This window comes from Strix uralensis, chromosome 21, assembly GCF_047716275.1.
Source record: "Strix uralensis isolate ZFMK-TIS-50842 chromosome 21, bStrUra1, whole genome shotgun sequence".
Lineage (NCBI taxonomy): Eukaryota > Metazoa > Chordata > Aves > Strigiformes > Strigidae > Strix > Strix uralensis.
The window spans coordinates 5,963,677-6,187,071 of record NC_133992.1 but is presented as its reverse complement, the minus strand read 5'-3'; the positions used below and the strand labels follow the sequence as shown (position 1 = coordinate 6,187,071).

The 223,395-nt window shown below is 47.4% G+C and overlaps 5 protein-coding genes across 12 annotated transcripts; 1 reads left to right on the top strand and 4 right to left on the bottom strand.

Moving 5' to 3' along the window:
• Nucleotides 1-5,515: 5,515 nt before the first annotated feature.
• NAIF1 (nuclear apoptosis inducing factor 1) lies at nt 5,516-9,645 on the bottom strand. Its single transcript, XM_074891433.1, has 2 exons — nt 8,609-9,645; nt 5,516-7,921 (listed from the first exon to the last, which is right to left on the bottom strand). Exons 1-2 carry the CDS (start codon nt 9,117-9,119, stop codon nt 7,458-7,460), a joined length of 975 nt encoding a protein of 324 aa, XP_074747534.1. The 5' UTR covers nt 9,120-9,645; the 3' UTR covers nt 5,516-7,457.
• A 345-nt stretch (nt 9,646-9,990) lies between these two features.
• SLC25A25 (solute carrier family 25 member 25) lies at nt 9,991-37,306 on the top strand. Of its 6 annotated transcripts, none has more exons than XM_074891044.1 (11): nt 10,069-10,392; nt 30,081-30,207; nt 30,296-30,383; nt 30,824-30,859; nt 31,163-31,274; nt 32,014-32,172; nt 32,890-33,042; nt 33,164-33,271; nt 33,515-33,682; nt 34,175-34,325; nt 34,757-37,306. In XM_074891044.1, the coding sequence occupies exons 1-11, from the start codon at nt 10,108-10,110 to the stop codon at nt 34,939-34,941; spliced, it is 1,572 nt and encodes a 523-aa protein (XP_074747145.1). In that variant the 5' UTR covers nt 10,069-10,107; the 3' UTR covers nt 34,942-37,306. The 6 variants fall into 6 exon arrangements, with proteins under 6 accessions (XP_074747147.1, XP_074747145.1, XP_074747148.1 ...); XM_074891047.1 differs by lacking the exon at nt 10,069-10,392 and adding an exon at nt 20,924-21,665; XM_074891049.1 differs by lacking the exon at nt 10,069-10,392 and adding an exon at nt 27,322-27,565.
• Nucleotides 37,307-39,124: 1,818 nt separating this feature from the next.
• Nucleotides 39,125-44,602, bottom strand: LOC141953020 (alpha-1-acid glycoprotein-like). Of its 3 annotated transcripts, XM_074891224.1 has the most exons (6): nt 44,294-44,602; nt 43,605-43,747; nt 42,835-42,908; nt 41,901-42,011; nt 41,027-41,130; nt 39,125-39,273 (listed from the first exon to the last, which is right to left on the bottom strand). In XM_074891224.1, the coding sequence occupies exons 1-6, from the start codon at nt 44,396-44,398 to the stop codon at nt 39,157-39,159; spliced, it is 654 nt and encodes a 217-aa protein (XP_074747325.1). In that variant the 5' UTR covers nt 44,399-44,602; the 3' UTR covers nt 39,125-39,156. The 3 variants fall into 3 exon arrangements, with proteins under 3 accessions (XP_074747325.1, XP_074747323.1, XP_074747324.1); XM_074891222.1 differs by lacking the exons at nt 43,605-43,747; nt 44,294-44,602 and adding an exon at nt 43,124-43,552; XM_074891223.1 differs by lacking the exons at nt 43,605-43,747; nt 44,294-44,602 and adding an exon at nt 43,124-43,552 and having other exon boundaries at nt 39,125-39,270.
• A 910-nt stretch (nt 44,603-45,512) lies between these two features.
• Nucleotides 45,513-48,019, bottom strand: LOC141953125 (alpha-1-acid glycoprotein 1-like). Its single transcript, XM_074891439.1, has 6 exons — nt 47,862-48,019; nt 47,050-47,192; nt 46,750-46,820; nt 46,319-46,420; nt 45,970-46,070; nt 45,513-45,756 (listed from the first exon to the last, which is right to left on the bottom strand). The coding sequence occupies exons 1-6, from the start codon at nt 47,970-47,972 to the stop codon at nt 45,694-45,696; spliced, it is 591 nt and encodes a 196-aa protein (XP_074747540.1). The 5' UTR covers nt 47,973-48,019; the 3' UTR covers nt 45,513-45,693.
• A 2,848-nt stretch (nt 48,020-50,867) lies between these two features.
• Nucleotides 50,868-203,200, bottom strand: COL27A1 (collagen type XXVII alpha 1 chain). The gene is made up of 61 exons (XM_074891182.1): nt 203,193-203,200; nt 202,824-203,017; nt 196,546-197,987; nt 187,027-187,080; nt 178,993-179,046; nt 173,993-174,046; nt 171,909-171,962; nt 166,572-166,616; nt 165,618-165,671; nt 163,198-163,242; nt 160,762-160,815; nt 159,478-159,522; nt 146,189-146,242; nt 141,730-141,774; nt 138,074-138,127; nt 137,611-137,655; nt 129,750-129,803; nt 128,974-129,027; nt 128,765-128,818; nt 126,843-126,896; nt 126,480-126,533; nt 124,478-124,522; nt 123,097-123,150; nt 121,597-121,641; nt 114,293-114,346; nt 111,368-111,421; nt 110,491-110,544; nt 107,219-107,272; nt 98,504-98,557; nt 97,497-97,541; nt 97,282-97,326; nt 97,016-97,069; nt 96,164-96,217; nt 93,671-93,724; nt 91,967-92,020; nt 91,147-91,200; nt 89,616-89,723; nt 75,246-75,299; nt 75,017-75,124; nt 73,503-73,556; nt 73,139-73,192; nt 68,160-68,216; nt 67,948-68,001; nt 66,909-66,962; nt 65,430-65,483; nt 63,823-63,876; nt 63,640-63,747; nt 63,145-63,252; nt 61,517-61,624; nt 59,191-59,244; nt 58,530-58,592; nt 57,996-58,049; nt 57,240-57,275; nt 56,135-56,152; nt 55,719-55,754; nt 55,360-55,386; nt 55,053-55,118; nt 54,469-54,637; nt 54,190-54,299; nt 53,189-53,407; nt 50,868-52,612 (listed from the first exon to the last, which is right to left on the bottom strand). The coding sequence occupies exons 1-61, from the start codon at nt 203,198-203,200 to the stop codon at nt 52,466-52,468; spliced, it is 5,319 nt and encodes a 1,772-aa protein (XP_074747283.1). The 3' UTR covers nt 50,868-52,465.
• Between the last annotated feature and the right edge of the window lie 20,195 nt (nt 203,201-223,395).

The following is a 223,395-nucleotide window of genomic DNA, read 5'->3' as shown; positions in this document are numbered from 1 at the left end:
GAGCCTGCAGTTGAGGTGTCCCAGCCTGGGCTGAGGCGATGGGAGAGGCAGCTCTGACAGACGTGGTCTTTATTGGTCCTCTTCAGCGCTGCCCCTCGACCAGCCCCCCCCTTGCCTTGTCCTTCTCCCTGTGCCTTCCCTGCCCCAGCACCTCCGGGTGACATCTCTTCCAACGGGTATGTCCCACGCGCTACAGGCGCGCTGCTCTTCGGGCAGCACTGCCTCACAAACGCAGTGGTATGGCCACCCCTGCGCCTCCGGGTACCACACAGCGGGTCAGGCTGACCGGCAGCGTCCAGGCTGGCTGTCCTAGAGCGGGAGGGAGGCCCTGGCAGGGCCAGGAGCTGGAGTCTCACGCTTCGTGTGTGAGATGTGGCAACCAGTTAAACACATCTGTTCGTCAAAATGGCTCCCTGTTATTATGTGCTGCTGCTGTGTCCCGTGCTATAGCTGGGATCCCTGGTTAGGCAGGATTCCATCGTTTAAGGACAAGGAGAACAAAATGTCACTCCTTGTCCTGAAGGAGTCTGCAATCATCAACATGATTTGCCTAGTTTTTAAAGTTAGGGATGTGCCTAAGAGTCTCTGTGGCAGAGAAGCTGAGGCTCATATGGTAGGGACTTTTCCCAAGGCTGATTTGCATGTCTGGCAAAGCTTGGATGAAAGCCTGGGAGTCCTCGCTCTCTTTGCCAGGCTTTGATGCCCAGACTCCTTGCCTTTAATCTTTGCCATCTATGCAGACAACATCAGAGCTATCAAATAATTCTACCACAATGTGAGTCTTTAAAAAAACAATGTGCTAGGAAAAGTATACAGTAACATACTTGGATAAAAGTTAAAAACTGGATTAAGCCAAATGCGTTGTTGATTCTTGCTTACCAGGTTAAGCAGATACACGGACTTTTGGCTGGGAAAACATTTCACATTGGTACAGTGCGACTATCGCAGGAGATATCAGTCTTCCCATAAAGCAGGGTTTGTCAAGGCTGCTTTTAAAGGTAGGGCTTGAATTGTTCCATCAATGGGTATCTGGTGATTTCAAGGCCTCGAGACATTGCTAGGGATGGGCTGGGGTTTTTTGCTTTCTGTTTCTCAGTTTATTGGGAAAGAGCTCAGCCTGCTAAATATTTAATATTTGCCAAGCTGGGATGCCTGAATGCTAGAAGCATCTGAAGAATCCATCCCAGTCCCTCACACTTTTCATTCCCTGAGCACCACTGACAGACGTGCGGATCTTTCGCTTCCGTCACTAGGTAAAGGACAAATGATCTCTCTGTTTGTGGTGTGGGAGGAGGCCGTGTGTTATCTGGTATGATTCACGCCGATAAATAACCTCCTCCTCGGACTTCTCTTGTTTATAGCAACAGCCCCAAATGCTAAAGTTTATGGAGATTTTAATCCTTGCTGTTCTCACGCATATTTACTCTGCAGTTTTATCAGAAACATCTTTTGAAAACCTCAGTGTTTTTATAATTAATTGAATAATGTGACTGATGTTAAAAATAAATGGATTTGGAAAACTGCCCACTGAGCTGCTGAACAGTATGTAATATAGCAACCATAGCTGGATTCTCAGGGGTATGTATATTTTCCTAACAAATGCAGTCTCATGACTTAGAGATTAAATCTTTATTAGTTCTAAATTCACCCTGTTGATTTTTCTGTGTTTATGCTGCATAATTGTTTCTGGATGAATTGAAATTTTTTAAAGGGACAGTGCTCCTCCGGACATGTGCCTCTGCTGATCTCAGAGTGGGTGAGTTTGTCTGAGCCCCACGGAGGCACCACAGAGGGGATGTGGGTGTCGGGTATCTCTATCCATCCACCATCCCACTGGCTTTATATTATTTTCCGATCCAGATCCAATCCATTCACTAAGGGGCCGTGTCTGTGAACAGGCTGCTCGGATATATATTGATTCTGCTTGCCCCAGACCCAAATGCTGTTGATTTCTCCTCTATGACCTTGGCCCCGCTGTGCCCACCTCACCCCTGCTCCATGAACCCCAGCCACGTCCCTGCCCCATGCTCTCCCTGACCTAAGCCTTTCCTGACGCAGATTCCCAGTGCAGCCAACACTTCCTTAACTTTTGCTGGCTCAGGGCATCGTCTTATCAGTCTGGGATAATTTATCAGTTTGGGCTCTGCAGTTAAGTCTGGGCCTCACCTCTGCTATCTCTGGAGGTGTGTCTGGCTGGCCAGGGCGGGGGTCTCTGCGCTCTGCTTGCCTCGGGCTGCGAGTGAGCGGAACAGAGATGGCTTGTCCTGCCTCCTCCCTCCCTGCTTCAAGGACTGGCATAAAGCAGCAGGGGAAACGCAAGGCAACATAAATTCAGAAGGGACAAAACTCAGTGAGGTGACGGGAGATAGATTCTGTAATGCGTTTGGTGAGCCATCGAATCCTATCTCTTATCCCGGGGGAATCCCAGCTACACGAGCAAATCATCAAGCCCTGTAAACTACATCATCAGCATCTTCCTCTGGAAAACATCATCACGCTGATCCATTTGTCCTAGCAGCCAAATGATTAAAGTTTGAAAACTAAATTATACACGTTGCTGCAACAGCATAAACACAATAATGGCTCTCCTCTGTTACACCTGTAACCTCTGTTATAATAGCTTTAATGAGCTTTCAGCCTCATCATCCAAAAAGAAAAGATTATCACATGGCACTTTATTGCTACTAAGGTGTTCTTCGTGCTGCTGGTGGCCAAGCACCTGCAATGCACCCGCTCTGAGGAGCTGCGGGCCGGACACCCGCGGTGGGTGGGTGCCTTCCCCCGAGCTGGGGGGCTGACCCAGGCTGGGGAGCTCCCAAAATGGGGCAGGGGGTTCAGGCCCCCGGCGTGGGACACTGCAGCGGCGTGAGCCCCGACTGTAGCAGGCAGGCTGCTGGAAACCCTGTGAGAGGAACGGGCACCTACCCCCATGACATAGCATTATCCTGTGGTGTGGAGTTACTCCAAGCTTGCGTCTTCTCAGCTTAATTTAATAACAGGCTGTGAGCTCTACTTTGATCTGCTTGTGTTTTTCATTAGTTCCATATTTAACTGAACTCATCATCATAAATGCCAGGAACTGTTTCACTTTCTGTGCCAGGCTGGGTTTCCTGTTGGACATGCAAAGGACACACCTGCACGGTGGGTTTCTGGCCTGCCAGGACGGGGGATCCTGTTATTGACAGAGACAAAGGGAGCACAGGAATCTGGAGCTGGTGGATTCCTTTCCCCAAACATGTGGCCAGACCTGAAACTCCAGCTGCCTGGCTTTTTTGTTTACTGGTCTGCTCCAGTGTGTCCTGGGAATGTGTGGCAGGACTCTCCGCTTCTTTCCAGGAGGCCTCACCATACAACCACCGGAGCTGGTTTGCCCCTTTCAAAATCTGCAGACTGGAACCCATTTTGCCTCGAGGCTTGTTGTGTTTATTAAGCGTTATCCTGTGTCTATCCCAGGTGTCGCCTTCAGCGTTCTACCAGGTTGAGAGACTTGCTGGCCGTGGGCTCTCCCACTGGTTCTGTGCTTCTGGCTGCAGCCCCACAAATGCCGCTGTTACCCCAAATGCAGCAACTGTACGTCTGTGGTTCTCACTTGACACAGCAATCTCTAATTCGGGATCCCAGGCCGTAGAGGTATCAGGAACTGTCGCTGCTGGGGCTGGGACTCAAGGGCTGGTGAGCCCAGTTGGCAGGGGATGTGGGCTTTATTCCTGCTCGCAAAATGCAGCCTGGAAGCTGTGCTGATCATTTGTGTGAAGCTTTCTGTCAGATGCTTGCAAGAAAGACAAAGAATTTTAAATGCTTCAATTTTCATACTTAATAGACCACACTTGTGCTGCCAGTACCTGCTGGCAATAACTTCTCAGATGGCAACTGGAAAAAAAAAACCCCAGAAGAGTTCTTTGCCAAAACAGGCTTGACAAACTTTAAAAACATGCTGGAAGAGGTAAAGGTAATTTGGGTGAGTATGCAGGTGATATAATTCTGTCCCTCGGCAGGGATCTGCTCCCAGAACTGCAATGTAGCTATGGCAGGGCACTGTACTTGTGGGATGCTGACATATTTATGTGTGGTCTTCTAAAAAATCTTAAACCCCATCTCTTCGCTTATAATTCAAGAATTCATGTGTTTTTTTATCTTGTCCCTGCCCGTTCAGTTCTGCAGTGAACTCATCCCAAAGACAGACGTGAGCTCCCGATATCTCGGTGTCCACTGCCCGTGTTTGAGGGAAGCAGGGGGACCCGGTTTGTGCCCCCAGGCACCCTGTTTTTTCTAGGGGTACCGGTGTTCCTCCTTGCTGGGCTCTGCCCATTGAATTTCTTCCTCTCCGGGCTCTCAGTCCTGAAAAGATTCATCAGTGAGAGAAGCAAGCAGGATCACAAAAGGTCTGGACGACAAGCGTCATTTCTGGGACCATCCTGCCAGGGCCCTGCGGTGCTGCAGCTCAGGATCCCCGGCCTTGCCCCGTTGCGCAGTGCCATCTCCTGGAAAGCCGTGCCTGAGCCGCACACATCACAAGCAGACTTTTGCTCCTGCAGCAGCCAGGGATGCTGCAGGCTGCTTGGCTGCTGCCTCTGATTGCCATGAAGATTATCTTCTGACCCCCCAAGAGTCCCTCACCAAACTTCTCTTCCTCTGGCAGGTACGAAGGACGCTGCTCGCTGCCCGGCTGCTCGCCCTCACCTCCAAGGTACCCTGCAGCAGAACATCCCTGTGTAGCTCTTTCCCGCTCTGGATGCTGAATACAAATCTCTAGGTACAAAGAGAACAGTAGAGGAGCACAAATTAGCATCTACAGATGTTACTCCTCAGCTTTTGTTCTCCTTGGGCACCAGTTCCCTGTTCAGTTGAATGCCCTGCCTATCCACATTTGCCCTGTGAGTGCCCTGTTTACCTCTTCCTCCTGGTTTTGACTCTAAGGGACACATTCTCTCTCTTCCTCCCTAAGCCTGATGACCTCGTCATGAGCAACAACCAAGCCCCTCATCACAGTGCTCACCCTATATTTAAAATGTTGCTACATCTTTTTAATGAGACAAAAATGTGTACGCGGAACTTGCACCTGAATGCTGGCTGGCTTGACTAAGCTCTATATTTATCCTGAAAAGACAAGAAAAATGGGTGGTTCCAAGGGCAACACGCTTCCTCCTACGAAACAGTAACATAGCTTAAGTGCTTAGTCGCTGAAAAAATGCACACTGCAATTTAAAGCCAAAGGCTGGTACTTCATCCATCATTTTAGGCTATTGTGGCATCTTCTGAGCAGTTGGGAGATTACTGTACTTCAGTAATCTGTCATACACAATGAAATAACTAGTGCTCCAAGGTAAGGCTGTAAAAGCTGTTATTTGAAAAAGACCATAATTATGTAAATACAAGGCCACAAAGTTCACAAAGAAGAGAAAAAGCTGCCGTGACTCGTGGCTGTTCGGAGTTTTCTTTGGCTCTTTCTCAGCGAGGATTCTGTGCTGCAAACTTGTCTTTGCCCCGGAGCGTACCGATGAACTCAAAGAGCCTGTTTACCAAAAAACATATTTTTTATTAAAATTCATATTTGTAAAGGAGAGATCATTACACAAATGAGGTAAACCAACACATATGACATAGTTTTCACTTTAAAAATAAATTTCAATTGAGCAATTGATTTGATTCCATGAAGTCTGAGAGGCAGAGTCAGGCGAGCGTTACTCATGCGGCGAGCTGCTGGACAAGGCGGAGAGACGCAGCTGATGCTGCCCTGACTCAGCACAGGGATGTCAGTGCCAAAGGGTCGGAGTCCTCCAGGGGCCAAACCCTTCTCAGCGCCGTCCTTTTGTCCTTTTCTCCCGTCAGACTTGCAGACCAGAGGAAATGGGTAAAGGCCAGGGACAGGCAGCAGTAGCCTCTTCACTTACTGCTCTAACCAGGGGGCCCCCACCAGCATCCCCCCATAAAAGGCTGTGTAAAAGTTTAATTTGATTGTGCAAATTCACTCCTTCATCAGCCGTTGCTCACCATGTCTCAGCCCTAAAGGAGACTTAACAGCAAGGAAATACCAGCTCTGAAAAAGTTCCATTTCAAAATAACATCTGGCAAGCAACAAGCCTGTTAAATGTGACACACTTTGCAAGGTACAGGGAGAAGACAACTTACGCTTCCTTCTTTTTTTTTTTTTTTTTAAGTTTGTTTCCATGCATGTACAAGTGGAGCTTTTAGTCTAAAAGTTCATGAAGTTACTGCAAGTTTGTGAGAATCATGTTCACCGTCCTGTGAAATTAAGCCTTCCCATTGAGGACCAAGCCCCACAGCCTGAACACCTCACAGAAAAGTGGCTGCAAACATTGTTTCACCCTGTATAATGGTAAGAAAATAGTGAGGTGAACCTCAGACCCGTTTCTCAGAATGCCACTCGAAGCCAGCTAGCAGACTAACACAGAACAGCTGTACTCGCCTCCAGCTCCTAGCAAGTACAGAACAAATACCACCACCACCAGCAGAACCGAGTGATGCTCCAAAATTCACTCCACTAAATCAGTGCCTCACAAACTCCTAAATGTTGGGAATTGCTGCGCGGCTGAAGCTCTGCAGTCCAAGTCCACTTTGATGGGTGAAGGTGTTATGGAGGTGACAAGCTATGCAGAGGAGACGGAGTTTCACCTGTTATACCCACTGAGTGAAACTCATCCAGGCCCTTGTGTATTAACTACGCTGAGACAGGTAATACATTGCTTCCGATACGTGTCCCAGGGCAGTATCTGGTAACCAAGATATAAAATTTTCATCACATCTGCCAAGTTTATAGTGAAATTTCATGACCGCACGCAGATACAACATGAGGTGAATGAACTATTTCAATTCCATTTATCTCCTCAGGGGATGTGCGTGAGATTTAAACTGCATGTAGGCTTGGTGCTGGTCTGCATGGGCTGGATGTCACGCTGCAAGAGCAGTATCTGTAACTCTCAGTGCAGACAGAAGGTTGTACCACATCCAGTACCATGTTTCCAGTAAATGCTTTCAGCAAGAGACAGAAATGCATTCACTACCGCGCACTACAGTTTGTGATAACTGTAGCCTGGCAGCTGCAGCACTGTGATATCGCAACAAGGCTCTCCACGTTAGAAGTCAGCTAAAGGCTATAGATCTTGAGAGAGAGAAAGAAAGAGAGAGGTGTCATACTTAGGAGAGTTTTTTCCAAACAGAAATAAAAAAATAACTGTTTTTTTTAATAAATCTATTGTTTGAGGGACTAAAGCAACCAATGTTAAGTTCCTGGTTTATTACACATCCTGCTACGGCTCTGTACGACGAGTCTGAAAAGGCAGATTAGCATAAGATTAGCAGAGAAAGAAAGCTGTTTAGGCTCAGCAAGACTCCAAGGCAGCCATTTCACACTGACAAGAGCTAGCGCCCCTCGCTCCTGTGTCCACTGGCAGCATGGGCAGGTTTTTTCCAAGAAAGACATTCCACTACTGTTTCTTTCACTGGATCATGCCATCTTGCTGCCCTGTCTGGCTGGGGTCAGCGGTGACCGACGGACTGGGTGTATTGCTCTGCAAAAATCGACGGAAGTCCTTAATCATGGGGCGGAGGACCTGGATGAGGGCACTCAGTGCCGCCTGTGTTCCTTCCATGGCTTGTGCCTGTCGCTCCTGGGCGCATGCCTGCACCTCCTGGGAGCGCCGAATCATCTGAAGCAAGTCATTCTGCTGCTCCAGGTGCTGGGCGATCTCCTTCACGTGCAAGTTGGTCACTCGCTGCTCCTGCAAGAGCTTGGCTGAGTTCAGAGCAATTCGGCTTTTCAGCTCCTGGGGTTTCGCAGACACTTCGTGTTGATGCGCCATCATCTCCAAGGGTGCTTCGGCCGTGACGGTGGTGGGGGCTTCTGTTGTGCAGTACTCCACAACTCCGTCCTCCAGACTGTGGTAGGTCGTCTCTGCAGGAACTGAGAACAAAGGACAGAAAGGGGGTAAGAAGTAGCTGCAATACGGGGATTTTTATCTACAGGACTATTCAATGAATATCACAGGAATACTGCCTGTTCAGTGAGATAACATACAATGAACAGCCATGCACAAAATGACCTATTTAAGTCTACTCCACCCTCATTCGAGCTTCCTTTTAGGCTATACAGTCCAAAGGAATAGGGCATGCCTTATCTGTCTAGACAGAATAATTTCTCAACCTCCAGTCCAGCGCAGAAAAATCTTTCCAAGCAGCATTAACCAAGTGACATAAGGGCAAAGACAAGACCCAGAACGGCACTTGTCAGAAGGACAGCTGCTCTTTGGGGCAGACTGGGAGATCAGCCTTGGAGATGTTTCTCCCCCTGCTTTTGTCCCCAGACAGGGGGACTGAACAATCTGCAAGGCGCAAAGGATACTTGCTTCCCTTGTTTTTAAGGCTGAGCCCAGCTATCAAGACTGACTTTCAGTACGTGCGTATCTTGCAGCCGCCCCTTACAGCACGAGGACATATTGGGAATGGCATTTTCATTACAGAGATGTGGGGGGTTCTTTTTGCTGGGGCTTTCCCCGCACAGGGCTCAGGGCCTCCTCATGGGTGGGTGTCAAGGCCCCCTGTATGATCTTCCAATTCAGAATAGAGCATCTGCAGCCGGCGCAGCACTCACTCTGGGTCAGGGTGACCGTGGTGGCTGACGCGGTGATGGGTATCTCGGTACCGTCACCCGTGCTGCAGTCCCCACTCGGCAAACTGATGATGGTGGCTTCTCCCAGCAAGTTGCAGATGCGTTGCTGCATGGGGGTGAGGATAACCGGGGCGGTCGCAGTGCCCGTTGGGTCTTCGCTCTCTGGCCCGTTGCCGTTGCCGTTCTGGCTCTCGCCTCCCCCTTCCATGGCAGCCCGGACTTGGGCCACTTTGCGTCGCACCTCGGTCTTGAGGTCGGACCATTTCTTCTTGACCTCGGGCAGCTCGCGGTGGCAGGTGGCAACGGCATTGACGCGGCGCAGGATGTCATGCCAGGCGGCGGCCTTGGCGGCCAGGGGCACGCCTGCGTTGAAGTGGTTGATGAGGAGGTGCTTGCCTCGCTCTAGCTCCTCCACGATGATCTCCACCTCCCGCTCCGAGAAGTTCATCTTCCGCTTCTTGGCCGGGGGTGCCGGGGGCGACGCCATGGCCATGAGGGGCACCGAGGAGGGGGCACTAGGGGACACCTGCAGGCCAGGGGGGCCTGGCCGGGCCCAGGGGGCCCTGGGGGAGGCTGGGCAGGGCCGAAGGGCGGCAGGGCCTCCCCAGGCCTGCTCACCCCCGGGGCCGGGGACAACAGGGGGGCCCCGAGGCCCCGCAGGGCCCGGAGGTGTCCGTCCCCCCCCGCTCCCCCCTTGGCACCGCCAACGATACGCAAATTGCGTACCGCAGCCACCCAGCAAACCCCGCTCAACAGCCTCCACCCTGCGACACTGGCGTAATGGCTTCCAGAATCAGCCCCCTTTCTTGCCTCTTCTGATTGGGCAGCTCGTCTGCCCGTCAGGCGGAGATCTCGCCTCCCGCCGTCAGCGCCGCGCTATCATTGGCCAGTCTCGCTGCCCATCGGGGGGCCAAGAGACGGCCCCGCCTGGCCGCTTGTCTCAGGCCACTGGGCCTGCGTGAGGCCTGTGAGCGGCTGGGCCCGCCCATGAATTTCCCCGCTCTAATTCCATTGGGCATTTCTCACATCCATCAACACGGAGCGCCCCCTGCTCTGGAAGCTACCGGATACGTGCCACATCCGTCAAGCTCAAACTGACTCCCGGTTCCTGATCTGATTGGAGATGTTGTAGCTTTATCCCCGCCTCTCCCCGGGGATTTAACAAATGGGAGTTGGATCCAGGCGCTCGTACCGCCCCCTTCCGCCCCGGGCGGTGTTTCCTTCCGATTGGTGCAGAGGAAGGCGTCCCTCTGACGTCAGTGCCCGCCCACTCGCGGGCTCGCGTGGAGGCCGGGGGTGCGCGCGGGGGCGTGTTGGCTGACGCCAGCGCGCGGGCCGCCGCCATTGGTCGGCGCGGAGCGTCACGTGGTGGCCGCGGCGTGTGGCGCGAAGGCGGAAGCGCTCCGTGTCGGTCCCTCGCGGCGGAAGCGCCGCCATTTGCCGGTGTCGGCGTGTGTGAGGAGCGGGCGGGCGGCGGGAGGATGCCGGGGGCGCGGCGCTCGCTGGCCTCCCCGGTGGTGAGCGGCGTGCTCTGTCCCTGCGGCTCCCCGCGGGCCGCCGGCGCGGCGACCGGCCCGGGGGCGGAGGGCGGTGGCGGGAGCGCGGGGCCCTGCGGGCGGTCTCTGTGTGAGGCCTCCGAGCAGGACCGGCGCCTCCGCGCCCTATTCCAGAAGCTGGACGTGAACCGCGACGGCGCGCTCTGCATCCACGACCTGGCCGTGGGCCTGGGCCGCCTCGGGCTGCACCGCACCGAGCTGGACCTTCTGGTGAGCGGCGGGGGGCGGGCGGGGCGGCAGGGCTTGACCCGATGGGGCCCAGCCGGGCTGGGCTCCGGACCTGCGTTGCTGGGGGGTGAGGAAGGGTCTGGCCGCCCTCCTCATCCCGTGTCCGCCCCGCAGCGCGGGTCTGTCCCTGGATCCCGGCTCCGTGCCGCGGAGCTCCCCCGGCTCCGCCGTTCTCGGGAGCGGGACGTGGGCTCTGAAGACCCGGTAACTGTGCCCCGGCCGGGGCAGAGACCCGCCAGGTTAGTTGGTGATAGTGGGCACCTGCTTGTTGCATGCCGGCGCTTGTATCCAGTTACCTTCCTGATGCGTAGCCGGGAGGACCCTGAGAGAGCGCAGGCGTTTGTGTGGTGGGAGATGCCGCTGCTCCGCTCCCGAGAGAGCGTTTAAGCATTTCTAGGTACTTGCCTAAAATCAGCCCTGCTGACTTGAACACTAAACCCGGAGGAATCTGCTTGCTTACTACCTGTAGGCACGTGCAGCATTAACTGTGGGAATTTAGGATTGAAAACTTACTGCTTGGGCAGGAAGCACTATAAAGAAAATCCTCTTTCTCCAGGTCCAGGGACTAGGAAGCTTGCATGTTTACTTAAATTTGTAAAAGGTTTTTTGGAAGGGATAGATGCAGTCAGGTTGTCGTGCAGTTTTCATTGCATCATTGCGCTTCCTCATGTTAGTCTTTGGCACCATGTTGCTACTCAGGTTTCTTGCCCAAGATGGCTTATACATGCTAAACTCAATTATCTGTTTTAAGGGGTTTGAAATATCTTAAAATGTGGGAAGGCTGCTGTATTTGTACAGTTTGCCTGTGGAGGATATGAAATGTGCAGCGCACTGGCTTTCTACTTCAGTATTGGGAGCTGTGCCCTTTTGTGGTCACACAGCTCTTTGTGTGATGCTGTACACTGACGATTCTAGGCTTCAAGGTTCAACGTGATGTTGCTCTATTTAACTGTAATTAGTGCAATTTACATCTGCATGAATCTGAGTAATGGGCTTGTCCTCAGTGCACAGTTTGTTCCTGCCTAGTCTCTTGTATTTTATATGCAGGACCATAAAAAGCTGAGTATCTTGGGAGGATAGGAGATAAACACATGGGTGCAGTCGGGGATGTGCCATCTCAGAGTGCCTCAATCCTGCAGGAAGGAAGAAGAGTTTAAGGATAACTTCTGAGTCACTGAAAAGACATCTAATTTAAGTGACAGTTCCTATTCTCTCCCAGTTCTGGGAGTGGTGCCCCAGTTTGAGTGCTTTAATTGCATGTATTCATCCTTTCCAGAGTTTTTAGTTCCTTTCTGACTTTGAATCTCCAACATCTTAACTTCTAACATGTCTTTTTGGTTGGCATCTTTGTTGCTGCTGTAATGTGTGAGAATTCTTCTGTGGTGTGAGGATCTTGTGAGTGGTTTAGCTGTGCAGTTTCTAAAAATAACGATAGTGCCATGGCGATTTTCTGCTGTGTGCATTTTGGTAATGAAATCTGATTATACCATATAAATCACCTGTGCATGCCCTGTGAAATGCTGAGCTGCTGCCACCCGTGGGTGCCGAATCCTTTACCTCTGGCAAAAGTCCCTCATTCGTCAGAGCGCTCTGTGCTTACGCCTGCATGCCTGTCTCGGTTTGCATTCCCTTTTTCTCCTGGGCACGTTACTCAATCCAGCCTGATATTCTCCAGGCTAGCAGGATGCACCCTGAAACAAAATGCGTTTTTACTTCCCAGCAGATAGCTTCTTTGCTTGCCACGCTGTGGGAGCGGCAGAGAAGAACGTTCTGCAGGGACTGGAACTGCTCTGTCGGAGGGAAGCGCTGTCTGGATGCTGCTTAACAATCCTGTCTTTCTGCTGAAGCCCTTGTCTGTCAGTATTGTTCCTCAGCTCTTCACTTCCTCTGCCTACTCTTCCGCCGTGCAGGAAGCGGCTGGTTAGATGAATAGAGTTTGCAAAGCATTGTTAGTACTGCAGAGCATCCCCTTCGGCGGTGTAAAAAGCGTCCGTTAAGAACGGGGATGCAGAGTTCAAAACTCTTAATTTCCAGTTAAACATGTGGGAACAGTCCTCGGAGAGCTGGTTAGAAAACTTCCGCGTGGTGTAATTTTTAGGAAAATAAAATAAACTTCCTGTTTCCCAGGCAGTTCTATTAATAAGCCCTTCTTTTTTCTGCTCCATCGTTAGCTAATAACGGCAACTGGGTGCTTGGGGTAACTAATATGAAGTCACGCTCAAGAAAAGTGCTTAAGCATCAAGATGAAAACCTTTTTGATGTATTGGACATGGTGTTTGGAGACTGATTTAGGCATAAATCACATGAATTGCTTGTGATTAGTAAATTACTTGGTGGCTCCGGTGCATTTTATTTTTCCTTCCATGCAACAGTACATTTGATATGGGAGTTGCCTTCTAACGCTTGGGAGACAGACGGAGAAAATATTAGTCTCCTAATGTGAGGTTATCACCAATCTTAGCTGAATGTTGCTAATCTCTTTGCGTCAGGAGGCTAAAAGGCCTTGTAACAATAATAGTTTTGGGCTGCAACTTGAAAAGAAAATGAACAATGTTTTGGCTCTAATGCTTGAGAGCTCTTACTGAGATAAAACCCTTTGTAGCATTCTTGGAAAATTGCTGCCTTCTGTTTCAGAGGTGGCCTTCTGTGGTGGGGGAGAGAAGGGGTTGTACTTGGATGTCCTTTGAGGTGGAATTTGCTTATGTAAACGTTGGATTTTTTTCACCCATGCTGTTATCTTTAAACCATTTGACAAATACAGTGTGCCAAGTCAGTGAGCCTTCTAAAGAAATGCTTGTTTGTGCTGGTTAGCATGAAGCAATTCACATACTTCACTTTGCTTGAGCAGTAAAGTGATAACCATGTGAAGAATTTTTTAAAGGCTTTCTTGTTCTACTGTGTAAAGGGATAGTCTTTTGCTGCTAAACTACATCTACCTCTGGAGTAGTCAATCTCCTGTTATTACTACTTTCTGACTTCCCTCATGAAAATATTTGTGTAGACTTACGGAACTGGAAGTACACACTTCATGGAAATAGAGACAGTTGAACCAGAATGATGTTTTCTACTTTGTATCTGGAGATGTTGCATTGTTGAAAGGACATGTGATGGTAGTATTTGTGTATTTGCCAATATAACTGTTTTCCTACTGATCCCAATTAACTGCAGGGCTGGAGCATCTCTGCTGCTGAAGTTCCAGACAGTTTGAACTGGTGGAATTAATCCCAGCTGCCTAGAGACAGACTGAAGTGGTAAACTTTGTCTGCAGCTACCTCTTCTGTGGTGGTGCTGAGCATCTTCTGCTGGACTAATTCTCTCAGCTTTAAGAAACAGAGCAGACATAACCCTTGTCTCTTTTCAGTTACAAGTGTCTGGTTGACTCTGCTGTAATGATGATGTCCTCCTTGGCCTTGTGATACTTTCTTCTCCAAAGTTCATCTGTGTGACTGCCTATTGCTCCTCAGTATCAGCTTCCTCACGTGAAACTACATCAGCCCCCATTCTGCTGAAATCTTCCCATCTGCTTTCATCACTTATTTCTTAGCCTGGTATCTTCTCTTTGATCTCCTAAGTTCTGGCTGTCCAAACTCCCACACAAATTCTGTTGTTCACTTTTCACGTGTACCAAAGAGCGTAACTGCACTGCTGCAGCTGGACTCTGCAGCGTTTGCTTTGCTTCAGGCCTCTCCTCTGAATGATTTTGCTTTTTAGGTGCATCTCTGGACTCTTGCAGCCGTCAGAGAACACTGTGTCCATGCTGCTCGGGGACAGTTGATCACTTAGTTCTTTCGGAAGTGCCTCCATGGATGGATTGAGAAACTTTCTATTGTAGCACTTGAAATCATAAATAAGTTTAATCTTATTTCTGATCAATATTTTATCTTCTGTCATGATGTCATTTAATTCTTAATTTCAGATTCTATTTCTGTAACTATTTTACTCTCCAAGACTTTTGAATACTCTGTATTATACTGTGCATAATGTACTAAAATTCTCAGCAACTGTAAGGTGCAGAGGAAGCAGGAGAATCTCTTCTGTGTGAGGCTTTCACCTGTTTTCCATTCACAGTCATCTGGAAAAGGAGGATCTGAGTTTTTATTGTGTTACAGAAGTCTGTTTATGATAAAAAGAGTGAAATTCTAATACTGTTCTGTAATCTAGACTGGAATATCTCTCCAAACCTATGTACATTTAGATACAACATCTTCATGGTTTGTGTGTCTTGTGTCCTGCTGGGGCAGTTGTGGAGCTTTTAGCCAGGCCTTGGTAATCTGTCATGAAGGGTTGAGCAACACAAATTGTATCAAACAAATGAAGCAGTGTTACAGTTTGAAATTCCAGTTGATACCCTTCCTTCTGCTGAAAGGTATTTGCCAACAGCTTCTCAATCACCCATCTCCTGACTAATCCCAAAGGACAAATGTGGATACCCTGAGCCAGTTTAACACAAGGTGAAACTGCTTTCAAGAACGTGTTAAATAACTCCACGCATTTATGTATAATGTGCATTAGAATAGCAAGCAAAAAAGATTGTATTTGCTGGGTCTGTAGGGAGTGGAGGCCTGTTCTTGCTTTTTGTAAATTGTAAAATGTGTGGTTTGATGAAGGTCCTGTTCTCATGCACTTGGGAAATCTGGTGCAAGAGTAGAACTGTAGGTCAATGATTTAGTCGTAGATAAAGCCTTTCAAGCTGTGGGAAGTGGATGAGTTGGTGTGAATTCTGGGTTCTGTTACCTTCTCTGATTTAGGCATGCTGAAGACGCAAATGAACTCTTTGTAATCAATCAAATTGGTTCTTGACGGCCGCTGCAAAGACTGAGAAATACAGAGATTGGCTTTGGCACAAGGAAACTTCTCAGTGCAGTGTCAGTTATTAATAGACTTGGCCAGCAACCTCCTAAAGCGAGAGCTTTGCTGGGCTGGAGGGTGCGCTGTGACAATGAATGTCAGGGAGACTGGCTGGCACGCTGGCTGCCTGCCTCTGTCACTCTGCCTGGACCCAGAGGTCACACGGGGAGGGCAGGAGGAGAGGGATGCTGGAGACCAGGCAACCTCTCAAAAGTCTTTACTCAGACTTGGTCTCTGGTCATCAGACCTGCCTTAGTGTGATTAATGTATTAAACTGGTGGTGTGTGTCCACTCAGTGTTCAAAGGGGTAGATTGGAAGTGAGTTTTCAGATGTAAATACATACAAGAGAAACTTGCTCTTGCATAAGCTTACCTTGCGTATAAACAAACAATTGTGGATTAGGCAAGTGTTGCTTTATGGTCATGTACGTACAGGACCAGGTATGTAACTCTTGAGAGATGCAATCTTGGGATGTTCTTCCATGATCATTTTTTGCCCTGCCTTGCAGGAAATTGGAGAAGCCTGGTGGTTCTCAGGTTTATTTAGCAGAGACCTTTGTCCTATTTGCAGAGTGATAATGAATGAAGGATACTGGCTGACTTCTGTGGGATGTGGATGCAACTTTTGACTTGAGCATATCAATTGTAACTGTTGATGTTATGTGAGAGTCTCTCTTTGCAGAAAGGCAGCCTGCATGTCACTGACATGGTCTCTCACCCTTCTGTTTTCGGCGGGATGGGATGTATTCTGAACTCTGTAGTGAAGTGAATGCCTGTAGGATCCCCAGAGCCTGAGTGAAATGAAACAACAAAACTGATCCAAGGCAACTGATTGTGCCTTTGGAGAATATGCAGCAGGGTTTTGGTCTTTCAACACGTTCTGTGGGACATTATTTGGTGACCAGGGCTAGATGCCTTGGTAAGTAGTGGAAAGTGTCTCCTTATCCTCATCCGCATTGGATTATTAGTCAGATTACTGAGATAAGGGCAGAAAAAAACCTCCAGGACTTCAGTATACTTGTTATTTCTTTTAATTTTTTTTTAAAAGAAACTATACCCGTGACGAATCTGGGTGAATATTGAGCAGAAGCCTTAAATGGTTGACAAGTGTTAATAAAATGACATCAAAGCCATAACAAGGACTCGGTCTCCTGTTTGAGAGCCCTACAAAACGGTGATGCTGCAGTTCTGTGCTCTCTGTTGCATATATTATAACATGATATGGTGTTGGGAGGAGGAGCAGGGGGAGGGATTTTTTTTCTTTTAGACCTACTTGTAGCAAATGGTAAATGAGCCTTTGTTCTTGTTCATGTCCTGTTGCTATATTTGTCCCTCTGAATGTGGGACATGAGAGCACTTTAATGATGCCCCAGACTTTGTCTCAGGTGGAGAAGCATAGCTGTGATAACTAGTGTCAGTGTGGAAAGGCAGCGGAGACGTCTTAGTTTTTCGAAGTCATACGTAAGCGAGCTGCAGGGGAGCTTCTGGCAGTTAAAGTGGCTTACAGTGGAGAATTCTGCTGTAAGAGAAATTGTTGAAATTTTTAGATCATGAGTTGCTTGGAAAGGCAAAGCTGTTTGGTATGTGAATCTACATTGCTTAGCCTGAGAGAACAGGGGCTGTGTGAGAGCAAGCCTGGGCCCGGGCTGCTGGGGGGCCATCGTTTCTCCACTAGCTATATTCCTGGTTAATTTTCCAGTGCAGCGAGAAGTTGACTTTCTAATTTCTGAGTACTGAGGATGCCCTTTCTCTTGGTCAATCCCTGGTTCTTCATGTGATATGATATGACCTTGGTGGAACTCGCTGTTCTGGGCAATGGCTGTGTATTTCCCCCGCCCTGGCCAGCGCTCTCTGTGTTTGGCACTGGTCCTCGGTTGCCTTAATATATCGACTAGAATAGCTGATCACTTGTGCCAGGTTTCCTATAACGAGGTGACCTGGGTTTCTTTGTAGTGTTCACTGAACTATGCTGTGTCACCTTAATATATTAATGTAGTTGAATGTCACTAGACAGTTTAATTATTTAAGCAGCAGTGGCCAAGACGTTTAGATTTTATGGCGTGGTGCGAGAAGCGCTGTGCAGGGTTTGGCTTTCTAAAAAGTGAGAAGTACTTACGTTTTCATCTTTCAGAAATTACATTTGAAAAGATAAGAGGTAATTGAAGGAGTCATGGTGGCCCATCCCAGCTGGGGCAGGCTGGGTGCTATCTCTGGGTGGCACACGAGTAGGCAGTGCTCCTCGGGGTGCTTCCAGGAGAGCGCCCGAAGGAGATGAGTCACTGCTGATTCCTGTGGGGTCACTTAAGGAAGTGGAGACGGCGACCGCAGTGGCAGCTCTTCCTGTGCCGGAGGAGGAGAAGGGTCATTGCTCCAAGCACAGCTCCTTTTCCCTCTGCCCCCTTTTCTTTTCACCCTCCCTCCTGCATTTTTTATGTGTTAGCTAGTTGTCTGGTGACGAGGCTCAGATTGTTGCTGGAAAATGCTGTGCACTTACTCAGAAGTCTTCTAGAAGCCATCTTAAAGCAAATGGTCTGAATCTGAATTACTGCCTGGTACTACCAGGCTGGAAAGAGCAAATGCCTGTTTGCAAACTGGAGTTTCAGACTTAGCAGGTACTAAAAAGTGGCCTGCATGATGTGGCTGAAGAGGATACAAGATACCTTGAGCTTTTGGCTTAAAACAGAACATCCTTCTGACAGCTTGCAGTACTGAGGAAAATATTGTTTTAATTAAGCAAAGCACGTCACTGTCTTGCTCTTCCCTTTCTCCTTTGTCTCCGTTTGGATAGATTACATGACTTTATTGTCAGCTTCTCCTCTGGCTATCTAATGACTATCCATTTGGATGGTGTAGGACTCTGAGGCCAGCTGCCACAGGCGCCTTTGGTCTCCGGTGACTGGTGTGCTGGCTGAGAGCCAGTTTTCAGATCAGTCCTGGTGCTTTTCTGCCTTCAAAATCCTGGGCTTGGTTCATGGAAACAGCTGGAATTGGAGGGCTTATGGTCTCCTAATGAAGCGTAGGTCAGGAAAGCTGTTTCACTGTGGCCTAGGTGTTTGTTCATGATTTCTAGAAAAAGTGAATTTTTGTTCCTCCTCCATTCCTTTGTGTCGCTGTTCAGGCTGGACCTGTGGTATTTATTGAATCTTTTCTTATGTGTGAATGATTGGCTTCGTGGTGGTGTTGGTCGGGTAATACTTCCCTACAAATTCCCTGTAGGAGAGCAGTTGTCTTGCCTCTAGCAATAATCATCTTGCCGTTACTAGGTTTATTATTCTGACCTAATAAAATTCCCCACTTGGTAAAAGAAATGCTTTTTTTTCTAAATATGATTAGAAAAGTCTGTCTGTTCTGAAGGAGCTGTGTGGATTAGTGCGGTGGCAGAATTCCTCTGAGGTTTTCTTTAGCGAGGACAAAGGCCAAGGAAGCATTGCTGAGTGTCTGCTTTAATTGCACCCCAGGCATGTAATTTCTTGCACAAATTATTATTTTACTATGGGATGTCTGCATGAACAAAGGAAGATTGGGTCCCTGCCATGCACACACCACTAAAGCTAATAAATACTATGCAGAGAAACTGTAAGCAATAGTGTCCGGTAACATCAGCTGGTTTAATGGGTCCTTGTGAGTAGCAGCCCAGTATTAAGTGACCACTGAGGACAAAACTAAAGTCCCACTCAAGTGTCTTGCCTTCTGTTTTGTGGCTTGTAGCTCTGTGAGTGGTGGGGCCGGTGTGCCTGCTGCTGCCACAGGCAGTCACACTTTTTTGCACCCCATCCATGAGTAGCCTCAACTGGTTACCCCAGCAGAAAGCTCTGTAACTTTTGGCTGGGTTAATGAGGTTGTTGGAGGAGCATATGGGAGCAAGGTAAATGCAGAGCTGATGTGGATGTGTGAGACGACCTCTTTTAGAGGCAGTAAGCTTCAGACCAGTTTCTTGTGAAACGACAGCTTTAGGCTAATAGAAGCTGATTTTGAAGAACGTTTCCCAGTTCAGAAAATCTGCTTTGTTCTTCCTCTGGCCTGAGTGTTAGAAACTTTCAAATGTCATTTTAAAGGATCTGATTCACTGTGTTTTAGAAAGCAGTTTAACTTCTGTGCTTGTTGTTTGTGATGACTGGCAGCAGCTCAAGGTAATGGAGGCATGACAAAAATTCTTCACTCTTTCCTGCCTGTGCCTGACCCGGGGCTTCTGATTATATCCCAGCTAGAACTGGGCTGTGCCATTCCTCAGAGAGGGACAGGGCTTTTCCATACCCTCACCCCAGTGTTACTGCCTCTGAATTTTGTGAATTTTTAATGCTTTGTTATTTTTTTGTATGTGTCAAGTTTTAAGGTAAAAAACTTTGAGTACTCTATGTAGACCTTATGACTAAACAGCGTTTTTTTCTTCTTAAGTAACTCTGAAATGTATTTGCAGAAGAATTCATTTTTAATGTGATGTCTATGTACTTGGCTCTCACTTTTTCCATTACTCAGGTTGGTTAAGGGAATTCAACACTAGCAAGTTCCCAAATGTGATGTTTAGTGTTCTTCCTCTCAAATTTATTTGCGAATTGGCTACTTAAAGCTTGCAGTCCTTTCAGGTTTTGGATTGTATTTTCATATCTAATATCTGTAAAACAAAAGTTTCCTACAGTCTGTCACTCTCAAAAGCTAAAAGCTGAAAATGGAGGTCCTGTGCTTGCTGTAGATCTTGCTGTGGTACTGTGGGTAGGGAGCCTCGGGTGATGTATGTGGTCTTTATTTATCTTTGGTCTGTGTTTATTTATCCTGTGTGTTAAAAAAATCCAAACTGTTCTCTTAAGGAAAAGTCATAATACTTTGGAAAGTGAGGCATGCAGTGCCCTCTGTCTGTAGATGCAAAAGGCAGGCAAGAATCTAGGACTATATATTAAGTTGTTGGTACTTTAAAACAGCAAATGAGCCCTTACTGTCTGCAGGCTGCTGTTGTGCCTGCCAGATGTGGGCTGCTCGCTTCCACCAAGGCAGGTTGACTTTTCTGGTGATGCCCTGGCCGGGAGGCCGATAGCCCCAACCTTACAGCCAGGGCTATGAGCAACTGCTGCTGAAACAAGGCATTTCTTGGAGGAATTTGGGCAAGGTCATGTGTTCGGTGCTTATATATTGATATATACTTGTGGCCGTGCTCTGGCTAATCCTCACCTTGACTGTACGGTTAAAGGCTCCTTCAGCAGAACTCGGCCCGTTTGACTCATCGGCGATAGTTTAACCATAGCGTATTAGAGCGTGTGTAGATGAATAGCCATAAATGCTATGGAAGCGTGTCGCTGTGTTGCGCTGAAAGCCAAATGGCAGAAGCACAATGCAGCACCAAAGAGCTATTGTAATGACGGATGAGACTATAATAGACCAGGGAGAGAGGGTGCAGTTAGAGGTTAATTCAGCCATGGCTGGGAAAAGCCGGCTTCTCTCTGCAGAACCATCTGCTGCCCTAACAAAGAGCTGCGGCCGAAGCTGCCGAGCCCCAGAAGCGGGTACGTACACGCCTCCGACAATCCCGCGCTGCTGAATCGCATCGGGGGCCATGGCTTCTGCGCTCCGGACGGCTGCCCTGCTGCCCTCCCTGCCCGTACCTGCCCGACGGCGTTGGCGGGCGCGCTCCTTTGCGGGGTGCCTCCTGCGTGGAGGGCGCGCTCCCGCCTGGCTGCGCGCGCTGCCGTGCTCCGGAGCACCGCAGTGTTGGGAGCGAGGATTGGCTGGGCACTGCTGCAGTGGGGACGCAGCCTTGGGTGTTCAGCCTCGCTGCTCGGCTGATGTGCCGTTAGGATGAGCCAGGACATGCGGGTTAATTGGCAGCTCTGAGAAGCTTCTCTCGGAGAGGTTCATCTTTAGCTTTCCGCTTAAGCGCAGCGGCTCGGCTTCTCTGTGCCAGGGGTCTTGTGCTTTGTCTGTTGCCATCAGATTTCTGAGGCTCTGGTACAATGAGCTGCTTGTCAGGCCAGGCACGACTGCAGTAGCAGCAATTTCAAAAGGCAGGAAGCGTCCGCAGGAGCGGTCTGTAAAGAATCTGAGCCTGTGGAGTCGCTGGGTTGAAGCTCCTACTGGCTGCCGTGCCGATTCCTGTCTTGGGGGTGCTTGGTAGTGCAGTCACATCACCCTTGGCAGCGGGCAGCTCCTGAGCGCGCAGGGTTTCCCTGCCTGGGATGCTCTCTGGAGCAGCAATGCTGCAGACCCTTTGGCATTTTCTGTTTAGCTTCTTTCCCAGGGCCATATGCCAAGGTCCTGCAGATGAAAAAGAGGATGAGGCCAGAAACACCACCCCACTTCCAGGCCCCGGGGAGAAAGGGCCAAAGATGTTGGGGAAGCCACAAGACAGAGGGACTGATCCCACTGAAAGGAGACCAACTATCCTACTGGTGGTTGGACCCGCAGAGCATTTTCCAAAGGTAACGGGATATCCAGGGGCCTGAGGAGGGGTTGGTGCACATGACAGTGGAGTGTGTGGTCTGCCGGGAGTAGGGGTGTTGCAGGTTGGGTGTGTGCGTAGCTGGGGGTGGGTGCGTGTGTATTTGGGGAGGGGGGAGAGGAACAGGAAAAGGGAGCAGGGTCCAGTGTGTGCTTGCTAGCAGGGAAATGTGGGGGGACCAGGGGAATGACTGTGAAGAGAGGAGGTGATCTAACCTTTTGGATATGATGTTCAAAGGGGGGAAAAAATGCTGTTTAGGGGCAAAGGGGAATAGAGGGGTCTGGAAGGTTCCTGGGCAACTTGGAAGAAGCATGACGGAGAGGACAGGGAATAATAATGCAGGTTAACGGCGAGTCCCACCCCTGCACTGGAGACCAGCAAAGGATCAAATAGATCCTAACATGTTCCGGAGTCACTGGTAATTTGGCAAGCCTCTGGAAAAACTAGCATGTTTTGAGCAAATGAGTAACTGGCTGTATTATTTGAATGGCACAGCCTGGAAGAGAGTAAAACCCGTCCCTGGGGAGCGGGGTGGCATAAGGGAGAGACTAAAATCTGCGTGAGGATGGGAACTTCCCAGGGGGTGGGAGAGCGGGGAGGTGGTGGGTGCGCACAATTGGCGGAGAATAAATGGTGAGGCTTTGTCTGGGGGGAGACAAACAAAAGCTGCTTAGTTTAGTGCCTGGGCTCCTAGCACAGTGCTGGCTGACTGCAGTTCTGGTTTATTTTTGATGGGGAGGGAATGCTGTCTGTCTCTCCTGAGGATGGTGCAGTCAGCAATGACTGCTTGTGGTTTAAGACCAAGGGTGTGACGTGGGATTAGGGGAGAAGGAGTTGGGCATAACCCCTGCGAGTGGTGGGAGTTTGGGATAATACTAAGGTCTGCAGCAGGGGTAGGGGTGTGTGACTTGCAGGATCTAGCTTATTTAACAGGGAACCGGGCATGGTTGTTGCTGTAAGCTTTCTCTTTAAAATGGGGGATGAACAGGTTTAAGTTGTAGAGGGGATTAGTGTCTGTTCAGCTGCTGTTCTGAATGGAAACAGACAGGGTGGCATTCTGGGGAGCAGAAGCCACTCCCTGCTTGAATCAGACTGAAAAATCTGCAGGGACTTTTGCCTTCATCCCTATCGTTAGCAGTTAGCACTGTGCATCCTCTTTAAAAAGAGGAGTGTGCGCATTTTGAGGAGGGCTTTCGTGCAAGGAGGTTGAAGAAGGACAGAGGCTCAGAACTGAAGGAGGTTGTGATGAAAACCTTGAAAGCGTAGGGCTGAAAATCTCTGCTGTCCTCCAGGGAACAATGGTCCCTCAGTCAGGCAGAGCCCATCTGTTCACACCTAGAAATGAAGCTTTCTCTGAAAGCTGATGCCAATCTCTTCTGTGTGACCCTGGGAAGTTTCGCTGCATAGGAACCCTAACATTGGCTAATGGAGAAATACCTGGAGGATAAGGATGTGGTAAAATGGAGTTATTGCAGCTTAGGAAGTAACTGCCCATCTGCTAGGAGGTTGTGACTGTAATTTTAGCCTGCCCTGATTGTAAAGTAAAACGCAGTGTAAAGCTCTTCTGTTGAGGATTATGCAGATATGTTTTTACCTTGCGATTCAGGCTGGCTAATACTGCACCTAGTCATCGTGGCTCAGCTGGTGGACAGTAACTTGTTAAGCTGCAATTGCTTGTTTGTGATTGATCAGATATCTGCGTCCTAATTACCTGTCTGAAGGAGAAATGTTGCAAAATTCTCATACAGCCTTAGGGGTAGATTATAAACCACTGTGAGCAAACATTATTATTTGGTGTTTAAAGAAAATGTGGGGGACACATGGCTTTTGTTCTCTGCCACTGATTGTCTGTGACCTTGGGAGAAGTCTCTTGGCTGGTATGTCACTTTGTTTTGTAAAAACACCTGTAACTACCTATCTGTTAAAACCAGAAAATATCACACCTTATACTGAGGTTACTGTAAGGAATTGACATGTATCAATAAGCTTGACTGGAGCTGCTTCCTAGCCCTGGCTCTTCAGTCTTCGTGTTGTTGTTGGCGTGTTTCTGCTCAGATCCTTGCTTGAAGGTAACGATTTCAACATGAAGCTGTTTCTGCAAATGTGGGAGAAAATACTGACTATAAATGTGATGCGTTGGCCCCTGGGTGTGTGTACACAGAAGAGAGGTATGATCTGCCCCTGATGTCACCATCTGGACTTGTAACTTTGGATCTGTGTGTTGTCAGTGGAACAGGTCACCTTTCCTGGTCACCTTTATGTCCAATAAATACCATGTAGTGTTGTCTGCCTTCCCCGGTCTCTATCCTTCCCCTTGCAGAGTCTTGGCTGGCTGCAGCTCTTTACTCTGCTGGGGTCTCTTAAATGATTAACTCCCCTCCTTCATACACTTTACACTCTTTGTTTGTGCTTTCTGAGGACTTTCTGTACTGTACAATTAATTATAAGCTAGTTTCCAGAAATTAAAAAATACCAAGTCAGCAGAACTTAGTGAAAACTTGGAGCAATAGTGGTTCTCTCTCTGGCCCATGGTGTACTTGCCCAGAGACCTGTTTTGCTTGTGAAGGAGGATGTTAGTTATGTGGCTGTGACACTCACTGGCGCTTGATATTTTTAGAGACTTTTTTTTAGCAACGTGAATTCAAAATTAAACAGCATATTTTCTTGCTCCTTGTATGGCCGCATCCTCCCATCCTTTGGGAGGTAGCTTTTGGAGCTGATGTAGTAAACTGGTGATGAAGCAGATGCCTGGAAGAGTACAAATGACTTGGAAAGGTTAGCGTTGCAATGGCAGGGTATTGAAACTGGTAACTCGTGCAGCATTTAAATAAGAACCAAATGCTATAAATAAATGAATGCTATAAATAAAATGAAAACGCGTTTGCAGCTTCCTTGATGGTAAGAAAAGTGAGCCTTCTGTAGAAGGAAGACAGACTCATCTAGTGCTCGCCTTAGCAAAGAAGGGTATTAGCTAGGCTGGCTTCACAGGGACCACAAAGGTGTAGGTCCAGCTCTGGCTTCATTGGCAGAATTGGTGGAAGGAAGAAGATTGGGGAGGACTGACTTTATTTGGAGCTCTGTGCCCTGTCCTCGGCTTGATCAGGAACAGACAGTGCTGATGAGGGATGTGCTGGGCATCGCTCCCGCCTGAAGCCCTGGGAGGGGTGTGCTGCTGCGGGAGCGGGTCCGGCTGCGTCTGCTAAGGCCTGGGCTTATACTACTTGTGTTCCAGCAACACTGATCCCTCCAGCTTTGGAGAGCTATGTTACTTTTGAGTACTTCCAGGTTTGCCAGGATTTTTTTAGGTGAAATCTAAAAACTTGTTAATGCTTGTTTAAGTTCCCTTTGTCATTATAATCAGAATTGCTGGTATAAACTTCATTTGTAATCTGTCTCTCCTTAGCTCGCTGTCCTGTAATTAATACCCTGCTTAAAATCAGCTTTCTTAACCTCATTACCTTTCTCCCTTTCTCTGACGTATATAGTAGGGCTTTTTTTCCTAAAATGTGCAGATTTTGCCTTTTGTCTCTAGCTGCCAACTCCAGAGTTTATTAGGAAAATCTGCATCATGTTGGCATAGCAACTGAGCTGCCAGGCAGCTATTATAGCCATGCTTGGCAATTCATGGGAAGGACTACAGAGGATCTTAAGGCTTGGTGGGGCAAATCTGAGTTACGTTTGTTCACTTACTACCTGGAGCTGGCGGGGAGCTGCTCGTGTCGGTCAGGCTGCTGAAGGTGTTCGCTTGTGACCAGTGGGGTGTAGCGTTAGGGTACTGCTGGCAGTGAGACTCAGTGGGAAGGCTGGGGTGTGCTGTTGGTGTGCATGTAGTGAGCTGCTGCAGCTGATCTTTAAGAGGATCTGGAGTCCCTGAGAAGATCCTGTTTTCATGTGGAGAGACGTCAGCAGGGAGTAGGTTAAGCCTGGTTAGGTAACGTGGCAGTAGTGCCATGGAAGGTGAGGTGCCTGGGGGAGGGCATAAGAAGCTGTTGTAGGTCATGATTCTCAAGGGTACCGAATTGCTGCAAGTTGTGATCTATTAAGCTTTAAAATAATATAAAAAATAAAATCCTTGAAATAAAGCCCCAGATTAAATATTCCCAATTTGTTTGATTGACATGCAGCTCCACAAACAGCTCACTACAGACCTTGGCTTTTATTTAAATCTAAAGAACAAAATACCACGGTAAAGATGTAAAGGCCCCTTGTGGATTAGGATCTGAGAAGGGGAGTGCTTATTGGACTTTGCACTGGCCAGGCAGTGTGTTCAGACAGAGCAAACACAAGAAAATGTTGCTGTGTCCGCAGTGGTGGGGAAGGCTGTTAGCTGGGCTGGCGTAAACCAGTTTAGCAAACATGCTGTGTTACTTCAAGTGTGGGCAGGATTAGTGTGTTTTGGTTATTGGCTATGGCTTTTTGCATCTTCCTTCTCTTGTTAGATGTTAGCGTCTCTTTGAGGAATATCAAGACTATAACTTTAATTTAAAATTAATGTAAGGAATTAGTAATTCTGTATTGAGCAGTATTGTGACCTACTGCGCTTCTTTGGTACTCTCGCTGTAGTACTAGGTGTCATCCCATACATCGAACTCCACTGAATGCTCAGAAGCCTGTAATTATATCCACATTAAATGATGCATGTGCCACACTCCCTCTTCAGCCTGACTTGCTTCTGATGAAAGCTCAGGAACTCGCTTACAAAGTGGTTAAATTGTAAATGGTAGAAACTGGAAAATGTTCTGCCCTGGCCACTTGTCATTGTAGCACATATCCGACTGCAATGTTTAATTGTAGTTGGAAGAGGAGGAATAACTATTAAGCTGGCGTAACTGCTGTGTGCATGCCTAGCTAGGAGGCTTTGAAGCAGCTGGGTCTGTTTTGAAGCCTGCTCTTGATTTTGGTGGTTCTTTAGGTATTTGGCACAATGGCAAACCTTCTCCACAGGCTTTATGGCTGTCTGTGTTAGTAACGCTGGAGTGCTGCAGAGGAGAGAGCTCTTGGTATGCAGAGATTGCCTGCTCCTCCCTGGCACAAGTGGGTTTGGGAGAACTTTCAGCCAAAGCCAATCAACTCTAGCATAGCAAAGTAGCCTTATAAAAGTGGAATTTCAAAGCTTTTGCTTAAGCTGGATATCCCAAACATGTATAAAAGCAGTAAGTGGCTGGCCTCTTGCTCTTACTGTGTTTTAGAGGAAGAATTTGTGGGAAGAGGAACAGTGAGAGTCCTCCTGTGCCGTATGGTGGGAGAGGTTATGATCAAGACTGGTCCCAACTGTGCTGTGTGTGTAAAACTCCAGAGGGGTGAGAGCAGGATCAGAAAGGACTGATCAGAAGTAAGGGACAGCAAATGAGCGTCTCGGATGTTGGCCAAAGTCCCTTGGGTTAAAAGACACGCCAGTAAGAGTTAACTTGTGGTGAGCGTGATGTAAGGTCTTGGGGCTTAATGGGAGCCTGGTGTTGAGCAACGGGAGGCAGCTCACATGGGTCGGGTGTCTTGCTGGCAGCTGGGTGGGACTGTACAGCCTCGGCTTCCCTTTTAAGTAGAAGGGCAGGGCTTGTACAGCCAATCCCACCGGAGCCCAGTGCGCTCATAGGCATGTGTCATGAGACTCACTGGCATTTCCTTTCCACTACGCACTGAAATTAGCTCAGGGGAATCATTCAGCTTTGCTTCCCTTCCCGGTCAGTCTGAGCAGGGCAGCTGAGTCTCCGGCTCAGAAAGATGCTCTGCCTCTGTCTGTATGTGCCAGTGTTTGGGGAGTCGCAGACAGAGTTTGAATACTTTGAGTCGAAGGGGCTGCCGGCTGAACTCAAATCCATCTTCCGACTCAGCCTCTTCATTCCTTCCCAGGAGTTCTCCACCTACCGCCAGTGGAAGCAGGTATGGCCCCGAGGGAGGAACGGGAGGGAGCGAGCTGTGGAGGGGTGGTCTCCGACCCCCCGAGTGGCTGCTCGGAGGGGGAGAAGTTCATGACGACTCTGTTGTAATAGCTGGGTACAGCATGCACGTGTTTCTCTTGCCCCTTGGCAGGGATTGCTGAAGCAGCGTGGAGTGGACTTTTTTTCTTTTTGATTCATTTGGCTTGAATCTGATGAGATTTCAGTGCCTCTAAGACTGTTTAAACCAGTTGATTTGATGCAAGTTCAATAGGAAAAGGGGTTTTCCAAACTATGATTTCTCTGCTTTAACTAGTCTGCTCAAATACAACGTTTCACATCCTCTTCCTTTTCCTCCTTCTTACACCCTTCCGCCTCCCCCCTCCTGACAGGAGGTGTGTAATCTAACGTCAGCTCAAGCTGATGCAGGTCTCACCCCATGAAGGTGAGCAGGTCGGTGCTGTGAGCCAGCGGTGGGTGGGCTGAGCCGGGGGAGGTTGTGCAAGAGCATTTCCCTTCGCTGCAGAAGGGAGATGCACTAAAACTGTGGAGCGCTTGGTCCAGCTCTATCACAGCCCTTGCTTTCGGCTTGCTGCTGCTGGTGTGATTTTCGTCAAACAGCAAAGCTGGGTAGGCTTCTTATACCTTTGTGCAGACGCACAAATGGGGTATGTAGCAGCTTTAGGACGTGTGGTGTCCCAAAGCCTGCAGCAGGGACAGCGTGTTACGCAGGTGACCATAGAAACGTCTGCAGCCAGCGTGGCTGTTATGAGCAGTTCAGTCTATGGAGATTTCATACTTGCTTTTAAAGGCAAAGACCTGCAGGCAGATATTTGTTCATATCTCTGGAGAAGATGCTGGGAGCTTGGCTTTCTCGCCCTTCACACGTGTTGCAGGTTACTGTTTGACAGACTTGCAGCATTTTTGCTTTGTGATCACGGAGGAAGAAGACTAGCAGAGCAAAGCAGCTTTTATTACCTGCAGTCTCTGATCACTCCTTGCACATCTCTGCACTTGTTAGGGGTGTGCTGAGAGAGCGGGAGCAGTTGCACAGTCACATTTCTCTAGTGCCTCCCAATTTTTAGTGCCTGTCAACTGGTTGGGGGTTGCCAGTCAGAGGGAAGCCCTGATTCAGCTGTTCAAGGCCAATCTGCTGACATGCGAGGGATGTTGGTCTATCTTTAGCCTGCAAGTTGAATGTGGGGTCATATCTGAACTTTGCAACAGTCATATGATAAATTGCAGGTTAAGAATACTGGGCGTACCTCAAAGGTCGGGGCAGCTGGGACAGCACTTTCTTATTTAAGGTTCGTAAAATGATTAGGCATAATCCCCATAGCATTAGGGCTAAAGTGACAGGACTTGGTGGGGCAAGGGAGAGAGAGTTTTAATACTGAAGTATTTAGTATTGAAGTCATTTAAAATGGCATTGAAACAAAGACTTAATGCTTATGACGGGGACAGGTGCTCATAGGCTGAGGAAACATCACAATAAGCTTAGGTTTGCCTATTACCCTTGAAGCCTAAATATTGAACAAAATATTGGTGAACAGAGGGTTAGCCTAGTGTTTGATCACAGAGCTTCCTTAACCCACCTGCTGTTCACAGAACTGTTATGAGAATTAAAAATCTGGGTGATGCAGTAGACTGAATCACACCTCGTTTAGTGTTGCTCACTGATTCATGTTGAAAAAGACTTACAGGCTGTCAAAGGCAAGTGACTGAACAAGAAGGGGAATAGGAACTCCCTGAGCCACATTCTTAGTCTGGAGATCACCTCTCCTGTCAACACGTAGCCACGTGCCTTTAGATAGGACAGTCCATCGGCTATTGCCCCATGCTGGAGCGAGTTAATTAGTCATTTACCTTGTCCTAGATGTCTGGCACAGAGTCTGATCTTGATTTAAGCTTTGTCCTACTAAGAGCCTTTTCTTGTTCTATATGCATCTCATGGAAACTTGTATAATTAAAGCACATAGCTTCAGGGTGCCTCAACCAGTTCACAGGGGTTTTTATCTCTGGCTGTGTCCACTAGAGCTGGACAGGCTTTTTCTGGTTGGAGTTAGTTATTGCCAGAGGGAACTTACTTCTCTAAGGATCATAGTAGGCATGAAATTCCTTTTCCTGTTCAGGTTTTTTTATTACCTGAAGTTTTGTGATTCACTTTTTATGCAAATCTGTTGCCTCATACTTAGTTCAAGAACCTCTACAAGGGCTTTTTAAGTGTTAATCAAGACACAAGACTGAGATTAGACACATGATACGAGCAGAATATCCCTGATAAAAGCATGAGGCATTTCATCTGCGTAACTAACTTTGGGAGACAGTTGCCTGGAATCAGGTGACTTTTCTACACTACTGCTTTCCTCAAATTTCTTTGAGGAGTTATCATAACTGTTAGCTGCTTTCTGGAGGAAAAGTCAGTCCTGTAGGAAATGATCTTTAAATATGGTAGAGGAAGGAGCAGATCTGTCTGAATGAACAAAGGAAGTGACAGTTTTCGGTTGTTTTTTGAACAGAAAATTGTGAAGGCTGGAGACAAGGACCTGGATGGACAGCTGGATTTTGAGGAATTCGTTCACTATCTCCAAGATCATGAAAAGAAGCTGAGACTGGTTTTCAAGAGTTTGGATAAGAAGAATGATGGTAAACACCTTTCTCACGCTCATGAATAGACTACTGCATGCGTTAGCTTGTAATGTATATACTTGAGCTCACTGCTTTATCTTTGCAGGCCGTATTGATGCCCAGGAGATTGTACAGTCTCTTCGGGACTTGGGGGTCAAGATCTCTGAACAGCAGGCTGAGAAAATACTGAAGAGGTGAGGATGAAGCTGGTGGTTCTGTGTTACTGTTCAGGGGGTTAGAAGGAAATGTAGGGACATGGAACCCATCTCCTCTCTCTACCCTGTACACACTTTGCAGAGACTTCAGCTCCTCCCTTTTTGCCTATTATTCTTCATTTTGATTTTTTTCCATGAGTTGACACTTACAAGGTTGTAATGCATTATGGAGAGTTACTGTCAGAATCTCTTATCTTCCTGACCTGTTGTGGGGAAGTGCTTGCACCTGAGCTGATTTGCATCCCTGTCTGATTGTCCTGTTGCCCTGGGCTTGCTGCTTTGGAGAAAGACTGTGCTCTTTGGAAATGCTGAGTGCTTTATGCATGTGGCACTAACATGTTAACAACCACTTATTTGTGCTGTTTTTTCCTCTTTCTTTCCTCTGCTACCTTCCCTCTGTCTGTTTGCCTGTGTGTCAGAATAAGGACGGGACACTTCTGGGGTCCTGTCACCTAGTAAGTATTATTTTCCCTTCAGTGTCAGTTATGAGTCCCTAAGTTTGGCAGGAGGGGGTACAACTACTCCTCTGGGTCAGTTAAAGGGGAGAGAGAGGGAAGGAAAAAGGGAGCCCACTTCTACCTCTCTGCAGTGTTTGGTGAATAGAAGGTTTCCTAGCTTTGTGTTGTGTCTCTTTAGAAGTCTTTTAGTAGTTGCTTTGCAAAGCTTTTTTGGTGTAGGCCTGAATAATCAAAGGGAAGGGGAGGAGGAATTTCTCATCCAGTGGGAGTCTGTACTCATCTACGGATAAATCTTTTTAGCATGGATAAAAACGGGACAATGACAATTGATTGGAATGAGTGGCGAGACTATCACCTGCTGCACCCAGTGGAGAACATTCCTGAAATCATCCTGTACTGGAAGCACTCCACGGTAAGAAATGGTTCCTCCACAACAGGTCTTAGTCTTTCCCCAGCTTCTTAAGAGTCCTGACCCCCAGGAGCTGCTATCTGCAGTCCCTATCTTTCTCTTCATGGTTCAGTAGCTGCCTTGTAGCCCTAGACGCCCAATTGCTTCCTGTCCTGTCTTCTTATCTTGCCACCTATCACTGGCACGTGATAATGTGAAGCCTCTGGCACAGGTGATAACAACTGCACGTTCTGCAAGAAGATGAGGGTGTTCACTTGGCTTGCACCTCAGAGCTTTGCACCAGTGGCCAGCCCTTGCTGGTTCAGGACCTGTTAAGACTAGAAACTGATCTTACAGGCAGCAGTCCTTCCTGGAGATATTTCAGTGGGTGTAAATAGCATGTAACGAGATTGAACTGGCTGTGAGCTTGGAAGGTTCCAGAGGGGCCCAGCTTTTTTGCCACGCAGCTGCCTGCAGTTGGTCATTTTGTTCCTTACTGTGATGCACAGTATTTTAAAGCAGACAAACGTTCAGCAGTTGCCAGCTTCTTGGTCAGAAATTTCTGAATGTGAAAGTTCCCCGTGTGACGTGCTATAGCAGTGGCAGTTCTGTGGCCAGACGCAGCAGTTAATGGCTATAGATAAGCTGCTGACTTGGAATAAGCATATCCAGTACTTCAACACTTAGCATTGATAAGGAGCAGTAAAACTTTGGCAACATCATTAGGTGATGAAACACTTCTCAACACCTTATGCTTTTGCAGATCTTTGATGTAGGAGAGAATTTGACCGTCCCTGATGAGTTCACAGTGGAAGAGAGGCAGACAGGGATGTGGTGGAGACATCTGGTTGCAGGTGGAGGTGCAGGTGCCGTGTCCAGAACCTGTACAGCTCCCTTGGACCGCTTGAAAGTGCTCATGCAGGTATGATGGAGCAGTTCCAGTTTGTTTGAATACCGGGCAGATTCCTTTAATATTCTTGGATGCCTAGGAGATGAGACTGTTCATCAACACAGTACAGCACTCTGACCAGGATTAATCTCATTGGTTTTATATTGCTATTTTTGAAAGATTTCTGGATTATTTAAATTATCAAAGTCCTGTTAAAAAGTTATTCTTCGTTGACTAGAAAAAAATGGAATCTTTTGGGAGGTAGACATGTGAAAACTGTCAATAGAGTGCTTTGTGGTTTAGAGCACTGGAAAACTTGGGTTCAAGTCTTGTGTTCCCATGAGAGTTGAAGTGGTTGTGGTGGTCAGCTGGCAGAGCTCGTACTCGGTATTATCTAAATAATAAGTTAGAAAAACTTGCTTTTAGCCTGCTTTATCACTGTACCTGCACTTGAGCCAGCTGAGAAGTTTACCGTGGGTAGCTGATCCTATGCTAGGTATGGGAGTTGCCGATTTAACCTTTCGTCCCATTCCAGAGGGAGATATTGATTAGACTCATTAGTTAACAGTAGACTTCGCAAAAAAGAAAAGAAGCTTGCTTTCCTATTGTAGAAGTTGTCTGGAAGGGATTAAAGCCTTGGCAAATCTCTGGGTAAATAAAAAAGCGCCCTTTTGTCCCCGGATTACAGAAAAACGTAGCACTGTCGTAATCAGGACTGGAACTAATCCAAGCTTGCACTCTCTCTCCCAGGTTCATGCCTCCCGCAGTAACAACATGTGCATCGTTGGCGGTTTTACTCAAATGATCCGAGAGGGTGGACCAAGGTCGCTGTGGCGAGGGAATGGCATCAATGTGTTGAAGATTGCACCGGAATCCGCCATTAAGTTCATGGCTTACGAGCAGGTGAGTAAAAGGGCACAGATAAATCTGGCTGCGGAAGGGTTTGCAGAAGGACAAGCTGAAAAAAAGAAAAAGACGGCTGAGACAAGTCAGTGAGCCTCAATGTCTGTTTTGGCTTCTACAGATCAAGCGGTTCATCGGTACTGACCAAGAAATGCTGAGGATTCACGAGCGGCTGTTAGCTGGTTCTCTGGCTGGGGCCATTGCACAGAGCAGCATCTACCCGATGGAGGTGAGGCAGTGGCTGATAGTCCAGCCCAGGAGGGGTCAGGGCAAGGTGCTGAGATGGGAAAACGGGGGTAGAACACCAGCACTGTGATAGCTTAATTAATGAGTTCTCGGAGGTGATGTCGGGTAATGCTGCTTGCGTGACACTTGCTCTCACCCTGACCATCGTGTCTTAAGAATGACTTTGTATGTTTTTCTCCTATTGATTCTCCTGTAGGCCTTCATGGTATTTATTCTTGTCTTCTAGGTTCTGAAAACACGGATGGCTCTAAGGAAGACAGGGCAATATTCAGGCATGTTGGATTGTGCCAAAAACATCCTTTCGAAGGAAGGAATGGCTGCCTTCTACAAAGGCTACATCCCCAACATGCTAGGAATCATTCCGTATGCTGGTATTGACCTGGCAGTCTATGAGGTATGAAGCTTTTAACCTATTATTACTGGGTCTGGCTGAGATTGAGTTAATTTTCCCCAGCCAAGGTCAACCCACCATGCTATTGTAGGGCTGTGCTGCTTGTGTAGCTTTATCACTGTCAGACCAGTCAGTTACTGCAGGAGTTTGTCATTTATCAAAGCTTTCCTGATCAGCCTTATGGGGCACAAATGGATTTTTTTCTTTTTTTAAACCCAAAATGGCCTGAAAGATAATCCAATACAACGATTCTCCTTTCTTAGTCAACATCATGCATGGTTTCTTTTTTCTTATTTTTGAGAAAATTGAAGCAGAAAATTAAAGAAGGGATTTTCCCCAGGCACTACAGTAGCAGTAGCTCAAAAAGGTTTGGGAAGCCTAGTGCTTCTGGCTGAATGGCACATGGCTTTCTGGGCCTTTATGCTAGACTGTCTATGCAATGTGCTGTTCTTTCGATTGTCTTTTTATTGCTAACTACTGGCTTTTTCCTTCCAGACACTAAAAAACGCCTGGTTGCAACGCTATGCTGTCAACAGTGCTGACCCGGGAGTCTTCGTTCTGCTGGCTTGTGGCACCATCTCCAGTACCTGCGGGCAGCTCGCCAGTTACCCACTGGCTCTTGTGAGGACTCGCATGCAGGCCCAAGGTGAGAACTTCTGGGAACTGTGGGAGCTCCTGTCATGGTCTCTGAGCAGGGTAAAGGTCCTCTAGTGTAAACATTGCAACAACAGCCCCAGCTGGCCGGTGCAGTTGAGCAGGAGGCTATTTGCCATGCTGTAAGAGGACGGTGGACTTTGTGCTACCCTTAGCATCTGGGGCCAGGCACCTCCAGGACAGAGGTTCTGTTTTGCTCAAATCAGGAGTTTTGGACTAAGGGCATCTGCAGAGCAGTTTGGGAAAATGGCTGTGATGTGCAGCACAGCTACGGCTTGCTGAGGAGTGAGGGGCTGTCCTCCACAAGGCGCCTTCGCTCTGTGAACATCCACAGGAGGCACATGAATCAGAACTGCTCTTTGAGACAGATTTTACCTTAAAGTGTTTTCACAGTGTTATTTATTGTGGCTTTCCCTGTTGCAGCTTCAGTGGAGGGTGCTCCCGAAGTGACGATGAGGGGACTCTTTAAACACATTCTGAAGACAGAGGGAGCATTTGGTCTTTACCGGGGTCTGGCGCCGAACTTTATGAAGGTGATCCCAGCTGTGAGCATCAGCTATGTGGTTTATGAAAACTTGAAGATGACTCTGGGCGTGCAGTCACGGTGACCAGGAGATGCCGAGGACTTTGAACTCTGAAATCTTGGGGTGCAATCCCAAGACGTATAGCCATCTCTCATTCTGTGAATGTGTTGACACTAAGCTGACTAAGCAAAGCTGTGAAATCTCAAGATAGTTTGTGAGTCAGTAAGGGGGAGGGGAGGATCTGGTGTCCTTTGCCATCTTGCTACTCAGAGCTTCACATAAAGCATCACGTGGTCCTTTTTGTTGGGCCTTTTGGGAGACCAGGAGGTGAACTCCTGGGAGAATCTTAAGGCACAAGTTGCTGAGGTCAGTTCCCAGCAGTATGGCAGAGTAGCAAAGATTTGGGTAACAGGTCTGCTTGCCGTGTATTGCGTGTACGGAGCTGTTTGCCTGCAGATGAGCACCTTCTGACTTGCTGGAAGAGCTTCTTTTTCCATTCAGAGAGCTTCTTTTTCCATTCAGTTGTTTAACTTCCTACCCATTGTTTAAATTTGTACAAACCTTGTGTAGGAGCTGCTGCCACACCAGGCTTGTTATTATGTTTACATATATTCCTTTGGGTAGGAGACATTCATGTTCTGCTTCCAAGACTTGACATGAAATGTAACTTTGAACTATACTGGTTTTGAGGGCTGGTGGGCAGTGGTTTATCCAGTCAGGCTGAAGGTTACTTAGGCCAGCCTGATGAAGAATTAGGATTATTTATTTTTTATAGGTGTGTCTCATAAATCCACTAACAAGATGCACTTACTAACAGAAGCAGCAGACTAGAGCCTGCATGCCTGTATCCTTTGCATGCCGGGATTGGCTTGTCCTATACTCAGCAGGGGCTTGGAAAGGGGAAGGCAGGAGAGCCCTGGGGGGACTGGCACCTTGATGCATGGCTTTAGTGCACAAAAAGACAATATTTCACAGCTCCTGTGCAGTTGTGCTCCCAGCACGACACGAGAGCCCCTGTGCAGCATTGCATGGACCTCTGAATTCCATTCTGCCTGGTGCCAAGGAGAGCTGGTGGACCTTTTCCAAACCCCGTGCCTACGCTGCTATCTATCTCTTTAGACCTCTTTGTAGATTGATGTTCAGGTTTGCATTAGCGGGATGGAGTCCCCAAGCCAGGAGTATGTCTGCTGTGGGAAGGGGTGTTAGGGAGAGGGGCTGGTTGTCACTGGGAGAGTTGAGCTTTCAGTCCTTAAGATGTGCTTGCTTTTCTTTCAAAGGGTGCTTTTTGTAAGGCTAAGGGAAAGAGATGGCTTTAAAATTTCTCTGACTGCATTATGGGCTATTTTAGTTGATAGGATCTGGCTTCTGAGGCCTGGGAGATCCTCATCCAACTTTACATTTTGGGCAAAACGGACCAGCATTGCATTCCACTGTCTTACTGCTTAAAGCATATTTATTTTGTATTTATTTGAACAGAGTTATGTCGGACTATTTTTATAGACTTGTTTAAATATTGTTACTGTGCTTGTATTTCTCCTGTTTTAAAAAGTTTTCTATTTGTTCTCTTACATCACACAGCTGAGTCGTGGGGAGGGACGCTAAAGTCACTTGTGTACTTTCCCTTTGGGGCTTGAGCTGCCTTTCCCACGTCTGGGGTTGTTGCTGGAGGACCTCAGCCCAGAGAAATTCTGTAGCAGGAAGCCATAGGAGAGAAGGGAGCTGGTGAGGAAGCAGTACGGTGGGAGGAGGGAGAGGGTGCGCGGTGAGGCTCGCCTTATTCTGGAATTGCCTCTGTGCGTGGCTGGAAGGGTTTCAGTGGATGGCTGAAGTTGGGAAGTAGAAGGTCTGTGTATGTTGGGTGTCACAGCGGCCAATTGAGAGGGACCTTGGGGAATTTTTAGGTAAGGGGGGAGGGGAGAAATCTCAGGGACTAAAGGAAATACAAGTTTCCAGAGAGACGGAGGGAAACTTGCACTTGGACACAAGCTGCTGCAGTTGTGCTTTGAGGCTGAATCGGCAGGCCCTGTGCTGAGCCAGCGCTCTTCACGTGCACGTGGCGCGGTGAAGTGTGAGAGAAACCAGAAAAGGGTTTGCTGGCACTCGGCAGCTGCTTTTTCGCTGAGAGATTTTGGTGGTTCATGGAGAGTCTTCAAGGTGAGGCTCTGCCTTGACTAGCCAGTGCTGTCAGTGGTTAGCCACGTGGAAATCTAACCAGTCTGGATTAGTGATACGATTTTTTTTCCACACCCCCCTTCTTGAGACCTGTCACAAATTCTGCAGTGGCTCCTTCCTACCAGTGTGGCCTAATGGGAATATGAGTATCAGAATGCAAAAATCAATGCAAAATGACAACCATCTTTGTAGCTGTAACCACAAATTGTTATAATGCAAATCTAACTTGGATTCTTCATGTAGGGAACAGTCTGCTAATAAAGGTCTGTCAAAGAGATACCACGTGTCTGCATCTCTTTCTTGATACGGTGTGTTGGTGCTGCTTGTGCCCAGACTCTTCCTGGGATGATTCTCCTCAAGGATGCTGACACTGGCAAGGATATTCCTTACAAGGACCTGGGAGAACAGAATTCTTCTTAAAGGCGAAACCAGCAAACCTGAGATCAAGGCTAATGATGGTGGTGATGAGTCGGGGATGTTCAGATACTGTCAGCCTGTCTCGGAGTTGCTGGACTTTGCTCATCTGTGCAGTATCCATAACGCTCTGTTCAGAGAAGTGAGTTTCCCAGAAAAGCTGGAAACTCTGCAGTCCCGTTATGCCCTCGAAGGAACCTGGCTTATAGGGTTTTCAAAAGAAAGGCTGTGTACAATTTTTTCTTAAATAAAAACCCAACCAGGAGCTATCCTTGAAGGTCATTCAGGAGCCATAGCTGGTAGTACAAGTGGCCTCTGCTTTGGTTAACAAAACTTGCCGCGGGGGCCAGGCTGGGTTTGTTGGTTCCTTAAGTCTCTGACTGTAATTCAAGGCTTTTACTCAGCTATAAATCTACTCATAAAGTCTGGGTCCTTGTAATCTGAGCCACTGCTTTCCAGTGGTGTCAGCTTCGGTCAGCTGAGACGCTTATCGACGCACTCTTGGCCTGCAGCGCTCAAGGCTGCTGGCAGCATCCCCTCTCCTGCCCTTTAACTGCCTCGCCCCTCGAGGTGGGGGTTATGTTTCGTGTCACCAGCTGATGAAGATGTGTCTGAGCCACAGGCTGGCCAGGTACCTGTCCCCTGAGCCCAGGAGGAAATTGGCCATACTTGACCTTGTAAAATTAATTTTTGCTACAGGAATCTGGCCAAGAGCTCCACACTGAAACGCTGCCCAGTAAACGCTGCTGTACGGGGACAGGGCACCCTGGTGCTGCAGAGGGAGGAGCAGGGCTCTCTTTGCTGCGTTCCCTTCGGCTTTTCTCCTTTTCTTCCTTTTTAAGGAAGAGAGATATTTTCAGTGCTTAATTACGGGGTTAGAGCTGAGACTGAAGCACTCTCCAGACACGCAGCAAAAGCAGTCTCTTTATAAACTCTCCCTGCTTTCACAGAGTGACAGTGCTTTGGGGCTGGGGGTGTGACAAGGGCTGTGTGAGGTGCCCGACGAGCGCAGGGGTGTGCCGGTGGCACGGAGAGCAATGTGACTCTTAGCACTTGAACCTTCTTGCCTCTGGGGTGCTGAGCTTCTTGGGAAATGAGGAAACATGACCTTTTTCTCTGGGGAAGTAAAAATCCAGCCTGGGCTGGGTTAGCACACCCTCCCTCTCTGGCAGGAGGATAATTTGTCAGTGTTATACTGTGGTGCAAATCTTGTTGTGGATGAACATCACTGGGAGCTCTTGCCCAGTCTAAAGGGTTTGGGCAGGAACATCTGCCCCAGCTGGGCTACTTCGGGCAGCCAAGCTGCTGTCAGGAGTTGGGTGGTTGCTTCTAGCTAAGCACCCTCTTCCTCAGACTGTAGAGTTAAAGTTTCTAGCCTTCTCTCTTGGTACACTCATTTAAAATAGTTAATGATTGCCCTCTTCTGGTTAGCCTCTCGTACTGCTTTTTCAGTAGAGCTCTCTTGCGAGCTTGGTGGGAAGCTGAGCAAACTGAGTCAGCACTGAAAAAACCTCCCTGTGTCACCTTGTTTTGGTCCCCCATTGCTCAAGGCTGACTTTTCCCACCTCCCAGGTGAATGACACACAAGGCAAATCGGGTGTTCGGTTTCTTTTTGCAAGCCCCGCTTCTGATCTCTTCCGAACCCCTGCTCTCCAACCTCATGGCATAAAAACGCATCGAGTTTGAGCAAGACATTTATTGCCTAAGGTGGCGTTAGTTACCGGTGTTCCCAGGCTGGTGGGTACCCGGAGGGGGGGAGGATGCTGTGACCGCAGCCGCGGGCTCCGTGCGTGGGCTGTTTCCTTTTTCGTCTTTCACTTGACACAGCTCCTTCCAAAACAACAATAAAGGGATAAATGAAAATACCACTGCACCAGCAGGAGAGAATTTACTGAAAAAAAAGATATTTTTCTCTTCATTTTTATCTGATTATAAGTCTAAGAGGGCCTGGAGAAGCTACGGGCTTCCTCATGCTGCCCCAGTCGCAGACGCTGCTCGCCTGGGTGCGGAGCTGCTGCTGGTGTCGTTTTCCATGACTGTTGTAAAGAGGAAACCAGGTTTCTGGGGTAAAGCTGTGCTATGCTGGGGGGTCAGCAAGGGTGCTCTGAAGGAAAGGGGGATTCAAACTTTCTGAGAAATAAGTAAAAAGCTCGTGCTTCTCAGGCACTCGGAATTAGCGTGGCTTAAGCTCTGCTAATGCCTTGGGCTGACGCAGGGATACGTCGGTCTCCGCTCTGGTGCTCTGTTCACATCTATCCCTTTCAGCCTGATGACAGAGGTCCCCAAAATCTTTTCTGCATTTGTTTAATCGGTTTCATTATACTCCCCAGATGTGGTGTCCTGCCTCTTGCCGGGCATGAAACCCTTCTCTGATAACAGTGATTGCACCAGGGCTTGTAAGGACAAGCAGCTCTGGCTGATTCCACTCATCTTGTCTTTCTCTAAACATAATTTGTCTTGCCCAAATTTAAATGTGATTCAGCTGTTCATCTGGGGGAGCTGGGCCTTGTCTCCCAGGTGTTGCCTGTTGCCTAATGGGGAGGAGAGACCTGCCCCTGCCCCTGTCCCACTATGAGGGTTTCAACCTGTGCCTGTGTCCCCTTCCTTGGTTCCCCTGAACCTGTGGGGGATATATCTAAAAGAATCATCTTGAGGCTGGGGGATGTCAGGGGCTCTGGCAGGTCTGGTCTGGCAGCTTGGAGCGGGGTTTTGGGCACCACTGGAAGCTCAGAGTCTCCTGCTGTGGACAAGCAGGCGGCCAGGACAGTACAGGACATGAAAAGGTAAAATATTTTTTCAGTTTGCAAAAGGGAGCCCTATCAAGCTGGCTTGGGGACTGAGTCATTTTCAGGATAAAATATCCTAGATCAGGTGACAGGGGTTAGGGCTAGGGCTGGATCTAGTGGATGTTTTGATGGAAAAACTAAAGGAAAAATTCTGGTTTTGTGGGAATGGATGGTGTTGCCTCTGTTCTGATGTCCTGTGAGGCTGGGAGCTCAGGGCCAGACCCCAGCCCCGAAGGAGCCTCTGCCAGGGTGGGGGAAGACTGGCTTGAGCAATCTTCCTGAACCTCACGTGCAGCCAGCTGGGCTGTGTACCTGCTCATCACGCAGCACCTCGGGGTGCCAGAAAAGCAAATCTCAACCTGAAAGCAACCCGAGGTTTTTAGGGGTTTAAATGGTTGTGGCTTTGGCTGAAGCAGGCTGTGCTGCACCCCAGGGCACCGGCCTCTCCTGCCCCTTGCTGCAGCTCCTGGGAGCAGCTTGGCCTATGGTGGGGGGACAAAATTAGGAATTTCAGGGCAAAAATCCCACGCTTTATCTATCTCCCCCCTGGCAGGGGGAGCCAGGCAGCTACCAGGTTTCCCACTGGAGATGCTCAGGTGCAGGTGTTTGCTTTGGGGAGTCATGTATCTGTGGGGGGGGAGTGTGTTATTTTAAACAATTGCTGTCAAAGCAAGCCTGCATTTATTTAGTCCTCTAAATCATTTCTACCACCTTGAAAATATCTCTCCAAGAGCCAGGTTTGGTGGCTGGAGCTATAGCCCAGGGTCTTGGCACCCCGCCCATGAGCAGCCACGTACCGTTTTCCACGGCGCATACACAATCTCCTCTTCACTCAGTCCCAGGCGCTTGGCGTGGTGCTCGAACTCTTCCCGGTGGGCTGTGCTCACGCTCAGGTTTCGGGCTAGAAAAGGAGAAACATTTGCCATGTGTTAAATACAAACGGCCCTCCGTGCCTCATCCCTGCCCTTGCTGCCTCCCTTCTCCGTGCTCCCACCAATGCTTGCAGTGGACGTGGTCTCTGCCAGGGTCTCTCACCCCCAGGGTGAATACACCTGAACAAAACCAACCTTGGGCATCACTTTTTTTAACCCTCTCCCCCGTTGGCTCTCGTCCTGTCTGCTTTAAGGGGTTGCAGGATAGTCTGATACTCCTGGGGCACCAGGAGGGATGGAAGCTGAATGTGGAGGCAGTTTTCTATATGTGTCTTCAAACTCTCTTAAGCAACTGCTTTGCAGCTCAGAAGGGCAACAGGAAGCGTTATCAAGGTCTAAAATGCTGCTTTATGTGGTTGTGGGTAGATCTGATCGGCTTGGCCTGTGTACTTGTACTGCAAAGCCACGTGCTCTGCCCTGGGAGGTAAGTACTGAAAAATCATGGTTGGCTTGAAAATATTGAGATTTTACAACGATATCGATGCAGAATTGTATTTGCTTCCTGTTCTTTGAATATTTATGGCATAAGTGAGTTTTGTCTTTAACTTGCTCTTTCTGCTCTGCCAAGAGATTTAGGTTCTAATGGGATTTGTAAATACTCCCGTGACCCCTGGGGCGGCGGTCTCGGGAAAATCACTGACTGTTGGCAGTTGGTTGCGTGGTTTTAGCTGATCATTTTATGTCCGTGTTTTGGTGTCCTGTGATAGCTTTAAGTTACTTTAGGGTGGAGTTTGCATACCATAGAGATACAGTCCCGAATACGTCCTTTCCCTTTGCAGTTGGTACTGGATGAGTAAAATGTCTTCAGAGCTGAGGTTCATCAGTGTCCCCATGGTTTGATGGGTCTTGGCTTCAAGAGAACAGAGTCGAGGTTGGGAAGAGCCACGATATTCGGATATTCAGTGCTGCAGCAGCCATAAACCTCAGCCCGGGTGCGGGCGATGCCTGCAGCCCCCAGGATCCAGCCTTTAGCAGCGGGTGAGGACAAATGTCCTGACGTGGGGCGAGTTGTTTGGCTCTCGGTTTATTTGAATTGTATTTCTTAAATGTGGGCCTGGGGAGTAAAGGAGCCAAAGCCACCCAGCTCTTGTCCTCCTGTGGTAATGTGCTGGGTGGTGCAGCTCGCTGGTGCTCGGGGTGTGAGTGGGTCTGCCTGACCCCACAGCTTGGGGGGCTGCAGAAATGTGGAGCAACTGTCCCCTGCTCGCAGCGATGCTGTCGTGGCTGGGTCAGTGCAAACTGTGTCTCGAGGGGTTTGCAATTCCCACCCTAAATGGCTCACCCCACTTCCAGGAAACAATTTCAGAGCTGAAACCTGCCATAAATGTTCCCCTCCTCTCCCAGAAGGATTGTGAAATAACTTTACAAATGAGGCAGTGTCCTTCCTTGCAGTGGGAGCAGGTTTGCTCCTTGCTCCTGGCATGGTGTTGCTTCATGGGGTTTAGTGTGGGGCTGCAATTCCTGGGGTGTCCCAGGAGTGGGGCCGACCCAGAGTGTCTCCAGCTCTGGGGAGCTGTTTGGAGTCCACCGAGGCTTCAAATGGACAAAGCAACCCGAGAATAAAATGTGTCAGATGATGTAAAACATGGACATGGGCCCTTTGTGTGTCTCAGCCCATCCAAAAAACAAACTGGGTGATAACCCCGACGGCTGCGCCTGCCAGTGCTGCTCACCGTGCTTCACCAGCGTGGTGTTACCAGCGGCGATTTCGAAGTAGGTGGAGTTGTTGGTGAGGCATTGGTCCCCCCTGGAGAGAGAGGGGGAAATGGGTGACATGGGGAAGGAGAGGGGAGACCCCCACTGTGGGCTGGAAAGGGCCAGCAAGGCTCTGGCCCTGGCCCTGGCACCGCATGGGGCATGTGCCCCTGGCTGTGGGATGGGAACCCGACAGTGCCAGCTCCTCTGCAGAGTTAATTGCCCTCACTGTTAAATTAAGCCATTTCTCCCCTGCATTTGTCTGACCTCCACCCGCAGCTTGTGGTCTCAGCCTTGTCCTGGCTCCTTGGTGGCAAGATATTTTCCACCCCGAAATAACTGAAACTGCAAAGACCTGCTTGCGTTGGCACAGAAAAATTCATCCCCTTAACGTCTGACCCTGGGGAGGAAACAGCTTTCCATGCTCGGCAGTTAGCAGCTGTGGCGCCGGGACATCTGGAAAGGTCTTCTCCTCTGGAGAGGTCTTCTCCTTGCCTGTGTCCTGCAGCATCCACGCCTGCAGGGCTTGGTGCCTGCCAGACCTGCAAAATTCCCCTAAACCCGGCGGCTGTTGAAATAAATAAGGGGGGAGGAAGAGAGGGGATGGGATAGCATGCATGGAGCGACCAGGAGAGACTCTCTCCTTGAGAAAACCAGTCTGAAACCGTGCTCATATCTTGTGCTGAAATGGCTGCAGCACGCGGGAGGAGATGGGCTGGGGCAGAGCGAGCCGAGGGCTGCGTCTTACACGGCCACGTGCTGGGTGAGGAGCAGCTCCTGCTCGCTGGCGCGGGGCTCCACGAGGAGGTGGCCGTGGTCGATGAGCAGCATCTCCAGGAGGTGCTGGGGGAACTGGGCAGCCCCGGCCACATACAGCCACGTCCCCAGCAGCTGTGGGGAGAGAGGGACACAGCAGTGAGAGTGTTTGGGTTTGCAGGGGGAGCTTTGGGGAAGAGCTTTCTATCCTCTCTGGGGTAAAATTGTTATTTGTGACCTCAGGCCTCTGCTAGTTCTCCCTCTTGCACCGGGTCACTGACAGCACCAAAATGAAACCCGTGCAAATGCCCGGGGGAAAAAAAAAAAAGGTGAATGTGGGGATTGGGAAATGGTGTTGGCGTTGGCTCCAGCGCCCCTGTGCCCTGCAGTGGGGCCAGGACAGCCCTGTGCTGCCATCGGGGGTTGGCACCGACAATACCCAGCCAGCCTCCCCCTTGTTTCGAGGTCGCCTTTGGGACTTACCGTGAGAAAATTCGAGGTGTTTTGGAAAGTGAATGTTTCTTGTTTGTTGCGGATGTTTTGCGGAGGGGTGCCTCAGCAGATATGCCGGGGGGCAAGGGAGGGATTCCCCCCTTTCCCAGGGGACAGGGAGGCTTAGCAGAGCACCCACAAACTCATTGCAGGAGTGGGGCAGCCCCTCGGGGCTCAGGTTTCTCCTACCTGTGATGCTGTGGTGTTGTCCGGGCGCGGGGCTCCGCAGGGGACCCCGGCTGTGGGCAGCAGCGCCGCGAGGCCGAGGATGGCGGCGACCCCGACCGTGGCCATGGCTGCCCCAAAGCCAGGAGCGAGCGAAGCCGCGGACAGATGGTCACGCTCGCTCGGCCGTTTGCTTTTGCAGCCCCGCGGGGAGGGAACAGGACGTGCCGGGGCTGCTGGGTCCGCGCTGGTGATGCAACCAGCACCTTTTGGGGACGCTGCCCAGAGAGGAGCCACGTGCCTGGCACTGAGCTTGGCACTTGACTGCGGACACCGGCAGCGAGCATTGGTGGCTGTGGGCGTGGCTGGAGGTGATGGGGCAATGCACTTGATGCATTTAAAACCGAAATCTGCCCCAAATTTGCCCATTTTTTTCCCCATGAGTAGCTGGTGTAGTTGCCTCTTGCTCCGCTAATGAGGCACCACACAGCCCTCCTCTGTCCTCTGGCAAAGCCTGGCGGGGCTTCAAAGAGAAGAGAAGGTGTTTTTGCTGTCCTTGCCAAATCAGGCCATAAAAATGGGGGTGAAGGGGCCGCAGGAGGTCACCTTCTGTCCCACTGCCATCCCCACGCTGCTGGGCAGGGCAGGACCTGCTTTTCTGGCTTTATTTCTCTTTGCTTTTTCCTCTCTGGTAGTGGAGCCTCCCCAGGTCCCTCTGTCTGGCCCTGGGTGATGGTTTTTCCCATCGTCCCTTCCTTCCCCTGCTCAGAGACACCTGGGGAAGGTGCGATGTCACCCTGTGTCACCTCACCCTGCTGTGACCCCTGCGCCAGCCCCCGGTGCAGGTGAGACTTGTGGGATTTGGCTTGAAAATTCAGGGTGGGATGTTCAGGTGCTAAAAGCACCTTGACTGGTTTGAGTCATGACGGAGGAGACCCGAGGGGGTTGGCAGGTTTGTGCATCTCCCTGTGGGGTCGGGGCTGATGGGTGGGTGCTCACGTCCTGTTGCCTCGTGGCTGGAGGGGACCCGCTGGGTGGGGTGGCCAGGAGGGTCCCATGCCATTGTGGAGCTGGCAGGAGGGATGAGCATCTCCGTGCCTGCTGCCACACTTGGCCCTGGTGGGGTTTTGTCTGGGGCTTTTCACCCCTCTCGGTGGGTTTGGAGATGTGGCATCACGGGCAGAGCAGGCAGGAGGGGTCCTGCCCACAGTCCTGGCAAGGGTGCAGCAGGAGTGGCAGACAGTTGTAACACAGGGGGTTTATTTTAAGTCCGGGCAAGTACAAGTAAACTGAATGTTTCATATGGGAGGAAAAAACCTCGATAGAAAGTCCTGAGGCTGAGCTGAGCCCGGCCAGGGCCGGGATGTGCCCATGGAGGGGCTGGAGGAGGATGAGGATGGAGCGGCTGACCCGGCCCGCGGGGGTTACTCCAGCTGCTGCTCCGCGCCGCCTTCGCCAGTCTTCTCCCCAGGCAAGGGACAGGCATCCTGCAGGAGTGGGGGGAGAGCTGCCCTTGGTGTCCCCTTGCCCCAAAATCATCCAAAGACCCAGGAACAGCTGGGGTGGATGTGTGGGGAGGAGAGGGGATGCACAGAGGGGCAGCCACGGTGCGGAACTGATCTTACACCCCCCCAGACCCTCATTCCAGCCGGTGGCAGGAGCTGGCCTGGGCTGGGGCTTGAGCGGGGAGGGGTTTGTACCTTTTCGGAAGTGTAGAAGATCTCCTCCTCTCCAAAGCCCAGGCAGTGCAGGTGGGCTTTGAACTCCTCAAGGTGCTCCTTGCTCACATTGGGTGTCCGTGCTGTCAGAGAAATGGGGCGGTAGGAGACGGGGGAGAAAAAAAGGGAGTTTTAGGGAGTGTTTTGCTCCTTGGTGGTCCCCGTAGTGTGGATGGGGAGCTTGCTGCCTGCCCGCCCACATCTTTCCCCTCTCCGTATCGGGGAAAAAAGGGGCTTTTTGCCCTGCCTGCAAGGGCTGGGGATGCCTGTGCCCATCAATGTGTCTCCGGGCAGGGACATGCCCCATGGATCTGGGGCAGCATCCACTCACCTGAGAGGCTCAGCCCCGGGAAGTTGTTGTTGAGGTGCTTCAGGATGAACAAGTTCTTGTCACTTTGGATCAGTTGGGCCGTGGAAGACACCTGGTCATCAACTGGAATGCACAGGGAGAGCGGGGTTCCCCATTGGCGAGTGTCACCCCGTGCTGGGGCTTAGTCCCGACAGAGCTGGCAGCGCGGCGGGGGCTGCTCAGCCCCCTTATCCCGGGAGACTCATCCCAGTGGTCCCACAGCGCTGCCATACCCATTGCATGGGGTGGAAGAACTTTCCATCCCCCCCACCTCCAAGAACATATTTTTAGGTGTAAAAGGGCCTGGTGCCAGGGGGTCAGGGTGCCAAATACTGGGGTGCAGAAGCGGGAGGGTGCAAGGTGCGGCTGCGGTGCCCCCCCATCCCGTTCCCGCGCTGTGCCCGGGGCTTTACCGTGCACCAGAGTGGAGTTGTGCCGGAAGATGTGGATATTGCTGGTGTTCTTCGTGATGCATGTCTCGTTTCTGCGGGGCAGAGAGGTCAGATGGAGCAAATACCCACCCCCCCAAACCACCCCAACCAAACCTGAAAGATACAGAACTCAAGCCGGGCTGCAGAACTTAAATAAATTTGGTGTAGCTGCTCTCCAGCCTCAAATCTCTGGGGGTGGCTTAGCCCAGAGGATGGCACCAGTGGGTTGAAATACCCCCAGGGATGGGGGAGCTGTGTGAGGGGGTGAATCCCCATCCTTACATTCTCATGGTTTCAGTGACGTTGAGCTCGTCCTTGTGGCTGCCAGGAGAGAAGGAAAAAACTGCGTGTTTCACTGCCTTCAGCTCTGCCTGGTGAGGCACGTACTTGGAGGCTCCGGCGATGTAGACCCACTGTCCCAGGATCTGCAGAGAGGAGGGGAGCAGGGAAGGGTTGGGGAGGGCCATGCAGGGTTCACCCATGGGCATCATATGAGTAAAAGCAGACGCTGTGCCCCGCTGTCCCGTGGCCATGAGCACCCCAGTAAGTGACAGCCCTGGGCAGGATCCAGGCCAGGTGAGGGGCTCTTGGTTTCATCTCCTCCCCGCTAAGGCGATGCTCCAGCTCCCAGGACAGCCAGCTTGTTCCTGTGGTCATGTCCCTACTGCTCTGTGCCTGGCTCTCAGCGCTTTCCTCCATTAAATGTCCCCAAGGGACTAAATACTGTTTATGCAGTGAAGGGTTTTGTGGATGGAGACTGGTGACCTGAGTCCCCGTCACTTGAAGGACTTAAAATAGTAGTGAAGCACTGGGGATGGTGCTACCCAGCCTGGTTTGCACAGGGAGATGACATCAGGAGCCCCCCAAAAGCACCTGCTCATGGGATTATGGGTGCACAGCTTCAAGGCTTCACCCCTTCCCCATGCTCCTGTGCAGCAGTCTTGATTTTTTTTTAGGAAAATAAGCATGGACAGGCAGTGAGATAAGCATTGAGCTGCTGATTGGCTTCATATAATCTCTTCCTGGACCCGTAACGGCTAGTGATGCTGATAGGAAAGGCAAGGAGAGGAGCCCCAGCTGAGGGCAGGTCTTACCCCAGAGATGGTGTCATTGTTGAGGGTGACCGGGATGAGTGGGGCGCAGGTGGGGGGCTCGGCAGCGAGGGCGAGCGGCAGCCCCAGGAGGAGGGCGAGGGAGGCCAGCATTGCCTGGCTGGCCGAGAGGAGGCTCCTGCGCTGGCGGGACGTGGCTCAGCTCTGTCCCTTATATACGGCCGCCTGCAAAGCTGGATGTCCCCAGCCCCGATGTGCTTGTTCAGCCGCTGGACTGTTTGCTCAGGCATGAAGCAATAGCAGGTGGAGGAAATGAAACTTGCAAAAGCTTGGATTTCTTCAGCAGAAAGGATGGGGAAAAAAACCCCCAAACAACCCCATGTTTTACCAACACAGGCTTTTGTTCTCGGAAACTGCAATTAATTTTGCGGGTGCCTGGCGAAGCGCTTGGCTGGCTCCAGGTGTGTTTGGAGGCCTCTCGGGGTCATCGAATGGCACCTGGACGTGGCTTTCCTCCACAGGGCAGATCAATCCCCGCGGCGATGGTTGAGTGGTGGCTGCTCACCTGGGGCTGCGCTGGCCTCGCTCCTCACCAGGGCACGGGGCTGGCGCTGGGGTTCACGTGTGCTCAGGGCGGGGGTGGGGTGGGAGGGAGCCCCATGGATGCTGCTGGGGATGGGGCCACAACCTGGCGCTGCAGGTGGGTGTGCACAGCAGGGTTAGGTTCCGTACAGGCTGGGTGCTCTTGGCACAGGAACGACATGGACCCGCTCAAGCGGGTCCAGAGGAGGCCACAAAGATGCTCAGGGGGCTGGAGCACCTCCCCTGTGAGGACAGGCTGAGAGAGTTGGGGGGGTTCAGCTGGAGAAGAGAAGGATCCAGGGAGACCTTAGAGCGGCCTCCCAGGACTTAAAGGGGCTACGGGAAAGGTGGGACGGACCCTTGATCAGGGGGGTGTAGGGATAGGATGACAGGTAGCAGTTTTAAACTGACAGAGGGGAGATTTAGATTAGATATAAGGAAGAAATTCTTTCCTGTGAGGGTGGTGAGACACTGGCACAGGTTGCCCAGAGAAGCTGTGGCTGCCCCCTCCCTGGAAGGGTTCAAGGTCAGGTTGGACGGGGCTTTGGGCAACCTGGGCTAGTGGAAGGTGGTGCCCGTGGCAGGGGGGTGGGACTGGATGATCTTTAAGGTCCCTCCCAACACAAACTGTTCTATGTTTCAGTGATAAGCTGCACCATTTGAAAACAAAACAAAAAACCCAAGCACCCATCATCTCCTTCCTCTTCCCCAGTGGTGCCACTGTTCTGCCCAGGTGCCTGAGCCAGCCCTACAGCAGCTCAGTGCGATCCCTTAAGCCATGAAATCTGGGGGTTTTGCCCTTTCCAGCTCAGGTCCCTCTTGAGTGCCAGTAGCCTTGTGGCTTTTGTTACTTGTGGCTTGTCTGAGGCAAGACTTGCAGTGATAAAGTGACCTTTGGGTTGTGGATGCTGATAGCATATATAGCTGATTATTTTAAGGGATCTAAAATAACTGGTAGAGACAGGGAGTTGTTTAATAAAGCCTGACTGGGGGGCAGGGGAACAACTCGTGCAGTGGGCTCTAAATAACATCTTTAACTGCAGAACCTGTCTATTTACCAGTGTCTTATATCTCCTCCAATTTTGGCTTCATAATTAAGTGCATTGATTTACTTATTAAATGTTTGCTTTTTCCCTGGCCACAAACAACATGTTTCAGGAACAGCTGGCTCACGTGAGAGACGGTCAACCCCAACGAGCCAGTTTCTAACGCGCTGCCAAAGCTGACCTGGCGCAGTCACCCGGAACCCCGCCGTGCCCGGGGGGGTCCCTCAGCCCCTCCAGCTGCTGCTGGGAAGCGGGTGCAGTGCAGGGTGAGCAAACACAGCCTGGCCCCTTCCCGCTGCCCCTGATGCAACCCGGGACCAGCCGAGGCAGCTCCTGCAGCGTAGTGTGACGGGGTGTGTCTGGGGGTCACCCCTCTGTCCCCCTCCCCTGGCTCAGGCCCCCAGGGACTTGGCCGCTGTCTCCAGCGTCCACGCTGCTTATGGCAGCAGAGGTTTTAGTCTGAGCCTGGGCTGGGGCCAGGAGACCTCCTAAGCAAGAAGTTGGATTTCAAAGTCAGCTTGGAGCAACTGAGATGGGATTTGGGCTTCAGCAATGAAAAAGACCAGCTCAGGTCTTTTTCTCCCCCCTTTCCCTTTCCCTTTCCCTTTCCCTTTCCCTTTCCCTTTCCCTTTCCCTTTCCCTTTCCCTTTCCCTTTCCCTTTCCCTTTCCCTTTCCCTTTCCCTTTCCCTTTCCCTTTCCCTTTCCCTTTCCCACTTTTCCCCCCTTTTTTCCTATTTCCCCCCCTTTTTTTTTCCTTTTCTTCTTGTGTCAGGATGAGGACATGGATGAAGCATGGGGGTGGTGGGGTGATGCACAGCAGTAGGGAGCCATCGGGACCTCAGCCTTGTGGTGCATTTAGCATCATGCTGAGGGGTGGGCAGGTCATGCTGTGACCAGCACCAGAGGAATGGTCTTGGGGTGTGGGTTGGGCTCCCCGGGTCACTTGGGGGGGGTCTCTGGGCTGTCACACCAACATCATCCCTGAGCACCTCCTGCCCATTTAGTTTCCCATGAAAAAAACATACCAGTCCCATTTCATTGCCTCAGTTTTAAATATTTATTTAAAGCCAAAAAAAAAAAAAAAAGAGAAGGAAGAAAGCTTTAATGAGAACAAATGGTAACTCCAACCTCAAGAAAACACACAAAACCGATGGCAAGAGGACGAGAGAGCGAGAAACCCAGGAGTGTGGGGGTGTGTGTGCAGGGGAAGGCAGCAAGCGGGCGATGAGCGATGGTGATTTTGGCCTGGGGGTGCTGGGGCGAGCCGGCCCCGTGCAGGGGTGAGGTATTTCTGAGCAGAGGCAGGGCTGCGTGGAGGGTGAGGTATCTGGGACAGATCTTGTTAACCTTTTCTGATGGTTGTTGGAAACCAACCAGCAGGCAGTAGTAAAAAAAAAAAAGAATACACAAAGAGAGACTCACATATAATTTTTTTTTTTTCCTCAAAAAAATAAAATCCATAGTCCACATGAGACATGAAAACTCCAAACAGGCACTGAAGCATTTCCGATACAGTACAGCTCCGATTACATCAATATTATTCCTTATATAGAATTAAAGATTACCATAATTATCCTCTTTAAAAAAAAAAAAATCCTCCAAATTTACATATAGAGACTAAATTTCTACAAAACTTAACAAAACAAAACCCCTCCAAACCCGGCTGGGTTCTGAAACAAGGTACCATCATGTCAGTCTTGACAGAGGGGCCAGACAGAAGGGTTGCAGAGCTGGGTTTAAATACGAGCTTAGACCAGGGAATCACTGCACACGCAAGCCGGCACGGACGTGTGGCCAACGCGACTACAGCAAAACTAGTTACATGACAACCGACTCAAAAATAGCGCTCTCTGAGGCTCAGTGCTTCCAGATGAGCTGTATCCCTCACTCCCCTCCCAAAGCAGTGAGGTGCTGATTAACGAAAAAAAAAAAAAAAAAGCAAATTTGCTTTTAAAATATGCTGTAAGTTATTTTGGACACGGTTTGAATTGTCGCGCACAACTGACATCCACGGCGATTAAAGATCCCTTTAAAGGTGACTGTTTCTCCGATTTACCTGTAGATGATGACCTCCTCTCTTCCTAGAGAGCTGGTCCTAGGGGCTTTTTTTTTGGGGTCTGTGGCAAGACACTGTAGCACCTTCACAACCTTAAATAGTTTAAAGTCATATATATAAAATAACACACTTTTTAAAGAGCACCAGAGATTTCACAGTGAGAGGTAGAAACAAATCAGACGAGCCCATCCTCTCTCTATTTTAGCACCAATCTCTTCCCCTCTCCTCCTTCCATTCCCCCCTCTTGGCTTCGGGACTCTCCCCTACCCCAACACCACACATGAGAAGGGATGTTTATTAAACTCACACATGGAAGGAGGAACTTAAGTTTTTTTTTTTCTGTTTTTTTTTTTCTTTTTTTCTTTTTGCTTTAAATAATATAATATATATATTTTGTTTCTTCTAATATTGCACATCAAAATGCTTCCGGTACACAGAGCAGCCAGATTCAACTTGCAGCTCCGCCTGGGAGACCTGATGCAGCACGTGGCCATCCAGAAGGCGACAAGCTCTGAGAGGGAAGCTCTATCTTTTAATTACTTTTCAATGGAAAGAACATTTGGTAACTCAGGCACCAGGTAAGACAAAATGGGGAGGGGAAAAAAAACCAAAAAAACCCACACGCTGCAAGTTGCTTGAGGTTTCTCTCAATATTTTCTTTGGTCATGGAAAAAGCTTTGTGTGTGGAACCGCTTGCAACATCTAGTCCCCTGATCCCTTTTCACTGTTCACGTCCCGACTGATACCCGCTTCCCCTACGTCCTTGTTATCCCTCCTTCCAACAATCTGCTGAGTTCAGTAGATCACGGGTTCTTTGAGACCTTGAGCCAAAGGCTAGAGCAAGAGTTGACCCAAAAGATACAGCCCAGCTGTCCTTGCTGCAGAGAGGTGGGAGAGCCTGTGTGAAGACATAGGCCAAACACGGGGTCAAAGCCTTGGAGCCCGCTTTTGATGGCTTTGTTCAAAGGAAGCACACGGGGCCGACCTCGAGGTGATATTGCTTTCCTGGCTCGGATGGGGGAAGGTTGTAGATGTTGACAATTGGCAGCTGCTGAGGGTCCTGTGTCCGAAACGAAAAGAGAGTCCGATGCCAGCGTCCATCCTTGATCTGTGCAGGGAGGAGGGACAGAGAAAAAGCTCTTTAAGGGGGGGATGAATCCGGCTGGAAAGGAATGTGCTTCACCAAGGGACAAGCTTGAAAAGCCCTGTGTGAGACAAGGGACTGCCCTTTGGGCTGAGCAGGTCTGGGGTGAGGTTTAGAAAGCATTTTGGGGAATCCCTTATCCAGGTGAAGTTGGTGGAACCTGAGCTTGAAACAATATCACCAAACACAGACTCCTAATGCAGTGAACCCAAAATGCAGACACGGCTACTGATGACTTGGTGTGCCATCGGTCACCGCCTTCAGGTGGCAATTACCCCTTCTGCCATTAGACTGCTGCTACACGCAGCGTGTAACTTTGGAATTTAATTTTTTGCTTTCTGTTTGAAGGCCATCTACTTAACAGGAGCTGCTATAGCACCCTGGACTGGAAAATTAAAGTGGTGAACAGGTAAACTAGACCCTTCTCCCCCTTTTTTTTGTGGACTAAGAAGCACAGGTATGACTCAGCCTTGTCCTGTGCCCCGAGTGGGTTCAGCCTGGCATTTCTTTCCACCCCTCCCCTCTTTCGTAGCAACAGACCTTGCAATCATCAGCTGCCACTTCTGGTCTGAGCTGCCCGTCTGCCTCAAACATCTGTCCGTTCCAGGCCCTGAAGCGCACGGCTTTATCTGAAGGTTTCTCGGATGAGCCTTCCCGCCAGACGGAGGTATTCAGGCAGTGGATGGTGATGTGCTGCACCACCTCTGAGCTCAGGAGGCGGAGGAAGTTCATCTGGACTCTACCGATGTCAAAATCCAGCTGTGAAGGTGACAGAGATGTTAGGACGTACCCCTGCAGCGGGGCCGGGGGGAGCTCGCGGCAGGGTTGGTGCAAGATGCAGCAGCAAAGGTGGGCCCTGCACTCTGCTTCAGTCTGGAGGTGGCCTTGCACGGACGTCCAGACCTGGATCTGGCGTATGGGTGTAAGGGCCAGATGCCAAGTCAACCTGGAAAGTTTTCATGGGGACACAGCAGGTCCTTTGTTTTTCAGAACAAACTGTCAGGTCCTTAAGTAGGAGGAAAATAACATAAACTTTGAATTCAATGCATGCTTCTGCAAAGCAGCAGGTTCTAGTTCATCTGCAGATGAACCCAAATATTGTTATTGGTATTTTTGGCACAGGTGCTTCCTTCAAGAAAAATCCTGTAGCATTAACTTCACTGGCAACTTGTATATTTAAGCTGACCTCACTTTTTCAGGTAGCAGAAAACAAAATGCAAGAGTGACCTGAACATAAGTTAATTCAACAAAGCATTTGGGAGCAGCATGTTTGCAAAATTACTGGCCTCTATTATGACCTTAATTAAACATTGCTAGAAACATACTGCTTTGTCTCAACAAGAGTCAATAACAGTCTTAGGTAAGCTTTTAACTGCACAAGAGCTGTTCTGAACGTTACAGCTACATTAACTGTCTGGAGGAGAAACCAGCATGCTGTGTCATAGCGGTCACCATCCAGTGTCCCGGAACAACACACCCCTGGGTAAATATTTTGTAATAGTAGTCTGGGAAATGCTGTGCTGGGGTTGAGCTGTGTGTACCTTGGAGACGGTGATGGGGCTGAGACATGTCTGCCCACCATTGGTGAAGTTACAGATGACCTGTATGGTGTCTGAGGAACAGCCAAGATTTGGGTCAATCCAGTAGGTACCTAAAGAAATGGAGGATTTGGGGATTAACAAGGACACTTAACTTTTTCTGTGAATGAGAAGAAGAAAGTTTTGACTTCTGTGTTACTGGTCCCAGGGAAGGAGACCAGTCTGGGCCATGTGAAATGGCCCTATGGAGGATGCAGCCTTGGGACACTCAGGGCTTCCTACCATCGTTCATCTTCTGTTCACAGTTCATGAGGTCTCGACAGATGCGTGCAGGGTTTTCCTTGGTTCCCAGGGGTCTTTTGATGCTCTGAATGAGGTTGCTGAGGTAGTGTAGAGTCTTAAAGATCTCCCCTCCGTGGTCCAGCATGAGAAGGTCTGGATGTTGGTAACCCTGGAGCAAAAAGGAGGCAAGGTCAGATGGGCCTTGGGGGGCACCATGTTCTGTAACCACAGGGATTTCTTCTGCTTTATCTGTGGGAAAACTCAGTGAGTCAAAGACAGGCTGTGCTGGCTGGGACCCAGCAAGCTACAGCCCTTGCACTGCCCTACGGGACATCTCTGAAGCGCTGGAAAAGTCACGATGGCAAAGTCATGAGGTCTGAAGCTTCACAAATTAGTAACACCACCAAACCGAATTCTTTAACTGGATCTTTGCTTGCATAAACCCCCGATACTTCATAAGAACAGTGACAAATCAGAGCTTCGTGTGTATAAACTTTAAGCGCACAGAAAGAACAAGCAACGCTGTGACCGTTCCCAGCCTCCAGCTCCAGCCAAGACCAGTGAGTTCAAAAGCAGCCTCGTACCTCTGTCTTGAGTGCGGTGTTCGGGTCGATTAGCGTCCGGAAAGCTGCCCCAAAGCTGTCTTGTTGCTAGTGTGGGATGAAAAAGATGGTAACTGAGGTCGTTAGAAGCTGAACATGCCCTGATGCAAGTAAAGCTTCTTGGTCTAGAGCTGCGATTCAAGCATTGCTCTGCTAACACAGCATCTCTTGCTGGACCTGAGTGTGTGTCTTCAGGGTCCCAGCAGCTCTTTCTGGATGTCCCAGCAGCACCTTGGCTCTGCATGACTTATTAGCATCGTTAACAAACATACAGAAAATGGCAACTTACAAATGAGGCGGGAATTCCTGGCAGTCCCTAGAAATCAAAGCAAAAAAGGGGCATCAGCCAGAAAGATGGGCAGTCACTATTGCAAAGATATTCAGTCATGTCCTTTTGAAATCCTCTTTCCCCTGGAATCCCTCAATGCAGACGAGTTAGAGAGGCAACAATGCTGTCTCTATAAAATACTTGGAGATGGTTTGGGCTAAAGCGCAAGAAACACTAGTCCATTCACACACACATTTTTGCATACGAGGAATGGGGCTAAGCTATAATTTCCAGTGAGTGAACAGTCCCCTGGAGAATATCATGGCAATAATTTTAGCTTCTTTCAACACCGTCTTTGAACTCTTTCCACATATACGTACCGGAGGGCCAGGGTGTCCTCGTGGGCCTGGAGGACCCTAAAGACAGAGTGGCATCAGTTAGTGAAATGTCTCCAGTTTGTATTTCCATTTCTCATGGTTATCACCAGCATGAGTCTGTTCTCTGCTGAAATCCTCCAGATTTTTGACATTTTACAGCATCTTCTCCCTCAAACCCTACTGGAGACAGGAGGTGGCCTCATTTCCTTCATCTCCCAACCCTGGGTGCATCTGTCTGCACCTGGTCCATTCCTGCGGCACCCCTTGTTCCCAGCCCTTTGCTCCTTAGCTCTCATTCGTACCCCCAGGTACTCAGCACATTCCCTGTATGCACAATTAGCCACCCTGCAGCTTTACATTTGCTAAAAGCAACTGTTTTATTTAAATATTAGTCAGAAAAAGTGATTTTGAATACTCACCCTTGGACCTTGCAGACCCTGCAGGAAAAAAAAAAAAGGCAGAAGGTGTCAGAGGATGTTCATTAATAAACCAAAATCTCCCTGTAGACCCATGTGCTGTTCCCAAGGTGCCTGCACAAGGGCTGGGTGCTGCCCTGGAAGGGCAGTGAACGCAGGGGCCGGGCAGTGTCTGCCAACCTCAGAGGGGTCATTGCAGCAAAGGATGCTGAGGGCTCTGACACCAGCAAATGCTCTCTCTGGGGCTCAGGTCCCTGCCAGCACGCTGCCCTCTGCTGTGCCCACGGAAGTGGAAAATGGTGAGCAAGAAGAAACAGGCAGCACCCTGGCTTGTTAGAAATGTGCACTGGGGTTTTTGGTATTTGTGGGTGTTTGCTTATTAGAGGTCTTGTCTGAAGAAGGCATGAAACAGCCTTTTTTGCACTAGCCACACAGCTGTGTTTGCTGGGCTCCGACGCCTGGACCAAGCCCTCGTGTGCAGGAACAACAAGGAAGCTAAAGGAAGCAACCCAGAGCGCGGGGGGCGGGGGGGGGGCCGTGTTATGAGTAACAAGGAAGATGAATAACACGTATCCAGTGTGCCCCACACATCCCCTGTATGGGGAGAACACCACGGAGCTGCGAGAAGGTGTAAAAGTCCATCAGAGCACCCGCAGGAAGGGGACAGGAGGAAGAGCAGAAGGCGAGAACGTGCCCTGGCACTGCTCCCCCAGCTGTGGGGGCGCACCCGGGACACGCTGCTGCTCAGACAGGTCCCGTGCCCCTGGCCGGGGCAGCCTGTGGCTTTTTGAGCTGCCATTCACTGCGATTTGTTCCTGGAGATGCCACGGTCATAGCTAACAGGTGAAGTGTTAGCTTTTGCTGTGTAACCGGGTTAAGTAAACGGCAATTTTAACAGCAGAGTGGGCGTACATGTGCCTGTGGACGTGTGTGCACGCACGTGTGTGACACATGTATAGATGGGCACGTCTTGCCCTCGTGGGAGCCTGATGCCACCACACTGAGCCAGTGCCAAGCAGGTGCAGTGGGGCCCAGTGTGGCACCCAGTTGCTCAGAGGAGGGATCTCTTAATGCCAGGATGCACCCAGGGGTGCGGACCAGCACTTACCATTTCTCCGCGGCTGCCTTTGTCTCCCTTGGGCCCCTGTGAAAGCACACGAGGCGGCTGTCAGTGACCGTTAGCAAGCTGCACTGACAGGCTGTGCTGCCACCCAGAAGCTCCTTGCAAGGACCCCAGTGCATCTCTAAACAAATCAGCTCAAGTTGCCATATTGGCCCACCCATCCCAAGGCAAAACATAGCCATTACTGGATGTTTTGGCAACGCCTGAGTTCATCTTTACTGGTTTTCATCTCTGCCAGTAGCAGCCTCTGTACTGAACTCTGCATAGCTTCATGCTCATGTTTTTATGAAGCACTGACCTGAACTTTAGTCTGTGTTCAGTGCCTTTAGCATTTTGGGGCAGGCAGGGATTTTCAACACTTTCCAGAATCAAGCTGTTCCCAGTTTAATATATTTATAATTTTTGTGTGTGTGTGTTTTCTTGCCCCCTCAGGCCACGTTCTTTGGAATATCTGGCAGCTTGCTTTTGAATAACGGCAATAACATTCTTCTAGTCCGAGCCAATCTATCGAAAAATTTGTAGTTAGGTAAATTGCTCCTCACTTTTAAGCTAATAATCTCCCTGCAACTATGTATGCAGCTAGAGCCTAAACCTGCACTTCTCTCAAGCTGCTAATCTTAAAGATTTTGTTTCCCTCATTACAGCAGGACTTGGGATTTACTCATGCTGGCCTCAAGCATCTCGGATCTCAAACATTATGCTCTTCTATGAAATACAGACAGAAAAATCGCAGCTACTTACTGGGCTTCCTGTGGGACCTTGAATGCCAAGTGGACCAATAATTCCTTCTTTTCCCTAGAAAAGAAAAGATATGCGTGAACCACCACGTGGGAACTGACAGTCGCTTTTACCACGGCAGGCTCAGTAAAGACACTGAATTTCTTTGCTGCTTTTCAGCGACATGATCGTGGTATTCGCTGTAGCTGAAATAAAACTATTTCAAAATGCACATCCAAAGACACAAGCCCTCACAGTACAGTTATCACAACCCATGTAAAACCTCAGAAATCCCAGAAATAGAAAGACTTCAGTGTAGCTGGAGTGATCTGTGCAGTGGTCATAGCAGCATGACCATCTCCAAGGCAGAAGAGACCTGTGCACTCGTGGTTACCTACAGATGTGTTCTGGCGGCTCAGAGGTGGTACCATGACCATGGCTTGTTTGCCAGGCACATGGTGAACAGGGCACTGTGCTCCTTATAGCATCCTCACAGAAATAGAGGGTGGAGGAAGGAAGACAATCCTCCCAAACCAAACAAACTGAAAAACCACTCACCATGAGACCAGGCGGCCCACGTGGTCCCTGAATGCCTTTGAAACCAAGGTCTCCTGGGGGGCCCTGCAAGCAAAAATGAGATGCCAGGTCCCCTTAATAGACATAGCCCATCTTTATGCCCTTGCTTACAGCTCTGCTGCAAGGACAGAGCTGCTGCCTCTTGGATATGGGAATGGGAAGGTCCAATTTTTTTAACAGTTCTTTTCCCACTCCTGTTTTGCAAGCCCTTTACTTTCTACAGAAAACATACTGGTGCCCCTTCACCAGGAAAATGATATGCTGATACAATGAGCCTACATTTCAAATCAAGCTGTCATCATTAGGAATGCATATCGATATCTCAGGTACAGAATGATGACTGATGCTGGAAATACGAGTGTCTGAAAGACATTCAGGTGGGGAAAACAGCTCTGGGGTCTATAGGACAGCCCCTTTCCCATTACAGTCTACCCATCTTAACAGGAATATGCTCCAACAAAGCATATGTAAACACACACTAGTTTAACAAATGAGGGTACATAAACTAAAGAAAGTTGAAATCATGATTCAATTTCAAAAGTTTCTGCAGCGCTGCCAACAAAGTCTTTGCAACAAGTATTGCATTGTCTGTCCCCAGCAAAGAGAGAGTAGAAAGCCAACTAGTCACAAGACAGCCTCTTACCTTTGGCCCAAACATGCCCGCAATCCCTGGAAATCCTGCCTCGCCAAAGTCTCCCTGCAAATAACAGCCAAGACAAATACAAGAATAAAGAGCAACAGTAAGTTCATATTGAACGGCTGGTCACTCGAAGACGCGCCAAGAGTTCAGCAGCTTCAGAGAAAGAGAAATCCATTAGTATTCTTCAGTCTAAGTGGGACTGATGAGAAAGAAGTATGAAAGAAATCTGAAGGAGGAATTACACAAACATCAGGCTAGAAGCAACTCCAGAAGATCTCTTAGACTTGTAGATGACTTAGATCTCATAGACTAAGCCTTGTTGCCCCCAGAATGAGAGGCGTACCTACACTATTTTTAGCAGATGCTTGTCTAGCTTGGACCACAGTCAGCAGAAGCAGGATGCAGAGCATCTACTCTGAGATTGATCTTGGAAGATCATGATGAAAAAAACAGTCTCAAAGCTTTTAAAAACAAGCTCTTCTTTTATTTCTAAATCCAGCTGGACTGACCTACTAAAAGATAATTTCAAACTATGCTCATTCAAGCTTTCAAAAAAGTGCATGGTCCTACAACATAACCTCCTACTCAAACCCAGGAAAACCATGCATATCCCCTAATTCTTTTCCTATTCAACCCTGTAGGGATTTTTGCTCAATTTCTTAAGAAAAATAATAATAAAATATTTGGAAGGTCATCAGGATTGGATTAGCACATAGCATGCTCTCTGAGAATAAAAAAAACCACACTGGGTAGCATGTCCTTATATAAACACCCTCATTTCACCACGTTTGAGATGTATGTCCTTTGATATTTCGGGACTTCTCAGATGTCAAAATGCGAAATGATTCAACGTTAAAAAAAATGGGTCAGAAACATACACCAGATGATTCATCTACAGTCTTAGGAACATTAGAGATGGAAAAGGCTTGTTTGGACTCTCGGCAGGACGATGTGACCCATGCTGGATTGTACTTTATGGGATGTTTTACAATGTCTTGTTCAGCCCAGTTGTAAATGACTCAAGTGATGGGGTTTCCACCATCTCTATTACAAGGCTATTCCAGAGTCAGTCTAGAGACCTCACTGTTAGGAAGTTTTTCCTGCCACAACAGTGAGAAACTGCTTGGCAAGAAAAGGCTTGGTTGGACTCGGTGGAGTGTAAGAAACTTTCCAAGGATACAAATTGATTTAACTGCCCATTTATGGATCCTGGAAAGGAAAACTGCTTCTAACGGAGGACTAAGGTCTTTCCTGCATTAGGAGAACCAACCAAACCCTCCTTCTAGAGGAATTTCGGGCAAAAGTAAATGGGTAGTCAGAAGGGTTTAAATGCTGTGGAGTCATCTCAGCTAAGGGGACCTGACCACTAGCTCTGCAGCAAGGTAGGCAATGGCAATGCTGGGCAAATGAACCTGCCACTTGTGGACACAAGAGGAAAAATGATATTGTTATTATGTTGTTGGCTGCCACCTTTCAGCTTGAATACTGCCATCACAGGGTTTTATAAAAATATCAAACAAGTATATTCTAATTGAGGTAGTTGGGGTTCATCTTGTCCCTTGTTTTGTATTAGTCCTAATCTCTCTTTTCTTCACATTTACATCTGTGGCCTAACTAGACCCCTCTGATGGTGGTCCTAATCTAAATAGCTTAAGTATTCTCAATATAGCCTGATAAAGTGTGACACATCAGTGCTAAACTGGGCAATCCCACAAGCACAATAAATAAAATCAGTAAGGATTAGGAGCCTGCCTTGGAGACAGGTGTGGGAATTTAACTGCTGCTTTGACCATGGGCTCTTGGTGTTTCTCCCACAGCATGCTCTAAACTCGCAGCTCCACCACTCTCCAAACTGCACCGATGATGCCGGCTCCTGCACCTCCTGCACATCCCAGCAGAGCTACAGACCCTTCTTTGCACCTTTTGGATGGCTTGGGGTGCACAGTTCCCCTCCGAACACTCCATGTAGCACTCTCACAACACTCTCGTCGAGGACACTGCTGAGGGGTGTGTGAGATGGCTCTGCAGCCTGGCTGCCAGCACACACCATGGCCTTGTAACCACAGGCACGAGGATGTTGTGAACGGTCACGCTGCCCTGGGGAACACGGGAGTGGATTCGATGTCTCGGTGCACAAGTGAGCAGTGAAGAGTGGGGAAGTGTGCGCATTGGAGATCTGTGCCGATGCTCCTGCACTCATGCACAAGCTGGTTATGGGTTTCCCTGTACAACTCCAGGGTTCACCCTGCTATCCCAGCCTGCGGATCTGCACCCTCTTCTGCAGGAGATGGCTTGGAGTCAGGTCTGACCAGCTCCCTTCATCACTAACCGGCTGTCCTTTGGGTCCTGGATCGCCGGGGCTCCCTGGAAGGCCCGTTCCTCCTGATGATCCTCGCTTCCCTGTTTGGCCAGTCTGTCCAGGCAATCCTCTTTCACCCTAAAAATAACAGAATTCAAATAATTCCAAAGGACAGGAGCTAAATATAACAACCCTCAGTCGAAATAGCCATAGATGGAAAGCTGGAAAAGTGGCTCATTGGGATAAGGAATGTGGTTTCATGGGGAGATGCCTCAGGTCTGCTAAGGTGGCTTGGATGTGTGTGAGACCAACGATGGGCATGGCTGCGTTCCCTCCTGAGCTTCACGCAGAGCAGGAGCTTCAGCAGAGCTCTACTGCCTGCACGGGGGCTAAGGACAGCAAGGGGGTGAAACATCTTCTGTTTGCACTTCCATACGTGGTCTGTGCTGCCCTGCGGTTTCTCATAATCTCTTCCCCCCAGCAGGCTAGCAACTGATGATTAATCCATCTAAAATGTTGACGATGTGGCAAGACTTCAGCTGGAGACTTCAATCCAGAGGCTGAAAAGCCATCACCAACTCCAGCATCACCAACTCCAGCACCACCAACTTTTCCCCAGCACGAACTACACAACTTAAGGACAAGAGAGGGGATTCTGAGACCCAGCACAACACTTTGCTCCCCACCTCTTCCCCTTGCCAAGTGCCAGGAGCAGCACAAGCCCCAGCTACTCAATCTGGGGCAGACTGGGAGAGAGGAGCAAAGGTGGCGAGAGCCTAGGGCAGTTGAGCACCTGGAAAAGGGGCAACAAATTTCCCTGGAGCCAGGGTATGAGTCTGTCATGATGACACAAGGGTCTTTCAGTCATTTCTTGTAACAGCCTGTTATTCTACCCAAGGCAGCTGGAGGGCAGCAAGTGACAGTTTAAGAGTGATGTGTTATGGGAGGCATAATTTAAATCAGAACTGATAGCTGCTCCAAACCCAGTTGGAGTCTTCCTATTTACAGAGTCTTACAGAACTGCTGTTGGTCCAGTTAAGATCCTGTGGCCAGCCTGGACCACAGCAAGGACCAGGAAGAAACCCCAAGGTCACTCAAGCAGCTTGTCCCTGCTTCCACCCAGAGCAATGTCCAAGCTGATACTGGTTCCAGCTGTTCCAATCCAGTAAATATATGCTAAAAAACAAGCAGCACAAATTTCCCTTCAGTAGTTCAGGCCTCGCAGGGCAGCAGCTAGAGGACACCCGAATTTCCCATGGAGTCATTTATCCTGGACATCCTACATGCAGGCTGTAGCAGTTCCTTTGCAACTTCTCCAAGGCCATGTTTTTTTTGCCAGGTTTCTAATGAAAGAAAGATAAAGTGTTCGTGGTGTGGGTATGTGTATCTGTAGGCTCCTGAACTTTGATGAAGGAGGAAAGGTCTCTGGGACATTCAGCTGCTGTGAACGTCATGAAAATGGATGGATGGATGGATGGATGGATGGATGGATGGATGGATGGATGGATGGATGAGGAGAAAGATCTACTGAGCCTCTAGCTAAGTAGAAGATGGCAGCAGGAGTTAGGACCTTATTAGACCTTGGAGAATCCAATTTCTAGAGACAGGCTCACAGACTGGATTGCTCACAGCAGTATCTTAGGGATTCAGAAACTCACCTTGAATCCTGGTGGTCCCTGTGCCCCGGGGAGTCCTGGTATGCCAGGGTTCCCTCTCTTGCCTGACATGCCTGTCACACCTTCTTCCCCATCATCACCCTGCTCTCCCTAGAAAAGAAACCCAGAAGAGGTTATGAAACAAGATACTCTTTCCACCACTCCACAGCTTCTGGGGGGACGGGGGAGTGGTGTGATTCTGCCCTCAGCAAGCACCATGCTCTGGGCATGGGTGGGTTTGCAGAGGCGTATATAGAAGTTTGTGCATGCAAGTATCTACCAGGCTGGAAACACTGGTTTATTTACAGAGTTGGACATGCAAAGGCAGCTGCTGCCTCTATGTGCATGTGAGATACGATGAGGAGCACACGATCCACTCTGGGTACATGTAGCTGGATGTAGCTGGACTACATCCATTTCTCTTGTGCTGCCTTTTAGTTTTGCAGCTCCTAAGTTGCATTTGCTATTAACGCTCTAAAGTTCCAATTGCAAACTCACCAGCACCCCAGGCACGCCATCCTTCCCAGGCACTCCGTCCACTCCAGGGGCACCCTCTTGACCCTGCCTTCCCACCACTCCTCGAGGACCTGGTAGTCCAAGGATGCCCTAAAATCAAAGAGGTGTCAGTGATGGAGTTCCTGGACAGCATTTGCTGGGGCAGAAAACTGGATTTTTACCTACCGGTGAGCCTCTGCTCCCTGAATTGCCTCGTGCTCCTTGTTTTCCTTTTTGACCCTGCAAGCAAAACAAGAAAGACATCTAAAATTGCAGCAGCTCTAGCACAACTCCACTTCGCAGCCTGGCTTCAGGGTGTGCTTTTGGATAATGGTTGGAAAGAGTTTTATAAAAAGGAGATTTATAAAGTCAGTTGCTCCAACACTGGGGAATGAACTGCTATTTGGTTTTATTACAAGTGATTCTTCGTACGTCTTGAGAGTTCTAGGGCAGGAATGAATAGCTAGAAGGCAAGGACCTACATTTTTCCTAATACAGAGCAGATGAGGACAAATAAAGCAGGATGAACTCGAGGGAGGACTGAGTGCACTGGCAAACATTAGAACAAGATGCTTAAAACCTGCGTCCTCTGTCAGTTCATTGACAGCACAGTGCCGAATCAAGGGCCCAGCAAGTCTTGTGCAGGGCGTTCAGTAAAAGCTTTTCTCTGCAAGGTAGCTCCTTCTATTTTGGAAAGTTAATGTAAACAAAAAGCGTATCTTGTGTCTAAAATTTGCAATGTTTCTTTGTGAACAAAGATGTAAAAGAAATACTCCTGAGGTTTATTAGCTGTAAAAAGGATTAATTTCTGCAGAATGAATGGAAAACTCAGCCTCATCACCTTCACTAGGGCTCTCTTAGCGAGGTCATGTACTAAAGCACTGTTAAATTGAAGCACTCCATTTTCTGTGCATTGTTTCTCCATCTGCAGAGGACCAGGCAGGCCAGCTACATGAAAGAAATACTCCTGGGGGTGCTTTCTCTGCTATTCATTAGACCCAAAGGCAGTTGCAGATTGTCCATCGATGGGTAGAGTTTATTTATCTTATCGCCCAGTACGCTTTTTGCCAAGAACACCTACTGTAGGTTAAACTATCTTCTGGCATTACCCCAGCAGGGTCAGATTAAAAATCCTGACATCTGCCAAAAGGGAGCAGGAATTTGCTGAGTATTGAGGTCACATACTTATGTTTTAGCAAATAAAGTCCCTGATCTGTGAGAATAATTAGCAAGCTGTCATTATAGCCAGATGTAGAGGTAGGAGTAGGTATGAGGTATCCTAATGAACCTTGAAGGACCCATGTGTGCTGTGTTTTCTTGCTCAATAAGGGCAAGAAGTTAGAGGGACTCTTCCAAGAAACATAAGAACTGCATGGATAAATGGACTCCAAATCTGGAAGGTTTCAAGCCAGAAAAATTTACAGTTCAAGTGAAAGAGAGAGACACTTGCCCGGCTCAAACCTCCTTAGGGACAGACAAGCCAGCTGTGGCTGGAGGCACCACAAATGGGGTTATGGGAAAGAGACATGGCAATGACTAAAGACCTGCCCAAGATTCACCCATCATGCTGGAGCTGTAATTGTCTTGATCTTCTCCAGCTTCACAAAGCCAATGAACTGTTGGGCTTAGACACTTAAATACATGTTTACAGCCCTCCCACTAGGTTCTCCAGAGTCTTTCAAGGCATAGACCATAGGCCAGATCACACATGCTGGGGAAAAACATGAGAGTCCTCTTAATTAGACATTTTCTTTAAACTTGGGACACTATAAATCCACCCTGCTGAAACCTACCACATCACCTTTGGATCCCTTTGCTCCTGGCTGGCCTGGTGGTCCAGGATCCCCCTACAAAACATAAGCAAGAAAAATCTGCTTGAAATTCTCTTCTGGCAGTGTGTTGCATGAAGTACAAAGAACAGCAGTTTTTGTGCCCTAACAACACAGACCGTATGGAAACAATTCAGGGGAACAGTCTGTGCTCAGACAGGCCTCCTGGGGAAAAAGGAGCAAGGAACTGTCTCCAGAGAGCATTTAACAGGGTGTCAATTGGAGAAGAAGCAATGCTACCCCCTCACTTGGGTGGTGTTTGTATTCACGGAAATCATTCACTAAATTCCAGATGGCGCCTGGAAAACAGTGCTGAGAAGTGGGCAGGAAGGAGCCTGTTTTGAGAAAGGTACTGCAGGAGCTACGTGCAGAACGAGTAGTTTATACAGCGACTACATCTTTAGTGTTGGTACTACCTCCCTTTTGCATGCTGCAGCCCTTTCCTTGGTTTTGCCTGGATGGCAGATATTAGAGAGCTACCTATGGAGGAGTAAAGCAGAAAGGATACTTCACTACTCTCTTACTGGGCTCTTCCCCATCACACATGTCTCCGTCTTCTGACCATCCAGGGGTTTTTTTTTGGTGTGTATTTGTGTCAGGGGCAATTTCTGGACTAATATCAAAGAAATGGTAAGTAAGGACATACCTGCAGAGCTCTCCTCCTTCAGCTTGTTTCTGAGCCACATGTTTCTAACGGTTCTTTACTAAAGACAATCCAAAGCTCCTGCTTCCATCTGAAACACTGACATCTGAGGGCCTTCCACTCCTCACAATAAGCTACATCCACTGGGGAATGTGGCAGCTCTACCCGTTTCTAGGCCATATGACAGAGCACTACGATTTTACCCCAAAATAGAATCTGTTGTTCTTCCCAGCAGTTTTACAAAGAATGAAAATTGATTCAACTTGATTTTCCAATACAAACTACATTTAATGTGGTGCTGCACTCACAGTTGCAATAGTCACATATACAAATTAGATGCTGCCGTATATAGCAAGGGAATAAAAAGTCCTTCCCTTAAATTTGGATTTAATTTAGTCTCATAAATGCACTGGTTTGAGAGGAAACACCATGCAGGCAGAATAATATGGTCTTGCCTCACATGGGACCAAACGCATCATTTCCAAGCAGACCTTTCCACTGTCATTGTTGTCTCCCACTGCCCATCTCCTAAGATTTCTAGTCCCTCTTGGATTGTTCTGAAGAGACAGTTTTGGAGACAGGCTTCTGGGAATGCCCCCTGTTTTGTCACCCATTTATTAGTCTCAACATGTGACTCAGAATGCCCATTCTACAGGCCTGACTTATGGAAACGCACACGTCGCGTTTCACAGCTCACCACACACCCCTTGCTGCAGCCCCTCCCACCTTCCTTCCTTTTTGCATCTGTTTTTCACATGCACGTGACATTGGGTAGCTTACAATAAAGCAGCATCTCTTACAGGTAAGCCTTGCTGCCCAGGTTTTCCTCTTTCTCCATCAAGACCTTCTTGACCCTTAAATAGAAAACAGAGAGGGAACGGGTGTTTGTTCTTGGGTACTTCTGTGGCAATGGGAAACAAAAATGGATGTAACACGCTGTATGGGGAAGGAGAAGACACACATATCTGCATTCTGCTAACACAGAAATGTTGAAGCTTGTGGGTAGCGTACATGCTCCCATGGATCTGCACTGGAAAGAAATAGCCAAGAGGAATTGCTAATCACCATCTAACTATTGAAGAAAGCTTTCTGATGCATCCCTAAATACATGCAGCACTAACGTAAGTGAACAGTTGGAGACTGTTCTTCACCGCTGTGCTATACAATAAGGCAGCAGCACTGCTACCACGGTGAATTTAAACTCTGTTGTACGTTACTGGAATGGGTCACTCTGACCAGCTGCTTTTGGATGGAGGTAAGATTTAGTTCACAGAGCCTTTGTAGAGCAACACCAGTCAGCTGGAGGTATCCTGCAAAGAGGGCGTCAGGAGTACAGGGGAAGAATTCATAACCCTGGTTTTGCTTTTGCAAGAAATCGTGGTAAGATTTTGGAAGCTTCCAAACCTCCAAGTTAACAGAGATATTCCCATGAAAGAGTCTACAACCATGGGCACATCAGCCTTGAATTTTCTGCAGCATTGTCAGGATCTCTCTTGAACATATCTTCCCCAGGGTATTTCCTTGATAATCACAAATACCTCTGATGAGATGGTTCTGCTCATTCTCTCAGTCTAGTGTGCTCAGGCAGGTGCAGGGCACTGTGAGATGCTGACCTGCAGCACCTACATTTGCCTTCAGCAAAATTTTTACCACTTTAGGGAAAAGATATCTGAATCACTCCTTGTTTGAAACATCCACGTACAGCGGCTGACAAGGGACAGCAGTGGGTTATGAATCGTGACTACTGGGCAAAGGGTAGACCTTCTGTGGGCTGATGCAGATTGGAAGCACTTCCCCAAGACAAACATTTCTGAATCATGCATTTGGAATAACACTCACAGGATAACCAGGGTCTCCAGGCTCCCCTCGATCACCTCTGTCACCCACAGGGCCCTACAACAACACAACAAAGACTTAAGGTGGATGTAAACAATCTGCCATGCACAATATCTCAATGGCTTGTACATATTCTACAAGTAGGGAAACAACCCAACTAATTCACCTGCAAAAATCAAGCCAGGATTGATTAGAGAAGGGATTTAACATCTTACTCTGTCTCCAGGTGGTCCCTGTGGGCCTTCTACCTTCCCGTCATCACCTTGCTCTCCCTGTGAATAAAAATACTAGTATTAATATAGACAGCAGGTTATACGGCAGATGCTTTTCTACAGACCCAATCCAGTGCTCCCATATCATCGGCTCCTTAAGTCAAAGCCTCTGTTGAATTTAAGTCTAAACATTTTTTTTTGGTTTCGTTTCACAACCTGGAGTACACTGACTCTTCACACAGCTTTCCTGGTGTCTTTAGTGGTTGTTTCTGCCTGGTCTAACCGTCTTCCCTAAGGAACCAGGTGCAAAGGGTTATTTTCAATTCCTAAAACTAAGCAAGAAGCATGTAATTATGACAACATGGGAAATAGTTCTCTGCCTCTGAATTTTATTGCTGACAGCTAAACCAAGCGCTTTAATCAAGCATTTCCCCACCCTCATTGAGCATTGCTTGGGCTGTCATGGGAACAAGGGTGGTCTGGATGGGCTCCCTGGTTGTGTGCCACCATTGTGGGCTTGTCTCACAACTGATGAGGTGAGAGGGTCAGCCCCTTACACACTGGCTGCATGCGCAGCTCCACTCGTTGATGGGATGCTCCGCAGCAAGAGCTCAGAGCTCATGGTTTGGTTGGTAGATACCATCATCTGGATTATTTATAACTGAGGTCTCTCCAAAACACCCAAAGGGATCCTCAAGACTTAACACAGACACTATCTTTTAAAAATTCTGTTGTGTAAGTCACTCGGGGTCATGACGTCCCATTTTCTCTGGAGTCTAGCTCAGGGACGGCTGTTTCTTTGCTCCCCATAGAAAACGGCCACATTCCAGATCCTCCGGTTTTTGGCTACTTCATATCCCTGAGTCTCTGGCACTCTGGCTCCTTAGAATGAACACATCTCAGAGCTCCTTTGACGCTGCAGCTACTGGAGAGAGGAGGTCTTGGGCGGGTTCTGGCACACTGCAGCTGCTGTGTTTGGAGTGTTTGGGGTGCTCCTAGAGCCTTGAACATCCAAATCTCCGTAGCTGGGCAGAGCCATTTTCCACAGACTTCTGCAATTCTCAGTGGTTAAATCAGCCCTTTCTGGTGTATTTACGACTGTCTTTGACTCTCTCTCTGGGCTACTCTCATCTTCTGTTTGAGTTGCAGCTGCCTATAGTAAAGGTGCTTGGGCAATTTCTCAGTGATCTTGCCTCTGGGAGAAGGCATTTGGGGTGCTTTGCTTGTATGGGATGCTTGGTAATGACCCACCTGGAGCAGTGAATAACCCTCAGTGAAAAAACTCAGATAGTAGAGCAAACAGCTTCTTTTCTGTAGGAACTGGATCACATCTTGGAATCAGGGCTGTGTCACTGCTGAGAGAGACATGCTGACCCACACTGACTTCTCTCAGGCTGAGCACCAGTACTGACATTTACAGCTTGGTAGAATGAGGCTCAAGATTTTACAAAACCTCTTGCAGTTAACCTCAACAGGTAGGAAAGTGCTCAGTGCCTCTCTCTCCATTATATACTTGATGACAGTGGCCTCTTCCTTCTCTGTTGCCGCGACGTGTTGGATGAATGCTGCCAGGATTTCATATATACTCACAGGTCATGGTTATACTGTCCTTAGGAGATCGTGTGCTGGGTGGGGAACTCCAGTCTGGAGTTTTGGGGATGTATCATGGTAGAAGAAATATATAGGGAGAAACTGTGCCAGGATGGCTTGAGAATATAGTACTGAGTAATATGGATGGAGAAATTTGGGTGTCAGAGTAGAGAGAAAAGAAAGTAATGTCTAACAGGCTCTGCCAACAGTTTACAGAGCTACTGAACTTGCTGGTTGAAGTCAGCAGTAAAATACCTGGCAACTGGTTTGCTTTCTAGCCACTATCAATGGAATGTAGGCTAGAAGGGAAACAAAGCCACCGTTTCTCAAGTCTTAAGAAAAAAAAAAAAATCCTAGTATATGTGTTACTATGCAGAAGTCTTGGCACCAATTGCTTCTTCCCAAACGGAATGCGAACACCTTGCCATTTGGGAGCTGAAGCGAGTGTGATGAACTCAAAGAAAGCTCATAATTCTGGGGACCCTTGAAGAACATCATGACTCACAGACTTTCTCCCCAAAGCTGAGTTGTGGCTTTGTGTCCCCTTGAGTCTAATTCCCACCTTTTCCTTTGTCTTCTGAGAAAATCCTGTAGCCTGGATCAGCTCTAGGACTGTGGGACTGAGCTCCTCCAGGACTTCCTGATGCCTCAGCTGCTCAAGGGGGAGATGAAAGGTCTGCGCTAATTCTTTGGAAAGTTGCAGTGAAAAAAAGTTAGAGTAAAGGGCAGCAAAGTAAACATGTTGGGATACAAATGGAAAATGCATGGAGAAGAAGGGAAGGCTTGTTGTTGTTGGATCCTGTCCCAAAGTGAGATACACCAGTTTGTAATTTTTAAAAGGATCCCATCTGGACTGCTTTAAGCAGCTGCCAAGTGCAGGCGTCTGCTCTGAGCAAGGCCTCTTTGAGGAGCTGTAAATGTATTAAATGCGGCGGAGTAGCTGGCTGGTATGGCACAAGGGAGATGGATTCCGCAATAATGCCTCTCACCAAGCTGCTTTCTTCTCTGGAAAAGGGAAGACCTTCCCCACCATTATATATCCCCCTTCTTCAGCACAGCTAAGTTTACCACGTTGTTTAAAGCTCACAGAGCAGTCATGGTCCCATTTTAGTTTCTTTTTCATTTCTCAGAATCAGGCTTCCATTTCCATGTTTGCACGCGTGTGTGAGTTACAGATGTTCAGAGGGAAGGAATCTGTCTGTCCTTAGGCTGGGATCCAGGCAACTCTTCAGAGATAAGAGGGAAGGATGGATAAGAAAACTTAGATGCAAGACTTTTGTGGAACACCTGGATGCTGCGGGAAATGGTGCTGGAGGCTCGGCACGCGATGCTGTGCTCTCCTCGTTCAGCTGGAGCTGCTCCCCTGCAAGGTGCCAGCAGACCCGCTGACCTTCCAGGAAGACGTGAGCGAGATCTGGCTGTCAATGGTCATTAACAAATCTGACTGTTCTCAGCAGGATGCGTTCGATGCTTTGGCGTCTTTGTCAGGCTTGGATACTTGCATGTAGAATTCATTTTATCATCAGCATTGCTGTGCTCTGATGTCACAAGATCCGTGTTGTTTCTGAGGGAGTGCCCTTCTAGTGTCCATTTGCAAAAGAATATTTTGTTGGTGAAGGGGAGAGTGCTTCACTGAGTGCTTCAGATTAATAATTTGGAGAACATTTACTCATGAAATAGTGGGAGTTTTCAAGAAGGTGACAACTTTTAATGTTTTAAAATAAGATAAGAGCTGCAATTTAAACAACAGAGATACATATCTGCTCATCTCTTACTCCTTCTGCTGTAAGACCAACGGCTGATCTTGCTTTTGGTAGTCATGACTCACAGCTTTTTGCCAGGATGCTCAAGTTTCAACAGTGGGACTGTGAGAAACCTCTGGCCAGGCTCTCAATTGGCAGTGTGCTTGGTCGTGAGCTCTTGCATTATTATCCTGGGCTGGTTGTGCTTGGTTAACACTTGCCACTTCCTGCACAGCCACTCAGCAGAATACACCTGAGGAGGAATGCTGCTGAAGTCTGGAAGAGCAAGAGGTGCAGCTCGGGAAGTGGATGGGGCAGTGTTAGAAGGGCTGGGGATTGAGAGGACATGCAGCAAGGCAGTGATGGAGATGCGGAGCAGCAGGAGCATCACCAGCTGTTCCTCCACGGATGTGTTTCAGCATCAGGAAATGAGAGAAAAAAGCAGCATGACCATTGTTCATCCCCAAAGCAAAATTTCTGAGGCATGTGAATATCTTAGTGGAACACAACAGGTCACTGTGCCCCACTGACTCCCGGCCACCAGCACAGAGATTCGCTGCTGCACAAGGAGTCTCCAGGTGGAGCACAGAGAGCAGCGTGCTCAGGAGCCTGAGCTGAAAGGACACATTTGAAGCCCCAGTGGAGACAAGTCCTTGGGATCTCTGTTCCACAAACTCCTTTTAGAAGCAATGAAGCTCCTGCTTGCACGCGTACAGCTGCAATCACACCTGTGTGCAGAGGGACAGCCGAAAGCTCTCTCGGTGATGGGGAGCGGAAAATGAGAGAAAAGAGTTCATGCGTGCCTCCTCTTCATGGGGACCCCACGACTGACCAGTCCCAACCACCATCACTTTCCTTCCCACACGGAGGGAGGGAGCATCGCTGCTGCTACTGCAGGCGTGTGAGGGGCTCCAGCGGCCCTGAGCACAGCCAACGCCAGCTGGGAGCGTGGAGCAGCCAGCTCCGCCGACAGGAAACCATTAAAGTGTGAGTCACTTCTCCAGCCTGAACTGGTTATGGCCGTGCTGACTCAGCAAAAGGGGAAAAACACAAGGGGAAAGCTGCGGTGGAAAGAGGGCTCTGACTCAGGCCAGCTGCGGCAAGGGGGCTCGTCGAGGGGTGGGGGGGACGAGCGAGGTAAGGGGGTGGCAGGCGATGAGGAAAATGGAGCAAGGGCAATGGAGAGGAGACCCGTTCTGCCTCGCTTACAACATGCTATCAGCTGGTTTAAGTACAGATAGGCAGCTTGCTGAAGATCAGCTAGTTTGTGCAGGGTGTTATTCTGACTTGATCACAGAAAGCTACTAGTCTGATTTTCTTCGGCTTGGGGATTGAGCAGAATTTCTGCAGATACAGGAAAAACATATTCCCAGAACGCATGCTGGCTGGCTCAGCCACTGGCACAAGGGCACATGGTGTCTGGAAAGCATATGCCAGTGGCACGGGTGTTCTCAGTGCTGATATGCAGCAGTAAAGTTGCAGCAGGAGTTATGTAGGTGGCTGTGCTGTAGAGGAGGCGCCTCTGATTCTGCCGCAGGTAGAGGCAGAGAGCGCAGATGCATGGGTGTCATGGCAGCGGGGCAATCGTCTCTATATCAGCTCAGCTTCCATGCCAATGGAAAATGAGATGGCTAAACTCTGCAAACTTACCTTTTCCCCCTTTGGCCCTGGTGGTCCAATTGGCCCTGGTGGTCCTGCATGTCCCTGTGGAGAGCAGACAGCATGTGAGGAGACAGGAAAGAGCTGTTTGACTGAAGGTCCTCCCTGGTTTCCTGTCAGATCTCTCAAGCCCTGTGTTGTGCATCTCAGCTTCGGAGGAAACATGGGTGATGGCAGAGATGAACCAAATGCATCTGGAGAAGTTGTGATGGTGCAACTGGACACTACAGAAAGAACTAAACTGAACTCAAGATCAGATAAAATCATAGTTTAAGAATGATATTGCATCCTAGAGTAGCAGTTTTGTTGCATTTGAGAACAGATAGAAGCTGGAGGGTGAAAATAAAATCCTTACCTGGTAACCCTTTAAACCAGGTTCCCCTTGAGTACCCATCCTTCCTGGCGCACCCTGGAGAGGCAAGCACAGAAAGCACCATGAGAGTAGCCTGTGGGTATTACCCCATCGGAGGATGCACTGGGCTAAGCAAAGCAAAGCTCAGCACCACATGGGAGTGTGGCCACCCGCTTCCCTGGCCACCGGTGAGCTTTGCTGTGGCCATGTGAAATGCTCTTGCTTGGCTTTAATCTCTTACACATGGACAGGGATGCTAGGAGTCCATTCAATGTCTTTGCCAGCCTGTAGCAATAGGTTCCCCAAATCCTCATTCAGATTTGCTACCAGAAATGGCTGCACAGTGTGTGCTCTTCATCTGCTCCTCTGGATGTCTTTATATCCAAATTAGCTTTGTGCTAGGAAGTTCACCAGCAAGACCATTCTCATGCATGGACCTAACCCTAAACTGTTGGGAGGAAACCTTTTGGTGTGGGTTCTGAGGCCAAGAAAGGAGTTTTCTGGGTTGTGATGAGAGCTGCTTATTGCATCTTTAGCAGACTGAACAAAAGGGTTTAAATCAGATCATCAGATTAAAGGGAATTGTAAACTTTCCATATAATCCCATTTAGCATGGAAGAAAGCCCTTTCCACAAGACAGAGACGTGTTCAGTCCAATAGACTGCTGCTTCCTTGTGAAATAATCCATGGAGGCTTTGCCAAAGAATATGAAGGGAGGATATATGGGGAGGCTATAATTTTTAGTGCAGGAAAACACTATCAACAGAACCATTACTCCATCACTTATTTGCTACTGTTCCGAAACATCACTGTCAGTCCTAGTTCATAAACAACTCCTGCTTTTCACTAAGTTCTACCAAACATAGTGCAAGAAGTTTCCTTACCAGCCTGCAATGCATGAGGAGGTACTTATTACTTACCACTGCTGTCCCAATGCATTTGTCTTATGTGCCTAAAGCAAATTAACTTTCTTTCCTCTCTGCCACACTATTGTTCTCTCTGACAGCCTCACCTTCAGTCCCCAAGTCAAACCCTTTCCCATGCTATATTTCTTCTTACTGCAAGTGTTTTAGATAAGTAGATCAAGAGTGGGTGTAGAAACAGGGCAGAAGTCCAAGTCAGAGTTCCTTATAACAACACAGTTTGACTTGGAAGCAGCTCTTGCCATGAGTGTGCAGTCTCAAAGGAAAAGATCTTAGCAAAAAATAGCTTATCAGCTCACTCCCTTCTCAAGAAAAAGCCCCAATATTTCAGCCCATCTGGGGAGTTGTGAAGAACCGCCACGATACAACGTGAGCTGGATTCACGGGGCACCACACTGTCACCACTACGGAGTCTCTCCTGTGCTGCCCAGAGCAAGCATTAAGCTGTTTTGGTCAATTAAACCCATCTAACATAATTTCACTGTCTGTGCTCTGAAGCCTCTGCTGGGCTTTCTGCTTCATTCAGGCCCGTGCCCACCACTGCTAGTCACATTTCTACGTGTTGTGTTCAACCATTTGCAGAGCTCTTCTCACCATAGGTCCCAGGGTACCTCGGGATCCTTTAGGGCCTTGGTTCCCCTTCGGCCCCTCCTTCCCTGGAGATCCTGTCTCGCCGAGCTGCCCCTGGTAGCCCTTGCTGCCCTGCAGAACAAAAGCACTGACGTTAATGTAGGACAAAACTGCTTCCACAGATAAATATCACAGATGAGCAAAGAAAGGGAGATCCAGAGGAGTAGACGTTATCAACAGGAGATGCTCCTACCTTCTGGCCAGGCTTGCCCTTTTCCCCTTGTTTTCCTGGTTTCCCTTCTGGTCCCTAGGAGAGCAAAACAAGCTGTTGGAATGGGAAAGCAAAGAAGTCCCATCCCAACCAGCCACTCCCGTGCCACTGCCCTGGTATACTCAACCCTGACAGTGTCCTCACCCATGCTATCCTATTCCTACAGGAGCCAACAAGGAGGCTAGGAAGTCATGCGGGTAAGGCCATGATCCACAGGCACTACAGCCAGACTATGGCTGAGTTTGTTCTTGACCTGCTCCAACACATGGAGAAGGAAACCTGTGCCCAGGTGACTATAGGGCAACATGACTGAAACGTGATATTTTTCATCTTCAGATCACATGTCAAAGACAGGTGGGTGATGGAAAACTGCCATCTGATGGATCCATCTGTCCTCAAGGATGCGAAAGAGAGATCTCAGAAGTGCTCCTTGAAGACAGCACCCGCTGAACTGAAAATTGGTACCTACCCACTCACTGCTACAGAAAGGGCTGAAATGTGGAAAACACATTTACCTTGGCCCCCACAAAACATTTCTCCGGTCTGCAGACAGAGCTGCCATCTGTGCACCACTGCTTTGCAAACAGAGTTGTGTCTTTCACCATCTACCATGGCACTGAACTGGATATCAATGCTTTTCATATGGTTTTAGGATACTGGCAGTGGAACCACTGCCTCAACAGCAATTCTCCTTATTTTTTCCTCATAAAAACAGGCAGTGGCTTCGTTTTCTGTCTACCTGCCATGCACAGCTTCCTACCCACAGTACAAACCCTTTCCCTCTATTTGTATTATTACTGCAACACATAGCACATAGAAATCACAATACACCGATCAGGCATCTAGAAATGGAGTGGGATGCAAAGTTTCAGGTGGGAGACACAGCAACGAGAAACAGAAACGCTGGCCTCCTTTGGGCATCTAGCGTGGGTGCCTCACGCCCCTCCTTGCACGCACACGGCAGAAATTAGCTGTGATGAGTGACTAAGTATAGCACACTCTCCTTAGGGAGCCCAGGGAGTTCATTTTTTTTAGTGTTTGACCCTGTTGGCTGCAAGGCAGACAACATATTTTGGATTTGACAGAAGCAAAAGTATTACTGAAGAAAATAACTCATTCTTTTTGGCAATTGTGACAAACATTTCAACAGCATCTACACACCCGCACGGCATCTCTCCCTCTGCTCTCCTGCCTCCCAGCTAAGAAGGTATAATTTTCACCACCGTTGATGTTGCAGTCTCAGCCGAACAAAAGCAACTTATAAAGCTAGCCATATCGGAGGGTTTTCACTCTGATCTGAAACACGGGCCTCATAAGTGCCTGCTCTTAACACAAAGGAGCAATTCAGACTTATTATAGCCCTAAAGAACTGTGCCAGTTCTTCATTTCCCCAAAGGGAATAGCTCCATTTTACCTAAGTCAAACATTTCAAGAGCCCACCCTGCCAACACTGTTAGAGCTTCACAAAAGGACAGGTCCCTGCCGAGGAGTACCCGAGTCCTGTTCTGTTGTCTCTTCCATACTACTCAGGGCTTTTGTTTGTTATTTTTTGCTGCCACTTTCCAAGAGATCACTGTTGGAATTATTTTCCCACAGACGCTGAGCAGCCGCAATACTTGATGAATTGTGGGTGCCAAAGCCTGCACAGCGTCACCCACGTGATTTACACTTTTGACAGGAGTACAGAGAAATCCTCACCAATGAAAGCATCAGCCTGGGAAACGGCCATCCCCACCCAGCTCTGCAGCTAGCTCACCACTGGATCTGGTACCAGGTCCCTCAGCTCCCCCATGTATTGGTCATGATGTGTGTAGCAAAGCAGCAATAATGCTCTCAGACCCTGTTCTGCAGCAATACCGTGATGATTAGTGGCTTGAAAATTTGGAGAATGAATAGTGGAACCACTCGCAAAAGTTTACTGTCAAAATGTGAACAAATAAAGACACAACTGGGGTTTCAGATTAGTTGCAATAGTGTTTTTCCATCAGTCTCCCTGGACTGTGCACTAAGATCTTTTGGAAGCATGGGCAATAGACGCTTCTTGCAAATGGGAGAAAGCCCATTTTAAGCTAAATCTTTTCCTGGCCCCAGTGATGGCCAAGCCCTTGATCTCCTCCAGAAGAGTCATTTTGTACACTCAGATGTGCTCCTGAATTGCTGTGCTATAACAGCTCTTGAAACAAATACTTCCATGTTACTGTTCCATCCCTAGGATGAGGTTGTGTTACACTGTCTGTAAAAAATGCAGACGCCAGTGCATCGATGAGATGTACCCTTTTATCATTGTGCAGGGCAGATGGACCCCGTTCACAGGTCACAAGGATCTCACAGCTACTTCAGGAGAGTTTGAAGTACAGCCTGATTCCCCCCACCTAGACACACCTCCCATGGAAGTAATGGCTGAAACTTGGTTCTACCCTGCACTGGGAAATGTCTTTGCTTTTTGAGAAGATGGGTTCAGGCCTTCAGTCTTCTCATCTGAGAAACAAAATTTCCACACTGCTCCTAAAATCTGCCAGCATTCAAGTTCATGCTTGTACCCACAGTCATGAAGTACAGATACAGGGTTAGAGTCATATGGGAGAGGGAAAAAACCCAAAACATAAACCGAACTTTGACAGTTCAATCCTCGCTCACAAAAATAAACTTGATCCATAGAAGACTGTGCCATCTTCAAACAGGGTCTCAACTTTCTCTGGGTTCCTTCAGCTTGTCTTTCCCTGTTGGTGGAGTCTGAACACAGATATGGGCTCCAATAAACTCCCTGCACCGGCTTTTCCCCTTATGAATCATTGGCCTCATTGAGCAGGGATGTTCATCTACTCCAGAAGGCTCTCCTGGGTCCTCCAGCTGGGGTGTGGCTCCTTCTTCATTGCTGGAGAAAAAAAAAATTGGCAGCCTCTCAAACTCTTGTCAGTGATAGTGAGACCAGCTGTCACTTGCAGTAAACCACAGAGATCTTCCTTTGAGCCTCCCTCACTGTTGTTAGCTCTCATCTGCTGGTTAAAAGCTTTGCTGGTATAAATAAATGGGTCAAACTGTGCTGGCCACACCATCAGCAGACGTGGCTTGGATCTTGCAGCCTGAATCACCTCCTCGAATGGAGTAAGCTCTATCAGCAAAGGATATTTCTGTGCTCTACCAGCATGCTTTCTAGGACTTTGGCCAGCAGAGCTCTACTGGTGAGCGGGAAGCCTACCATATGTCTGATTTTCCTGGATGCGCTTTCTTCAACTGCGCAGGAATTTTGCCCAGATGAATTCAGAGGCAGTTCAACACTTGTCTGGGGTTCCTAGATATGCAATATCTCTACATGTGATGTTCCAGATGTGGTTGCTGCTTGTTGCAATCCCAGACATTCACAGGGCACATACGCAGTGGTTTGTACAGTCACCATCATACGTCACGTGTAACACAGGCAATATCAAGCCCAGCAACAACTTCGGTAGCCTTCAAAAAAGGTCAGATGATTTTCTCTCCATTCTTCTGAGTCATCTGTCCAGGGATGGAAAAATCAGGGCCAGAACAGGGGGGAGAAAAAAAAAAAGGATAAAAATAAAGTTCAGTGAGATTGCAACTTCATCCAGTGCCTCCAAAGTACATCAGGAATCTAGCATCTTTTGGTACCTCCTTCGCTGCAATGCGAAGTTCTGAGGGTTCCTACACTTTAGCAGAGACAGCAACGAGGGGCAGAAAATGTACAAAAGCCTACACATAAGAATAATTAATTCCAAGTTCTTTTTGCTGGATTCAAATCAGTTGGGTTAGCGTGCCAAGGCACTAAACACTTGATGCTTTTATTGTCGGGGTTTGTACACATTTTGTTGTATGCTTTGGGTTACTGGTTTGCTGAGAAAACAAATCTTCTTTCCAAGCTTCTTCTGCGAGTGGGATTATTTTTAAATGGTGATTTCTGTTTATATACTGCACTCTTCACTAGAGAAGTACCTCCAGAAGATGATGATATTTGTGACCAGGGACAGTGGAAATCAGCCATTTTACAAAGCCACATGCCTTCAGGTATGCCAAAATATCCAAGAAAAGCAAAAAAAAATTATCATCTTAGGTCTAGCATGTTTAAAATTTTATTGGCATCTTCAGAAAGTACCCAATTTTATAAAGTTTTTTTAGTATGGCCTTAGATATTCCCCTAAGGGAAAAGCTGGATGGTTTATTTTCCAATGCAAATTGATTAAGGAAAAAAGGAGGCTTTCAGCTGCTGATGGCCTTGGCAGCAAAGTCAGGTCTCTTGCACGGCACAGCAGTAACGTTTATTGGGAGCAAATAGATGAGCAGCCCAGCTTTAAATTCTCAAGACACCAACAGTTGAAATCTATGTTGCGACAAAAACATCCAGAAAAACAAAATGAGGAAGTTGAGTGAACTGCAGAGAGATATGCCCCAAATGGAGCCAAACAGCAAACAGTGTTAAAACCCAGACCTAAACTTCCCCCACATTCAGTGATGCTCTGCTACACGCGCTAGATCCGGGGCAGTGGTTACTGGACGTGACTCACCGTCCTGGTTTGACTCAAGGGGATCTGTGGCTCTTGGCACTTCAGAGCATAGATTCTGCTTTGCTTGCAGACTTACAGCATGGCACAGGAGGGCACAATACCGATGAGATAGCTTCCCAAAGCCTGTCTCAGGCAGGTTCAGGATTACTCAGGACTGTTGTGGAGCAGGAGCATATTTTCAAATTTTTTTGGGTGTCATTGAGTGAAGGTCTGAGGTCACTCCTCTCTGCCAAAAATGAGGCAGGAAGAAATAGAAGAACCAGAATGCAGCTACTGAGTAAAGAAAAGAAAGTGCCAATGGTGATGGGGGAAAAAAAATGGTGATAGTTTGAGGCACTGAACATAGAAAGGGCAGAAAAGCTAAAGCAGTAATAAAGGTAGGAAGCATGAAACATAGGATGACCATGCCCATATTGTTCAGGGCCCAGCCAGCAAGCTCATTTAAAGGGAAATGAAAAAGCCCTATATCATTTCCTACTGCTCAGCAATGTCTCCATATGAGAACCCCTACTTAAACTTTGATCAAGAGAAGCCTCCCCCCATGGAGGACAGTTCACAAGCACTCAGGAAATTAGTGGGATTATTGGGACCTGGCATTTGAAGACATAAATGTTTCGGATTTATAAGAAACACATTTCATAATCACTCTGCCTAGCAGTAGCTGGAAGGGGAGGAGACAGGGCAGCAGCTCCTGAATGAGTATGGGGAAAGAAGAAAGACTCAACTGTTCTTGAGAAGAAAGACCTGATTGTACTGTGAGGTTCAGAGGGCTTCACTGGGATCACTGGGAAGTAATGGGCTCTTGGCCTGCTTGTGGAAACCCGAGTGATGAGTGCAGGTAGAGCTGGCTGGCTGAATGCAAAGAAAAAGCGGGATGGGGAAATCCTATAAAAAGATCTCGGATGGAAAGACTACAGCTCGCGTCACTATGACTTCCCTTTCAGCTGAGTTCCTCAGCTTCAAGTGTGGAATCCAAACCAAAATCTTGTATTCCAAACTCTCTGCTTTAGTGCAAATTCTTATCTGCAGGAAGATGTTGCTCTGAAATACGCCACTTTTGGTTTTGTGGATGAGGAGGTCTATTTAACTTGGATTTTCTAAGCAGTCACAGTGTAAGGCAACAAAGAGAATCATGTACAGAGCACTGCTGTGTGCTTCTGAGTTGGTCTGGTTTCGTCTGGTAGCCCTGAATTTGTTGTTTCTGGGAATCCCTTTTTTTACCCTCTTTGCCTCTATTTACTCATCTCTAAGGAAGCGCAGGAGACAAAAGTGCCACCGAAAGTCTTGATGGGTGGGTGGGAAGTGCAGGAAAAGTGCAAGCCCTCATCCTCACTGAGCTGTGAAGCTTTCATACATGATGACACCAAAATGCTCCAAAGAATTAGCCAGTGTTGGAAGCTGACAACTGGGAAGAAAGGAATAGACAGAGCACTTGGGCAGTATAACTCCTATTTATACTAACGAGCACTACTTGTGCTCTTTTTTCCTCCCCCAAACACTAAGGGTTAATATCTTCCTTTTGAAGGACACAGATGCCCTGAGGTTGTGGAAGAGGAGGGGAATGAAAACCTCTCTTGCAATAAGGAGGGGAATCTTGGAGTAACTGCCCAAAAAGTGCGTCTCCTTCGTCTGAGTCAGGAAAGAAACCGTGCCAAGTCAATGGGATTTATTTTAAATTCTGGCTCATTTTGACTCCTATTAACTCTAAATGAAGACCAGCTGGGATCAGCCTGCCTTCCCGAGCAGCAGACTCACTGCAAGGGTGAACGGCCCCTCGGCTGCTGGAGCAACCTTGGTCGCTGCAAAGCAGCAGTTCCTGGGGACTGGGAGAACTCTGTGATTCCCTGCAGGATTCCCAGGGCTCACAGGCAACCCTGTTCCACTCCAAAGGTTTCAATGGATTTGGTGGGCTGAGTCACAGGTACCAGAATAGCAGACAAGGGGAATGCTCCCTGCCTCAATAAAATCTCCCAAACAACGAAGTCCACCATGTACCTCTCCACAAAACAGGATGTTTAGACTTCCACGGAAGAGGCTGAACCTGGGGCCATCGGCGATGCACAGATTATTAAAGCAAAAGAAGAAGCTGATTGCATCTAAGGGCAGAAGTGCCTGGGGATGACAACGTTACATCTAGAAGGGGAAGGAAAGAGACCTGAGGACTGCAGCTATGTGGAGAGGCACTCGCCCTGACCCTTGCTCTCGCCCTATTCAAAGCAAAGAGTTTAAGCGCGTTTGACTACATTCCTGAGCAACTTTATTCGCCTTTGATTTTTGATGCAAGGCAAATACCTGCCTTGGCTCTGCTGGATACTGGTCCACATGAGAAAGGATATTCCAAAGATATTACACACAGCGACACACCGTAGCCAAGTGCAAGCACCTTCAGCTATAGAAATTGGACTCCAGAATAGGAACTGGCCCTGCTGATGTAGCAGCTACTGGAAAGGACAGGCTGTAGGGCAGGAAAAGTATGTCCTGTTGTGTCCCCTCCTCCAGTGTGGAAGGGGTAGTTGGGATGTGGGTCATGCACAAGCCCGGGAGACATTCAGCTCTGCAGCAAAGGGCGATGCCCTTTGGCAAGCACAGCTGTCTCAGGAAGCATCTACTGAGATGTGTCTGGCCCGTGGGCCAATACAGCCTGTACTGAGCCACTGCACAGGGCACAGGAGTGGGGCTGGGGAGCTCCCAGTCCCCTTCTGCCACTGACCAACCTCCTGCATGAACCCGGACAAGCCACTTTACTACTCTGTGTATCTACAGCTAACGCATTATCCAAGGGTAAAATGAGGAGTAACAATACTCATTTCCTAGATTAAGGGTGTGAGGAGCTCACTGTTACCACTGACACACTGTCACAGCCCTCCCCTGCACACCGAGCCCAGTATTCTCCATTCCTTCCATTGCTCAGTCAGAGGTTAACCCCTCACCCTCCAGTTGAGGGAGTTTAAGAAACTTCATCCAAGTAAGAGCTTCACAGATAGCCCGTAGACCAGGGCATGTAAAGCTTTTCCGAGAAAAAACAGCTCAGCACATTATCAAAAAAAGCATAGATTCCTGCATGGACAGCAGAGGTTAAAACCAGAAGTGACTCCAGGATTGTCCTTCGGCAGCCTCAGTGCTTTCAGAGAGCTGAATGCCATGTAACTGATGTGGCATTGCCAGCTGTCGCTGAGCTCATGTGTTCGGAGTGAATGGCTGGATTCAGAGACAGCAGAGTGAGGCGCTTTGTGGCAGAAAATCTTTGAATCATGTTTTCAGTGGCAGGAAACAGAAAAGAACAAAGAGCAAAAAACCACTCTGGGACAAATTCTGCTGTAAGTGATGTTTGGACAACTTTGTAACAGAGCAGTGTGTCGGATGAGAATGAACTCCTGCTCTACCCTGGCATTACAGAGCCCAGAAACCAGCCCCATCTCCGCGGTGACCACAGCGTGCCGTTTCTGGAGCAACTCTACTAGCTCGGAGCAGAAGGTCCATCCTGGCCAGCAAGTCCTTCTTTTGCTTCAGGACTGTAGCCTGTAGATGACGGAGAAACAAGAACACGATGGGAAGGATGCTGTCCTCGGGACACCAGCCAAAGCTGTGTGTGGACTTGCTGCTGCTCTGGGGAGCGATGCGGCTGAGACCACAGCGCTGGAGCCAAGACCCACAAGTTCACCCAGTGCTCTGTACTGGGCTGGATACTGGCTTTATCCTTTTCAAAGCACTGTGAATTCCCTCAACAAACCTTCTCAGATCACCCCAGCCCAGCTCCATCACTCTACCCTCTTGGAGAGCAAACAAAAGGACTTTGGGCCTTGTCGCATCAGAGCAAAAGGATTTACCAGCCCTTAAAGCTCTTCTGGTCTGCTGGTGCACATCTGCACCATGCAGCAGGGCTGGCACATGCAGCCAGATCTCTGATGTAATTGTTTATGGCGATTTATACCATTGGGGTGTCTGGCTCAAAGCTTTCCCAGTCCTGACGTGGCTTGAATGACACTGCAGATAGGATTTCAGGTTAAAAAGGAAGTGGAAAAAGAAAAGAACTCGGCTCCCAGTTTTGCTGAACAACGAGGGATTTTCTTGTTTCAGAGCATGTTGTATTTCATTACCTACAGGCTCTCCAATTGCTTTCCTGGAACTGTAAAAACCTTGCTATCAGATGTCTGCCTTGTATGACAACCAGCACATTACGAAAACCACAGTGCAGAGCTATGGAGCGCAGCTGGAAACCCACCACCTCCCTCCTGCCAACTGGCTTGGGCCTTTCGCGCAGCCACCGGTGGATCAGTTGTCCTCTGAGGGAAGGGCTGAAATGCTGTATTTTCTGTAGGTGGAGAGAAGAAGCAGCGGAGAGGAGCACTTTTTTGGAGGGGGTTGCTCTCAGGGTCCACTTGCTTGTGTCCAGGTTGCTGGTTGCATACCGGTGACTTCAGTCTTTGGCTCTTATCATCCTCTGTAGCGAAGAGCAGGATTGACTGGCAGCCAGATCCTTTGTAAATGCACGTTACTCTCCAACAATGTTCTTTGGGTATTTCAGGCTCCATGGCACTATCCCCTCATACACTTTACAGGTCAGCAGACAGTCTTTTTATTTTGGCAAACTACACCGTGACACTCGCATTGCTGATGGACGCCTTGCCAGGGTTTGACGGGCCATTGTATCTTCCAGTCTCCTCACAAACTGCAGAGACATATCCTTGTCCTGCCTTGCCTGTACAGAAAGTCTGGATCTCCAGTGGACAACTCCTGCTCTCTGTACTGTTCACCCCAGGATCTGCATCTCCAGCCAGTCCCTCTGAACAGAGATGCCCAAACAGTCCCTGGTGCTCTGCAAGGGGAAGAGATTTTCAGCTCTTTGCTGCTCAGATGAGCCAACCGGAGGTCAAATGGCCAAGTCCAGAAGAGTGTCAAGATCAAGTGAAGGCAACAAGTTTGTATTAGAAGAAGATGGAAACCACTGGGAGGAGATAATTAATATGCGAGGCAGCAACTCAGGAAAGGTGCACATCTCTGATGCGATTTTTGAAATGTCAAGTGGATCTCGCACTCAGCTTTGTGCTAAGTGTTTAAGGTACTCTGATTTCTCTCTTGTGACCAGGGAGGCAACTGGCCTATCCCTCTGCTGAACGGGAACTGGAATTAAATGGAGCACTGTGAACTTGGACAAAGTGACCAAAAGATAGAGGATACTTGTGTATCTCATCTCCAGCTGCCTCGAGTCCTGCCAGCCACAGCTGTGAGACTCATGGACCATCTCAGTTGCCAGGTTTGTTTGCTGAAATCCACTGGCTTTAAAACATGTACAAACTACCCCTGGAGATTTGACTGGGGCCTCCCTGCTGCTTTTGTTCGAGATTTAAAACCACAGTGGAAACCGGTTTTCAGATATGTTAATACTGGAAATGGCTGAGCCAAGTTAAAGCAAACGATCTTTGAAAAATGTTTCTTGAGCACCAAAGGAAGTTTGGTTGTGCTCAGTTGGTAATGCATCAGCATCGGGATGGCTTTCTGGAAAATTAAACCTTGCTCAGTAAAGCCAGGCGTGTCCCTGCTGCAGGAATTGATCACCAGGTGAACGTCTCTCTTCTGCATGATCCAGAAGGGCAGCACAGACCCTTTATGCTTCCTCCAGCTTTAGCACCTGCAAAGGTGCTCCAGCACATCCCTTCATCTGCCATTTTCCAGGGAGCTCTATGACTGTGCAGACTGAAGAACTGCTAACCTCTTTCCACCCCTTGTGCTGGCCCGTTGCCACGTGGTGTGTGAGCTTGTACGTGCCCTGCCAAGTTCCCCAGCTTCTACCTGCTCTGAGGCTACATGGGGCACTGCCAGCACCAGGCCTTTGCCCTGGGCCAATATGTGCAAAATGGGCTGAAAATGTACCAGCAACAAAGGCAGATCATTTCAGAGCAATCAGGCACCTCATTTCCTACATCTGTCAAGAGGACACTTGATACTGAAGTGTCACGTTCTTTTAGACATAAGCAAAATAAAGATGAAGACTAAACATGCCCTTGGTGTTAAGGAAAAATCTTCAAGAAGTGGTGTAGCTGCAGGGATTTCTGATGAAAAGGGTTTTTCCAGATGCTGTTGCTGTTTGTGGAGGGCACATCTCTGTGGGTCCCCTCTAGTGCCGAGGCAGAGGGCAACACAGGACCAAGCCAAGGTGTAGCAGAAGCTTCCTCAAGCTGATAGGGATACGGTGTAGTTGGGAACTGTCAGTGCTAGGTTAATGGTTGGACTAGATGATCTTCAAGGTCCTTTCCAAGCTAGATGATTCTGTGATTCTGTGAATCTCTTCCAGAAGCAGAAGATGAGCTACACACTCCTAGGTGGAGGGCAGTTTGTTGGCACAGGTAACTAGACAGATCCTTGTGTGTGTCTCTCCCAGTAATGGCACAGATGCATTAACAACTCCCCTGTCCCCTGTGTAGATGAGCAGGATATCTCAACAATATTGGAGCAGAAGCAAACATCTCTAGCCCAGGGAAAAGTCAGTGGATCCAGGCGGGAATGCAGTGAAGCACGGAGGTAAGGTCTCCTGGGTGTCACACCAGGAGAGACCAAATAAAGATGCAATAGCTAAAGATGAAGTTCCCTTTAAAACCATCTAAACTGAGTATTGGACAGCGTAACACTATCACATCAGATGTATTAAAACCATATGCAACATGCGTAATGTGTAAACACACAGTATCTGCAGCACACCCAAACCCAACACGCCTCCTCCCTGCAATGCGAGTGCCTCCACACCTTCCCCAGGCAATGTCCATGCCACCTGACAAACCCTGGACAGGAGTTTGTCACCGTGCAACCTCGGCATTTGTCCTTGCTGAATACCTTCAGGATATTTCCTTGACAAGACTTTTATCATCTTTGTCCATCAGCCTTAAAAACCTCTGTCCATTGTACATGTTTGTGGTGGGCTGTGCCTGGGGTGGCTTTTGTGGTGCATCTTGCAGAGGATGGGCTGACTTGATATTCCAACTTCCAATCCTCAGTTGGAAAGGAGAGGGCTGCAGTTATCTCTAGTGGTTTGCTGTCTGAGCTGTAAACTTTTATCTCGGCAGAAATCTAAGGAAGATCCCACTAATATTTGTACCTTTTCTCCATGGGAAGGTAGGATAAAAGTCTCAAAGAAAAAATGGGAAGATAAAAATTATTTGTACTTCTGTCAAAGAACTTCCATCTTTAAATTACATCAGCGAGTACAGGAACACCAGCCTATACATTAGGTAATGGCCAGGCGTTTGGCAGAGGAGGCAGTGCTATCTGGAACCTATGTCTGATTGAGTTTAGACATAAGGATATACAAACCAGCATATTGAAATAGTAGATGGAAATATAGCACTCTGCAGTAAAAAAAAACAAAAGGGAGTGATTATGATCAGGAATCTTGGCTCTATTGACTCCTTTTTTTTAAAAATAAACCAGAAAATGGCATCATGTTCCCAGGGACATGCTGGCAAACAGCAGGGACGGAGTCTGAGCGAATCTGTATTTTATGCTCTATAACTTAATATGGCTTTTGCATGATTTTAGTATTTTTATTGGTTCTTAAAACATGCACAATATAAACACGTGAACCAGCCAGAAGTACAGCACACGGAGGGCCGGGTGCTGAGGGCGGCTGTCCGGCCGTGCCAGCCTGCAGCTGGGAGGGAGCTGGGATATTGGGGACCACCTCTCGCCCGTGGTCCAGTCCCAATCCTGCAAGAGCTCCCTGTGGGTACAGGAGGCTGTGGCCTTATTTGGGGCAGGACTACAGCCTTTTCCTGCACATTTATGGTGCTGCACGGCAGTATTAAGCCAATGTTTCCACTTTCTAGTCAAGTCAGTGCTCAAATCCCAAACTTAGCCCAAAAATAACACAAATCCAGCCCCTTCGTTGCTTCCATCCCCTCACACCCTTCTCCCTGACCTCCTTTTAGCCAGCCACAACATCACCAAAGGGAAAAACACACTTCAGCATTGAGCATCCACCCAGCGCTCTGAGGTACCTGCCTGCCCTGCTGCCTCCCACCCATTCCGGGCAGGGATTTCAGAGCTGCCATCAGACTTGGACTATTTGTTCCTTCTTTCATGCTGGGGCTGCTGCCATGCCTCCCGGACACGCGTGGGGTAGGAGCTGGCGTGTTCTCCAGCTGCATGAGCAGCAAGACCTGTGCCACGGGTGTGCACAGCCTCTCCGACCAGGCTGGCTGCATCCGACTCAGCCAGGCTATCGCTTCACAGAAAGAGCCTTGCGAGTCCATGCTTCCTACAACTTTGATCCACAACAATAATTACAATGAATAAATCATGTCATCAGGCTGATAAACTCCACGTTTCAAGCAGGAGGGCCTCGCTTGGCTTGTAGAGCAGCCCGTTGGGTCACTGGGCAGAGAAAACCCTCCATCTGGCACCACTGAACGAGCCCCGGGCCAGACCCTGCCTGACTCCTCTGGCCCCGCAGCTCTTACCTCGGAGCCAGAATCACATTTTTTATTTCTGTGGCACTGAGATCAGACCTCCAAGCAAACCAGATGTGCCTAGGATATTCATTAAGGATTAATAATTTCCTGCTAATTTCTTCTATTAGTTTTCTATATTTAAGGGGGGAAGCTCTTAAGGGAAAAGCAGAAGTAAGCAAGTAATCATCAAACAGAAGTGAGAGAAGGCAAAAGCTGGCCATTTCCAAACTCCAGGCCAAGGCCAGCTGTGGCAGCCAAGGGAGACTCAGCTTCTTGCCGTCCTCCTGTCCACCCTGCCCGGTGATCCATTTTACAGATGCAGTAGAGATGCACAGTGTCTAAAGCCTACAGCAGACCAGTGAAGTGATCCACGTCTCAAGTGCGTATCCTGATTGAAAGACCAAACTGTCTCCTAGATGTAGTTTTTTGCAAAAATAACATACTTCACAACAACTTTGCAAGGAGTCACATCTCAGATGACCTTCTGCCCTAAGCAGTGTCCTGGTCCACTGCCTGTGCCTCCCTCTCAACATGCCCCCAGGTGTTTTGCTGCAACATGGCATGCCCTGTTACAGTAGTATTATTGTCTACAGTAATTAGTGCCCTTGTCAAAGAAAAAAGAAAAGAGAAAAAAGAAAAAAGAAAAAAAAGAAAAAAGATAAAAAAGAAAAAAGAAAAAAGAAAAAAGGAAAAAGGGAAAAGGGAAAAGGGAAAAGGGAAAAGGGAAAAGGGAAAAGGGAAAAAGGAAAAAGGGAAAAGGGAAAAAGGAAAAAGAAAAAAGAAAAAAGAAAAAAGAAAAAAGAAAGAAAAAAGAAAAAAGAAAAAAGAAAAAAGAAAAAAGAAAAAAGAAAAAAGAAAAAAGAAAAAAGAAAAAAGAAAAAAGAAGAAAAAAGAAAAAAGAAAAAAAAAAGAAAAAAAGGAAAAAGAAAAAAGAAGGGAAAAAAAGCTAATTTATTCCTTACTAGGATTTAAATGCAATCCAGCCTCCCAGACACAAGACTGCAAACTTTCTTTTGTCCTCTTGTTGCAAAAGGCTCTCATCCCTTCAGACGAGGTGGTTTGCCTCCTGCAGCCCAGGGCTCAGTGTGTGCCAGCTGCGCCCCGATGCCCGAGCTGAGGAGCACATACTGCACCTCTGGGCTCACGCTGCAGCCATCAGGAAGGTTACACTCATCTTGCTCACAGGGATTTAGACAAGAGCACACAACACAGAGGAAAGCAGAGTGGAGGTGGCCCTATGGGGAGCACAGGAGCTGTGTTGGGCCAATACCCGTACCCTGGCGATCTAAGATACACCCAGGGCTGCCCACGCAGCGCGGTGACGAGAGCACCAGTTCCTACAGGAAACCCATGGACCAGCTACGGGGGTGCGTGGGCTGGTTTTTCAGACTCACTCGGACACCTGTGATGCCGGGATATCCAGGAGGCCCTTCTTTTCCCTTCAGCCCTTCATTGCCTTTTTCTCCTTTCTCTCCTTCCAGGCCTTGCTCTCCTTTGTCTCCCTGTGGAAGAGAGGAGGGTGGGAGCTTTTCATACCCACACAACACATGGGTCACTGTACATGGCTCTTGCAAGGAAAAAACCCACCACATAATTAATATTTCAGGAGTCTGAGAGGAAGAGAGCCTGCAAGCAAAAGGATGAATGAGAGTGAGTCATAATACACTTGACATTTAACAAAATGAGCAAAACCAGGTTTCTTTTTTTTTTAAAGTCTCTTGGCTGGAGGAGAAGGAACTCCCCCATTACACAGGGTAATCTGAACCCCTTTGCTTCTCCTGCAATAAGGCCTGAACCTTGCACGTGAATGAGAGGCAGACAAGATCTGAAAGTCTCCCTTGCCTCACCCAGAAGCCCTGAGCTCGGGATGCTGAAAGATTTTTAATAGGATGGGTTTGTCTGGAGCGACTGCTTGACTCTTGCTGCCAAATGGGAATCAGCCCAGGGCTCAAATAAATACTCTGCAAAACAGTGTCATCTTGCCTCTGTGAAGGATTTGCGGTCTGGGCAGTAGGTGTCATGTCAAATCACCGTTCTTATAAATTATGGCAAATATTTTACGAAGACAACCAAAAAGGCCAAATCTGTACTGACGGCAGCACCTACGCTTGTGCAACCAACCAGCCTTGACAGTTGTTTTCCACTTGCACCTGCATTAGTGAGAACAGTCAGGTTAAAAAGATCTGGTTTGGTTCAAGAGCTCTTGGGGACAGTTAGCAGTGGTGAGAGAATACAAAAGCCTTGACTGTCTTTAAGGAAAAGTCTTTTGGTCCAACGTTTAGAGATAAGCAGTAGAGACACATGGCAAATAGTTTAACTAGAATGAAGCAATAAACTGCATTGTTGTGGGACCAGCTACTTTTTCTTTCCATGGAACAAAACTGTTGACCTGTTTGGAAAGGCCAGCTGTGCAGGGACAGAAATCAGAGTCCTGTTCCAAAGGCAAGGTAGGAAACTCACAGCAGATAGATACAGAGTGCAGTGCAAGCCCTGAGCGAGCACCTGGGGCTTTGCCAAGAGGAAGGGGATCTGGTTTCTTGCTAACAATGTTCTGGTCAGTGGTGCAGGGTAAAGTGATGGACAATTCTTGATTTCCCCTGCCAAGCCCAGGAATTCCTGATTAGTTGGAAATTTAATCTGTAAAGACTCAAATAAAACAGACAAATTGTTGGAAACTAGATTTTGAAGAACTTGACCTTTTTGGAGATCTGATCAGATGCCAAAAATGTGGGTAGAGGAGTGAAACAGGAGGAGTCAGTTATGTGTGCTTGCAGAAAAAAAATCCTTAGAGGGAGCAGGGCAGAAGCTTATTGCACAGAGGACCCAATAACCCCCTTGGCTTCAACCTGGCCTTGAGAACCACGGCAGCCTGAGTGCACAGAGATGTGTGTGAGACCTGAAACATGCCATGAGAGTGAGGTTTACCTTGATACCGTCTGGCCCAGGTGGCCCGCTATCCCCTTCCAGCCCCGATTCTCCCTGCAAGACAGAAGCAAGCACCATAAGGCTGTGCCTAAATGTGCTTTTTTCCAGCTGACTTGTGGCAGCGAGTCGGACTGCGATGACAGGAGCCTAGTCCTGCACTTTGACGCATGTGGTATCTCATACCCTAATGCTGAACAAGTTCTTCATGGAGCAAGAGCAGGAATTCAGCCTCTTGCTTTATTCTGAGACATAGTTTCTCCTCCACGGACCCTGCTGCTGGCCTGTGGGAAGACCTCCTTCCCTGTGTTGGAAAGGGGGCTGTCTGTATTCATTTAACCTGGGGCTTCCCCATCCTGCTCCAACAACTGACCTTAGTCCTGAGAAGGGACAAGAGCCACTGCCGGCTTCAATCCCTGCATTCATCCCGTGCCTGGCTCCCTCCCACGCGTGCACAGTGTAGCCAGTGTTTCCCTGCTAAATGCCCACCTTCCTCCCCAGTGCCTCCCTGCCCTGTGCAGACTGCACCCTCCCGACGAACAGGACGGGTCTGTTCCCACACTGCCCCTTTCATAGGCGAGGCTGTCACAGCACTCTGCAAAGTGGTGCTGGAGCATCGGAGGGGCTCACACAGGCTGGTGAGCTCAAGCTGACAGGCTTTGCCAGGAAGATGTTCCCACCACCCACAGAAGAAACAAGAGCCGTGAGGGTTACGGGATGGCCAGAACGGGGTCTGTCTGCCCAGGCTGTAGGTGAACAGGGAACGGAGCCTCTGGTGAACTGACAAGGCACAGAAGCCCTACCAGAAGTTGACCATACTCACTCTTTGGCCAATGAGGCCTTGCTCTCCAGGGACTCCCAACTGGCCAGGATCACCCTGAGAAAAAGGAACCACAGACACGGAGACAAGCTGTTTACTGACGGCGAGTGAGCATGAAGCACTTCCATTGCACCCCTCATTTTGACTTTTTATTTCCTTCTCCCACACAAACACCTTCACTTCAGTTTGCAAGGGTGTCCAAAGGACAGGTTGTCACCACCAGTGTCTCTGCTCGCGTAGGGCCAGCAGACACCTCGCAGGTTCTGTTGCAATGATGCTTGACAGGACAGGGGTCGAGGAGTGGCTTGCGCTGCCTGCAGCTGCAGAGCCAGAAGATACTTCCTCAGCACAGCCCTTCAGCAGAAAAGCAGCAATGCTGGGTGCAACGCAACGTTGCAGCAGATCAACTGGAGCAAGGGAGAAGAAAGCTGGCAGCTCTTTGAGCCCCAGCATGACTGAGGAGGGTGGAAAAGAACCTGAATCTTTGATGGCACCAAAATGAGCAAACTGAAGGTGCTGGAGCTGGCAAACAAATGGATCTTGGCGACAGGCTGCGAGGTTGCAATTTAGCACTGGGGGTACAATGGCCACAGGGCAGCTATGCCCATCCAAACTAACTGCTTTGCAAGGAATAGAGCTCAGGAAATGCAGAGACATAAGGGGAAAAAGGTTTGACCTATCCACACATCTCATCATGCAGCAAACTGGTCTGCAAGCGACGATTGCCCAGAGCAACCCCAGCCTGTGCCAGCACCTCCCAGCTTAGGAGAAAGAGCAGCATGGGACTCTGGCAGCCTGAGTCCCCAGCAGGGACGTGTTGCACTGAGGGTGGGTAAAGCGGTATTTGTGCAAATCATTGTGTCCTGTTCCCGAGGAGGGCAGCCAGGAGCACGGGAGCTGAAACACTCATGCAGTATCAGGATGCCAAAGACACGGTAGCTCCAGTGAAGTGTCAGAAGATTTGCCAAGGAAAATATGGCAAAGGATGGGGCTGGGGGTGGGGAGTGAGGAACAGCAAAGAGGAAATTGCATTTAATCCCCACATAGAGTCTGTTCAAAAGCCCTGCACACAGGAGTGAACCTTCAAACCAAGCGGAAAGGGGGTTAGGATAAAATAAAAACACCTCTGAGCCGCTCAGCACAGGGATCTTATTCAAACAAAGAGATGGTTTTTATAGGCCTTTCCATGTGGACAAGGTGGTGCATTCATGGTGCTGGAGCACGGCACCCTTCCCCCATAACCAGCAGAGGAGTTTAGTCCCCACAGAGCTGAGGCTTGGAAACTGTGGCAGGACCTTGTCTGAAGGTATTTTTAAGTTTGGGGCCTTCCTAAGACTCTTCTTCTTTCAAATTAGAAGCTGGTTGGATCTCTGGGTCTTGAGGACTCCCCTTTCCACTCAGATTTTGGATCCGCAAAAGAACTGATCTTCATTTCCAAAGCCCTTCACAGCTCTTGAGGCACAAGATCCCTGGGACAGTGCTTCTCCCCAGCACTGACAGCCTCCCCCTTGGGATGGGGCTCAGGAATTCATAACCAAGGGGTTAAAGTTAACCTGATTTCATTTTTTAAACCTTAGCTTTTGTTGAATATGCTGTCTGCTTTGGCTGCTGGAGGGTGAACCTGCAATGTTACCCAGTCCTGCAGGAACAGAAGTTGCTATTATCTCCCTGGTCTGACAGAGAAATTGCACTAAAGGTTTTTCTTACCTTCATGCCAGGTTCACCTGCAAGGCCAGGTTGTCCCATTGAGCCAGGCGGTCCCTGGGAAAAAAAAAAGATAATGAAAAAACCCATTGTAACCAAGTAGAAAGCAAGATCAAAGACATAATTCCTTTAGCAGAGCCCTCCTGGGACAGCAGAGCCTTGCTTGCAATGTAATTACCTCCCCTGAGCTGGCTCAGGGTACGCAGCATCAAAGAGGCCCAGTACCCCCTCGTGCCTGGTTCCTGGGAGGGCTCTGCTCATCTCTCACACCTCCCCTCTCCCCAGCCCTGTGGCAGCCCCCCAGCCTCCTCTGCCAAGCATCTCTAACTCTTTCCAACCCCTCTGCTTTCTAACCACACCAGGGAGCAGCACGGGGACTAGTTGGGAAAGAAGAGAAAAGGTCTTGAATTAGACTTGAAAGCCCTTCACAAGGTCCAGCAGGTTGGCTGATAGTGGATAACAAAAATGCTCTGCTGTGCTCTTGCTCACTGCCTTCCTGCAACCCCACTTCATTACTGCTGGCATAAGCACATTCTCTGGGCCACCAATCTCATTCTGCTTAGGGTTAAGCACTGACACAGCCTCAGGGTTTGCAGGTGCTTTGACTTGCCCTGCCTTTGCAGGAGCAGCTGCCCCAGATGACACAGCTTTGATCTGAGCCACTGGCCCCACGATCCTGCAGAGGCAGGGTCACAACAACGCTGCCAGCTCCAGGACAGCTAAAGGGAGCCAAGAACAGCAAAGTTACACCAAACCCTCCAGCACAAACTTTGGCTAGATTAGCCTTGACATCCATCACCCACTTTGCCTGACTATAATAGGCCAGCAAACATCCTAATGCCAACGACTGGGCTCGGACCAGAAATCCACGGCTCAGGGCTGTCGCCAGGCTGTACTAGTGGAAAGAAAGCGGCTGACAGATGAGATAATGTGGCCCTATCCATCTGAGCACAGACCCTGGTAGAGAGGCTTGGCATCCCTCAGAGAGCAAAAATGAGTGCCTGACCTGGAAAATTATGGGAAATAATATAGAAGGATGGAAGATGGGAGAATGACCTTGCAAAGGTCATTCTTAGTGTCCAGCAGCCGTGTGCAGCCTTGCGATAGAGGGGTCACGTTCATTAGCTATCTTTAGTACCAAGATCAATTAGGAGCTTTAATCTTTGTACATTTTCTACTACCTCTGGGAAACATGGGGAATGAGAATCTGTAAAACAAGCCCAAAGATGGGACAGAAAAGCTGTCTTTAAAGGATTTGAGAGGTTTATTTACTTATGATATTTGTTTTCCGGATAACAATCTCCCTTCTCTTTACAGTTGGGAATAAAGGGAAAAAGAGCACATAGTCAAGGGAGCACTCTGCTGCCCAGGGAATAAAGCCAGTTCCTGGCTTGCTGAAATGGATTCAAGCAGAGGAGGGAGCAGGGTGTGTGTTGGGTTTATGAACAAATGGTCAAGTCACGCAATGAGAAAATTCAAGCTCCAATGAAAGCAAAAATCCTGCTTTGGTTTCTCCAGAAGTGCCAGTGCAGAGAAAGGCTCCTGGAAGAGTCACAGATTTGAATAAAGCTCTGTACTTTCTTGGTTGGCAACTTCCAGAGTGGCTCAGTAGCAGCTTTCCAGCTCCTCAGTGTGGTTTACCACGCTGAGAGCTCACTCCATCCAGTCTAGCAGCCATGAGAATGGAAACTTTCATGACTCATACACTTTGCAGTTGACTGCATTAAAAGCCACCTTCGCTGCTGTTTTCACAGCCAAGTGGAACATCACGTCTATATTACAGCTCAGGACCTATGGAAAGGAGCTACCCAAGGGGAACTGGCACATCTGGTATAAACAGCCAAGACTATAATACTTCAAGGGCAGTGAAATCAAACCAAGACTGCAGTTGAGTTAGGGGGGAAACCATGGAGGCATCTCCTGCACTCCATCGGGGCACTGTTTGGCAGCTGCTTTGGTTATGGTGTGTTTGTGCCACTGCTTCATGGCAACAGCAACCCAAAAGCACAGTCAGCAGCAAAGGCGTTTCTCTGAGCTTCCTCCACCGGCTGCAGTGGCTTGTGATGGGACTGCCACAGCAATCCAGGCAGGCTGACAAAACTGTGTCTTGTCAGCAACGGCACCAGTGAGTGGGAAAGGAAAGACCAATTTTCAGTTTGAACGGTTACTGTATTTGGTGCAGAAAGGTGGTCCCTGGTGTGGTGGTAGAGGCCATGCCTGGGACACGCTTGTCAGTGCGGACAGCTTTGAAATGTATCTCTTGTTGTGAAGAGTCTGCACAGCTACCAACTGAGTGTCTATGGCCTGTGATGAAAATGATGCTCGAATTTCTGATTTTCACTGTTTGCTTTGGAAGTTGACTTTCAGACTTGAGGGAAATCCCTTCTGCTCATGTCCCCAGGTGTAGAAGGATGAGCCGCTGCACATTTACTCCCCCCTCAGTCCTGCCACTCTTGATGCAAGGGGAAAACAAATAGGAGCAAAGATCAGACCTACCTTATGCCCGATTTCTCCCAAAGGTCCAGGTGGCCCCTGTGGTCCTTGTGGGCCCTGAAAAAGAGAGACACAAGGCTCTTTTCATACAACTGTTTTCATTTCTGAAGGGTCATCACTTCCATGGTCTGTAAGATAAAACACCAGTTCCCTCCCATATCACAGAAGAGCTATGCAGCATGCAAGAGATGGCCAGTGAGATGGAGAGGCCAGAAATGGGTGTGCTGAGGCACCTTAACAGGCACACGGCTCAGAAGGCCCTTCATCTTTCTGGCTCCCATCTAAAACAACTGCAGCTGGCAACCTGAAAATGCCTGGTTTACTCCTTCCCTTCACAGTCCAGGTCAGTCCCCACTGACACAGAGAACAGATGACCCCTCTCCCTGCTTCGGTGATCCTGTGTCCCTCCTTGAGGTCTGTGTCTTCACCTGTCATCTTCCAGTGCCTCCCCCAAAGCTGTGGGCTCAGTTCTGATACCATCAGCCTCCCTCCTGATCCCACTTCCACTCTAGCTACCAGCCCACTCCAGCTCCTCCTGTTATATCTGACCCTGTCCCAGACCCAACCTTGCTCTTCTTTTCTCCCTTCCCTTCCAAAATCCAGCCCAGGCTGTATCCTATACTCTCCCTGGTTGATCCACGTCCCCCTTTTGCTTTCCAAGGGTCTGACCTTGTCTTTCCTCATGCCTCCTAGGACTCTAGCCAAGTCTTTCACATCTCTGACCATGCTGGAGTTGGCAAGGACAGAGAATCTGGGAATGGGAATAAGTGGTGGGGAAGAGACAGAGAGAAAGAAATGAAGTGTCTGTGTGTGTGCAAGGAAAGACAGATGAAGAGAGAGTGATAAGACACTTGCCGGGTCGCCTGGAGCCCCTTTTGCTCCTGGAGGTCCAGAAGGTCCTTGGATACCCTAGAAAAATTAAAACCACCAAGGTCAGCTCCAACCCTTCATGCTTCTCGGCGGTAACATGCATTTCATAAATGCTCCAGTGAAAGGAGTGGAGAGGTGGTCCCCTAAGCGTGAGTCACTGTCCAAATTCTTCCTCATAGACCAGGACTCAACACTTATGGACTTGAGTGAAACCAAGGTTATGAAAGGAAGCACAAGGGTTGGACACTTACTGGGAAGCCGCGTGCTCCTGTCTCCCCAGTCTCCCCCATCTTCCCCTGTGAACACACAGTTACAGCAATTAGCCCCTGGGAATGTGCTGAGACACCTGCGGCGCTTTGGCCAGGAGAAGCTGCAGTTCCCTGGGCACTGTGTACGTGTGGGTACCCCCATGGGGGACTGACACCACGTCAGGTTGGGCGGACACTGGCCCTTATAGAGAACATACCTGCAGCCCATCTGGCCCCAGCTTGCCTGGCTCCCCTGGTCGGCCCTGCAAAGCAAAAAGACACATTGGCAGGAGCACAAACTACTGGTGATGCTCTTCTGCCCTGGCCCATCTGCTCTTGTATTTTTGTGCATCGAATATCCCCTCCAGATCCCTGCAGCTTTTGAGAGGCCAAATGCCCAGCATCCTGCCCTGAAGAACACCCCAACCAGCAGGGAGTGTGGGCAATGGGCTGCACGACCCAAGGCTTTTTGAGCAAACACTGCTTTGGAGGAAGCTGGGATTCCCAGCAGACTCAGCGCAGCCCTGCCTGGCAGGGCATCAAATAAGGGATATTCCCCACCCACACTGCATCCACAGGGCCACGTGTGTTGTGCAGGGGATGAAGTCTGTGGTGTTCAGTGGTAGGATAAGGGTCCAGCTCTGCCACACTACTCTTACATCAGGCTGCTGCCAAAGGCAGAAACTCTCCCATGCACCCATCTCAGGGCCCGTCGTGGAGCAGGCTCACCCTAGTCTGCTTGGGCAGGGTATCTGCCAGGCTCTCTTTGCACCAGGCATCTCTTGCCCTGCATTTTTTTCCTGTTCTGATCTAATTAACATGAAGTACATCAGAACAGATATGTATTCCCTTAGGTCATATTTTCCCAATTGTGTTAAATTGCTCTGATTTAGTGCTACTTTCCTATATAACAGTCAAGCACACTCACTGCCAGGTAAAGCTCCTCCCATCCCTGTGACGGACTCTATTATTTTAGCAGAGGCCTCTCATGTTTGTGGACTGCCTCTGTATTCAGGGTCTCAGACCCCAGCAGCAGGGGCCCTGATACCCAAGTTGGACAGATTTTACTCCAGTTGCACGAAAGACTCATCACTGCTGGTTGATCTTCATGGAGCGACTGAACATCCCCTGTTCCTGGAGGAGGACATGACCTTGATCCTGCCCAGAGCATTTCACAGCACAGCTAAGAGCAGTCTTGACCAACCTGGTCACCACTGGCACTCACCTTGACACCTCGTGACCCCGGCTCACCTACTGGTCCATCAGGCCCTCTGGCACCCTGGAAAAAGGCAAGAGAGTGGCAGAAATAAGAACAGAGTATATGTCTCACTGGAAAATATAGCAGTCCCCCTAACTTTGGCCACCAGGAAGGTCCATGAGATCAGTCCTGGCTAAGCCAATCTATACCTGGTTGGGTTGAGCACAGCAGCTTGGAGCCCAGGACTCAAAAGATCCTTTCTGTGTTTTGTTGCTTCATTTCTCACCGTTATCAGCATACAGCACCAAAATACTTTTTATTCCTTTTAAATCAACTACCAACCGCAAACCAAAGCTGGGGGAGAAAAGCAGGCGAGGAACAGCCTTATTTTCAGACAACGGTTACATGACAACAGTTTTGCATTGCACGGACTTGCAGTTCTAGCCTTATTGATAGCAAACCTCTTCCTTGCTAGAAACTCCACTTTTCCAACTGCCCTGCCCTTAACTTTTGGCATACCACACTGTCTCATGGTCACAATCAGGGCAATAAAGCTACAAAATACACAGAGGCACCCAAACCCCCACCATACAGTACCCTCACGATTGTCATGGGCCCCAAACTGCTCCCAAAGAGCAGGGTATATTTGCTGGCAGCTGAGCTCCAAGCCTTCAGCTACAGTTACCTGCTGTTTGGAGAACTGGCTGCTGTTAAGGATCAGGCAGGTGCTCATGCATATGCAAGCTGGGAGAAGTGCAGCCTGCCGTGCCTGCTCTGGCATGTCTGGTCCTATGCCCGGCATCTGCTCCTGGGCGTGCGCGTGTGTGCAGCAGGCATGAGCAGCTCAGGAGGTGTACGGGACACGCACGCTGCTGGAAATGTTCACGGCACGTACAAGAGTCCAGACAGTGAGCGATCCTGGACACGACTAGCTAAAATTGAACAGTTCATGGTACGGCGCGGGCATCCTCGAGGAAGGGGTGTCCTTGTTCCTCCAGAGGTTTCTAAGCAAGGAGAGCCCTGGGAAGAGGGGATAGCTGCGATCTGGCTTTCAAGCTAATTTCAGAAGAGCCGAACGCACAGCCCTCTGCACCATTCGAACCCCAGAAACCAGTGTGTCACACTGACAGAGAATAAACAGGCACAGAGTCGGGGAAAATAAAACAGGAAAAAAAGGGCATATCAAGAGACTTTATTAACGCACGTCATGTTCATAATCAGGCCATGAGCTCAGTCGGGACTCTTAGGCGCTACTGCAATATAAATAATAAATAAAAACACAGAGCAGCGCTAGAATGTAGTGGTAAGAGGAATCCTGAGTGTAGGCCAACACGGAAATAGAGAAAACAGGAGCCAATACGCTTAATCGGGATGCAAACCGAGTGCCAAAAGTAATAACAGGGCTAGGGAGCCAATGCGTTAGAAAAGCAACTCCAGTATGACAGGCAAAGAGAGAGAGAGACTCACAAAGAAAGGCAGTGTAACAGCAGAAGATGTATAGGAAACGTAGCCAAATTATTACAGCAGACAAACACTGTCAATATAAAATAATGCAAAAACTTCTACTGCGTTTGGCAAAACCCTGTGCCGCTGAGCGTACCCGAGATTAAATAACCAAAAGCCTGTATTGCATGCCAGTAAGACACAGCTCTAAAGAATGTGCAACCCGGTCTCCAGGACAGACTGACAGAGGACTGTGCACCAGATGGGAACACCACGACCGAAGGGGGTGTTTCACAGGTCGGTGCTTTGCTACGCTCGTGTAATGGCAGCTCTCACCAGCCCTAGACCCCAGGTGCCCTGGCTCATACTGACCACTAGATCAGAGAGCAGTAAAGACCAAAAGTTTTATTAACCCATGCCCCTATAAACCTCAAAGCACAATGACATAAACCAGAAGGTCATTTAAAAGCAGGGCTACTGACAGCTCAAGTCAGACAGCACTGTAAGTTGGAGTAGTGGGAGAGCAGAGCTTGGAGGCATCTGGGGAGCTGCCTGGGGTGACTGGGACACCCAGCAACCCAGCAAAATACACAGACCTGCCCTGGGCTGGGTACTGGGCTGCCCAGAGAGAATGGAGGTGTCAGCATGTGTATGGCACTGGCACCCTGGGAAAGCACCCTGCCACCCAACTTCTCATCCTCCCTGGAAAACAAACTCTTCCCCTCCTCTTTGAGCAGCCGTTCAGATATTTTGTGCAATTACATCTTTACTATCCGAGATGATGGGGTGACCTGCTTGTGAAGAAGGGGAGGGATGTGCAGAAGAGAAGGATTCAATAGCTCAGCCCTGGTATTACAGAAAGAGGGAGCAGGGCTCAGAGGCAACTGGGACATAGAAATGACAGCGAAGACCCAGGTTAGAGGTTTTCATTCCAGGACAGATGCTGCCAGGGTAGGAAAGTGGGATGGGTCTGGCGCCTCCAGACCCACCTTCTGTAGCCTGCCTTGCCCTGTCCAGGCCCTTTGCCAGTGCTGGGCTGCTCTGAGCTGGGTGGAGGCTGTTGGGTGCCCTCAGCCCTCACTCAGCACTGCAGCAATGGCTGTGGTTCTCAGTGGTCCGACCCGGCAGGGCTGGCTGGCTGGGGAAGTGTTTACAGTATCCACATTTCTTCCAGCAGAGCCCTGTCACCAGCATTGCAGAATCTGCCAGGGCAATCTCACTTCACAGCAGTCACCTGCCTAATCCCATCACAACACATCTCATCGGCATCTGACCTAAAGAAGGAGAAAGTGACCCTGTATTTGCAAATGCATGTGGCAAGCTTCATCTTCTCCAGCCTCCTGGGCCGAAACCCAGGATAAAGGCTTCCTCTAATTCACCCTGACAGGAAAGGCTACATTTAGTCAATTAGTTAAATCTTTAAAACTCTCTTTTACTGACAACGCCGGTTAGAGATGAGTGAGTGAGGTCCTGGCAGCTCTCCAGGGAGCATCCCATGCCAAACGCCGCGAGGCACAGCACGGTGCTTTCCCCCTGCAGACCTGGTGGCTTGGCCTTGCAGGCAGGGCTGAGCGCAGCTCCCCGGGCTCCCCTTGGACCCTCACAGCTTCTAAATTAACTGAACAGCCAGGCGTGCCTACCCTGAGCGTGGCAGAGCAGAGGGACCAGGGCGAACGTGTGGAGAGACATCTCGGGAAACATCGTTCTAAGGGCATATGCAGCATGGACCCGTCCTAAGAATGGGGTAAGAGTGTGCAGTGAAAGGCATGGCTTTATCTCTGCTGTCAGCATCTCTAGGAGCCCATGAAACAGAGAAGGAAGCTTTTCTTTAGTCTCTGTTAGTATTTATGTCAGTACAGAGCTCAGGAGAGGTCCTGCTGGGCCAGAGCTGTACAAACAGTGCAAGCTCCAAGTAGCTTTACAATGTAAACAGGAAAAAAAGGAGGGTTAAATCAAGATCTGTCTGCTCCTTTGCACATGGGCAGCCAAGGCACAGAGAGATACAGGTTTATGGCTGATGGAGCATTCGAGAACCTGCTCGACTGTTTCACCAAAGCCAGTTGGACATGAACACGTGGCTCAAAGGCATTGCCATGTCCATCTCAAAGCAGCTCACCCAAGGTCATGCAATGAGTCACAGCACAGGGACATGCTTGGGCAGTCCCACTGCAGCACATGAGCCAAGTGCCATCACTCATTGCTACCTAAACAGATGAGTTTCTCCTTTTGGTTGTGTTGTCAGGCAAGAGGAGCAGAATTGGTGCTGTGCAGGAAATCACAGCTCTGTGACCCGACCCTGCGTCCAAATGCCGATGCTCCAGCTGCAGTAAGTCACGCCTGCGCTGAGGTCCTGGATCTCAGCAGACAGCAAGACACTCAGGGTTGGGCAGAGCCCAGCATTTTTTAAATTCTAGTTCCAATGTCTTATGTGAGCATATTTCTCACTGTAATCCCTGTGTAGGTTCCCACGGAGCTACGTAGTAGAAAACTAGTCTTAAGTCCTTGCAAGTCTCACCTGCAGTCACCTTCTTCCCTTGTAATCATGAGTTATTTTTAATGTAGGCTCCAGCAACGGTAGCAAAGCAGGTCACAGTGCCACACGATCAGTGGGCACACAGGCCAAGACAGTATTTCCCTCAGAGACGTGCAGTACTGAGGAGCACTATCAGCAATCTCAGACTAAACCAAGTGCTACGATGTTGGCTAGATGTGAACAGCGTCAGCTCGCAAATGCAGGGGAATTCAGCTCCAGATTTGCAACTTGGGTTTACTGCTAGTCCGTGTGAGATACACCCTGCTGCTGGAGTAGACACCATCGCAGAACAGAGCTAAATACTCAACGAGGTGTTTTCTGCAAAGCACTGCTGCATTTCCCCCTGTAAACAGATACCTAGAGCGCAAAGAGAGACAGTAACCAGCCTCTGAATAGCAGAAGCAGCAGCACAAACTAGCAGTCAGTAGCTCCCTTCCAGAAATCCAAAACTTCTTCATTACCCCTTTATCCAAATATTGATATTTCACTATCACAGTCTGGCCAAATAAAAAGCAAGCAGATGCCTCGACTGAAGCTGAAGGGAGACAGTGCTGGCCATAGATCTGTAGCTAACTTTTCCTCAAACCCTTCTAATGCTTTTTCAGCCAACTAGAAAGATCGCTGGGAGCACAACAATATACCTCTGCTTCTTCTCTGTGAAAAACTTCTCAGCTGGATCTGGAAAAAGCAACTATTTTCAGGTTTGCTTAGATAACACCACTTTACAAATCCCTCGCATTCACAAATTCCCGCAGTCCGCGATGCTGCGCAGCATCGGGGCTGTGGGGCAGAGAGCTAGCGGTCCCCTCCCGCAGTGAGCGGCAGAGTGAGGGGAGAATGAATGGCAAGGTGGAAAAGAGAAATGTGTTTTGGGATTTGAAAAGCTCCTCTGAGTCACCTGAGTCAGAGCCCAGCATCCCCTCCAATGGGAGGATAAAATTCCAGAACACTGACAGACACCTTGGGCAGAAGAACGGGGCAAGATAAGTCACTTTACAGCAGGAATTCAGGTGCTGCTTTATGATCTGGGTTGCAAAGTCATGGGTCCAGTTGATATTTAACATTTTGCAGAGATTCTCAGTCAATACCTGAGCTTTTTGATATCGTTATCTTCAATAGAGGATGCTGGAGACCACATGTTTTCCTGCTGTGAGGAGCTGATTAACAGAAATGTGCTTTTGAATTTAAGTCAGATAGGGTGAGGGACTTGCTGAATCAGCTGCCTCCAAATTTAAACCTTGATTTGGTTAAATAATTAGGTTAAAGCATGTGCATAGCTGTCACTAGCTGAATGTTAAGCACATGTCCAAGTGCTACACTGAGTATGAATGAAGGGAAATAAGCCTGGGCTCACATGTCCAAGTTTCTTGTCCTTAGGGAAGAGGAGAGGGGAAACCACGTTTGTAGAAGATTATTCAGTATCAGTTTGATGGGCTAAGCAAAGACTTGGGAAGGAACAATAGCCCTGTCATGACTAAAAAGAAGGTTACAATTTTTAAAGAATTTTCTTTTTAAACTTTGTACTTATATCTCTGACAATACAAAAGCTATCACAATATAAATACAGACCCCAAAAAGTCACCATTGTTCTTTACAATCAAAACCATATTTGCTATTTACGTTTCCTTCAAAAGCAAAATTACTTTAATGAAGTATCCACAAACAGAGCTCATGGAATCCACAAACATCTGGTGGAGGCTGCATTCATGTTTCCACTCTGAATTGAATTACGTCCCTTTTGTAAACTAGGATAGACAGAGGGTAATGTCTGAAATTACAGTTGGGGGGATCATTTCCCCATCCTGAGAAAACCGAGCCGGAATAGCAGGACAAACTAAGCAAACAAAGAATACTATGTGCTTGGAATATCTTCTGAGAGCATGAAGAGAAGGAGAATGTGAAAGAGAGATATACAAACCAGAAATCCTCCAGGCAGGAGATCTGCTGGTCCTTACTATACCGATTTTCCCACATCACATTCACTGAAATCTGTAGGATTTCAGAGCAAAGCCCAAGTTCCTCCTCTCTGCTGGGGACCTTAGAAAGGATGTCTGTCTGTCTCGCAAATTCTGTATGGATTATACCACTGCGGTGCTCAAACGCAGCAAATCTCCATCGTGACATGGTCCAGCAGCGGGTGGTGAGGGCAGGATCAACGCAGGGCAGCAGCAGCAGATCCAGGCACTCAGTGCTTGCTGGCAGAGGTTTACCACTCTCTGATACCAGTGTCCTTAGGGCAAGATCAAGAACTCGATGCACCCTCTTCCCCGGGCACTGCTTCCTGATCTACCTCCACGTTCTACACTTCCTGGGGTGACAATTTTGCCAGGCTCTGCAGCCAGCTGGGCAGAATCACTGCTGCATTTCTGGTTTTCAGGGATAGGATGCACTTCGAAGTCTGGACTTTTTCAGTGGGGAAACGTCCAGGGGGAGCAACTTGCACAGGGTCTGCTGGACTCAACATCTGGAGAGGAAACACAACCCAAGGCTATGCAGCTGAACGTCTCTACCATGTGGTATGTCATTTTGAGGATGGACAGTGCTTGTGGCCGTTGGTGTCCTGCAGGATTTCTCCTGAGGGTTTGGCACCCTCTCTCTGGATCTAGCTACACCCAAAGGCAGGTCCTTGCTGTGCCAGCCAAGCTCCTTTCTTAGGAGCTGGATCCAGCTTTGCTCTTGATTTTACCTTGTGTGATGATAAATACCTCTTTTGTCATTCCTGACAGTACGAGTGGAGATGAAAACAGCCTGGTCAGCTGTAATTTCCTTGTGGGTTGAGGACTGTAGGCCAACGCAGATGTAAGAAGCCAAAGAAGATTTATGTGAGTCAACCTTGCACGACCCAAGAGCCAAACACTAGGGTTGCACACGCTGCCTGCCGTAAGGAGAGGCTCAGTGCCAGGGGATGCGGCTGGCATCCCCGGCTGGCAGCTGGGAGGAGGCAGCGCTGGGACTCCTCCTCTGTCACTGCATACATTAAAAGCACCAGCAGAAATGTCTGATTCCCTCGGATGACCCACCTCTCCAAGAGCCCGCACAGTTGGCAGCCTGGATTCATTCAGAAGACGTTTCCCATTCAGCTCAGCACTGTAGTTTTACCTTGAGATATTTTCCGCCATCCATTCAAAGCCTCCCGTTTCTCATCTGTCATGGTCATGGATGTCCTGGACAGCTCAGTTAATTGCTGCTATGTAGCACAGAGAAACCTCGCTCCCCAGGGGACCCTCTGAGAGCGGAGCTGGGGAATGAGATCCGTGGGCCTTCCCACCAAGGAGAACAGACACAAGGAAGCTGTTTTTCCCAGCCACAAGTTAAAAGCTGAACCCTGATACGCATCTGCTGAGCTTGGATGTTACTGGTATCCTTCTTGCTGTGCTTTTAAAGCTTAAAGCAGTTCCAGGGTACATAACTCTGTGGTTATAAAGCTTTCTAGTTGGTTATTCCATTTCCTTTTGCTGGTCCCAGTGATTCGAAGAATATTAGCTCTGGTATAGGGAAATATATGCAATCCTTGGCTGTCCCAAATTCCCCAAGCAGGAGTTGCCATAGAAGCAGAGACTGGGGGTGGGTAGAATGTATGGTTTACTCCAGCCTACGTCTTTGAAAATGAAACATGGAAACAGATATCGTAAGATCCTCGGAGGGAGAAATGCAAAATATGTTGCTGCTGGGGCCTTCAGCAAACCCATGTGCACTCACTATTAATACTTTGTAAAGCAGCTGGACAAGGAAAAGCAACCCAAAGCAGGGATGCTCCTGCAATAAACATCCCGTTTAAGAAGAAGAAAGATTGAAGAGCTCAGTGGGACATGGGTTGGATGTCACAGGCAGGAAAACAAGCAACTTTGGCAGGTCTAGAGGTCATTCTGTTGTCAGCTGTCACCCAAACAGAGCAGGAAGAACCACACATGAACTGATGCAGAGTGCTTGTGAAATATTTATCCAGTGTAACATGCGCTTGCAGTACTGTCAGCAACGCTAGTTAGTACCATGGCCCAGCACTAGGCTGGGGGGCTGCTCTTTCCAGGCAGAGCAAGGATTCACACATGCTGTGCAGCATGGCACTGTTTAGATATGTATAGATAAAACCAAGGCCTTGTGTTATGGGCTGGAGAAACCCATAGAAATACACAGGACGTGCTTATAAGCTGATCTGTTGACAATGCAAAACACATCTTTCTCACAACCCCGCAGAATGCTGCCAGAAGATACTAATTCTGCAAGACTGAAAGGGAAGACGTGGGAAAAGTAGGCTGCTCGGCTCCTTGTCAGCCCTGTTTCTGCCTGCCTTGTCTCTTAATTTTATTTCATGGCGTAACCTTTCCTGCTTTACCTACCTCTGGTTAAATCACAACACTTCACATCTCAGCTGCAATGTCCCTTGGCAGCAAATGCACCTTTTCTGGTCTTCTACCTGCACACTCTTCCCCAGCCCAGATACATTTTCGGATGACTAAATCTTCACCATCCTCACCAGAAGTGTCTGTAAAGCCTGTTTTGACACTGCAGGTGGTTGGAAAAGACAAGCTGGAGCGCTTCCATGATCAGCTCTACACTGGGACACCCCTCTGCCCATACACATCACTTGCACTCGCAGCCCTGGTAAGACTTCCTTCAATGACCACTGTCTCTATACACAGCAGAGAGACGGTTGTGGAGGTGCTGCCCCAACTGCTGCTCATCTTTACACCCCCAAACTAATCCATCAGATTACTGTTCCAACAGCTGAAAGAGGAAAGGGCTAAAAGCTCGTAGAAAGTGCTTACCCTGCGGCCTTTCATCCCTCTTATCCCTGGCGCACCACGGACTCCTGCTGGACCCTGGAAGGGGAAAAGGGAAACAAAATGAAGATGGTGGAGGAGGAAGGCATCAGCTGTTGGTAAGACCTCACATCCCTACGTGACCAGATGCAGACCCTTGGCCAGCAGGTTGGTTCATTAAACTCTTGCCAAAGACATTACCATATTTACTTGTCTATAAATGGTCTTTTTTTTAACTCACTGATTGTCTTTGGATTATGGACATTTAGGCCAAGGATCCTGGCTGAGGTTTGTATGCTTAAGTATCTGCAGCCTGTTGTCTAAGTGGTGTGATTTGAAGAGAAGTCGAAACATCCAGAATTCCCTCTGAAGCTATTAAAAGCAGCTGTTGTTCAGTATCTGTACAAAAATAATAATAACCGGGATCTGCTTTTCAGTTGTCCAAATACAAAATCAGACACCTCATCTTAGACACCCAAGTTTGACCTTTTCAGCCAAATACCGATTTTATCTTCAAGTACCTGTTGCCCTGGTAGTGCCGCATAAATATTCACACTGGCAGATAGATGCTAATTTCATTTGGACTGCTGGTGTTGCAGATGATCCTGTTCTTACACTTACAGAAAGGTTTCAGGTTTTCTTTTAACCTGGATTTGTACACACTAATTCATTAATGTGCATAGAGAAAATGCAGAAAAAAATTAAACAGCTTTTTTTTGGTGTTATAATATTGATGAGTTTCAAAAATTAAATAATATGGTTAATTAACAGGATTTATTTCTGTATTATAACTTTAAAATCCCATATTTAAAGTTAGTGCCTTTCTGCTGTCAGAAAAGAAAATCTTAAAATGACACATTCCATTCTTACTCTCTCAAACACTCCACATCAAGTTTTGCTATTTATATATTAATAGCTTTTACCAGCTGTCAACCCTCCAAACTTCACCATGGACCAGAACAAAATTGGACTGTGATCTTCCTACTGCTTGTACCACTGCCACTAATAAAGATTTTGCTTTTGGAATGGAGGTATCTTTCTGCATGGCATGTAAGTTCAGAGTACAAATGCTTAGCTGTTCTCACTCAAGATGGAAAAGTTAGTTGACTGTAACTATATTTGTAATCACAGTAAATCTTGGTTTTGCTACTGAGGTCAGTAGCAACTGGCACTGACAAGCAGTAGATGTGTCAGATGCCTCTTTTATAGAGGTTTTTATGATAAACAAATACTGAAATGAAATTCTTTATTGGGATTTGGAATATCCTCCTGGAAGTCTCAGCCTATCCCAAATAGCTTATGAAAATACAAGCACAGAAACGTTCGTTGTGATGGCAAAATGTTGAGGGAACAACTAGGTACCATGATGGGAATTTCAAGGAACTGTTTAGGAGAAGATGAGTGACCTTTAATATACCTACACGTATACACTATTTTAAAAACTGTGTATTAACATAAAAGATGTTCCATGATGGTGAGTGAGAAGAGGGAAAAGGAATTCACAAGCTGAAATTAAGGGCAGTTTCCTACCATTGACTACACCTTTGTTTCCCATTCCCGATCACCCTCTATTGAATTAATCCGTCACCAGAGCTGCTAAGGCTCACTGGATAGTTTAATCCCAAAGATTTTAACAGTTTAGGATAAACAACAACAGCATGCCTCAGGTCTGGCTTGAAAAGCAAATAATGAATGTTTGGTGGAGAAACAGGCAGAAACAGCTGGAGTTAATGAGTGGGGATTTGATATTAGGGTATTAGATTTACTGGCTTTGTGGGGAAGTTTGACTTATTGAATTACGACTTTTTAAAATGCAGTTTTGGAGGAAACATTTTGCTTGGATGAACTTGTTATTTGCTTGCAGGAGAACAGGGAACTGAGGGAAGAGAAAGGGCGTGGGGATGGTCTCAGCTCCCAGAGCTCTGCAGAGAGGTTTCAGCATCTTCAGTCAGAGGTGATGCCTCAACTCATACTGTTGTCATCATGTCCCAGTGAAGCCATACAAAACTTTAGTACAGCTAAAGGTACTAGTTAGTGGTGCACTAGTGTTTCAGGACTGGGATTTTTTTGCCACAGGGCCAGCGCAGAACCTACCTCTGCCAAGGACGCGCGCCAGTTCTCCCCCATGCTCACAGGCATGGAAGTAAGCAGGGGGTCTGCCTAACGCTCCAGCTATCCCCAAGTCATGCAGCAGCTAATGTGCTGGGAGAGTTTCTAAAAAAGAGACAGCTAGAGATATCCAGCTGCCTCCTAGACTTCTGCTGACAGCAAGTGCTAGCATGAGGAGCCCCCTCTCTGCTGGGGGCTGCAGGCAACATCATGCTCCTGTCATTGTAAGGGCCTGGCCAGGGCCATGTTGATGCTCTTCAGGTAAGGATGGGTCACCCCAAGGTGCTGCTTCGCCTCAGACCTTTTCTTTCCCTCACCTCCATTGCCTTGCAACTGTGAAGTCTCTTCCCAGGCAGCAGCTGGCTGCAGCTGGTGGGCCCAGAGCATCCCTGAGCTCCCCAAAGTGGGCAGAGCTGCCACTGATCTGGAGGCCAAACCTTTGGCACTGCCCAGGCATTTCACTACTGTGATCTTCCTCCCAATTAACAACGCTGTGGGAATTCACACACTGAGCAAAATCCATTCCCTGTACCCACCCAGAGCTGCCCTTCTGTGGGTTCCAGCAAACAACACACAGCAGCATTTGTGCTGCTGGGAGAGCTGGAGCTCCGTCTAAACAACGGCTGTGGGAAACTGGAGCCACACTAAACTCTACCTCCACACCAATTGCACGCTCCAGCCACAGCTGCACATGTACCAGACGAGCCCATCCAGAGGGAGGGTGCATCTGGGGGCAGCTGTTCTGTGGCTCTTCTCACTCCAGCAAGAGTCTTGGAAAATGCATGATGGAGTCACCACATGATACAGTCACTGTGTCGCATGATGTGATCACCATACTGCCAACAGCTCCTGGCAGAAATAGAGGGCCTTGCAAGAACACCTTGAGCGAGTGAGCTTGTGTCCTGCTAAAAGACTGAGGCTGAATTGTGACTTTTGGATCCCCCATTAGGGAAATGGGCTACAAAAGTTTGAATTAAGCACCATTTTTTTTGTAGCATCTCTTTCCGTGTTGCTCCTACTCATGCCCCATCCCTTATGCCATATCTGTTGCTCAAATCAAACTCAAATCAACTGGCACACAGTTGCCCGAGTCAGCCCATGAATGCCCAGGATATGGGATGATGATTTTTGGTGTGTGGTATTACAAGGTGGTGATAGCCTTTACTTACTGTTGGTCCAGGGATCCCAGGAAAACCCACTCCTCCTGGTGTCCCGGGGTGGCCCTAGAAGGGAAGGAAGAAGAACATGCCTGGTGTGAATTCCCAGGATCTGCTCAGCCCTTCTTCCTCCAAGTGGGAAGACAGGAAAAAAGGTATTGTTGGTTGCTTGCAAGGTCAGGCAGGTTTGTTATTTGTCAGGCTAGAACTGCCCAGGGATGGATGGAGAAGGCCAGACTGTCAAAAAACCAGCTCCAACCTTGGTAGCAATATAAGCAGTTAGATTTTCTAAACAGCCCAGAATGGGCTGAATTAATATGAAAATCTGTCTTTGGATCTTGCACTATGGTAGACAGGAGGTAAGTGTCAGAGTAAGATAAGATCTTGCTGAGGTGCCCTCTGTTAAACTCCTAAAGGAGGATCCCCAAATGGCAGTGCACAAAGCACAGCAAAACACCACGAGCGTGCTGCCCAAGCAGCCCTGCATCTCCAGCTGCCCCTGGCAACTTGGTGGGATGTGAACAACAGATCCCTGTTCCCAGACCCCGTCTGTTCAGTAGCCAGGATGCTTGGGAACAGGCAATCCTTTAGGTGCCATAGCTTGCCGTTCCTTGGTATCTCTACTTGACACAACAGGTCCTCAGCTGATGGAGCTGCAGAACACGTGTCGAAATCCAGTATTTCTCGGAAGGGGAGAGTGTTGAACACGACTGCTGGGGAGGTATTATACCTCAATATCCAGTCAGTCAAATGGCCATTCCCATCCCCACAGAGACAGGAAGAGTTTCCAAAGTTGTCACATAACTAAAAGACCAGAAGCTGCACCCTTTGCTAGGAAAGAGAGAGACAGGCAGCAGCAAGAGCGAGAGAATGCAGACTTACTCCTTACCATCGACCCCTTGACTCCTGGAGGGCCTGGGGGTCCCACTGAGCCACGGTCGCCCTAGGAGAGACACGGGTGCACGGGGAAAAGTGAGACTTTTGCTAACAAGCACTCTAAGCTGGCAGCAACAGGGATCTAGAGCAATGAAACAACTAGAAGTTCCACAAATTGCAGTCTATGCCATCAGATTTCTACCAGAAACACTTCCAGTACAGAATAATCATCACCTTCTTTCAAGTATCCATCTCATCAGAGTAGTTAAAGGACTACAGCAAGAATTAGTTAACCCTCCATATCCCAAGAGAGGGGACTTTACTATTGCCATCAAAGCACTGAGGAACAAGAAACAAGCAATGTGCAAGGCCGCCTTCAACTCCAGACAGTGCTGGGACTGGATCCCAGGAGATCTCCAGCCCTTCCCACCCAAGGCATAACATCCGTCTGTGTTCTGCACTATCGTAATCCCTCCACGTCCTGGTGTTTTTGGAGGCACGGATTTGAAAGCTGTGGTCATGAGGTCCTGCTAAAAGCAGGGAATCAAGTTGGAAAAAAACAGAGAAAGTGCCTGGAATAGATGTCTGGTGCTTTCAGAAGACGACTGCAGGTGTTTTAGGGGTCTTCCTATCCTGTGGCTCATACTGGGACCACAGTGCAAAAACCAACAAAATGGAGGCTTGTGTTTATGAGGGGTTCAGAGCCAGATGCCTCCACAGCGCACCCTAAAGATGCTATCCCTTCTAAAACAAGCCACCGTTTGGCATTAAAAAACTCAATGTACCAAAAAATCACTTTTTAATTCCAAAAGTCTTACTTATACCTACATGCAGAAAATTTCACTTGCCCTGAGTACATCCTTGGCCCTCCAGCTCAGTCAAGAAAGGGAGACAAGGTGTAAGCCTCCGTGAGCACCACTGTGACCCGCTGACACAAGGGTGAGTCAAAGGCATGGCTCTAGCGACAGGACATCAACTGCTCCTTTTTGGAGATGGTGGCAATTCCCACCACGACTGCCTGTACTTGCCCTCGCAGCCCCGATAATGCACCGGGAATTAGGTGTGTTATGTTTGTGTGCTTAGGGGGATGAGGAAGGAGGAGTTAGCAAATGCTGCCAAGTAGTTTACGCCCAAAATCTGACCTACCTTCCAACAGCTAAAGCGTAAGGGGAAATATTTTCTGGGCTCTAAGCAGCTTATTAAAAACAAACCCCAGAGTTTGTGTTGTCACCAGTTGGCCCCTGTAAACCAATGCAAGGATTTTTTTCCCCCTGAATGCATGGATTTTATTAAGTATGTATTAACTGTATTGTTCTCTTTGATAATCTTTGGATTCTACTGGCTTCAGCCTTAACTTCTGCAGCTCTCGGATGGAGATTGCTGACTCAGCTATGTCTAATGAAAGCATATTTCCCACTTCATTTAGCTCACAACAGCATAGTAAGCTGTAGGACACTATGCCAACTGGAGGCCTGGTTGAGGTTTTGATTTGATGATAGTTATTTCTGTCATCCATAAGTTTGTCCTGGTAGAGAAGAAGTCTGATAGAAATCACAGCTGTGCTGAGGCAGATTTTCAAAGGACAGCCTGGGCTTGCCTTGACACCAATGTAACATCATCGTGTTACAGAGCCGATCTGTGAGATGAGGATAGCTCATGTGGTCAAGGCATTAGCATGGAAGTCATAGGACCAGATGTGAACTTACTGGAACGGGGAAAAAGATCTTCCCGTGTCTCCTGCCTGGCAAACCCCTTACGCCTCATTCAACGCAGGGCTGCAGCTGCCATTGAGACAACTCGCTCAGGCACCAGTCTTCTGTGTAACCATCTTGGATACATCACAGACTCTTTATTCCTCTGTTTTCCTTCCATAAAATGCAGCCCACACCATGTCATTCCTTTTAGCTCTTGTGTGCCTTGATAGTTTGGACTGAGACTGCTACTGCCCCACCAGAGACCATCTAGTGTAACGGGCTCTCCAACGGCTGCTGCAGACAGGCAATAAAATGCATTTGCAGCAAACACAGTATAACTGTCACAGAATCTTGACATCATTACCCAGAGGACAGGGCTTGAAGTAATAAAAGCAAGAGAGAGAACTGATGTGTGGAATGCATCATTTTATGCTCTTTACTATCTTTATGGCTGGACTGTGAATAATTAAACCACCAATGAAAACCAGCAGTCAGCAACGGACACACAATGAGTGATATAGATGATTTGTCTTTGGAAGCTACCCCTGAATAAAATTTTACACTCTAATAGAAAACAAATTAATGTCCATTTACATTTATGGAAAATAAAGCCATTTTTCTTCCTGAAAAAAGCGTGTATCTGTACTGTACACAAGAGGGCACCAGCCCTTAGTAGCGTGCCCAGTACAACCACAGGGGCAGCAGGATGGGATCAATCAAATAAAAAGGGAAATATTTGGACCAGCCTTTGCTCAGTTGGGTGATTGCACTCTTGCACCTTGTCTGCACCTGAGAAATTGCTGAGACCTCCTGTTCAATGCAGGCTCAGCCCTGGTCCTGTGCAACCCCGTTGGCAACTCAGCATGGGCTTTTGAGCACATCTCTGCACAAATCTGTCTGTAACCTAAACTCCTTGGACTCCTCCCTTGACCAGGAACACAGGGCTGATAAGTCCCTCATTCCCAGAAAAAACAGAACTGACTGTTAAATACAAGCTTTCTGGCAGATTATGAATGAATAAAGCTTAAATTTTCAGAGAATATTTGACAGCATTTCCTTGGAGTGCAAGCGCATATTAATTCCTAAATGCAAAGTGGATGATTTTTGCCTGGCTCAAGACTAGCTCAGGCACCCATCTGGGTGTTGCACTGACATGACAACTTAAATCTCACCATATTCCTCCTGCCCTGGTCTCCCTCACCCTGCAAAAGTTATAACAACCAATTCATTGCAAGCAATCTTACCTTTTCTCCCACTATTCCAGGCTCCCCTACGGGACCAATGAAACCCATTAGACCCTGAGGAAAGAGAAAAGCACAATTAATTTTCAGTTTTATTAGCTGAGAAAGTAAACAGTTTCTTTGGTCCACCTTGCTGGTTGAAATAGCACAGCATCCCTTGTATACTGCTCAGTAATTCCTACTGGCTACCAGAGCGGACAGAGTTGCTCCTGGCCATGGGAACGTCTAACTCCACAGCTGGTTCTGCTTTAGGCGCCAGCTGGAACGGCAGCACTAGGATCTGCAAGAGCCACAACACACAGTATACGGGATGAGTTAAGCACGTTTCGTAGAAAGGCCGAGTCTATAGTGTGGCTTTGTTTTGCAAGCATTTCCCAAAACGTCAGCGCAGCTTCCCCAAGAGCATCAATGGGTTGCACAGTCTGAGAGTTGCCACCATTTTCACTGCTGTACTGGGTAGAGTTCCTCTGGGTTAATCTGAGCTGCTTCAAACCCTCATGCAAACTAATTTTGCCCTGATAGTGTCATGCTGTTGGGATGTCAGTAGGAAATAAAGGTCTGAGGACCCAGCCAGAGGGGCCAGCAGGGCAGTAGATCTATCACACTACTCAGAAACTATCTTGGAAAAATCTCCCAGTCTAAGCTCAGGATTTGTCAGGATTTAACAACGTTTGGGATAACGAAGAAACAAACAGAACTGCTTTTAATTAGGAAGATAGAAATAAATGCAATGTCAAGCTAAGATTCCTGAGAATTAAAATACAGCAGCCTCCCTACCAACTCCAGCGGGTTTCTGGCTCTAGAGATGCAAGGGACTGTCTTCTCTGCCATGGCAGGCGCATGATTCTCATGGTCTCATCCCTAGTCCCAGCAAGGGTCATTGGCAGAGAGACATCTATAGTTAGTTCCTCCAGTGAGTCTGTAACTAAAGGGATCTCCTGTTGAAACACTTCACAACCTGCCCATAGTTGGCATGGGTGGTCTCAAATGAAGCCATGCCCCAGCTTGTTCGATTTTAGGCAGCAGGCTGATTGGTGCTGGCAGGTGGCTGCTGAGCAAGTCAGAGACAGGAGGTGGATTCTTCAGTGATATCACCCTACTCTTCCTCTTTTTTAGAATAATTTGAAATCTTCATAATAAATTGTAAAGTTCTTCTATGCAAATGCATCTCACCTTTTCACTTCAACATCAAGGAGACTTTCAAATGACACACTCAGGAAAATATTCAGCATAAACAAACACGGTGGGAAAAAAGCTACGCTAGGCAAGGCAACTTCTGGAGTGTGGTCTCAGAAAAGGGAGAGCTTTTGACCCTGCTATCTCCTCTCTGGGGGAACAGCAAGAAAAAAGGCAAGCATTTCCTCTCTGTACTCCCGCTTCATTGCTTTTTCCGTTCCCAGCTGGCCTGACATGTGTGCAGTTTGCTGAGGGGTTCTCTGTGGTCTGTGTGTTGTTGTGGTTCTGTTCACTTCTGTGCACTGACAGTGTAAAGTGATACCACGCAGCTACAGAGGAGGATCCAGCACCAACAGAGCAGCCTACTCACAGGTTGTGCAACTCCTCCCGCCACCAAAAGCCTCTCCCTTTCCATGAAGTTACGCTCACAACGTAAAGCTGTAGCACAGAATAACCAGCCTCACTGCTATTCCCATCTGTGTGAGGCTCAGCAGATGCATTCAGAGACATAAAACACAATGTGGGTCACTCTCCGATGACTTTTAGAGGGAACAGCTTCTGACGATGACTCCAAACACTGAGAGACTTCATGCATTAACATTCCTCAGATGGTGCAATTAAATGCCATCCTTTGAACATCACTGGAGACAGGAGCTCCTCAATGAGACATGCTGATGGGCTCAACAAAAGCATCTCTCACTCGGAGGCTCAGCTGGCTTCGCCTCTTCCAGGGAGCAGACACACACTCTGCTCTGAGTGGCCCTTGTCACACTCAGGCATGGGAACAACATCCACGTGAAAAGTGTTTGGAAAAAACTCATGAGAGAAGGCAAAGAGCTCAGCGGGTATGTTGGAGCCTGGAGTTAGATGCTTGCATTAGAAATTCATCCATAGATGATGTCCCAGGAAACCAGCATGCCCCTGTGCCATGATGGAAATATTGATTAACCACGGGAAGACAACTACCACAGGAAAGCTCTACTATCCCATCAGGAGCTTGATGTCGCCAACCCTTCTGACACCAGCACTGAAATGGTCTTTGCTGTGTCTGATGCTGAAGCAGTCCCAGTGCACAAGCGTGCCATTACAGCCAGGCTGCACGGACAGGACACACGGACAGGACACACGTGGGGGCAAAGCAGTGCTGGGCTCAGCAGCGGATTGCCCAGCACAGGAACCAAAGGGAGAGCAGGCAAATTTGCAAGATCTGCATAGGCAAGGTTGCCACTGGGTGGCATTGCTGAAGGCTGCTGAATCAATTATCCTTTCAATTAGACACAAGTGCAGATACATCGCTGATAACTGTATCCAGTTACCGAAGCTTTCCAGTTGCCCAAGGCCATGAAGAAAGCAAATGTTAAGGCAGAGGAGAGAATGGCAAAGCAATGAGACGGAACAAGGAAATGCATTGCTAGGCAAAAATAAGATAATAAAGCAAGAAAGAACAAATCTGTTCCTTCATTTCCAATTTATCAGAAAAACTGCCGAACTCTCTCCCTGGGAAGATGCTCTCTTTAAGATATTTCTGGGTTACTTAGGTCAGTCCCTGCAGAAGAAGAGAGATCCCTGCTCTTGCAGCAAATGTTGTCACCATTCAGACCAAGTGTTTCAAAGACACTTCTGAGAGGCATTGCATACCCAGACTCAGGCTTGAAGGCTAACCTGCTGTCCACAGCAGCATCAGCTCCCACCCTAAAAAGTCTCTAAGGAGTCTGGGTCATGAAGCAAGACACACTGGTTGTGCTTTCCAGCCGAGCTGGTGGTGCTCTACAGCTGGTTTGCAGAGCACCGACTGCAGCACGCCAACCAGCCCACAACCCCAACGCCCTCCCGAGACCCCTTCACTGTCACAGATGTGCTCTTTGTTATCGCAGCTCACGTGGAAACCTGCCGGCACTGCCAATGCAAGCAGGGTAGAGGCAACCACTGCACCTGTTACCTGTGGAACCTTCAGGATGGAAGGGGAGCACAGCCAACGTTTCTGGCTTGGCTTTCACTCCAAAACCAGGCAAAATTCTGCCTGCGCTGGTACGTCATGTTTCTGCTCAAGGGAAGATGTCACTGTGCCCTGTGTACCCAGCAAGAGGAGCATCCCATGGTGTGAGCGTGGGACTGAAGTGGGATGGCAGAGCAGGGACCCTGTGACATGGCCAGGCTTCCAGCACAGTAGCTCTGTAGTGTTTCAGCCAATACCGTCTGCCCTGGGCTAAATGAACTAACATTGCTGTGTCTGCAAGCAGACACAAATCAAGATAGATATGTCTAGGAAAAATAAATCTCAGTAAGTTATTGGGAGTACATGAAACTACTGGGGGAGATTGGATAACGATATTCTTCACCGGCCAAAATGGGATAGACACTGAAGGGAACAAAAGCAGCAAAAGATTTAGGTTTTAAGAACCAGAAAAGCCACCGGTGGCAAATATTAAATCAAAGCAGACATGAATTGTGGCCATTACACTAAAATGGCTGTGGCGTAACATACTTTTCCCAGGTTCCCAGGGTTGAAAAGAAGCCCTGCATCAAACACTACTCCAGGCAGTGTGTGTAATGATGCACGTGAAGTCCCAGCAGTGGTGGCGGCCCGGATAAAGGCCCACAGTATACAGGAAAGAATGTAAAACATTTATATTAGACGGAGAGTTCAGCATGTCGCTCATGATTCAGTCTGCTGTATTCCCCAGCCAAGGGCATGGCGGAAAAGGGATGGAGATTGTTAAAAAGTTGCTGGGGGCTTGGGGGAAGAAAAGGGGGGGGACTGGCGGGTTGTAATTCCTAACTCCTGTCTGGCTTTCCCCATTTATTGTCCAGCCCTGTCATAATTAAGCCCCCCCTCTTGGCTGCATCAACAGAGAGCAAGTCAGCAATGAAGCCTTGCATAAATCATACCCCATTTGAGAGAAACAACCGAAAGGCGAGCCCAGCGTGAGCAGGGTCTCCCAGGGACGGGACCGCCAGTCACTCCCAGCAGGAACCGATCATGGCCTTTCTGTTTTACTGGTTCGCTAGAACTCAAAACAAAACAAACCAGGGACAAAGGATGGGAGGGAGTAAATGTACAATCCTCCCATTCAGATGAAAGAAAGGGAAAGTAAAACAGTAAATATCACAGTTTAAGGGAGGACGCTCTGACCCGCAAAGAAAAGCCATGCGGTTTAACCCCCTGTGCGCCGGGCTCAGCCATACCCTGGGGCCACGTTGGGTTCCCACTGCCCTTTGGGGAGCGACAGAAGGGAAGGTGGAGACACGTTGACAAAACACCCTGTCAGATCAAAGAGGCTGCATACACTACAGTGCCCATAAATCCCTGAATGAGAGGTCTGCAGCTCAGAAAGATGCTCTGGAGGGGAAGGTAAATGCATTGGGAAAGACACTGCTCTAAGATGTAGGAAACGCTGGTGCAATTTCGTGCTTGGTTCTTGGCAACCCATTTGACCTTGGTCATCCAACGACGCTGGTTTCCTTTGACAAATTATTTTAGAATAATATCTGATATTGGGACAACCTGTTTCTCCCTCGAAGGAAGATATATCCACAAGGGGCCGTGGAGTGATTGCCCTTCCCAGCATGGTGCGATGGGTGCGTGGCTGACCCTAACATCACTGTGCGAGCGAGCAGGGCTGTTACTTCTTGTACAAGAAGAAGGATTCAAAAAGCTGTTCCTGCTATGACAGGACCTGCTCTTTCCCATTAAGGACATAGGTCAACCGTAGCCTCTTTCAGCTGGCACAAATCTTCACTGATATTTCAGTCTCTAGTGCAGAACAGGGGGTGTCCATGGGCTCGCAGTACTCTGTCCCAGTTTGCTGTCCTGTCTGCCGCAGGGTGTTGCTTCTCCCACAGGCTTGTCTGACCTTCAACATGGACATTTCGATGACATCCTCCTGTTCTACATTCCCATCTCTGGAACAGGAAGGTTGGTGGCCTGGGCCAGAGGCCCCGTATTCTTCTTCATATCCTTCTGCCTCCATCTACTGGCAAGGAAGGGTTAAATCACACATTTCCAGGGTACAGGGGACCCCAGCAGCTGGAGTCCTTCCAGCATATGAAGACAACAAGCATCTTATGAATGAACTTTCTGAGTCAGTGTCCTTACAATGGAAAAACAATGCATTAGGGACTGCCCTGTGGCTTAAAACCTCATTTTTCCAATGACAGCTCAAGTGTCACTGGAAACCTTACAGAAACTCCCATGTTTGCCTAAACAGATGTTCCTAAGAAAGGGAAGAGAGCTCCAGTGAGATGGGTGGTTGACCTTTACTCATGCTGTTACGCTGAGGGTTTCCGCTCAGAGGGAACCCTTATGGAGGGCAGAGCAGCAAGTCTGAAATGTTCGACCAAGCCTATTGTGCTCATGGAATAGAAAACATCAAGGCCTCCACAAGAGAAAACAAGGATGAGGTGAAGGTGTCTTAATGCCAAGTGACCTGGGTAGCGCAATCTCTCAGAGCTCTGCAAAAAGCCAACCCAGCCCCAACACCAAATGCCGAAGCTTAGGTGGAGGGAGGAATGAAAACCCAACACTCCAGCATTGTTCAGCAAAGGTGTGATGGGAAAGGACGTTATTTCTCAATAATCTGGTGCGACATTTTTGTTCTAATGACTTGACTGGTACGGAAATGGAAATTCTTTCTGGGTGATATTTCTAGACAGAGACTAATTGAGTTAGAATAATACAGGCAGCTTTCATACCACTGTGCTGGTTTCAGTGTCAGCAGAGGCCAGCTGTGTTTTCTTTTTGGTGAACAGTGGCCTACAGTTTTCATCCAAGGTCAGTCCTGAGGGACGTTAAAGAATAATAATCCTAATGATGCTTTGTCCTTCAAGGATAACATCTTGTTAAGGATCTCAAAGCACTTCTAAATATTAATTTTTAACTGTAATACAACAGCATCCACAGGTGCCACCTGAGAACAGGAGGCATTGTGTTAAGTACTGTTCAGAGCTGCTTACACCTTCCACAGAAGGGAAGACAGGCACAGAGCACTGGAAGGTGTTGTCTGAGATCATGCAGAATCTGATAAAGCTGCAAACTAGAGCTCAGATGTGCGGAACAACTTTGCTTCTTCAGCTGTTGTTCTTCGTGGAGTAAATTATTAACCATAATACAGAAACGGCTCTAATTTCCAAATAGAAATAACTGTTCTTGATATATACTGAGACTCATCAGATTGCTGGTACTGAAAAGGATCCACCTTGGTTTTTTGGACTTGCTTGGTCAAAAACCCATGGAAGAACTGACCCCCAGCTGTTGCACACAGGGGAAAGAAGAGCCAGAGAGGCTGAAAAGCTAAATCAAATCAAACTTGACCAGCCAGCAGGGAAAGTGTTGGGAAGGACAGCTGTGCTGAGAAGCAATGCCCTCTCTGCCAGGGCCAGCTGCTGCAGCCAGCTTGGTGTGGTCATGTAGGAATGCACAGAACATGTTGGAGGCTCCATGGCTGCAATTTCAGGGTTGGTGGTGGACAAGTTGGTTGGTTTCAATCACAGAGACATAGGAACAATTGTTTCTTTTCCCTTGATGCCTGTGGTTCCCCTGAAGCCTACAGGGATGATGCATGTCCCCTGCTACCCCAGCAGAACCCTCTCTTGTGGTACAACAAAATGCAGCTCAATGCCCTCTTCCCCACAGCCTGGTTTCTTCAGCTGCTATCTCCTCTGCTCCCCAAAAAATCCAGCAGAAGCCAAAGCAGCAGAGCACCCAAAGCAGAGGATCTTACCCTTAAAACCTAAATAGGCAAAGCCTGGAAATGGCTCTTTTAGGGATAAGCGGAATACACAGAAATTCACAATCTCTTTTCCTGACCGTGGGTTTGCCTCCTTGAGAAACACAGCCGGCCGTGTGCGCTGTACTGCTGCCAGCACTGCCAGCACATCCACCTGAACTGTGACTTTATTAGAGCACTTGGCCTATGGAAAAAAAACCCAGTTTAAAATAGACACCATGGTCACTGTCAGTGCTGTTCACCAGGAGCTTCAGCCAGACCAAGCACCCCAGCTGGGGCACCAGGACTATGGACAGGTTTGAGGTGGACAGAAACCCCTGGCCACTGTCCTCTGCCTGCACTCTGGTCTTCTAGGAGATGTTGTTCATAGGAGATCGTCAAACAGACAAGGAAAACAAAGTTTACCTGCTCACCAACTTTCCCTGGTCGGCCATGGTTTCCTGGCTCCCCCTGCAAGACAAGGAGAGACAAGGCACAGAGGTTACCTGGTGCTCCCAGTCAGACCCTCAGTACAACATGATTCTTTGTACACCCATGATTTGGGCTGCCATGAAAAATCTGCAAGAAACAACATCTTACAAAAACAACGATGACTTGAAAGATAATCCAAAGCAAGAAACAAAGCTGACACAAACATGGAGTAAACACTTGCTGTTCTGGAGTGAAATTCCCTAAAAGCAGCTAGTCCTGCTGTGGTAAAATAACCTTCACAAAACCAAACTTAAACATTGAAACATAAGCTGTCTCCTTTCCTGTGGCATAGCCTAGACCTGGTTGCTTTAACCCCATGTTTAATAAGGCATGACTGCTCATCAGGGATGTTCCTGGAGTTGGGGTGTTTCTGACCCATAACTTTTCAACCTGAAAGACTAAGTAAAACAGACAGATGAAGACAGAGCTACATCATCAGGAGGAAGAGAGTAGGAAAGGACCCTGATTAACTAAAGGATCTGAGGAACATCTAGGGAAAGCAAGAGTGCAGACACCATGGGGAGGTGTAGTTTCCTGAATGACAGAGGAGAAGGGATCCAAGAAAATTCACTTGCTGGTGGAAGTGTCACAAGAATAAAAGACAACCCAAGTATTCCCAGGCAGTACTGTACCCTGATTCTGCTCTTGCAAAATCTCAAACATAAGCACGTTGCTGTCACATGGAGCATCCTCATGAAAACCACAAAAAGAACCCACATGAGATAAATCACAGTGCAGGATGAGAGAAATTCACAGAATGAGAAAAATGAGGGGTGAAGAGAAGAGCAGAGGAGGAGGAGAATTTCAAACCCACAGGGATAAGGGCAGCCATGGCAGCACTCGAAGGCCGGCGGAGTACCCCTGGACAGGCCATCCAGAGGCCAGACTCACCGCTACAATCAGTATTGTCTCTGGATGACGGCAGCTGTATTTTCTCAGTAGGCAGATACTCCAGATGTGCTGCCAGACCACATTTTTGCTATTTACTGTTTGAAGAGGTTGTTTTTGTTGGGTTTTCTCTTTCCTTTTGAGTGTGGGTTTGTGGAGCGGACTGCCCTGGGATGGCTCCTGCTGCTAATTAGGCAGCAAAGATAGGAATGATGTGCATTGTTTTAGAACAAAAACGTGGAGAAGCAATGGAAAATAAGATGAGATGATGGAGCAGGGAGTTGGTTAATATCAAAGGAGGAACACACTTGTTTATAATAAAGCACATGGCTTAAAAAATGCACCATCATTCTTTTTGGTGAAGAAACCAAGCAGAAGCCGAGACCCCAAAATTCAGAGAAAAAGAGAAATCCTCAGTTCCCCATGTCCTCTCTGGAATGAATACCCTAGGCTTGGAGCATGGTAAAGTTGAGAAAAGATATTTCCCTCTTTCTTTCCTCCCTTTCACCCACTGCTTCCCTGATCATGAATAAACTCTTTCCTCACCTTTGGACCATCGGGACCAGGTCTTCCTGGAAATCCCTTCCGGCCAGATCGACCCTGAAATAAATGGAAAAGCAATAAACATAAAAAGCTTGCAGCTGCCCTTGGTCACAGTAGTCTGTCTGTGGACCTATATGGTGCAGCTTACAAGCAATGCTCCCTATGAATTCGGGGTGCTCGAGGTGTAGCAGCCTTTATTGAGCCAAGGCAACACAAGAGGAAAGCCCTGTGTCTTGGATGCCACCAGGTTTGATCCACGGGGAACACGCCTAGACAGCTACTCCAAGGTTCAGCCCATTGCTGACCCTCCAGTTCAATCCCATTAGTTAAATGTCACATCAGAAAGACAATGCATGGACTATAATTAACCAAGCCAAGGCCTTTGTTGCTTCCCTTTAGTTTATTATGTGCCACATTCAGCTGGATTTATTCTACTCCCAGCATTTTTCTTGTAGCAATGCCAGCAAGGACACCAGCAGTCTGAGCATTCAAAGATGCTAGTGTTGGCAGGACTTGGCCAGCTTCTTAGGGGCTCCATCCCTGGCATCCAGAGAGGATTTGGAAGTAGAACTGTCCCTACAGTGGGGAAAGCCAGGCTGAAATTCACAGCTACAGGTCAGAAAAGCAGAAATAAACCTGCAGACCAAAAGTTCATATTGAACCTTCCCTTTGGCTGGAAGAACACTTATGGTGCTGTCCCAAGCATTGTAGAAACTGGATTTATGATGTTGCTCCAGACAGGAATGAAAGTGTCTACCAGAACAGTGGAGGAAATGCAAGATAAAACATTTATTTTCTGATCCACCTAGAAGCTCCAGCAGAGTTACCAATTTTTCAAGATACTTTACTATCCTGAGAGGACAATTATGTATATAACCATTACAAAATCCTGAGCTGGCAAGCTCACAGATATGATAATATTCTTTTTGTTTCTTCTAACTGTGTTTCTGTGTTACATCACCATGTTCAGAGTGGTGTAGAGGTCAAGAAGGACTCTCTCTTACTGTCCGGTCTTTTCCCCTCTACTCATTGAAAAATACTATAAACCAAGGAAGAAACATCACGGCTGGTTACAGAGATGGTTTCCAGTCAACGTGCTCTATCTTGAGGATGAACTATTTAAATGCTAGAGGGTTTTTCAAGGTCTGATACTTTAAGCAAGTTATAAAATTAGAGTCCCACTCAACACCCTTTACAAGACACTACAAGTCATTTCAGCAATCCTGGATCAAGCAGTTGGACCAAGCCCTGGACAAGACAATATTTCTTAGAAGGGCAGATCAGTCCCCAAACCTGGAGGTTTGAAGCTTTATGTTAATTTAACTACAATTCCATTGCAAGGTCAACAGAGCTGGTAGTAACTAAGTAAATGACTGAAACCTACCTCTGGACCAGGGACTCCTGGTGGTCCTAAGGGTCCTTCATCTCCCTGAGGTGAAAAGAAATCAAAATAAAAGGCAAAACAGTGACAAAATTTGGATTCACCATGCAGCAAGAATGAAAGGTCTGCTGTATGAGCAGCAGTTAAACACAGGCTGTGTGCTCAGCTGTCACATTCTAACAACTGAGTCTTTCTCAACCTTAGAGCAGGCAGCTCAGCATCTCTGAGGTTTCTCATCCCCCTTCCCCATCTCAGGAAAAAAAAAATCAAGGAAAAAAAGTCAAGTCCTGTCAGTAAAGGTCATCCAAAATTTGACCAACACCAGCTGATTGGGCCTATCATGGGCTGGATTTAGCCCATAGGGTACCCTGGACATGCTCACATGACTCTGCTTCATTTGATTTGGCAGGGATCCGAATGCTGTAGAGCTCTTTACTCTTTTTCTTTCTTTCTTCTTTTTTTTTTTTTTTTTTTTCCCCCCACAAAAAGGGTGTTGCAAAGTTTCCCACAGAACCATTTGGCAACTATATGAAGGTTTCCCTTTTGCTTTCAAATAGGACTACACATGCTGCAGCATGGAGCTATCTCAAAATCTCACACAGCAATTGGACTCGGTCCTCTCCCTTGGCTCTACACCAATTTCTAATGTGATAGGATCAGATCTACAGTTTCTAGGAGACCTTCAATTAAGCTTCACAAAAATTATCTCAAGTGTCTATAACGAACTGCCAAGAGAGAAATTAAAAGCTCTCTTGGCAGCCACAGTTCTGGCTGTTCTCATTTAGGTGGTCAGCCGTGGTAATGAAGTGGCACGAGCTGGCAGGCTGAAGATGGGACTGGAAGTCAGGAACCCAGCTCAACAGGCTCAGACAAACCACACACAATATGCCACATTTCAAAAGATGATGTAATCCACAGCCTTGACCTACTGCCTTGGGTAACAGCAGTGGTAAAGGCACAGTGGTGTGGTCTGGTGCATATTCAAAGTCCTTCAGCACAGCTTATGTTGAACTCCATGTCCATGTCTTCAGTCTTACTTTTACACTCAGTAACTAGAGTAAATTGAAGGCAGCTTGGTCATGCCTGCCTGAACCTGGAATGCAGGGGTTCGATTCCTTTTTTAAATTGCCTAGAATATTTTTTTTTCCCCTATTTCAGTGCAAAGAAGTGAGCTAATTTGCATTAATCCCATTTAGAGAGCAAGCAAAAGAGTTCCCAGAAAAAGTTAAGAATTATTAGTGCTATTAGAATGACCTCCTGCCCATGCATGCTCTAAGTATTATTTGCACAATGTCTCATGACTCTGGACAAACAGCTTACACTGGCCTGAATGAGAAGAAACTACACTGAAGTCACTGGAGTTACAACAGGATAAACAGAGGGTACTCAGGCTTCTCTGCTGCTGCTATTAAGTATTTGCAGCTCCAGGACAATTAAATCAATGACAATTGTCCCTTCTTAGTGACTGTGAGTGGAATGAAACCTCAAGTTTTCACATGAAGTGGTGATAGCTGCAAGCTCTGAGATGCTGGGGCAAATGAATCTTTGCAGAGCAGCAATTTCACTTCATGTACACTTTACAAATGGACATTGCTCTGCATGAGAGAGTGGAGTCTGCAGGTCTCACAGTTGAAAGAAAACACACTTAAAGGAGCAGAATGCAAAAGCCACGTCAGGGCATGCCTGTGCAAGGGGATGTGCAGAGAAAAGGGCACTAACACCTGTTCTGGGTGTTTGTGGGTGTGGGGGAACAGACTTTAAAAGAAAAGCCAATGCAGCCTTTAGGGTCAGCAGATGCCAGCAGTGACTGGAAGCAAAGATCACAGGACTGCAACTTAGGGGAAGCTCTTCTGTGGGTCTCTGATCACCGAAGAGAAGTATCTTCTTCCAGATACAGAGGGGACAGGAGGATTTCAAGTTGCAGGCACCATTTCAGCATGCACTAATCTTCAAAATTCAACATTATTCTTTAAAACCAATTTACTTTTGGTCTGAGGACACTCACCTCTTGTCCAGGCAGTCCTCTTGGCCCAGGTAAACCTCTTGCTCCTGGCTTTCCCTGAGAAAGAGCCAAAGGAAAAGATACTCAGAAAATAGAAACATAAGCTCAGAAGGGCAATTAAAATGAGAACGTCTCTTTCACAGCCACAGGACATCATCCAATGTCAATTTTGTTACAGAAAAAAAAAATTGAAAAAAAGAAAACCCTGCACTTGGAGGGACCTCAAGCCAAACAGACCAAACTGAAATGTTGGCCAGGGACAATCTTTAGGAATCTCCAGGGTTTTCTCTCTCCCCCCTTCCCACTACTTTATTTTCCCTGGCTGCCTCCCACCCGACACAGAGATTCAATCTCTGCTCCACTCACCTTCAGGCCTTCAGGACCATTTTCTCCTGGTGGGCCAATGTCACCTGGGAAGCCCTGAAGAAAATGAGAAATAGTCAGGGTACACAGGTGGACTTTTGCAGTCAGCTTCAGAGGACAGCCTCTGTGAGAATTTTAATTAAAGGCTAAGGGCCGAGACGTTTGTTACGTGCTGGCAGTGTCCGTGTGTGGGGCACTGCGTGGCTTCTAGAGGGAATGAAACAGGACAATGGCAGCAGTGCTATCGGTTTGATTCAAGAACAGCCTTTCCCAGCAGTTCCCTTTAGGTCCATCTTCTTAGAAGATTTATTGCTGTGAGGGCCTCCCTGTCATCACACAGCTAAAAACTGCAATTTGGGTTTTAATTAATCTTTATGAGTCAGCGCATAATCTCATTGCTCCGAGAAACGAACTGCACGCCTCAGTGACAAAGGGAAGCAGGCAAGGAATTAGGAAAGGTGCTGACATGCTCATTAGCTGCCGCCTTCAGCCAGGCAGTGACTTCTTTCCACCCACCAGCCCTTCGCTGAGGAAACAAAGGAATCTGTGGTTACTTCCAATAGCAACAAAGAGGAACGATTGCTAAGTGGCAGCACTCGACCGAGAGCCCTTCCAGACCCAGCAAAATACCAGAACACTGATGAAGGGAAAACAGACCACCAGTTGTGCTGGAGGTGGCTCTCTAGCATCTTACAGATGTCTGGTTGCTTATGAAGAAGAAAAATGACAATGTGCTGGGGGAAGCTGATCCTGCATTTAAGATATCACTGTGACCATTTTTTTGGTAAGGGCAGTAAGGGTGTTTTTCTACTTGAAATGGTATTTTGTGGGAGAAAAAAAGGAAAAAACCCTCTACGATATTTATGACAAAAAGTGGAAGGAAAAATCAGGAAACCCTGAGATACAGAGCTCATGACCCATCTTGATCCTTCCTACCTCATCACCGCTCATGTACCATCACACCCTAGCAGAGAACTGAAGCCCTACACTAAAAAGAGGAGGGTAGGTGGAAAGTGAGATGTAAGATTCAAGAAATGAGTGTTCTGCCCCACAAAAGCTGTTGAAGAACAACTTCAAGGGCCAGAGAACACCAAGGTGAGTAGAAAGACCAGTGTCCACAGAGTCTAGCTGGTGGCTGGGAAAGAGTCTGGGGCTCTTGGCGAGTTAGAGACCATCTTTGGGGACTGACCTTTCTGAACAAGAAAAAGAACAAGCTGCTACATATAGGACTCGCACAGGAAGATTGGGAAGAAAAAGGCTTGGAATGGTAGTTGGAGATCAGGAAATCTGAGTGCAGGGTGGTCAGAGGGTACAAGATGGGACAGTTTACCCCATCTCCCACTTTGCACAAAAGTGGACCTCAATTCATTAAATAACAGTAAATCCTACAACACTGCAAAGCTCTTTCTGCCTCAGTGTTTCTGGAGCCTGGTGTGACATTGTCCTGAAGCAATCCATCTGCCCTTCGTTAGCAAAGGCTCTGACCCCAGAACACATCACTTTCGGGTTGGTAAATGTATCAGAGCTCAGGTGTCATGGTGAGCAGTAGCAGTGGCAGCCGTCCCCTCCCTCTGTTGGGCTGGGTGCCCACTTGGGAGGCAGCGTTTGGCTCTTGCTTTCCATATAAATTAGCAACAGCTCTATGCATATGCCTCCTAATCAAAACCCTCCGTGGGCCTGTCTGTGCACAGCTCGAGAGCTAAAGGCCTCCAGTGGGGAAAGAAGACGGGCATCTCTCAAATGCCACAAGGGTGTTTATCAGAGAGCTGGTGCTCAGTGGGGTGGCAAGCTGCAGACATCAAATAACTACTGCAGAGGCAAAAAGAGATGGGAGAGAGGTGTTATTGTGTGAATTTGCTGGAGAAAGGGCGCTGCAGAAGTTACCAAAGAAAGGAAAGATGTGGGAAGGAGGTGGTGGGACATACCTCGGGGCCAGGTGGTCCTGGAAACCCGACTGGACCTTTGTCACCGACTTTTCCCTGCAGAAATCAGAAAAACATGGAGAAAAGTGAGCTGGCTCCTGGCTATTGGCTTTCCTGTTTAGAATAGCACACCCCTGCCAAGCTGTCTTTCCAGCTGGGCACTGAACCTTTAGAAAGGGAGATGAGGAAGCAGAGGATGCTTGGTCACTTACCAGGGGGCCTGCTTTCCCTCGTGCCCCAGGGACCCCAGGCAAACCCTGGCTGCCCTGAGAGAGAGAGACACAGATTTTTTCAGAAAATACAATGAAGCATAAAAAAAGATACCAGTTCCCCAGGCTCCAGCTCCTCTGCAGCAGAGAGGAATATTTTCTAAGGGGCTGAACTCAGCCCTGCAAGGAGCTGGGACAGTTGCACTAATGTCAGTTGAGCCATTTCTGCTAAAGCCGGAGCTGAATTTAACCCCGAAGAACATGAGCTGTTGCAGTTCGTTGTGGCTCAAAGCCATGTAGGCCCCAGTGCAGTGTTAAGTACAGCATTAGTCAGCTGAAGTCAGTATCATATTGTAGTCACAGGGGAGAAGTAATTTGCTTAGAAGTTATGCACAGTGTTAAGTGCTCCACTGGGTCAGGGTTTAAGCTGACACACTGAGCAGACAAAACCTCTGAGTCTGCAGTCGCTGGACCACACACATTCACCCCATCCCCATCAATCCCATCCCATCACCTCCAATTTCTGCATGAATATATGTCTCCTTTTACAGAAAGCCCCCAGTAGAACCGCTTTTATTATGAGTAACAACAAAATCCATATATTGACATGAATTTTAGAAAGGCACAGCGTACCCCAAATGAGAACTATCTGAGCAAGGAAACCTGACAGCAGGATGCAGATAGTTCCAGCTCCTCGTGGCTTAAGATGAGCTGAGGAAGCTGGTGGCCACACATACTACTATGTAAGGGAAAAAAATGGTGGAGAAAAGACCAATTACCTTGTCTCCTTGGAAGCCGACATCTCCTGGAACACCTGCTCCTCCCTGATCACCCTGGATACACATCACCAGAGAGTTAAAATAGGCAACAGCAATGGCCAAAATGCCCAGGTAGATGCTAGACGGTGCATTGTACAGCAAAAGTCTCATCGCTAGCTTCATTCAAAACTGAACTTCTGGCAAACTGTAGATCATATTAACTGTAACAACAATCCTGAATGAAGTACGTATTTCCCAACATTGGTTCTAAACTGAGAAATAAAACTGCAAGAGAGAGAAAAATATGAATTCCCAAGCATTGTGTTTCTATAGAAGCTGCAAGAAGAGAGACTACATTCCTCTGGCTAACAGCAACCGTGAAAGTGGTGAAGTGCTAAAATTCAGCTGAACGGAAGAGCTAGTTTTCAATGAATGGACCTTTTCTCTCATAAGACTCTATAGAAAAGAAAACAATACTCAGGGTTTTTGTGAGCGTATCCTAGTGCTGGCATCAAAGATTAATCCTCTTCTATAAGAAAACAAGAGCAACTTCTAGTAATGCTTTAGTATCATCTCACTGCCAATATCTTGGCTGGGGTTCCCCGGAAGGGGTAGGCTGGTGTTCACTGAGATGGGGATCCCATCTCTGAGCACACCATCATTGACAATATTTCCTAACCCAACTACCTTTCTTTCCCCTCTTTGAATCATCGTAACAGCTTCTGACTCCCTGGGTAAAAAATAAGTATCCCTGAAGGTTTTGTCAGGAGCGGTGGGCTCTCTTGCATTGTCTCTTAGCCCTGCTGCGAGCAGCCTGTTGGACAAGATGACCTCCTGATGTCCCTTCCAACCTCATTTATTTAGTGATTTACTTAAACAAAGGATGAGTCAATGACGGGGCAGAGAAAGGAAAATTCTACTTGGGAAGTCAAAGGAGGAATGACTATAAAAACTTGGTACAGTGACAAGACCCAACAGAAATAACTGTTGGAGGAACTCTGTCCCATGCACATGCCTCTAAACTTGGCTCCCTCGTAAGGGAACAAGCCATCCAAGAGCAGAGAGCTATATGTTTAAACATAGTCCACATGGAAGACATATGGATTCCTGTGACAGAGCCAAAGTCTACAAAGAGATGACAGAGGAAGTCCACTTCTACTCAAGCAAAAACCACCCAGTTATTATCAGAGAGTTGAAATAATTCTTATACTTCAGTAACATGCAAGGGATAATGAAATTGTGGACGGTTAAGGTTTCGGTTGGGAAAGACTTTTTGGAGACAACTATTTCAGAAGAAAAGTAATTAAAAACTATGCAGATTCAGTGATGGAAACATTTCATGGATTCATGCTAAATTGGCTTAAATGTTTTGGTAAATGTTCCCAAGAACATTTCACTGAACCATCTTCAAAACAAATCTTTTATATAGCAAAATTAAAATCTTGCTCTTAAAAAAAGTTAAATTAATTTTACTCATTTGGTTTTTAACCTAAAATATTTTCATTTGAGTCAAATAACCAACATTTTGCTTCATCTGAAATATTTTCCATCTATCCTTTTTTTTTTTTTTTTTTTTTTAATGCAAGCAAATGGAAACAATCAGCTATTTGCACAGCTTCAGTTCGGATGTACCCCAAGTACTAGATACAATAGAGATGGCAAAAAAACTACTGTATGACCCAGTTAATTTCCAACCATTGCCAGATTTCTCTCATCTTCGCTGAATTTTCTACTTATTTTATTTAGTCCAAGACTTAAAACACTGAAATCTACTCTAATTCTGGCTCCTGTCAGAAGACAGCAGAAAAATTTTCTTGAAAGTGAGAGGTTTGCTCTGAAAACTCCTTGTCTTTATCACCTATGCTGAGGGTCAAACCAAAAGATTTTTTTTTTTATTAAGCGCTTTTCTACCCAGACAGTATAAGTGGTTGTTGAAAAAAATGTTTTGGAAGGAGGACATTAAGAAATGACTGCTATAAAAGAGTTTCCTGAGCATAGCAACAGGCAGGAACAAACCTTTATCGCTGACCTTTAAGCAAAGTGGGACAATGCCTGCATGACAGAGAAAATGGTTTTCAAACAACTCTGAGAAATGGGCATTAGAGAGGGTAATAAGAAGGAAGCAGGAAAGACAAAACACATCTCTCATCTTTCTCTGGGCTCCACACAAGATGTTCACATGCTATTGCAATAGCGCAGCAAAACCTCATGGCATGAATCATCCATCTGCAATGGCCATTAATATCTTAAACCAAAACTGAGGACTAGGGGACCCTTTCACCTGCCTTGAGCACAGTAAATCTGAAACTGTGACTTGGGGTGTGTTTCCTTGACATGAGGGAAAAAATAAGGAGGAAAGAGGTCAGGCATGTTTATTATTAAAAAAAGCAATGTCGAGATGACGAAAAGGGGCTGCAAAGACTTTGCTCATGGGGAGGAGGAGGAATGTACAATCTGAAATTACAAACAGGCTCTGCCCATGGGGTATTGCCTATGTTTCATGTTTCACCTATAAAAAGAAATGCAGCTTCAGAGACCCTGAGGCCCTTCTTAACATCACACTGCACAGAGAGGGGGCTACAAGGGAAGTGACAGATTTGCAAGTACGAGGTGTGTTTGCTGACTGTAGGATGCAGAGGAGGTTGCTGTGCAAAAAGCTCATTTTGCTCTCAATTGGACATCTCTTTTCCCAAGACTTTCTGCTTAGCAATACAAGGGGAACACTGCAAAACTACTAGAGGTATTTTACTGAGCCGTGTCCTTCACAAGTTACAGATGTCCTGATTCATAAAACTCCTTTATGTGAACAAGTAGCTAGGATTTCCTCCACTTCCTCCACCTTTCCTCTGCACTCATCAACATCACGTGGTGTTCTCAAGACCACTCTTTATTTCAGGGTTATACAGTAATTCCACTTCTCCGTGTAAAAGCAGACGCAACCCTCTCTGCCCCCTCTTGTTGCCTCCATGAAAAGGAGAAGGATGACCCATTTTGTGAGAAAACCAGAGCTGTAAAAAACAACATTAAATTCTGTGGTATCAAGCTTTTATGGGGGATGCAGAAGGGGTTGGTTAGTGTTGGTGTGCTCTGTACTTGCCTGTCTAGCTGCTAGATACGAAGATGTGATTTTTGCAGGAGGAGTGGGATGTTGCCCCTTATTCTAGTTCACGCCTGGCCTCCACCATGTGATGCATGCATTGGGATTAATGAGCTGCACCTTGGGGAATACTGAACAAGGCAACGTAGGAAACAAAGTTCAAAAAACAGTGAAAGACACCCTCTCATGGAAGGGGAAAACCCTCTCAGTGCTGAGGCAGGTTCCTCCTCCTGTCGTGGCAAAGGGGAACAGTAGCAGCATTTCTGAAAGATGCAGCATTGCAGCGAGGACCTTCTCCCAGGTGGATCAAGGTGGCACCCTCAGTTACACGCCTGCTGCCCACACGCCCCATCCAGCCACCCTGTCATCGTGGTTAGATTTTACTGGTATCTGATCGGACTGCTGTTGAGAGAAGGGAGTTTTCCTCAGCTACACAAAGACAAACCTGTACCAGGCCACATGCTTGGATGTGACTGAGACAGATGGTTTTGACAGGAGACTGCAGATATCTAATTAAATCTTCATCAACACATCCCCAGAAAGGCACCGTGAACTGCAGCCTGGAGCTGCTGGGGCAGGCCAGGCGGGAGCAGTATGGGCTGTGCTCCAGGGCCCTGTGACACTGGCACCACGGCACTCCCAGGGCAGTAACGCGGGGCACGGCGCAGGCAGCGCCATGCAGACACGGACACGTTCTGTAGAACTACGATGGGAGGAAAAAGTCTGTCCCTGGCCAGGGAGGGCATCGGACACTCTTGAAATCCCTGTTGTCCCTCAGACCTGGGCTAGTCCATGAGTAGCAGCAGATGGAAGGTGTGAGGCCCCCAAGGCTGCTCTCATCTGCTGTGAATTACTAATTATGAAAGGTTACTGATTATTGTCAGCATGGAGCAGTGAGGTCTGCTGCTCTCCATCTCTGCTGACCCAGCATTTCAGATGCTGATAAATGACTAGGGCTTTTCTTTTTTTTCTTTTTTCTTTTTTAAATATGAAGTTTAACTGTGTTTACCAGCTTTCTGAAAACCACGGTGGAGGAGAAGAGGGGAGAGCCAGTACATTTATTGCCCTTTCCTCTGGCCATGTCATGGGACACTACTGCACTTCTCCTGCAATAGTCCCTCACATCCCTTTGGGAAAAGCCTCCATTTCTAAATTGGTTTATTAGAAACTGCTTTCCAGGGAATCCACCTGACATCTTCATACAAGATTCGGCCTTCCGTAGGCTGGGACTCTCTGGTGTAAGGTGTTGCTTTGGTGCTGGAATGTTTAGTAAGGCTGACAGCTACTGTTGGCTGAGCCTGGGGATCATCTGTGCTTGCTAGTACCTGGATTCAATCATCTTGCACATTCAACACACTCAGTGTATGCCTCAGGTCTTTCAGAGATGGACTAGCCATCTGAGGCGGCCACAGTCTCAGGAAAAATGCTTGAAGAGTTGGCAGCTCAACCCCTATGAAAAATCATGTGTCTTCAACTGATTTCCGACCCCTGTTTACTACCTGGGCTGTAAAGCTCTAACAGAGCTTTCTGCTGTATGGGCTGTGCATCGCCTCTGCATGGTATGGTGCCAGCTCTCCCTTCTCCTGCAGCATTCCCGGTGAACGCGTGGCTGGAAAGCAGCACCAGCTTGGAAATCTGAAATAATTTGCTCGTCAAAGGGAACTCAGAGACTTGCTCATAGAGTCATACAGTGGGACGGGTGTGCTTGAGCCACACCAGTGTGCAGGGAAAGGGTTGCTGCGTGGTGACTGGACTGTCATCCCCAACTAGTTAGCTAAGGGCACCCTTGTAATTGCATCTTCAACATCCAGCAGAGAGGGGAACTTTGTTACTTGGGAGGTGAACAAGCTACGAATAAGGATCTCTGCAGAGGCAGATTAGCATACAACTGTGGTCTGGAAATGTTTCAAGAATGGCAAGAGGCAAACTTTCAGACCGACAGACATAGAGAATAAATACAACATTCAAGGAGGCTGCTTATGTTTCTGGTCAGAGCAGTGAGACAGTTTTGTCTGAAGATGATGGAGGGTTATAATGAAGTCAAAATCTAATGAACAGAAAAACAATAGTAGGCAATCAGAGAAAGCCTTTAACTAACATGTCAAAGCATAAAACCAGCAATAGCAGCAGAAACTAACAGTGACACAGCTGGTGAGAGGTTACAGAAGGGAGCCTCCGACACAAGTCAATCCTCTGCTCCAGGTAGGGTCCCTCCTGCAACACAAGCCCAACCGGGCACTGAGTGAACAGAGATCCTGCCTCTGCTTTCCTCTCTGCTGGATTTCCTTAAGTCAGGTATTTCTAAAAATGCTTCAGTTAAAAAACATGTGTCAAAAACAAGGGGAGCAAAGAAAGATTTATAATGCAGCTTCTTAGTAAAGGCTGAGATAAAAAACGTTTTCATTGAAACAAGGCAGGCGGTAAGACGAAAGATGATCTTGGCAAGGAGAGGGTCAAAGAGGCCAGGGTGTACTTCCCACCTCTAGCAACCTCCTCCTCAGTCACTCCTGCGACTCAGAAGCCCTCACCTCACATGAAGGACATAAATGTCCTTTCCTTCTACCACACGTGCATTTAGAACACAAGCTCTTTGAAGGCAGAGTTTTTCCCTTGCTACAAATTGAGCAAAAGCAGCAAGACCAGATATCGTTTAAATTTGTTAGTGACACCAGAACATAAACAATTAAAACACAAATGTAAACAAGCTGTAAGAAGGGATGAGTGGTTTTGCTCATGATGCCCAAATCAGAGAGAAAATGAAAAGGCTCAAAGGTGCCACTCACTAAAGAAACATGGGAGTGAGTAAATGAATGCAACAGCCTTTCGATCAGTTGGAGAAGAGATGTATTATAAACTGGGCCAACTAGCTGAACAGCAAGACCAAAAAAATCAGAAAACCAAATAACTGAAAAAACCACAAAGCTATTTCAGGCCAAATCCTCCCCCAAGTGTAAGGAGAGCTGATGAACTTTGTTTATACTCATGCAAACAAGTGCAGCAAACTCCGATGCTTTGGCTAAAAATTGCAATGCCAGAGCTGCCTGCGTTCTCCTGAGCAGATGAGCCTTGTGGCCATCAATGCCTAGGTAGATTTGATTTTCCTTTACCTTGTATTTCCCAGCCCTTTGGCTGTTGGGCTGCTGGGAAGGATACACACAAGCTGTTTGGAAGCTCTGACTGACTCTGAAGTCGTCACTGGTCTGATCCGAGCGTCTGATAGCACCCAGGATATTCGAACTGAAGTCAACTCATTAGGGACAGAGGAGGCTTGAGTAGGAGGGAAGGTTTGTCAGTCTTGGATTAGGAGAGGGCTGTAATGAAAGGCAGGAAGGAAGTCTGTCCTGTCCAAGGAAAATGCCGTGGGAGAGGTAGCTAGGGAGGGAAAGAAAAGGTTTCCTGTACCTCAAGAGAGAGGCTGAAAGACTGAGCATGGGATTATTGGGGGAGGATGGGTGATTCTGCACTTGGAAGTATTGTAAGGATAACTCTAGGGAGAGCTGCAAACCATTTGGTTACTGTGATAGCAGTGGCTGGAGAAATCCTGGGATGAACAGAGCAGTCTATGTAAAGTGATGGAGACCGTAATGTCCAGGAAGGTTCATTTTGCTAAACAATGATTTAAACATTGGTGATTCTTAAGATATTCAACCATTTATTCCAAGGAGCAGATAGAAGAGTCTGTGGGCTCTAGGAATTGGTGTTGAGTCAAGAAAGCAGCTACAATGTCTAAAGTTTGTCCTAAAGAAAAGGCCTTCACTTGCCCTCTCCTTCCTCTACAAAAGTGAAAAGGCAGTAAAGGGGAGAAATGGAAACTGCAGACACAGGAGCTCTGGCAAAGAGCTGCTATAATATAAGGAGAATGGAATCAACTGGCTTGACACTACTTCCCCCATGTGCAGTTTTGGGCTGCTAAATCATTCTCTAAAAGCAAACATCTAACAAGAGAATAAAACATCAGACAGGAGGAGGAGAATACACTTAATGGTCATTTTCCATTGCCCTCCTGAGCAATCAGAGCCAACAATAAATGATTGCACCTCCCACTCTTTCAGACTAAATAAATCCTACAGTTGAGTATCTGTAGGAGGATGGTTCTCATGACAGTGAGGCATTTACACACACAGCTTTATGCTGATTTAGCTCAAGCTGCGTGATTTTGTGCCAGCAGCACTAAATCATTGCAATCAATGCCCCTCTCCTTTTTTCTTTTTCTAAAGTGATTTATATCAGTTTGACATAAGGCAATTTCCTCTCAGCAGGAAGCTGAACCGAGGTGAGCCTCTCTGAACAGGACCTGAGGTACCTAACACAGAACAGTTTTTCCTGAGGATCCAGCTGGTTTGCTTGAATCAGTGAGCTGCACTGCTTTGTCACATCACGCATTTCCCCCAAATGCATTAATGCAAACTCACTGTCAGCATTGTTAGGTCTTCATCCTCCTCCCCATCCCATCATGTAACCAATATAAAAACATAAAAGCCCAGTGAAACACCAGATAATCTTAGAGTTACTGTCATCATCTGTGGGAGCCAGAAGCTCCAAAGAGGATCTGAGCATAACTGATCCATACAAGAACTCCATGGAAAAGGGGATGGGGCAGATATCATTAAAAAAAGGAAAATCCAAACTAGAGCATCAAGAAAGGAGGGAGGGTGGGAGGATGGGGGCCAAAGAGATAAGTCAGAGTGGAACCAGTACCATGGTGCTGAATAAGAAAGAGAAGCTAGAAAGGGGGTTTCACATGCAAAATTAAAACACAGTGCAATAAGGGAGTATTCAGATCACCTTATCACCTTTCAGTCCATGTTCTCCAGGGTTTCCCATCAGCCCCTAAAACAAAAGAAAGTTCAGAGTGAGATGGAGCCACTGTGAAGACTTGCTCAGCTCTACGACACTGATGTCCCTGGTGGGGCTGGTGGCTCAGACCCACAGCACTGGCCTGGCACAGCCCCAAGGCCAAATGCCAGGCTGCTCCCAAAGTGTGCTCCATCACACACTCTTTAAACACCATTCATGGGCTGGAGGCACACAGGGAAAATGCCCCTGAGATTCTCCACTGACTTACACCTACTGCAGACCACCAGTGGGACGTTGTGTTCGACAGCCCTGTGCCTGGGTCAAAGGACAAGCATTACTGCTGCCTGTCCTTTCTCCTGGGACAGTCACTGTTACCCCATGGGAGGAACAGAATGATCTTTAGCCCTGCTGTGGAGGGACAAGAGCTCGCACAGCTCAGTTATTCTCTCACCTTTAAGCCTTTTGGTCCTGGATAGCCTATCGGTCCAACAGAGCCCATGTCACCCTAGTAAGAGAAAGAAAATTACCAAAGTCATTAGGTGCAAAACCAATAGACAGCTGTACTTGGTGTGAAATTTCTCTCTTATCTGGTTTCTCAGTATCCCTGAGGAATTGCACCACTGACTTCAGCAGAAGCATCATCCTGGCACGAGTCAAGAGACTTTTAATGTGTAGACACCCTCTAAGTAAAAGAAGGACAGGGTGTTTGCCTCGAAGGCACGTGAGGGAAGAAGAGCAGCTCCTATTAGCATCCTGCTCTCGCCACAAAGGACAGACCACAAAGCACCTTGACACTAGGCATGGGAGATGTGAGCTGTCCCCCACGATCAGCTCAGCTGTCCCCACCGTGCTGCTGCTCCTGTGCGTGGTCATGGCAGTTGGGCAGAGCACGATGGGAGCCTGGAAAATGCGCGAGCATCCTCCTCCTGCACCTCAGGAGATAGAGGTGTCGGGGAGTGTCGTCAGACTCCGAAACCAGGAGCCTGGGGTCCTGGATCCACTTAAAAAATAGGTAAGGATTTTAAGCTAGTAAATTAATGGCAAAATAATGGAAAATTAATTAACAAACCACCTAGAAGTCTGCAACTGTGGTAGGATCTGAGAAAATTTTTTTTGTATGTTCTTCCTAACTTCTGAATAGATTAATTTCCCTCTTCCACTGTTTGAAAAATGAAAAGCTGAGTTGGTTTAAGGCAATCCTGGAGTGTATTTATTCTTGGTGAAGTTACTCGTGTTCTCAGAAAGAATCTACCACAATATTCCTGAGTTTTCCAGAGGGAGTCTGAGGGTGCGTTATAAAGAACACAGGCCCAAACAGCAAAAAAGGCAGTAGTCAAGAAAGTTGGGTCACTACCAAGCTCTGATATCTAAAAGCGTTATAGGGAGGAGAGAGGAGAAGCAGGAGGTAGGGACAGAGGTGTCTCATCAGCATGGCCATTCAGTGGGAAGTCAGCACAGCATCACGCACTAGGACTTGTACAAGAAACTGCAGCACAGGAGGACACGAGCTCACGGTTACTGTGTGTACCTGCGTGTGCGCGTACAAAAGAAAGCCTTCAGTGGCCGGCATTTAAACAGGCTTTTGACTGCTTTCTGCCCATGAAGAGAGTCAGTGATACGGTGCAGCAGCCTTGCCTGCAATGTGTAAATAAACAGGGCAGGCTCTGCTGAAGGAACGCTGCTCTGGTAGGCAGTCCCGGGCCCGCAGCCACGCTGGGAGCGCTGGCTACAGCCGCCTGAACAGATGCCCTTTTCATACCTCCCAGCATAAAGGCTTCTTGTAGAAATGCATTTACTCAAAGCTTTGCCCACACAGTTAATTAGGAGAGCAAGAGGCTTTAGTTACATCTAATTCTACTCTTCAGCCTCTCTTAAACAGCGAACCCAAACACCCACAGGGTGCGTGGAGGCAGCCGGGAACCCGGCCGGTCTGCCGGGGGTGGATGTAGCTGGGAAAGAAGGAAACGACTGAACAGGGGCCAGCCTGGAGCAAACACCCAGCCGCCTTCTCCACGCCCTGCCCCGTGCTGCAGACCCGGGGGAAGGAGGCTGGTGCCGTCCCACAGAGAGGAGAAGGCAGGATGGATTGTGCCCACTTCTTCCCAGGAGGATGGAGGAGGTCACTCTTAGATCAATCCCACTAGAGATGCTTCAGCATCCTGAATTCAGGAGTTGCGCACAAGATCTGACTCAGCTTGACCTGAATCTCAGTTTGAAATTTTTATCTGCTCAGAGTGGTACCAACAGATTAACTGGGAAAGACAGCGACCGATTGCTACTGTTGCAGTGATTCCTGAAAAAACAGCATTACAAAGGATCAACTTTCTGCCTTAAAAGAGAAGCTAGGAAGAAGCTCACAACAGGAATGATGATTTCTACATCTAGATGGGAAGGGAGAAGAAATATTTGAAGTTTAAGACAAAACAGGCTTAGCAGCAAAAGGAGAACTGCTGGTTTTGCCCTTTTCCAGCAAAAACATTAGAACTTGGGGTGTCAGTAGAGACTGACATAATGGATCAAAACAGAGAAGGTGACGGACTCCAGATGTCTGATGATGGAGCTGAATCCTGGTCTAGGACATGCAATGCTAGGTCTTGGGGCCAGTCAGGGAAAAAAAAAAAAAAGTTTAGTTGTACCTGACATAGAATTTGATGCCATTTGGGTAGCTGCAGTCAATGTGGGACAAATCGCGATGACAAAGGCAGGTTAGAAACCACACACTGCCTGTCCTCATTTCAGATCAGCTCCAGGCAAACCCTGTCCTTCCTGGCCCCTGTGATCTATCCCAAGCACAGAACAGCACGGCACTGGCTGGGCCAGCGAGGAGGGGAGGACAGGCAGCCACCTGACTCCATCATCTCTGGAAGGATCTTAATCACATTTACTGTGTCTGACCTTTTACTTTCTAACAAACAAATATCTGTGAGATAATAGCAACCAGGTTAAGATAAATCTTTCCAAAAGCTGGGAGAAATACGATCCAATTCAGACAATACCTTCAATCGTATTCTTTTAAATAGCAATCTTCCTCTTACAGCTCTTTGGCAGGAGCACATCCTTTCTGCTGCTGCGGCTAAAGTAGCTACTTTCATCTCCACTAACAAGGGGAAACACAGACCTAAATCCTGGCTCCACAAAAAACTTTCTGAAGCCTTACTCCACCTGTGCCCCAATCCCCCATCTGCAAGATGGGTACACTTGTTCCACCATATTCTCTGCTTTTTCCCCATGGAGTCTAAGATTTCTCGGTTTGGTGCTTGATGTTTGTGCGATGTCTAGGGCAATCGAGGCCTTGACCTCAGCTGACATACACACTCCTGTAATTTAAGCTATGGAAAGGCAAAAGGGGAAGGCTTTTAACTATTCATTGCAAGTCAAATTTTCATGGATTATCATAGCCAAGGAGGAATCATTGTGAAAGAATGCTGTAGTACTAACAGAACCTACCACTTTTCGTGCATGGAAGGAAATAACTTGAAAGAAGTACTGAGACCTAAAAATAAACCATAATATGTTCAGCTGGGCATTCACTAACCCCCTGCACAGCTGCCAGAGGATGAGTTGCCACCCATGCTTACAGCCATTTATGTCCTGCTGGGGAAGAGTGTAATGAAGCATGGAATTTGGCTGTGCACGTAATTACCTGGATTAGTGATGGGATGGTGAGACTGCACGTAAAATTCCTGTATGCCCAGGGGACAGACAGTTCCTGCCCACAGTCTCTCCAGTGAGCAAGAACTGTGTGTCCTTAGGCTACTGCTTACAGGGGCTTGCTTTTTAAAAGACAACAGATCCTGGTGTGGAATGAATATTGCACCTTTGAAGAAATACCCTAATAAATGTTATCAAGAGGGCCAGTTATCTAGGAATAAGGGCACTAACAGCAAACCTTTAATCTGTTCCCTTTTGCTTGGAAAGGGTTTGCCCTCCTCCACCTCCCAAGTCTACCAGGCAACCTCCTCTCTCCCCAGACGTCACGCCTCCCCCATACAAACAGTTGTCCTGTTCACTGCCCTGCCACAGGAAGAAGAAAATCTGTGCGTAGTTATGCAGGCTGAAAGGGTTAAAGCCCTGAGAAGCCAGATCTCCATTTGTTTTTGTACTTACAATGAGTCCAAGGACTCCAGGAGGACCTGGGGCTCCCAATTCTCCCTAAAAGGAAAGACAAACCGACATGGTTACGGACACTTTGTAGACAAACAGAGGCTGAAAGGCAGCTCAGTGTTTCAAGAACTTGAGGGAAGGGAAAAGACCGTCCCTCCCCCTTCCAACCCCCCCAGCCCCTTCCCCAGCCAAAGCGACTGAGAGCTTCCATCTTAGCGAGCACATCCTCTCCAGACACAGGGCTGCTTGTTGTTTGGCAGTTATTTGCAGGGCTGACTTCCCCTCCCAGGAGCAGGCTGGATAGAAGAAGCATTTCACTGTGCAGGCAGGCGAGCGGGTGGGAGCCTGCCCCAGGTGAGGTGAAGGCACAGGCAGGGAGAGGGACCAGGGACAGCAAAGCTAAGTGGGAAGGAGAGGAAAGCTGCTGCTTAGCACTGGGAAAGGTGAGGGTTTGGGGAGTGGTTAAGGAACAAGAAAACTCATAAGAAAAGGAGGGCTTGGATGAAAATTAAACTGGATAATTTGGGGAGAGGCTATGTCAGCGTCTGGTGCTGGCTGATGGGCCCTGGGAGTGTGTTTGGCACTCAGGCTGCTCCGAGGCTGCTCCTCCTGATCTAAGAGCTGGTTTAAGGTGGGGAACCAGCAGCGTTCTCTGCACTCCGTCTCATCCATCTGGGCTCCTGCCCAGACCATCAGCTAGACATTTCTTTAATTTTCAGAAAAATCCCCTAGCTTTCAGGCTGCAGCTTGTCTGCAGGGAGGTGGCTCAGCACCAATGTCCCTGGAGTGGGGAGCTCTTTGCAGGGAACCGAGCACTTGCATGGAGGACGAGTCACTTTTAATCACACTGCGGAGATCAGGAGATGGACTGCAGAGATTTCATCCTGCGCTCTGTGCCCATTTGCCATCTCTTGCAGACCGCTCCCAAGCAGGGCATTTTGGAAAGTGCTAGCTCCTCTTAGAGGCTTTTCAAGAGCACCTCAGAGCTCACCGTTTCGGGGGACAGACTGCTATCTGGTTGGAAATCTCAGCTTCACCACAAACTCCCTCCCTGTCAGCTTTCCAAAGACATGCTGATGCCAGGAGTGCCGGCAGGTGCCTGATGGCATTTCCTGGTGAAGTGCAGCAAAGCAGCTGTGTCAGACCCACAGAAATCACTTATCTAGGTCCCTGAGTACTTTAGCAATCACGTGATGCTCACAGCCTGTCCCCATGTCTCCCTCAGTGCATCACCCCCTCCCCTGCTGCACTGACAGAGGGTTGCTTGTCAAGGCAAGGACCTGCTCTTACACACCTCTGTCTCCAACAGGGCCTCTCAAAACAAGTGCATTGGAATACTAAACTTCCCGTTGGCTCAGACAACCCTACCCCTGCTCTGGATCACGCTGGCTACTTTCTCTGACAAACCAACTCAGTTTATGGTGCACATCTGGTGGAGTCCCCTCCAGTGCAATAAAGCTCCCCTTTTATGGAAAGATTTGCCTAGTGAAAGAATGAAAGAGAAGGGGATGCAACGTGACTAAACGTGCTCAGCCTCCTTGGGTAAAGGGTTATGTGTGTTTATTTTATGGGAAGTGGAGTAAAGGACTATTGGGCAAGCACACACGAAAAGCGTTTCATAATCTCAACCAGCCTAAAATTGCTTTTTTATGGCCGGTTCCTTTCCTGCATACTTGGGACATCTGTGGAGCAATTGTTCCTCATGGGTGGGATTTCTGTGTCCTCAGAACTACTGTAATTAGGTCGGCTTCAAGCTTTTAGTTGAGGCCTGGCATTACTAGGCTCAACAAGAAGAGGGAATATCCCCAGGAATGCTGAGCACAGGAGCTGCACGGTGGCCTGGGTTTCCCAGTAAGCACTGCAGGCTCCGAGGGTGGCTGGGATGCAGACTGGGTGGATGGTTGGCTCTTGGTCCCACCAGTTGCAGGACGGACTGCCTAGACTTCTGAGTTATGTCATGTGGGTGTTCCTCAAGAGAAGGATAAATATGGAAGCACATGGCCTTACATCTAATGCAAGAGGATTTCCTCTTGGAAGAGGAGGGGGTGGGCTCCCCAGAAGATGCGGACAGAGCTAATTAATTTGAGCTGTTCCCTGGCCTGGGAAATAGAGGATTTACAGGTGCTCTTTCCTGCCTATCAGTCAGGCTGGTCCCCAACCTGCGAGGGAAATTGGGCTCTATTCTCCATTTTTCAGCGCATGAACTGGGCACTGGGACAAGAGACAAGGAGATGAATCAACAGTCCTTTCCCATGTCTAATTCCTGTGATTAAGAGACTAATTGGAGTGGCTAAAGCACTCCGGGAACAGGGATCTGGAATGTGATGGCTCAACAGTTCTAAGCAAGTTGGTAGGAGGGAAAAACACCCCTGTGGTTGGAAGAGTCTTTGCTCTGTCCGGAGGGGATGGAAAGAAGATCAGAGGCTGTCGGCTTCAGCCATCCCCATGCAACAGCAGAGGCAGCAGCAGCACAAGGGCTCAGCAGATCAGAGGATGGGGCAGTTCAGGACCCGTGGCAGCCTGCCCGCCTGCCTACAATTTAGCTGCATACTCCACCTAGCAAACTCGGCATATTTGTGTGTTCCACAAACAGACTTTCTGGCATTTTTCTGCGTCTGTGACTCCACTTGTGACCCTGTGAACCTCCCTTTAAGTCAGCCGAAACAGTCTGTTTTCATTCTACAATCTCCAAGGCACATTAATATTTAAAAGCCGTTGATAAGATGAAAGAAAAGCAATCCTTCTGGATGAATTAACGGAAGGGACATTTGCTTCTCTCCGATGCTCTGGGAACTGGCATTCAGCTAACATTGAACACATCTTCTGAATGGGGCTTAGACAACTTGCAAATTTAAAAGAAAACAAAACAAGTTATTTGGAGAAAAAAAAAGTCTTTCTGACCTCCAGTATTCCTGCTCTTCCTGGTGGACTGGCTGGAAATAGCAATACTATCTAGAAAGTCATCTACTTTGGGACTACTGATTCCACTCTGACCATGGCTTAAGTTGACTGAAGGATGGGAAAAGTCCTGCAGAAGTATTCCTTGGGAATCTAATTCTTTCAGTTCACTGCATTTGTGACTCCTGCGCTGAATTCCCACAAAGGCTGGAGTGTAGCTGAGCTTGGCTCGGTGATTAGAGTCGCTTGTGAAAATAGATTTTATGCTGCATATATGACAAATGGGAACTTGAAGACACATGCGGAGTGGGTTACTTTAAACAAATCATTCCATCAAACACCAAGAGCAGCACTGTGATTACGGGTGAATAACCAAGACAGCAGGAACATCAAAGATGAATCAGTACTGCTCACATGCTAATTGAGGGAGAACCAGCAAAGTAATTCAGAAAATAATTTAGAATAATTAACACATCTGAAAACTTCTGCAGTCCACAAGGGCATGTTTTGTGAGTAGTGGAAAACACAGGACATACCCAACTGTTTGGTATTAAGCGCTACAAGAGCAGAGCAAAATAAACCTTATCAGCATCCAGCTGCCTAAATGGTTGCTGTGACCATCCTGACCCAATTCCCAGGAGACACATCCCATAGAAAGCCAGAAGGGGTCAGATGAAGGCCGGAGAGCAGCCAAGAACTCAGGAGCCTGGAGACTTCTCCCACTGCAGTCCCAGGGCCGGTTGAAGCACGGGGCAGAAGCCTGGGCTATGGTGTCTGTCTCTCAGTGCTCCCAGACACCGGAGACAGGAATGTGGCCCTTCTTGAACCAGTATTAACGTTCACTTCAGATGAGGAAAGGTACTGAGCTTGGAGTACTTTAGAACCTTCTACAGGCTAGCGAGCTGTAAACCAAGTGGTACCAGCTTGCTAACTTGCATCACAAAATGAAATGTGGTGAAAAGGAGAACATGCCTCTTTATGTATCTCGGACCTCTACACAACTCAGTACATGGCCTCCTCCTCTGAGGGTTCCCGTGCACTCAAGTAGCCACCTGTGGTGCCTCATGATGATACGTCCCTGTGCCTGTGGGCCCATGTCTCCCTGCTATGTTCATACAAAGCTTCATCCAGAGTACACTAGTCAACAAGGTGATTCCTGCGGCTGTCACAGGCTTTGCACCAGGCCCTGTGGTACGGACAACATGTTCCAACCACTGCCTGCTCATCAGGAACAACATCCCTACCTTTTCTCTCTTGATTTTTCTTCTAGTCGTATCTTCAGGATGAGAAAGCATCTATCAAGACCGGTGCAAGAAAGGCAATAGATGGAGAGAGAAAGCAAATGGCAACATGATGACCTGACAGTTACAGGATGTTGAGTCGAACATGGGAATTGGCAGCATGCTTGAGCAGGGCAGGGATGTACATTTGTTTTTCAGGAGGGACAAAACCAAAATGCTAGCAGCTGCCACCAAACAAAAGCTTCTTTGCGCCCTAACTAGCATGATGCAGTACAGTGAGCTTCTACTTCAGTAGAAAGAAAAGGAAAAAGCTATCAACTTACTGGGTTCCCATCGATGCCTGGAGGTCCTCGTTCCCCAAAATCACCAGGAAAACCCTGAGGAGAGGAGGCAAAGACAAGTATTAGTTATGGACGCACCCTGGTGTAAAGACAGTCAGCTTAAAACCTGCTCCCCCTGCCACTCAGTGCAGCACTTTGGTAGGCAGCAGGTTCACGAGGAAGCGTGGGCCAACCAGCCTGCTTGTCCTCATCCAAACCATTGCTCCACCAGCACATCTGCTCAGCAAGAAGCTCTACGAGGCCAAAAGCTCTGATTCACTGCTCTCTCCTGGGACCAGTGAAGGGTAACTAGAAGTACCGTTTACAAGGCTCAGTCATGAGCTGCACATTAACTAATGGGAGCCTTGAGAGGAAAAATCAGTGAGGAGACAGGAAGGCTTTTTCCTTGCCATGCTATGAAAAGCACCCAACGCTGAGGCTGCTGGACCTGGCTTTTTCACGTCTTGTCTTGCAGGCTCTGTCCAGCCCTCAGCCATGCCTTTTCCTAGCAGCAGTTGTCAGCCCTGGGCACGCTTCATTTGGCAGGCAAGGCTTTTGCGGCACCATGCAGAAAGACAACGTGAGTGTGCGTAGCAGAAAGAAGGGGTGGAAATCGGTGTTTCTGTCCTCCTTTTGGTTCACCCAAGTACTCCAGTATGTCCAACCAGGAATATGCAGCCCTGAAGATTATGTTGTGTAGTTTACACGTGAAATGATAATCCCATATTTGGAAAACCAAACTCTGTATTTAAAGATACAATGCTTTTGTGCTGGGTTTGTGTGGTGGGCTCACACTGTGACAGAGTTCTATCCTCTTTCAGGAAGAAATATCCTACTGATAGGATACTCTCTTAAAAGTCAGTATTTTCTTAAAAGTCAATCCCAAATCCCTTACATTCTAGAAGAATTCATAAACCTCTGTGCAAGGACTATCCTCAAAAGTGGATTGTCAATCTGAATTATTTCATCCTGTCAACTAACACAATCATTGTAACAGTACCCCCTTCTCATAGGATAGCTGAATAGCATAATGCCTGTTGGAGCCCATGTAGATGCTTAACGGAGCTGATCAAAGATCTCTGGTGAATTCACTCCAATGCATTCACGACCTTTCAGCTTGCCAGAGGAACAAACGGTTCCAAGCTCATTATGGTCCACACCCCAGAGCTGTGAAAGACCATGTTCACTACATGAAAAAGTCACCACAAAAACCTTCTTCATCTCATTATATCTGATACAAATTTGGAAGACTTCAAGCAATTATAGAAAAGGGAGTGGAGATACTGAGCCAGAGCCAGAACATGTTGGTGCGACATGTTCTCTCTCACACTCTTAGACAGACCCTGTGCTCCCCTAAGCCCCCCCAATTCCCTATTACAAACAAATGATACAGCAGCTTGCTCTTCCCTGTCCTGTTGTGCTCTGTCTCTCTCAGAAAGAGCTCAGCAGAGGGGTAATACAACCTCTGTGGTTGCTAAACCCTCTTAGTCACTACACTGACATTTTCAAGGAGGAAGCAGTTGAGTTTAAGATGGATTGGGCTCAATTTTCCCCTGAACTTGAACTTCATTCAGGAAAGGACTGGCAGGGACCAGGCTGCTAAGAGCTATCAGGGACCAGCTCAAACAGCAGCTTCAGGGCTACTCTGAACTTCAGCTGCAGTGGAAGGTGCTTTGGTGAGGCTGTGACACTGAGGTAAGAGTCCTGTGACTCCACTTCTTTTTCTTGCATGCCCCTTAAGATAGAATGAGATAAAATATGACATGGCACCCACCTCCTTTGACTCTGAGCCAGAAGGGAAATCGTTGTCTGCTAGAGGAGCTCCCCATGGAGCCTAACCTCAGGCTCTGACTCCTAGACTCGGTTAATTCAGACAGGGCTAAAATCCTCCTTTATTTTCCACACTATTCTGACTGTGGTATCTGGATGGAAAACTAAGGAATATATTTGCATATAAAAGGCTTCCTAGCCAGAGAATTTACCTTTGTGCTTCAGCTCAGAGTAGGAACTTGTGAAGCAAAGCTCCAATCACCCCTGCTCCCTCTTCTGTTTATGGTGGAGCATTCTTGGAGAGTAAGCAGTATTGCTTAGATGAGGCTACACCAGAAGATGTGCTCCAGAGACACACCAACAAGCTGCAACTGCTAGTGGGTACGTCACCTCTGACTCAAACTAGGAGTCACAGTAAAACTGCCTTACACCCTTCTCTGGCTCCACCAGACCATGAGATACAAAGGACAGCACAACCACGTCCTGGGCTAGCCAAGAGCTTAAGAGACAGGGATGAAGCAGACAGGGAGAGGATGGTCCTTGCTGAGCCAGAAGGATGCTCTCTCTTCCTGCCTGCTCCCCTGTATACTGCACTGGTTACGTTGGAAAAACAAACCTGAGAGAAGCAAAATACAACAGCTAACAGCAACACGCTATTTAGAAACCCATCAGCAACACTGAAAATTGGAATGACCACAGCGGACAGAACATGAAAACTATACTGGGAAGCTCTGCAGTCAAAGATACCATCCAAGACCTTCCTTCACCTTTGACGGTTCACAATTCCTACTCAGGTAAAAAAGATAATTGGTCAAATCTAAGGTGAGAGATGGGAGACCTGGTTAAGACAACCAAAATTTTGTCACTAACTTCAGAGCCAGCATTTCACCTCTTTGGTACTATTTCCCTACAGCATTCAGTACGCACTCCTGAATGGACACAAGCTGTCACTTGCCTGCTTGGATTCAGTACTTCTATTTTATGGGCATCAGTGCTAATGGGAAAGTTGTCTGCCTTTTTCCAGCTGGGCACTACATCCCTCAAGCCTGTGCACATGCCAAGACGCTGTGGTAAGCAACCACTGGAAACAGCCTTCTGCCATCTAGAGACAAAGACGTCAAATATAACAAGAAGGTGGGGGGCTCAACTTTCTTTAATGAGAAAAAGGGGAAAAACAACTCTCCTACATGCTGAATCAATAAGATCAGAAGAGAGTTGTGTAGGGAAAACTCATTGCTCAGGCAGGGAAAAAAAAAAAGACTGCCTTGGAATATTTTGCTGTTTACAGTCATACGACTTGCCAAGGAAAATATGAGTGTTCATAGACTGATACTGTACTTACGCTCCTGCAGATTTCAGTCACAGCCTTCAGCACTCTCCCAGCTGCATCTTTCCTTTCTCAGAGGACAGAGCTGGGCACAGAGTGACCCATGGATGTCACTGAGCAGCCTGGCCCTGGGGCTGCTGAGGTGTCTTCTGTCAAGCTAAGGTCTTGCCAATGTGGGAAGGTTTTACTACTTTGAATAGTACAATTAAATCAATATTGCTACAGCAGCATAATATCATCTGGAGGAATGCTTGCCCCAGACTAAAAGCATTTTCTAAATTTGATTTAAATCCTTCCAACATGATATAAACAACACACTTCTCTGCCAGAATAAAACTACCCAGATAAAGAACTATTTAAATTCATATGTTTCCCACTAATCTCTCTTTATGCCTCAGTTTCTAGTACTAACCTCTCTGCTTAAAGATAAAGACATAGGAGATCTGAGGCACTTGGTAACAGAGTTAATAAAAACCTAGCTTTTACACAGGCTTTCCAACAGTAGATCTCCAAGTATTTAAAAAAGCAGATTGTCCCTGTGTTTTGAAGGCGGAGTGCTGAGCACCTGAGGTCACTTGGCCAATGCTACTCAGTAAGCAAGAGATTTGACAACAAAACCTGTTCACACCACACTGTGACTCTCCCTGCAGAGCTAGGGTTTCTGCCCATCCTCAAGATGGGATGGAAAAGGGTCAAAGTGGGAGGAAACAGAGAAGAAAACCCAGCGCAGTGTGGGCTGGCATCATTGCTACAACAGCCAGGCCCAAGACAACACTCAGCAGCACAGCCCTGTCCTTGCCAACACCTGATCGTCCTTAACACGCCATCTGCTCCGCTGGCAGAGCACCCTCCCAGCCTGGGCTCACAGATCTCGGTGGTGGTGGGTGGTCCCCTGGTACTTCTTGGCCTGAGCTGTAAAACAAACCCCGAGGAGGAGACAAATGGAAAGAGCAGCTTCAATTCAACTAACCCCAGGCGTCCTAGCCCAATATCTGAGCTTGGCAACACAAGTATTAACAGTCTTTTGCACATTAAATGAGACCAAGGCTGATGGCTGTGGCATGAAGGAGGATACTTCAGTATCCATACAGTCCTCAAAGACCCAAACCAGGTTGTGAAAGTTATCCCAACACAGTCCTGTGCACAGCAGGAAACAATCAATCTCGTAAGCCCCTAATGAAAAAGAAAGCACTTTCTTTCCATGGGGTAAGCAGTAGCAGTTTAAACCACAATAACAGTTCCAGTGACCACAGTGTCCTAATTTATTGGATCTCACATGTCTGTAAAAGCTATTTTTTCAGTGCCTCTCCCCTCCTGCCTGAGCCTAAAAGGACAGAGATGCTCCCCAGGAACAAAACTAGAACTATTCAACTGAAACAAGCAGCCTAGGAATTACAAGTGGATTTTGTTATCCCATTTGTTTCATTCCTGTAAGCACTACTACCTCTCCTCTCCCGTGCACCGCTCCAGCAGCTTGAGGAGTCCAAACAGAGGGAGAACACAAGGGGCAGGAAGCTCATTTTATGGTGCTGGCGGACAGGCAGGTCGCAACTGGCAGTCCATTACAGGAGACTTGTGAAAGAGATTAAAGAGCCCAGCACATTCAGAGTCTCCTGACCTTCCCAAAGGGAGTGCAGAGGTTTTTTTGGTACAGAAAATCCACCATTTTTCAGGGTGCAGCTGTTTTTCCAGAAGGACTGGTCCCTGGAAATTATGCTCAAGAATTGGGACGGCAAAGAAAAACACCCTGGTGAAAAATATTGAGCCATGCATCCTGCCCGCTCTGTGGGAGGGAGGGGACATGCAGAGAAGGACCAGGGCTGGGAAGGGATGGCAAACAGCAGCAGAGCCAGGAGGAAAATGCTTGACTAACAAGTTCTGTTGGCCAAAAGCCAGTGGGGTGCTCCTCCACAGTGGCTGAAGTCAGGTATGACAAAACTTTTGGCTCTGTCTCACAGCTGGGAAATACAGAGAGGAGGTGGGGAAAAAAGTCCAACTGAATGGTTTTCACATTGTCTGAAGAAGTTCAATGAAAGAAGCAAGATGAAGCTTGACAAGGAGTTGGAGAAATAGCATACAAGCAGATACTTTGCACTAAGCAAGATCCAGGTGCTTCTGTGCTCTCCTGTCCCCACCCCAAGCAGAGCTTTATGGTGGTTGCACTGCACTCGGTAAAGCAGAGGAACCACTATTAGAGAGGGAACTGAGAGAGACAAGCTGATTTATTCCAGGGAACACTAAGAAGTTGGAAGCTGAATCAATAACCAAATCTCTATCTTTGAGATCCTACAACAGTGCCTGAATTCCTTTTCATCCACACTCCCTGCAAAGGGCATCCTTTCATATGCCAGGAGACTCCTGCTGAGAACAACCAGACCTAGACAGATACTGGAACCAGCTCCTCCTGCATCAGGGGATTACATCCCCCTCCACCTCCCCTTCCTTTCTTCCTCTGCTTAAAACAGAGTGGCCTGCCCTTTCTTGCTGTTGTCAGCCAAAGGGCTGCTCCTGGTCTGAGCAGTTGCCACCACTTCTTCTCTCTTGTCCCGGGAACCAGCTGTCCTCAGGGAAGCAGAGACGGGTGAGATGCACCATATCCTTTGCTTCCCCAAGGCCTTTTCAGGTGTGCACATGTGGGTGGGTGTGTTGTATGTATACAACATCTGATTCAGTTTAAAACACTTTCCCTGATGGAGTAAGGGAGGCAGTCTGGCAGCTGCTGCTCCGAGGAATCCTGGCAGGTCTTCAGGCCAACAGAATCCTTCTCCAAAAATAGGATTTTATTTTCCTGTTGGCTGAAGGTGAAGCTGCTCAAACCAACCAGCCCTCCTGTCTTGTCTGCGAAAGACTCTATTTGCCAGTTGGCTCCGGCCAGGTGAATCACTGCCCAGGAGTCTCCCCAGGGATGGAGCTTGCAAGTCAAACAATTTCAACAACAAAAAAAAAAGGTGGTGGTGGGGAAGCAGGGCTGAGGGTGAGAGAAGGCATTCACTGGAAAAAAAAAAAAAAAAGATAATAAAATAAACAAGCGTAGCTTATGTTGGCAGCTTACGCTGTGAGAGCATTCTTGGTGGAGAGCACAGACGTGAGCCCCTCCACAGGTGGGCGCAAAGGCAAGCAGGCTGGCTCAGACCCAGCGCTGGTTCCTAGAGCGGCGAGCATCACCCTCGAGGGAGCCTGGCAAACCCTGTGCTCCCTGCGTGCCTGCTCACTAGCTTTAATGCAGGCAGCTATGCAGGAGCCTTTGCCTTCTGCTCCGTCTAGACCTGGGACTGTGACAGCTTTTGTCCCTGCAAAGAAGGGAGATGCCATCCTCAGCTGGGTACGGGACTGATGGTCCTGCTGCAGTTCTGCTCCTTTGCCACCTGAAAGGGAGGTTTGCTCTCTCTCCCTCAGACACTTCACAGCTCTGAGTCAAATCCTCTTTGGATAAAGATTTCATGGCATTTTTAAACATAACTATCCCTCCAGCTGTGGGACTGCAGCCCTCCAGGGCAGCCCGTTCCACCCAAACACGAGCAAAAGTCCCTTGAAGCCCCTTCAGCCAAACATCCCTGAAGTTCACTGACAGCCCCTCCACCCTCTTGCCCATCTGCGTTGTTCCTTCCCGGTCTGTGGGGCTCTAACAGAGTGCAAATTACACAGACCCAATTACCTAATGCTGAAGAGCACCAAACCTGCCACTGCTCCTAATTATTTACAGCCAAGATTTCCAAATCAAGCAGAATCCTTTTTAAGAAAGTCAAGCAGCTTTGGCGATCGAATTGTTTTCAGACTCAAAAGTGATAGTTGCATTATTTTTCCTTATAATTTCTAATGAAAATAATTTTTGGGCTTTGATCTGATTTATGAATGAACATTTCCCTGAAGGAAGAAAGATGCTCTTGTGCTTAGGAGACCCTGGTTCAATTCGTCACGAGCTTTTTGGATGACGATGGACAAGTCACTTAGGGACATTCTTGGAAACAAACCATCTTTGGGTTTGTTTCTTTTCTTTCAGTAGAAGTTATGGGACTTGGCACCCTTTAAACCCTTTTCCCTGTGTTTTCAGTACTTTGTTTTGCCCATTGTTTAAAAAATTAAATACGTGCTAATATTGTCCACCTTGCCAGGTTATTTGAATGAGGTAATCATGAACATAGGAACACGTGCTGATATCAGAGCTGTAAGTAACCATGCAAACACCTCACCACGGAGATTTGGGAAACTCCAGACATGTGGAACACAACTCGGGCCAAAAAGAGATGGTCACATTTGCTCTGGGCTCACGCTTGCATTTCAAAGTGGGGAACCAGGCCCAGAGGGGAGGAGAGACCAGCTGTCCCATTTCAGTGTCCAACTTAAGCGTTAAAAAAGTCACTGATTGCTCAAACCAAATCTATTTTAAAAATTTAGGTTAATAAAGAAAAATTATAGCAGAGAATTTACTTAGATGGCTAACAGGAAAAAGTCAATTCATGGGCTAAAACACTCTCAGTAACAGAAGAGTTTTTTTGATTACTAATTTTCAGAACCTCCGTTTGACTTTTCATACAAAAAAAATGATTAAAAGCATATTTTTTTTTTTAGTCAATCAGTTCCTGAAGAAGGCACCAAACATTTTGGTGCTGTGCTGGGGTTTGGGCAGAAGACAGAACGAGCTACCCAAGTCCTGTCCATCAACTCTCACAGGCCATTCATGCTTCTTCCTGCAGCTCATCTTCTGGATTTACCTGTACAAATAGGTCCTCAGCCTGCACATTTTACCACTAACTTTAGCTGGCCACATCTGAAAGTACATCTCTATATGCACAGGGCCTAAAGCTAAACCTGAACTGGGACACCTGACACCTGAACTAGGAAGGAATGCTTCATGGGTTGGAGGATGAGTTCACCAAGTGCTCAGGTGAATCAGACCTGAGTAGTGAAGGTATGTGGAAAAGTAACTATTTATTTGCTGAGGATATATGCAGATAACATCATTTAGGATCAGTTAAAAAATCATTCCCATTTCTTTCCAATCTTAGGAAATGGCTTGTGGACCAACACACTGAACTACCACCTAGCTAAGTGGGAAACCACAGTTTATCCCTACTTCTTTAGAAATTTTTCAATTTTAATTACGGTATTTCTTTAAAACCTTTCTCAGTGTTTAAAGAGAAGTATAGCTTGATTCTTCCTCCTTTTTTCTTGGTAGGTAACAAGGTCTCAGTGACAAAAGAGACACAGCTGGGCTCTTAGCAGCTCATGTGAGCCACAATACTCAGTGCTGTAGGTGAGAGCTCTTAGGGTGTATGCCTATGTCATGTTTCTTATGAGAAAAGCCATATGGGCTGCCTCTTTGCACCCCCAGGGAGCCCACTCAAGTAAACTGGCAATTATTCATTAAAGAAGAGGTACTTCGAAATGCTGTTACCAGTTTCCCAAATCTCAACTTGTGTGGTGCAGGAGTCTCTCGCTTGGTTCACTCCAAATGCAAGGAAGGACCTCAGCTGCATCCAAAGCAGAGAAAAGATTGGAGCAAGAAGAGAGGAGCTGTTTATCATCTCAGTCCCTACAGAGAGGAGCAAAATTTATTTTCTCAGTAATTTGCGGTTATGCCAGCCTTTCCAGACACATGGCAAAACATGTTCCCCCATTGTTTGCGTGGACAACAGCTGAGACTGTGTAACTTGGCAAAGCCCGATGCACTTACGTTCACCACTAAGTTATCTTAGCCATATATCAAAAGGTTGGGGGAAGCTGTAAAACGAAACCTTCCTAACCCGAAGGCAGCCCTGCTTTTTGCTATCTGGTGTCTCCCACAAGGCAATGCCTTTTCATACGATGCAACAGCCTACCCAAATTGGTGGGGAGTGCAGGGGTATCACATGCACTTCTAACAGCATATCAGATGAAGAAAAAAGAATATATTTAGACTTGGTGTTCACTGGAGGCAGGAGTTAAGACATTAACTTTATAAGTCAACATGGAAGAAGACAGCAGATATGAAAAACAGCCTGGCAAGAAGGCGCCGCTGCATTACAAGCTGAGAGCTGGCGAGGGGGACCCCGCCTGTGGTCAGCTCATGGAAAACGGATGCCAGATTCGGCAGCTTGCCACTGCATTGATGCTCACAACAAATACTGAGACTATGTTAGAGTGGCTGCCAGATCACTGCTGGCTCTTACAACCTCCACGCTGTGGCTGACAGGCAGAGGGAAGGGAGACTTCTGGACTCACCTATGTGCTGATCCCTAATACTAAAAATCCACGTGCCACTTTACAGCACCTCTTCCTTGACATCTGAGCAGTAATCCTTGGTGTTTACATGCTCAGTTTCAGCTACTGAGCTCAAAGGAGAGCTGAGGGTGTTATCCCTGTTCTGCACACAGCCAAGAACAGCCAAACAGCTTTCTGAAGTTGCATGCCATGGGGAGAAACCAGGTCCCACATCCTCTTCCTCCTCCTGTGCAGTCACCAAGCAATGCAGGTTCTCCCCACCTTGCCTTGTCAGGCTCCAGCCATCCTTACAGGTCGAGGTGTCAGCCTTCCCGGCCACACATCCTGAGCACAAACCCTCCCTTTGTGCCTGCTGCTGACATGGTCTGCTCCACCTGTCAAGCTATCTCCTCAGAGCAGCGCTTCAGCAACACATCGGCGCTTGCCAAAGACTGTGCAAAGCCTGACGGCAGGGCCGGTGCTGTCAGGAGGTGTTTGCCTCCCTTGCCTGAGGTCAGCAGGTGGGCAGGGACTCCCATCACGGCACCCACCAGCTGGTGGGACACTGCTGCGTGTCGCTCACAAACATGAGCTATAGCAGGACAAAAGAAAGAACAGTAACAATGAGCACATCTGTACAGGTAGGGCAGCCAAAATGCCTGTTTGTGGTATTAACGACTTGCTCATGCTCCAGCCCTGGGGATGGTCTGATCCTGTGCTGTTTTGTAATCCAAACTGATGGACCCTTTGGGTCAGGGCTTTTCTTTCATGAGGTGGTTGCATGGTACCTGACATGGTAAGGCTCCGAGTGTTCAGCTGAGCTCCAGGCACGGGACCAGCAGCACCGACAGGTTCTCAGAAAAATATAAGGAAACCTCAGCTGTGTTTGGCTAAACTGTGAATAGACCTCAGACAAACCCAAGAATTACTAAGTATGTCTTGGAACTAAACTTTGCTCCTTCCTTTCTATTTCTTTTAAAATAATACTACTAATAAAACATATTGTAAGCAAAAATCAGGCATAAGATAGGACAGCTGGTGCAGCATAGATACTCTACATGAAAAAAGAGGTACAAGCACACATCAGTACAAAGATGGACAAAAAAATTGCTCAAAGCTCTTTGGATACATTTCCTGAAATTTCACCTTTAAGTCTCTTTCTCTAACAGGGCTTGAGAACTTCTGAAGATATTACACTCTTTGAAGTTCAATATAATCTGCAGTGCAGACACTTCTGATTGTAGCTCCCACAGCATAAGAAAATCATATTGCTTTCAGCTTTGTGCTTCTTGAATGATGACTAGCTGTATCTCCTCTTCCTGTGGGTTACCTCCTTCAGTGACAGCACATCTCCTTTCTAAAGATGAACTAGGACTGATATGTTGCTCATGCATGCCAAGATAGAGCATAACAACAGCTTCTCTCATTCCTTCCCCCAGCACAGTGCGGAGCACAGCCCTGCTGCCCTCACAGCAATGGGACCTTTTTTTATCTTTTTTTTTTTTTTTTGCCAGCTGCTAAACTGAACACCATAAAAATCTACAAAAGCACCATAAAAAGCCATTCTTTTCAGCCACTGCATTGGCAAGACTGAGTTTAAGCAACCAGCCGCTTCAGCTCCAGGCCTCCAGCCTACCTCTAAAACAGGCAGCAGATCCGGAGACGTACAGACTCATGTTATTTCAGTCTCCCTAGTGCATTGTACTTTAATCGTAATTCTCCCCCTAGCCCACCCCCAACCCTCTCCTTGCTCAAGAGTTCGCCAGGGCCCATACGTTAGAAATGCGCTCGCCTCCTACATTGCTGATGCGCTGCAGGGAGAGCAGAGCGGGAGGGGGAGTCAGCTGTTTCCACGACAGATTCACCATGTCCCTCACAGCTCTGCAAAACTTAACTTCCCTGGAAGGGTTTCAAGATCTGACTCATGTCCAGTTCTTCTATTTTAATCATTCCCTCTTACATCATTCTCAGAGGCCCACGGTGTCACATGCAAACTCCCCCAGCCCCCAGCTCCTCCTCTGCCGAGCACTTAATCTGCTGCCTTCTCTCACCTCAAACAAAACTAGGCAGAGAAATATATTTGATACCAACTCCCTCCCTACTCTCCAGAGCATTTACCAGCTTTGGATGGCAGCTAATAAGGGCTTCCAAGACCTCTCCATTGCAATGACAACACTGAAATAGAACAGGAACGGTAGCTGCGCCAGCAAACCGAGCAGTGCGGGGATGCGAGAGACCAGAAAAATCACAGCAGGCTCACTAACACTGCAAACCAGCTGGGAGACAGCACAGGCCAGGAGATAAGTGTTGGGAAGGGAACCAGGTCAGCTGGTTCCTACTTTCCATTCTCCCGGTGACTTCCTGAATAACTCTGGATGTCACTTAATCTTTTTGTTCACGCTCGGAAGTACAAATCCTCAGCATCGGTCCATTCAAGATTTCTTATTAAACTTGATATCATGAAACAGGGATGGAGCCAAAACCTTCTGAAAGAGCCGAGTAGAACAAAGGTGCTCATGCGCAGCCGTTTAATCCCTTCTCTAGATCCCAGCCTAAATGCCTCCGTGGTTGAGAGATTCCCCGCTGATCTCAGGGGAGCCCCTTGTTTGTAACATTGACCGACAGACAAAAACTCTTGCCTGGAAGATTACAAATGCTAGCCAAACAACAGCTGGAACGCTTTGAGCCTCCAGCATGCTCTGTGCAGAAACAAGGCAGAGAGCAAAAACCCTGTACCTAACGACAGTTGCTTTGTTTGTTTTACTCTGGTCAATGAGTCATCGTTACATCGACTGACTCTCTGCAATTATTCATCACAGAGGTTTCTGGTGCAACCAGTGGCTTACAAAACTGTAAGATCTGGTACAGATTTCCACTACTCCCCCCCAAAAATCTGCTCAGCCTCCCCCCATCCCAGGGAGAGAAGAACAGCCAGCCGGGATGAGTGTGGCACTGTCGGGATGCTTGCATGGCGTGGGACTCCTGGGAAGCACGCATTCGCATGCAAGGGTGACAAGGGGAAAGCACTGGGTTTTTCCATGTGTGGGTGAGTGGATATTTTACAAGAAGCCTGTGAGTGCAATGATGTCAGGAGATTGAGAGAAACTCAGCCTAACATGAAGGACAAGGTGCAAAGGCAAGGAGACACACCAGAGCACAAACGTGCCTGATCTCTCTGTTGAATCCTGGAGCAAAAATCTTTACACATTTCGCTAAAGGAAGCACGCAGAATTGCTTGGAAGAAGGCTGATGTGGGAAAGGCTTTCCTTTCTGTCCTTTCCCTGTTTCCTCTACTCATTTCAGTACTTCTCCCACCTGCTTTTAATTTGCTTTTTGATACAGTCAGCACAAACCCCCTTCTATGCAGCTCTTACAGTTTCCACCTTGTGTTCAGCCCTACCTGCAAACACCTCTTCCTCCTGGCCAAGCTCTCAAATCTACCTGCTCTCCTTGCTCCTCAAACAGGTCTTCATCTGATCTGTTACTGCTTTAACCACCATCGAGGACAAGAAGGTTTTTATACAAAAGTGCTCTTGCATTATACAAACCAGGATGGTACAAGAGTTAGAGAAAATCACAGCAAAAAGAGGCAAACGTGATGGGACTGGTGGGAGCACAGAGCAGCAGATGGAACAGTGCGAGCACAGACATCTGGGATGCTGCAATCGTGGTGGGGAGTTAAGAAGGGCATTCAGGGAAGAGGCTGGCCAGAGTGAGGACAGAGGGGAAGATGTTGCAGAAGAGAATCTGAGAAGTGTAAAATCCCAGGGAGCATGGAGATGGTGCGAAAAAGAACAAAAATGCCTGTGAAGTGGGCAGAGCATGGAAGAAAGGAAGAGAACAATATCTGTATCTTCAATTTTCTTCCTGCTTGAGAAGAGAGAAATGAAAAGGTTCGTTTGATCTCCCCATTTAGTTCCCATCAGAAGATATGAAGGGACACAGCCAAAAGCCAGATGTTTTGTTTCCAGGTTCATTCAACAAGGTCTGCATAATAGACGAGGAAAAACTTTACCGGCCTACCCATCTTGCCCCTCTTCCCAGGAACTCCAGGGATCCCCTGCAAGGAAAACACACAGAGAAAAAAAAAAAAAAAGGTCTGGTTGAGAAAGCAAACAGCCAACCAACAATACAAAACAACACTAGAAGAGAAAGGGGAATGCAAAACAGGCTAATGACTGCAGCATTGTTCGGGAATCAAAATGTCAGCTACTTGCAGTCAGCTGCGAGAGCAGAAGACAATTAACCTTCACCCACTAACTACGGCCTTCCCTGAGGACACATGCAGGCAGCATCCACACCCAGGGCAACAGGCTGAAGCTGTGCTTAGCAGGAGCAGTCATTAAGCTACTGGTCTGGAACCGAATGAAGGCCACCGCCAAGGCACTCGCTGGAGAACTTCTGTTTATGTTTCTTATTTAGTTATACAAGCATTAAATCAGCGACTCTAGAGCACAGGGTAGTCCCCTTCCAGGCAGGCACACACACACTCATTCCCACATGCTCCTGGGGCCTCTCTGGTTTCTGGAGCTTGCATTTGAGGGAGAAAAAGCTGGAATAAAGCAGTCTTCATCTTACAGTGACCTTCCTTAGGAGCTCTTGAAGTGGGAAGAGGGGATCCTTGGATGGGTAGAGGATCAGGCAGGTGGGGGGGATGCGGGGGATAAGAGCAAAAAAGCAAGCGAGGTCCTGCAAAGCTCTGAACAGGTGGGTTTGGAGAAAGCACAATGAAAAGGATGGGGGGAAGTGAGGACACATGGGAACAGCAGTCACAGCTGCCCGTCCACAGGCCCCGATCTTGACTGCCCAACTCGATGCGACTGGAAGGAATGTCATTGTCAGAAAGACCCAGGCACTGTTCCTTCCAAGAGCCAGGCTCTTTCCAGACATCTCCAGTTGGACACCCAAAATGCTGGGACACTGTGGCTGGGATGCCACTCCTGTGGGAGCAGGAAATTTCCATGTACATTCTCCCCCCTGACCCATTCCACTAAGATGAATTAGTAAGGGTGAGGAGGAAGGCAGGTTTTTAAGTGAAGGAAAACAGAGAACAACTCCTCTCTACTCAACAGTGAGGTCTGATGACCCTGTCTGAAGCCTAGGTTTTCCTGAGCTGAATGTCAGCAACATACAGGGACAGAGGTCTTCATGCAAGGGTAGAAACAGGCTAAAGAAGGCACGGTTAAACATTAGGCATGCTTGCCTCTTTCCTCAGGAACAAGGGAGAGAGAAGTCTACAACAGGCTCTGAAGAACTGTATTCAAGCAACACACCAAGGTTTTCTTCACAAAATACTCACTCGTTCTCCATCAGCCCCTGGTAGCCCAAACAATCCTGGGAGACCAATATATCCCTAAAGAAAAGAGGAAACAAGTAGTCAAATACATTTCTCCATTAGCAACCAGTCAGTCTGTTGTTCCTGAACAGCAGTGTGTCCTCCAGCGTTGGTCAATGGCAGTCGTGATGAAATAAACCTTGAGGCAAGTGTATATGCCCATGGACTGCATGGTGCTGGCTTCCACGATGTAGTCCAAGGGCACATACCCTCACACCAGGGATCATGAGGACTCCGGGCAGGAAGAGGCCAGCAAGAAGAAACCTTACCTGGGCTGGCTCTATGTGTACCTGAGGGAAACAGAGCTTGGTTCAAGGTTAGCAAGAGTGATAGCAAAAGTAATCCACACGCCTACACCTCCTGTCATCTCTCCAAGGGGTCTCTCCCTGTCTTTCACACTCATTCCCAACTACGTTGTGAAAACGTCCTGTTGTACCAAGCTCTTTCTGTTTATGTCACGTGGTGGTTGCACACTGCAGCCCCTTCTCATGCAAACACCACCTATTCCTGGCATGCAAGGCTGCCGACCACCCTGTTGCAAGAGGAGCAAACTGATAATGGTTCTGCCTAAAGTCTTTCCCTGCAAACTCCGTTGCACCACCAAGACCTTTTGCAAACCCTTTGTCAACTCAAGCACCTAGGCAGGGAGAGGCTGAGCGTGCTAGTTCAGGCTCTTTGGTTCGGTGTATAGGGCTCAACTTGTACATACATACGGATCCTCTGACACCCAACTGTAAAGAAGCCTCCTTTGCACCGTGTTTCACATAAACCCGGCTCCTTTCACACTCATCAGCGGGCGTTGCGTTTTCAAGTATGGGATGTTTCTCTATGGCCTTGGGATCCTGCTCAGACAAGACAAGCTACATAAAATGCTACATTTCCCTTCCCCTTCAACAATTGAAGCCTTGTGTTTAATCCTCTTTGCTCTGCAGTTAGTACAAAGTTACCTTGTGTGCTGGTCCTTTGCAAAGGACTAATTTGTGCCAAACATGCAGAATCAAGAGGAAGTGAATTTCAGCAGGGAGCCCCCTCAGCGGCACCTCACTGTTATAAGAGCCAAGTGTTAACACTGATTTTCTCTCATCTTTCTTTCTCCATCATCACTAAACCTCTTACTGTCAACCCCACCAAACTTTTTCACCAGTCCATCGCTCCCTTTAGGTTGCGCTTCCTTCGGGGACAATACCTAGCTGGGAAATAGGGCTACATTAAAACAGTGCTGTCCGCCTTTGCCTCCTGCACCCCAAGATGAACCATGTAACTCCTGAACTGCTTCCTGCAGAAGAAGAAAATAGAGGTGGGGGATAGAGAAGAGTCCACAGTTGGCTCCCTCAATCCACAAAACGCAGGGATCTCCCTTTAGTACCCAGTTCTGATTAACTGCAGTTGAACTGAGGAATGGCTTTCTTAGGTAGCTATAAATATTGCAGTCCTCAGTACTCAGGAGTCTAAAGTGGGAAATAACTTTCAAGTCCTACATTCTGCACATCTACCACATCATAATTGCACGAAGTCATGGTTAGGCCAGTTAAACAGATGCACCAGGGAAAACTTCATCACTTGCAGAAGTAAGGTGAGCAAGCTGTGCAAGCTCAGATCTTCCTCTCTCCTGCAGGCCATTGAACATGCCATCTCCCTTCCCAGTGCAGGAATACAGCTAGCTACAGGGTCAGCATTTGTTTATTCCTTGCAGTTTTCCTAGTGATGAAATCCAGCTGGTTGAATTTACTGCATACAGAGAAAGTATCACATGTTAGAGGAATAGGGGATTTTATTGGCTTTGAAGCTCACTGTGAATTTATAATTGCAGGAAAAGAACAAAATGTGATTAACGAGAGCCTTAGCTGGTAAAAAAAAAAAATAAATGTCTTTTGCAGTGAGAATGAACCCCCAGCAATTTAATTTGGTGAGCAAAACCAGGCAGGACAGAGATACTAATGTTTGTATTTGCACATGGCTTCAAGATGCTGGCTTGCTGTTCTGCATAATGATATAAATCACTCCCAAACCCAGGTCTATACCCAAAAGAGCCCATATTCAGCATGGTCAAAGACCGCTGAACCACACTTATTGAAACTAAAGAGGCCTTTGGGAGATGGGGCTTGCAGAAAGTTCAGACTTTGGTAGGAATTTGTATGCCATTCTTTCCTCCCCTGCAATGTGAGCTCTGAAGGGGTTGACTTCGTATCATCAGCGCTATTAGTGAACTTTGATCTTGGTACATTCCACATTTAATTCGAAAAAAATTAGCAGTGCTGCAATAAACAAGCGGTGTGCAATTCAAATCCCCTGAATCCAACAAATTAAAGCAACTAGAGTCAGGATTGCAAAATTAAGCATAAAGTTTCTTGAGAAACCTTTGGTAAAAACAAGTAAAAAGACAAATGAAAGGCTGCTTACCCGACTGCCTTTTGGACCAGCTTCCCCTATGGGGCCAGGTAAACCCTAGAACAGAAGGGAAAAAACAAAGACAAATGTGGACAGGCTTTAACTTAACCTAACGAGCAGTGCCAAATCCCCAGCACCGTCCCTGCGTGGTTCTGCTTTCAGTGCCGAGTCCAAGGCGTATCAACAAAGGAGAAAAAAGGACAAAATGATACAAATAACAAATCTCCCATTGTTGGGGAGCTGGGACTCTGCAGAACCTGAGACTGCTGCACATAGTGAGCCTTCCCCGGGGCTGAAGTAGCGATTTCTGATCATAAAGACCAAAAAGGCTAATGCAGCAGGGTGCACAGAGGTTGCGTTACACTTCAGATGTGATGTACAGTGATGCTCTGTACCCAACAGCTCTTGATTCATTTTCCTGCCTAACTGAACACATGCATAGCAAAGACAAATGTATTTCAATACCTGTTTAGGGAACACAGGCGGGCCCTGATGCAGTGAGAAAGCCTCTCTAATTTCTACAGCCTAGAAAGTCACTTAGCAGTGCAGGTACTGCAACACCTCTAACCCTTTGCAGCATCCACAGCTGTGGAAAGAACTGAAAATACATTCCCCGTACCACTTCTAAGCCTCTTGCAGCTCGCTTAAAAGTACTGCGAAAAAGAACCCTGTAAAAATGCATAACGATTTTTCATGTTTATTGTCTTCTAGCAAGTTTCTAGGTCAATTTTTTCTAGTTCCAAATGTTGTTGGGCTTTTTTGGAAGCAAGAAAAAAAAAAGGGCTAAGTCCATATTTTCTTTAGCTGGCAGCACTGCACACTCAGCCTGGGATCTGAAAGTCAGGTTGTGCTCTTTCCTGGCTCATGCATCATTGCCAAAGATTTCAGCCATCGGGGTGAAGTTAACAATTCTGCCTATGATGCGCAAATTAAAACAGAGCCAAGCTCTCTCTCCCATAGCGCTGCAGAGCCAGCACAGCTGACAGGAGTAACAAGTAGTAAAATCTCAGTAAAGTAAACAGCTCTGATGCTGGATACACACACTGTTCAGATATGCTGAAAAAAGCTGCCTTAAAAAAAAGTCACTTTCCTGACCCAAACCACATTTTAAGAAAGCGCTTTTGTTCTTCCTATGTCAAGCGCAAAGATTTCACCCTGCTTATCTGATGGGCAGAACACTGCTGTGAACTGCTAAACAGCATTCGTTAACCTTGTATGTCCAATATAGCTTGGACCTCCTCGTATTAGTCAGCTAACACACATTCACACCTAGGAGATTCTTTGGCATGCAAATCTCTAAGAGCCTTTCAGACTATGAATGGAGCATTTAGTCAGGTGCATAAAGCTCTCATCCAGTTCCACCATCAGCACTCTCCAGCGTGTTAAGCAAGGTAACAACTTAATTTTCAATTTAAAATGGATCGTGCGTTCTCGATAGTCTGAGGCAGGGGGATGCAGATTTCTTCTGGACATCCAGTTCACATTTAGTCCAATAACCTGCACATCTGGGTAAAAACTCACATACGAACTCATGACAAGTCTGAAAGACCCCTGACAGACTGCTTGGGATCTTTGACATCTGTCTAGCCTCTTAGCTATGTACTTAAAACTAAACGTGGTGGACTCCAACATTAATGTGTCCATTTTAGAAAACCATGACAAATTCATCTCACTGTAAAATGTCACAGGGCCAGGTCTTCTGCCCCCCAACAGATACCATTTAGGGTTTTACAAATTCTTCCTCTTAGTTTTCTTCCTACTACTCAGCATCACATCAGTAAAACAATAAAGTGTCCAATCTTGATCCATTTTCCTTTGCACACTCCTTAAATCCTAAAGTTGTCTTTGTGCATTTTTTTCAGAATGAAAACAAAGACTTGGTTTACTTTCATCATCCTTTTTGCAGCAGCAAATATGATTTTTATATATATTTACGGTCCATGTATAACTTTATATGTATGTATCTATACGATTAGGCTAGTGAATTTTACTAGTGAGAGTTTATCTAATTCTTTTCTTTTGGTAATACACCTTTTTCTGCCCCAGGTTTCTAACCTGTTCTACTTTAGATACAAAATGCGCCTGTAAGTGGATGGTCAGCAGCTTGCAGGTATGTTTCTCTGCTCTGCCGTTTTGTTGGTTTTTTTTCCCCTGTTGTTATACTGAAGCAATAATTTGTCAGATTTTGCTATAGAAATATAGGTTTTATCTATCATAGGCATAAAATACTTTCTAACAACCTTAGTGTCCCCCAGAGCTGAAAAACTGTGCCATTGACACAGCATCTTAGGGAAGGAAGAAGGAAAATATCCAGACATATTCTAGAGGTCTGCACCGTCCTTAGTGGGGCATATATTTAGCGGGGCATATATTCAGCTACCTGCACACCCAAATCCCTAGTCTGTGCACAGCACGATGAGATTTTACTGCACCTGCCTGCCAGGATAACCTTTGGCACCTGGACTTCCATCTGGTCCTCGTTCGCCCTTTGGAAAGAAAAAAGAAAAGGCACAGAAGGTAAGGTGAATGTCACACTTGGGAAGCCTTTTAGCTGCTTCATTCTTTGAGCTGGGGGGAAAGGAGGGTGGGATGGATTAACCTGATGCAAATTTATAGAGAGGAAGAAAATATTAAAGGTAGACTGTGGAATAAATTAATGAGGGGGGAAAACACTCAGAAGCCAAGTCAATAGGATCCATGCATTAAGCAAGTGTTGCTATTTCTCCTTCTCCCTCCATCTGCAGTGAAAGCAGTAGATAGTTTGAAACAAGGAGGCTAAGAGAAGGTGTAAGGCTGCATCTATATCTGGCATATGGAACCGTTTTACTGGTGGGGAAGCACTGCCAAAATTCTTCAAAACTAAATGGATTCATGTATAATATCCTTTAACATCATTGCTAACAGGGCCTGCTATTCATTGCCTTTTTTTTTCTGAACTGCAAACATCAGACTTAAGCAAATAAAGAGGGGGGAGAAAAGGGGAGTGGGGGAATGGGCTTTGGGAGAGGAATTACATGTTAGTACTTAATATGACGTGGGTAGTAAACTCCAGGTGAAATGAATGTAAAAGGAAAAATAAAAGGGGAGTAGGGTAAGCTGGTATTTCTTCCACCATGTAAACTTAACGTGGTTGAGCAATAAAAATTAGAAATTAAATTTAGAAACTCCAAGGCAGTGTCCTCCCACCAACCTGCTGATGCTCGGTCAGTGTATGTGCCCAGCTGCTGGCAGCAGGGGAGTTCACTGCGCATCCCCTGCGCGTACCGAGCTGCCCCTGGAAGGAGCTGGCTGTCCACACTGAGCAGGCTGTACAGGATCCAAACGAGCATCAGTCAGCAAATCCATCTCTCTTTAAAGATTCAGTGTTGGAAAGTGGGAAGACTCACCTGGTCTCCAGGGTGACCTGGTGGTCCAGGGTAGCCTTTATATCCCTGTTGAAATAGGATGGAGGAGATGAATAAGAAGAAAAAAAAATTAAAAATCTGGGTTTGGTTTGAATTTCTTTTTGCAGGTGGGAGTAAAGTTCTGAGGAGAAGTAGGTTTTTAGATATGGGATAGCACCACACAATCACACAAACTTTTAACGTGCTGCTTTGCGCTTGCATAACCCAAACCCTGCCGACGTCCCCAGACGCTGCTGCAACGCGGTGTGATGCCAGGGGCCTGCGCCCGCTGGGGTCTGGCCTGCTGGTTACTCAAGCAGGATTTGCTCCATGAACAGGCTTAGACTAGTGTCTACACTCGTATCTGTCTATTTGTAATCTACACCTTTAGTAAAGCTATCCTTAATCCTTAGGAAACCACAGGCTTGTAGGGTGAAATGTTGGCTTTGGGCAAGTTGGGGGACTACACAACATGAGTCACTCGCATTTCAGAGCACTCACTTTCGCTTTAGAACTTGAATTACCATAGGAAACACCAAAATAACCACTTACTGTCATGGGAAAATTCAGTTTTGTTTCTAGCCTGAATTTGTCTGGATTCCAGCTTTTCTAACCTATTACAAGGCGTGACGAGGTCCAGAGTCCTTCGTTAGGAGCAGCCTAAAACGGTGAGCAGGCTGTCTCTTAACCTGCTCTCTCTCTGCTGAATTAATTAGAATGAATTTCTTAATCCAGTTTGCTGGCTGGCAAGTGTTGCAGGCTTCAAATCATTCTTGCAGGTCTTTCATAAACCTGCTTCAGTTTTCCAGTGTTTTTTGGTGTTTTTTTTTTTTTTTTTTTTTTTAAGATGCAGACACTGCAACAGGACAAAGGTAGCCTGTTCAACTGCAGACTGGTCAGTGTGTGTTTTAAGAGAGTTTGCTTTCTCCAGGATTTACCTAGAGCTCTCTTCAAACACTGAGTAAATTCTGCAAGTGACAGGCACTTCAGATTTTTTTTTTCCTCTCTTCTTTATTATCTTGCTTCAGCTATTTAAAACAAACTCATTTCCATCAAGTGGAGTCAGAGCAGATTAGAAGATTAAATTCAGTTACAGAAATGACCGTTTATCTGGGCTATTAGCAAGATTAAAAAAAAAAAGGTCAGAAAATTTAACTTAAAACAAATGGAGAGAGAAAATAAACAAGAAACAATCCTTGCACAAATACTACAGAAATAACAAAATGCTTTCAGGGTGAGTTACAACTGCTAATTGTAAGTTAGTCTCCGCTACTCACCCTGTCCCTGGCCAGGGCTCCCGGCACACATCGCCTGTCTGTGAAACCCACAGGGGAGCATCCTCCTGCTCTGGAAGCCATAACCAAACCCTGGTTTGGCCGAGGACTTGGTCTTTTGCTTCACTCACTAGATGAACCCAGGCCTGTTTCTGCTCCCAGGTCCACACCTCTGCTTAATGACTTTTTTATTCTTCCCATGGGCTATCTAGACCTGCAGCCTAAGCCTTCGCTGGCGGAGGTATGCAATGCTCTCAGCCATCCTGGCTACTACCCACTCCCCTTTGCATTCCTCCTTGCTCATTATTTCAGACATTTTGGCCTGGAAAAATGTTGATTCCCTTTTCACCATTTCTTTCCTGCTTGACCTGTCTGATGTATCATGGCCTGCTCTTTTGACTGAGCTGTACCTCCTGAGAAGGTGGTGGCTGACCTGAAAGACCATTTGGCTACTGGCTGGCCCTTATTTGAACCACCTCAAAGTCCTTTCTCCGACTGCTGCTACTGCATTTCAGCCAGTGGCTCCTAACTGGAAGTGCCTTGGCAGCTCTTGGAGCCAGACCAGCAGACGGGACTCCCTACCCTTCTCCAGGAATCTGCCCCGTGAGATCCTTTCTTGCTTATCCTCTCCCTGGCTCCTTGACAGAGGCTCAGCACCAGCAGAAAGGAGGGAGGATGCTCCACCCTGGTTGGGGTGTCTGGCCATAAGGTGAAGGCACGTTGTGAAGGTCCAGACCTACGTGGGTGTGGAAGGCCCAGCACTGGTATCAGCCGTCCCTGGAGCACAGACAGCAGGGCGTTGTGCAGACCGAGAGCGTCTGTTCTGGCCCTCCCCTCACCTCTTCCAGAGACCGCTGCCAACAGAAACAGTCCTGGGTTCAGCATCTCCAGACATACCCTGGGATTTAGCACAGAGCCCATGGGGTTTCCTCCTGGGGCCTCTTGCCCAGCTCTTCCAGTCACAGCCTGGAGCAGGAACTACCTTTGTCTCCAGACAGCTGGAGCACCTACTTCCACAGATACAAACACTTAGAGATATCTCGCTCCCTCCACTGATAAGAAAGAGGTGCCTAGCTTGGCTGCTCCAAATCAGTCTGCTCTGAATGGGTTCCTGCAGGACAGGCGTTTCAAGCCTGCCACGTCCACCCAGAGCAGATAGTTAGATGATAGCCCCTTGAGATGCTCAAGGCACTCTCTGAGCTAAAGTCGACACCAAATATTGCATTGCTATCTCTATAAGGGTAAGTGAACGGCACTTAAATATATAGACACTCTGCTACTGTTGCACCCTATTAAATATCCTCCTCACTACGTATAATGAACTCTGGGAAGATTCGAACGTGTGTTTCTTCATAGTGTGCCGCAGTTATTTCTGTCTCAGGTTAATTATAGTGAGGAGAAAACAGAAAAGCTTGTGTATGCTAAAGTTGGCTGCAACGTGTAAGTATTTACCTGCTAAAATCCTCTTCAAATAGCACTAAAATGACAGGGCAGAGGGTATGAAAACAACTGCATTTGCTCTTTTATCCAAATGCTTCCTGATGATTACAGGGTGCTCAACACAAAGGGCTGTGATTTAGAAAGGAAATTGCACTCCAGTGAAGGATTTACTCATCTGTGATGATATTTATAATCCACTCTCTCCTCGCTAAAAAGGATCATCCTGCACTTTGATAGGAAATGTGAAGAAGAGTAAAGAGGCCAGCGAATGAGATCTGCGTGACAGGATGTGTTCTGAAGCACTGACCAATTCCTAGCTCTGTCTTTACTTTCTGAGTGACTTTAACAAAGCTTTTTCTCTCTCACTGCTGCTGTCTTCCACAATCTTGTACAACCATTTTCTCCTCCACAGCATTTGAGGCTGGGAGCAGTGACGCAGCGCCAAAATACATCTGCGAGGCAGCTGTAGCCTGCAGCCCCCAACCAAAAGCCAAAGCCCACAGACCCCTTGTAGGCACCAGGGGGAAGGGCAGAGGGGACACCCAAGTCCTGCCACTGTTCCCCAGAACTGCTGGTCAGCAAAAGCAACATTTGCTCTGTGTGGAGAGGAGTAGAATTACATCTGCTGCTTGAAAGGCAGTTTCATATACTCGTAGATGGGTGCAGACAAAAAGACTTTGGGGGTGCTCTGAGATCGGACTCTCCAGCCCTACAAAGAGCAAAGGTCTGCACTCACAGGGCAGGCACAGTGTTGTGAGCCACACTATCCAAAACCATATGCTGCTTGGTTGTGGCTTTAGCTCACGCTGCTGAGCCAGTTGTTTCATTTAGTGGGAAAAGTATTTTGTTTCCCCTGGTAAAATATTTTGCCTATTTGAAAGTTTCTGTATGGCGTTTTCAGATCAAAGCCCTTAGAGCTCTTTTCCCAGTCCCTCCATGGAGTGCGCAGGAGGGATGTCCATTTCCAAGGCGTTGCTGTTTTCTGGTAGCCAAGATGTGTTGCCCACCTTCAGCCAAACACCAGCATATTTTCACTGGGAGAATGCCAGCAGGGAATCCAGATAAAAAAAGATTTTTTTTCCAAACATTTCTCCAACAGCTGTAATTTTTTTCTTAATGCAGGATGCTAATAAAAGCCAGGTTACACCAAAAACACTGCCAGACTAGTGCTACTGGGAGGTGGTTTTTTTTAAGCTGTACCAAAGGAAAAATTTCAGCATCCAACTTGCTCATTACTTGAAGAAACAGAAGCATACCCCTGTCTTCACCCTGTCCTGGGGAGCCGAGATCAGATGTGAAGGCCATGTGCTGGACTCCGGAATGTTTGTTCAATCTCTTATTCCTTCTCCACTTTTTCCACTATGAGTCCTTGCACTCCTGACGTTGCATTTTGCTGATCATAACCACAAGGTTTTGTTTTATGAGCTGTTATACCAGGAAAATGGTATTCTTTGCACCCTATTTGTTAGAACTTGTTTGTGACAGCATAAGATTGGTAATTAATCACTCTATCGCTCCTAGCTCCAAACAGCACCCCAAGCATGACCAGCCTTGGGAGTGGAAAAACGGACCCAGCCCATACTCTTGGCAATTTGATTCCAATATAACGCACACAACAAGCAATCATGGAGAGGGAGAATTTCTTTCTGCCTCCTCCACAGCTTCTTCCTCTCCCCAGAGTCTTAAAGCATACCTGAGTAGGTGTTTGTGTGCAGCTAATTGGCCTGAGGAACAGTGTATCTTCAATGGCCCATTGACTGATGAAGTGATTGAAACAAGATGCTAATTTTTAACTGTTGGGCTTAGCGGTATCAATATTGACTTGCTGGGAAGGGAAGTCACGTCTGCTGAGCCCAACTGTCAAACACCTCCCTGCAACAGGTCCAGCTTCCAAAAAATCAAACCAACCTACCAGCACAGCCTGGAACTGGAAGGTCAACTGAAATGTCCTTGATATATAAAAGGTATGGATGGCTAAGGTATTGCTGTGCAGACTTGCACACATGAGCACGAGCACATACACTGCTGCAACATGAAGGCAGGGATGGATCTTGTGGTCTACCCTTATGTATTTTTTTCTAGGCATAGGCTTGTTGGCGGTGACGTTAATGTTGTTGAAACATAAATATGGAACCAAATAAAGCAAAACCTGACTAGTGCTGTCAATCTCCAAGCAAAACAGAGGGAAGTCATACAGATATTTTGTTTGAAAAGTGCTTTACCAGGAGAAACAGTCAAGGTTTACTGTTCTGATTCTGACCTTTGAGTACTGATGTCAGTTCTGGATCCATTTAGTTAACATATTGCCTGAACCAGATCTAAATTTGCTTTCCTGATGAAGACCCAGTGTCAGGGTGCAAAGGGATGATGCAGTGCAGTGGGACATGGAATTCAAAGAAGGAACAGAAATCTGGATCCAGAATTTAATTTCATACTCTTACACAGTCTTGCTGCTACAACCTTTAGGCAGTTGCTTCAGTCTATATCCTGGTTTATACACCTGTGAAACAGGCATAAGACTTTTTTGATGGGTACTAGGACTTAATGAAATATTTTAGGCAGAGTTAGAGAAGAACATTTTAAAATAAAACTATTGATCTAATTCACTAGAAAAGAATACTCTTACCTTTCTACCAGGTGGTCCAGGGAACCCAGTCAAACCAGGTAAGCCCACGTCTCCCTGTAGGAAGCAGGCAACTTGAATTAGTTTTCAGCAACATTTTCCCTATGCCTAGCATACTGTTACTGAAATTATTTTGCCAACAGTAGCACCCAGCTATTAATATTTCTGATTCTAATCACAACTCTTCAAAAACTGACTGGATAAGAAGTGTAGATTTAAACAACATCTCTATTAACTGGCTCATATAAATAATAAACCCAGTTAATTAATGGCAGCTGCTGCTAGAGTCCAGCTTTTTGCCAGCAGAATGAATGCTTTTTTTTTTTTCTTTTTCTCAATGATCTCATTCAGTCACATGCTTCATTCGCCTTTTGATAGGCATTTAAATCACCAAGGCAAGAAAATTTTAGCTTTTAAATGCAATAAGAACAACAGGTACCTCCTGCCAAATCCTATGATTGTGCTCACACTCTGCTACTGCACTGGCTCAGCCCACGGCTCCAGTTCAGATGGCGCTGATGGTATAATTATTTAACCTGACTATATGACACGGATGGAACCTTTGCAGGCTGCTGGTGGGAGGGTTTTTGCAGTGGCCTGTACTTTTGAAAAGGGATTACATCACATCCCAGCTGGCATATCCAAATCATCACAGGAACAGAGAAGTGCACTGCTGTGAGACCTCTCTAACATCCAATCCCATTTGCACAAGCCCATTTTGGCCTCCTCTGATTAGGATCAAAAAACCTTTTAGAGTCTCCAACACTGTGCTGTGCCTGCTTAGTGAAGATGCATTTGGAGCATCTAGCTTGAAAATTAGGCATCACTCCAAACTCCTGCTGGAAACTCCTTGTTTCTATTACTGCTAACAGGAATAAAGCCTTGTTAACATGAGCTAAAAGTGATCTGGATCTCTCCCTTTCTTACAGTGAGCATGGTTGCAAGAAAATGGTTCCAGACTCTGCGGGTGGATGATTTCCATGTGATGCCATTCCGATGTAGTGTACCAGAAATTTCAAAAGGCATCTCGTGCTGTTAAGTTAAAAGCATCATTTCAGACAGCCTTCTCAATGTTTTCTAGCGTCACCCTCCATCTTGTATTTGTGTGGCTTGCTGTGCTTCATGGAGGCATCTGGCTTCAAAGGAAGGGCCTAAGTTCTTCATGGCTTTCTACTAGCTGTGCATTTATAGCAAGGCTTATGATGAAAGGAAGAGAACCAGGCTTCTTGCCCTGGGCATGAGTTATGAAGTATTGTGCAGACACCACTGAAAGAACTAATTGAGGTAGATGTTGTGGAGCCCTGATCGCTCTACTATTCATTTCTAGACTTCTGTGAGGCCTTGTTGCCTCAGTAAAAATCACTCAGCTGTGAAACAGCAAAAGCGGGAGTTGTAACTTATTGAAAAGAATTAGCAGAACTCTGATGCTTCACAATTGCTAAATCCAGAAACCAGCCACGCTTCCCAGTTGTGTACTTTGTGCTGATTTGAGGAGACCTTGGTGGAAAGGCCTCTGGTAATCACACAGCAGGGTCCATGCGTTGGCAGTGCAATGGCCTCAGAAACCTCCTTCTCTCCACCAGCGGGACAGCAAAGCTGCTCTCACAGCAGCGACCTGTGTGTGCGACGTGAGGCAAACTGCTCCTCCTCAGCTCCTCGGCAAGAACATCTTTTCTTTTGCTTTCAAGGTTTTATTGCTTACACTGGGATTGCCTCTTTCTACAGCTGCATGCCCAGAGTTGGCAAGGTGTGGCTGTATCTCATATGCGCTAGTTTAAATACTTAGTTTAAGTAGCCATGTGCCTGCAGTAGCAGGGACTTAAGTTTGGGCTGCGGATTGTGCACAAAATGGATAAACACTTGGACACCAAAGAGCTGTGGCAGCAGGCACTTCAGTGCACTGTGGTCAATACCTTAGCTAGGTCTCTTTAGTCCTGAATCAGGGGTCTGAGTCTTAATTTTCAGTTCTAAGTCTACCTGAGTAGCTGTGATGCTTGTGGCTGAGGTATGGACTCCCTCCATGTGTATGCACAGGGCTTAAAGTGCACCGTGGTCCTGATGCCTGTGCACTCTGGGCAACATCTTACCTTCTGTCCATTGCGAGCTTTTCCAGGCGACAGCCCAGGATCACCTTTCTGACCCTGAAATGAAAAACTTAAATTAATGACAGAATCCAAGGATCCGGCCCATAGACGTGGTGCTGCTTCCAGCAAATTAGAAAAACATTTTGGTTTATCTCCATCGTGCTCCAACATCCCAAATGTATTAAAGTCCCCGGGTATAGCTGTTTTGCTGGGGGTGGTTTTAGTGAGTGATTGCTGCTGCTAAAGCGTTGAGTTTTAAATAGTATTTGACAGTATTAAATTGACTAAAGGAAGGATAACTGGAAGAAGGCAACGTCAGGACTTTTGATACTTATTAGACTAGACAGCTGTGATTTCTTCCTTGTCTGCAACTACCATCACAAAAATAATTACCAAGCCTGGCTAAACCATCCTTCTTAACATCTTGCTAGATGCTGTTGCTTTTTTAACTGTGGGGAACAGATGAAACTGCAGAGAAAGTTACACTAATTAGACACTACTACCAGCAGCCAGAGCAATTGTGAGGCTTTCAGGCTGGCAGAAGAAAGAGGCACACTTTATCTTAAGTGGTGGCATTCTTTATTTTAACAACCATGAGGAGAGAAATTACAGTTTAAGACTGTGATCTTCTGACAAACACAGGCTGGGATTTCAGCAGCATTTAAACATCTAATTCCAGCAGATTCCTTTGAAAATCCCAGTTCAAATTATTAAAAGGTGGACAGGTAATGTGTGTGCCTAACAGGTGAGATAGAAGTAGGGAAAACTTGAAGAGATTTGAAGTGTGCCAGATTCTTTTCGCAGGGGAGAGGTGAGGCTTTGCACACGAAGAAGTTCAGGTCTGTATAACGTCTCTTCTGGCGCAGCTAGGACACCGTTATCCCAGTATCGGTCACTGGCTATTTAACACCCCTGGGATCATAAACAAGTCACACCCTCTGTGTGCCACCTCAGCAGCACAGGATTCAAACCCAACCTCCAAGCACAGAACAGTTGTGAGGGTTAATTAAGGGCTGTCAAGTGAAGTGCTCGGAGGGAAGGCGAGACCCTACAAAGGAGTAATAGTATTTATTAACTGGCATTTCTCATTAGCAGACAAAGGTCTAGTTATAGCTAGCTGTGCAGCTTTTCCTTGCAGTCTCACTACGATGACATTCAACACATACTTCCCACCTTGCACAGTGTAAATCTCCCCTTCTCCTCCTCCACCATCCACCACAAACTACAAGGTTCAGGGAGTGAGACTACTGGGCTATGGACTGTAGGGAGCACTGCTGATTCAAGGCAGATGCATCTGTACAAATTCTGAATGAAGGCTGCCTGGTTTCCAAACACTAAATGAAGTCATGCAGATAATCTTGCTTTGCATGCAGCTGTTATCAGGGCAATTCTCCCACTCTTTGAGCTTCAGAGCAGTCAGTGGGTGCTACAACTGCTTGGAACAGATTAGAGCAATCCTCAGGATCGCAGGGTATTAACTTCTACTCTGTAAAATTAATTTACTGCAGCAGGTAGACACCCACCACCCTCCCTAAATCTTGCCATGTGCTCAATGCAATGGCTCTGAGCCATGTAAAGGAATACAAGCCTCTTATGTTTTTCTATGGGAAGCTCCAGATCACATTAGCAAAGACTGTGCTTTGCATCATGGTTCTGTGTTCAACACTGCTGAGACCATCACGCAGGTGGAGAACTCAGCCCCAAGCAGGATCACACATCCCTAAGATTAATCAGCAAGATGGCATCAGGACCTGAGAGAATGGATGCCTGGATGCAGGGGCTGAAATTATGGATTAACTGCCCAACTCTTCTCCTGCAGCAACCACAACATGGGAATTAGCCTAAGCCTTGTCCATCATTAAGCCACAGCACTTTGCCCACAAGCTTCTCTCTTTCCCATTCCAACCGACTGAGCACACTACTTCCTCTTGTAAAGGAAGAAATGGTTCTCTTCTGGTTTTTTTTCCCTACCTGGGAAAAGTCCCGAGCTGTGCAATTTAAACACCTCAGCTTTGCAATCCCACTAGTAGTATTTTAAACATCAGTGAGCCAAACTGATGAGCTATCTTGGAGCCAAACCATTCACTAAAATGAAAATTCAATTTTTCCTAGTGCTATAACAGAGTTTTATCCAGAGCAGCTAACTAAGCAAAGCATACTGACTCCTGTTGCCAAAAGCCTCCAGATGAGAGATGCAAACCCAACTCTTGTAATGGCTTTCAAAAACACACCCTGTCTGACAGCTAACCCTCCTCCCAGTCCCAAACTCTGTTAGGGCATCCTCAGAGCTACATCGAGTCATTAACAAAAATACCCCTCCTGTCCCCGCCAGCAGCTTACAGGTCACACAGCCAGCCACAGCCCTAGCCCAGCATATGTCCACAGACAATTAAGAGGTTATCTACTATAATAAGTCTTTGCTAACTAGAAGCAGTAGCAATTTTGCAACCGCCAAGGACAGCAAACAGAATGCAAAAAAGTGGCAAGAAGTCCCCTTTAAGCAGCTGCACATTATAAATTGCTGAGAAAAGTACCATGGGCTAAATTCTCAAGTGGCACGAGCGGGTGTAATGCCACTGAAGTCAGTGGAACCATGCCCAAGCAGATCAGCAGGAATTTGGCTCAACAGCTACATACAGCTCTGTGCAAAAGATGAGCTTCGAAGCACAAGAATTCTAAGTGCTCAGCTGCAGTGATGAGAATAAGGAGGACACTGCAGAGGATGGATGCAGAAATGCAGCAGTCTGACAACACAACGCTGGTGCTCTCCAAGGCACAAACTGGACAAGAGACACGCACAAACACACGCATCTCTGCCAGCTGCAATGCCACATCACGTCCCTTGGATGCAGCTGACTGCCTGATCTTATGAGTGCTCTGTTAATTCAACTGATAAAAATTATGCTCCTGGGTTACTTCCTAAGTGACAATGACTTGGTGTTAGTCATTGTTTCCAAGCTGTATCTATCCGGGAAATTTCAGTTTCCTTTCTCGGATTGCTTGTTTTTTCCCTGGTATTAGCTGCTATCTGGGGAAGACCTAGTCCAGCAGCCACTTGAAGGCTCTCAGCAAGAGAAGCTCTAGCTGGAGCTGCTCTGCCTTGTCACCCAGGCTGAGCTTTCACAAGTCTGTAATTTCAGCCATGGGCTGGGTCTACTAAAAAGATATCAGGTCCCAGGTGCAGGCTTGTCAAGACTGGTGAAGAGTATAAACATTGAAAATGTAAGGGGGTGAATTACCAATTTTCTGTGTAAAGTCCATCCTCTGGGACTGCTGTAACACCAGAGAAATGAAAGGCAGGAGGGAAGTCAAAACTCTGGGATCTGATACACACCTACCAGAAAGTGCTCCTTATGCAAAGATCTTGCAATCAGGGCTTAGCAGGCTCTCCTTGCTAGAGGCAAAGTTATGCCCAGGCCTGGGCTGAGCTACAGCTCTCACATCCCATTGTCAGACTTAACGCTTTTGACAAAGCATCATGTAGAACAGCCTCATCCTGCAAATGGTGGCTGGACAAAATTAAAATATATCGCACAGAGCAATGACACCAGATGTCTGCTGCAGACTATTACAGCTATACATCTGCTGAGGGCTTCCTGCTGCCAGACCATGCATCAAGATGGAGGAAGAATGTTTACAGAAGTTTTTATTTCTAGTAGGAGACCAACTGAATACAGCTTTACAGCCAAATGATGATTTCTGACAAGGCATTAGGCTAAGTGTTTGGAAAAAAAAAAAATCCTATAGCATAGAAACATAGTTTGACTCTACCGATTAGACCAGCTGAATTTGCAGGACTGGAAGTTAGATAAAAGAACTTTGATTTGACTTATAAAACTCAACAAGTGTGATCTGGAAGTCATTGCTAGAGAATAAATGCAGAACACTAAGATGTAGAACTTTTACAGCCTCACTTTTCAGGCCATATAACTACACTTTAGAATTTAAAACAGCTGCTGTTCACCAGCATGTCTCCAGTGCCTAATTTTTAATCACGTAGAGGCAGCATGCCAAGTTTCCAGAATCTTTTTCCCAGAGCATCAATAGTGTTCATAACATCTCTGCCTACTGATGAGATCATGAAAAGAAAGGACTCTTGTCGTACCTTTCTCTATGTTTGGCTGAGACATCCTACAGCTTCCTTGGTAGCGAAAACCTCTATTAAACATTGCCTTTCAAAACTCAACTATCCTTTAGCCCCAGATAAGTGTTATAAAATATAAATCTATTTCTGTGTAAACAATGACACCAAAACAATCCAAACCAATTTCCCAGGAACTTCACGATCTTTAGGTAATGCAAAGCCTTATACACAGGAACAAAACGTCTTTCTGAAGGGTTTTGCAGCACACTGAATTAGGTCCCCTCTGAGCTGCATCTGTGCTAAAGTCCCATGCAAAGGTTCAGCTACAGCACCTGGCATGGCAGGAGGAGGTCTCTGAGACCTCATGGAAGAGATGAGGACATCTAGAAGGAAGCAACAGTATCGGTTTGGGAGAACTGATGGAGTCAGGGTTCCCAGAAACTCTGGAGAGGGATGGAGAGAAGAGGGAGTTTCAGGAGGAGGAAGGCAGAGAAGAAGCAGGGTGATGTCAGCAGGACCCAAAGGAGGAGGAGTAGGTTGCAAAATCCAGAGAAGAGAAATGATAAAGCAAAGAAATCCAGACCTGGTGAGGCTCTGGAGTGGGAGGATTCCACTGCCCTCCTCTCAACATAGCAGTTTGCTCCCTGACACTGGCATAGCTTAAGCAGGATCCTAATTAGGCAGTCTTTGAAATTAAGGAGAACCAAGAACCGAGGCACACAGCAGGGTCTCTCACAAGAACAGGAAAAGGCTTTGGCTGTGCTGCTGGAGGGCCTGTGTGCGAGCAGAGGGGAGGGGAGGAACAGCTTCAGCTACTCGTCATTTTGTATGGAGCAGGATAAGAAAAAGCTGCACTTCCCCCACTGGGACATCCTCTGAAACAGGAAGGCAAAAGCGCCTCATGCCAATTAATACTTACTTTCAGGCCTGGGGGGCCAGGTGAGCCAGGGTTTCCATGGGGACCTGGGGGACCCTAAAAAACACAACAAACACATAACAGAGTCAAAAGGAGTCGGTAGACATTTGCATTAGTCCCGGGAGCAGCAGAAAGTCTCAGGCTGGGTTGTGGGCAGATGTAACAGCAGCAGCAGTCCGTGTCCGGGCAGGAGGCAGCTCCAGCGGCGCCCTCCTTAGTGCCTTCAGAGTGGTGAAACTTGGCTGCCAGTTCCCACCTACCTTTACGGAAGAGGATGTGTGCCTGTCACCGCAAGATGTGTCATGACGACGAGGTAATTTGGGTACACCAAATATTCCACAAGCAGGAACAGAAACTACCTTGGGGTCAGAGGAGTCAGAGCTCTGAAAGGAGCCCCAGCAGAAAGAGATGGAGGTAGGCAGAGGGGAGTGGAAGTGTGTGTAGCTGTTAACAATTTTTTTGGCCAAAATGGAAGAAAACAGAAGTAATTACTAGAGGGAAATTGTTCAGTTATTTGGGATGAACGCATTTCCCCTACAAGACAACCAGATTTTTGCCTTTAGAGGTTAGAAGGAGAATGGATTGCTGGATAGTAAAGCAGGGGGAGCAGAAGTAAGTCCCTGTTTAAACCATTTAAATCTATACTTTTGCACAAGCCTCAGAAGCCAATGACACTGTCAGAGTATCTACCTCAGATCACATAAAGCAGTATCTCCTTTTACATCGTATTTTAAAAGCATCCTGCATATTTTCCGAAGACTATTTAAGGAGTTATCTGGAATAAGCAGCTAAGAATAGTTTATCCCAGGATTGTATACAGCACAGAAGATCTGTTAACCTTTCAGGCAGTAGTAAAAACAATTATAAGTCCTCTTGAACACGTTCCTGGGAGATGAAACAACCTGAAGATACATTTCCAAGGGCTCCTGTTCTGCCAAGAGTGTGTGTGAGCTTTACACCACCATGAGGAGCACTTTAATGTACCCTCTAGCTAGAAGAAGTGCAGGCTAGGGGATAAAAAGCCACTCAGACACTTTCTCAGTAAGCTGTAGTATTTCCGATGAGCATTTCAGCATACATGGGGCCAAAATCTTCAGGGTCTGATTTCCAAGGAAAATCACTGCAGTTAAACATGCGACTGCCATCCAAGTTCAATGCCCTTGCTCTGCGCTGATGTCTATTCAGTTTTATTTTTACTGCACTGTAGTAGAAAATAATGGTGGTTTTTTATTTAGCCATTGTATCTTGTGGTATAGACAGTTGTTGAGTGCTCAGTGCTGTTTCACAACACATGCTGCTCTGCTGTAAGAAGCTGTTCAATTAAAAGGCTGCAGCTGAGCTTTTCAAATGGCATTTTTTACCCAAATAAATTTAATGTCCCATTCTTAAATTCCTTCCAAATTTTCAGCCTGAAATTCTCCGACAGTTTAGCCTGGCTGTGAATTTCCAATGAAACTGAAACAACTTTCATTAAAATTAAGGTGTTTGAGTATCACATTATCATTTAAAACCCCATATAACAGCTGTAACCAGAGTAACTGAGCACTGAGTAGTCTTAAATAAATTCATCTTCCCAGCAAACTGTGGCATCATCTGTTCACTTCACTGGACAGGACACTGAAACAGAGACTAAATGTGCTGCTTAAGGTAATTCAGCAAGTCTGTGGTAGCAAAAGCACTTTGACCCAAGTCTTCCAAGTCTCAAATATATATATGAAGATTAATATTAAGTGACAGAAATCAGAACAGTAATGTCTCTATAAAAGATAAGTTCCTAAAAAGCTCTTGCACGTAAGCAATAATCTAGGTAGCTCTGAACAGGGTTCATAAATCCAGACTGCTGCTAGTTTTGAGGAGGGAATTCAGCTGTTATTCAACTTTGGAGTCAGGCACCTTGGCTCAAAGCCCATTTCAGTGCAGTCAGTTGAAATCCATGCTCCACCATAGCCTGGGGCAGGCTTAAAACAGTGTCAGGCTGGAGAGAACAGCGTGGTTTGATGTGACTCCTAGCTGAAAACGATAGTTTCCAGGAGGAAACATGGAACACAGGAAGCTCAGCTGCTAATCAGGAGCTCCTGGATAAGAGACTAATCACACCTCCAGCAAAATCTGATGGAGGTTCTTCCAGAGCTAAACCAAAGCACAGCAACAAAATCATAAAAAGCCTTAACCAAAAGGAGGGAAGAAGGGAGAAAGAATCTAGTCCTGGTATCCAGTGACAAAACAAGCAATTATGAAAAACACAGGCTCTTGACATAAACCAGCATGTAATCCAGGCAAAGGAAGGTCAGAGACTCATCCTGTTCCTAAAGACCAATGTGGTCTTATCCTAGTGAGAAGTGGCCACATCCTGCTGATGAAGTGACAGTGGGAAGTCCAGTCTGGTGCACAAGAAACTGCTGTAACCAAGTCTGGGCCTTGTGCTAGACGTTTTAAACTGCTCTCATAACTGTGGAGAGAAAAGGGTGTAGTTTGGCAGTAGTCCTAAAAATGGTAAAAAAAATAACTGATCTTGATGTGTTCCAACATGGTTAGTCCTGAATCTGCAATTACACCCACATTCTTGGCAGAGAGGGAAGATGCAGTGTGGTACAGTTAGATGGGCTGAGCAACAAAAGGTACAGGACAGCATCCGCCTCAGGAGCTGTTAGCAATACAAAATCTGAACAGGCAGGCCTTACAAATTAATCCACGCACCAATCTGCAAGCCCCAATAACAGTCATCATGCCCCCAGGCTACCCACCCTTGTTTTATTAAACCCAGTCCAATGTTCATTCCTTTTCTCCTACTCCTTCAGAATTATCCATCTCCAACCAGTGCTCCCAGAAATAGCCCTCTTTTCATGGAGAAGCAATTCAAGAGTTAATTGCTTTGTAGTTCTATAGTTAATTGCTATATTTTACTCATGCTATCCTGGGTTTAACTCAATTTCCCACTCATATCTAGAAATTGGGATTGTCCTAAATATATTTACCATCAGTACATTAGCTTTGCTCCTCTTTTCTACACACAAGATGGGACAATGCTGAGACCACTGAATAAAAAAATCCCACAGCATGGGGATTTACTATTTGCACACGTGCCTGTTTACCCACCCACTTTGGCTCCCTTATAACTCCTGAAACAATCCAACCTAGCAGCAAGCAAACTTGCGTCTGAAACCATCCAAGCCTTGCACCAGAAATTCCATGGAAAATTTTACCATGGGGCAGCAGTAGCCCGAGGCTCAGTGGCACGGAGAGCAGAACAATCCCTGAATGTGTTCTCCAAGTGAGAGAGGGTTTCCCAAAGGTGACGGGTTTGTAATCTCCCTGGAATGTCTTTTACGTGAACGATGCTACTTGAGAATACACTGTGCCATCCAGTTCATCTCCGTGACGTGCCTGGAGATGGGACCCTGCTCACAGAAGCGCTTTTATGTGTAATGGTTCACAGCCAGCAAAAATTAACAAAAGTGTAACTGTGCACAGCTTCCCCCATTCCTCCAGCACTCACAAGGAGGGGAAAAAAATCCTCCAAACTCCTGCTAAATGTTAGAAAGCTTCAGTCAGAGGAATGACCGCTCATTCAAAATTCATTATGTCTTGGGGTTTCACTGTGTAAAGCAACTTTTTTCTGCTCCTGACCTACAGATCCCACTCTGACCTCTGGCTTGCTGAAAAATGAGCTAAATATTTGAAGTGAAGCCAAACAAACTGTTTCTTTACACACTTCTTTTCAGAAATTGGAAAATCTTCCTAATGGAATGAGGATACCGGGGAACCTCTACAGCTGACTAAGTTCTTGCTTGTTTTAGGAGGGAAGCCCTGCATTTTGAAGGAAAGGGAGATTTTTTGCAACCACAGACCAAATGTAACAGGGACATGTTACACCGGGACCTTGCAATCTTTCAAGCTGCTAAGGTTCACAGGAGGATGGCAAGAACATCCCAAAGCATTAGGGAGTGCATATATATTTTTTTCACCCATCCATTTGGATTTCTCCTGTATTTTTCAGAGAGGTTAAATGAAACGCGCAATTGCAGCATGCCAGGACTTTTATTCCCAATTCTGTCTCTGACCTGTTGTGTGGACATGGGTAAAACACTCCCATTGTACCTGAGTTTGCTCACCTGTTAGAGAAGGAGATCAACTTCCAGTGGGATCTGGCTTCCTAAATTATTTAAGTGTTTTGGAAAGTTTGACCGTAGCTCTTTTCTTGCTGTCCTGGGAGTGAAGCCAACGACCGGACTCCTGCCTGTCACGTGTCAGCTTGCTGTCTCCTTCATGTAGGAGAGGAATAGATAACTAGGATTTACATAGCACTCCTCTGGAAGGCAGCATTTAAGACCAAGTATTAGTGTTCACTGTACTTTTCTGCAGACCTGATTAAATCATGGGTAGTTTGCTGGTCTAACTATACCAGTGAGGACTGGAGTGAGACACAATTTGTGATCAACACAGACATCCTGGCAAAAGCCCCTGGTGCAGACAGCATGGGAGTGAAGCTAATCGAGTCCTGGGTGAGGCAGGAATAAGCTACAATGGTGCAGAAGTTATTAGTCCATCGGGAGCCCTTTGTTGACAGTTACTTGTAGAGCTTGTTAGCACAGCTCTGCTAGCAAAACCCAGCCTCGGTCACTGCCTCCCCACTAAACCTTGATGTTTGACAAAATGCAAAGGTCATCTGCAGAAATGAAGTGCAACACGCATCGCTTGCACACAACTGCTCTGCTTGGGTTGCTGCGCATGTACCCAAGTGCCACTACTCACACACCCCCCCATGGAAAAGCTGTCCCACCACATGCTGGCAAAGTGCTTTCACATCACATAAAGCCGGGGAAACCCTTCATTGATAAAATTGCCGTTCCCTTCAAGAGGCCCCTCAGGTCTTATGCAGACACTTGCCAAGGCACACGGCACATTTATTTGAGGAGAAGTGGTGTGGACAGATCTCTTGCTTATGTCTCAAATTCTTTAACGCAGACATAAAAGCTGAAAACAATCCTAGCTGGATACAGAGAGAAAACCTTCCTGTAAAGCACACGTGACCAATACAGCGATATCTATACAGGTTTGCAGAGCATCCTTTCCAGTCAGAACTGCAACAATTTTGCTCCTTTCCCATGGAGTCCCTTAAACGATAATGAGAAGAATCACCCAGCCTTCATTTGTTATATATCTCTGCCTTCACAGCTGCAGAGAGTAGAGCATAGGTATAGTCTGAATCTGTCTCAATGGGTCCCTGATACCGACTGATAGGGTGTAAGATTAATTCCATGCTCCTAAAATGGGGACTGGCTTTTAAAAATGGAGAAATTGTCATTTTCAAGATGACTGTCACTATCCACTTAGCTACCCTACCTTGAGTTACACTTGAGAGCTGAGATACGTCCTGAGCACAACCTCTTTCAGGCTTTAACAAAGACTGGCATTTGTTATTGCAAACCAGGTGGCATTACTTACATGGAAGAGCAACATTCAGACTGCACAGGCAAGTCTAGTGATACTTATCTGCTGGAAACAAGGAGACAGAATCATGGGATCAACCAGCTTTTCTTAGAAACTGTCGCTGACCACAGTCTCACCCTCAAAGTAAAAGATAATCGGAGCTTTCATTTTACCCTGGCCAATATGGGGGAATAAAGGGAAATAAAAGAGAGACAATACATAATTCAAAGAAGTGGAAACACTGCACTACATCAGCAAGAGACCAACTTTATGGACTTCACAACTACAGAAGGTCACAAGTCAAATGCTGTTACTAGATTTTCAAATGAGCCAAGTAATTGTATAAGCACTAATAATGTAGAAATTATGCAAGCTATAACAAGGGCAATTAAGTCTCATGTTTTAGGCCACAAACTGCATTGGTGACAAGAAAAAATCCTTCCTTTCCCCTGGCATTCAGTACTGCAAATTGCATCCAATATTCATCTCCCTCAGGAGCTCCAGTCTTGGGCTGGAGCCTCATGGGACACCTCATGGGACACCCATGGGCTGGGCTGGGGTAAGAACTCTGCAGCTGCTTTGTTTGAGGATCAGGTTAGCCAGAGGTAGACCATAACCCCTGCAGCGTTGCACATTTATTTGTAAGTGGCTCATGCACAACAAAAGCAAAAGATGCAAGAATTCCCCTAAGCCTGTCTTAGTTTCTGGCAGCTCCTCTTCTTTGCAATGAAATCTTTAAACCCCAAAGAGCCCCAAGAAAAAAATACTAGAAGAAACACATTGCAAAGTCAAAACAACTTATGCACAGAGCAGTTCCGTCTCCAGTGCTCCAGGTCAGACATTTACAGAGTGACCCCTTTGCCCCCTCCCAAAATTAGCACAGCCTCTTCGCATAGGTCCGAGCCAAGCCAGGCTCAGCTGTGCTGAGCACTTCCTAACTGGGAACTCTTCCCTGGACCAATTCTCAGCACCTCTGGCAGGGACTAACTCAGAAATCCTCTGTTGCTTATTGTCTTTCAGAGATTCATCCTAAATATTGGATGGAGTGTGCCACAGCTGGGGAATAACACACAGAGTTATGACACAGCTTCCACAATGCTTTTTTCTTCAGAAAACCCCAAGTTCTGGTAGGTAGTGGAGTTCGGATGCAGAGCTGAAATTTGGTCATTCACACCTGCAGCTGAGGTCTCCAGGTTTGCACACCACAGGATTGCAAGAAGCAACACCAAACACCTCTCGTGAGTAATGAGCTCAGGTAAGAACAAACTTTCAGCCTTAATTGGGATTTGCTAAGAACTGCAAACTCTGGGCAATTTGCTGATGTGGTTGCTGCTCAAGGGTTTGCAAACAGAAGACATCAGGGCTGTATGACCAGTCGTGCTGATGTTTCACTAAAGAACAGATTGTCCTGTCTATAAAACACGTGAGCATGGTGCTATCTAATGCCTTACATTTACATCCCAAATCAGTGTTCAGGTCCGTTGATATCCACGCCCAGGCTGCAGGGGGTCCTGCAGACCTTTTGGCTTTTACTGTTGTAGAAAGGAGGTGTGTTGATCTTTACTGGTTACTGCAAGATCTCACAGGACTGTAACAAGTGTCCTCAGGGAATGCACAGCCCTCTAGCTCTTAGCCTCTTGGTTGTTCTTTAAAGACATTACATGGGGTTGAGTTTTAGCCAAGTATGTGTGAGGAAAACTCCCTCTGCTGCCAGGCCAGGATGCTGCCTGGATCACAGATCCAAATATTCCCTCCTTCCAGCCTCAGACACTTGCATCTTTTGATTCCCAACCCACATCAGTTCAGTGCTCAGGAAATGGGCTCCCTGACTGTACCTTGTGGGACAGCACCATGCTACCATGAAAACGTGCCAACAGTTAACTGTATCCAGGTCAGGCATCTTGCCCAGCTTTGGGAGACTACTCCTGCAGCTAGGCCAATGCAGAAAGCTTTTCTCACAGCTAGCTGCAGCACTCAACACCAGATGTTTCCTCAGCTTAGCACTCAATGTTCAAAGATCTGCATCAGAATTTAATGTGGGGAGGAAGAAATTCAGGAAGTTGCAGTGGATCTTGTAGAACAGCTAAGAGATTTTGCTCTAGACCTTGAAAAGGAGTCAGAGAGCAGGTCTCAGTCTGCAGAACACAAAAGCCCATACTTGTGTGTTGAGTCCTTGGTCCTAGACCATGATCCTACTAGTGAAGATATAGTGACAATGAAGGACCTCAAAGGAAGCAATTTGAAAAGCTGGGGAGAGTGAAGAACAGAACAAAAAGCAGCCAAAACTAATATTCAGCACTAGGTTTGAAAGAAGAAATGGATAGTGGAAACAAAATGAGAGAGGCAGAGCTCATTCTCCCGATGGCCATTTGGAAACATTCATCCCCAGCCTTTGCTGATGCCAGACCTTAGCTCAGGGAGGCTGCAAATCACCAGTGTGACCTCCTGAAAACCTTTAACAGGGAATGAGAGAAAGGAGGAAGGCCAGACCCCAACAGTGGGGTTTGGAAGCAATCGTTACTCAGCTATGGGAACACACAACAGCCCTTGGAACAGCAGGACAGGTAGATGTGAGTGCAAATAGACAGAAATTTTTAAACCACTTACTCGGGAACCTCTCTTGCCAGGTGGTCCTGGTAAGCCTGGCAGACCCGGTGGACCCTAAAAAAATAAAAATAAGTATTAATGACAGTTCTATAACAGGATGGTGCTCCTGACAGTCTTTCAGAGAGACCCATAATGCCACCATTTAGCGAAGACCTGGGGAGAAGGGCCAGTCATAACACCACAGCCAGAATTTCCCTTCGACTTACGCTATTACTATAAAGGGATAAAAAGCCACGCACAATAACTTCTGCAGAAGCATATATTCCCATGGAGTAGAGACGGAGCGTTCGTATCCTTCTGCTGTGGACTGCATTCCCATGATCACAGCAGTGTTTCACGCTTCCACTCTGCTGGACCTGTGCTGTAACACAGGGGTAACACAACTGTGTCTCAGCTTCGGAGTTTCCTGCTGTGTGCCAGCACGACAGAAGTAACGTGTTAGCACCTTGGTGAGGGAAGTACGTTGTGCGTTGTAATATGTATCAGCTGAGGATGCATAGTTCTTGGTATTGTAGGTTCCTACATGAGCTACAACATAATTGCATCCCAGCACTTTAAAATATAACGTGGCATGTTATACAATGTAGTAAAATTGCTGTCAATGTTGGAAAACCTTAAATATGGCTCTGTAATATAGGAGAGGTCGACTCATATGTGTCGGAGTAGTGGGGATTCTTGCAAGAGGGTGAGAACAAAGTGGAGCTATCAGGCGCCCAGCTGTGCGTTGATCTGAAACAGGTTAGGAAAAAATACTTAAACCAATGAGGTTTGAACTCCTTTGAATTTATTCATTTATTTATCCATTTTTCCAATGGACTGAAGAATTCAGATTTCTGGAGAGCCATCTGCAACTCCTAATAACTCCTCAAAACTCCTTTTCCCTCAAGCCAAAGATGTCTAACAAGAATAACTGTTAATTAAAGTGTCTCCCAGAGGATTTATATTCTAGTAGCTTGTTACAAAAGACAAGTTTTCATTGCATCCAGGAGAGAAAGATATCCAGAGCAGCAGACTGAAGAATGTTTGGAAGGCAGCCTGAGCTCTCCAACGGCGTGGCGGGCAGGAGAGCAGGTCCCAGGAGCAACGCTCCGCGGGGAAGATGGGTGCATCGCACGGAGCGGGTGCAGCACGAGCCCTGCGGCCACACTCTGGCCCCAGCACGGCCTCGCTCCCTTCCTGCTGGGCCATCTCTGCAGGACCTCACATGCACGATCGCTCCGAGCCGAGCCTGCTGCCAGGCTGACCCTGTTGCTGCTGAAGGGTTGCCAGGCAGAACTGCTCAGGCTCTGCAGCCCTGAGGAAGAGTGAAAAGTTCATGATCTCTAATGCAGTTTTCAGGAGTCATCAAGTGCATGATTTAGTAACAAAAACAAACCCTGAAGAACCCTACCCTAAATCTCATGCCCAGGATAAGATTTTGAACAGAGAAAACTTGCCTGAACCATAGAGGTAACCGATCAATAAACACTCTCCTAGTATTACCAACCCTCCTATACATAAGCAGGAATTTAATTTGTATGAAAGCAATCTTTCAAAAAAGACATCCAGCCAAACAGTACAGTAGAAAAAAATCAGGGGAGGAGTAAGCAAAGCCCAGGGTAGGTCACCCTGTGCTACTGATTTGTCAGGACATCAGATGAATCATAACATTTTTTTTTCTGTAGTTAGTTCTATCTGTAGTAAAGACGACAAGAAAAGGATTGTTTTAAAAGCGTAAGAGCCTACACAGCATAGAATAGCTAATGCCCAACACTGGGACACACAGGGATGGACTTCTACCACCGTATCACTCAGTGCTACTAAGGAACACGGTCTGCCCTGGAGATTTCCAGTCTCTATAGCCTGGGACGCTTCATATGATCCCTTTGCAAGTTGCTTATTGCTGGCTAACACAGCATTACCGGTCCTTGTATTAACAACCCTCATTGATACAGCTGACCCTCATTTTAGCAATATACACAGCATTTTAACCTGCCATTGTGCCAGCTCAGGGCCCCATGCATAATGCAATTATACAGCTGTGCAAATAGACACATGATTGTAGGTTTTTTTAAGCCTCACGTACAATTGTGCTCCAGAATCCAAGCTTTTATTAAAAAAATCCCCTTGTGCTTTTAGTTGGGAAGATAACTATCAAAACATGAACCCAATGCAACTGATGCAGCTACAGTTAATAGAGTTTACCAAAGATTAATTCAATCCATCAAAACCCACCACCATTTACCCCAGAAGGAGACGAAAAAGCGAATGCAACTGTCTGAGAACTGTGTTCCCTGAGTACCAGAATTGAGGTGACCTTTTCCACCTTCCTGCTAACAGCAGCTGCAATTGTACTTGGCCACTTGAGTAAAAACCTTCTCCAAAAATGTGGGCTGTTCAGAATAAATTGAAGCTAACAGAAAATTAAGGAGAGAGTTAATACCTGCACTGGAGCGGGAATATGGAATTAAGGCATCTAGCTGGCACAGCAGAGAAAGAGCAGTATATAATTCAGGAGTCCCTATCACTTTCCTTTGGTTTAATTTGCCTTTCCTTCACCCTTTTTTTTTTCTCTATCCTGAAGAGTAAGAGGAATAAGGTGACTGTGGGATGAGTGGCTAAAAAGTACCAAACGCTATGGTAGTTGCATAAGGCAAGAGTGTGACCACATATAAATTAGAAGCAAGCCAAGATGGAAGAGGACTGAGGTAGCTGGATGAACACAGGTAGTTCTGAAACACGACACTCTACAAGACCACCTTCTAGCTTCTCACATGGTTCCTTGGTAGCTGGATTGGATGGGACATGTACTGTGCCTTCTTAGTGAGACATTTCTCCTCTGTCCTGTACGTATGCCCCTATCATCCAGCTCAAGGTCTTGAACAAGAGGCCCACGTCAGACAACTGGCTTTGCCTGGGGAAAGCAATACTGAAATACACCCGAAGGAAAATGCACATCTGGAGAGGCAGCCAGAGAAGAATAAGACTGGATCAGGGCCCAGCTACTTACAGATGATGGATGCAACTCCACTTAAAATGTAAGGCTCCGAGACACGGAGAGTAAGAAACGTCTGTCAAGGAGCCACCATGCAGCAAGCTGCTAAGAGTCTGCCTGGAGGCAATGCCCGTGCAGTCCATACTCTCACCAGAGACATCTCCACCCTCTCCCTTAACGCAGGAAAGAATTAAATTGATCACACAGAGCCCATGTGGACCTTTCCACTGTACCCTTTAGAGCATCCCTTGGGAATGCCATGGTGAGCAGGGGGAAGCAGTCGGAGGGGCAGGACGGTCTCCTTTTCCTGGCAGCTAGAGGAAGATATTGCTCCTCCGCTCCTGCCCTCCCATTGCAGGGACACCCCATGAGATCGGCAAAGCTGACAGCCTCCCGCAGCGAGCTACCGTTCCTCGCGCTTTGGTTCTTCTCTCTCTGGCTTCTTGCCTACTCCTTTCTGCAAACCGATGGCAGAGAACACACACCCTGTTATCACACAAAGCAAAATCAGAGATCAAGGAGAAACGTGGCAGAAGCAGATATTCTCTCTCTTCTCAAGCCAAACAGCTGAATTGTTAACCAGCCTGAACAGTTCTGTGAAGCAGCTAATGGCAGCCACATAAAAGTTTAACCCTTCTCAGTTTCCCACGGTAGCATTAGCAATGACGACTGATCCCACCAAATGATTATAGGATTTATTCTAAGCTGCTGCTGGGAAACTTTCTGGCGCAAAAGGGACTTTTTTTCTTAGCTTTTTGAGCTTCAAATTGCAAATGGAAAATTAAGCTAAGTTGTCTGAAAAGGAAATACATCGGACCCCGAGGACAAGAGAAATCTCACCATTTCCCCTTGCTGCCGAGATCAGCCAGTTTATACCTCTGCCTCTCCCACATCAGGACCCTCCCCACACTGCTTCCTCTGCCCGCAGCAATGCCACTGGGAGCTGGGTGCCTTCAGATCTCAAACCCTGAGCAAGGCTGAACCTGTTGGGAGAGGGCTTGAAGGAAAGCATAATTGGTACAGGAATTGGTGCTGGCGATTTGGGAAATGACTTGCTTCCTTTTAAACGACTACTGAATCAGCTTGCTCAGATAGCAAAATATTCCTGTGATTGTTTCCCCAGGGGCAAGTACTCAGCCTAGTAGCAAATAGCTGACGATTACCCAAGACACAATTCAGCTCGTATTCCAGTGCACACCGATAGACTAAGGTATCTATACTTTAGTCTCTCCAATGTACTTCTGCCTCCCCTGTTCTGTACCCCTGCTCAGCATTAGTGGCACAGTTCTCCTTTATCCCAGAAAAGGCTGTTTCAGAGGCGGGCATCCTGCACTGTGCAAAACACTGCAAGGACTGAAGAGAGAATATTCTTCTTTCTCAGATGCTAATGCACGTGGTAAAACCCAACTTAAAAGGGAGTTCAGAAAACGCATCAAAAGCTTCTCCCCACATTGGCATCAAGTTCTGAGCAGTGACGTTCCCCCTGCAGATAGAGAACCTGCCTTGTTTTCTTCCCAGAGGCAGATGAGGCATATTTCATATGCAAGGCCACCGCCACAAATCTACCATTTCACCTTGTACGTCTGGAAAGCACCAGCACGGGGGGACTGAGCCGCTACAAGGGCAGCACTAGAATTAAATATCTGCCTAGGAGAACAGAAAAGGAGAAGACCTCATCTTCAAAAGACACGTCAGTCCCTCCTAACCTCACCATCCTTGCCAGGCACTGCGCAGAGAGGGAGACAGGACCTAAACTGAAACCCAGCTTGAAGTACTGCCTAAAACAAATCTGCAGTTTTTTAGGAAAAAAAATCCAGCGCTTCGGTTACTTACTTCTCCAAGGCAGGCTTATCATATTAAATTTGGACACATCTGGGTTTCAACCAGTCTAAAAAGAAAAAGCCCTCATAATTCTGGCAGGAACCGAGATGTTGGTGGAAAGCCAGTCTTGTAATACAATTTCCGCGATAGACACAGATGTTTATTCTGGGTCTGTACAACACCTATCACAGAAAAGTCCTTGTCCACAACTGGATTCCTAATCGAGTGGCAGCACAATACATAACAAAATGTTAGTGTCCCAGCTTGATGAAAGCAGCTTTTCTGTAGAGACATTTCAGGAACAGTCTCTGCATGGGGCACTTCAGACGCTTGAGCAATCTCAGACCTTGGAAGGAAGTCTGAAGGGGTGTGAAGAAATAGTGGGATCCCATACTCTATCACTCACTTTCTATTTTTAAAGATTTGTAAAAATACCTGTATATATTTCTACAATGCATCCCTACAACCTTTGCAGCACATTTATCTCAATTACACATTTAACTGCTGCTCTTCAAAATGAACTTTGTTTCACGCCAGTAGAGCTCTCTGATGCTTAGTCATTTGCCTGCAAAAAGACTTTTCTTAGGGGATAATTCTGGTTAAATTAAGAAAAAAATTGTGATCCAACTGTGTGAGTGAAGCTAAAACTTTTCCCATGTATTATACAAAGCATGGGATCTCTTTTTTTTTTTTTTACTAATATGACTCATTCATTAAGAGACATTCAAACTCATTGTGTGTTCCTTAATTTATCATAGACTGTCAGCTCAAGTAGCCTTTTCTGGTACAAGGAAGACTGGAAATAGGCACTTCATATTTTATCAGCGTTCCCAATCACCTCTCTCTCCCCTACCCACGGATTGAATTGGCAAGGATTGCTTCTTTATGAAAGGAGCTGGGCTCCAAGACAAACTGCTCGTGCAGAAGATGGCAGCTGGAGCAGTCTAGACTGGGGACGCACTCAGAAACACATCTGCCTCGGAGAGCGGGCTGCCTGCCAGGGCGACGCCTCACCTCTGCCGGGGCTGCTGCCGCCAGGGTTCGGACCTGGGGCTCCTGGCCACGCACCGCGCCGCACCGGTGGGAACTGGAGGCTGCTGGCGCACCCGCCGCGGACTCTTCCGACTCGGATACTCGGGGAGTTGTTTGAAACATGCTCCCTCCCTCCTTCCCCTCTAGCATTACTCAGTGCTTCCACAGCCTCTTAGTGAACTCGGCCTGCTCCTCTGCATCAGGTATGGTGTTCTTGCTCTAAAAATAACCCTCAGACACTTGTCAAAAGAGTCAATACGGGGTTTTTTGTTTGTAGGGGCCAAAAAGCTATGGAATTATATAGGAGGAGAAAGGTCCAACTTGAGGTACACTGTGGACAATCCAGCTAGACCCCAGCTGTGCTAGGGCAAGGGCTTTGCTGCAGCTTTACCACATTACACAGCACGCACATCCCAGCGGGCAGTGCTGATGGGCAGGGGAGAGGGCTCCAGCCCCCTCAGTCACCCCCTCAAACCTGCTGCTGGCAAGACAAGCAAGTGATACCCCATCCACCGGAGGATTCAAACACGTATCGCATCACAGCCTTACAAGGGTTCAAGGGCTTGACATGCTGGCAACAAAATACTATTTTTCGATCTATAGTTTTCTTTTGTGGGTGTTCAAGCCGCTTGCAGCCATGTGCTGGGTTCACTCCACTCTGCAAGCTGAGCGAAGGCTCACTTGGCCCTGTGCGGCAATGGGAGATCTCGAGCAAAGCTCAGCAGAGGTGCTGCGGGCAGGCGGGGGATGATTCAGAGGGATGTTTGCCAGCTGCTGAGTCAGTGCTGCATTACTGACTTAGCATGATGTTTGGGTGGTTTTTTTTGCTATTTCCCCCCTCCAATAGAAATGTAGAGCTGACATCTCAAATGCTTGTGGTTATTAATGGTTCCCAAGAAATGTTTCTTTTTTAAGAACATATTATCCTCCCTCCTCGAGCCGCCCCAGCAAACCCAACATTCCTGAAGAATTAATGCTCTGCCATTAGTTGCATGTGGGACGCAGCATCTCCATTTCCTGTTGCGCAGCACCGTGGTGGTCTTCTCAGGACAGATTAATCCATGGAGGGCGCTGCCTTTTATTGCCAGGTGAACAGATCCTCTTAGACCCTTGCTTGCAATCCTCTAACCGTGCAGACACCTCCCTCAATTGTGGGGACGGGGCCCCTCTGCACAGCTAAGAGGATACCACTGTTATTTTGGTAGCATTCACAAAGCCAGAATTGCACAGAGACCACAGTGCCTGAGTCATCACTGCCTTGCAACGCAGTTGTAATTCACATCCTGATTTTGGGATGATCAGGACGAAAGACAGTCCTTTCTCTCCAAGCGGAAGCTGGACAGTCTCTGTCCATGAATCATTGCCAAGGTGGCCCCAATCCTTGCTGAAAAGGTAGAAGGCAGTTTCCCAGACGCACTTCTCTGCCCAGAGTGAGTCTTCTTGAAGAGACCTTGTATCAGGCTGCACAACTGGGAAAACTAAATTAATCATCTTATCCTTCCACCCATGTGCCAGACTCTGTGAATGACGTTCCCAGCCCATAACCTGTCCCGTCCAGGGAAAGCGCCGGGCTGCGGTATCACGCAGCAGAGCAGGAAGGGCTGTACTGACCTCATCAGAAACGTCTGCCCAACAATACGAGGACAGCGCCAGGTAATTACTCAAGCACAGAGCATTTATCAGCACTTGTTCTGAAACATGCTCGTCTGGCCATAGAAGTGCTACATTAATTTCTCAACATGTCATCCCCATTCCGGTCTTTTCTCCTCTTTCTTTTCCCATGTCAGAGGCATCCAGCGAAGTGTGGTACAGAGATCTCCGAGTGAGTCACAGGAGCTATCAAGCACTGCACGGCAGCCAGCTCCAGCCAAGCCATAACCTTTCCCTCCCAAAGTGCCGACTTTGTTTCCAGCAGTCAAAGAGGATAAGGCCAGACAGAGCCTCAAAATGTTCTCTTTTCCCTCAATTCAGGACTCCAGTTGTTCTCAGACGGGATGGAAAAATCCTGCCATCTCTTCCCTCAGCCCTCCACAGCCTGAATCTGTTTCTTTGCTATGATTCACAAGCTGAGAGGGATTTTCCACTCCAGTTCAATAATAAGCTCTTTACATTGCAGGGGGAAGTGGGGGCTTGAAGCTTGGTCACCCTCCTGACACTTGCAGGGCCAGAAGGTGGAAAAGGTCAGGATTTTACTGGGCTCAGAGCACACCGCCCTGATTTACCACTTACAGGTCAGTAGTGTTTTAAGAGAAGTTCACAATTGCTGAATTTCTCCTCTTGGAAACATCCCCCAAACGACTCTCCACACAACACAGAAGACTGCCCAAAGATAAAAATTCTGTCTACACAGGGATTTTGCAAAATTTCTCCAAGTACAAAGACTACATCAGGGATGTGTGCCTGTGAAGTCAGGCAGGGGGGCAGGACTGCCTGCGCTGCATCCCCCTGCCTGGGGCAGCACCTTCACCTCTCCCAGAGATGGGAACCTTGGAACAAAACACACCCAAATTACAAGGAGAGCAATCACCACACTGCTCTGACATGGGACAGGCAGGAAATGCAAACCTTGAATGTAAGCACCCAGGGAGGGCTTAGGGAAACACAACCGTTTCACTTTAGGTGTTACTTGCAACAATGAGCAACACATCTGCAGACACAAGTGCTGCTGATTGTGTTCCTTAAGCCAGTCTCAATATTTCCATTGTAAACCCTTCTTTCACTATTTTAAGAAGTCAGCTGTAAAAATCTGCTCTAGGCTGGAACTTGGCAACCAAAGACTCCGTCTGGGAGAAACTTATTTTACATGTACAACCCCCCTCTCGTATACACACTATAGCAAAAGGCTTGGGTTGGAACACCAAATCCTCCTAAAAGTTGGCCAGTTTAAAGATCCTGTTTGCATTCCTGTGTTTGAAAAAAAAAAAAAAAATGCTAGCAGATAATTACTGTGGCCTGACTGCTTTTAGCATTACAAAATGTGTGTATACTTTTATGATGGCCAAGATATACACCCTGAGAGTGGTTATTGTGTGTGGAATGCAGTAGTTAAATTTATAAAGGAAACTCTTTGCACGTTTTAAGTGCGGGCTATGAGAAATAAAAAAAAAAAAACATTAACTTGTATCATAAAAATAGAGGACAGTTTGTTTAAAAAAAGAAAAAAACCTGATGCAATCTCTGTACTAGCATTTGCTAAACAGGGCACTTTTCTGGAAATGTGGATTTCAGGTACAAAACAAATTAATAACCGGTGTTAAGAAATAGTTAATTCGTGGCATGTTTTTTGAGCCACCTGGGTTTTCTTTGGAAGGTGACTGGCAGTTCTGCCCTCTTGGCCCTGAGAAAAAACAGGGGTGTGGAACAGAGCCCCAACCTGGCCATCAAAATTTTAACCAGCGACTTATAGGAAGGAAGGTGGGATTTCTTTTATCTTCTTTTTTTCTTTTCTTAAATCTAACATTAAGCAGCAATTTTAATCACAATATTTAAGGGGCACCCACCATCACAGAGCACTTAAGTTTACACTGAGATACATGCTAAAATTATGATCATCAGAAATGTAATTGTGCTTGGCTGCTATTCTGAGTTGTCACACTCTGCTGAGGTTTATAGAAACCCTCGTAGGTTATGGTCTGCCAGCCACTCAGCTGAGCTGTGACCGGCAATAGTGAGCATTAAGAGCTTGAACTTACCTGAGGTCCTCTCTCTCCTTTCACTCCTGGATGTCCCAGTAAAAATGGAAAAGGAGTGGGTCCGAGGGGGTCAAAGATTTGATAGCTGTCAGTCGCAGCTGGGGTTGTGAGGTTGAAGGCCTGTGCCCTGGCTCTGGAGGCAGGACGGGCAGACCCCAGGGGCGGTTTGGTGTACACCAGAGGGACGTTACTAGGATCCACTTTCCTGGTGGGGGACGGCACATGCTTCTTTGGAATGGGCCCACTGTTGGGGTTCTGCGGTGTTTGCTTTAGGGTGACGAAGTGGACATTGCTGGTTGTGTTATCAGTCATCCTCCTCATTGGCTTTACAGTACTGGGTGCTTCAGAGGGCTCAATGGTGGGTTTTTGGTTGATCTTCTTTTTGGTCTCTTGCTTGGACTCCTTCCTGCTGGCCATGGCAGGGCTCTGGCTTGTCGGTGGGGCCTTTTTGGCAGTGGGAAGGGGAGTTTTCTCCATGTGTGTGCTGGGAGTGGGCCGAGACACCCTGAGGGTTGTCACCGTCCCCCGAGGGAGTGACCGGGTAGGCGGCTGTGGTTCAGTACTCGATGGAACAGGAGATGGGGCCACTGTGACCTTTGTGGCTTTGGTTGTCAGTCTTGGCAGTGATGGTGGGGATGATACCAATGCCATGGTTGTTGTACCTGAACCCCGAGTTTTGAGGGGTGCAGTGACCCTGCCAGACTCCAAGGATGGGGCGGCAGTGGTCAGGTTTTTCAGACCCTGCAGCGAGGGCTCCATATGCTGTGGGGTACTCGGGGGGGCACTGGGATCCCTGGGCAGGAGGGGGATGAGGGGGGGCAGGTTCGGCCGGTAGGTATCTGCTTGCCTGCACTGTTTTTTCAGGTATTTACAGTAATGATGAGCTGCCTTGGCGGAAGGATAAATATCGAACTGGCAGATGGCTCCTTCAAACTGCACGGAGTGCTGGTTTATCTTCCCAAAGAGGAAAGATCCATGTGGATCCAATGCCTCGTCCTTTTTAAAATGCAAATCCGCATGTACTCTGCGCTTCCCACAAGAAGTAAATAAAGTGACTGTCTGGCCACGGATATTGATGGCCATATTGTGCCACTGGCCATCATGGACATTATAATCAAAATATACAGAGCGCTTGTGGCCCACATATACTATGATCTTCCCAGGCACAAACTGGACCCCCAGCTGCAGTTTTTTCTTTTTGCTCTTGACAGCAAAGAGAAAGGCATTGTTGATGCGGTGGGAGCAGAGGCTCAGCACTAGGAGCAGATCAGTGCTAGAGCCTGTGGGGAGGATGGTGCTGACTGGTGCTTCGACACGTGCTCGCTGAGTGAAGATGACCCCTGATTTGAAAGGAATGACTCCTTGAGGAACTGTACGTGATGAGGACCATCCGCTCGATGGCCTTTTCCCTGACAGGCCCAGTCTTTGAAGAACATCTACATCTGAAAGGGAAGCACAAAGATGATGTGAGGTATCGGGCAACCCACGGGCTGGATGGGTATGGGGGGGTCAAACCAGTCCATGCAAAAAGGAATGCAGGAAACCCCAAGCATCCTCTCTCATATATACATTCAAATAATCAGAACAGAGAGCACATAGCTCTTCTGCCTGTTGTGTGAGGAGCAAGTGCATGCTCATCTTTGTCACCAGCAATTGCCAAAAGACATCAGCTCCATGGTGTATCTGGCTAGCTACCTTGTGCCACCAGGGGCCAGCTCCAGATGTTCTGCAGGGAGCTGACCTCACTAGAGGGAAATTTCCCACTGAGCACCAATAGTCCACTTCTCTGGGATTTAATTCTGAGTACTGACCACACAGCCGGAAAGGAATTTGAACAACAGACAGCTGGGATTGCAAAATTTTATATCCCCAGAAGGCAAGTAACAGAACTTTCAAAGGGAGCAAAAGCCTTGTATCTGTGTCTCTCCAAATTAGTAAGCAGCAGCTTTTGATCTCTGAGACTCTGGAGAGTTTAGGGAAGCAAAGGTGCCTCCCAGCATGAAACAACTGCACCTAGATTTCACTGAACCGCTTAAGGTTCTCAACAGCAGTACTTTTTTCCCAGCGGATCATCTTACAGACTTAAATTATTTTAATAGGTTGGAGGAACCAGACGTGGTTTGTGAAGAGCTGAGAAATTAGTTATGGCTGCCACTGAGCAGCAGAGGTAAGACTCGCCTCCAGCATTTGTCACCTAGGAGCTAGGTGCCTTGGTCAAGACAGTGAGAGGGATGGATGTCCAGAGGCACCTATCTTTCTCCACCAACTCCAGGAGAAGTCTGCAATGGACAGACAAGCAGAATCCTCTGGTTTGTGGCCCTGAGGTCTAACAGGAGTCACGCACAGCTTGGAGTCCAAGGCAGATTAGCAGGCAACAGCCACACAAACTGGAGCCAGCTGACGGCTGGCTCAGCTGAACTACTTAACTGGGGAAGATGCTGAGGTCTACACAAGAAAAGTTGCAAAGGTAAACATGCAATGTGCCCAGACCTGAAAAAGGCCCTCATGCACCCAAACACTTGTTCTCTTACTCCAGCTTGAACATTTGGTCTAATAAAAAATGCTACCTACATGGTAAAGACAGATAAAGGTAAGGCTATAATGATTACCATGACACTAGCACTGTTGAAAATGAGCTAGGATGACTATATTTCCTTCCCTCTTCCCTGCCCAAATGCAATCCCCATTACTCGATGACTCTCATATTTTAAGTGCTCTTTGGGGAAGCTAGCCTGGGCTGTGAAATCCAAATGCTGATCTCGCAAGGTAAGAATTTAACAATCAGAAATGCAGCAGCGCCAATCATGGCTGCACGTCAGCTAACACCACGGGATTGCAGCTTTCCTAGATTAAAAGGAAAAGTAAATCAAAGGTTGTCCAAGGGAAAAACAAGCTCCTTCTCTAAAGGGGCCTTGGAATTTGGCCTCTTTCACCCTTAACTATTAAATATTCAGCACAATACCCAATATTTGGAGAACTGGCACTTAAAAGAGATCCTCAGTGTTGGCCAGAAAGGTTGTAGACTCAAGCCAGTCTGAGGCCTGTAATGTTGTTGGTCAGGAAGGGAGGAGAATAACGAGAAAACCTCTGTTCTTTGACTTTGGCAAAAACCCTGGCCATTTTTGTATGTAAGAACAAGTCAATCAATATTTACTTTGTCTGAGCTCAGGTCTATTCCCACCTCCCTATTTTAAGGCAGCTTGGCTTATTTTCTAGCAGAGACTACCCTGGAGAAGATGTGTCAGATATGAAAGGGGATGAAAATGTTCCCACTCTATGTAGGGGGGATAATTTACTGCACAGCATGTGCAAGTGTTAAGAATGGTGCTTCTCCTGTACACAAAATCCTTGCCCCCCCACTGTTTTCCTGCCATATTGCCCCGTGGGGCTGTCCCTCAGCATAGCAAAGGTAGAACCTTCCCCTCTCTGCACTGAATGGAGGAATCGCAGCAGTATCTTCATACTGGATAATTTCCAGAGCCCATGAAACAGTAAAGGCCAAAGCCTGGCTTGAGCAAAGTCAAGTGGGACACTCGCCACAGACTTCAAAGGCATCAGGATTTAGCTCTAAGGAAATAAATTTACCACTTAAACTAGGAGCTAGACTCCAGCTTCCAATTTCTACATGTATTTTTAGGTTCTGTCCCAGAGACAGACAGTGGTGTGTCTCTGCTAGGCAGAGATGCTTTATGCTCCAGGAGCTATTCATCTGGTAGCTGCTCTGCAAAGACATAGGGATGTTTCCCCGCTCAGAGGATGCCACTGCTGTTTGCAACACCAATCCAACTACCTCATTAGAAACTGCATCCAACAGCGCTCAAGAAAAAGGAAAAAAAGCACAACCCAACCACTCCTTTCTCTCAAAACCCACTAAGGTAGAGCCAAATTCTAGATGCCTACGCAAAGCCTGATTAAGAGACACCTCATGCAGGACATGTATGTGGATTTTCCAGCACCAGGTCCAGGCGCACAGCTCAGGACTCCTGTGCACCCAGCCCGTCTGCCTCTCCATCCCATGCTGACTGCCCTGGGCTGGTGGGGCACGTCCCCTGAGATGATGGGATGTCATCAACTAACATAAAAGGCAAGGTAATTTTGGCTTCCTTAAGTAGCTCTGAGTTTAGTAAAGCATATTTTCCTTTTCAGATTTTTTTCCTCTGTAGATTTTTCCATCAAAACACATTATTTAAAAAACCATTCACTTAGAGCTGCCTGCTCCCAGGTGCCTTGAAGCTAGTTGCAACATTCCTGTAGCAACATTTAAGCAACCGGGGAAAACTTTCCTAACAGATTCTGTGATGAAGCGAGGTGCACAGAGATTTCTGAACAACCACACAATCAACTCCGAAAGAGGGGATAAAACGTTTTGTTGCTCTCCTTCCCATCTCTTTCTTTCCTTCCCCCTTTCCCAATGCAAAAAAGCTTTATAAGAAAAAGAATCCAAAAGGCAGGAGAGAAATTACTTGCAGCTTCCTAGATTCCAGCAGCTGAGATGCAATGCCCACAGCTAAAATTGGGTTGAATAAACACTACATTTCCAAAAGTCACTGCCCAGACCCTTAGTCAGTGCACATCAGATGAACTCACTAACCTCATGATCTTTCGGATTTGTAACACTTATGGAAAAATAATCCTCTGTGTTCCCTGATCTTCCAGCGTGCAGAAGGACCCCAAGCCTTATGGTAATAACTGCAGTGCTTTGAAAGCCCACGGCATTGGCTTAATTTCATCCTCACACAGATCTATGAACAAGCTCTTACTGCTTTTGTAAATCTCATGTTTGAAAATCCTGAGTGATAATACAGCCTCAAGTCACCAATATTTCCTTACAGCCTTTGCTTCCTTGGAATTTTTTTGCTTTCTGGTACCAGAAGAACAGCCTGTCTCTGATTGTGGGGAAACCAAGCAAGATTTTTAAAATTCCTTTATCACAGAGAAAGTATCTCAGGGGGGAGTTATCTACCACACTAAGGTAATGCAGTAAGAGTGAAGTGAAAGAGTTTCCTTTAGATTGATGGTAACAATCAAAAGACATGGCACCATCCCATAATTATCATGGGAGTAAAATGATGGATAGAGATGAATCTTAACAGCATATTAAAATCTACTTGAAAAAAAGAGATGCCAAGACACAGTATTTGTTCTGCCTCTTTATGAGCTGACATAAAACTTGCTCTGAAAACTGCTTGACTAAGTAATTCAGCCAGATGTTCACCTCTTTTGCATTGAAGCAGAATTTGGAAAATATTACATTTTTCAAAATTGCTGATGGCAGGGATGTATTTTCTTTTTTTCCCCCCTGTAAAAAGTGCTCCATGGGCTGGCTTACAGCTGAGCATTGACCAACTTTCTATTTTTCCTTCATGTTTTGGAGACTAAGAGGAGAGCCCTGGAGCCTGCTAGTCCACTTATTATTGTCCACTGATTGCAGAGGAAGCTGTTCAGTTCCAGCATATACCCGTGTAAACCATCCATGTGGAAGAGGTGTTGCTATTTTAAGAGGAGATGGCTCCTTTACAAACAGATGTTGCGGAGATGCTCAGCTTGCACTACCAACTGTAAAAGATGAATTAGTTTTTATTTTTGTTGACTCTGAGCTTTCTACCTCCTCTTGTGGGGTCACTGATGATTGTACCTTTTGTCCTGTCCGCAGCAGCACTGGGAGGGGATGCCTGGAGAAGAGGTGTAAAGGCAGGGTGAAGGTGTATGATCACTCCCCTATAGAATACTTCCCCTGCTGCACCAGGACGGAGCCAGACATAGTCATTCTACTATCAACCACACCTGTGTAACTTTTTCTTCCTTAAATTTGCTTTTACTTTTAGAACTCACATAATTTCTGTATGTACCACATCCTATGTGCCTGCAGAGGCATGACTGGGTTGCATTCAAGTCAAGGAAAAACCCGTCTGCCAGAGACGCTTAATTCCTTAATGCCCCAGCCTCAAGGGGCACTTTCTAAGAGCAGTTAAGAACTAGCAAGTGCAGGTAGATGCCAGTGACATTTTAGACACAAAGTGCCTCATTCCCACCACTTCCACCAGACAGACAGGCACTTCTGAAAATCCTGTGGGGCACGTAATCACCTGTAAAAAACTGGTTCTTTTGCCAGCTGTTAACTGCGTCATCTGTGTCATCAGTCCTGCAACCTCCAGCAATAAATGCATTTAATTCTGTGCACTAGGCTCAGACATTATTAAATGACGGCCCTAAAACTGACACCAAAGCACTTGGCTTTTACTTTGGTTGAAAGAGGAGGTAAAAAAAGTGTAATTTACCTTCAGAATTTCCCTGTGTGAATCCCAGGAACCAGGTAAAACATAATACAGTCCAGAGAAAGCAGAATCCCCTAAAATTGGAAGAGAAGAAAAAGTAATGAGTTTCTACAACATTAGTAGCAAAAACTAGCCCCCCTTTAAGGGTCTTCTCATTGATCACAAATGTAGTGAAGTCAGTGGCAGTGTCCACATGTCTCCGGGAAGTGGAGAATGGGCGCTCAGCAGAACAGCTCTTGCTTCTGACTGAGATCTCATTTTGCTACTTTAAAGTCCTCTAAAGCTCACTGAATTTAGTGGAAGGTTTTCCCACTGGTATTAGGGGCTGTTGATCAAGTGTTTAACAAGGACCAGACCAGTGTTCTGAGATACAGGGTCATCGGTGCCAGGTCAGCAGTCCCTTCGCCACTGCTACTCCTCGGCACTCACCCTGCCTAGGACAGAACACCAAAAATGCAAGAGAACGGAGAAATAATTCAAAATTTGAAGGTCAAAAGACATGCCAGGATTGCACGTCTGTGAAGACATGGGTAGAAAATTGCTGACATGCGCTGACATGTCACCCGCATCCCAGCAAACAAATTCGGAGTCCTATTGCTTTACTATGTGCTTGCAAATATCCTAAACATACAAAACCCTACATGGATCTATTCCTCTTTTTACACACAGATGCAAAGATGGAGGAAGCTTCTAACTACTCAGCACCCTATGCTATTGCCACTAATGACTTTCTCATTAGTTTGATATGGCAGGAAATTTTAGAAAGTGTGAGGGCTGCAGACTCCCAAGTGCAGTGCTCTCACAGACCCTTTCACGCCTGAGAGGGAATTGGACAAATCTTTCAGTTAGCTAGACTTTAAGCCTTGAAGTGCCATTAAAAACAGCAGCAGAGAGGAAAACTTTAACCAGAAAGGTAGCTGAAGCCCCCCCTTTCCCCATCAACTTCCTTGCTTTGTAGCCAAATAACGAACATAGAAAACTCCTTGGTTATGCTCAGTTAAAACTGTCAGTGGAAAGTTTGAAGATTGAATTCCCTCATCTTCTAGAGATGATATTTAACAGCTTGATCAGCAAGGGCTGCTGGAGGAACAGAGACAAAAATGTAAGTTACAGAAAGTCCTCAGCCAGAAGAAAGCAGTGCGGGACATCCACAGGTTGTTCTTCATTTCAGCCAAGCCAGTGCGAACCCTGGGATACGCAGAGCAATGCCAAAGCGCAGCTGGCAAAGACAAATCATTTATCAAATGGGATTAGAGACCACTCTTCTCCTGCCATCAAGCCTCAGCTTTAGCACAAGAAAGCATCCTCTGAGACAATGTATTGCCCTGCGCCAGATTCTCACCAGTACAGGAGACCCTTTCCCACAGCTAAAATGAAGCCACAGTGATTTACACATCAGTGGGGAAACCTGGCTTGAATGTAAAACTCCATGCAGGAATCCAGCCACTAACTAATATTTTAAGGCTTGAAGGGACAAAATACTGGAGCAGACCCACATCGGCTGGGAAACAAATGAGATGAACCACATCATTCTTTGCTGTTTCCATTACCCAGACACTGGGCTGCACATTTCAAGAGCTCTGGGGCTGCTTTAGTTTATGCATGAAGGAACAACAGCTTGGAATAGCCAAATCATGGCATTCTTCCGCCATGTCCTATAGCCAGCCATATACTAACCCCCAGTGTGCTCAAGAGATCTCCAGCTGGGGAGACTTGGTTGTTTTCTGCACACTTCATCCCATGGGACACAGGTGTTGGGCTGAAGACACTGCTGAGTCCAAGGAGGGGTTGTGTCCCAGTTCCTTCAGGGGATGTAGGAAGAGGAGAATAGGATGATTCTTCATGGCCACCTCTTCAGTCATAAAAAGACTTTCCTAAAGAGGCTAAAATCCACTTCACAGGAAAACCTTCATTTCTGTGCTTACCTCCAAAGGAACAATGGAGTGTTAAGATACAGACACAACTTTGCGTGTGCATGGAGCAAAGACCCTGCTGGGTATCATCAACTGGGTTTGACTGCCCGATGAGAGCACGGGAAGATGAGGGGAAGGGGGTGACAACCATGACGTGAGTGCCAAGGGCAGCAGGAGTCCCAGGCATCGAGAACACCTTTTCTCTGGAGACAATCAGATTTGTACAGCTATGTACAAACACCGGTGCACACAACACACCAAACCGAAGTCCAGATCGTTTTTTGGAGGGGTACCTTCACAACCCAAATTTGCTTCCAAAATCCCCGTTGACCAACACAGTGAGGGGAACAAGCCTTAGGGGAAAATCCAGCACGTAATTTCATTCCAGTGACACTGACGGGGCTATAAAGGAGATGAATGCGCAGAGTGGGATCCAGCTGGCCTCAGCCCCGCTCCTGGACCCCTCGCACAGCCAATACCGTAAGAGTTGAGAGCGGGGCCAAGTGCCAAAACACTGAAGAAAAACACTTTGGCAAAATTTACCAACTTAATGGAAAAAGCAAAAGCAGCTTCCAAATGGCAGACCTGTGACTGATGGGGCTGTTAATTATTGCAGGATTTTATAGTGCAGGCTCTTTTTCCGTTACAATTCTGCAGCGACAGGATTGCATAAGCAGCTTGAGTAGCAATGGTAAATGAAGATTTTTCTCCTTATATAGAGCTATCAAACCCACCTTGCCTTTATCTCGGCTTCTTCCCACAACCAGCAATTTCCACAGAGACTCTATCAGGAGGTACCCACTAAAGGCATTTATTTCTTTTATTGCATAGGGCCTATGAATACCAGCACAAGGGACCCACTGCTATAGTCACTAGGTGAGGAAGTGCCCCTAAATACATATGATGTAAGCTCACGTGAACCCTAAAAGTTTTCCAGTGCAGACAAACTCTCTTTATTGCAAACTGAAGCTACTGACTACAGCTTGATTTTGCTTCGCTACTTTTTGTGAACTCCTGTGATCAGTCCATGGGAACTAACCAGTGCCAAAAGTGTAAGGCAAAAGACAACCGAGAGGGACAGAGAAACACAAAGACTGGTAATAACACTTCTCAGCCCAAACGGTGATTTTAGCATCTTCCCAAGTGAGGACCACGCACACGCAGATAGCAGCCAAGAGGAATCACCCTGAGGAGTTCCTACATGAAGCAACCAGAAGGTCTAGGCACCACTTCTGCTGGGGCTTCAGGACAGGCAGGAGCTCCCTGAACATGGTGGTATGCACCAATCCGGAAACCTGATGAAATCATGGTTTTTCATGAAAACCTGGGTTTTCAGCTTCCAGACTCACTTGCCATCTTCTTACTGAGCACTGAAAGATCAGAATTCCGAGAGTGGCAAGTTGTAACTTGGAGGCTAAAGAAGAGTTATCACCTCTCCAGATGGCTTGTGCACAGTGTGTCTGGCTGCTATAGCCCCAGTAAAGTCATGTTCAGGGCAGCAACCTCAAGAGCAAAAGTAAAGAAAAAATCCTGTTGAACATTATCAGGTCTTACCTGACAACCACTGGAATAAAGCACTGCACTGAACTAAGGACAATGGTAAAACAACAGGCTCTAGCCTAGACTTGGTCAGCAATTATCCTCAAAAAAGTGCAAGTTTGACAAAGCTGAAGCAATCTGTAAAAGAGTTGTGATCAGCTAATTCTCCACAATTTCTGGAATTGGTTGGAACAGTTTCAGCTTAAAAAGAGAAGTTCAAAATGATTTTGACATCTTGTTTGCTTAGATGATGGGTTGAAGCTGAACAAAATGTTACAGGGTCCCAAAGCAGCATTTAATTTTTTATTTTGCTTTCTCCCTCATTTACAGTGGGGAAATATCTTTGAAATTGCAAACATTCTTGCAGGGTGGAAAAATGATTCCCCCCACTCTCCTCCATTCAGGTGCATTTTTTTCTGTCCAAAAGATCAGAAAGCCAGCTGGATGCTGAAAATTGCTTTTCAAGAAAGACAAATCTACATTTCTAGCTGTAGATCAGACAGCGTATCTTAAAAGGAGAAAATATGTTGCTTAAGATCCTTTGCACATGACTGAAGGTGATATTTTATAAGACTCCCAAGCAGTTTTGGTAGTCAACAGGAAACACAAATCACAACCTACATACCGAGGCTTTAAATTGCGCCAAGGCATCGATTCAACTCCCAGCTTTTTGGGGTAGAAATCTTGTTTCATTCTAGTATCATCCTTTGCAGAGCAGAGCAGACTTCTGCTCTCTTTTCAGGGCTTCTGGAAACTATGGTACCCTCAGTTTCTGGAGAGAGCAATGGGAACATACAGTTACATAGACATCCCTGTGACCACCCTTCATAGTCCTTTGCTGGACCTTTTCTGCAGTAAAAACCAGCTATCAATTTACACCTCCAGTCAAAGATTTTTGTCTGGTGTATGCAGGCACTGTTGCAAAACCCAGCATGCTAAGGGGAGAGTTTCTTAGATGACTGAAATGGTATTGATTTGTAACCCCATTCAGCATCTGCATTTTTAAGAAAAAGGAAAAAGCAGACAAGCAGATATGGCCCAGATAGATACAGTTCCATGGTCATTTAAAAATACTGAGAAATCTAAGAATGATCTAGAAACTCTCAATATTAAGTGGGGAAGAATGAAATTCAGCACCCCTCTAAGATTTTAATGTTCAAAAAAGCTCTCCAAAAATATCAACCAGCAGCAAGTACACAAAACATCCAGAATCCAACCCACTGCCCCTAGGCACATGTTTATCAAAACAGATTTTCAGATGACAACTAGAAATTCATTGCACGTGCAGCCATAAGGGGAGAAGATGAAGTGGGACGTCAGCGCGGCTGCCTGAGCGTGAACAGCACTCTGAGCAGAGTGCAACGCAGAGGTTTCAAAGATTGTCCCCCCATTGTCACTGGAGACTCCAGTAGCCAAAACAGGGAAAACTCCCTAGGATGGGAAACTCTCCAGGCCTGACTCCAACCCATCCGTGGGGTGATCCTGAGCAGGAATGTCTGAACTCCTCCACCCTGCCACAGAATTTGGAGCGTGCATGCAAGCCCAGAAATTCCCAGGGTTTCTCTGGCACAGTTTCTGCCCAATCTAATCTTAATTCAGGATGAAAATGCCCTTAGTGCTGTGCCTGTAGAGGTCTATCTCAGGGCTTTGGCAACTGTGGCCCAGAAAAAGTTGCTGCTTCCTTCGGAGGAGGCCCCTGGTAGCAAGAGAGTGACCCACGGGGCCTGATGAGAGGGAGGAATTGGATTCATAAAGGGGAGGGACCTGAGCTCCTGGCAATGGTATTGCAGTCGGTCTCAAGTACTGCAAAGAAGTTTTGCTCTCCTAAACGCCTGCACATCAGCCAGGCACAAGCAGGGTCTGGATGCATAAGTGCCTGGTATTTGCTCCCCCAACACCTATAGCTCCTCTCAGGATTTCCCCAGGAGGGAAATGCAGATCTGCAGTACACAGAACATGGAGATGAAGCGTCCGTGTGGCCAACCCTCCCTCCTGCAGACACCTCACACCTTGTTCTTTCAAGGGTTTATGGTGATATCTACAAAGGGGCTGATGGGTTTCAAACTGCTGGTCCCTGTCGTCCTAATTGGGAGACAGAGCTTGTGTATTCATTGCACAAAGCTGGCCCAGAGCTAACCAGCTCCTCTGGGCTCCTGCTGATGACAACCTTCTTCCTCACCTGCTAGGTGCAAGGCTGACATGGCTGTGATGACTCAAACACCCTCCCAGATACCTCCCAGCAACTTTCTACAATAGGGGATCTTTCCTGACAACCCATTACCTGGTCTCTTTGCTCACACCCTCTGTCTGGGTTATTGACTTTGCTGATGTGTGAAGTGACAATACTCACTACTGGCCCTTGCCTTTGTGTTCTCAGTTAGTAACTGGAGCCCTCAACAAACAGAAGTGCTAAGCGTGGTCTGTCATCTAACTCCTTTTTTGTCCTTCCAACAAATGCCTTTGCATTCCTTCATTTTGTGAATGGGGTTTGGCAGAGCCGTATAGAATTCCCCATTGTTTCCATTTGCACTTCAGTAAGCGTCCATCATTTCTACTTATGCCCCAAACAAATTGGCAAAGAAAGAGAGAGGGGAAAAAACCCCACATGCTCTGTGTCTGACTCTGGTCAGAGATTTCCTACAACTCCCCTCACCACAAGACCTGGGCAAGTCTCGGTCAATAACGTAACCTGCATAAACACTGTTTTCAAGCGCTGCAGATTTTATCAGCTCAACCCATTGCAGAAAGGGAATGAAACTGGAGCTTTATTAAAAGAACCTGCTCAGAGAGGCACGTCGAGGCAGCAGGAGAGGGGGGACCTGGACACGGGACCTCAGCTTGTAGCCCTGGCTGTGACACTGCCCTTCCCTCCTGGGACACAGCTCCAGCAGGCTGTGTAATTGCCTCCTCTCTACCCCAAGGCACCCAGCACACACATCATTTGCCTGCCTATTGCTCCCATTGCTGAATTTGCCCAGCAGTGCCATAATTTGTCCCCAGATCACCGGCTCAGCTTGCATGCAATGGTCTTTTCCTCTTCAAACAGGAGCTGTGCCTTCCTCCAGCCCTTTCAGGCCTTCCCAGGACCTGACCCACCTCAGTGGAGCCAGGTGGGTGCTGTATCACCATGTGTGCAGGTTCCTCATCCAGCACATGGGCCCCAGAGCAGCATTACTCCAACAATGCAGGGCTGTGACAGCAGCAGGCACCCATCAGAGACCTCCAGGAGCATCCAGCAAACCTCCTCCCTGGCCAGCATGTGGCACTGGGGCTGGAAGGGGCCAAGGTGGCACAACTGCAGCTGAACGGCACAAGTGCTACAGTCTGGACACGTGCTCAATGCACAGCTGAATGCAAACCCTTCTTCTGTGGTTTAGTGAGCCTGTGCTCACTAAAAATGCATCAACGGAAACGATCAAGAGGGGCATTTTAAGCTTGCAGAGCCTGTAAAACTTTGTGTTCTAGTTTTACAAGCTTTGGCTGCTCGAGCCAGGACAAGGCTTCAGCACACTCTGCAACTGCTTCTTCCCTGGTGAGCCAGCCCTCCCACTCCCATCCATGGGTCTCTTGCACATCTGGCAGCTCCTCAGCCACCAGCCCCGCTCTGGAGGATGCTGCAAGAGCGCTGGGACAAGCGGGACCCGCAGTGTCACGTGGGGATGCACAGAAAGTTCCCATTACAAGCTGCCTTCAGGCAGCACAACCCTCACCCACGCCGAGGAGGACTCGGTGGCACAAGGGTGGCCTGGCGAGCCCAGGCACAACCCAGCTCTGGGCTCAGAGGACCCTCTCCAAGACTAACGGCCTCAACAGGGACGTCCAGCTGTGGGGACGGTAGGATGCACAGCACTCAACTCTGCCAAGCAAATCAAAACCCAGCACCAAAAAGCCCATCGGGAGATAATGCGAAGGGTAGCAAGCGACCTCTGCTGAGGAGGGAACGGATCAGCAGCACGCTGGCGAGGTATTTAAGCCAGAGGAGATCCTGGGAACAAAAGGCACACATATTCAGAGTCACCAGAAAAGACCAAAGAACAGATTTCCCATGGCACTGCAACACTCCCAGCCCGTGTAGCCATGCACAACGCTAGCCTGGGACACTGAGCTGCAAAACCAGATATAGACCCGCGGTGAGCTGGCGGCCACGCTGCCTTCTCCTGGCTCCCTGTTTCCCAACTCTGTCCTCAGCAGGGTCCAATTTGCCCTGGGACTCGAGCAGGATCTCCCTGTCCTCATCCGTAGCGTGATCACAGCCAACTTCTCCATCACGCTCACAAGTTGATGCTCTGTGCAGCGACTGCGCCTCGTGCCAAGTATCTCCCCAGCATCGGGGCCCTTCCCTCGCCGCGACACTGCGCTTGGTCTGTCAGAGGAATCTTTATCTGTCTGTTCCCCTTTTGATTTTCCCTTTTTAAGAGACAGCCACCCTCGCACGGTCCGAGGCAGGCACTTCACTCCAGATCATGCCCACCATTAAAAAGGTGCGACTGGGAGATGCCGCAGTTACCAGCATCTCCAGACACGCCACAGCCACGTCTGCGCAAAAAAAAAAAAAAAAAAAGAAAGAAACCCTAAAGCGCTAAAATTCAGTCCTTGTGAGTATATAAACACACGAAAAACTTCGCAAGGAGAGCTGGTTGCAGCCCCTGGGAGCCGTTCTGATCTCTCCACATAACTTTACACACAGACACATGCAGGCAGGGAGAGCTGCGCTCAGCCTACAAAGGAAAGTGCACATTCATCCACGGCCAGACTCCGGCGCTGCGCTAAAGGGGCGGCTGCCAGGAGCGGGGTGACCCTCGGGATGGAGGGGGGGTGCCCCCAAATCCCCTTGCCCCGTTTCCAGCCTCTCACCCCATCCCACAGCCCAGCCCAGCCTGGCAGCAGCAGAGGGATCCTGTACACAACTTTTTCAAACTGCCAGGCAGAAGAATCCCAGTCTTTCCAAGGGAGTGTCGGTAAATCATCATTACATCCGACAACGCAACCAGAGGATTAACCCTTTGCTCGTCCCCGGGAAAAATAATAATAATAACAACAACAACTTTAACAATGAAAATAGTAAAAGCTGGTCCCAGCTGTGTGAGAAAGAGGACGGGGCTGGGTGTGTGCTGTCATGTTTTAGATACACACGTACATAGAGAGGAGTATTTGTGCGCGTGTGTGTACATGGAACACATGAAGAACATGCCACCAGGCACCCGCCTGCCTCTCTGACCCTGCCCCAGCCCTCCCCATGGCTCTCCCACTCTCCGGAGGACTGCGGCAGCGATCTCCAGGTACTCGTGTCCCCCACGTCCCCGCGGGACAGCCTCAGGGAGCAGCATCTCCCCCCGGCTCCCAGGAGGCGCTGGGGAACCTGCCCCCCCGGCCGTGCCCGGGAAGGGTGGAGGTGTGCGAGGGGGAGCGGGGAGGTGGGATGGTCCGTGTCTGCATCTCGCGTGGGGGCAACATCGGCGCCCACCCCCCGGACCACTTTCCCGGGCCGGGAGCTCCTTTCCCCGGTGCGTGGGAATAGAGAGCGGGGAGGAGGGGGTGGGGGGGGGGGCTCCTCCTGCCCTTCCCGGCCCCGAGCCCCCCGCTCTCACCCCCTTTCCGCACACCCCAGCCCCATTCCCACCCTCCTGCTCCAGCGTGGCCTCCCTTCTCTCCCAGCCCATTCTTCCTCTCCAGCCCAGGAGTTTTCACATCATCCCCTGGCAGAAGGAATGTCTTCCCCCACCCCGTCCCCAGCCTCCCGGGAGCGGAGCTGCCCTCCCGGGATCCCCCGGCTCCCCGGGCACCCCCATCCCCGCCCGGGATTGCCCTTCCCCGGCGCCGGGAGAAGTCGGACTTTGTACTCACCCCCTGCCTGCTGCTGTAGCTCTGAGTCTGGAGACCGGCTCTGATTCCGGCTCCATCACGTTTAGTGCATTGTCTCTTTCGGGCAATTTTTGCGGCAATCCATCAGAAAAAGGGGGACAGGCCGGTTTGTGGGTACATCCTTCCCAGGAGCTCAGCTCTCTGCCTCTCTAAGGGGCTCAGCTGTGTCAAAGACACCCCCTGGCCCGGACGGCTCACTCCTTCCTCCTTCTCTTCTGGGTCCTTTTGCTTACACAGATCTTTTAATCCCATTTAACTCCCTCTCGGCAGACTGCAATTACCTTGGGAAAAAGGAGAGAGAACAGAAAGTACACGCTAGGAAGCCAGGCTGGCCCATGGTCGCTGGATTTCTTGCCTCTCTTTTTTTTTTTTTTTCCCCTCCTTATTAATAGTACAATTTCTGTGATCTCTGATTTCCAAAGTCCTTGATTTAAAGTGTTTTTTCTTAGCTGTTACTTTTTTTGTTGTTGTTTGGTTGGTGGTTGTAATTATTATTTTTATTTGCAGTGCAGATGTGCCTCCCACCCCCCCAAGGATCTCTCCTCTGGACTTAGAGAGAAGAGGAAAAGGCAGATTTTGAGAAATGAAAATTATTTAAGGATGTCCCTGCTGCCTCTCTCTGCTGCCCTCCTCTGTAATACCGAAGCACTTACAAAAAATAATACAAAGTAAATAAATAAATAAAGAAAGAAACTCTTTCGGCCAGAGGAGCTGCCGAGAAGCAATGCAAGACCCCTTCCAGGCTCGGTGGAGGGAGCGCACAGGGTCCTGCTCTGGGGAGGCTGCGACTGGGGATCGCTGCTCGCCGGCACCCAGGGGCCGGGGCCACCAGCCCTCTGCCCAAAACGGCCCTCGACCCACCTCGCCACGGGCTGGCCAAGGACCAGGTTATAAGGTACCTGACCCGGCTTTTCCCTTGGGCTTTGCGGAGGCAGTTGGGAGCCTGGGGAGGGGGCTCCGGCTTGCAGGACCCCCCCCCCCCCCCCCCGCCCTCCTGGCCCTGCTCTGCTTCCACAGGGAGCGGGGCATCTCCAGACCCTCCCTCTCCTCCCAGCACCAAGTGATGGAAGCTGCAGCCCGAGGGACAGGGAAAGAGGAATGAGTTTTCTTACGCAAGGTCCATCAGAGTAAACCAGATCCCAAGTCCACTTAGCCAGCCCTGCCAGGAGAGGGGACTTCTGTGTGTGGGTACCACCTGCGCCCCTGTGCCCCCTGCTCTTCCAGCTCTTGCAAAGTCCCACCAAGCTGGGACCCAGCCACTGTGCGCACCCCAGGGTGACAGGCAGGTCCCTCTTGTCCCCGCCAGGACACAGCAAATCCCTCAGCTCTATAGGATTCCCTCACACAGGTGAGGGCAGCCCACCACACTGCACCCTCCCACCTCCTCCCTGCACCCCTGGGTGCCCCCTTGGCCCTGCTCCCTTCCCCCTTGCAAAGAGTCTCTGCCTTGGGCACTTACTTTGCAGCGAGGCGAGAGGCTGTGCACCGTCTCCTCGCAGCCCTGTGTTCATTGGCATTCATTTGTCCCAGCAGCTTACGGCAATTTCTACTTCTTATAGAAGAATAATAATAAAAAGCAAAAGGAGCAAAAAAAAATAAAAAACTACCCCCAAGCCTCTTCCTCCCGCCTTCCCCTTCAGTCTCAAGGTGTCTCCTGTGCTGGGAGCCAGCGAGTGGCTGCCAGGCTCACGGGCCCCAGCGAGCCAAGGCTTTTTGGCAAGCCTGAGGTTCCCCCAAATTCAACAGATAATCCTTCCCCAGGACTGGCGCAGGCAGGTCCCCCTCGGGCTGTCGCTCCACTCGTGGGTCATGGATGCTGCAGGGATCCAGGAGAGAAGAGAAGTTGGGACCGGGCGCTGGGAGGGACATGGATGTGAAAGAGGTGGAAATTATAAGGCTGCCCTTGTCCTTTTAAATAGCTGCAGCCAGGGGACTCCGCCGCTGGCTGGGGTGCCCCAGGTATCCGGTTTCAGCAAACATCAGCTAATGAGCAGAGATCCAGCCTCCGAGGGGCAGGTTCAGGGCTGCTTTGCAGGCATGGGGACGCGGGGGGGGGCACCCCGGGCACCCCCCAGCAAGGGATGGAGCAGGGATGAAGCTGGAGGAGGGAGGGGAGGGCTGTGGGTGAAGAACTACATGGGCATTGCTGCTCCAGGGTGGAGGGTAGGCTGCAAAGGTCTACAGGGCAAAGAACAGGTCCTGCGAGGTGCTGAGCACCCAGTACAGGTCTGAAGCACCAGCGTGGGTCTGGGCATCAAAGCTGACCCACCCCAGGGGCTCACGCCACAAAGGTATTTTGTATCTTGCCACATTATCCCTCGAGACAGGGGGAAGGACCAGGCAGAACTAAAGCACCTCAAACCTGAGCACTGAATTTACACACTCCCCATGAAAAAAAAATACAGCTTCAAGTAGGATCAACATCGACCCACAGCGTACCTGAACTTGAAACTAGAGGGGAATGATGTTATGGTCGAAGCAGAAAGTTCAAGGACCCACTGGTCTGACTCAGCAATGCAGGTTTTACTCAAAAAACTGACCTCAATGTGGCCAAAAAATTAAGGTTTCCACTATAAATCAGGTCTCCTATACACATGACATTTTCTGTTACCAGGCATGCTAAGGACTTCTCTCCTTTAATACACATATTTGACTTAGTTGTGGTTGCTTGCTGAGACTGTGGTTTTGCATCTTCCAATTTCTATAGGCATAAGATTTTATTCATACCTTTGCTCTGAAGTATCTGCATTTTGCTTCCTTGCTTGCTATAACAGATGAAGCTTTAAGTAGCAATAACAAAAAATTTGAAACAAGCAGTATTATGACTGGGATAGATAACCAACAGCCTCACAGTCCACTGTCTTCAAGAAAACCTTTTCAGAAGAACGCAGCTAAATTACACATCCAGATACTTGTGAGAAACTCCTATGCACAGACAAACCCGTCTCAAAACCCTCTGAAGGCCTGGGAGCTCAGGTGATCCATCCAGACCAGCTTTGAGGATTGGGACTTCAGGGACAAAAGACAGTCATATAGCTTGTCAGAAATCATATAAAATCTCAATTTTTCTTAGCTATTTCTTCCCCAGCTGTTTTTTCCATGTTTCTCAGTCACGCATTCCTCACTGAGAAATATTCTAGCCAAGTTTAAGTGTTTAAGATAAAGCTTTAACCTATTTTTAAAAAAAAAAACCTTTACAAAGAAGCATGTGGAAACTCCTGTGCTGTTGAATACACCTTATCCTCCTGCTCTTTTCTACCTTTTCTCTCTTCCAAAAGCAGCGAGTATGTAGTAACCTTCCTTCCCCTCAAAAAACCCCGCTCTACACAGAAAAGAACAAGGCCTTGGCTTCCCAGAGCAAGGGACAGAGAAGAAAGCAAAAGGATGTGCTGTGTCTTTTTGCAAAGATGTACACAAGTGGGATGCGTACGGGTAGCTGGTAAGGACTGACAATGCTTCAGGTCCACAGCACCAAGGACCACCAAAAAACACACTTTGAGCCCCATCCTCAAATGGTCTGCACAATTTACTTTGCTCAGATGAACACTTTCAAACCAAACACATGCATAAAAGCTTTGCTAGCATGGAGACATAAATGTAGCCCAGCAGTAGGAAAAAGGGAATTAGTTTAAAACAAAAGGAAACCCAACGTTGCTGAAGCCAAGACTGGTGCCAAGTGAATTCAGGTTCAAAAATTAGACCTCATTCTTCAAAAAGAGAAAAGCCACAACATATGATCTGAATAGAAATATATTTAGCAGATTTATTTTTCTCCCCTTCCAAATTTAAATAGAAACCATTTTAAAACACTAAATAAACTGAAGTAAATCAGTACAGCAGTGAAATGAAAAAAAAGGAAGAAAAAAAAAAGGAATTGGAATTGACTGTTCTCGTTTAATTAGCCAAAATAAGAAAAGTACAGGGGAGGAGGAAATGCCACCACACACCACACACCATCGAGAACAGGGAACAGAACACTTGCTTTTGACAAAATGCACCTCTCCAAAAAAGCAGCACGTCATTACTGCCTGAATAAATACAGCATTTAAAATATTCATCCGTATTTAGCCGGTTTCCAGAAGAATCTGTACCCACCTCTCCTCAGGATCCGTAGCTTGGTTAAGCATCAAGGCTCTTATTAATATAATTTTGTCTCTTTGCTCCTCTTGGAAAACCAAGCGTGGAGGCATCTAGGAGCCATGGTGAGCACGTATTACAGCTGCGCTACATGACTCACAGTGCCCGGCTTCAAGGACCAGAGGAATCCCAGACACTAACCCGGGCTTGCCCTCCTGGTTTGGCTTGGCCTGAAGGACGACACTGAACTACAGTTCAATCATTTTTACCCTTGCACAAGTCAGAAGAGTATCCTGAATCACACACTGCCCCCAGAACTCACAAGGAGTTACAGGGATGTATTTGGATATATTTAGATAAATACCCTATTCAGGTTTAAAAGCGTGGCATGACCAGGCAGAAGGCACAGGCAGTGTGAAACCCAAGGCACCGGAAAAACTTGTGGGAGGGATCAAACAAACATATGAAGGGGAGGTGGGAATAAAGAGCCTTTCACTCCCCTCTGGGCTGAGGAGCTGCCTCCAGCCCAGACCAGGAGTATCTAAACTTGGTACCTGGCTGAGAGTTGCTGGAGCCGTAGGGAAAGGGAACCCACCCTGCGGAAAGGGCCACTGCCATGAGGGGGGAGATGGTCCCTGCGACCATGGGAGGACACAGCTCTGTGGCTGGGTGGTGTGGCCCAGGAACACGTTCCACATGGAGCAGGGCACTGGGGAGGGCTGGATCCACACCTGTAAACCCAGCAGGAGCAGAAGATGAACCATCCTCAGAAACAGGACTCACACAGAGTCATGGAAATCCAGGCTGTGGCACAGGAGGGTCTGGCTGTGCCAGTCTCCAGCTCCTGGGGACATCTTGTTGAGGGCTGACCTAGCACCTCTGCTGCGAATGTCAGCAGCCTTGGCAGCAGGAGGGGCCTGGAGAGCTTCAGGCAGGGGCTCTGGTCCTGATCCCTGGCTGTCAGGGTGGCACCAAAATATTAACAGCAAAGTGACCATTTCTATCCTTTCTTGGTCCCTTTGAGAGCAGCCCAGCCCCTTTTTCCTTTATGTGCTCCACCACTGACTGCAGTGCTCTCCCAGGTATGTAATTCCCTGCACAGGATTTCCTAATCCCTACACAACTTTTCTGTTCAGATCCTGTATTTGACATGACTGCACTGGCACTGCTCACACTCGTGAGCTCTCTCTGAACAACTGGCACTAGTTCAAGCCCTGGACTAAAGTCCTCCCTACCCTGTAGGGACCTGGTCATGAGCAGAAACCTGCTGATAGCTTCATTTGGTTGCTGAGAAGTCTCTCCACCCGTGGTGGAGTCAAGGTCTCCATGAAGGCAGAAGCTAGCCCGGCTGGGGTCCAGTTAGCTGATGCTCCTATTCATTTTCTCTTTCTGGCTTCTTCCATGACCGCAAGAATAGGTTTCAGCTGAGGAGCAAGAACATGCAGCATTTCTGATTTTAGGGACTGCTGTTTGACAGCTCTTTTTTGATGCAAAAGCTGCTGCGGGTTATGTTTTTTGTTCCCAGTCCACTATGGAGGGTATTAAAAAAGAAAGCTCAAAAATCATGTATGCAACCAAGTTACCGCTCAGTGCTATTTTCCCCCTCTCCGCAGCCTTTCTGACAACCCTATCCCATCCTGTGCCACAGGCTAGCGGTGACATGTTTGAACTTCTGCAGCCGTTTGATGTAAAATGTTTTAAATTCTTTTCGGGAACACTAAAGGCTTTTGTCTCTTGACCAGTGCTGCGGGGATGCCATGTCTGGCAAAGACTGATCTTTCTGTGCTTTCCAACTATACCATATCACACCGGGCTGCCCAGCCAGCCGAGAGGTAGGAAGGGCTGTTAATCATTAAACAGAGCCTTTTTCCAGTGGAATGAAAGGAAACATAATGCAACCATACAAGTCCAAGCCCACCCTTCCCAAGGAAACGCTGCCTGCTGATTGCAACGCTGCCATGCACTTCGATTTAGATATTTAGAGAACTACAGTTTTACAGGATGGCTGTAAAGCAAATCGTTCAGCTGATATGACAAGCAAGCAGTGTTGAACTGACAGGTAAGCCATGCCAGAGTAACACATCGGCATGCTTTGACAGGGAGATGTAACAACTCCTAAGGCCTGACCATCTTTATTTAAGATATCAGGCAAAGGCTGCCTGGTTTTGCTAACATCCCTTTATTTTCCCTGTTTATCTGTTCCTAAGCTGTGTTCAGTCTATCCCTGGTATAGGACCTATGCAGTCACTGGTGCCACTGGAAAATACAAGAGAGTCCACAATACTGGGCAGCTTTGAGCAGTGTCCTCCAATCTTCCTCCAATCTAAACACCAGACCAGGCTGTTCTGCTGTCCTTGGCATAGCGTAGTGATCCTGTGCTACATTTTGAACTGCACAGCAGAAAACCAAGGCCAGTTTCCTCCTTTTACCACAGGGGAAAAAAAATAATCCACCATCAAAATCTCCACTGGGCTGCTGCACATGGAGCAGCAATTCTTCCAGTCTGGAGGTTTGCTAGTTAAATGCAGTAATGCATCAGCAAGCACAAGTGCTTTACCCACCGGGATGCCAAAGGACCCTGTTCAGTTGGTGGAGATGGACGTGTGCTATCCTGGGTGAGTGCAGGTAATGTGATCTTTCTCTAAAGAAACAGCACATCTTTTCTTCATGAAACAGAACCACCCTGAGAGCGCCTTCTCCCATGGCAAAGATGGACATTACACCAGTACATAAAAGTGCCTAGTGATCTAAATAATTTCCTGTATATTGAAGACAACTGCCACTGTGGTTGCTACTACAGCAGGATATTACTGTGGCAGGAAGCATAAACCAGTCTGTAAAATTTAAGTCTGAATTCTGCAAGTCACACGTGCACAATGCTTATGAATTTTAGGCAGCACTGCTCACTTCTAGGGTGGTCTGTCAGCTTTCTGGCTGTCCAGTAGCACTGCTGCAGGCAACACCGAATTGACGTAGGCAGGAGCAGTGAGCCTGACCTGTTGTGGACACATGGACAATGGCATCAAACATTGGAAGGTACCGACTACCGAGTCACGTTATGTCCTTTCTGAGAAGAGGGGCCATTTGCTCTGTAGAGGCACATGCCTAAACGTGAGAAAATGGTGCTTAGGGCAGCTGGAGCTCGTTTGTACACCCGGCAAGCTTCAAGGCTGAGTTCAAAAGGGAGACAGAAATCAGTGCAAGATCCTGGCCTTCAAGAGGCAGCCTGTTACAATGCAAATGCCTGGTACAGAGATTTTGTGCAAGACAGAAACTAAGCCTGGGTCAGATTCCAAGTAGTTTCAATGGGGAGGGGAAAGGAAGAAGAGCTTAGAAAACATCAAACCAACTTTTTGTTACGACCAACACTGAAGGTAATACTATTTAAACCAAAAAGGTTTTTACAAGTAAAACAAAACATATTTTTTGTTTTGAAAAGTTGTCAGTTCCAACTGCTGTAGGAAAGATAACCCTGTGTACTGGTGTTGGGCAGGCTTGTGGGAGCAGTTTACCGCTCAATGGAAAATCATTCCTGCCTTGGGTCAGGAAGAAATTGAAGTGGAAATGATAAGTCCAGGGCAAAATGAAGGAAGGGCAGGACTAGACAGAGTTGAGATGAGCATCTCTTGTGCTCCGCCCTGCACTGGGCTCACTAATGACACCAGAAAAGCTTCTTTAGCAGTGACAGGGATGAGACATCCCTTGCATGTACACACATGTGTACGTTAAGCAAAAGCTTCTACTCCATTAAGTTCTGAACTATCAGCACCAAAACAACTGCAATTTGTGTAGTCTGAGAGCAACTTTAAGATACAAACCAACCATAACAGGGAACTGCTTTACTTATTCCAAGCGACAGTGTACTGCAGTGACACCATTTCCTTTAGCAGTTGTGTTCAGCTACTCCTGCAGCCCGTTGCTCACCGCTGTTCCGATGACAAGTGATGTGGCTGGTTAGTTGGAAAGAGGTGTCAGCTCATTTCTTCACATCTGTTTGGTCCTGGGTGTCTCAGACTGAGCCAGTGGGCTCTTCTCTGCCTGGAGGCAGTAGGGTCCAAAGGATCACACGCTAACCTAGATCTCAGAAGAGCTCGGTTTTGGTTTTCACTATTCCACTGACCTGCAGGGTGACCTGAAGCAACTTAAACCATTGCTTTTGTGCCATTATTTTCTTGTCTCTAGAGTGAAGCTTGTGATATAGATCATCTTATGTGTAAAGAGGTTTAAGACCTTCAGACATAAAGCGCTGCCAGTGAACAGTTATTACTGCACTATGCAGCTGGCAGCAGCCTCTCCTGCAGGAGAAAGTGTAAATCTATTTCCCAACCAGCTTTTATATTCACCACAACCTGCCATCATCCAGATGCACAGTTCATTAGAGATCGTTCAGTTTTATCTGGCTGTAAAATCCCATGTGAAAAAAAACCCCTGCTGATTAAACATGCAATTCAAATACATCTTCTGAAGTACAGCAGACAATTCCTAGCACTTTATCTGCACTGACTGAAATGCAATCTGTGCCACTTAGAGCAGAACAATGCTCGATTTCTTCATACTTCGCTTGAATTGTTAACACATAAAGCAGAAACACAGCCCATTTTCACAGAGAAGTTCTCTTCTGACATACTCAGTATGTTAACTGAGAGTATACAAATCTGCTTCAAAGCTAATAGGCTTTTCTTCTTCCAGCAAACACACTTCTTCATATCTGCACACTCTCCTCTCTCTACTTCAATAGCAATAGTATTTGGTAAAGCTCTCCACATCGAAGCCACTGCAGAAAGACTGTACTTACTGATGTTTGGGTAAGAACTAATAAGAGACCTGGTTGTGTCTCTGTTCCTCCAATTCCAAAAAAAAAAAAAAAGAAAAAGTCAATATTTATATACCCACTGGTGAAATAAATCCCCTCCTCCCTAAAGAAGAGGGAAATAAAATGAAGTGATTGAAATGGGATTTCATGGAAGGGGACTTTGTTTGCTTATTTGTTTTCAGAGCTTGGGAGGTGTTTGGATTTTTTTTTTTTTAATTTTATTGTAATTTAAATGCAGTTGTACTGTACAGAGTGCATCAAAGTGGCTTCACAGTGGGACTTTTCATTAAGGACCAAAACCTCAGGAGTCCCTGCATGCTGTGAGACTCATCAGTGGATCTGGTGGACACAAGGCTCAGGTATGTCAGGGGCTGGACCACCTCCATTCCTACTAAACACCCTCTTGGGATGAACTTGGCTCAGCCCTGATGGGGCCCAACTGGCCGAGAGAGAAGTGGTTAATGTTCCAGCAACTTAGATACAGTATAAACAATTTAATCAGCATTGTTCTAGCTCTCCCAGTGTGGAGGTCATGTCCAAAGCCTGTCAGGGCCAATGGAAAGACTCATATTGACTTCTCAGGCCCCCAGAACATGCTCTGGTTTGACCAGGACTTCTGGATTGTATGGTCTATATGGCTAACTCCAGCCTTTCTGGTGCACAGCTCCTTTGAAAAGGAAAGATCCACCAGTAACAGATTTGCTCTTTGACTCTGTGACAAACTGCTTTGTTGGTCTTCTCCCTCCACCCACATTAAGGCTCTTGGGCTTGTCTGTTCTGTGTGATTCATAAATCCCTTTACTAAAGCAATAATCAGAGCACCAGGGACTCTGATCCCATCAACATGTCTGTTGAAGGTAGTTTCTCTCTGCCAAAGGCAAATCCCCCCGAACTACGCACCTGGACCAAATCCCACACAGTTCCGCAACGCTTGAATTTCCAGTGTGAGCTACCCCATGGCAGCCGACCAGAGTATTATGTGTGCAGCATGATTGGCATCTCTGCACCACTAATCAGGAAAGCCTTTATTTTAGTTAGGATTTTCCTATCAAAAGTATCTATTGTTCAATTCTATATAATGAAGTCACTATTCCTATTATTACTGGTTTTAAAAAAGGATTCTGAGTCCTTTTGCACAAGATACCTAAAGTTTTTACAGAAGCGAGTCACTGGGATGCATTTCACTAAACTGCCAGAAGACTGTTTCCTGGACTAGCTACTCTACAGCAGGCAGCGTAACAGCCTTCCTAATGTGGTTTAGGAGGATTTAAACTGCCAAACTTGTTCTTGATACAAACTGACTGAGTGCCACTGACTGCAGCTGGGCATTCCCCACTCACCATGTAGAGACCTGGGAGCAGATTAGTATATAATTGCAAAGAGAAATAAATACATAAATACTGCCAACACTCAATAACACCCTCTCCATGTTTTCAGAAAAAAAAAAAAAAGAGTGAACATTAGTAAAGTTAGTAAGAATCTTGCATTTCCACAGCTCACAATTACAGCGATAGAACTGCAGTGAATTTCTATGCATTCAGCCAAAATTTATACTTGTGAAACAGCACAGAGAATTTGGCCCTTATATATTTCAGAAACGTCGTCAAGGGGGTAAGCCCTCATTTGTAGCATCCAGCGGCATCGCTATAGAGGAGCCATCGTACAGACCAAATCAAGATGTTTTTAAGCCTGCTTCCTATTTGCCAGTCCCCCAAAGTCTGTGGGATTGAAGAGCAGCCTTGTCACTGACAAGGGTTAGTGCAGGGTCAAGTTCTACACTCCAAAAACCAAGGAAGAAACACTGTTTACTCTCCAGTTTCTCAGAAAACAGTCAAATCCTTCTTCATATGGAACATCTCATTTGTGTGTCATCAGCAAGCTTTTCCACTGGCAAACTCGCCATGTTTCAACATTTGCTTCATATGTAAACGAAATTTATGCTTTATCAGTGTAATCTCACTTCATAGCCTTCCTGAACACCTGCCTTTCTTCTGTTATATTGTTTGTCTCTGGCTTTTCTTCATTATGAGCTAACATTAAACTATTTCTTGTTTAGATTAAAAAGGGCAACTTTTAATCTCATTCCATTGCTCTGTGTGTCTTGAGACGCTCTTCTCCGAACAGCTCTGACTGTGGCTCTTTTCCCATCAAATCTCACATTTAACACACAAACCAGACCAAAACTCACTGCAAGACTTGCATTAATCAGCAGAATGGAATAAATGAGACTATTTAATATTTTATATCTTCAAAGTCTTGAATAAGCAACAATACTTTGTTGTTAATATTCTTGTCAGTGGATACACCCCAGGCAGGGAGCAGGTACAGTATTTTCTCTGTTAATGCTGATGTGGTGCACCTGACAGCCTCA

Excerpts from the sequence above, each read along its gene's own strand:
- NAIF1 (XM_074891433.1), bottom strand. The coding sequence starts at position 9,119 with ATGGCCATGGCGTCGCCCCCGGCACCCCCGGCCAAGAAGCGGAAGATG. Across the intron at positions 7,922-8,608 it reads CACGGTCACCCTGACCCAGA|TTCCTGCAGAGACGACCTAC; the intron begins GTGAGTGCTGCG and ends CTTTGTTCTCAG.
- COL27A1 (XM_074891182.1), bottom strand. Across the intron at positions 111,422-114,292 it reads CTGGAATAGTGGGAGAAAAG|GGCGACCGTGGCTCAGTGGG; the intron begins GTAAGATTGCTT and ends TGTCTCTCCTAG. Across the intron at positions 73,557-75,016 it reads GAGGTACCCTGGGACCTATG|GGTGCGCCAGGAAGGATGGG; the intron begins GTGAGAAGAGCT and ends TTGCCTCTCCAG.
- LOC141953020 (XM_074891222.1), bottom strand. The coding sequence starts at position 43,530 with ATGAGCACGGTTTCAGACTGGTTTTCTCAAGGAGAGAGTCTCTCCTGG. Across the intron at positions 41,131-41,900 it reads TTCGGGACTGTATCTCTATG|CCCGAAACCTGAGCGTGAGC; the intron begins GTATGCAAACTC and ends CTCCTTTTCTAG. Across the intron at positions 39,274-41,026 it reads TGTATGCGCCGTGGAAAACG|GAGCTGTGTCAAGTGAAAGA; the intron begins GTACGTGGCTGC and ends TTGTTTTGGAAG.
- SLC25A25 (XM_074891044.1), top strand. The coding sequence starts at position 10,108 with ATGCCGGGGGCGCGGCGCTCGCTGGCCTCCCCGGTGGTGAGCGGCGTG. Across the intron at positions 31,275-32,013 it reads TGTACTGGAAGCACTCCACG|ATCTTTGATGTAGGAGAGAA; the intron begins GTAAGAAATGGT and ends ATGCTTTTGCAG. Across the intron at positions 33,683-34,174 it reads TTGACCTGGCAGTCTATGAG|ACACTAAAAAACGCCTGGTT; the intron begins GTATGAAGCTTT and ends TTTTCCTTCCAG.
- LOC141953125 (XM_074891439.1), bottom strand. The coding sequence starts at position 47,972 with ATGCTGGCCTCCCTCGCCCTCCTCCTGGGGCTGCCGCTCGCCCTCGCT. Across the intron at positions 46,421-46,749 it reads CAACTCCACTCTGGTGCACG|TTGATGACCAGGTGTCTTCC; the intron begins GTAAAGCCCCGG and ends TGTGCATTCCAG. Across the intron at positions 45,757-45,969 it reads TCTTCTACACTTCCGAAAAG|GATGCCTGTCCCTTGCCTGG; the intron begins GTACAAACCCCT and ends CCACTCCTGCAG.